Raw genomic sequence first — 288,358 nt, forward strand, 5'->3', positions numbered from 1 at the left:
GAAATTACAGAAATTCTGGATTCGCCAAGTTCAAAACTGGCGGAAAGAAAGATTAATCTTGCCAACCCACAAATGAAAGAACGAAATTTAGTAAGGACAAAAACTTATGAGTACCAAATTTCTTCAAGAAAGTTCCTTCACCTCGCACCAGGGTGCATGATCACAGTTTTTAGGCAGTGATATCTATGAGAGAATGTCCAAACTTCTTGATAAATAGTAAACAAAACCACGTCGAAATTCACGCAGTGACATCTTCAGAGGAAAGGTTTAAGTAGATCCAGTTTTTTAAGTTCACAGTCTCTCCTGTGCGGCGTAGAGGTGTACCACCCGGTACAGTAATAATAATAATAATAATAATAATAATAATATATTATAATATTATATTAACATTATAATATAATATAATATAATATAATATAATATAATATAATATAATATAATATAATATAATATAATATAATATATTATTATTATTATTATTATTATTATTATTATTATTATTATTATTATTATTATTATTATTATTATTATTATTATTATTATTATTTCTTAATTTCCAACGGCCGTAGCCGTGTTGAAACACCGGATCCCGTGAGATCTTCGAAGTTAAGCAACATTGGTCGTGGTCAAGATTTGGCAGAGTTGCCACGCGCTGTTGGTGAAGGTAAGGGAATGGAGGAGCGGAAAGGAACTGGCCACCCTACCGCACGTAAACTCCGGCTCAGGCACACCTTTGCGGAGGTTCAGACATGCCTTCGGGCAGAATACATCCTTAACTTACTTTTCTTAATCTGTTTACCCTCCAGCGTCGGTTTTTCCACGGACTTAGCGAGGGATCCCATCTCTACCGCTTCAAGGGCAGTGTCCTGGAGCACGAAACATTGAGTCAGGGGATACAACTGGGGAGGAGGACCAGTACCTCGCCCAGGTGGGCCTCACCTGCTATGTTGAATAGGAGCCTTGTGAGGGGATGGAAAGTTTGGAAGGAACAGACAAGGAAGAGGGAAGGAGGCGGCCGTGGCCTTAAGTTAGGTACCATCCCAGCATTTGCCTGGAGGAGAAGTGGGAAACCCCAGAAAACCACTTCCAGGATGGCTGAGGTGGGAACTGAACCCACCTCTACTCAGTTGACCTCCCGAGGCTGAGTGGACTCTGTTCCAGCCTTCGTACCACTTTTCAAATTTCGTAGCAGAGCTGGGAATCGAACCCGGGCCCCCGGGGGTGGCAGCTAATCACGCTAACCACTACACCACAGAGGCGATTATTATTATTATTATTATTATTATTATTATTATTATTATTATTATTATTATTATTATTATTATTATTATTTCATTTACTTCACTCAAAAAGAGCTAATAAAATATAAAAACCCGAGTGAGGTGGCCATGTGATTAGGATAGCGTAGCTGTGAGTTTGCATTTGGGAGAAGGTGGGTTCGAATGCCACAGTCGGCAGTCCTGAATATGGTTTTCCATGATATCCAATATTAATATCAGGTAATATCAGGCTATACCTTAATCAAAGACACAGACGCTTGCTTCCTACTCCTAGCTCTTCCCTATCTCGTCGGCGCCATAAAACCTATCTGTGTCGGCGTAATGTCAAGCAAATTGTAAAAAAAAAAAAGTACTGCTGGAAAAGAAATGTATTAATGGGTAACAGAAGATTGTTTAAGAAGGTGGTACAAATAATGAGACATAGAAAGACAAACAATAAGTAACGCCAAAAGAACGCTAGTAGAATTTTGTAAAATAATTGTGAATTAAAAAGAAAACAAATAACGAAAATCAATGCATTTCATGTCATACACATAATTATGGAAGTGGCATATCTGCTAAAAGACTGTAAAAAATGAGAATCATTCGAGAGAAAATAGATGGGAAAGAGATTGGTGATATGAAAATGAATCTGAACTTTACACATTTGCCAAGCTATTAAATAGAGAATGGAAGAAACCAGGAAGAATATTTTGAAAAAAGCCCATGGCGCAACAGCTCTGTAGGGCCATGGCCTACCAAGTGACCGCTGCTCAGCCCGAGGGCCTGCAAATTACGAGGTGTCGTGTGGTCAGCACGATGAATCCTCCCGGCCGTTATTCATGGCTTTCTAGACCGGGGCCTCTATCTCACCGTCAGATAGCTCCTCAATTGTAATCGCGTAGGTTGAGTGGACCTCAAATCAGCCTTCAGATCCTGACCTGGTCAGGAATCGAATCCAGCGACTCCAGGTAAGATGCAGGCACGCTACCCGTACACCGGGGGACTGGCTGAAGAACATCAAAATTGTGTAACATCATAAGAAGAATATGGGGAAAGAAACAGAGAAAATGCATGTAGTTTTGGAGGAGGTATTCTTAACTGTATAATAATAATGCTATTTGCTTTACGTCCCACTAACTACTTTTACGGTCTTCGGAGACGCCGAGGTGCCGGAATTTAGTCCCGCAGGAATTCTTTTACGTGCCAGTAAATCTACCGACACGAGGCTGTCGTATTTGAGCACCTTCAAATACCACCGGACTGAGCCAGGATCGAACCTGCCAAGTTGGGGTTAGAAGGCCAGCGCCTTAACCGTCTGAGCCACTCAGCCCGGCTCTTAACTGTATAACCTAGTTAAAGTCTACCGGGCTGAGCGGCTCAGACGGTTGAGGCGCTGGCCTTCTGACCCCAACTCTCTCCCCTGATGGTGTCATCCGTGACTGCGAGCTTAGAGCATTAATTAATTCATTCACTACAGTCCTGATGGGCCTTGCTGCTCAGTCCAAAGATCTTCAGATTGCGAAGTGATGCATGGTCAGCGCAACGAATCCTTTCGGCCGTTGTTTTTTGTCTTCTAGATCGGGTTCTCTATGTCACCGTCTGTTAGCTCCTGAATTGTTTTCAGACAGGCTGAGTAGACCTCAGTTCGAGATTAAAAAATCCTTGCTTTGGCCGGGAATCTAATCCGTGGCCTCCCAGTAACAGATATACTCTCAACCCCTAGACCACGAGGTAGGCTAAATGACTCTCACAACCTTCGGCTCACTGCAAGATAACTTACATGTATCGTGTTTTTCCTTCCAGTACTGTGCAGAAACACGACTTCTGTGAAATAACTTCACCTTGGTTTTAGATATTATCGCGGAATAAGTAGAAAATTCTTGTCTGCAATCAAACGCGATTAACCGCTGATAACTGATAACACGAGGCCTTAACCTTATTCCCAGAGTCCAATCCACCCGCTCCGCGTCCTTTGCTTTCAAATATTAGCAACATACAAAACGTAAAATTGAAGAAGAAAGCTCCACATATTCGTCACGTGAACAAGTTCGTGAAATTTAGTTCCGCGTGTTCGTGCTGACTCGTATGTTGTCGACAGTAATCGCTCGGCTCATCTTCCGCGCCACACTACTATATAACAGTGACAATGGCAGTAACTAAGCAGTACAATGCGCACCTGGAGTATACTGTGCGTCGCAGTCCTGGTTTGTCGCACGGTGCTGACAGAGGAAGTGGGGACTGAACTCAAACTCCTCCATGTGGTGAGTAAACCTCATCTGACGTTCTATAAACCATGTGATTGTGCTGCATTGCACAACAATTGTTTGTACGAGCTTTATGTAGCTAGGATACGGTTTTTTAAAATTATAATTAAGAAATTCGCGAAGGCTTACGTTTGCTGGTTATTATAAGAAATGCGAGTTATAATTACAAGGATAACAATGCAATCCTATTGGCTTCTGAATCTGTTCAAGATCTGGTGCCAATTTCCATCGTAATAGAGTAGTTTCAATTTGAACATGTGACTTAATGATTTGGCTTAGAGATTAGGTTAATGTGCCCTTATTTTAGCGTCTAGATTACATTCGTCCGCCTCTGTGGTGTAGTGGTTAGTGTGATTAGCTGCCACCCCCGGAGGCCCGGGTTCGATTCCTGGCTCTGCCACGAAATTTGAAAAGTGGTACGAGGGCTGAAACGGGGTCCACTCAGTCTCGGGAGGTCAACTGAGTAGAGGTGGGTTCGATTCCCACCTCAGTCATCCTGGAAGTGGTTTTCCGTGGTTTCCCACTTCTCTTCCAGGCAAATGCCGGGATGTTACCTAACTTAAGGCCATGGCCGCTTCCTTCCCTCTTCCTTGTCTATCCCTTCCAATCTTCCTATCCCGCCGCAAGGCCCCTGTTCAGCATAGCAGGTGAGGCCGCCTGGGCGAAGTACTGGTCATCCTCCCCAGTTGTATCCCCCGACCCAGAGTCTGAAGCTCCAGGACACTGCCCTTGACGCGGTAGAGGTGGGATCCCTCGGTGAGTCCGAGGAAAAAGCCAACCCTGGAGGGTAAGCAGATTAAGAAAGAAAGAAAGGTACATTAGGGTCATACATTTCAGAAGATGATATGAATGAGTTACTTAGCACCAGGATTTTCTGAACAGATGATGTATAACGGATTTGCGAGTTCCTCATTACAACAGTTCAGGTGACATTCATGATCAAATCTTCTTCTTCCAAATGTGGTACAGTCAAACTGTAAATGGTCCGCCGTTTGAGAATATCCAGAAAAGCACAGATAGTTGTATGCAGTCTTCTTCTTCTTCATTTCACACACCTGTAGGGTCACCGGTGCAAACTGTGTCGTGCATGTGTGGATTTGGCCCTGTTTTACAGCCGGATGCCCTTCCTGACGCAACCCTATATGGAGGGACGTAATCGCTATTGCGTGTTTCTGTGGTGGTTGGTAGTGTAGTGTGTAGTTTGAATATGAAGAGGAAAGTGTTGGGAAAAACACCCGAACCAGAATATTTAATTAGACGCGATTAAAATCCCCGACTCGGCCGGGAATTGAACCCGGGACCCTCTGAACAGAAGGACAGTACGCTGTCACTCAGTCAAGGAGTCGGACTGTAGTATTGTTATTTCTGCTCCTGTCAGAGATGTACTCAGTGTACACAGTTACACCAGGCCTATATAGATTTACACAATAGTAAGTAATGAAATAAAGTATTATCGATTCAAAGGATTTTAGCCGAAACTTCGGATTCGCCAATATCATGAGCTTTCGGAACAGTTAGATAGAGTAGAGCCGGTTAATCATGACACGTGCACGATGAGTCGCGGCAAAAATCCTACGGTACTTGAACAGGTTATTCTTGTTACTGACCACTCCAGTACGAAGACGATTCAAATCAAAACTCGTAAGGTGGATTCTTGGTCGCAAGGAGGTAGTTTGTGAACAAGTAAAAAACAACAAAAATTAATAATACTCCATAACGTCAGCCTCTGTGGTTTAGTGGCTAGTGTGATTAGCTGCGACCACCGGAAGCCCGGGTTCGATTCCCGGCTCTGCCACGAAATTTGAAAAGTGGTACGAGGGCTGGAACGGGGTCCACTCAGCCTCGGGAGGTCAACTGAGTAGAGGGGGTTCGATTCCCTTCTCAGCCATCCTCGAAGTGGTTTTCCGTGGTTTCCAACTTCTCCTCCATGCAGATGCCGGGATGGTAACTAACGTAAGGCCACGGCCGGTTCCTTCCCTCTTCCTTGTCTGTCCCTTGCAATCTTCCCCATCCCCCACAAGGGCCCTGTTCAGCATAGCAGGTGAGGCCACCTGGGCGATCTACTGGCCATCTTCCCCAGTTGTATCCCCCGACCGAACGTCTCACGCTCCAGGACACTACCCTTGAGGCGGTAGAGGTGAGGTCCCTCGCTGAGTCCGAGGGAGAAACCCACCCTGGAAGGTAAACAGGTTAATAATAATAATAATAATAATAATAATAATAATAATAATAATAATAATAATAATAATAATAATAATAATCTTATTGATTTTACGTCAGCTCGGATGGTGTTAAACAGGGTTGTCAGATATATGAAATCAAAATACGTGATCGAGGAAATCAACGGGCTCGTATTCTGCAAGTTATACATTTTGTTTCAAAATGATAATCTTATTATTTTGTTGACATCATAGTGCAGTTTATTAATGCATGCCTTAACATTTATACACAGACTGAAACGTGCAGTACCGAGCAAGCTGGCCGCGTGGTTTGGGTCCTGTAGCTATCAACTTGTATTCGGGAGACGATGGGTTCGAACTCCACTGTCGGCAGCCCTAAAGATGATTTTCAGTGATTTCCCATTTTACACTAGAAAAATGCTGCGGCTGTAGCCTGCTTTAAAAAAAAAATTATTTGGCTTTAGATCAGTTACAGTCCAAACAGCCAGCTGGATTTAGCCTGCCTTAATGCTACGGTCGATTCCAATTTCTATCCCATCGCCACCGTCAGACCTGCATTTGTCGGTGCGACGTAAAACAAATAGAAAAAGGAATTCGTTTATTTAATTATTCATACCAGTTCTTTCAATTTCAATATATTTTCAATTCTTTGTTGCTAACAGTATTTTTTTTTTTGTCATTCTTAGCAATTTCATTAAACTGCCCGCATGACATTGAAGCCATATTTACAGAAATGAACAGAACATAATATTTCTCAAAGCTGACAATTCACACGAACATGCGGTGAACTCGGACTACCTCACGTAGCTGTCCGCTATTACGCGCCTTATTCACGAAGATGGACAACCCGAGAACTGCAAACAATACAATAAAAATAAAAAACTTTAAAAATCTACGAACTCACGCCAGTTAAAGAAACCAAGAGTGAAGAAATCTACCCTTTTCAAAAGAAAGAAGAAAAGTTCTTGGCCGGGCTGAGTGGCTCAGTCGGTTGAGGCGCTGGCCTTCTGACCCCAACTTGGCAGGTTCGATCCTGGCTCAGTCCGGTGGTATTTGAAGGTGCTCAAATACGTCAGCCTCGTGTCGGTAGATTTACTGGCACGTAAAAGAACTCCTGCGGGACAAAATTCCGGCGGCGTCTCCGAAAACCGTAAAAGAGTAGTTAGTGGGACGTAAAACAAATAGCATTATTTATTATTAAAAGCTCTTGGCACTTATCAGAGGTGGAAATACTGGCGTATTTCTCTCGAGGTTAAAAATACGGGACATCTGACCGGGACGCGGGACATTTAATACGAATGTGGTAGTCTCATAAAATGCGGGACGTACTGCAACCCTGATCTATATTGGAGCCACGCAAAAAAAAAAAAAGCGCAATCTGTCATGTGAGGGTCATTCATGCATTTTCTTCCGAGTCGCACGAGTAGTAAATAATGCAAATGTTCGTCATTCATTTTTTTCTGAATCTTTGATTAGGTTTGGGATATTTTTGTTGACTTTAATATCGTGGTGCTATGATATTATTACTAAAATATTCTCTTTTCAGAACTGAAATATGTCTCTTTTTTTAATTACAATTTGCTATACGCCGCACCGGCATAGATAGGTCTTATGGCGACGATGGAATAGGAAAGGACTAGAAGTGGGAAGAAAGCGATCTTGGCATTAAAGTAGAGTCGCAGCATACGCCTGCTGTGAAAATGGGAAACTACGGAATACCATCTTGAGGGCAGCCGACAGTGGGGTTCGAACCCACTATATCCTGAAGCCAAGCTGATAGCTAGGTGATACAAACCACCCAGCTACTTGCTCGGTTATATCATTTGTATTTTTAAGCGATAGCTATGTATTTCGAGCACACTATCTCTTTCTTTATTACGGTCGATGACCTCTTTGAGTGGGTGCTGAAAACAACAGAAGCACCAAAACTGGTTATATCTTAAAGTATGACCTACATATTTAATTTTCCTCTTTTCCATCACCCTTCTCCACTGCTGAAGTTAGCAAGTAGATCGCTAGGCGTTGTTGCTAAATCTTCTCTTGGCTTAAGATCGGCTTGATAGCCATAGCTTCAAATACAAACACATCGTGCCGGTAGTGGTGCTATAGCGCGATTCTGTCAGCTTGGAGCTGCGTGTTCAAATCCCTCCCACGGCAAAGGTTCGATTAGTGCTCTCAAGCCGGCCTTCAGCTGATAAAATAACAACGGCGCGAGATATCAAATTATTTTTCCAAATTATTTATCAGTGTGACCAACCGCCTAACACTCATATACACTGTTCAAGTTGTTTTCGACCACCCTGTATTTTACTTGTTGATAGCTTTCCCGCTGGGACGCATGTGGAATTTTTGATATGAGTCACATCCGTCCGCCTCTGTGGTGCAGTGGTTAGCGTGATTAGCTGCCACTCCCGGAGGCCCGGGTTCGATTCCCGGCTCTGCCACGAAATTTTATCACTTCTAACAGATTACAAAGTTAGGTTATAACAACATCCTATGTTTATCTACATCTCATCATTCTAATTACGCTTTTAGCTTTGAGCGACTATCCATCCTCGAGAGCCCTAGTGCAGCTTTCCTTCCCCCAGTGTTAGTCCCATAAGAGCCTATGTATACGCAAGAGCCCCTGCTCTAGACTGATGTTTGTAAGGGTATCCTATTAGAAGGATGAAACACCGACCCCGCATTAGCCCAATACTTGAAAAGCCCTAGCACAGCTCTCCCCAAGTTAGTGCCATAAAGCTCATGTACCACCACCAGCTCCTGTGCTAAACTAAAGTTATGAAGGACAGCTGGTGAGAAGGATGAGCGATAGCCCAGCTCCTTAAAGTTAGTCTAATGAAAACAATGTACAGCAGTTATTTTGCCTAGTAGCCCCTGCCTCAGTTCCCAAATGTTAGGTGATAAAACTGATAGACCATAAGTTACAAGTTGTAAGTCCATAAGGCAGCTTTCTAGAGTTCAGTCCATGTGAACACAGTATAGCAGCCATCTTGCATAGTAGTTCCAGAAAGCTAAACTGGTAAAACTAATAGGTCATTGTCGTGCAACAAGACTACATGTTGTGTGCCCCTGCCTGAGGCAGCCCTCTAGTTAAGGAACACCAAAGAAATATCCGTCTCAACCAGCCAGACAAGTCAGCAATAGCTGAGCACGCTCTATCGTCGCGTCATCGAAGGCACTAGACCACTAGGAAGAACAGCAAGTAGATGGATAGATCAGGCGAAGAAGATCACTGGTCTACCACTTCAGATCATATTAAAGAAATGTGATAACCACTCGGGATGGAGACATCTCGTCAAGGTTGCAACACGGAGGTCAAGGCGCTCAGTAATGACCATAACGACTAATGATGATGATCCCTTAATTGAAATCTATGAACAAAACTCCAATCATTTGTGGCTATAAAACACTTCTTTTCGGTTGCAACATATGATTTTTAAGAAGATTTTGGGAATATTATTGAAACTCTGAAGAGATCTAGTTATTGAACTGAACATTGTAATTCATTAGGGTATCTGTGTCCATTTATATAGGCGTAATATTTCAATTTGCCAGGCTCCGTAGCTCAGGTGGTAGAATGCTGGCCTTCTGAGCTCACGTTGGCGGACTCGATCCTGGTCCAGTCCGGCGGTATTTGAAGGTGCTCAAATACGTCAGCCTCGTGTCGGTAAATATACTGGCACGTAAAAGAACTCCTGCGGGACAAAATTCCGACACCTCAACGTCTCCGAAAACAGTAGTTAGTGGGACGTAAAATTATTATTATTATTATTATTATTATTATTATTATTATTATTATTATTATTATTAGGGGCAGCCTGGCCGAGGTGGTAAAAGCGTGCTCGGTTTTCCCGGAAGCACGTGGGTTCGATTCCCCGCCAAGAAATCGAAAAATTTAAGAAACGTTATTTCCACTTACGGAGGTGCACATGGCCCTGAGGTTCACTCAGCCTACAACAAAAATGAGTACAAGATTAATTCCTGGGCGCAAATGCAGCCAGACATACGGCAACCACGCTAACCCACCAAGTGCTGAGGTTACGGATAGTGGAAGCCTTTACCTTCAACCCCTCCAAGGGCCTTCACGGCCTGTACGGAAGTGACTTTGCTTTATTATTATTATTATTATTATTATTATTATTATTATTATTATTATTATTATTATTATTGTTGTTCCGAGGTATCTGTGGAACAGCAGAGGTGAAATAAGGTGCCGGGGTGAATGGGTCTAACTACAAATGCCAAGAAAAGAAAAAAATTAAAACTTAAACTGAAGGTTATATTTCCTTTTTAAAAATTCAACTTTAGCAAATTTTATAACAATGAAGCGTTAGGTAAAATGACAAGGCTTTAACCAAAACAACAAAATCCAAAATTTAGAGACAATTTAACAATATGGGCTTCAAGCCCCAAGTTTTACAATCTCTGAGCTCTCAGCTCACAACCACATATTTACCAAAGGGCAGAAATCCCCTAATAACATGGAGCACTTGCTCCCACCTAGCAATGTCAAGCCTCCTAGAGGCACATATCCAATACTTAAAAGAGCTGACCCGCTCTCAGTTTTCCAAGCCTATTAAAGGCAATACCAGGCTTTACACTAAATTCCCTCAAGGCGCAACTTACACAAAATGAAGCGGGGGTACCTTGTACCCAACCTACGGGGCCTTAGTAGAAAAAGAATAGGTTAAATGGCCCAAAATGCAAAACTGAATGGAGGCGTGAATTTGCACTCCTACATGAAATTTCTTAAAACCTAAGAGGCACAAGGCCGATGAAACAGGGGCTATTCCCAAACTATGGAGGTGACTCGTATAATGAATAAATTTAACACATTAAGGAAGAGTAGAAAATTATTTACCAAAACGTAGTCACCTCAAGTCAAAATGAAGGGGAGCTCGAGAGGGTAAAGCACTCTCTATCCCCGATTTACAGTTACAGATATATGCAGTTTTTACATAAGCCGGCACAAGTTTACATTTGTAGAAAGGTAGGTTACATTGTAAAAGTTTCGGACCTTACCCGCGGGTTAAACTGCTGAGCTAGCAAGAAATAAAGATGTTAAGCGGCCATTACCTTACTGAAGAACTGCTGCCAGATGGAAGGGGCGCTTCCCGCCTCCTGTTACACGTCCATACACTAAGTTAGATGTTGATGAAGTGGTCGAGAGGCAAGAAAATCAGCAGTTTTTATACCCTCAGGGAAGGTTCTAGACCTTTTATGAATAATTAAGATACACCCACAGGTTTTTATTGGCTACAGTACACAGTTACACACAAAATCGAAGAAGAAACCTGCGATTGGTGGGAAATTAATTACAGAAATTCTGGATCGGCTAAGTTCAAAACTGGCGGAAAGAAAGATTAATCTTGCCAACCCACAAATCAAAGAACGAAATTTAGCAAGGACAAAAACTTACGAGTACCAAATTTCTTCAAGAAAGTTCCTTCACCTCGCACCAGGGTGCATGATCACAGTTTTTAGGCAGTGACATCTATGAGAGAATGTCCAAACTTCTTGATAAATAGTAAACAAAAACACGTCGAAATTCACACAGTGACATCTTCAGAGGAAAAGTTTAAGTAGATCCAGTTTTTTAAGTTCACAGTTTCTCCTGTAGAGGAGTACTTTAAGGCGGAAAATTCGAATGTGTGGCGTAGAGGTGTACCCCCCACCGGTACAATTATTATTATTATTATTATTATTATTATTATTATTATTATTATTATTATTATTATTATTATTATTATTTCTTAATTTTCAACGGCCGTAGTCGTGTTGAAACACCGGATCCCGTGAGATCTTCGAAGTTAAGCAACATTGGGCGTGGTCAAGATTTGGCAAAGTTGCCACGCGCTGTTGGTGAGGGTAAGGGAATGGAGGAGCGGAAAGGAACTGGCCACCCTACCCCACGTAAACTCCGGCTCAGGCACACCTTTGCGGAGGTTCAGACATGCCCTCGGGCAGAATACACCCTTAACTTACTTTTCTTAATCTGTGTACCCTCCAGGGTCGGCTTTTTCCACGGACTCCACGAGGGATGCCATCTCTACCGCTTCAAGGGCAGTGTCCTGGAGCACGAGATATTGAGTCCGGGGATACAACTGGGGAGGAGGACCAGTACCACGCCCAGGTGGGCCTCGTCTGGTATGTTGAATAGAGGATTTGTGGGGGGATGGAAATTTTGGAAGGAACAGGCAGGGAAGAGGAAAGGAGGCGGCCGTGGCCTTAAGTTAGGTACCATCCCGGCATTTGCCTGGAGGAGAAGTGGGAAACCCCGGAAAACCACTTCCAGGATGGCTGAGGTGGGAATCGAACCCACCTCTACTCAGTTGACCTTCCGAGGCAGAGTGGACTCAGTTCTAGCCTTCGTACCACTTTTCAAATTTCGTAGCGGAGCCGGGAATCGAACCCGGGCCCCCGGGGGTGGTAGCTAATCACGCTAACCACTACACCACAGAGGCGATTATTATTATTATTATTATTATTATTATTATTATTATTATTATTATTATTATTATTATTATTATTATTATTTCATTTACTTCACTCAAAAAGAGCTAATAAAATATAAAAACCCGAGTGAGGTGGCCATGTGATTAGGATAGCCTAGCTGTGAGTTTGCATTCGGGAGAAGGTGGGTTCGAATGCCACAGTCGGCAGTCCTAAATATGGTTTTTCATGATATCCAATTTTAATATCAGGTAATATCAGGCTATACCTTAATGAAAGCCACGGATGCTTGCTTCCTACTTCTAGCTCTTCCCTATCTCGCCGGCGCCATAAAACCTATCTGTGTCGGCGTGATGTCAAGCAAATTGTAAAAAAAAAAAAAAAAAAAAAAAAAGTACTGCTGGAAAAGAAATGTATTAAGGGGTAACAGAAGATTGTTTAAGAAGGTGGTACAAATAAAGAGACATAGAAAGACAAACAATAAGTAACGGCAAAAGAACGCTAGTAGAATTTTGTAAAATAATTGTGAATATGCCAATAAGAAACCAGGAATCAGGCATTAAAAAGAAAAAATAACGAAAATCAATGCATTTTATGTCATACACATAATTGGGGAAGTGACATATCTGCTAAAAGACTGTAAAGAAATGAGAATCATTCGAGAGAAAATAGATGGGAAAGAGATTGGTAATATGAAAATGAACCTGAACTTTACACATTTGCCAAGCTATTAAATAGAGAATGGAAGAAACCAGGAAGAATTTTTTTTAAAAAAGCCCAAGGCGCAACAGCTCTGTTGGGCCATGGCCTACCAAGTGACCGCTGCTCAGTCGGAGGGCCTGCAGATTACGAGGTGTCGTGTGGTCAGCACGATGAATCCTCCCGGCCGTTATTCATGGCTTTCTAGACCGGGGCCTCTATCTCACTGTCAGATAGCTCCTCAATTGTAATCGCGTAGGTTGAGTGGACCTCAAATCAGCCTTCAGATCCTGACCTGGTCAGGAATCGAATCCAGGGACTCCAGGTAAGAGGCAGGCACGCTACCCGTACACCGCGGGACTGGCTGAAGAACATCAAAATTGTGTAACATCATAAGAAGAATATGGGGGAAAGAAACAGAGAAAATGCATGTAGTTGTGGAGGAGGAATTCTTAACTGTATAACCTAGTTAAAGTCTACCGGGCTGAGCGGCTCAGACGGTTGAGGCGCTGGCCTTCTGACCCCAACTCTCTCCCCTGATGGTGTCATCCGTGACTGCGAGCTTAGAGCATTAATTAATTCATTCACTACAGTCCTGATGGGCCTTTCTGCTCAGTCCAAAGATCTTCAGATTACGAAGTGATGCATGGTCAGCGCAACGAATCCTTTCGGCCGTTGTTTTTTGTCTTCTAGATCGGGTTCTCTATGTCACCGTCTGTTAGCTCCTGAATTGTTTTCAGACAGGCTGAGTAGACCTCAGTTCGAGATTAAAAAATCCTTGCTTTGGCCGGGAATCTAATCCGTGGCCTCCCAGTAACAGATATACTCTCAACCCCTAGACCACGAGGTAGGCTAAATGACTCTCACAACCTTCGGCTCACTGCAAGATAACTTACATGTATCGTGTTTTTCCTTCCAGTACTGTGCAGAAACACGACTTCTGTGAAATAACTTCACCTTGGTTTTAGATATTATCGCGGAATAAGTAGAAAATTCTTGTCTGCAATCAAACGCGATTAACCGCTGATAACTGATAACACGAGGCCTTAACCTTATTCCCAGAGTCCAATCCACCCGCTCCGCGTCCTTTGCTTTCAAATATTAGCAACATACAAAACGTAAAATTGAAGAAGAAAGCTCCACATATTCGTCACGTGAACAAGTTCGTGAAATTTAGTTCCGCGTGTTCGTGCTGACTCGTATGTTGTCGACAGTAATCGCTCGGCTCATCTTCCGCGCCACACTACTATATAACAGTGACAATGGCAGTAACTAAGCAGTACAATGCGCACCTGGAGTATACTGTGCGTCGCAGTCCTGGTTTGTCGCACGGTGCTGACAGAGGAAGTGGGGACTGAACTCAAACTCCTCCATGTGGTGAGTAAACCTCATCTGACGTTCTATAAACCATGTGATTGTGCTGCATTGCACAACAATTGTTTGTACGAGCTTTATGTAGCTAGGATACGGTTTTTTAAAATTATAATTAAGAAATTCGCGAAGGCTTACGTTTGCTGGTTATTATAAGAAATGCGAGTTATAATTACAAGGATAATAATGCAATCCTATTGGCTTCTGAATCTGTTCAAGATCTGGTGCCAATTTCCATCGTAATAGAGTAGTTTCAATTTGAACATGTGACTTAATGATGTGCCTTAGAGATTAGGTTAATGTGCCCTTATTTTAGCGTCTAGATTACATTCGTCCGCCTCTGTGGTGTAGTGGTTAGTGTGATTAGCTGCCACCCCCGGAGGCCCGGGTTCGATTCCTGGCTCTGCCACGAAATTCGAAAAGTGGTACGAGGGCTGAAACGGGGTCCACTCAGTCTCGGGAGGTCAACTGAGTAGAGGTGGGTTCGATTCCCACCTCAGTCATCCTGGAAGTGGTTTTCCGTGGTTTCCCACTTCTCTTCCAGGCAAATGCCGGGATGTTACCTAACTTAAGGCCATGGCCGCTTCCTTCCCTCTTCCTTGTCTATCCCTTCCAATCTTCCTATCCCGCCGCAAGGCCCCTGTTCAGCATAGCAGGTGAGGCCGCCTGGGCGAAGTACTGGTCATCCTCCCCAGTTGTATCCCCCGACCCAGAGTCTGAAGCTCCAGGACACTGCCCTTGACGCGGTAGAGGTGGGATCCCTCGGTGAGTCCGAGGAAAAAGCCAACCCTGGAGGGTAAGCAGATTAAGAAAGAAAGAAAGGTACATTAGGGTCATACATTTCAGAAGATGTTATGAATGAGTTACTTAGCACCAGGATTTTCTGAACAGATGATGTATAACGGATTTGCGAGTTCCTCATTACAACAGTTCAGGTGACATTCATGATCAAATATTCTTCTTCTAAATGTGGTACAGTCAAACTGTAAATGGTCCGCCGTTTGAGAATATCCAGAAAAGCACAGATAGTTGTATGCAGTCTTCTTCTTAATTTCACACACCTGTAGGGTCACCGGTGCAAACTGTGTCGTGCATGTGTGGATTTGGCCCTGTTTTACAGCCGGATGCCCTCCCGACGCAACCCTATATGGAGGGACGTAATCGCTATTGCGTGTTTCTGTGGTGGTTGGTAGTGTAGTGTGTAGTTTGAATATGAAGAGGAAAATGTTGGGAAAAACACCCGAACCAGAATATTTAATTAGACGCGATTAAAATCCCCGACTCGGCCGGGAATTGAACCCGGGACCCTCTGAACAGAAGGACAGTACGCTGTCACTCAGCCAAGGAGTCGGACTGTAGTATTGTTATTTCTGCTCCTGTCAGAGATGTACTCAGTGTACACAGTTACACCAGGCCTATATAGATTTAGACAATAGTAAGTAATGAAATAAAGTATTATCGATTCAAAGGATTTTAGCCGAAACTTCGGATTCGCCAATATCATGAGCTTTCGGAACAGTTAGATAGAGTAGAGCCGGTTAATCATGACACGTGCACGATGAGTCGCGGCAAAAGTCCTACGGTACTTGAACAGGTTATTCTTGTTACTGACCACTCCAGTACGAAGACGATTCAAATCAAAACTCGTAAGGTGGATTCTTGGTCGCAAGGAGGTAGTTTGTGAACAAGTAAAAAACAACAAAAATTAATAATACTCCATAACGTCAGCCTCTGTGGTTTAGTGGCTAGTGTGATTAGCTGTGACCACTGGAAGCCCGGGTTCGATTCCCGACTCTGCCACGAAATTTGAAAAGTGGGCTGGAACGGGGTCCACTCAGTCTCGGGAGGTCAACTGAGTAGAGGGGGTTCGATTCCCTTCTCAGCCATCCTCGAAGTGGTTTTCCGTGGTTTCCAACTTCTTCTCCATGCAAATGCCGGGATGGTAACTAACTTAAGGCCACGGCCGGTTCCTTCCCTCTTCCTTGTCTGTCCCTTGCAATCTTCTCATCCCCCACAAGGCCCCTGTTCAGCATAGCAGGTGAGGCCACCTGGGCGATCTACTGGCCATCTTCCCCAGTTGTATCCCCTGACCGAACGTCTCACGCTCCAGGACACTACCCTTGAGGCGGTAGAGGTGAGGTCCCTCGCTGAGTCCGAGGGAGAAACCAACCCTGGAAGGTAAACAGGTTAATAATAATAATAATAATAATAATAATAATAATAATCTTATTGATTTTACGTCGGCTCGGATGGTGTTAAACAGGGTTGTCAGATATATGAAATCAAAATACGCGATCGAGGAAATCAACGGGCTCGTATTCTGCAAGTTATACATTTTGTTTCAAAATGATAATCTTATTATTATGTTGACATCATAGTGCAGTTTATTAATGCATGCCTTAACATTTATACACAGACTGAAACGTGCAGTACCGAGCAAGCTGGCCGCGCGGTTTGGGTCCTGTAGCTATCAACTTGTATTCGGGAGACGATGGGTTCGAACTCCACTGTCGGCAGCCCTAAAGATGATTTTCGGTGATTTCCCATTTTACACTAGAAAAATGCTGCGGCTGTAGCCTGCTTTTTTAAAAAAATTATTTGGCTTTAGATCAGTTACAGTCCAAACAGCCAGCTGGATTTAGCTTGCCTTAATGCTACGGTCGATTCCAATTTCTATCCCATCGCCACCGTCAGACCTGCATTTGTCGGTGCGACGTAAAACAAATAGAAAAAGGAATTCGTTTATTTAATTATTCATACCAGTTCTTTCAATTTCAATATATTTTCAATTCTTTGTTGCTAACAGTATTTTTTTTTGTCATTCTTAGCAATTTCATTAAACTGCCCGCATGACATTGAAGCCATATTTACAGAAATGAACAGAACATAATATTTCTCAAAGCTGACAATTCACACGAACATGCGGTGAACTCGGACTACCTCACGTAGCTGTCCGCTATTACGCGCCTTATTCGCGAAGATGGACAACCCGAGAACTGCAAACAATAAAATAAAAATTAAAAAACTTTAAAAATCTACGAACTCACGCCAGTTAAAGAAACCAAGAGTGAAGAAACCTACCCTTTTCAAAAGAAAGAAGAAAAGTTCTTGGCCGGGCTGAGTGGCTCAGTCGGTTGAGGCGCTGGCCTTCTGACCCCAACTTGGCAGGTTCGATCCTGGCTCAGTCCGGTGGTATTTGAAGGTGCTCAAATACGTCAGCCTCGTGTCGGTAGATTTACTGGCACGTAAAAGAACTCCTGCGGGACAAAATTCCGGCACCTCGGCGTCTCCGAAAACCGTAAAAGAGTAGTTAGTGGGACGTAAAACAAATAGCATTATTTATTATTAAAAGCTCTTGGCACTTATCAGAGGTGGAAATACTGGCGTATTTCTCTCGAGGTTAAAAATACGGGACATCTGACCGGGACGCGGGACATTTAATACGAATGTGGTAGTCTCATAAAATGCGGGACGTACTGCAACCCTGATCTATATCGGAGCGACGCAAAAAAAAAAAAAAGCGCAATCTGTCATGTGAGGGTCATTCATGCATTTTCTTCCGAGTCGCACGAGTAGTAAATAATGCAAATGTTGGTCATTCATTTTTTTCTGAATCTTTGATTAGGTTTGGGATATTTTTGTTGACTTTAATATCGTGGTGCTATGATATTATTACTAAAATATTCTCTTTTCAGAACTGAAATATATCTCTTTTTTTAATTACAATTTGCTATACGCCGCACCGGCATAGATAGGTCTTATGGCGACGATGGAATAGGAAAGGAATAGAAGTGGGAAGAAAGCGATCGTGGCATTAAAGTAGAGTCCCAGCGTATGCCTGCTGTGAAAATGGGAAACTACGGAATACCATCTTGAGGGCAGCCGACAGTGGGGTTCGAACCCACTATATCCTGAAACCAAGCTGATAGCTAGGTGATGCAAACCACCCAGCTACTTGCTCGGTTATATCATTTGTATTTTTAAGCGATAGCTATGTATTTCGAGCACACTATCTCTTTCTTTATTACGGTCGATAACCTCTTTGAGTGGGTACTGAAAACAACAGAAGCACCAAAACTGGTTATATCTTAAAGTATGACCTACATTTTTAATTTTCCTCTTTTCCATCGCCCTTCTCCACTGCTGAAGTTAGCCAAGTAGATCGCTAGGCGTTGTTGCTAAATCTTCTCTTGGCTTAAGATCGGCTTGATAGCCATAGCTTCAAATACAAACATATCGTGCCGGTAGCGGTGCTATAGCGCGATTCTGTCAGCTTGGAGCTGCGTGTTCAAATCCCTCCCACGGCAAAGGTTCGATTAGTGCTCTCAAGCCTGCCTTCAGACCGCTGTCACCATAGCAGGCGAGGCCGCCTCGGCGACTCCCCAGCTGATAAAATGATAACGGCGCGAGATATCAAATTATTTTTCCAAATTATTTATCAGTGTGACCAACCGTCTAACACTCATATACACTGTTCAAGTTGTTTTCGACCACCCTGTATTTTACTTGTTGATAGCTTTCCCGCTGGTACGCATGTGGAATTTTTGATATAAGTCACATCCGTCCGCCTCTGTGGTGCAGTGGTTAGCGTGATTAGCTGCCACTCCTGAAGGCCCGGGTTCGATTCCCGGCTCTGCCACGAAATTTGAAGAGTGGTACGAAGGCTGGAACGGGGTCCACTCAGCCTCGTGAGGTCACCTGAGTAGAGGTGGGTTCAATTCCCACCTCAGCCATCCTGGAAGTGTTTTTCTGTGGTTTCCCACTTCTCCTCCAGGCAATTGACGAGATAGTACCTAACTTAAGGCCACGGTCGCTTCCCATCCTGGAAGTTGTTTTCCGTGATTTCCCACTTCTCCTCCAGGCAAGGGCACGGCTGCTTCCCTCTTCCCATCCCCCCACAAGACCGCTGTTCAGCATAGCAGGTGAGGCCGCCTGGGCGAGGTACAGGTTCCCCTCTCCAGTTGTATACCCTGACGGAAAATCTCACGCTCCAGGACCCTTGAGGCGGTAGAGTTGCTGAGTCCGAGGGAAAAACCAAACCTAGAGTCTAAACAAATTAAGAAAGAAAGAAAGAAAGAAAGAAAGAAAGAAAGAAAGAATTAGTCACATCCCTGTGGTTCGGATTCCATGTAAACCTAGATTTTTTCTGCTGGTTTAACGTCACACTAACACACTGGAGGTATTTAGTGACGAAAAGATGAGAAAGGGCTGGGGTTTGGAAGGTAGCGGTTGTGACTTGAATTAAGGCATATCCCCAGGAATTTTCTGGAAATAGAAGCCACGGGAGACCATCTTCAGGACAGCCGACGGTGCGATTTGAACCTACCATCTCCCGAATGCAAGCTCGCAGTTCCGCAACACTGACCGCACGGCCAACTCGCTTGGTCAGTAGAGATCTCATAAATATGACCACGATATCAAAGGTCACATGAAACAACTATTTGTCTTGCTTTTTTAATGCTTTCTTGACTAGGGTTATCCTTCTTATTCTGTTGTCTTCTAAGGCTTCTCAGATAACAAAAAAGTTACGATTTGCTTTTCGTCGCACCGACATAGACAGGTCTTTATGGCGACGATGGGGTAGGAAAGTGCTAGGAGTGGGAAGGAAGCAGCTGTGGCCTTAACCCATTTGTACCCAACTTATTTCATTTGAGAATTTTTAACACACTTATTTTTCAACTAGTTAATCTCAATATAAAAAACAGGTATTTGCGATATTAGTCCATTATGAGGTCATTGACCTTGTATTTGAGCATGTTCCATTATTGGAACAGCGGGCCCAGGAGGGTGACGTGATCTCTTCTGTTCACTGGATTACCGATCTGAACTTTTTGTGGAAAACAGTGACGGGGTTTCTAATTTTTTAAAAGAAACACAAGTTAGGAAACAATATTTTATACAATTCTAGCAAAAAATGTAAATAGACAGATTACAGTTACATTCTACAGTGGTCACTAATACGAAAACACAAAAGCCAACCAGCTTTTGAAAAAAGATCAAATATCACATTGTATCTGACAGTCTACTTTTGATGGAATGGAACAAAGCAGTATGCATGTAAGGAGACGTTGCACTTTGCACACTTCATGGTGGAGTTGTTCTTGCACTGGCCGCATCGAGATTGCTTCTCGGACTCTATGATGAGGTGTCCCTTCGCTAGTGACCCTTTTGTCTACAGCCCGTACCTGCTGATTAGAAAGTGGTCTGCCAATAATTGATCTTTGCTTGTATTTCTGCAAGTAAGTCTTTGTTATGCGGCGGGTAAATGTAAGAAAATCTAAAGGCTCAGATTTTTAAGAAGGTGTCCAACGATATAAAAGCCAGGCATTATTTACTGAAGCAATGAGAGGAAATGCAATGAGCTGCCAGTAGCACTTCTTTCCCCGTATATTCACTCTCAGCTTAGACACATTTCTATCCATACGGTCTCAGCCTTCCATATACTGATTGTAGAACGACACACTTTTCGGCTGTTCTGTTTCAATGGTTCTTTTTTTTCAACGTTGCTCCCATCTCTTTGCTTTTCCTAGAGAAGACATTTCAGCTTGTGTGGACGCAACAGTTACAACAGGGTTGTCGTTGTACTGAACAAGAGTGATGCCAGAATGGCTATCAGTCAGTGGTGGGGGGCTCTTAGGAGCACAGGAGCACGTGAACACCCAGTTTTAATACAACTTTACGCATTCATGGATAATTTAAAACTTTCCTTTCTTTCGACCTGATTTCAACAATCGATCGAAAGCATTCGACTTATATCGAAGCTCCGTTACACCGACAGTTGTTCGTTTTGACTGACAGTGCAGCGAGCACACTGGGTAATGCGCTATTGTGCTGAAGACTATACGCATGCGCAAAGCAGATGACGTCATGGTTTATGCACTGATATTCCCATTAGCGAGGAGCACGGTAAGGTACGTGCTTTGCCGTCTTGAGCAATCCTCAAACCAGTGGCAGTATTACAGTTGACCACAAGAGTCCGCCTCCTCCCCTATTACTGTTAGCCACAGCCCCGCAGGAGATACTATTGCATTACATTACCGGCAGATTTCGCTAGTAATTCTGAATAGGCATTTTCTAGCTCGTGAACAGATGTTCGCAATTGCGGGAAGAAGTTTGCTTTACCTTGTGACTGGAAAATCTTTTCAATTGAAATTTATTTGAGTGTTGTATTGTTTTGCTTCTCTGTTTGTATGGTTTGTAACCATGGTATTCTTTGTGTAAGAGGAAATGAATTCAGTTCAGTTAATTTTAACCAGCGAAATATTAACCGTCCGCCTCTGTGGTGTAGGCCCTAGTGGTTAGTGTGATTAGCTGTTACCGCCGGAGGCCCGGTTCGATTCCCGGCTCTGCCACGAAATTTGAAGAGTGGTACGAGAGCTGGAACTGGGTCCACTCAGCTTCTGGAGGTCAACTGAGTAGTGGTGGGTTCGATTCCCACCTCAGCCATCCTCAAAGTGGTTTTCCACTTCTTCTCCAGGCAAATGCCGGGATGGTACCTAACTTAAGGCCATGGCCGCTTCTTTCCGTCTTCCTTGTCTATCCCTTCCAATTTTCCCATCGCCGACCAAGGCCCCTGTTCAGCATAGTAGGTGAGGCCACCTGGGCGAGGTACTGGTCATCCTCCCCAGTTGTATCTCCCGACCTAATGTCTCACGCTCCAGAACACTGCCCTTGAAGGCGGTAGAGGTGGGATCGCTCGCTGAATCCGAAGGAAAAACCAACCCTGGAGGGCAAGCAGATTAAGAAAGAAATATTAACCTATCAGGGTAAGTTAGAAATTATAAGGCTTGGGCCGGTCAGACCAGATTTGATTATTGAGAACCTTACAAAAACTGACAAACGCGACTATAGGCGTAAGTTTAAGACAGAAATGTACGAAACATGCAAGTGGCTCTGTGGATGGTGGTCTAGGAGTGCGCCTTTTTGTTTGCCCTGTTTATTGTTCAACAAAGAAAGAAGTGTGTGGAATTTAGCTGGATGCACAGACCTTGCTCATTTGAGTGCAAAAATAAATTAACATGAAAAGTTTCATGCACACAAAAACGCGAGTATTGAATTCCCTATGCTAGTGCTGTCTGTAATTTCCAAGACGAGAAAAAAATAACATGTGATAGAGCAGAACCCTGATTAACAGAGATAATGTGGAGACTATTGCGGTCAATTCGGAAACAATTATTAAAAAAAAAATCGACCGGTAAATGCGGCGCACATTATTTCCATGCTTCTCGTCGTACCTAGGTGAACTTCGTGCTATTTAAAAACCAAGAATAGTGCTCGCATCCTTCAATATCCGCAGTGTACTAAATTTATTATGAATTTTACTTTTGTTCTACACTAACAGATTAGTCTAGTATAAAATTTATCCTCGGTTACAGGGATTCTACTGAAATCTCTCTATTAAATATAAATATAAATAATAATGACTAATGGAATTTGGGAGCCATAAATATACAAATAAATAATTCTTAAACTTTGCCGGCTGTTGAAACTCATCTTCAGGGTCGTTGCCTTGTGACAAGGAGATCTGAATCACTTGATACCTAAAAAATTAATATTGGAAAAGGAGTCCATCTGGTAATTTCCCCCACCCATAGAAATTAAACAGAATATATATTAATCTCATACAATATACTTACCACGAACCTGCTACGCAGGCGTAGCAGGGGGAGAGGTGATACTCCCACGTGGCGCGTCCCAGGTGGCGGATAGGGGGGTCCTAACCGGCTTGCCGGCGGACTTGAGGGAAATAAAATACCTTTCGCGGACCAAACACACCCCCCCTGTGGGTGGGGGAGGCTGACGAATAATACACCCACGGTATCCCCTGCCTGTCGTGCGAGGCGACTAAAAGGGGCGACCAAGGGATGAATGAATTAGAACCATGCCACTACTTTTGATTCGTACCATCATGCGGGGAACACCATGGGTTGCATGTACTTGCGAGTAGTATCACTAGCATGGTACGAAATATGTTTGTGATTCGTTGCAGTAAAAAGCCTGGCCTGGTGGATTCCAGTACCCGTGCTTTGTACCCATGTGGGCAACACCGCGGGTCTGGGCGTAGCCTGTGAGTTGTACCACTATATGTGCGACACCGTGGGTCTGCGTTGCCTGTGATTAGTACTCACTATGTGCGGAACACCACGGGGCCCTTGGGACCGGCACCCGTGACTAGTACCCTAGGTGCGGAAACTCATCGGTTTGCGTTGGCTGTAAGTGACGCCATTGTGTGCGAAACACCATAGGTCTGCGTTACCTGTACGAAGTACAATGCTTGTGAGTAGTACCATCTTTTGTGGAACACCGTGAGTCTTCGCTACTTCTGATTAATACCCCAACATGACACATACCATGGTTCTATTTTACTCGCGACATGTACCATTCTGTGGGGCCTTAGACGTGGATTTTGCACCCCCTTTAGACACCAAGCATCATTGTGCTTTATAAGTGATACCTTGGTCGGTTTTACTGTTATTTTCGTTCTCTATTGAATCCGATTCACTGTATTTTTTGTTTGTTTTGTGTTTTGTTGGGTTCCTGTCCATCCATTCATTCATGACATTTTTTTTATTTTTATTTTGGTCAGTGGATGCCTTTGTAATTTTTGTTCTTTCATTTCGTACCATTAGGGGCCGATGACCTCGATGTTAGGCCCCTTTAAACAACAAGCATCATCATCATCAATATACTTAGTCAATTAAACCTGTATTTACGTAGAAATCCGAGCAGAGCTCGTCGTGATACACCCTTGAACATATATAACAAAATAAAGAGAATATTGATATAAATAATAAATGTCTTAATTTATGAAATAACTCTCTCTCAATAACTGGTACTCAGTTTATTCCGCAACGCAAAATATTCACACGCAGTCATGACTCATTTTTCAAGAATGGACTCCACTTTGCTGATGGCGTTGGTATAGTTTGAAAAGGCCCAACACGTTACCTTACGTAGACTCTCCGTAGAATTATATATGGCTAACATTCATAACCATAGAATGTTGTTACACTCCAGCATCTTTCTCCCTGGTTCCTTCAACAGCAGATCTCGAACTCCCAACATGGCATGGGACATCTTCCCACAACTCGTACAAAACACCTCTCCGATTACCACCAGTATCACATCTGCACACTGCAAGCTGCAACTTCCAACTCTCGACGCGTGCTTGCACCACACTAGCCCAAGCCAACACAACAGCATCTTAAAATAGCCCAATTCCTGGAATTTTCCACCTCAGCTCCGTCAACACGTAAACCCCCGCTCGGAGACTCGTCACGTACACAACCGGGAGATAAACTGAGTGATCGAAACACACTAGTCCCAAATAAAATATAGAGAGTATCCATAATAACGAGAGTTCCAAAAAGAGTTACTAAGCCGCGACGGCTAAATACACACATAAATGAAATATACACATGAATAAATAATAATAATAATAATAATAATAATAATAATAATGACAATAATAATAATAATAATAATAATATCTGACCGGGGTTTGTTAGGTTACAATACTCCCCCTTTGTTTTCCAACAGATGCAAATGTTGGCAAAACAACACAAATCAGGTGGCTGATGGCCCAAGGACAGCTCCTCAAACTACCCATAAAATATACAATATACAACATTAGGGATCCCGATGGTATCTCCTCAAATTGAACACATTATAAGTTCCAATACATTTCCTATTAGCATCAATTAAGGAATATGCACACCTCCCTATCCTTCTCGCAACAATAAAAGGACCCTTAAACAATTGAAAAAACTTAGACATGGTCTTATCCTCAGCGTTAGATGGGTGAGGCACTCGCAACAATACTTCATCTCCTACCTCTAAACTATCAGAGCACCTATTCTGAACTATCCTAGCACGTTTCTGACCAGACTTAACCAGCTTCTCCCTAGCAAGCTGTACAAATAGATCCTGAGGAACCTCCTCCACGCTCTCCAACCACAATATCTTGGCCAACTCAAAATCAGGCTTTCTCCCAAAGTGCACCTCAATGGGTGTAAGACCAGTACTCTCATGTCTTGTGACATTGAGCCAATTTTCCATCCTACTTAAATGTTCATACCAAGAGCTATGATTATGACTTACATAGGTCCTAAACATCCGTCCAAGTTCCCTCATGACTCTCTCAGACATGTTTCCACAAGGAAACCTTATAGACGAATATGTTACCTGAATACCTCTGTCCTGTAGAGTCTTCTTCCAGATGTTCGAAGTGAACTGTGAGCCGTGATCGGATAGGATCCTCCTAGAGTTACCGAATTCCTCGCAATACTTACTCACTGCATTGGCACATCCTCTAGCAGAAGCCTTCCGAAGTGGGTATAATTTAACAAATTTAGAGAACGAGTCAAGTATTACAAATATATATCGGTAGCCATACCTAGACTTAACCAACGGTCCATAGATGTCCACACACAGTAACTCACCTATATCCTCGGTTATCACAGCCTGCCTCGGCCCGTGCATATACCTATTTGGGTGTTTACACTTCTGACACACATCGCAAGTAGCCAAAGTCTGACGGACTTGTCTACCCATATTGCGCCACACAAAGTGATACTGAATTGCACATAATACCTTCTCCGCACCAAAGTGACCTAATTACTTATGGAAATACCAAATCATGTCTTTCCGCAAGGCTTGAGGCACTACAACCCTCCATACATCCTTATGACATATGCGAGCTACTAAACCACTCAGAAGTTTATACCTCATATTCCCTTTTTCCACAATAGTGTCAGGCTCAGCAGCCTCTAACTCAAATAAAATATCACACAACTCCTCATCCTGTCCCTGTTCCAATTTCATCTTCGAGAGTTTCCTTCTCTCCTCTCTACACTCGTCATACTTACCAGCACATACCAAGATATTCTCACTAAAATCAGTGCTGACCTCATCAGCTGTCACAGAAATATTCCGACTCATATAGTCAGCTAACACATTATCAGTACCCTTAACATGAACAACTTTAGGGTCATACTCCTGTATCGCCAGAATCCAGCGTGACATCCTGTTGGAGGTTAACTTACACGTTTTCATAAAGACAAGAGCATTATGATCTGTATGGATCTCAAAAGAATGGCCTAAAATGTAAATGCGGAATTTCTCTAAAGAATAAACAATCGCTAAAAGTTCCTGTTCGCTCGTAGTATACCGCCGTTCCGCTGTGCTAAGTCCTCGACTTGCCAGGGAAACAATGCCTAGATTACCTTGTTCATCACGCTGACAGAGAGCACCAGCTATACCTGAATTAGACGCATCCGTCATTACAATATAAGGCTTCTCAGTACATGGAAATTTCAGCGTGACAGCTTGGCGGAATCCACTTTTCAGGCGCTCAAATGCCTCATTGAGGTCATGGTTCCATCTCCATTTCGCATTCTTTACTAATAACTCGCGGAAAGGTTCAATTAAAGAAGAGTATCTGATTACAAAGCGCCTGAAATAATTGCAGAGACCTAAAAAGGACCTTAACTGCTTCGCATTGCGTGGGGTGCTAGCATTGAAGATGCTGTCCAGTTTCTCCCCCTGTGGTGTGACCCTGTTCCGATTGATGGTGTGCCCCAGAAAACTAATTTGATGCGTTGCGAAATTAGATTTAGATAGCTTCAAAGTGAAGCCCGCTTCCCTTAATTTTGTAAAAACACTCCGTAAGTGTGTCATGTGTTCAGAAAATGTACGAGATGCAAGGACCAAGTCGTCAATATAACACGTAGTGAATTCCTCTGTGTCCGGCCCTAGTGCAATAGATAGGGCTCTAATAAGCCCTGATGACGACGTCTTGGTTCCGAAAGGAATTCTGGTGAATTGAAACAACCTGTTCTTATAGAGAAAAGCAGTAAAAGGCCGGTCCTCCACCCGTAATGGTACCTGCCAGAAACTACTACGCAAGTCAACCGCAGTAAACCAATGACAACCTTCAAATCTCTGAACTAAACTCTCAATATTCTCAGGCCTCTGCTGATCCTCAGCTATCCGACGGTTCATAAGCCTAGCATCTAAACACAGTCTCACAGACCCATCCTTCTTGCCAATAACAACCAAAGGATTAACGTACTTGCTACAGGAAGGCTCAATAATCTTACCTGTAAGCATATTATGTATCACTTCCTGTACCGCCTGAGCATGAGCATGAGGAATCGGATATCTAGGACTATTAAAACTAGACCTATCTAAAATATCAAATGAGTGTTCGTACACAGTAGTACACCCTAATTCACCAGAGAACACCTCCTTGTTCTCCATCAAAACATTCAAAAGTTCCCTCTTCTGCTGCTCCTCCAGGCATGTCTGTCGCACCGCTTTCTCCACCTCACTGACCAAATCCTGACTTTCCGATACCATACTGTCATTAATTCTGATACTTGCATTATTAACTTTAACATCGACTTCATCCTCAACAATTTCCTCAATAACCTGAATATGACTACAATGAAGCACAAAACTACTCCTATTCACCTGATAATTAAGCTTAATCGGTTTACGTTCTTCACCAACAAGAAATTTCAAAACAGCAGTATCATAGTCAATCACACACTTGGTTTCAGATAGCCAGTCATTCCCCAGTATAACGGAATATACCAGATTAGGCACAACAAGACAACATTGCAACATGGTCTGACCACCAACCTCAATAGGAACAATAACCTGACTACGAATACGATTACTCTTAGCACCAGCTGCTGTGATAATAAATGTGTTCCTCACAGGAATCTCCTCAATAATCTCACCTCTACGACGAGCTTCCTCACAAAATTTAAAATTTACACAAGACTTATGACTCCCCGAGTCTACAAGCAATTTCTCCTTCACACCCCATATGGTAGCCTCCATAGCTGGGTTGATCAATAATTCAGACGAACCACCTTCCTTAGCACTATCCTGGTCACACAACAAATCCTTACCAACATCAATCTCAAAAGCCTCCCTGATAACATGGATTTGCACATCAAGTGGGGATCTCCTAACGGACCTATTTAGGACATCCCGTTGGAGTTTAAATTCTGATTCTGCTGATTACCACTATTATTACCTCTCTCATCCCTTCTCCCCCTATCATTCAAATCCCTAGACTGATTACTAGAATTAAAATTCCTACTATCTTGATTCCTGAAATTAATCCTGGTTTCTTCCTGCCTATTCCCATTACCCTGATCCCTTCTGCTATAGTCATGCCCATTCCTACGATTACTTTCAAATGCTACTCCTCTCCTGTGATTATTTTCCCCCACACTCCTATGTCCTACCTGCCTACCCAAAGAATCGAAACGTTGCAACAGCCCTTCCATTCCCTTAATGGTCTTAACCTGCTGGATGCACATGGCCAACTGAATATCTTCATTAAAATGTCTAGCCATCCTCCTAACAATATCCTGCTCTGGCAAACTCTCTTCTAAGTTCTGACTAATAGCCACGTGCACAAGAAAATACTCCGTACGAGAAATACCCTCATTACCCTTATACTTCCCAGCCATAATCCTATCTCTTTCCCTACCCTGAATCTCCTCATCCCAAAACTTATCCATAAACAACTCCCTGAATCCCCTTAAACCCTTAATATGACCTCTATAAACATCATACCAACTCCTAGCTTCACCCGTAAACGCACTTGCTAACATATCATCTACCAAGTCCCACTCTAACACACCTTCTTCCAAGCTCCTAGTAAAACGTTTCTCCACTACCTTGAGAAATTCCAGAGGGTTAAACTGCTTACCATTAAACTTAGGCAGCTCAATTTCCTTAATAATATGCCTTTGTATGCTAGAACTCTGAACATCACCTGAGGACCTGACTGATTGAATCTTTTCGTCAACCCTCTGTAATACATCTGCCTTCCATACATCAATATGACTAGCGTTCTCTCTGACCTGATGTTCAATTACACCTTGTTTACTTATCACATTGTGAATACTGTTAAAGTTATCTAAAATTTTATCCTGACATTTAGAATTATTTTCAACAAGTTTAGCTTCAAGATTATTAGCAACGTTACAAATTACTCGGTTAAATTCACTTTTATTTGATTCAGATATACCCCTAATTTCTTCAATTTGCCTATCATGCTCAGACAATTTACCATTAATTTCTACACATTGATAGTTTAATTCCTTCCTCATCTCCATAATACCTGAATCGACTTTCTCACTTAACCTCTTTACTTGATTATCCATCCTATCACTAATTTCCTGAACTTGTTTTTCAATTTTAGCAACATTAATTTCCATTTTCTGATTATTATTCTCAAGTTTACTTTCAAGTTTCTGTGTTAACTCATCATTCTGCTCTGTAAGTTTTCTTTCAAGTTTATTAGTAAATTCACTCAAAATATGAACTAATTGGTCTAGCTGCTGGTCACTATTATCGCTACTCTGCTCTAATAGAGATGATGAAGCATTGTCCCCGGTTACCATCGAATCTAACACAACATTTAAATTATTATCGCCCATTGTGGCTTCACTCTCTGAATTAATCATGTCAACGGTATAGTTTGCTCCCCCTGTACTACAATTAATATGCACTTTCCTTTCCACACTCCTATTTCTTAATTTTAACAGATTAATATTTTCTCTCGTCCAACTCATCACCTTGCGTTTCCCACATACGCAAAATTTCCACAAGACATATTATACACTCCACAGCGAACAAGAAATCTCCACAACAACTGTACATATCATGAAATCTGAGAGCAACTATACCATTTCTGTGTGCATACCCTATCGTGACTCAGATCAGTCTTGCCCCACGTTGCTAGCGACATTGAAATCTCTCTATTAAATATAAATATAAATAATAATGACTAATGGAATTTGGGAGCCATAAATATACAAATAAATAATTCTTAAACTTTGCCGGCTGTTGAAACTCATCTTCAGGGTCGTTGCCTTGTGACAAGGAGATCTGAATCACTTGATACCTAAAAAATTAATATTGGAAAAGGAGTCCATCTGGTAATTTCCCCCACCCATAGAAATTAAACAGAATATATATTAATCTCATACAATATACTTAGTCAATTAAACCTGTATTTACCTAGAAATCCGAGCAGAGCTCGTCGTGATACACCCTTGAACATATATAACAAAATAAAGAGAATATTGATATAAATAATAAATGTCTTAATTTATGAAATAACTCTCTCTCAATAACTGGTACTCAGTTTATTCCGCAACGCAAAATATTCACACGCAGTCATGACTCATTTTTCAAGAATGGACTCCACTTTGCTGATGGCGTTGGTATAGTTTGAAAAGGCCCAACACGTTACCTTACGTAGACTCTCCGTAGAATTATATATGGCTAACATTCATAACCATAGAATGTTGTTACACTCCAGCATCTTTCTCCCTGGTTCCTTCAACAGCAGATCTCGAACTCCCAACATGGCATGGGACATCTTCCCACAACTCGTACAAAACACCTCTCCGATTACCACCAGTATCACATCTGCACACTGCAAGCTGCAACTTCCAACTCTCGACGCGTGCTTGCACCACACTAGCCCAAGCCAACACAACAGCATCTTAAAATAGCCCAGTTCCCGGAATTTTCCACCTCAGCTCCGTCAACACGTAAACCCCCGCTCGGAGACTCGTCACGTACACAACCGGGAGATAAACTGAGTGATCGAAACACACTAGTCCCAAATAAAATATAGAGAGTATCCATAATAACGAGAGTTCCAAAAAGAGTTACTAAGCCGCGACGGCTAAATACACACATAAATGAAATATACACATGAATAAATAATAATAATAATAATAATAATAATAATAATAATAATAATAATAATGACAATAATAATAATAATATCTGACCGGGGTTTGTCAGGTTACACTACCATATTATTTGTGAAAAAGGAACCGTACAAGGAACTTTTGGTGAAGTGATTTATGTACCTATGTTACTTTTTTGCTGATTTGAGACATGAACAAAACTGTTGTTGTGAACCCCCTAAAAATTTTGTCAGGAGCCGCCACTGCTATCAGTTACTTGTTCAAAGGTACCACGTGGTCTCTTTAAAAGCTGTTTTGGGTCTGACAAAGGTGCCGTATCAACTCTGTTTCTCCTAACCGTTCCGGTTCTATTGTGTCCCAAATTTCTGAACTCTCTCAAGAGAGGAAGTGAAGAAGACATTGAAAAATATATTATACTTCTGATTACTTGGAACCACTCACCAAGTCCATGACAACGGACCCACCGACTCCAAGCTGTTGATTGGTGTTCCCTATACTTGCTCCTCGGTACGGTGTACCTTGGATGAGGTACCCTAAGTGACTACACATACACATATACCCAAATCTTATGGGTTTACCGTGTAAATGTTGCTTGGTGCCATGCCTGCTGTAGTACGGTATCATCGCTTCATCTACTGCAATATTCATGTCCCCGTGGTGAAACTGAAGCCACCTTTTGTTCAGTGTTTTCCACAAAGGTGTGACCTTGGCAAACTTATCACCTGCTTCTAAGTGGTTATTGTCACAAGCGTGCACATGTGTCATACATTTTATGAATCTGTTTCTGGACATAGCATCAGCAATGGCTTTGTTATTATAACATTCTGGACTCTGTTCCCAGTACATTCTAAGCCTGGAGACCTGAGAGTAACTAGAAACTAACAGCATTGCAAAAAAACACCCTAAGTTCTTCAACTGTACCATTCAGATTTGTTAAGCTCTACTGAAAAGCATACCTATTTGCACTGTCTCGAGACATTTCCAAAACCACGTCATCAAAGAATAGTTCGAACAGTTCGACTGGACTAAGCTCTTTCTCCAGTAGCCAATGTTTCACTACCCATTCTCTTTCGTTGCACATGGGCAAATCAGCATTCGACCAGTCGGCTTCTTCAGGAATAACACGTTTCTTCTTTTTGTGAGGCACTGCTGTGTCACCAGACGTAGAAGCAGTATTATGTATTTCTAAGGGATAAGGAATGTCATTTCTGCAACCCAGGTTTTCTTCTCTTAACTCACTATCCCTTTCAGCTGTCACGATGGCCACTGCGTTAGCAAGATGCTGGTTTCTAGAAAGCCGATCAATATCTGCTTCATCTTCCTCACCGCTATCTTCATCTGATACCTCCCAGGTATCAGGTGGTGAGATGATTATGTCAGCTCCCAAAATATTATCATCTACTCCCAGAATGTCAGCAATTTCATCTATAGTCAATCTGCGGAAAGAAAGAAAGTCAGTAATATACGTACCATAAAAGCAATTTCTAATAAATAAAGTTCAGTGACGCTATTCGGTAATACATGTTTTAACACATTAAAAAAAGAGTACTGGCTGTATTTCAACTAGTTTCTATACCAATTGTGACATTTCCCCTTAAAATAAAGGTTAGTCACCCGTAAAATGTTTGAAAGGGAAACCACTTTTCACGGTACCCTCTCGCGCCCGTTGTTCCAATATTGGAACATTTATGTTCCAAGATAATTTACAACTTATCAGAATTATCCTCCTGACTAACGAAACGCATATCCATTAAAGATTATATTCCAAAGGAATCATAGTTTCAAAGACAACGGTTAAGGAATTATGACTTACCTTTCCGATGAGCACATGCTGTTCTCAAGATGGGACAACTAATAAAGGAGAATTCATATCTTCATTGTTGCAACTGTTGAACATTTGAATTGTATGCCTTCAGAATAACCAACGTAACACTGTAAGAGAATAAATTTCCCCAAAAACAATAACCACTAGGAAACACACATTACTGAGTTCATGTTCCAATAATGGAACGACGGGTTCAAATGGGTTAATTAAGGTACAGCCTCAGAATTTTCCAGGCGTGAAAATGGGAAACCATCTTCAGGACTACCGACTGTGGGGTTCGAACCCACTATATCTCGAATGCAAGCTCATAGCTGCACGCCCCTAACCGCATGGCCAACTCCCTCGGTATGACAATAAAAACTATTACTATAGTACCATCAGATTTTCCCTCTCGTTGTTATTCGCTAAAATACGTTTGGTTTCTTTAACGTTTATTATCTTCATTTCTTCAGAGTTGTAATTGACATTCTATTTATGACTCTGCCGTGACTATATAAAGCTTAATTGCGTATTCCTTTTCCATTTACCTTGACACCATTAGATTTTGCCTCTATGATCCTAACCGTTTCTTTTTTAGATTAACCTTGATTAGATTTTGTTTGGTAAGATTAGGGCTATTGGGCTCTTTCTTCTGTTTGACCAGAAGATAACAATATTTTTAAAAATATAAATAATAATAATAATAATAATAATAATAATAATAATAATAATAATAATAATAATAATCTCTCTATTATCCATTTATCCTCCAGGGTTGGTTTTTCCTCGGACCAAGCCAGGGATCCCACCTCTACCACCTCAAGAGCAGTGTCCTGGAGCGTGAGACTTTGGGTCGGGAATGCAACTGAGGAGCAGGACCAGTATCTCTCCCAGGTGGCCTCAGCTGCTATGCTGAACAGAGACCTTGTGGGGGGATGGGGAGATTAGAAGGGACAGGCAAGGAAGAGGAAAGGAAGCAGCTGTGGCCTTAAGTTAGGTACCATCCCGGCTTTTGCCTGGAGGAGAAGTGGGAAACGGGAAACCGTGGAAAACCACTTCGAGGACGGCTAAGGTGGGAAGCGACCCCTCCTCTACTCGGTTGACCTCACGAGGCTGAGTACAGCCCGTTCAAGCCCTCGTACCACTTTTCAAATTTCGTGGCAGAGCCGGGAATCGAACCCGGGCCTCAGGGGGTGGCAGCTAATCACACAAACCACTACACAACAATGGCGGAATAATAATAATAATAATAATAATAATAATAATAATAATAATAATAATAATAATAATAATAATGACACGATGGGCTTAAGATAGTAGACTTCGTAGCAGCATTACGAATTATTCCAGACAGGCCTTATGTGTCTCTTGTCAGCACTGACAAAACGAAATCGAAGCCCTGTCCCACGTCCTAGAGCACTGTGCATACAATTAAACTGTAATTAATACCAGATATCACAACATTTATTCCATCCTGGCTACGAGCTTGAACGGTTCTATAGCTCATTCCACGTTAAGAAATCAGTACAGCTCTTATGGACCTACAAGGAGTGAACACACCCCCTCTGAGACACCCATAATTCCTCGTGATTAAGGGATATTATACTGTACTTTGTCATGTATTACGAAAGAGAGATAAAAAGGATGAGGCATCTTTGCCCGTGAGTTATTCAAATAACTACATAACATTTTATTTTTCATGAATACATTTGTAGGGAGGATTCACAATGACGGGAACAGCCATCGCTTCGTTGCCTTCCTTCATTTTCCTTCTTCTGTGTTGCTCTGGTACAAGCCTCGTGTAGTCCCTCACTCTATGAACCGCCCGCAGCTCACTTCTGTAGTGAAGTCATCTACAGTATTTATTTGTTGCGTATGTGTTTTCAGGCTTTAAATCAGTGCGTAGTTGTCTTGTGTTGAGAGAGAGTTTTGCGATACGCCTACTTTGTGATTTCTTTCTTTAACATTCATACTGTGATCTTTTGTAGAGTCATCTAAAGTATTCCTTGCGTCTCTTTTCTAGCCATTCTTGCCTGGAGAAATTTATTAAATGCAATTAAATGCATCCCTCGCCCCTCGAGCCCATAAACATGATTTGTCTATTTTCTCCCCCAGTCGGCCTTAAACTTCAATGCTGAGGTTTTTTAGTTTACCTCTGATTCTGTACAAACCAAGAATAGCCCCTGTAAACGCCACTGTCCCCTTCAGTTCATAGAAATAATTTGCAGCTTAGTTTCTTCCGCTTTTTGTCTTGAACTTAAAAACTGAATTTCACAAATTTAGGTGCCACCGTTTTCCCGTGAAGGTGTTGAGCAGAGCTGTTCGATATGGCAACCCTGTTGCCATAAGAGCAATTCTGTTTTCTTAACGTGGAATGGTTATCCATGAAGCAATTCACGGCATCTTAACTTTTGTCAGCACTCGTCGTACTTACAAACAAAAAAGCGGGTAAATAATAGACACAGCAGCCAGATTCCAGACTGATGCGATACAGCCAGTAGAAGTCGAGAAAGAGAAAAATACCTTCAATCCTTGATACTCCTATTGCCGGCCCGGTGGTGCAGGTGTAGCGTGCCTGCCTCTTACCCGGAGACCCCGGGTTCGATTCCCGGCCAGGTCAGGGATTCTTACCTGTATCTGAGGGCTGGTTCGAGGTTCACTCAGCCTAAGTGACGGTGAGATGGCGGACCCGGTCTAGAAAGCCAAGAATAACGACCGAGAGGATTCGTCGTGCTGACCACATGACACCACGTAAATTGCAGGACTTCGGGCTGAGCAGTGGTCGCTTGGTAGGCCATTCGGCGCTGTTGTGCCATGTTTTTTTAATACTCCTATTATCTGCATAAATACCACTTCAATATCCTGTAAGTTGTGGAACTTATCGTTGGAGTTACGTCGACCTCTGCAGTAGACTCAGAATTGAAAAAGACGGTCATCTACACAGCACTAAGGAATAAGGGCGTGTAAGTCTCTGGTAAGACCCAGTTAGAGTCTAGCTCCTGAGGGAGCAATAGTTTCATATTTTTCCATATAGTGTTTTAGAAAGTAATCGGAGCACTTCGGAAAACTTCGATCAGGGAGCTTTGGTTTTAAGTTGTAGCTCGTAATGTAGAGTAATGGATCTTGATGTGAACGGGGACGTTGCCTACGGGATAAGTAATGGCCTCTGCGGTCTTTTCAAGTACTAAATTGCAGAGGAGCAGCAGTTCAAATAGTGCCGCTAGATGTCAGGATATCCCTCCATTCCTCAGCACGATTCCAATTGGCATTACGAGAATTACTTGCACATAAAAGCAATTTTTTCATCATCTTTATGTCAACATCATTATCATCACCACCATTTCACCATTTCGAAGATGCAGGCGACTCGGAATGCCTGCATTGCTATTGAAACGAAGTGTCCGTTATATCCAAGGTCTCGGACTCCGCGTAAAAGCACATTGGCAAGATTTTAAAAATGCGTTTTAAGTAGAAAAGTGATATTTCTATGACGTATAATAAAAAACAATGTATCACACAGTAATTCAAGAAAAGCTCATGCGAGTCACATCGTTGCGACTGGAAAGTTCATATCCTCGTAGAAATAAAAATACTCCATACTGTATATTTACAGTAGGCTTTACGTAGCACCGACAAAGATAAGTTTTATGCCGACGATGGGATAGGAATGGACTAAGAGTGAAAAGGAAGAGGCCGTGGCCTTAATTAAGGTAATTGCCTGGTGTGAAAATGGGAAACTACGAAAAAACATGTTCAGGGCTCCCGACAATGGAATTTGAACTCCCGAATGCAAGCTTACAGCTGCGAACCTGTAACCTCATTGCACCCTCAAAGAATTACATTTACCTTCCTACTGCGCTACGTGGCGGCAAACTCAACGAAGTTTTCCGAAGTGCTCCGACTATTTTCTTACAGCGTTATGCGGCGAAACACGAAACTATTGCTCGCTCAGGAGCTAGACTCTTGTGTTAGAGTATGGTTCCAGTGTATAACCAGCACTACTTGATATGAGAATTGGAAAAGTCCAAAGGAAAGCAGCACGATTTGTTCTGGGTGATTTTCGACAAAAGTGTAGCGCTACGAAAATGTTGCGACGTTTGGGCTGGGAAGACTTGGGAGTAAGGAGACGAGCTGCTCGACTAAGTGGTATGTTCCGAGCTGTCAGTGGAGATATGGTGTGGAATTACATTAAGAGATAAATAAGCTTGAGTGGAGATTTTAAAAGTCGGGAAGATAAAGTTGACATTGAAGAGAACAGATTGGGCCAAATATTGATTTATAAGATGAGTAGTAAGGGACTGGAATAATTTATCAAGGGGGTTCGATAAATTTCCAAGTTCTTTGAAAATATTTAAGAAAATGCTAGGTAAACAATTGACAGGGAATCTGCCACCAGGACGACAGCCTTAAATGCAGATCATTCAATCATGATTGAGTGAATCCATCTGGGCAACTCTAATGAGATCTGAGTGTGTTGGTGGAGGTCGTGGACGATCAAGAAGGTACCGTTTTCAACCTATCTCATGCACGCTCAATGCAGTTCATTTCCGGTGAATAAGCTGGCCAATTTATACGGTTTATACCCGCCTCTCTCATGAAGTTTCTTACTGATGCACCTTGATGAGGGTGAGCATTGCAATCGACGAACTAGAATGCAACACCATATTTATTAAGAGATAAGAATGCCATGTTGTTCCGTATTGAAGCGAGTTCACTAGTAAGTTAAAAGAAAGTATAAAATGGTTCAACCTTTCAATACTATTAAAATAAGAAATGTAAGTTTACATTCATATTTAATTAAAATTGGTACTGGTTTCGACCAGTATTTTTGGTTATTATCAGCCGATCACAAATAAGTGTAAAACAATGCACAGATAAATAAATCGCGACGTATAAAGAATTCTGTAGGTTGATGATAGTGAAGCACTAAAATCTTTAGAAAGTACTGTGCATTGAAATATAGTCAATCACATGCAGTTTATGAAGCACTATAACACAATGTTTTGAAAAAAAGTCTGAAATCAACTGCAGTTTATAAGGCACTGTAAAATTTTAAGGATCAGCACTGCGTATCAATCATGAAGAAGTCATGGATCAAGAACGTTAGTAAGACATACGCGTTAGAGAGCACCGTGTGTGAAGAAGTCCAGAATCAAATACGTACCCAAATACAGTATTGAGCAAATTCTTCAAGAGTTCAATAGCAGTTTATGAGGTAATGTATAATTTTATGAAATAGCATTGCTTGTCGATAGATCCAAAAATTATGAAGAAAGTCACAGATCAAATATATAAAGATACAATCCCCCGAGTGTGACTGTGGTGCTCCTTTTCAAACCATCGAACACATTGTAAAGGAGTGTAGCAGAAGAGCCTACCCTGGAGATTGGTTTGATTTTCTAGAGGCCAATACAGAGGCTCTAGAATGGATAACATCTTTGGACATTAAAATATAATGTACTTGCTTTCCTGTTTCTGTATATATTTATATGCCATACGATAAATAAATAAATAAATAAATAAATAAATAAATTACGGAGCAAGTTCTTGAAGAGAAGATCGGCACTGTGCTTCCAAAAGTTTCGTAAGTTAGATCAATGAAGTTATTAAAACATATCTTTAAATGGTCGAAGAATTTCATCGGTATACCGCTGGGCAGTTAACGAACCTTGAATTGGTATCAAAGGTGTACGACTGCCATGCACAATCCCAGCCCAAAACTTTATACCACCAAATACATGTAGGCCTACCTCTTCAATACACTGGCTTCCCATTCAACACCTTTCGTCATCGAGTATCTGGCCTAAGTGATATCCATATATCATCTGCAAACATGACTTACGTCATTCACCCAACCTCCTATTAAGATGTTGGAAGGTCCATCTTCTTCTCTTAATATGAAGACGATTCTCTAGTAGAACACGTTGAACCTGTCAAAATGAGCTTTAATAGTGCACATTTTGTACAAAGCCAACGGCCGTAGCCGTGTTGAAACACCGGATCCCGTGAGATCTCCGAAGTTAAGCAACATTGGGCGTGGTCAGGAGTTGGATGGGTTGCCATGCGCTGTTGGTGGGGGGGTAAGGGAATGGAGGAGCGGAAAGGAACTGGCCATCCTACCGCACGTAAACTCCAACCCAGGAACACCTCTGCGGAGGTTCGGACCTGCCTTCGGGCAGAATAACCCTTACCTTACCTTTTGTACAAACACACGGAACCCGATTGCCCTCAAGAAGTCATCTCGTAAATGTTGAACCGTCGAAGTTGGTCTCTTCTCCGCTGTTACACGGATATACCGATCGTGACGTGGCGTTGTCACCTTCGGTCTTTCGGTCACATCATTGGTCTCACGGTACCTTTTCGACGTTTCTGATGCTGCACTTCGGTAAAAAAAAAAAGAAAAAAAAAGAAATGGCGTATAGCTTTCAGTGCCTGGAGTGTCCAAGGACAAGTTCGGCTCGCCAGATGCAGGTCTTTTGATATGACACCCAGAGGCGACCTGCGCTTCGTGATGAGGATGAAATGATGATGAAGACGACACATGCATCCAGCCCCCGTGCCAGCAGAATTAACCAGTTATTATTAAAATTCCCGACCCTGCCGGGAATCGATCTCGGGACCTCTGTGACCAGAGACCAGCACGCTAACCATTTAGCTATGAAGCCGGACCTGCACTTCGGTTAACCCCTACGATGCGTGATACTGCTACTTGCGTATGTTCACCCTGAATCAATGCCACAATTCGATCAAATTGGGAAGTGCGCATTGCACATGAAATGTAAACAGAAGCTGAAGTTCGTACTGCACTTCATACACTATTACCAGTCTTCTTCTTAAATGACTCAACACAGACCGTAGGCAGCAACATCTGCTGTGTTGTGAACAAGCGGTTGAATTAGTTGTATGTATACAGTGTTCTCTACCAGTTACCTCAGGACTGCACAGCAGGTCGGTAGATGCAGAGTGGGTCTTGGCCCATATGTGGCCACGGCCGCTAACCCTCTCACCTTCACCGTAACAAATCTCCCGGCTTGAGAGACGACGTTACCGTCTAAGAGGCCCGCCTTCCCCTTCAGGGGAGGAGTGAAAACATTTTAGTAGTAGTAGTCCTACAGCATACCATGCCTAATCTCACAATATTTCAAAATTGATTGAGGTATAATAATCATCATCATCATCATCTGTTTACCCTCCAGGTTCGGTTTTTCTCTCGGACTCAGCGAGGGATCCCACCTCTACCGCCTCAAGGGCAGTGTCCTGGAGCTTCAGACTCTTGGTCGGGGGATACAACTGGGGAGTATGACCAGTACCTCGCCCAGGCGGCCTCACCTGCTATGCTGAACAGGGGCCTTATGGAGGGATGGGAAGATTGGAAGGGATAGGGAAGGAAGAGGGAAGAAAGCGGCCGTGGCCTTAAGTTAGGTACCATCCCGGCATTCGCCTGGAGGAGAAGTGGGAAACCACGGAAAACCACTTCCAGGATGGCTGAGGTGGGAATCGAACCCACCTCTACTCAGTTGACCTCCCGAGGCTGAGTGGACCCCGTTCCAGCCCTCGTACCACTTTTCAAATTTCGTGGCAGAGCCGGGAATCGAACCCGGACCTCCGGGGGTGGCAGCTAATCATGCTAACCACTACACCACAGAGGCGGACGAGGTATAATAATAATAATAATTATTATTATTATTTCGTGTGGCTATTTCTAGCCGAGTGCAGCCCTTGTAAGGCAGACCCTCCGATGATGGTGGGCGGCATCTGCAATATGTAGATTACTGCGTGTTATTGTTATGGAGGAAAGTGTTATGTTTCGTGTGTGAGTTGCAGGGATGTTGGGGAGAGCACAAACATCCAGTCCCCGGGCCAAGGGAATTAACCATTTGAAAAAGGGTTAAAATCTCCGACCCGGGTGCGAATCGAACCCAGGACCCTCTGGACCAAAGGCCAGCACGATAACCATTTAGCCATGGAGCCGGACATTTATTGAGGTGTAAATTCCCCTTTCATTCATAATGGTCGTAGGCTATTAATGAAAAAATACTTGCAGTATTATTTTATTTATTTATTTATTTATTTATTTGCTTTACGTCGCACCGATACAGATAACTCTATAATGTTATTGGCGTTACGTTCCACTAACTACGTTTAAGGTTTTCGGAGACGCCGAGGTCCTCGAATTTAGTCCCGCAGGAGTTCTTTTACGTGCCAGTAAATCTACCGACACGAAACTGGCGTATTTGAGCACCTTCAAATACCACCGGGTTGAGCCAGGATCGAACCTGCCAAGTTGGGGCCAGAAGGCGAGTGCCTAAACACTCTGAGCCACTCAATCCGGCACAGATAAGTTATAGCGACGATAGGATAGGAAGGAAGCGAACATGATCTTAATTAAGGTGCAGCCCCAAATTTGCCTGGTGTGAAAATGGGAAACTACGAAAAACCATCTACAGGGTTGCCGACATCGGGGTTCCAACTCACTATCTCCCGAATACGAGCTCACAGCTGTGCGACCCTAACCGCACAGCCAACTCACTCAGTCATAGTATTGTGGATACTTGTTGTCACGAGCAGTTTCAGGCAGAGTTTTACTAAATAAAGAATCATATGCTCAAGCTCTTCAGGTGTTTTCAATCATGAAATTACCAGCGTTTCGTCCCGCTGTATCAGTTGGATTGCTACACATTTCTAAGACGCTGGCGGCTAGTACGCCGTTGAGATATCTCTGCAGTCTCCTTTGTAGGTCAAAGCAATTTTAAAACTTTCGTTGCCGGTAGTGTCCAGGACTTGACGTCTTAGCGGTGACTATCACCTGGGGAGACAATGTACACTCACGATAATTAGAATTTCGGGTGAGAAGGGAATCAGTAACGTTTGGCGTAGATTTTGGTCAACTCTGAGCATGGAGAAGAGACAAGCAGGACAATGTCACATGTGTTCGTTTTCCAGGAGGTGTGACTTGTGACGTCGCCCACTCAAAGTAACTTCTACTCGACTGACATTTTCTAGGGAACTGATTAAGATCTTTCTATGACTAAATATTCTGGCTATACTGGCTTTTCCTAATCACGGAAAACGGTTAATTAACTATAATTGCATTGTGCAGAAATGTGCACAATGTAGTCTCGCCTCATTACGTATGGCATTTGAGTGTTTGATCAGCACTGATATTAACTCGATAAGAAAGGTTTCTCAAACACCCTTGCGTCTGTGATGATCATAAATATTTAATACCAATGGTTGTGGATGGTCGATAATAATAATAATAATAATAATAATAATAATAATAATAATAATAATAATAATAATAATAATAATAATACGCCATTTGGAAAATAATCTCATTTGTTACTTAAAATTCAACGCCGTATTTATTTTACGGTCGTCCGCCCCTGTGGTGTAGTGGTTAGCGTGATTAGCTGCCACCCCCGGAGGCCCGGGTTCGATTCCCGGCTCTGCCACGAAATTTGAAAAGTGGTACGAGGGCTGGAACGGGGTCCACTCAGCCTTGGGAGGTCAACTGAGTAGAGGTGGGTTCGATTCCCACCTCAGCCATCCTGGAAGTGGTTTTCCGTGGTTTCCCACTTCTCCTCCAGGCGAATGCCGGGATGGTACCTAACCTAAGGCCACGGCCGCTTCCTTCCCTCTTCCTTGCCTATCCCTTTCAATCTTCCCATCCCTCCACAAGGCCCCTGTTCAGCATAGCAGGTGAGGCCGCCTGGTCATACTCCCCAGTTGTATCCCTCGACCAAGAGTCTGAAGCTCCAGGACACTGCCCTTGAGGCGGTAGAGGTGGGATCCCTCGCTAAGTCCGAGGGAAAAACCGAACCTGGAGGGTAAACAGATACAGATGATGATGATGATGATTTATTTTACGTGTGTTTTGTTCTGCAATATCTGCCTCTTTTGGATATTTTTATAAGGGCATATCTCACAGCCCATGTTGGAAATTAAGTCTTACGACGCCATCTTCTCTATTAGAGCGTGACGAACGTAATTTATTACGTCAAGCATGCTCATATTACGAAACACTGATAGCGCCAGTGAAAGCATGGCTTTTAAGGGCGACGAATGTATTTCAGTTTGCACTGACCTGTAAACATGGTCATATTTTACATGCAACTTAAACTTTATTATATAAAATAACATACAATGAAATATTTTAAGTATTCCTCTATTCTTGTCTCCTTCCATTGGCTTATGCAGACATATTGTATGACCAGACTGAAATGCACTACAAAATTCTACATTTATTTATTGTATTGTATTGTATTGTATTGTATTGTATTGTATTGTATTTATTTACTTATTTATTTATTTAGGGTACAGATACATCACTAAAAATTAATATTTACAATTATCTCAAATTATAAACTAATATCCAGGCCACGAATGTAGTCTGTCGATCCTTCCGCCATAACCAGGAACTCTGGTGGTTCGCCAGGGAAAGCTCTCAGAGGACATTCTGGAACTACATGGGGAACAAACAGTCTGCTTTTAAGTGCCACAGTCACAACTTGGAGAAGTTATTTTCTTTCACTTGTGCAAAAAATCGGCGCACCTGCCAGTGATGGTTTCTTATTCGGTTTACAACCGACCAGATCTTGCGTGGCAATTCGAACCCATGTGGCTTGGTTGATATGCTCAGCATCTTAAGTCGTTCCGTCGTAGCATTAATCTGCCATGTGTGTCTCCAGCAGTCGTTAGTATTAAAACCATTATCAACTAACATCCTTGCAGTTTCGAGGGGAGGCGGGTGACGAGAGGGAGGCCTTCCTTTACTGATGGTTGGGATTTCTACGTGAACAGGGGTGTCAGAATTTTCTGTAGCTTTTTGTACTCCCCTACAAGTGCACTTTTCCGCCACATAAATGGATGTGGTATGTGACTAAGGGCCGGTATTATAATAGAGGTTTAAACTGTTGGTTCAGTTTAAACTTCAGTTTATCTGTTAGTCGCGTATTATAAAACTTAATCTTAAGTTTAACTAGAGATTAATTTTCCTGCCACTCATCTACCGTTTAAACTGAAATTTAAGAATACATAACCTTACAACATGGCAGAACGAATGGATCTCGAAGATATTTTTGAGGTGTTTGAAGAAATACCAAGCGATGATGAAGTGGTTCAAATAATTGAACGACCACGGGCACCACGAGTTTTTCAAGCAAGGGCACGTCACTTTCATACATGGAATAAACAGAGTTTTTAAATAGGTTTAGGCGTACAAAACACACTGTCATAAGCCTATTTCAGCAAATTGGTGCTAGTATAAAACATGCAATGACAAGGTAAGAATTTAAAAATGACTTCTGGAACTGTTTGAATATCAAAAGTGTAGATTTGAGAAAATAAAGTAACTTCCTTCTATTTCAGAAATCATGCTGTAGAACCCCTCAGTCGGCTACTAATAGCATTGCGGTTTTATAACTCTGGTAGTATGTTTATTACAATGGGAAATTTCGGAGGAATTCATAAGGCCACTGTTTCACGGACTATATACATATTTCTGTACTAATTGCACAAGCAATTCTATTTCCTTACAAATAAAATTAGGACAACGTTTATTGTTTTATCTGCCATTTCACCTCCAAGAAGTAAACAAAACATTATCGATTGTCATCTTTTCTTGCAAGTCACTGCAAAACATTATCGACAATCATCTTTTCTCGCAAGTCACTGCTACCAAGATCGTATATTTCCTTCTTCACCTCAGTTTAACTTAGGCCGGCCATTATAAAACTCAACATCGGTTTAAACTCAAGTTACAGTTTAACTCAATCTTCAGTTTAAACCTTCATTATAATACCGGCCCTAAGTATGGGTGGCCAGAAAGGAGAGCAACAATCTGCAACAGGGTAAACCATTCCCAGAGCTGAAGTACGGAGTGTCGATGCAGAGGATCTCAATGATGTGCCACAGAGTTTCTGGAGAATATTATTTCGAATATTGATTTTGGCAGCTGTTCTTAATAGGTGTTGTTTGAAACCTTATAATTACCCTGCACATGTCCCCCGGGTGGTGCTAAGCGAGCAACAAAATACTGGCAACCAGACAATCCTCGAGACCTCCTGGTAAACATCGCCTCACACACGAGAAAATTCTACAGTTTTACAAATACATTTCGAAAGAAATAATTTAAGTTGTTGCATGATATTTGTAGACATCTAATGTGAGAGTCAGAACAATGCAGCGCCAGAGCTGGGATATAGAAAGGAACTTTCATTGTGGGATAGTGAACTAGGGTGTGAAAAGTGTTCATAAGCAGCATTTTTCTTGGTGGCCATATTACAAGAATTTCCTCTAAATGGCGTATTGTGCCCTGTTACACAATGATTACAAAGTAGCAAGAGAATTTTACTCTCACTGAGTTGACTTTTTGTTGTTGTTGTTGAGAGCAAGTTATCTGTTTCTTCGACGTGCCCAAAACCTCCATCACGTACACTGGCGGGAGAGAAGCGATGTGTCATGGAGGAGAAAATTTACCTCCATGTCAGGGATGAAACCCTCTGTTCGCTAAACTGTTAAGAAAATCTAATTTTTGGTGTCTGAGTAAATTTAGAAGAAGAAGAATTTAGAGAGAGAGAGAGGGGGGGGGGTCTTCACTTGTTAACAAATGGGCTTTTTCAGGGGGGATTTAATTTAGATTCTTAGTAATTTAGTGATTTAATTTAGAATAGGCCGAAAATGGGTAGGTAACCAGTTAAAACAGGTCGTAAGTTAGCCGAGGGCCGCGATGTTTGAAACGGGTGATATTTATCTCCACTCTTCAGTTGTGTGAATGGCTCTACTCTGACCAATGAGAGAGAGATATAAGCCATTACTGGGCGGTTCTGAGGGATGCACAGAATTCCTTGCCTGAAATGAATATTTCTGGCCACTAGGTCTAGTTACTAATGATCGTGAGTCTGTTAGGGGAGATATCATCCTCAACTTGTATAAATGCCTGCCTGTGGTTTTTATATCAAACATTGTTAATTTCATCGATTGCGAAAATTAAGATATTCAAATTAAGGTTATCCTCTGGAAAGTTAATTTTTGAAAAAATAGTATTTCGTGTGTCTTGGTGTAGCCGTTGTGTGGCAGACCCTTCGACAAAGTTGGACGACAACTGCCGTGTATGGGAAACAGCGTGTTAGTGTGATAGAGTATAGTTTTGTGTGTAGTGTGCGAGTTCAAAGGATGATGGGCACAGTATAGAACCTTGAGCTGCGAGGAACGAAGGTCAGGACACTGGCCAGACAGCCATATAGCCGAATAAAAGAAATGGAGATTAAATTTCTTCAATGGACGTACTGAATAGACATGGAGATAGGGCATCCCTGTCTCATTCCCACCCAATGTCTTTTTTCACATTTATATCTTTAGAAAATATTGGAATAATTATTTTAACTAACCGAACAAGTGGCTTGTGGTTTCGGTGACGTAGCTATAAGCTTGCATTCGGGAGATATTGGGTTCGAACTCCACTGCCGGTAGCCCTGAAGATGGTTTACCATTTTTCGTACCACGTAAATACCTTAATGAAGGCCACGGTTCCTTCCTTCCCACTTCTAGCCCTTTCCTATCCCATCGTCGCCTAACACTTAACTGTCTCGGTGCGACGTAAAGCAAATTATTAAAAAAAATAGTTATTGCAATTATTGTTTGATTAGTACGGTTACCTCAAAGAAAATACTTGTTCAGGTATAGAGAATGTAGACTAAACTTCGCATAATAAATGATAACGCTACTTGTTCAACCAATATTAATCACAAGTGCATTGGAGTGTTGAAATTTCTATTGGCAAAAATGTCTTCCACCTAATCGACCTTAAATGCGGAGCATCTATGCTGCTAAGTAGCCAGTGAAGTTCGCTGATCGGAGCGAGCATTGAACTTTGGGAGACTCTCTGGTCAAGCAACCTGGAAGGAAGGCCAGCCGGCTAACAGGAGCAGAATCACGAAGGCGAGTTATAAAAAAAAGGGCAAACAAAAACAAAACACTTTTCCCTTGGCGAAAATCCAACGATCATAAATATGTCTCTCGATGGCCATCTATCAACGGCTGCCTATTTCAGATGGCAACCAGCCATAAGACACAGCCTGCACGGTTGCTAGGTAACATCGTCTGGCCATGCATCCATTCCATACCTTACATCACAGTCTGCACGGTTGCTACCCACTGTCGGTGGGGGCGATAGAATAGCACCCACGGTATCCCCTGCCTGTCGTAAGAGGTGACTAAAAGAGGCCCCAGAGGCTCTTAACTCGGGAGTGTGGGTTGGCGACCACGGGCCACCCAGCTGACTCCTGGCATCGCTTCCACTTACTTGTGCCAGGCTCCTTACTTTCATCTATCCTATCCGACCTCCCTTGGTCATCTCTTGTTCTTTCCCGACCCCGAAGGTATTAGGTTTTGCGAATCCTTGGTGGCCCTTGTCTTTCTTTGGCCAGTATCTTCATTTTTCGAAGTATCGGATCACTTCCAGTTTTTTCTCTCTGATTAGTGTTATTAGAGGATGGTTGCCTAGTTGTACTTCCTCTTAAAACAATAACCACCACTAAACTTAGACAGCTCCTGAACTAGTACAGGGGTCGGTAGCCTTCTTGTACTATGCTTAATAATGAAATACAAATATTGACCCGCAGTACAGGAATTGGTGGTGCTGGTGGAGATCGTAAAACTAGAAAACTAGTCTCACCTAACTCTCATTTCTGTAAAATGCTGCGATAGTACGACATAGTGCTGGATGGACTTCAATTCACCCCTTTCCCCGTTTAAATAACAATAAATCAATACCCCACCACTACCACCACCAGCATCACCACTATAGCACACCAAATCGATAGTTCTAGCCCTTTAGGCAACCAACTCTATGTTGAAAACAACCTAGGGATATGAGCTATGAAATTTAGGCAAATAAAATATAAAAAAGTGTAATAGTATATTCTTTACTTATTTCTAAAAATTACAAGTATTTTCTTAATCATCGTTATCCGGTCGATTAGATTAGCAGTTTGCCTTCTTTCTACCACTACCAGCGCTAATGTGAGTCAATGCATTGTTACACTCAAGCACCACTACGAGCGCTAATGTGAGTCAATGCATTGTTACACTTAAGCACCACTACCAGCACTAATGCGAGTCAATGCATTGTTACACTTAAGCACCACTACGGGCGCTAATGTGAGTCAATGCATTGTTACACTTAAGCACCACTACCAGCACTAATGTGAGTCAATGCATTGTTACACTTAAGCACCACTACGAGCGCTAATGTGAGTCAATGCATTGTTACACTTAAGCACCACTACCAGCACTAATGTGAGTCAATGCAAAGTTTCACTTAAGCCCTTATACTACATTCGGTGTGGACATTAAGATAACATGAAAAACCGCCTGAGGGTATTGAACCACGGAACACCTTACAGAAATAACTATATAAATAAGTTAATTTAGCTAGCTACTTGAATTAAAAAATGCTGGCCCCGTGGTGTGGCGGTAGCGTGCCTGCCTCTTACCCGGAGGGCCCGGGTTCGATTCCCGGCCAGGTCAGGGACTTTTACCTGGACCTGAGGGCTGGTTCGAGATCCACTCAGCCTACGTGATTAGAATTGAGGAGCTATCTGATGGTGAGATAGCGGTCCCGGTCCAGAAAGCCAAGAATAACGGCTGAGAGGATTCGTCGTGCTGACCACACGACACTTCGTAATTTGCAGGCCTTCGGGCTGAGCAGTGGTCGCTTGGTAGACCAAGGCCCCTCAAGGGCTGTAGTGCCATGGGGTTTGGCGGTGGTGGTGGGGGGGTTGAATCAAAAAGGAAACGAGTGATTGTAGGCTGGTTCTCCAGAACTGCATTTAGGCCGAAAGTGATTTTCGTAATTTGTTTTTTTAGTTTGATAGAGCTATCTAAGACTGAAACGTTTCCTGGCCTTTAAACCCTTCGACTTTCGGCACAATTGAGGAAATTTCTTAATTTTACGTATTTCATAGTATCACATGGAAGAGTTATCGAGTGATGTTGTAAAATGCTGAATGTGTTGTGAGAAGAGTGTGATGCAAGAACAGCTGATTCTCACAGCCAGTTGCACAGAGTGATAATAGTACCTAGACTGTAGCTATCCCACGCGCTCACCTGAAGATTTGGCAATGGTTGGTATGCTGTACATAGTAATTTGAACCTATTATCATTGTGCATTGGAAGTTTCCTTGTGATTTTCGTCAACTTCTCAATCCTTCTTTTTAATGACAAGTGTCAGAGACTCGTAGAAGGATTTCTCACGAATCGTGCAGGACGCGAGTGGCAATAAGTAGCGTCTCCTATAAGCTATCACAACATGTCTTGAAGAAAATCTAAAAATGAACTATAGGAATAAGAACATTTTCATTTTTATGGACAGCCAAGCGGCCATTAAGGCACTAGAGGCAGTCCGGATAATATCCAGAATTGTCTGTTATTGCCACTCACTTCTCCTGAAGCTCTCAAAGTACAATATTGTCAAAATAAAATGGACACCAGGGCATGCAGGTATAGAAGGAAATGAAAAAGCAGGTAAATTGGCCAGGAAAGGGGCAGAAACACATTTTGTAGGCCCAGAACCTGTATGCGGGGTTTCCTATGGACAAGCCCGACACTACATAGGAAAATGGGTACAAAAGAAACTGGTAAAATACTCTCAAGATGCAGGCTTGCAAAGGAACTGATAAAAGGACCAAACAAGAAGCATACTAAAGAACTGTTGAAACTCAGCAGAGAAGATATAAGATGGGTAGTAGGACTGTTGACAGGACACTGCCATCTGAAAAAACACCTACACAGAATTGGAGTAATAAGAGACAACATATGTACGAAATGAAATGAAGCAGAGGAATCAGCTGAACACCTACGTTTCGAATGTGATGCGCTGGGTAGAATCACTCTCTCCCCTCTAGGACTACCAGGTGAAGAGAGAGAAAAAGTCCAAGAAGACCCAATAAAAATAACCTGCAGCTTTATGAAGGGAGCAGGTATATCTAGGTGGGAATGAAGGAAAAACATGGTAGCAAAATATCTTAGAGGTCGACGCTAATTAGGAACTAATATTTAGAGGCCCCATGAAGAAGAAGAAAAGAAGAAGAAGAAGAAGCGTATCCCGTATATGATCACGAGAGCACCTGAACCGCCACATTATTTCGGTGAGCCGGGCTAAGTAGCTTGGATGGTAGAGCGCTGGCCTTCTGAGCCCAACCTAGTAGGTTCGATCCTGGATCAGTCCGGTGGTATTTGAAGGAGCTCAAATACGCCAAACTCGTGTAATCGATTTATTGACACGTAAAAGAACACCTGCGGGACAAATTTATGCTACTTCGGCGTCTCTGAAAACTGTAAAAGTAGTTAGAGGGATGTAAAATCAATAACTTTTTTCGTAGTCTTAAGCTCCAACATTCGCCGGGTGTGAAAATGGGAAACCACGGATAACCACCTTCAAGGCTGCCGACCGTGGGGTTAGAACCCACTATCTCCCGAATACTGGATACTGGCCGCACAAAGTGACTGCAGCTATCGAGCTCGGTAGTAAAATTATTATTATTATTATTATTATTATTATTATTATTATTATTATTTCGGTGATATTGTATTTAATAATTAATTTGAAAAAAATACTATTTAAGTAACGGTTTGGTGATCCAATTTTTAGTTCTAGACATCTTTTTCCGCTGTGCAAGCATTGAAATATAGCGCTTCTGCCAGACGATCGCAAGCAAATGAAGACCACATCGTTTGGCAGTTTGCATAACTGGGATGTGTAGGGGAAATGCTGCTTGTATGGGAATTCGGATCACCCATTAGTAAGTCGGGGAGAGATGGCACGGATTTTGTAATGATCGTGCAGCAAGAAGCCAAGATTTCGACTAACTTATTTTTATGCTAAACGTAATTGCTGGTATCTCTCCTACTGCCTTCTGAAGGAAATGGTATTAATGTAGGTAGATTACTGTAAGAGCTCCTTTGTTTGAAGTTGTGTCACTTGCGCCAACTCTCCCCTAGTGTCCGGGTGAGATGGTGTTATGTACTGCATATGCTAAGGAGGGAAATAATTTTGAAATAAACTAGGATTACAATTTTAATACATTTATTTACCTTATTTACATTCACTTGTCTGTTATTCATTGGTCATTAATGAATCAATCTATTATTTAACCTTTATGATTTACCCCTCAGTACTTTTTCGATATGTTCTGCCTTACTCTCTCTCATCCACAATCACTACACAAATTCTTACATTCTCAATACGATTCATGCAGCCACTTGTTTTAGTCGGTGCACTTAATCCAATCGTCCTTCTTTTTCTTCCAACACTCTACACACTTGTTGCAATCATAAGATATTGCATTCTTCTGCCCATCTTGAATCATTTTAGCTTTTTCTACTTTCCTTCTTTTACCCGTTGTGGCAGTGTTTGCAGCTTTTCTTTGCACTTTGTTCTTTTCGTTAATTGAGATTTCTCTTTTGTTGGAAATATTCTGAAGTTTAGTTATATTGCGTTAAATGCATATAACACAAAATTCAGTTCGATTATAGCTGCTTTTTCTTCTCCACAATTAGTATAATTTGACACAGAATTAAATAAAATACACCTGGGCTATATATATATATATATATATATATATTATTATTATTAACAAACTGATCAGGGAATGAAAACACATTTATGTCACAAAAGGAAATTCAAAGAATACAGCGCCATGTCTCCCAGAAACGTAATGCACCATCTCACCCGACGTTTGGGGAGAGATGGCGCACTCCTGCTCCAGGAACTGTGTTGGCCAAACATGGCTCATAACACACCAGCATAGTCGTTGACCAACCTAGTCACCCGCCTGTGGCAATGCAAAGTTAATTTAGCTTAAACGACCCAGTCAGTGGGCTATTATATCATGCATTAGCAAAACTTTGAAGGTAGAGAAGACGTACGTACCAGAAATATCCTCGTTTTCAAGCGAAATCACTTGCAACATGTGACACCCAACAGTTGGCTTTAATTCCCACGTACGCAATATATACACGGGAAGCAGTGGTCGGTGCGATCTAGCGGGTGAATGTCGCACTAGCCTACCCTGCGCCATCCCTCCCGGTGCGCCTTCTCCCCCGGACTTACTCTATGTGTGGTCCTGTAGAGGTACAAGTTGTCATGAATCCCTCAAGAGGAAATCATTTGCCAAGGTCGCGGCCACGTGCGTATGACCAAACTTGTGAGTCAGACCTTCTGTGAGGAGTGTACAATGTACTAGTTAAAAGAGTGACTGAATGGGTGGTTATATTTGTAGATAATAGAACTCAGAGAATTAGAGTAGGTGAAGCATTACCTGATTCTGTAACCATTAAGAGGGGAATTCCTCAAGGCAGTATTATTGGATCTTCATGTTTTCTTATAGATATAAAAATGATCTGAGTAAAGAACTGGAATCAGAAGTAAGGTTTTTTTTTTTTTTTTTGCGGATGATGTTGTACTGTATAGAGTAACTAGCAAATCTACCCGTGCTTCGCTACGGTATTCTATAATGTATACGGATATCGAAGTCAATTACTGTATATGCAGTGAATAAGATTTTTAAAAAATTCCATATCTCTTAGCGTTATCCGAGAAACAGCATAGGGAGATCCACATACATTGTTTCCAATGTAAAGTGCGAGTTGCAAAGTTGTGACGATAACGGCAGGCCCACTTGCCTACTGCCATTCGCAATCGAGTTGAGAATTTTCATTATAATGGCGGGCGCCATATCCTGCTATGGGGTCACAATCGATCTGAGAAGTTTTCGTTGCAATGGCAGCCCTATTTCCTACTTCCAGACAGATAACAATTGAGGAATTTTTATGAAAATGGCAGGCGCCTTTCCTACTGCCAGTCAAAACTGAGTTTTACTGTTATCAATATAATGACAGGCCCATTTTCCCAATGCCAGTCGGCTTACTGCCAGTCACACCGAGCTGGTGAGTTTCCATTATAATAGCAGGCCACTATGCCTAACGTCAGTCACTTTTCAGATGGGCGAATTTGTTTATAATGGCGGGCACCCTTGCCTACTGTCAAACACAATCGGATAAAGGCATTTTGAAAATAATTGCATGCTCCCTAGCCTTCTACCAGTCAAATCGAGAAGGAAATTATTCATTACAATGGTACACAGGGGTTGGAGAAGGACCCCATTCATACTGCCCGTCAAAGTCAATGTGGGGAGTACTGATTACAATACCAGACACCCTCCTGTTGTCCGACTCGTTGGCTGAATGGTCAGCGTACTGGCCTTCGGTTCAGAGGGTCTCGGGTTCGATTCCAGGCCAGGTTGGGGATTTTAACCTTCATTGGTTAATTCCAGTGGCCCGGGGGCTGGGTGTTTGTGCTGTCCCCAACATCCCTGCAACTCACACACCACACTATCCTCCACCACAGTAACATGCAGTTACCTACACATGGTAGGTGCCGCCCACCCTCATCGGAGGGTCTGCCTTACAAGGGCTGCACTCGGCTAGAAATAGTCACACGAAATTATTATCCTCCTGCTGAGAGTCATTATCCATTTGTAAAATATTAATTACAAAGACACACACTCCCTTTGTAGATCGCCACAAATCGACTTCAATGAATAAATATAGATCGACATAAGAAGGTATGTGCATTTTTACCTTCATTTAAAAATTAACTGCTCTAAACGGTACATCATATCGACAAACGGATTGTACAATAAGACGCCACAGATAACGGGCTAAATGGCTCGTCCTAATGTTCTCGTATCTCCTATATTTGTGAGTAAGATTGAGTTAGAAATGTTGAATAGGGTGAAATTTCGGTAAGGTTTTCTCACAGTGCATTACTTTTCGCATACATATGTGACAGCTACAAACATAGAATTTGGCTCACATATAGCTGCTGGGTAAGCCAATGTTCGCGTAGAATTTGGTAATCCTATCTCTCGGATAAGTGAATCAAACTACCAATTATACATGTAAAAAATGCAAAATTTACGTACAATCCAGAAATAGAGTCAAATTTAACATATAAGGGATAGCGATACGGAAAAAGTCATCGGACCAAATTTGTAGATCACTTCAAATTGAGCAGAGATTGTGCTATCCGTTTGTGATACGAATTTTTGTTTAGCCACCAAATATATATCGAAAGGAAGATCTGAACCGTAATAAAATTGCCTCTATATTTCAATATTTTTCGGGGGTAAAAATGAAAAATTGAAACACCTCGTAATTTCTCCGTCGGTTACAGGCTAAAAGCCATAATTTTGACAAATTTAAATTTTCGAGCTCATCTGGCAGATTTTGCTGCCATCTTGATTTGGGGGAGGGGTTTAAAATTAGGACTTTCAAGGAAACTTTTAAGCCCATGAAACAAATAGGTTATCGTTTTGGATAAATATATCCGGCTGCATTCTTATGATGAGCCCCAAATTTGTGACTCTCAGCGAGGCCCCTCAGGTTATTTTGAAAATTTTCGATTTTTCTAGGGATCTTGAAGTCATCAACTTCTCTGGTACCAAGTTTTAAGTTTCTAAGATGCTTGGAAGTGCCTAATTTATTCACGCCTATTTTAATTTTTATACCTTAATTTATATACACATATATAGATCGTTCCAATCCGACTTCCATTTATTAATATAGATTGTATTTCACCCCCTTCCCTAGGGGTTCTAGGGGGGACTTGCCCCCAGGGTATTTTTTTCCTGATAGTACAGTAGGTAACATTTGTACGCCTCCCACCTCAAAGCAGACCGAACTTGTACTTTAAAAATATCCGGAGTGTCACTATTCACCTCAGCAACCCCAAAAAGTATGGATTCGACACTATTTTTGATTATTTTTATATATCACTAACCCCTCACTGCGCACCCCAAAGGGGGCTGAAGTTGGACGTTAAATATATCCGGAGTGTTACTGTTCATCTCTCAACGACCCCGGAATCAATGGATTCGATTAATGTTATATACCACTCCCCCTCTCCCCCTATCACGAAGGGGATGAACTTGGACTTAAAAAAACACTATTCATCTCAGCGAACCCGAAAACTATTTATTCGATACTATTTTCGATTAATTTTATATATAACCCCTTACCCCCACAGTGCTCGCCTCCAGATATAAGTTATGAGTGTACCAAGTTCCGTTAATTTTGCTCCAGTGGTTTAGGAGGAGATGTGTCATTTACATACAAATTTATCGGCTATAACGTCCAGGATTGATTTTTATTTCTTAAGTATTTGGGTTTTACTGACAACAATGTAACGCTTATTACTGTAGATTTAAAATCAGTTTGTCTATCAAATAATAATTGCAAGCATCGCTGTAAAGATGTCGTAGAAGAAAACGAAGGTGTTTAATTATTATTGAAAAAAGTCCCACATTATATGTCGATTAGAAATGGGGAAACAATCGTCAACACCGCGAAGGAACTGAGTGTCACACTAAACTATTTCTACAGTTTGGAAGGACAGAGTGAAAATACAGTCTCTTTTCGAAGAAAATTCTTTAAGAATCAAGAGGGCCAGATCACCTGAGTACAGAAATATTGAAGAATCTTTACTTAAATGGTTTAAGCAGCAAACAACAAATAATGTGTCATAACAGAAAAGTGGTGTGAATGGTCAGTTACAGATTATGTCTTTGCTTATATATTTGTGATTTTATGGCTGATGATGACATTATATATGTCGAAACCGGTCCCCAAGTTGAATAAAAGGTATTTGTAACATAAACACGTACCTAATTAGTATTGAAAAGGTTGAATCTAATAGATATCTTATCGTTGACTACTGGCACGTAACACACTGGTTCATCATAGTATTCTAGCTATTCAATCCCTACACTGAGGCACTGCTTGGAACGAGCAGTGTGCATATTTTACGGAATAATGGCAGAGGAGTGTTCACGGCTCTCTGCGGTCTGGTCATTCCAGCTTTGGAACTTTGGACTGTTAGATCGGCACCGTAGTACTGCTCGTTAAACGTGAGAAAATGTGCGTTTTTTATTTGCCCGAGTATTTTACATGATATAATTGCTTTTAATCGCTACGTTCCTACTGACGCTTTTGTAACGACCTATGTTGACTTTAGTTAGGAAAACCACAAAGTCAATGTTTCTGAGAATCCCGTAGCGAAGCACTGGCACATCAGCTAGTATATTATATAATTTCAACACAAAACTAAAGTGTAACATACAAGTTATGTCTTCTTGTGTCTTCTGCGTAGTTCTTCTTTCGTATTTTTGATGGAGTGTTCTATCGAAGAAATAACAGCGCGGAAGAATGTTACGATAAGAAAGTTAAGTTCTTCTTCTTCTTTCTCTGTTTAACCTCCAGGGTCAGATTTCCCTCGGACTCAGCGAGGGATCCCGCCTCTACCGCCTCAACGGCAGTGTCCTGGAACTTGAAACTCTGGATCGCGGCCTCACCTGCTATACTGAACAGGGGCCTTGCGGGAGGATGGGAAGATTGGAAGGGATAAACAAGGAAGAGGGAAGGAATTGGCCGTGGCCTTAAGTTAGGTAGCCTACCATCCCGGCATTTGCCTGGAGGAGAAGTGGAAAACCACGGAGAACCACTTCGAGGATGGCTGAGGTGGGAATCGAACCCATCTCCACTAAGTTGACCTCTCGAGGCTGAGTGGACCCCGTTTCAGCCCTCGCACCACTTCTCAAATTTCGTGGCAGAGGCGGGAATCGAACCCGGGCCTCTGGGGGTGGCAGCTAATCATACGAACCACTACACCACAGAGGTGGACATGAAAGTTAATTTAATTGTTCTATTTGACGACTTCGTAAGTACCAACTTAATACACTAATAAATTATGGAAATGTCCGTGTTGCAAGAAAATCTAATAACATTCAAAATGGTTAACATTCCGAAACAAGGAACAATCGTCATACGTGGATTGATAGGAAGTACAACTGGGCAACCATCATCTATTAACACTAATCGGAGGGAATAAATAGGGGCTGCCTGGCCGAGGCGGTAAAGGCTTGCTCGGTTCACCCGGAAGGAGGGGGTTCGAATCCCCGTCATGAAGTCTTAAAATTTAAGAAACGAGATTTCCACTTCCGAAGGTGCACATGTTAACTAGGTTAATTCCTGGGGGCAAAGGCGGCCGGGCATAGAGCTAACCGCTCTACTCTACCCCATCAAGTGCCGAGGTTACGGATAGTGGAAGCCTCCCTCCAGAGGGTCTTTATGGCCTGTAAGGAGATGACTTTGCTTTTTTTTAGAGGGAATAAATGAAAGGGGTCTGACACTTTGAAAAATGACGGTAGGCTATCAGCAAAAGAAGGGGAAGGGCCACGAATGGTGTGACAATGAGACTCCATTGGCCTCGGAAACCAGAACCGTCGGGGCTGAAAGAGAACAAGAGTTGAACAAGAGAGGTCGGATAGAAAAGTGAAAATGAGGAGCCTGGCACAAGTGGAAGCAATACTGGACTCAGCTGGGGTCCTCATGGTTGCCAACCTACGCACTCAAGATGAATGTCCTTGGAGGCTTTCCGTTCAGTCCCCTCCTACGACAGACAGGAAATGCCGTAGATCTATTCTACCACCCCCACACACAGGAGAGAAACAGGCTGAGAGGCTCAGAAAGTAGAGCACTGACTTTCTGAGTCCAGGTCGGCGGGTTCGATTCTGGCTCAGTCCGGTGGTATTTGAAAATTCTCAAATACGCCAGCCTCGCGCCGGTAGATTTACAGGAATATAAAATAACTTCTGCGCTACAGCATTTCTGGCATTTCGGCGTCTCCGAAGACCATAAAGGTTCTTAGTGGGAACGCCAACCATTATTTAATTATTTGTTTATTTATTTTTTATTTATTTATTACCCAGCCAGCGAATTGTTGCCGGTAGCGGAAATCGGAACTAATACTCTCCGCGCAGCTACACGCCTGCGATAGAAGTGCAGTTGTCGCCAGCGAAACTTCATCGCATGTCGTGTGAGTGAATGATTCGTGCTGGGTTGTGCATTGTGCGTTGTAGATTAGTGAACCCGTGTACGTAAGTACGTACGTAGGTGAAAACAGTTAATAGGCTATATTGTTCGTTGAGCAGTGGAGAAGATGTACTTTAACATAATAATAGTACATAGTACATAGTACGAATAATAATAATAATAATAGAAACGTCGAAACAGAAAAGGGGGGAAAATGGACTCATTCCGCGGAGAAGAAAACGATATAGGCTACAATGTCGTGCAGTTTTGTAAGCAAGAGAAAAAAGAGAACAAAGTAATGATACCTCTTCAAAAAGCAATTTTAAGGGCGGCACATATGGTTGGTAAGTCCGAAAAAACCATAAGAAATATTTTGAAAGACATTGAAAAGGCGGAGCAAACCGGCGAAAAGGTTACAACACCACGAAAAAAAAAAACGGTCTGAAAGAAAAGTGATTTCTATTGATGACTTTGATAAATGTCGTATTCGTAGACAATTCCTAGAGTATTATGAACAAAATAAATTCTAACACTGCGGAAACTGCTTGTATTTGCGAAACATGAAGTGCAGTTTAAGGGAGGAAAGGAAACTTTCCGGAAAATTGTAAAGGAAATGGGGTTTTATTTCCGGAAGTGTAAAAATAAACGAACTATCCTCGAGGAAAGGTCAGACATTGTTGTTAGATGTGCGGACTACTTACGAGCTATAAGAAATAAACCAGTAGTGTACACGGATGAAACGTGGGTTCATACACACTACACTGTAAAAAAATGTTGGCAACATGAAGACGTCGCAGGGGTTATGACGAATCACAGTCCAGGACAAAGAGCTATTGTTGTCCATGCGGGAGGGAGCAGATTTCATTTATGATTCAAAATCCAAATCACAAGATTACCATAATGAAATGAATAGCTGCAATTATCAGAAATGGGTAGAAGATAAACTTATTCCAAATATTCCACCCGAGAGCATAGTTATCGATAACGCGCCCTATCATACTGCGCAAGTCAATAAAGCCCCCACTAATGCATCTCGTAAGGCTGAAATGGTAGACTGGCTTACTCAGCATAACATATATTGTGATCCCACTTGGAGACGAGATGAACTTTTGAAACTTATAACACGTAATAAGCCAAAACCGTCATATAGAGTGGATACAATGTTAGAACAAAAGGGGTTTACTGTCTTAAGGCTCCCTCCATACCATTGTGACCTTAATCCGATTGAACTTATTTGGAATTTGTTAAAACAAGAGATTGCTGCTAAAAATGTCTCTGCTATTAGCTTAAAAACCATAAAGGAACTGACCAACACTATTTTTTACGTGAAATCACTCAACAGGACTGGGAAAAAGCTTGCGAAAAAGTACGAACAATTGAGGAAAGTTATTTTTGCTATTGGCTTTACGTCGCACCGACACAGATAGGTCTTATGGCGACGATGGGAGAGAAAAGGGCTAGGACTGGGAAGGAAACGGCCGTGGCCTTAATTAAGGTACAGCCCCAGCATTTGCCTGGTGTGAAAATGGGAAACCACGGAAAACCATCTTCAGGGCTGCCGACAGTGGGGTTCGAACCACCTATCTCCCAGGAAAGTTATTGGTACAGGGATGGGTTAATGGAGGAAGCCATAGAAAATATCATCATAAATGTTGGCCACGATAGTGATGATGAAAATACAAATGAAAATGAGTGTCGTGACAACACTGAACAAAGTGATATGGATACTGATACTGCAAGTGAACCTGGTACGGACAATAGTGAGAATAGTGAGACCGACACAGCTAATGAAGAACCTGGTATCTATCCTGTGTGTGCAGGACCATCATCGTCTAGTACAATGTAACTTCAAGCAGGTTAGTGGTACTGTTCTCATTGTATGACTGTACATGCGTTCCCCCTCTTGCCACTCTCCCGTCTGCGGCAGCCTTACCGTGGCGAGCTGACGTAATGTATACACAACAGCCGCGCTCCATGTCTAGCGGTAAAAATTCCCTGGTGGAGTAGTATTTAATATCAGCAGTAATAAACAACTATCGACAATAATGTAAGTAATTCGGATAAATAATTCTGCCTAATGGTCTTGACAAAGGAGCAAACAAAACAAGATCATAAAAGTGGAACTAGCTTATCAATTACCTAAAATATACTTATAACAAAAAAGTCAACGTTAATAAAACCTGTTTCATCGTTGCAACACCATCATAACACTGGAGTGTCTGTATTCAGCTGAATGGTCTTAAAACAAAATAAGACAATGGAAGAAAAGGAACGATACACATTATTTGAAAAATGAAAAGCTTTCAGGCATTTGGTCCGGATGAACCCAGAGAGGCTATCGAAGATATTATTTGATAAAAGCTCGATAAAAATTTGCAGAACACAAATCAAATGGTTCATCGAAGTTAAACAGGAAATAGCTGACCTGGGTATCACAAGAAACGAGAAAATAGAACAATTTTTCAGAAAAAGTGTTTACGGAGTTTGTAGGGTTCCAAACGAAAGAGTAGAAGCAAAAGAAATCGGTCTGGACGCAAGAAAGAAGGAGGGAACATAATGAAAGAAAGAAGAAATATTAGAAAGACAGAAAGGACAAGGGGAGGAAGTAAACCAGGAAGTTAGCCTACTTCACGTGACGAAAGAAAGAAAGAAAGAAAGAAAGAAAGAAAGAAGAAGAAGAAGAATCATATGGCTCCAGCTACAAAGCGCAGATGTCATCTAGGATGCCTGCTATGCGATCTGTGGAAGAGTTTTAATTCATTTTTTCGAGTAAACACGAAATGTGTCACCAGAGATTTTTTACATTCCACCATCGTACGACATTGAGTCCTAAATGGACCCTTTATTGCATTTCAAAAATCGAACTACTATTGCCATTTTTAAAACGACGATCTCCTGATGCCCAGAAGGAACTATTTTATCTAGTGTATTTGTCCTCACAAGCAGCGTGTATCAGGTCGTGTTAGTGTGTCCATGACCATACGTTGCGTGTTCACGGACTCCAATCAATAACATAAGCATTATCAGTCAGGGACAACTAGCACACGTATTAAAGCAATTACATTTATCAGTTAGCTACCTCTGCTTACTTTTACATGCATTTTATGACCTACTAGCTGTCATACTCAGCTTCGCTCGGTCTATTGATTACAAAGGCTCCAAATTTTCTGTAGTCCCACGCCTTATAAAACAGCACAGTATCTTGTCAGATGATATTGTACAGACTTCAGTATGATATGTCACAAGTCCGTATCGAAACACAGAAACACATCTAATCGCATTGCCGTAAATGAGACATCTGTACGCAGAAGCGCATGTGATCGTATTGCCGTAAATGAGACATCTGTACGCAGAAGCGCATGTGATCTTATTGCCGTAAATGAGACATCTGTACGCAGAAGCGCATGTGATCGTATTGCCGTAAATGAGACATCTGTACGCAGAAGCGCATGTGATCGTATTGCTGTAAATGAGACGATTGCCGGCTTCCTCTATAAAAAGCAACAACACTCTTCTTCTTGCTAGTTGCTTTACGTCGCACCGACACAGATAGGTCTTATGGCGACGATGGGACAGGAAAGGCCTAGGAGTTGGAAGGAAGCGGCCGTGGCCTTAATTAAGGTACAGCCCCAGCATTTGCCTGGTGTGAAAATGGGAAACCACGGAAAACCATCTTCAGGTCAATAGTATTTTAAATCGCAGTTCTTCTCATAGGTTAGTCTCGATGGAGCGTTTTTTGCCAGGCAGAGAACTTTTTAACAACATGCCCTTCACTCTTTCTAGTGTAGCTGGGTTATCCTTCGACAGGTGTTCCCAAATAATGTCTAAGGCGTACGTCATGCTGGGGTCTGTTTGTACGTAGACTATTTTTGTACACTTGTACGTAGCGTTAGTCGCTTAGTAACTTGCTAAGTACAGAATGTATTGGGGGTTAGGGTAAGCCTTTACCTGCAATTATTGTAGTGATCATTTAATGATTTGATATTTTGATTATTCAAAGTTGGCTGACGTTAGAGACCTATCAATATCTCAGGATTCACCGGCAGGTAATTCCAGAGAGAATAAAACAAAAATGAAGCAAATCGGTCCAGCAGAACGGACGGACGGATTTGCCAAAGCTGTTTTCAGTAAACTCTTTTAATATTATAGACTAGTGGACCCCGTGCTGTTCCACAGGATTCCTTATAAATATGTCAGATGCCTCATCTTCATATGCCTGTCGTAGTCATATTTGCCTGCCCCTTCCATTAGTTTTATGAACTGTTATAACTGAATCTAAGACAGTGGGTTCGAACCCCACTGTCGGCAGCCCTGAAGATGGTTTTCCGTGGTTTCCCATTTTCACACCAGGAAAATGCTGGGGTTGTACGTTAATTAAGGCTAGGGCCGTTTCCTTTCCATTCCTAGGTCTTTCCCATCCCATCGTCGTCATAAGACCTATCTGTGTCGGTGCGACGTAAAGCAAAAAAAAAGTGGTTTTCCTTACTACAAAGGCCGTCCCGACTATTGATAAATTCTCTTGGATGTTTATGGCTGGTTTACCCTTAAATATCCTGAAGTTTTCAGAGTCAAAGTGGTTCTCATCTGGGAATCTGGTTTCTTGGATCGCTAGGATTTGAATATCAAATTTGTTCAGGGCGTCAGTCAGTTGTTCAAGTTTTCCAGTTTTCATCAGCGTGTTGATGTTAATAGTATCAAGGAAGTTCCTTTTTTGGTGGAGCAAAGAGATTTTGAGAAGCTCCGATCCTTCTCTAAATCATGCTGTTATGGTTTCCCCGCCAACACTCGGGAAACTGATTGCAGTGGTTTCCCACTGGGCGATGGGGTCGCAACATCCCTACGCCTTTATTATTATTATTATTATTATTATTATTATTATTATTATTATTATTATTATTATTATTATTATTATTGTACCGGGCGGTACACCTCCACTCCGCTAATTTAAAATGTGCGCCAGTTGAAACTCCTCTGCTGGAGGAAGTCTGAACTTTATCTACGCTATTAATTCTCTACTTTCTCAGAAGATGTCACCACGTGGAAAATTTTGAGTTTTTGAACTGTGTCATTTTTGATGTGGTTTTGTTTCGCTTGAAGTAAGAAGTGTGAACTTTCTCTTCTAGAGGACACTACTGAAGATCAACAATAGTGCAACCTAGTGCGGAGTCAAAGAACTATTTTGTTGGAGAAATTTTTATTTCAAATGTTTGTCTTTGCTAAATTTTTTTTCAGTTATTGTTTACGTTGGCTGTATACCCCTCTCTTTCCCCTTGTTTTGCATTTAACCAATCCTGAATTTCTTTGAGTTATTTCCGACCAATCCGATGTATCTTCCCCCAACTTGGATATGTTTCTGTACCCGAGCCAATAAAAAGTTTGTGGGAGGGTGTTTTCATTCCCCTAACGCCTAGAACCTTCCGCGAGAGGATATAAACTGCTGATTTTAGGGTCTCCGGGCCACTTCTGTTCTATCTTTCAGTGTATAAAGAACATAGCAGGAGGCGGGAAGCGCCTCTTTCCTCGGCAGCGGTCATCAATAAGGTAATGGCCGATTAATAAATTCCTTCTTTGCTAGCTCAGCAGTTTAACTCTCGGGGCGGGTGCGAAGCGTTCCTCCATGTAACCTTTTCCTAAAATGTAACGATCTTTTCTTCTATTCTCTTGTAAGCTGCATATTGGGATAGAGAGTGCTAACCCTCTCGAGCTCCCACTCACATTGTCTTGAGGTGAACTTATTTTCTCAACCTATTCTTCGTTAATGTAAAACAAATTGCTCTTTTCTAAAGTCACCTCGGTAGTATGGGATTAGCCCTTGCATTAGTGGCCTAGAGCCAGATTAGGTTTTTTTTTAAAACAAGTGTATTGGGAGTGCAGATTGCCTCCTCTCAAATTGTTATTTTAGAGGTCATGTAATTGCCCCTTTTCATTTAATAGACCTCAGTAGGTTGGGTATTGTACCCCTGTGTCTATGTCCAGTGAGGACAACTTGAAGGTGGAGATTGGTGTGGCCTGGGAGAGGCTTAAATTTTGAGAGCGAGTGGCTCTTTTGAAAATTGAGTGTTGTATGCCTCGTGGAGGCTTTTCTGTGTAATTTGGAGCAAGGGCTCCTAGGTATGAATGGGGTTTTCTGCCCCTCTGTTAAAACTCGTGTTTGGGGTAAAACTGAGCTGATTGCCCAAGCTGTGTAAAATCAGGGCGCGAAGCCCAATTCCTGTAAATATTGTAACTACCCTTTTTGACTTGCTACCTTGTACCTGCCATGCTTGTTATTTCGTGTTTTTGGAAAGAAAATATAACCTTGTTAAATTTTAAATTAATTTTGCTTTCGTAGCTGGAGACCTATTCACACCCGCACCTTCTTTCACCTCTACCTACCACGGAAAAACTCCGTAACAAGTGGTAGCAGAGCGTGGTTGAATGGGTCTCAATCTAGCCCCTTTTGACGGCTAAACATTGTTTGTTCCGAACTCTAACTATTTTCCCAGTTGCTGGAATTTTTTGAGTTTTTCAAAATTGTTCTGTCACCATGCCCGGCCCTCGCGATGTTCTCCATCTTAACTATTTGCGCAAGGAGGAGTTGATCTACGAATTGACTATTAGAAATGTGCAATCTGGAGGCACGGTTGCAGTAGATACAAACAAGCTTAGAGAGTCCCTAGATTTGCCCATTTCCATCCCCAATTTGGGAGAGAAAGAAATTGACGACTCTCTTTCCACGATCACGGAGAATATTACTGGGCTAGCTTCTGTAGTTAGTTTTTTTGATGAAAATGATCCTTCTCCTAATCAAATTAAGCGTGTGCAAGCTAGGCTATATCATTTTTCGAATAGGGTTAACGATCTGTTGTCTCTAAAGTTGAATGACGTTCAGAAGAAGGAAGCTAGTACGCTGCTTGAAAATATGTCTGAATTATCTAGCAAGGTCACTCAATTGTTAACAGGGGAGGTTCCTCCCAAAAGCGATCTACCCACCACAGTGAATGCAGGTAGTGAGGAAGCGCCTCCCAAGGGAGAAGTTAATAGGATAACCGTTGCTGCTCAAACTATCCCTGCCCCATTGGACAATGAATCTGAACGTCGTGCATCATTGAGTAACATCCGTTCTGAATTAACTTCCTTGCCATTGAAACCTTTACCTACTATGTCACCCGGGTTTAGCAGCTTGCCTCATCCATTGGCAATGTTGCTCAGAGGCATCTCTAGGTTTTCCGTTAATACCACCAGTGATGTAATTTCATTTTTAAGATTTCTAGTTGAATTTCAGGATCATGCCCTTGTGTTTTCTCTTTCTCCATGTCAAATTTTGCAAATTATCTATCCGTATGCTATTGGTATTCTCTCAGATAAAATCGTAAGAGCCATTGCCGAGCAATCATCTATTGAGGATTTCCATGCCCATTTGCTAGCTAACTTCATCCCGGCTAGGGCCAGGTCCTCCCTTATTCAGAAGTACTATTACCGTGTACAACGCTTGGATGAAAACTTGGCTGATTTCATACAGGACATTAAGTTTTATACTAGGGTGTTTGCTCTTCATTTCCCTGAGGATCAGATTGTACAAGCTATTGTGGAAGGGATTTCACCACCCTACAGGTCATATTTGTGTTTCGCGGCGTGCCCGCAAACTTTCTCTGAACTTGAAGCATTGGCCGTCTCAGCGAAAGGAGTTAGATACGCCGATTCTTTGCGTGTCGCGAAAGAACCCCCGCCTTCCTTTAGTAATACTCGGCCTCCACCTCGCCGACCAGTAAATCCCCGTAAATGTTATGCTTGCGGGTCGCCTGACCATCTGCGCAACAAGTGTCCACTGATCAAGTCAAGTGGGACAAGGAATGGAGCCGGGTCATCACAAGGCTGTTTTAAATGTGGGGCTTTCTCACATATCGCCAAGAATTGTCCCAATTCGAATAGCACCCCCTCCTGCTCAACTTCAGGTGCAAATTCCACCTATGCCAATAATAAAAAGTGACTAGTGGCTTCGGCTGAGTCGACTAATCCATCTTCCCGAGACTCAGCCCCGGGTAAGCAGGTTGTAAATTCAGGGAACGAGCAATTTTCAAATTCATCTTTTGAAGGTCCCAAAGAGTGTCTTAGGATTGCGGCGGATTCCCCCGCACCGGTCCCCTTTCTCAAAATTGAGTTAAATAACGAGCCTATAACAGCTCTCTTAGATTCAGGTAGTGTTTGTTCTATTATATCGGCTGATTGGTATTCAAAATTGAAATCTGTTTGTAAGCTTCCTAACTACTGTATTGTTTGTCGGCGATCCAATATGTTTCGGCTAATTCCTCTCCATTAGAAATTCTCGGTTCCTTATATGTCAAAATTCGTATTTTTCAATTCACATGGAAAGTTAAATTGTTTGTGGCCAAGCATTTGTCTTGCCCCATTATATTGGGAGCGGACTTTATTTCTCACACTGGTCTTGTGCTCGATCTTCAGAGTAGGTCTTGCACTTTCAAATTTGCCTCTAATTGTAATATCCCTCTATTAAAGTGTAATTCTGCATCATGTTCTTCTATTTCGCCTACCCAGGATGAGATGTTGTTAGACCTTAGACATCTACCTGAGGAGCAGGCTGATAGTATTCGTAAATTGTGTCAGTCGTTTCCCGAGGTGTTCTCTGATACTCTTGGTGTTACTGACCTGATCGAATACAAAATTGAGGTCACGGATTCGATTCCTGTCCGTTTTCCACCGTATAGGCTATCTCCACCTAAAATGAAGGCTCTAAAAGAAATCATCTATCAGATGTTGAAGGATGGTATTATTAGGCCCTCTAAGTCAGCGTATTCTTCGCCTATTTTTTTAGTCCCGAAACCCCAAGGAGGCTTCAGGCCTGTCATTGATTATAGGGCTCTCAATCGGAAGGTGGTGTTGCAATCTGTGCCCCTTCCTGACCTTCATTCTTGTTTTTCATGGTTTCGTAAGGCCAAGTTCTTTACTATCTTGGACTTGAATCAGGCCTACAATCAAATTCCCCTTGCCGAAGAGTCTAAACACCTTACAGCGTTTGTCACGGACTGGAATTTATATGAATACAACCGCGTGCCTTTCGGGCTCCCCACGGGAGCAGCTGTACTCACTAGGCTGCTAGATAGGGTCTTCTCCGACATCAAATTTGAGTACTTATATCACTACTTGGATGATGTCGTCGTATTTTCAGAGACTTTTGAAGAGCATCTAGATCATCTGCGAGAAGTTCTCGATCGCCTTCGTAAAGCTGGGTTAACTGTTAAGTTGTCCAAGGTTGCCTTTGCTAAGCCCTCTATGTCTTTCCTAGGGCATATTGTGTCACCTGATGGTGTAGCCGTCGATCATTCTAGAACACAGGCCATCCGTGATTTTAAACCTCCCAAGGACATCAAAGGCATCGCCAGGTTTATTGGTATGGTGAATTTCTTCAGGAAGTTTATTCCTAACTTCGCTAATAGAGCGGCGCCCTTAAACCTTCTTCGTAGGAAAGGCATCAAATTCGAGTGGGGACCTTCTCAACAAGCCGCTTTTGAAGATCTTAAATTGGCTCTCTGTAATGCCCCTGTACTTGCTATGCCTGATTTCTCGAAGAAATTCATTGTCCAAACCGACGCGTCGTCGTCAGCAGTAGCGGCAGTCCTTCTTCAAGAGACTGAACTAGGGAGGCGACCCATCGCCTATGCATCTAGGACATTGTCGGCTCAAGAAGCCAAGTATTCCATATATGAGCTAGAAGGTTTGGCAGTCTTATTCGCCTTAGAGAAGTTCCGTCTCTATCTGGAACATGTTAAATTCGACCTGGAGACAGATAATCAAGCCTTAAGCTGGGTCTTAGGTAGGCCGCGTCGTACTGGTCGTATAGCCCGTTGGGCCATCCGTATTTCTGCCTTCCAGTTTGATGTTAGACATATCAGAGGTACCGAAAATGTTGTTGCTGATGGACTCAGTCGTATGTTTTCAAACGACGTTGAGAACTATGAACCGGTCGACTGTTCATCACCTCCCGAGTCCACACTATTTGATGTTAATGCCATCTTAACTGATGCCCCCATGCTCTTTAGGGATATCGAGAAATACCAACATGAAGATCCGACGCTGGCTTCGATAATGGAAACCCTTTCTTCTGGGGAACATGTCGTCCCTTATGTTCTGAGGAATGGTGTTTTATGTTGCCCTTCGAGGCATGACAAGATGATGAAAGTTGTTGTTCCAGCGGTTCTTGTACCTATGATCTTCAAGTATTATCATGAGACCCCATTAGGAGGGCATCTTGGTATCTTTAAAACTCGTGAAAAGATTCGTGAAATGTTCATCTGGAAAGGTATGGACGGTGAAATCCGTGAACTAGTAAAGGCTTGTAAATCCTGTTTGCTTAGTAAACCGACCATGTCCACCAAGGCAGGCCTCTTGTCTTCTCAGCAAGCGTCGCGCCCCATGGAACGCCTGTATATTGATTATGTAGGACCATTCCCCCAGTCAAAGGGTAATGCCAACAAGTTCATCCTTGTGTGTGTAGATGGTTTTACCAGATTTTCTTGGTTATTTCCGACTAAGCTGGCTACCGCTCAGTCTACCATTACTTGCTTAAATTCTATTTTTGCTTCTTTTGGTCCGTGCCAATATATTGTATCTGATAATGCTAAGGCTTTTACATCTAACTTATTTTGTAAATTCTGTTTTGACTTATCCATCTCTCATGTAACTACTTCTGCTTATTACCCTCAACCATCTCTGGCTGAACGGGTTAATCGTAATCTCAGGTCCGCACTTATTGCCTATCATCATGAAGATCATTCCAGGTGGGACACGTCCCTGCATTGGTTAGCTTTTGCTTTGAATTCGGCGGTTCATGAATCTCATAAGTTCACTCCAGCTTCCTTGATGTTCAAGTTTGTTCCCAACACGCCGCTCTCTAACCTTTGGTCTCTGAGTGACATTCTACCCGAGACAATAGATCCGGATAATATTAAAGATCTTTGGAAGAAGGCTAAAGCCAATCTTAAGGTATCTCATGAAAAGGTTAGGGAAAAGTATGATCGTGGACGGAGACCCACCACTTTGAAGGTAGGTGACCAGGTGATGGTCAAGAATTTATTTCCCGCGGGCAAGCTTGCCCCCAGATTTCATGGGCCATGCATCATTCTCGATTTTCTTACGCCGGTTACATTGTTAGTAAGCAATCCAGCCACCGAGAGGATATTTAGGGTTCACCTGTCCCAGGTGAAACCGGTGTAAATTTTGTGTCAACTTGCTTCATATAATTTGATAGGAATATGAAGGTTATATATTTTTTTTGAGTTCCACTCTTAAGGCATTCTGCTCCTTCTATTTTATTTTATATGTAAGCATTTCTGTAAAACATCCCCCGATTTGTTAAACTGCCATCCTGTCCTTGCCACGGCCATTATCACGCTCCCGTCTCCTGCTCCACTACACACAGTGGCTGGCTTAGATGAAATGCCATGGATATCCGCACGCCGCTGGCCCCTCAATCTCTCTACATGCCTGTGCCCTCAAAAGAAACATGATGGTCCAACAATATTCTGCCGCCTAGCTTTAATGTTTCAGTGCCCCCGCAGCCGCGCGGCGCTGTGCCGCGACTGGGTTCGAGGACGGGCCCCCTCGGCCCCAGCGAGGACGACATGTGCACGGCGAGCCGGAGCTCTCCTCCCGGCCTAGGCTGATGTGCGGCGCACGACCTGCTACTTGCCCGCAGCCTGTATTCCTTCACCGCGGGTGCGGCGTGTTTCAACACCACTGCTCCCCTCATAGTGCGGGTGAGCGGTATCTCAGGGTACTTGAGGGGTCCGAGCGGCCTCCTTTGGACGCAAGCTGCAACGGCCGGTCTGGCCATCCAACTTCATCAACCTCAACTACATGGACAGTTACGATAAGCAATGACTACACTCGGGAATTCAACAGCAATATTTGGTGGACATTGCAAAATTTTTCATCACTTTTAAGTATTAAAAGTCTATCTTCGGAATTCTACTTCTACAAACATAAAAAACTTTACTTCATCTGCAACAACAAAATTTTGAAACTAAATCAAACCAAATTAAGAAAATCTTATAATTTTTTTTTGGCAATTTATCTCCATATCTACATCAAAACTTGGACCTTGTTTTCAAACAATTTCATGTGTCACCCCGGGAGGAACTTTTGGGGGGGGAGGTCTGTACCGGGCGGTACACCTCCACTCCGCTAATTTAAAATGTGCGCCAGTTGAAACTCCTCTGCTGGAGGAAGTCTGAACTTTATCTACGCTATTAATTCTCTACTTTCTCAGAAGATGTCACCACGTGGAAAATTTTGAGTTTTTGAACTGTGTCATTTTTGATGTGGTTTTGTTTCGCTTGAAGTGAGAAGTGTGAACTTCCTCTTCTAGAGGACACTACTGAAGATCAACAATAGTGCAACCTAGTGCGGAGTCAAAGAACTATTTTGTTGGAGAAATTTTTATTTCAAATGTTTGTCTTTGCTAAATTTTTTTTCAGTTATTGTTTACGTTGGCTGTATACCCCTCTCTTTCCTCTTGTTTTGCATTTAACCAATCCTGAATTTCTTTGAGTTATTTCCGACCAATCCGATGTATCTTCCCCCAACTTGGATATGTTTCTGTACCCGAGCCAATAAAAAGTTTGTGGGAGGGTGTTTTCATTCCCCTAACGCCTAGAACCTTCCGCGAGAGGATATAAACTGCTGATTTTAGGGTCTCCGGGCCACTTCTGTTCTATCTTTCAGTGTATAAAGTACATAGCAGGAGGCGGGAAGCGCCTCTTTCCTCGGCAGCGGTCATCAATAAGGTAATGGCCGATTAATAAATTCCTTCTTTGCTAGCTCAGCAGTTTAACTCTCGGGGCGGGTGCGAAGCGTTCCTCCATGTAACCTTTTCCTAAAATGTAACGATCTTTTCTTCTATTCTCTTGTAAGCTGCATATTGGGATAGAGAGTGCTAACCCTCTCGAGCTCCCACTCACATTGTCTTGAGGTGAACTTATTTTCTCAACCTATTCTTCGTTAATGTAAAACAAATTGCTCTTTTCTAAAGTCACCTCGGTAGTATGGGATTAGCCTTTGCATTAGTGGCCTAGAGCCAGATTAGGTTTTTTTTAAAAACAAGTGTATTAGGAGTGCAGATTGCCTCCTCTCAAATTGTTATTTTAGAGGTCATGTAATTGCCCCTTTTCATTTAATAGACCTCAGTAGGTTGGGTATTGTACCCCTGTGTCTATGTCCAGTGAGGACAACTTGAAGGTGGAGTTTGGTGTGGCCTGGGAGAGGCTTAAATTTTGAGAGCGAGTGGCTCTTTTGAAAATTAAGTGTTGTATGCCTCGTGGAGGCTTTTCTGTGTAATTTGGAGCAAGGGCTCCTAGGTATGAATGGGGTTTTCTGCCCCTCTGTTAAAACTCGTGTTTGGGGTAAAACTGAGCTGATTGCCCAAGCTGTGTAAAATCAGGGCGCGAAGCCCAATTCCTGTAAATATTGTAACTACCCTTTTTGACTTGCTACCTTGTACCTGCCATGCTTGTTATTTCGTGTTTTTGAAAAGAAAATATAACCTTGTTAAATTTTAAATTAATTTTGCTTTCGTAGCTGGAGACCTATTCACACCCGCACCTTCTTTCACCTCTACCTACCACGGAAAAACTCCGTAACAATTATTATTATTATTATTATTATTATTATTATTATTATTATTATTATTATTATTATTATTATTATTATTATTAAGTTCTTTCTTAAAAGGAATCATCATCTACACGTTGAATTACACTTGTCTTCAGATCTCAGACCTCGTGTGTAACTCCCCTCCTTGCACGAAAACATGTCGCTAGGTTTGGCCACTAAACGTTTCCATTTATTTTTTGAAGCCACCTATCTGGGAAAAAGACTGTGCATTACAGTTTTTTCCTGTGTTAGGTCATGTTGCTCACTTTCTGTTTATCGAGCTACGCGATCTTAACTACTTTGCTGCATAAAAAACGTTTGTCCTGTACGACTGAATGACAAGCATGGTCACTTTCGCAGTTACATGTGCCGTTGAAATAGATACTGTGCAGCATTTTAAGTTTGCTGTATAAAAAAGTAGGTCAAAGTTCGATTTCTTTGTGGTGAATACTGATAAAAGGGATCAATGATTGATCTATGTTGGGTCACCTATCAGTGCGTGTTTTCTCAGAAATATACAGTTGTTTGTACAGCTTAATATTGTTTTTAATGTACAATGTAATAAATCCATAATGCACACAGCCCCTACCCTTCAATGAGCATGTTCTTTGAAAGCAATTGTGTACCAAATAGAGCAACAATTAAATGCCACAATTTCACCATCAGCCGATAGAATATAAGCTCTGAAACGCAATGTAGAATAAAAATTTTGCCTGGTAACAGTATCAGTTATACCACAAAAAATTAATTAACAGTGAAGGATTGTGCCTACATTAAAACTAATACTGCCGAATTACTGAACTTTTACGTATGATAATAAAGGCATATTTTATAAAAATATACAAAAGTTGAAAGCTAGAAAGGCAGGTGGGACTAATAAGATTTCTGGGTTATATTAAAGGCCATGGCTTGGGATATAGTGCTGTATCTGAAATACTTATTTGATTACTGTTTGCATGAAGGAGCGATAACAAATGAATGGGGAGTTACAATAGTAGCCCCAGAGTACAAGGGAAAGGATGATAAACATATTACAGGCCAGTTAACTTGTTGTTTGCGTTGTTTGCAAGCTCTGGGAAAGCATTCTTTCTGATTATATTAGAGACGTTTGCGAAATTACTAACTGGTTTGATAGAAGGCAGTTCATGTTTAGGAAAGGTTATTCGAGTGAAGCTCTGATTGTAGGCTTCCAGCAAGATAGTGCAAATTTTTTAGATTCAGGAGGACAAATGGACTGCATTGTTATTGATCTACCAAATGCTTTTGATAGGGTAGGTCATGGGTTATTACTAATGAAATACAGGGCTATTGGACTAGAAGAAAAAAGAGTGACTGAATGGGTGACTACATTTCTAGAAAACAGAACTCAGAGAATCAGAGTAGGTGAAGTATTATATGACAGACTTAGTACAGTTATTGCGGAAGTTACGTAATGTACCAAATATATTCGTGCTATATCGCCTTCAGACCTAAAACCCAGATATATGAACAAATACAGTAGGCTACACAACATTTTCTGAAGATCCAGCACTTCCATTATGATCATCTGTGGAGCTAGTTTGCATCTCTTCAGAAAATTTCTCAGTTAAAATTTGTCCACAAACATTAGCTGTGCAATATTTGTCCTAATGTTTGCTTATTTGTACAAATTCACAATATAGGCCTACAGAAATATTTTAAGTTATATACGAAGGTACCATACATCATCTTCGCCAACGGGCTCCAGATCTGATCCTACATCAACGTCACGGATATGCTGCTTAGCGAGGCACATTTTAAAATACGAGTATCGCAGTGAAAAATGTAATTTCCTTACCTTGTAGGTTATGAGTGTCTTCTTAGACTTACGGATTACGCAAATAGTATCCATGAAATGTTGAAAAATGATTAGACAGCTCTGTTCTTCATTTTGCGTTGTGATCTATAATGGACAATTACATGGTTCAAGAGGCGAACTTTACCCGTGTTACCACAATATTTGATTTTCCTAGGAAGGACTTTGTAATCATAACGAATTCTTTCGTGATTTTCTGCGTCTCCATCCTTCGTATACGAAGAACTCATCAACATACGCAGGCTAAATTTTCAATCTAATAAAATTCAAGTAGGTCACGCAATGTTCATCATCAGTCAGATCATATGAAAAAGCTTCGAAAATATTAAATATGAATAAAAATATTTGGAAAATTAAATAAAATTCATATATATTTGTCGTCACATGTCATCATTGGGTTTGAAGAGGATATAATTAGCTATCCGTATCACCAATGCCTTCGTGATGTTCAAGCCGTACTCTAAGAAGCGCGCCAAACCCGTCAGCTGATCGATTAGGGCGGTCTAAATGAATGTTATGAATTGTACTTGTGAATGTGATACATAGTAATTGAGAGCATTCTTTAGATAATTGTGTTGCAAGGACCTTACGTATCACTCTCTAGGAATGTATGATTGCACGACTTATTTATACACTTTTACAGTATAATGTACTAACGGTGCATTCTCCTTTACACGTTAGCTTACAAAAATGCGCCTCAGAGGTGTGCGACAGGCTTCGGCAGCCGGCACAATTCCTATCCTTGCCGCTAGATGGGGCTTCATTCATTCCATGCCTGACCCGGTCGAATGACTGGAAACAGGCTGTAGACTTTATTACGAAAATAAACACAACGAAAATATTGTTCTGATGGACTGCGTATCCATATGTGGCTGGGAGGCGTGACCAGTCTTAAGGGAAATAATAGATAGGAAGAGCATTGTTACATTCGCAGTTTTGGCATAGGAGCGACGATATTAAATGTTGGAAAAAGGAAATACGCGTTCAGCTGCATATACTAAATAAAAGAATGGCCGTGGAGCAGCCACGTGTAGTTCCTGGATGATTCATTAGTAAGGCCTTCAACAAAATCAAATGTTCCATCATAAAACACAACATCAGAAACATAGTTTACGGAAGCTTCCCTAACGAATATTCCTTCTTCAGGGAGTAGTGTTCCTGTGACTCAGGAACAGCCAACAGATGTGCTCCCCCCCCCCCCCAAAAAAGAAGAACAATTCTAGAGAGCAACATTTAAAAGTGTTCCGCATGGGAGACAGGCCAAACTGAGAACACAGTTAGCTAACTGATAATGAACTGCAAGAAATGGAAGAAAATTATTCATATTATTCAACTATTTCACATTGGAGTTCACTGGGCTCGGGATCGTAGATTTTACTCTGATTACAGCAGCAGAAGCAATTCTATTTCAATGACTGATGGATTTTCGTAAGGTCAGAGCACTTCTGCGGCTATGGAACAACCTACGTATACGGAATTACATCACTAGAGGAGAGTTGTATTATATGGAATACCGTTTACTTTTGGCAGTACAACTTCTTACCGAAGAAAATTTATACAATATAAAAAATATGGTTTGAAACTTCAAGTAATTAGCCAAGATTCTCTATATTTTTAATTATAAATTGTTAATATCTTCACATCAAAATTGTTTTTTTCAAAAAGTTGCACTTGACGGGTTATACGGAATAGTCGGGTAATATGGAATAGTAGGGTAAATCATATGAAAATAAAATACAACCCCAATAACTTCTTTCAGTTACATTTAAGGAACATTCTTACAGGTGGACGTATAGAAATGTTAAAATAATCGAAATAATAAAACTGGCAATTAACTTAAATGATAATCTATATACATTAAGTATGTCCGGCTCCATGGCTAAATGGTTAGCGTGCTGGCCTTTGGTCACAGTGGTCTCGGGTTCGATTCCCGGCATGATCGGAATTTTAACCAACTTTGGTTAATTTCCCTGACACGGGGATTGTGTATATGTGATGTCTTCATCATCATTTCACATCACGAAGCGCAGGTCGTCTACGGGAGTCAAATCAAAACACCTGTAGCTGGCAAGCCGAACCCGTCCTGGGATCTCCCGGCACTAAAAGTCATACGCCATTTCATTTCATTACACTAATTATTCAAATGAGTTATCTTTTTACAGTCACTTGTTCACTCAGCGACAAAAGACAGATGCAGAAACTGAAATCAATAATTAAATGTCACACACTAAGCTTATTGCAATTAATTTTAAATTTTAATTCATTTTAAATTTCACTTTGAAACTAAAACAATATTTCCCATTGAAACAAAATCAATCTCTCAACCACTACTGATCTGCATTTAGGGCAGTAGCCCAGGTGGCAGATTACCTATCTGTTGTTTTCCTAGCCTTTTCTTAAATGATTGCAAAGAAATTGGAAATTTATTGAACATCTATTTTGGTAAGTTATGCCAATCTCTGACTCCCCTTCCTATAAACGAATATTTGCCTCAATTTGCCCTCTTGAATTCCAACTTTATTTTCATATTGTGGTCTTTCCTAGTTCTAAAGACATCACTCAAACTTATTCGTATACTGATGTCATTCCACGCCATCTCTCCACTGACAGCTCGGAACATACCAATTAGTCGAGGAACTATTTATAGTCTCCTTTCTCCCAAGTCTTCCCAGCCCAAACTTTGCAACATTTTTGTAACGCTACTCTTTTGTCGGAAATCACCCAGAACAAATCGAGCTGCTTTTCATTGGATTTTTCCCATTTCTTGAATCAAGTAATCCTGGTAAGGGTCCCACACACTGGAACCATACTCTAGTTGCGGTCTTACCAGAGACTTATATGCCCTCTCCGTTATATCCTTACTACAACCCATAAATACCCCCGTAATCATGTGCAGAGACCTGTACCCTTTATTTACAATCATATTTATGTGATTACCCCAATGAAGATCTTTCCTTATATTAAGACCTAGGTACTTAAAATGATCCCCAAAAGGAACTTTCACCCCATCAATGCAGTAATTAAAACTGAGAGGAATTTTCCTATTTGTGAAACTCACAACCTGACTTTTAATCCCGTTTATCATCATAACATTGCCTACTGTCCATCTTACAACATTATCGAGGTCATTTTGCAGCTGCTCACAATCTTGTAATTTATTTATTAGTCTGTACAGCATAACATCGTCTGCAAAAAGCCTTATCTCTGATTCCACTCCTTTACACATATCATTGATACATATAAGAAAATATAAAGGTCCAATAATACTGTTTTGAAGAATTCCCCTCTTAATTATTACAGGGACAGATAAAGCTTTGCCTTCTCTAATTCTCTGAGTTCTATTTTCTAGAAACATAGCCACCCATTCAGTCATTCTTTTGTCAAGTCCAATAGTCTCCCATGATCTACCCCATCAAATGCCTTAGATAGGTCAATCGCGATACGGTCCAATTGACCTCCTGAAACCAGGATATCTGGTATATCTTGTTGGAATCCTACAAGTTGAGCTTCAGTGGAATAACCTTTCCTAAACCCAAACTGCCTTCTGTTAGCTTTATGGCTATCACTCTTTCCTTTATTGCAACCCTCCATTCATTTTGTATAGCTCCTTCATGTAAACAATATTCAGATAAGTACTTCAGATATGGTACTATATCCCAACTCATTGTCTTTAGTATATCCCCCGAAACCTTATTAATTCCAGCTGCTTTTATGGTTTTCAACTTTTGTATCTTACTGTATATGCCATTGTTATCATAGGTAAATGTTAATACTTCTTTAGTATTAGTCACCTCCTCTATCTGGACACTATCCTTGTAATCAACAATTACAAATTTTGGTGAAAAGTGGAAGGGTATGTATAGGTAGGCTACTTTAAGGCAGAAACAGTTTCCAAGAAAGATATTCTAGGAATCATAATTGAACAAGGGGAGTGCGTATGCGAGGAACTTCAAAAGGCAGAAGTATTCAGTCAGCAGTATGTAAAGATTGTTGGTTACAAGAATAATGTCCAGATAGAGGAGGTGACTAATACTAAAGAAGTATTAAAATTTACATATGACAACAATGACATTTACAGTAAGATACAAAAGTTGAAAACTAGAAAAGCAGCTGGAATTGATAAGGTTTCGGGGGATTTACTAAAGACAATGTGTTGGGATATAGTACCATATCTGAAGTACTTATTTGAATATTGTTTGCATGAAAGAGCTATACCAAATGAATGGAGAGTTGCTATAGTAGCACGGTAACCATTTAGCCATGGAGCCGGGCAGCAACTACTAAATGGGGTAGAAGAAACAAGAAAGGGCATGGAGGAAGTTGGCATCAATCCAAAAGAAATATTTCATAGAGATATATTTCGAGATAAAATGGACAAATTCAAGGGAAAACAAAATGAAAAGTCCAAGAACATGTGGTCAGAGGAGAGAAACAGGAATCATAGCGAAATGATGAAGAAGTTCTTGGAGAAGGAAAAAGGAGTAACCAGCAAGTCAGCTGTTTACCGTGTTCCAAAGTAGGCCAGAATCGAAGAAAGAAGAAAAGTCCGCCTGTGTGGTGTAGTGGTTAGTGTGATTACCTGCCACCCCTGGAGGCCCGGGTTCCATTCCCGGCTCTGCCACGAAATTGGAAAAAGTGGTACGAGGGATGGAGGTCAACTGAGTACATGGAGGGGGGGGGGTTAGATTCCCTCCTCAGCCATCCTCGAAGTGGTTTTCGGTATTTTCCCACTTCTCCTCCAGGCAAATGCCGGGATGGTACCTAACTTAAGGCCACGGCCGCTTCCTTCTCTCTTCCCTTTCCAACTTCCCATACCCCTACAACGTCCCTGTTCAGCATAGCAGGTGAGGCCGCCCAGGCGAGGTACTGGTCATCCTCCACAGTTGTATACCCCCGACCCACAGTCTCACGCTCCAGGACACTGCCCTTGAGACGGTACAAGAGGGATTCCTCGTTGAGTCCGAGGGAAAAATCAGCCGTGGAGGGTAAGCACATTAAGAAAGGAAAATAAAGAAATTATGTATTATTAGTAGAGACCGGATTTCCATGCAAATGAATCTTTCTAAACACGTATAAGCTGGTTACACTTCAGAAACTTTGCAAATATTCGTTTTATGACTTAACGATTCCAAATAACTGCTCTTTTTCCCTGCATGTTTGCATGTTTTGGCCTTTTTAGGAGAAAATTCATACATACTGCATATTTTGAAGATTTTGGATTTAATAGCGAATGTCTGGACGTTCAGTATTGCATACTATGACATTTCTTCTGACTTTGGCGCATATATAATGTTAACTTGCATGACAGTGGCTTTTATGAATGCTGGTTTGCAGAATTTGTGACTATTATTGAGAGACGGAGCGACTTATTCCTGGCATCTTATCTGACAACCAAAGTTAGTACATAAGGTGCAAAAACCAATTAACAAAGCCCTTATCTGTCTGTTGCTTGAGTAAACATTGACGTAAGCCGGAAGGTCCCACGTCGATCTCCATAATTCTTAAGAATAAGGTGTCCCAGTTATAAAATAAACCGTACATTGTGCGTTACTAAATGATGGCTCATTTTATCGTCTATTTTAGAAGAACAAACCAAAATATGTATCACACTTCTGTGACGCCCCGTTACTGAGATAGCACCTTAGAAAGCTTGGTTTTTCACTGAACCCTCTTCCATTGTTATCCTGGAATTTCCTACCCGGAACTTTCACTCTTCACACGTCTTTGTTATCGCAGCAGGCATTCGTTAGCAGTTATTGAAGACATCATCACCTGCAATCATCGCACGGAGAAGTAGCTGCAACAGCTAGAGCAGGGCCTCTCAAACGCCCAAAATCTCACGTGTGCAAATCGAGGTGCAAGAGCTCTGTGCACTGTGCATCGGTGCCGCTCGGCTTGGTTCGGACCAACGCTTCGTCTCTGGGCTACTCGGCTAAGCTCGGCTCAGCTCGGCTCTACTCGGCGCAACTCAGCTCTGATTTGATGAGCTACGAAGCAAATGCCGTAGAGGGAGACAGGGGGAGCGAGCGAGACAGGCGTGAGAAAGAGAGAGTAAGCGCTATTGCTCCAAATAGAGGAGTGGGGGATCTGCACTCTGGTCAACTAAGCGAAGTCGTCTTTTGCACCGTGCACAGTGCATGCACCAAGCGCATGCACCCTGAGAGTCCCTGAGCTAGAGATAAGCTGAACAAAGTGATCCGTTCAAACTATGATTTCGAATTCGTCAGACTTATAAAAGATGTATTGAGGTGAAAAAGCAAAGACGTACAATTTGACCTCACTTTGTCCCAAATGTCTTCAGTTAAGTATGCACCTGTCGCTTCTTGTGACGTCGAGAGGTAATTTTCTGTGCTTACGAGTGTGCTGACAGATAAACGGATGAGCTTGCATCAAGACAATTTGGAGAAATCAGTTGTTGCACAGTGTTTCAAAAGGACGGTGTTTTGATAGTGCATATTTTCCAGTTTGTGCATGTTTTGCCATACGTTAGCACATGAATGCATGCATATTTTGAGATGTGATAGTGCATAAAATCCGGGCTCTATTTATCAACGATATCACAAAGGCTCGGGAAGTTTCGCGGCCCACCCATCGAGAACAACTGGTTTAGACACAGTAACATGTGAAGGACAATTGATTCGTATATCTACTATGGTCGCCATGGGTCATATCCAAGGTCTCGTGACGAAGATACCGGAGCGATATCTACTGTCAGATTAAAAAGTATGTATACAGTCCGATTCAGCCGCCCCTTCCAATGTAGTTTTATGCAACCCACAATATTTATTCCGTCCTGAAAACATCTGCCCTGCCGATATGCTCTGACAACACAACCGAATATCTTGGTATTTACCGCCTCACAATGATGGGACGCCTTGATGTTATACTAGTATTAAACACTGGAAGACATGCGTGGTGCCTTCTAGATCATATGAACCTGACCAAAGCCTACTAGATACTAGAAGGCCTGGACAGAGAGCCAATTTCTTGCATTAAAAGCGGGGTAATAGTTTTTCTCTTTTCCGCCGTTAGGTTCGCGTTTATGTTCTGTTGTTTGGCGCGAATTCTATGATTACCTGTGTTACTGCAACATGTTTTATGAGAAGAAATAACATATTAAACTTCGTTTTATAAGGAAAGGCCTTATCTAACATGAAATATGAAGAGTTTTGTGGTTTTTTAATTTATTTGGTCTCACGATTTGCAATATATGGATGGTTGCTGAGATGCACTTAACATTTGTTTAGTTATGTGTTTCCAAATTACCGTGAAGGTGGTGGTGGTGATTATTGTTTTAGGAGGAAGTACAACTAGGCAACCATCCTCTATATAACACTAATCAGAGAGAGAAACTGGAAGGGACCAGACACTTCGAAAAATGAAAATATCAGCCAGAGGAAAACAATGGCCACAAAAGACGGGAAAATGAAAGACTCCCTAGCCCTCGGAAACTTAATAGTGTCGGGGTCGGCAAAGAACCAGAGTTGACCAAGGAAGCTCGGATAGGATAGATGAAAGTGATGAGCCTGGCACAAGTAAGTGGAAGAAATGCCAGGACTCAGCTAAGGGCCCCGTGATCGCCACCCACGATCCAAATTTCAGAGTCCCTGGGTCCAATTGCCGTCAAGTTTCTCTTTCCATTCTGTGGGTTAAGGTGTTTTATTGTTGCGTGCCTAACTGCACATCTGATACCGGTACAGCGAAGAAATATACACAGATATAAATTTTCATCTTTTTCCTAAAGGTCCGAGTTTAGGGGACAAATGGAGGCTTGCTGTTTCTCGACAGGGCAGCAGAAAAGGATCTCTTTGGGCTCCTAATGATAACTCCAGAATACGTAGCTTGCACTTTGTCGAATCACATTACAGTGTAAGTACAGTGAGGGGAATTCCGCTCCCCGACAAAGTGCCGTCTTCTTCTTAAAAATGTATTAATATTTATAATGCGGGCGTTTGGATATCTCTGAAAATGTAACCTTGTCCGAAAGCTGAAATTCCTCACCGCTCCAAAGTTTAAAGAGACGTTTCGGTGCCGCGACTGTGATCAAGTACACATCACATACGTTATACTTCAAAAGTTTTCAGGCCTGTTCTTGATACTAATGCAAAGAAAGAGACTAAAGACTGTGATTTATTAAACAATTCAAGAGCAAGTCTCCGAGCAGAAAAGTGTTGAAATTATAGAAATAGGGAAAAATCTTGTGAGTACTTCTATTTAGGCCTATTCCCCTATTCTTTATTCTTGTGCGATAATCAAGTGCTAAATTAAAGAAATATATGTAGTGTAGTGTGTTCTAAGTTGTTTTATATATTTATATCTGATTCACACCGGGCATAATGATAATAAAATGTATTATTTCGCGTTATTGTATGAATCTTCAATATAAGGACATAGACAGAACATGAGAACAACAGAACATAAACGCGATCCAAGCGGCAATCGCCTGAACTACTTTGTTCGCCCAGAAATGTGTCGGCTTGTCCAGGCCTTCTACTATAGCGTAGGCAACGACCTGACACACCGGTGAAACACTAAATTGATATTGTGACCCCAGTAAACCTAATACTTGCTATAAGTTGCCCAGTTTGCCGTACGAAACCGTAGTGTACTTAGTAAAGGCGTGGCGCGGAGTGGGCTTGTATGTCATGTGGGAGGTTCGAGTCGGGGGGGGGGGGGATTAAACATTTTTGAAATATTGGTTTAATACGTACCGCACGCAATGTAAGTTCAATACCCGCTGTCATGCAAATTGTGTCTGAATGAATGTGTTTGTGGCCCTAAGAAGAACCGATTATTTAGCAGGCCGGACACATCAGACCGGAAATAATAGAAACACAACTGTCCTGACAATGGTTTATCGCAGCAAATGCTCGATGTGATGACCGTTTTGGTTTATGCACATTCGGGCCCGGTGTCAAGCGCTGTCTTGCGCGCTGAAGCATTCCAGTTGTAATTGCTCGGCAGGCGTCCGTGATGAGTTGCCGGAGCTGGTCGGGGCTTTTCGGCGCTTGACTGTAAACGACGTTCTTCAAATGTCCCCGCAAGAAGAAGTCTAACGGCGTTAAATCCGGTGATCTGGTGGGCCAAGAACAGGGCCTTCTCGTCCTAACCATTTCCCCGGCAGTTCCTCGTTCAGATTGATACGAACGAGCAAAGTCGAATGTGGTGGAGCTCCATCCTGTTGCAACCCCATCGTCAAACGATCGTGCAAGAGCACATCCTCCAACAGCAGTGGGAGTTCCTGACCCAGAAAGTGCAGGTAGTGTGGGCCCGTCGAATGGCCCTCAAAAAATTAAGGTCCAATCAGGCGATCGCACAAGATCACTCACCATCGTACTTGATGGACCGCCTGTCGCACCCAGTGAGGATTGTCCGGACTCCAATAGTGCAAGTTGTTGCGATTGACGTTCCCATTATTGTGGAAGCGCGAACAAGATATGCGATACGAATGCTGCATCATTGTCCAGCCTGCCTAACATCCACCAACAGAATTCCATTCGAGCTTCGAAATCCCGCCCATGAAGCTCTTAGTGTAGCTCAAGATGGTATGGATAAAATTTATGTTCATGCAGTATTCGCCAAATGGACGGCTGGCTGGTGTTCACCTGCCGTGCAATAGCCCTTTTACTGATGTGTGGATTATTACGAGCTGCCTCCAGAACGGCCTCTTCTGTTTCACCCGATGAAACGGGCCTATCGCGGACTGGTGGCTGGTTGGAAATCATACCTGTTGCCCTTAGGCGTCTTTCAACACGGCGGAATGTCGTAGCAGCCGGGTGTTGCCTGTCGGGATACCGTTCCTGGTACAGACGTAGTGCCTCCCAAGCATTTTATCTTGCTACCCCATAAATGGGGAGCATGTCAACGTATTCCCGTGTGGAAAACATGCCGAATGACAGCAGAGATTATAGTACATTCAGGCCCTAAACAGCGGAGTATGCGCAGGGCACAAGATGAATAACAGCTTCGTTCTACTGTTTCTAGTTGTATATAAAGAATTTGGCAAACGTGGGTCTGTGTTTACTTATTAAAACATCATACCGTAACAAAATTATTTAGACGGTGCAGGATTCGAATTCATATTTGTTCCTTCTGAGCGTACGTTGCACAATATTGAGATATGGCTTCGGCAACGAATTTACGATTAAAAATAAAATGGGATCCATTATACTTCAGACCTTCCACCTTGAAAAAGGGCAGACATCTTCAAATAAGCCAACACATATTTGAAATGAAAGAAAGGTTAAGAACAGGAATATCTGGCAAAGTGTTCATGGGGAAATAGTGTCAATCAGCAACTTTATTCTGTTAAAAACAAAGATTTATTATTTATTTTCTAGTTTTATATAAAGATATTGCATCATGTTTAAGGAAGCAAATGTATACGATTGTTAATTAGGTTTAATAGTATGATTTTTTAACCGTTTAGGCGTTGAGAATTTCGGTTCGGAGGGTCTCGGGTTCGATTCCCGGCCGGATCGTGGATTTTAATCATGTTTGATTAATTTTTCTGGCTCGGTGACTGGGTGTTTGTGTCTGTTCCAGCACTTTCCTCTTCATATTCAGACAACACACTACACTACCAACCACCACAGAAACACGCAATAGTGATTACATCCTTCCATATAATGTTTGCGTCAGGAAGGGCATCCGGTCGTAAAATAGGGCTAAATCCCCATGTGCGACACAGTTCGCACCCCGCGACCCCACAGATGTGGGAAAAGCGGTAGAAGAAGTATTATGCTTCAACCGTACGACATCATATAATTATTTGGTGTATGCATGTTATTTTCAGATGAATTATGACAGGAATGTCAGAAATGGTGAATGTGGATATAAAGCAGGCCTGTCAGAATGTTGTAAACATATTCCTGCATTGTGCTCTTTCTTTAATAGTGAAAGAGATTCCTCAAAAATAACTGTTCTCCAAAAATGGGAAAAATCCAAAAAGTACCTGTAACAACCTATATTCTAAAGGCGAAACCATCCAAGAAATATTTCAAGATAAAGAACTGAAACGGGAGATTTACTCTACGGGAAATAAAACGGAACCTCTTTCTAAGAAAGATTTTCGGAAAAATAAAATACGGCGATTGTACTTTTTCTCACATACTAAAAGAAGAATATGAAAATGAAACTTCTGTAATTTCAAGTTCGATTGTGGAACAGTTGAGAAGTGGAGCAGTTGGACAGAGCAAATAATTTTGTTAATTGTTATCGAACAATGATTGAAAGCGAGTTTACTTATAAATGTATATATATGCCATTTAGTGGTTATATCTATATATATATATATATATATATGTATATATGAAATCTAAAATCAGTCAGCCCGGCCATTCTATCCGGTCGATTTCCTTCATTTTTTAAAAACTGAAAGGTATTCATGCGCAGATTTGTCATCAGGTACTATAAATCACTTAACTTCCGCCTTCCTCAAATTATTTGATTTTTCATTTTTTGTCTCTTTGAAGCAATCATATATTTGGTTATAATTGAGGCACGGAGTTTATTTTGGCCTAAGAACACTCAGTGGATCAAGCTCTTTCATTTCAATTCTTAATTATTCAAATCGGTTGATTCTGAGGAAAGTTATGATTGTACATTCAATTTGATGTTTCATTTCTTCAACATTTTTTCTCCGTGAAGCAATCATATATTTCGTTCTAATTAAGGTACGCAGTTCGTTTTGGTTTAAAAACACTCAGCGGATCAAGCGCTTTCTTTTGAGGTAATAACTACTTAAATTGGTATGTTCTGAGAAAAGTTATGAGTACATTTGTCTCCATGACGAAGATCTTTGAAGGGCTTTTTAACAGTTCGGCGCGTAGTGTTGTTCCAAGGAACGTTTAATTCAATTTCTTTGTGTGATGTATTTTCAAGTGTTTTGATGACATAATATTACGTTCTATTACCACAGCAGATCATGTGCTTTATTCCATTAACTCGAAACTTTGCAAATACATCCGTGAGGATTGTAACGAACAACACCATACTGAGTACATTGCGGGAGGAGCCAGCCGAAAACTGGTAGTTTGTCTAACCTGAAATTTCGAATAACACCAGTAATTTTTGAAATTATGAACTCTAGCGGTGTGCAGCAATTTTATATTGCCACGGTATAAAATTGAAAACAAGCCGGAAATGTGATATTGCATTTCAGACAAGGGAACAGTCGGAGTGTCGGAGTACAAGTTCGGCTCGCCAAGTGCAGGTCTTTTGATTTGACTCCCGTAGGTGACCTGCGCGTCGTGATGAGGATGGAATGATGATGAAGACGACACATACACTCAGCTCCCTTGCCATCGGAATTAACCAATGATTGTTAAAATTCCCGACACTGCCAGGAATCGAACCCGTGACCCCTGTGACCAAAGGAAGCACGATAACCATTTAGTTATGGAGCCGGACGGTTTCACGAATGGAAAAAACGAATATCTGACAGCCAGCACGCTCATAAATTTAAAACATTGTGAGAAGGTGATTACGACTATCTGGTAAGGTCATTCCTTCAAAATAAACATATCGGTTCTCTTGCTGTTAGATGTGGCAGGACCTACGAGCACGTAACTGTGAGTTAGTATTGCTTATCACATAAATGTCCCGTAATTCGTCCAGGAGTCTGCATTAAAGAACAACAACCGGGTTCATGTTGCAGTCCACACTTCGTCTGTGTATTTACATCACTTGTTATCGAGGGACAAGGAAATTCCTGCACTGTTGACATTCTCTTCTATTTCCTATGTCCGACGTTGGCTGAATGGTCAGCGCACTGGTCTTCGGTTCAGAGGGTCCCCGGTTCGATTCCCGGCTGGGCCGGGGATTTTAACATTCATTGGTTAATTCCAATGGCCCAAGTGCTGGGTGTTTGTGCTGTCCCCAACATCCCTGCAACTCACACACTACACATAATAACAATATCCTCCACCATAATATATGAAATGGCGTATAGCTTTTAGTGCCGGGAGTGTCCGAGGGCAAGTTCGGCTCGCCAGATGCAGGTCTTTTGATTTGACTCTCGTAGGCGACATGCGCGTCGTAATGAGGATGAAATGATGATGAAGACGACACATACATCCAGCCCCCGTGCCAGCGAAATTAACCAATTATGGTTAAAATTCCTGACCCTGCCGAGAATCGAACCCGGGACCCCTGTGACCAAAGGCCAGCACACTAACGATTTAGCCATGGAGCCGGAACCTCCACCACAATAACACGCAGTTAGCCACCATGGCAGATGTCGCCCACCCTCACTCGGTGGGTCTGCCTTACAAGGGCTTTACTCGGTTAGAAATAACCACACGGAATTATCATTATTCTATTTCCTATGTCTTACCTTTCTTCTGTTGTACCGCATCGTAACATTATCTACTGCATCCTGCACATGTGTGCGGGGCGATCATTCGTATATATCCTGGGCTATCAGGCTCTCTCGTAGGTATGTCATTTTATGAAATGGTGACTACAAACTCGAGAATGTGTTGTTGGAGTCCACGTTTACCTGTCAATTGTGTCCCTCTTCAAAGCGATAATCCAAGGTTTTCGTCTATTTTCATCCTGTTTTACGTTCGGAAACGAAAAGAATTTAGTTCTGGTAGAACAGTTCTTGTATGTAAAATTACACCCTACGGGAGAACAATTATTATTACTTTTGTTAGAATCACAATCATTAACTTCAGTCATTTCAACTACAATATTTGTCCTCAACTTCTGTGGCGTGTAAAAGCGGCATTGCCGCTAGACCGCCAGACCGCAACACTTGCAACGCGCACGGTTCCTATTGAAAGTTACAGACTTCTATCGACATTGTTTACAGCAGCGATGCGCGTCTGATGCTCTTCGTGAGTGTGCGTTCATCGTTACACTTGTGTTGTATGCGAGAGCAGAACACTTGCTCACGTGCAAGCTCCAAGTGTCCGTGAGGTGGTTGATAAGGCAGGACTGTTGTGGTTTAAAAGATACGAGGCGCGGCGTCTTACTGCGGTAGGAGGTCACTTTCAACAGTATCGAGTAATAAACCTGTATGCATGTACAGTATTTGAATAACTACATTTAAATTCGTGGGCTTATTTTTTTTTTCTGTAGGTGCTAAATGTCTTGATCTGCTGCTAGTATTGGAACACTCTAGCTGCTGCAAGATGGCACGCGGTTGGGAAGCGGAAATGTCCTCATAAAAGGAGAACAGATATTGACTTTTAATCATAATACAGTATGTATTTTAATATGTGTGAAGTTCCTACTATATGAGTTCCTTCTGCTTAATGGAGTAATTACAATTTTTTTAAAATTCACAGTAATATATTAGTGAAAATATGTAGTGAGTTGTGTTATGCGTCCACTTAGTACTAAATATATTTATTTAGAAAATCGTGTAACTAAAAATAGGCAAGGAAAATAAATGAATGAATGATGAATCCATCATTGGTTGAATGTTAGGATAAAATAACTAGCCACCGCGGGCAGGATTCATAATAACGTTATTTGCTTTACGTCCCATTAACTACCGGTATTTTTGCGGGTTTTGGAAGGGACAGGATTCCAACCCAGACCCACTGCTTACTCATCCGCTCTTTCTGTTCCCCACGAATACAAACGGTGTTTAGTAAGAGCGGCGCAGATGCTCATCGCTGGCTTAAAATACGTCACCGGGCGAGTTGGCCGTGCGGTTAGAGGTGCGCAGCTGTGAGCTTGCATCCGGGAGAAATCCCACTGTCAACAGCCCTGAAGATGGTTTTCCGTGGTTTCGCAGTTTCACACCAGGCAAATGCTGTGGCTGTACCGTAATTAATGCCACGACCACTCCCTTCCCACTCGTAGGCCTTTCCTATCCCATCGTCGCCATAAGACCTGTCTGTATCGGTGCGACGTAAAGCCAATTGTAAAAAACTGTCAAAACAGTTTAATGCAAGATCGCTTTTAACGACCTATTATAACGGTGAAATCTAACGGTCCCGACCAAATTTTATATAAACATTGTAAAAAAAGCTTAGTATAAAACGGCGTATTGTTTTTATCATATTTTTGGAGAAATGTATCGACTATAACGCCCAAAGTTTATTTTTGTCACGCGTTTCCCCAAAATGTTTCCTGAAACTAGAGCGAGGATCAGCCGTTGTTTTACGTACGGTACGAACAACTTAAAAACGTACGCCAAAATGTTAAATTAACGTAGCGACAAAGAATCTACTAGCAAGGCTCAGTAGAGCTATACACAATTCTCCATATTCGTACTGCTTGAATGAAAGGAAAACACTTAGGATTGTGATGCGTAGGGATATTTTCCTGTAGAGGCCACAGTATTGGAAACTCAGTACGGGGACGGAACGCGATCACCAAGGTAACGGGGGCCACGGCCAGAAACAGTTGCAAGCTTACAACATCATGTTAGCTTTTGCACATCGGTTCCCGGAAACAACAATGTCCTAGGGATCCTCGGGTTGTACCGTGGTTGAGAGACGTACTGCGTTTAAGTTGCAGCGTTGGGAAGACTGTGTCAGGATTGTGAGCTGCACTTAGTTCCTCATTTTGTGCCATATAAGTAACTTTTTTTTGAAGAGGGATGGTTATGCCACCGAGAAGCCAAAACTATATGCATCTTCGGTAAGTTATAAAAAAGTTTAAAAAATTCTAACTGTAGCAAGACAATCGTGGATGCGTGCCAAAGTTCGATAGGTAGGCCTATATATTTTGTCAAATGTACGGGAACTGATTGGAACCTCAAATGGCACCATCAAAACTATTTTGTAATTGGCGGGCGTGATAACTTCTATCTTCTCATCAGGACGGACCAGTACTACGGTACTATATTCTGTATCCCAGGTTTTGCGAAGGAAAGTAATTGACAATTTGCTTTACGTCGCACCAAAACAGATAGGTCTTATGGCGACGGTGGGATAGGAAAGGCCTAGGAGTGCGAAGGAAGCGGCATTAGCCTTAATAGTTAAGGTAAAGCCCCAGAATTTGCTTGGTGTGAAAATGGGAAACCGCGGGAAACCATTTTCAGGGCTGCCGACAGTGGGGTTCGAATCCACTACCTCCCGGTTGCAAGCTCACAGCTGCGTGGCCCTAACCGCGAGAGAAACTAATAGGACAAGGTAAACCCTACCTACCATATGTTGTGACATGTATTTTTCTTTACAACTAACAAAATATCTGTACCCATACGCTTTACATTCTATATTTATGTATTTATTTGTTTATTTATTAGTATCTTCTGTACAGTGGCAAAGTTAGGGCTCCAGACCCCCTCGTACACTTAGCCACATACTAATCAGAATCTTAATAAAATACTGAGATACTTAAAATAGTTAAAACTACATAAATTAATAGATTTGAAAATAAATGTAAATAAATTACTAACTAAATTAATATTAAAACTAATTAATATTAAAAACTCTTAAAAATGACTAACCCTCAGGCACGCATACATTCAACCATTCAGTCAGCTGTCCTCAGCAGGTAGTCTCGGCAGGTGACATTAAATCGTGATTTAAAAAAAGCTAGTTTCTCTGACCTGAGCTGGCTGGGTATTCTATAATCTGGCGACAGTCGCCACAAATGATCTATTAATTTTATTTGTGCGGTGCAGTGGAATAGAAAGAATGAATCTAGAACGTGTATTTAAGTGAATTGATGATAAAAAGATGAATTTAGAAGAAATGTACAGTGACTGACTTTCAGCTACCACTCTAAACACCATCGTTGAAGTGTGTACCTGCCGACGTTTGTCAGACATCACCCATGAGACAGCCTGATAGTATGAGGTGATATGAACATCGTACCCGATATTGTAAATGAATCGCAGGCAGGAATTCAGTGCTCGTTGAAGTTTAAGTGTTTCTTCTCCCGCCATGTCAACTAAAAGAACGTCACAATAATCCTGAATAGGGAAAATGAGTATCAGTATTAGTTTGGCCTTTAGCTAAAATGGAAATACATTCCTCTGCCGTTTAAGAGGGTGCAGAACTCCAAAAATCTTTTTACGTATTTCTTTCGTGTGATCAGGCCGATCAACTGTTTCATTCATTATTATGCCGAGATTTTTAACTGTTTTACTGTAGGGAATAATGTTACAATTCAGTAGGATAGGCGGGATTGCTACATTGTTTGAGCAGCTCAGTAATTTTCGTGATCCAATTATGATTGCCTGAGATTTTTCGCAGTTTAGTATAAGAGAGCTTCGTTGTGCACATACACTGAGTCGTCGGAGGTCATTGTTAATATCTTGTCTTGCTGTGTCGACATGTTTGAAGATCGTCAGCGTAGAGGTGGTGTGTGTTATTTCCTGTCACAGATGGTATGTCATTGATATAAATACTGAAAATTAGGGGCGCTGGAATACTGCCCTGTGGGGCAACATTAAGTTTCATTTTCCATTTAGAGGCCTTGTTACACGTTGTTGACGGTTATTCAAATAAGAACTAAAAACCTTGAGCGCAGCCAGGTCGAAGTTTAACAGTTCCATTTTCTTTATCATAGACGAAATTACTATAGTTTCAAAGGCGCTACTGAAGTCAAGAAGGATAAGTATAGTTGAGCAGTCGGTTACTCCAATAAAAACTAAAAACCTTAAGCGCAGCCAGGTCGAAATTTAGCATTTCCATTTGCTTTATCATACAGTAGTTGGAATTACTATAGTGTCAAAGGCGCTACTGAAGTCATGAAGGATAAGTATAGTTGAGCAGTCGTTTGTCCATAGCGTTTCTATTGTCTTCAGTGCTGTCGTGGTACTGTGACCCTTCTTAAATCCAGATTGCAGATGGTCCAAAAGAGCACTTTTATTTAGGTATTCCAGAACTTGCTCGTATACTAAACGTTCAAAGGCTTTAGAAACCGCAGGGAGTATGGACATAGGACGATAGTCAGAGGGTGATTGTGGGTCTAACCTATTAGGTACCGGTATAATATTGGCTGTTTTCCAGACAGTAAGGAAGGTTCCGTTTAGTAAACAGTAGTTCGGAATGTGCGTCAGTATAGGCAGGACAGCACCCATAATGTTATGTATAAAAGTACCTAATAGGAATATCATCTACACCTGCAACCTTTGATTTAATCGAGTACAAAGCCTTTTTAACCTGATTTTCTGTGCCATTGTGAAATGTGAATAGTGTATTGGCTGGAGAGGAGGGCAGTGAGTCGGTGCAATTAATTGGGGTAGGATTAATATTTATTCTACTAAAGTAATCGTTCAGTTCATCAAGTGGAATGTCAGGAGTTGTCTGTCTCTGTTGATGTTTTCTTATTCCCAGAGCCCTAAGTTGGTCCCATGCGCGATTAGAATTAAAGTTGTTGGCTAAATTCCGGAAATTTATATTTTTTTTATTTCTGATTAACTGCTTTGTACGATTTCTTAAGATGCGGTAAGATTTGAAGTATGTGCCATCTAGGGTTTGTTTATAATGTCGAAATAACGAGTCACGGTGGGCCATCATTCTTTTGGCTTCATCATCTAGCCATGGACAAGAAGGGCAAGAAACCTGTATTCGACGAGTGTGTGTGCATTTCTTTGCCGCATTATTTGTATAAAATTTCACTTCTTTATTGCTTATCACATGACCATTATTATAATAACATTACCGTAGTTATTCGAAACCAGAATATTACACCTTTACTCAAACTGTTTATTCTTGCATTCATTTCACTTGTACTCGGAATATATGAAATGCTGCAGTTATTTTGGGATGGGAGTAATAGAGGTAGCGGGGAGGGGGCGGGTTTTGTCCAAGGAGTCCAGACACCCCAGGAGTTTTAACGAATGTACTTTTATTGGGCATTTTATATATAATGCATATTAATATTAGCTTCCGGAGTCCGACTCATTGGCTGAATGATCAGTGTTGAGGTCTTCGGTTCAGCGGGTCCCGGATTCGATTCCCGGCTGGGTCGGGGATTTTAATCGCGTCTGATTAATTCTTCTGGCTCTGGGACTGGGTATTTGTCCCAACACTTCCCTCTTCATATTAGACAACATACTACACTACCGACCACCAAAGAAAGACACAAGTGATTACATCTCTCCATATAGGGTTGACGTCGGGAAGGACATCCGGCCGTAAAACAGGGCTAAATCCACGTGTGCGACACTGTTCGCACCCGCGACCCCACAGATGTGGGAAAAGCGGAGGAAGAAGAAGAAGATTACTGTTAGCTTCCGGAATCCGCACGAATCCGCCACTCTTACTTGGATCCAAGGACACTCATTTCCTTTTTAGGTATTCTATACCACACAAATTCTGGAAGTTTGGACATGTATCAAAATAAAATTCTGAATGAATGGGCCCCCTCCAAACTAAAATCCTGTTGTTGTTTTCAGTAGATTGTATAGTCGGGCCCACAAAGACCAACTACAATATATCAGACCTTAATGCAACTATCGATATTAGCTAAAATGGTTTGTTCACATTGTACTATTGTAGATGGTCTTGGGCCCACGAGACTTGAAGTCTGACGTTTAGTGCCACCGTCGAGAAAAAGTTGACTAACGCTGCTCGAAAATGATCTCTTGCTAATGCAACAACAACAGAGATCCCACATTTAAGGATGCTATCTCCACGTGGGTTGGCCTGCTCTCAGCCACTTTTGTGATATTATTCGGAGCAGTACTGTGCTAGCTGTGTTAGTTGTTGGAGGTTTATGTAATAATTGAAGTGTTTGTTTCCTGAATATTATCTTCGTTGTTAGTTTATTTTTTGTAAGTTAATCAGTGGTTAGTTGTACAGTTCTATTCTCTAACATGCGCATTTGTTGAGGTTATTGTCAGTTTAGTGAATATCAAATCTCATATTTATCGGCAATGACGTGTTCTGCCTTAAATGCCGGATTTATTAGCATGGTCTTAGGAGCGGGTCAAAGTTTATTGAATTGCATTAGGTCGACATTTCATCCGGTATGAAAGAGTGATATGACGCAGATTGAGGTAACTATGACAACGCAACGTACTTCGTAGTTACTGCTTTCGCCGTTCAAATGTCAGACTTCAACTCTCGTGTCTGTTAAATAGTCAAGGCAAGCATCGCTGTGAAGATTTCGCAAATGAAAGGGAAAGTGTTTAGTGTTGAAGAAAAGTCTCACATAATAAGGCGATTACAAAATGAGGAAACAAAGGAATTGTGTGTATCGTACTCAACGATTTCTACAATCTGGAAGGAAGGAGAGAACATCTCATTTATTGGCCACTAGTACGTAAGCCTGTCTTCGACAGTCGAAAGCAATTAGAAATTTCCTTAAAAACCATTCATATTCTTCCACATTTAGAGTTTCCTTAAGCGCAATAAGGGGACCACACCTTTAAAAAATCACAATCACCTCCTCCATACTTCACGGTTGGCCCTACGCATGATTACAGGTAATGTTCTCCATGCATTCGCCGAAACCAAACCGTTCCATCGGATTGCAACAGGGTATAGCGCGATTCATCACTCCTAATCACTAGTTTCCAGTCATCCACTGTCCAACCTCAAGCGCCGCTTAGCATTGGCTACAGAAATGTTTGGCTTATGAACAGCAGATAAACCCCCGACGCACAGTCGTTGCGCTGGCTGGTCTTTTGGTAGCACTTTGGAACTGTAGAGTGGTTCTTTCCGCTGATTTCTTGCAATTTTCTATAACCATCCTCCACAGTGCTCGACGGACCCTGTCCGTCATTAAATGAGGTCTGCCCTGTCTTAGTTCAGCTGCCGTTCCCACTTCACAATCACTTCACCAACAGTCGACGTGCGCAGCTTTAGAACGGTTGAAATGTCCCTGATGGATTTGTTACTCAGGTGACATCCAATGACTAGTCCTCGTTCGAAGTCACTGAGCTCTCCTGACTGACTCATTCTCCTGTTACTGCTGACAACACAATACTCCTCGCGTCTTTTTATACTGACGGGTCTAGGGTTCTATTCCGCCTTACATAGGGGTGTCCGAATACTTTTGGTCTTGTTGTGTAATTGTGTAGTCCATATTGCACACGATTAGACTTAAATGAAATAGTATAATATTCTTTGACAACAATTACATATCACCCTTTCACCACCTTATGATAGAGTCTAAGCTCTGAAACATGTTGTGGAATACAGCTGAATAAAAATTGTGACTGGTAACAGTTTTAATTATTTAACTAGCTGAAACCCTAAGATGTCATTCTGAAAGAATTTAATTGTATAAAGTCTACCTGTTCAATACACGTTTTCCATTTGATAAACTATCTGTTTATAAAGCTGCATAGTTGTTTAAAAAGCTACATAGGACATGTTTAGACCTAGCGTAGCCTAGAGCTAAAATAACATAAAGAAAAAAAGACATATAACAAAAACAGTGACATATAAACCAATTCGAAATATAATACAATCAACAAATACAACGGAAGTCTATGTTAAAAATGTACATAGATTCAAACTTGGACAAATTTAGTTGTAGGTGTGGGTCCAACCGTACTGGTTGGCTGGAGGAAATACTTATAAAATGTGAAGACTGTTACATGTTGTTCTACGGTATTTGTCATGCTTCTGGAAACGGACTGAAGTTTTGAAAAATCCGTTACATTTCTTCACGTAGAATACAAGTATAGCCAGGATGTCCTCTTTCCTCCAGCCCTGTGCTTGTGTAGATCAGGTTGGGACGGTCTTTACCTCCAAACCTCCAACCAATATTGTATTAAGTAGTTGGACCCACACTTACAACTAAATTCGTCCAAGTTTCAATCTACAGTATTTACATTTTTAACACAGACTTCCATTGTATTTTTTTGAGAGTATTTTAATGTTGAATCTATGTACATTTTAAACATAGACTTCCATTGCATTTTTTATTGTATATTAGCTCGAATTCTTTTATGTATGTAACACTGTTTTTGTTATATGCCTTTTTTCTTTATGCTATTTTAGCTGATGATGACCTCTAGGCTAGGTCGAATCATGTCTTATGTAGCTGAAATCCATCAAAACGTGACGGTCATTGGGGTAAATATTTATTGAAGGATTTCCTTTATATACGACATGTGTTGTACTTTATACACTGACTGACAGTGACAATGCAACACCAAGGAGGAGTGGTTCGAAAGGGATGAAAGTTAGGAAAAAAAAACAGAGACGGCACGGACGAATAATTGATGTTTATTTCAAACCGATATGCAGGTTACACAATGCGCACGGCATCGACTCAGTAGGATGTAGGACCACCGCGAGCGGCGATGCACGCAGAAACACGTCGAGGTACAGAGTCAATAAGAGTGCGGATGGTGTCCTGAGGCATGGTTCTCCATTCTCTGTCAACCATTTGCCACAGTTGGTCGTCCGTACGAGGCTGGGGCAGAGTTTGCAAACGGCGTCCAATGAGATCCCACACGTGTTCGATTGGTGAGAGATCCGGAGAGTACGCTGGCCACGGAAGCATCTGTACACCTCGTAGAGCCTGTTGGGAGATGCGAGCAGTGTGTGGGCGGGCATTATCCTGCTGAAACAGAGCATTGGGTAGCCCCTGAAGGTACGGGAGTGCCACCGGCCGCAGTACATGCTGCACGTAGCGGTGGGCATTTAACGTGCCTTGAATACGCACTAGAGGTGACGTGGAATCATACGCAATAGCGCCCCAAACCATGATGCCGCGTTGTCTAGCGGTAGGGCGCTCCACAGTTACTGCCGGATGTGACCTTTCTCCACGCCGACGCCACACTCGTCTGCGGTGACTATCACTGACAGAACAGAAGCGTGACTCATCGGAGAACACGACGTTCCGCCATTCCCTCATCCAAGTCGCTCTAGCCCGGCACCATGCCAGGCGTGCACGTCTATGCTGTGGAGTCAATGGTAGTCTTCTGAGCGGACGCCGGGAGTGCAGGCCTCCTTCAACCAATCGACGGGAAATTGTTCTGGTCGATATTGGAACAGCCAGGGTGTGTTGCACATGCTGAAGAATGGCGGTTGACGTGGCGTGCGGGGCTGCCACCGCTTGGCGGCGGATGCGCCGATCCTCGCGTGCTGACGTCACTCGGGCTGCGCCTGGACCCCTCGCACGTGCCACATGTCCCTGCGCCAACCATCTTCGCCACAGGCGCTGCACCGTGGACACATCCCTATGGGTATCGGCTGCGATTTGACGAAGCGACCAACCTGCCCTCTCAGCCCGATCACCATACCCCTCGTAAAGTCGCCTGTCTGCTGGAAATGCCTCCGTTGACGGCGGCCTGGCATTCTTAGCTATACACGTGTCCTGTGGCACACGACAACACGTTCTACAATGGCTGTCGGCTGAGAAATCACGGTACGAAGTGGGCCATTCGCCAACGCCATGTCCCATTTATCGTTCGCTACGTGCGCAGCACAGCGGCGCATTTCACATCATGAGCATACCTCAGTGACGTCAGTCTACCCTGCAATTGGCATAAAGTTCTGACCACTCCTTCTTGGTGTTGCATTTGATTTGTCAGTCAGTGTATTTTTACAATTTTCTTTTGTTGCCCGACATAGAGAGGTCTTTCGGCGACGATGGGATAGGAAATGGCTAGAAGTGGGAAGGAAGCGACCGTGATATTAATTAAGGTATAGCCCAGCATTTGCATGGCATGAAAATAGAAAACCACGGAAAACCATCTTCAGAGCTGCCAACAGTGTGGTTTGAACTCACTATTTCCTGAATTCAAGTTGATAACTACGCGACCCAAACCGCACAGGCACTTGCTCGGTGCATTCTTTGTACAATTACTTTTTGGCAGAATTGCAACTCTAAAATATCGCTCACTTGACATTGCAACATTTAACAGGCCATGGTTGAAAACTGGCTGAGGTAAACAGAGACCTTCACATCTCTCACGTTTTAGTGATCATGATACAAAATGCCGAGCGAATTGGAAATTGATGCCGTGTGAAAGAAAATTAAAGTGTTTTATCGGATGTTGTTAATCAATTCCAGGCTCTCCGTTCAACCTTATATCCACTTACTGTGTTTCCAAATCTTAACAATTTTCGTACATCCTTCTTAGAATTAGGCCCTAATATGATTCCGTTTAGGAGCCGTTGGGAAACGTTCCGATTTATAAGGAGCTCAACTATTGCTCCAATCTATATATTAAAAATTTTTTGTGAAAAATAAAGTTAGTCAGTCCGGCTATTCTATCCGGTCGATTTCCTTCATTTTTCAAAACTGAAAGGTATTCATGCACAGATTTGTCATCGGGTACTATACATCATTAAACTTCCGCCTTACTCAAAGTATTTGATTTTTTCAATTTTTTGTCTCTTTGAAGCAATCATATATTTCGTTCTAATTGAGGTAGGGAGTTTGGTTTTACCTAAGAACACTCAGTGGATCAAGATCTTTCATTTCAGCTCTTAACTATTCAAGTTGGTTGATTCTGAGGAAAGTTATGACTGCACATTCAATCTGACGTCTCATTTCTTCAACATTTTTTCTCATTGAAGCAATCGTATCTTTCGTTCTAATTGAGGTACGCAGTTCGTTTTGGTCTAAAAACACTCAGTAGATCAAGCCCTTTCTTTGAGGTAATAACTACTTAAATTGGTAGATTCTGAGAAAAGTTATAAGTGCATTTGTCTCCATGACGAAGATCTTTGAAGGACTTTTTAACAGTTCGGCGCGTAGTGTTGTTCCAAGGAACGTTTAGTTCAATTTCTTTGTGTGATGTATTTTCAACTGTTTTGTTGACATAATATTACATTCTATTACCACAGCAGATCATATGCTTTATTTCATTAACTCGAAACATTGCAAGTACATCCGTGAGGATAGTAACGAACAACACCATGCTTTGTACATTGCAGGCGGAGCCAGCGGAAAAATGCAAGTTTTTAGAATAAGAATATTAGAAGGAATTCAAGAATTATGCAGGGATATGAAGTAGCTAGCTTTCACCTTCAGTATTGATCTGTTGACGCTGGTGTATGGTTTTGAACTACCGGGTATAAGCCCAATTACTTTCAAATTAATTAATATGGCAACCTTCGAGAAAATGATGTCATCTCTCGCAGAAGTGAACGTTTTGCTATAAATTTCAATCACGATATAATCATGTGCTAAAATTCTGGCTTGCAGTTCAATAACATTTGATACGTCACCATCTACAGAGAGGCAGACGCCGTTATCGATTTCTTGCGAAATAATAATAATAATAATAATAATAATAATAATAATAATAATAATAATAATAATAATAATAATAATAATAATAATAATAATAATAATAATAATAATAATAATAGCGAGTTACATTTTTATGTGGTTTTGGCGCATATTTTTATTTAAGCGGCATGTTTTGAACAAGGGTCAAAGAGGAGATTATTTAATACAAGTATAACTAAATAATTGCTTGGCGAGAGGCATGTAGCAAAAAGGTTTATGAAATCTCCCTCAAGAACAAAAATGTTTCCACCAGAAAGAATGGAATGTCATTTCCTATGATATATTTTAGAAGACGATTCACACACTTTAATGCATGACTGTTTGCCATTGGGGCTTTATCCCTTATTAAGCCGTGCTAATCCAATATCGTCAGCTGCTTTGAAATTTAATTTCAATCCAGACATCGAACTCTCATTTAAATTTTGAGGAAAGGTGAGTGTAATGTGCACTGTTCATCTGCTAGGAAGCAAACTAGCGACTGTCCCTGTCCGCGAACTAAAGCTGACCACATGCGTGCCTAACCCCTTCCATCTCCCCTATCGTGCCACCTGCTCAGCGCTCTCACGATTCATACGGTCTTGAACGTATTGACCAGTGAGAATGCCACATTCTTCTTTAATAATTTTAACATATACGGCAAATTTTTATGTTTTTAGAGACACTGCAAATCTAGAGCCCAAGAGCTTTCGTCACAATGCTTTACGATGTCAGTCGGCTCAGCGGTTTTCCCGAAACCGATGTTACAAAAATCAGCCTAGTATTATAAATATATAGATAATGATTAAATTAATTAAATTAAATTTTACTTTTCATTATTTAATTCCTCCCTTATAGTGACTATGATTGACCCTAACTGACTGCAGATCCTTAAACCATTATCTGTTACTAGAGTTACGGCAGTAATCATAGCACAGAGAACATACCTCCGTGTCTTCTGGAAATAATCAAGTTGTTACGAGACTTATACTAAAAAAGATGTGATATTTATCACGGTGAAGATCTCGACCTCGCTTCGATCTACTCACCGTTGATAATTACCTGTCGGTTAGAAATGTGTGGGTGGTACCGACAGTGAGATAAAAGATGTTCCTCCCTAACCTTGTACAGCGCAAACTCTTCTCGACAATGGCTTACATCATCGTTTGACGTTAAGTAAGAAAACATGATTGCCACTTGTGCCATTGACAAAAGATTCAAGCATGACCTGAATCTCTAAGTATCATATTTTGAACAATAACATTTGATGATTAATGTATTTTTTGTAAAAACCACCATGGCACAAATAGGCAGCAGTTGTCTCGTCACTCCAAAGCCTTAATGGTCTGTTGCGCACGGGCTTTTATCTTAAATCAATAATCAACACCATTACCATAGTTAGTATTCTTAATCTTCTTCTTATTACTGTAATGGTTAGTCCATACCAAAGTCAATGAACAATGTTAACGAAACAAAGTTAATAAACAATGTTAACGAAAACATTTCTCAAGATGTTAATAAACTTTTGTTAACAAACTTCTTTAACATTGTGTCCACACCAAATAAACTTTTGTTAACAAACTTCTTTAACATTGTGTCCACACCAAAATATCTGTTTGTGAGGTTACAATAGATAGGGTCAGGAAGAAGAAAATACTTACAGCTGCAGCTTTCATTATTTTAAGGAGTGCAATTAGAGAGAAGCGCAGACGCAAAGTGTGGCAAAGAAAAATATTGGAAAAACGTTTAGAATTAAGTTTGGAGAGGACACTTAGGCCCAGGTCAGAACTTTTAATACATGATGCAGCAGGCTTTCAAAACTTTCTGAAAATGTCCCCACAAGACTTTAAGTTCTAGTTGACAGTAATTGGGCCAGAAATTGCAAGAAATTATACAAATTATGGGAATGTCGTCTCCAATAATGTTAGGCTAAGTATAACTTGAAGATTCCTAGCAACTGGTGATGCCTACCAAGGATCATGTAAAAGAAATACTCCTACACTTCACTTATGTGTTTGTATGGTGTATACGAGTTGCTTGCGATTCGACAGTCGATTCCAAAAAATAAAGACGAATTTGCGTGTTCTAATTGCGTCGTTGCGCATGTGCGAACCGAAATGTTAATGAAAAGTTTCATTCACAAAAGTTAAAGAAATTTTGTTTATCAACATGCACGAAAAGTTAATGAACATGCTATTTTTTTTTTTTTTTTTTTTTGCTAGTTGCTTTACTAGTTGCTTTACGTCGCGCCGACACAGATAGGTCTTATGGCGACGATGGGACAGGGAAGGGCTGGGAGTGGGAAGGAAGCGGCCGTGGCCTTAATTAAGTTACAGCCCCAGCATTTGCCTGGTGTGAAAATGGGAAACCACGGAAAACCATTTTCAGGGCTGCCGACAGTGGGGTTCGAACCTACTATCTCCCGAATACTGGATACTGGCCGCACTTAAGCGACTGCAGCTATCGAGCTCGGTATTTTGTTTATTAACAGACAGAAATGTTAATGAACATTGTTCATTAACAATGTTTATTAACAAAGTTCACGAAAACATCTTGGTGTGGACGCACCTTCAGTAAACTCGTGTCCTCATCGCGAGGTGGTGCAGCTTTTTCCAGGCACACTCCCAATGGAGGTGAGCTGCATATACCATTTGAACCACACACCAGAGCTGCCATTCTTAAATCTCTGGCAGTACCGCGGATCTAACCCGGGCCTCCGGTGATTGCAGTTATTAGTTCTAACCGTTAGGCTACGGAGGTGGGTATATTATTATTATTATTATTATTATTATTATTATTATTAGCCTCCGTGGCTCAGGCAGCAGTGCACCGGCCTCTCACCGCTGGGTTCCGTGGTTCAAATCCCGGTCACTCTGTGTGAGATTTGTGCTGGACAAAGCGGAGCCAGGACAGGTTTTTCTCCGGGTACTCCGGTTTTCCCTGTCATATTTCATTCCAGCAACACTCTCCAATATCATTTCATTTCATCATTCATTAATCATTGCCCCGGAGGAGTGCGACAGGCTTCGGAAGCCGGCACAATTCCTATCCTCGCCGCTAGATGGGGGCTTCATTCATTCCTGACCCGGTCGAATGAAAACTGGAAACAGGCTGTGGATTTTCATTTTTCATTATTATTATTATTATTATTATTATTATTATTATTATTATTATTATTATTATTATTGTACCGGTTGGTACACCTATACTCCGCACATTTGAATTTTCCGCCTTAAAGTACTCCTCTACGCTGAAACTCTGAACTTTAAAACTGAATTAATTCAACCGTTTATCAGAAGATGTCAATGTGTTAATTTTGAATTGTTTTTGTTTACTAATTATCAAGAAGTGTGGACATTCTCTCACAGATGTCTCTACCAAAAACTATGATCATGCACCCTGGTGCGAAGTGATGGAATTTTTCTTGGAGATATTTTATACTCATAAGTTTTCCTATAACTAAATTTCGTTCTTTCATTTGTGGGTTGGCAATATAAATCTTTTCTTTCCGCCAGTTTTGAAGTTAGCCAGTCAATAATTTCTGTCATTAATTTTCAGCCAATTGTGTCTTTCTTCCCCAATTTTTGATGTGTAAATTTTAGTTAGCCAATAAACGCCTGTGGGTGTGTCTTAATTATTCATGAAAGGTCTCGAATCTTCCCCGAGAGTATAAAAACTGCTGATTTTCCTGGCTCTCAGCCACTTCAACAACATCTAGCTTAGTGTATGGAAGTATAGCAGGGGGCGGGTAGCGCCTGTTCCTTCGGGCAGCAGCTCTTCAACAAAGGTATTGGGCTTTTAACATCTTTATTTCTTGCTAGCTCAGCAGTTTAGCCCTCGGGGAAGGTCCGAAACTTTTTCAATGTAACCTACCGCTCTAAAAATGTAACTTAGTGCCGGCTTATGTAAAAATTTCTTATTACTTTAACTGTAAATCGGGATAGAGATTGCTTTACCCTCTCGAGCTCCCCTTCATTTTGAGTTGAGGTGACTACGTTTTCATAACCGATTTTCTACTCTTAATGTATTAAAATGTTCTTATACGAGTCACCTCCCTAGTTTGGGAATAGCCCCTGTATCATCGGCCTAATGCCCCTTAGGTTTTATAAGGTTTCATGTAGGAGTGCAAGCAACGCCTCCATTCACCTTGGTATTTTGGGCCATTTAATTAATTTGTTCTTTTCCACTGAGGCCCAGTAGGTTGGGTACGAGATACCCACGTTTCATTTGATGTAAGCGGTGCCTTGATGGCAATTTGTGTAATAGTCTGGTATCGCCTTTAATAGGCTTGAAAAATTGGGAGCGGCTCAGCTCTTTCTTGTGTTTGAAAAATGCCTCTGGGAGGCTTGAGGTTAAAAGTTGGGAGCAAGTGCTCCTTGAATGAAGGGATTTTCTGCCCTTTGAATAAATGAGTATACCTTGGTAATGTTGGGCTAGTAGCTCAAGGATTGTGTAACTGAGGCTCGAAGCCAGAACTTGTAATGATCCCCTAAAACTTGTGCTTTCATGCTCTGGTTTATAAATTATACCTTGTACCTGATTTTGGCTTGTTGATTTGTTACTTGTTGAATTTTGAAAGTCTATATGAAAACTGTTAAGTTCTGAAAATATAACCTTTATTGAAATTTTAATTCATCTTTCAGCTTTGTACTTAGACCCATTCCAGCCCGCACCTTTTCACCTCTGCCTTCCACAGATAACTCCGTAACAATTATTATTATTATTACATACATTAATACATTATCATTATATACTGTTGTGCCCTTCAGCGTTCAGTCTGCAAGCCTCTGAGAATTTACTAAACGTCGCCACAATCCTCGATTTGCAACGAGTGTTGTGGCCTCATTTAGTTCTATACCTCTTATCATTAAGTCGTTAGAAACCGAGTTTAACCATCGTCGTCTTTCTCTCCCTCTACTTCTCTTACCCTCCATAGCAGAGTCCATTATTCTCCTAGGTAACCTATCCTCCTCCATTCGCCTCACATGACCCCACCACCGAAGCCGGTTTATGTGTACAGCTTCATCCATCGAGTTCATTCTTAAATTAGCCTTTATCTCCTCATTCCGAGTACCATCCTGCCATTGTTCCCACTTGTTTGTACCAGCAATCATTCTTGCTACTTTCATGTCTGTTACTTCTAACTTATGAATAAGATATCCTGAGTCCACCCAGCTTTCGCTCCCGTAAAGCAAAGTTGGTCTGAAAACAGACCGATGTAAAGATAGTTTCGTCTGGGAGCTGACTTCCTTCTTACAGAATACTGCTGATCGCAACTGCGAGCTCACTGCATTAGCTTTACTACACCATGATTCAATCTCACTTAGTATATTACCACCCTGGGAGAACACACAACCTAAATACTTGAAATTATCGACCTGTTCTAGCTTTGTATCACCAATCTGACATTCAATTCTGTTGAATTTCTTACCTACTGACATCAATTTAGTCTTCGAGAGGCTAATTTTCATACCATACTCATTGCACCTATTTTCAAGTTCCAAGTTATTAGACTGCAGGCTTTCGGCACAATCTGCCATTAAGACCAAGTCATCAGCATAGTCCAGACTGCTTACTACATTTCCACCTAACTGAATCCCTCCCTGCCATTTTATACCTTTCAGCAGATGATCCATGTAAACTACGAACAGCAAAGGTGAAAGATTACAGCCTTGTCTAACCCCTGTAAGTACCCTGAACCAAGAACTCATTCTACCATCAATTCTCACTGAAGCCCAATCGTCAACATAAATGCCTTTGATTGGTTTTAATAATCTACCTTTAATTCCATAGTCCCCCAGTATAGTGAACATCTTTTCCCTCGGTACCCTGTCATATGCTTTCTCTAGATCTACGAAACATAAACACAACTGCATAATCCTCTCGTAGCATTTTTCAATTACCTGGCGCATACTGAAAATCTGATCCTGACAGCCTCACTGTGGTCTGAAACCACACTGGTTTTCATCCAACTTCTTCTCAACGACTTATCGCACCCTCCCTTCCAAGATGCTAGTGAATACTTTGCCTGGTATACTAATCAATGAGATACCTTGATAGTTGTTGCAATCCTTCCTGTTCCCTTGCTTATAGATAGGTGCAATTACTGCTTTTGTCCAATCTGAAGGTACCTTACTAACATTCCACGCTAATTTTATTACTCTATGAAGCCATTTCATCCCTGCCTTCCCACTATACTTCACCATTTCAGGTCGAATTTCATCTATTCCTGCTGCCTTATGACAATGGAGTTTTTTTTTACCATCCTTTCCACTTCCTCAAGCATAATTTCACCAACATCATTTTCCTCCTCCCCATGAGCTTGGCTGTTTGCAACACCACCAGGATGGTTTCCTTTTACATTGAGAAGATGTTCAAAATAATCCCTCCACCTCTCCAGTGATTCCCTGGAATCTATTATGAGTTCTCCTGAATTACTCAAAACACTGTTCATTTCCTTTTTCCCTCCCTTCCTAAGATTCTTTATTACTGTCCAGAAATGTTTCCCTGCTGCTTGACCTAGCCTTTCCAGGTTATTACCAAAATCTTCCCACGACTTCTTTTTGGATTCAACAACTATTTGTTTCGCTCTGTTTCTTTCATCTACGTAAAAATCCCTGTCTGCCTCGGCCCTTGTTTGGAGCCATTTCTGATAAGCCTTTTTACGTTTACAGGCTGCTCTCACTTCATCATTCCGCCAAGATGTTCGCCTTTTCCCATCTTTACACACAGTTATTCCTAGGCATTCCCTTGCTGTTTCTACTACAGCATCCCTGTATGCCACCCATTCACTTTCTATATCCTGAACCTGCTTACTCTCTACTGTTCGAAAGTTCTCACTGATCATATCCATGTACTTCTGTCTAATTTCCCCGTCCTGGAGATTTTCAACCCTTATTCATTTGCAGATAGATTTCACTTTCTCTACCCTAGGCCTAGAGATACTTAGTTCACTACATATTAGATAGTGGTCTGTATCATCGAAAAATCCGCGAAAAACTCGTACATTCCTAACAGATTTCCTGAATTCGAAGTCGGTTAAGATATAGCCTATTATGGATCTGGTACCCCTAGCCTCCCATGTGTAACGGTGCATAGCCTTATTCTTGAAGAATGTATTCGTAACAGCTAAACCCATACTAGCACAGAAGTCCAGCAAACATTTCCCATTCCCATTAGCTTCCATATCTTCCCCACATTTACCAATCACCCTTTCGTATCCTTCAGTTCTATTCCCAACTCTCGCATTGAAATCGCCCATTAGCACTATTCTATCCTTGCTGTTGACCCTGACTACGATGCCACTCAATGCTTCATAAAACTTGTCAACTTCATCCTCATCTGCACCTTCACATGGTGAATACACGGACACAATTCTTGTCCTAATTCTCCAACTGACAAATCTACCCACATCATTCGCTCATTTACGTGCCTAACAGAAACTATGTTGCGTGGAATGGTATTCCTGATTAAGAGCCCTACCCCAGACTCTGCCCTTCCCTTTCTAACACTCATCAGGTACACTTTATAATCTCCTATCTCTTCCTCATTATCTCCCCTTACCCGAATATCACTTACTCCTAGCACCTCCAGATGCATCCTCTTTGCTGACTCAGCCAGTTCTACCTTCTTTCTTACATAAGTCCAATTAATATTGATCGCTCCCCATCGAATTCCATTTCGTTCGCCAAGTTGTTTCCAAGGAGTCTTTCGCCTGTCAAATGGGAGTGGGACTCCATTACTCCCATAAGTCCGAGGCTTGCTTAAAATGTTCTGAGGTCGGTAAATTCATGAAGCAGGATGCTACCCTACTTGCACATAGTCCAAGTGAAGATCTCTCCTCTACCGGGTTATGGACCACCGGTGAATTGTATAGCCCTAGCCGCCTGAGCACAAGGAGGGTCATGACTCGGAATATGTCCGAGATGCCCACTCCCATTCCATAGCAACTGGTATCCCGACTCTCAGGACCACTTACTAGGCCACTCAGCCGTTGCCCATGGTTCACGAACTAGGACGTGACTACAGTAACCCACAAACATGAACCATTTATTATTATTATTATTATTATTATTATTATTATTATTATTATTATTATTATTATTATTATTATTATTATTATTATTATTATTATTAAAATTTGGAATCGACGCCAAAACGACGGCAATTATTAAGCAAGCTAATAGCGTCACATTCGAAAGTTCACGGGAGAGATCTCCAAGCAGTTCGAAATTAAAACCGGAGTCAGACAGGGTGATGGACTGTCACCAATTCTTTTCAACTGTGTGTTGGAGAAAATTATCCGGGAATGAGAAAAAGAACTGGACAGAAAATTATTTTTTTTTGCTAGTGGCTGTACGTCTCACCGACACAGATAGGTCTTATGGCGACGATGGAATAAGAAAGGCCTAGGAGTTGGAAGGAAGCGGCCATGGCCTTAATTAAGGTACAGCCCCAGCATTTGCCTGGTGTGAAAATGGGAAACCACGGAAAACGATCTTCAGGGCTACCGACAGTGAGATTCGAACCCACTATCTCCCGGATGCAAGCTCAGAGCCGCGCGCCCCTTACCGCACGACCAACTCGCCCGGTCAGAAAAGGATTACTTAACCAAGTATACATTGGATGATCAAAAAGTGGTGATATGATTAATAGCCTTACCTTTGCTGATGACCTTGCGCTGTTATCTAGGAATATTTACACAGCAATAGAACAGCTGAATGTACTAAGACTACAAGCAGAAAAAGTAGGACTGCAGATTTCTTTCGAAAAAACTAAATATACACCAAACATCAAAATAGCTCCTCTGTACCTGAATACAGGACGCGGTAAAATAGAAAGAGTTGATAGCTTTAAGTGCTTGGTCGAAATAGTGCAATTGAAAACTAATGAAAGAGAAGTAAACAACACCAGCGGGAGAAGATGGCTGCGGCTTTTCGTGGGACATATCCTGTATACAAGGAAAAAAACATCTCCAGACGAGCTAAACAAAGGCACTACAATACAGTGATTAAAACGGAATGTCTGTACGCTGACAGGGAAAGCGGGACTGAGAGAAGCTGAGAAATTTGAAAGGAAGATCTTTCGCAAAATAATGGGTTTAAAACCCTTTATAGGGCAGGAATTTTTTTTGGTTATGAGTATACTTTTATGTTTCTCTTAATCCTGAGTTGCAAACAAATAGGTTAGGATAGTTTTTAAGGCAATTCGCTCTTAAATTTGTTATATACGAATAAAAATAGGATGGCTAAATTTTTAGCCACCATCCATTCCGACCCACAGCTTTCTGTACATGGATGGTGGCTACTTATTCAGCGACTATCATTATATGAAGTCGCAATTTTCTTTCATTGGTAGGAACTGTTAAACAATACAGTAGGACAAATACAAATAGTCTTTACAAATTTGAATGAAATGGTATGTAACAATCTAGGCAAGGAGCCACATCACACGATGCACACAAAATACTCGAACGCTTCACATCTTTCTTAGTACTAGAGTGAGCACAATGCCTGTTCTTACCTTTCACAGGCATATGACCACCTACATTTTCAAACTGCTTTTTAGCACTGCCTGCTTTCATTTTTGTTTTTGTAACTATGATGTTCCTTCTCACACCAGAGATGATATTTCTCCCACTGAAGTTCCCAATAAGTTCATCAGCTAAGGTGCTTCGGAATTACATGTGAGACATAGGTTCTGCATTACAGTTCTGCAGCTTGACTATGGATTTGTACAATTGCAGCATCGAGCAAATAGTACCATATTTTTAACCACCAACGACGAGATTTCCATGACAGGTTGTAGCAAGCTATAAGTCGATCAAACGGGTCAACCCCTCCTATTGTACATGTTGTAATCAGCTATGCTCTGAGGGCAGTTAACAATATCCTTGCTACCAGTCTTATTTGTCCTTCTTACTGTTGTGTGATCACTGGGATTATGCATGGTACTACCAACTACTACTGCTTTCTTACCCCTATCCCTCCATTTTGTTACATTTATATCACCAGACATAGCAAAATCTGACTTGCCCATAGACAGAGAACTGTCACAATACAATTTGTCTTTAGGGAAAAATTTCCTGTTTGTTCGCATTGTACCACATGCATACACTCCACGTCGCAACAGTTTCTTCAATAATGTAACACTTGTAAAAAAGTTGTCAAAGAACAGGCAGTAACCCAGACCCTCGAACAGTTTTGAAAGTAGTAGGACAGTTCACTCCCCCAGTCCACCACTCTCTTCTGAATTACCAGATTTGCCTTCATAAATACTAAAACTAAGCATATAACCAGTAACACCACAAGCAATAACCCATATTTTGAAACCCCTCTTAGTAGGCTTCATTGGCATATACTGTTTCAATGTGCTTCTGCCCTTGAAGCCTACCATACTCTCATCGATAGATAAATATCTACTGGGACTGAAATTCTCAAAAAAAGCTTTATTCAGTGCAGTAATGAGTGGCCGTAGCTTGTAGAGTTTGTCAAAAGCTTGCTCGTCTCTCTTCGGCATTTTACTATTGTCATTCAAAAGAAGGAAACGGAAAATCTTTAGAAACCGTTTCACCGGCATGATACCAGCAATGCGCGTAACATAAACATTTTTGTCACTAGACCAGTACTGTCTAATGCCTGGTAACCTATGGAATCCCATTGTAATGAGCATTCCTATAAAAGCAGATAATTCATCAACAGTCAAATTCAGCTGGGTCCCACGCTGAACTGCATGCAAGTTGGACTGTTCAACAGTATGTGTGAGTAATGAATGGGTCATGAATAAGAGGAATACAGTCAATGGCGAGGAAATATCAACGGGAACTTTAGGCCCCTGTGTCTGAGAAAATGTAGAAGGCCTGTACGCAGGATCATGTTCTTTCTTCTTCCACTGAAATACTGTAGGTGGTTCCTCCTCCTTCTCCTCCCCCTCCGATGATGGATCACCTTCTGGCACAACAGTGAACCTTGATGACAGACCAGGAGAATTTTCAGGATCATCTTGTATGTCAATGTCATCAGTATCCATGGGATCAGCTGATTCAATCTCTGACTCATTATCGTGCAATACAGAATCATTGCTGCTTTTAGAACGAGTAGATGTATCCATCACCCGAGTTCTGTATGCAACAGAATCTTCCGCATCACCTCCACCTTCCTCGGAGTCGTATGCTTGGTCTGCTGAAACAGCGTCTAGTAAGTCAAATAACTCGTCTGCCGACATCTTATTTACGTCCACGTACTTCGCCACGACGTATCTTGAAACACAGATAAGAAAATACGGCTAGACAGATGTTTTCTGGCAGCTGGACGCTGTTATAATTATCATTTACAGCATAAACATAAGCCTAGGCCTACGATTAAAAGCGAGGTTGTGTTTCGTCACTTGCCAACTCGGATAAAGGTGATAATATTATCTGAGCGGATAATTTCCCATACTAAAGCATATTGGTTACATATACAGACATGGACAAATGTATTCATACCCCAACCCATCCAAAACAAAATACTTTATTGCTGGACCAATACGGAGTACAGGTAAAAATTACAAACCCAAACGCATACCTTGTACAGCAGTGTACATTATAAAGCACAAAATAAACTGGAAGTAAATAACAGTACATAACAAAGCAACAAATTTGTACTCGATGACACTACTTGTCTGGACATAAGTTTTCATACCGTATTCCAGAAGAGTTCACAACTCAATGAAGAAACAGATATTACCAACTCGATCAGTGGCGCGTTTGTTTGCCTTCCGTGTCTTTTATTTATTTTAACCTGCTGGGCATTTAGAACACCAGTTTCCGTGTTAGTTCAGATGAAATGTTCCCCCATTCTTGTTGTAGTAACTGTTTCAAGTGTGCTTTACTTGTTATGTGGTGTTTTCTTAGTCTGGACTCCAATTCACTCCAAAGATGTTCGATGGGGTTGGTATCCGGCGATTGGGGAGGTATTTTTAATGTGTGTGGCGTGTTGTAGAGTACCCACAAGCGAACAATTTCCGCCGTATGTTTGGGGTTATTGTCGTGTTGGAAGTAAAACTCATTAGCAATCCCAAGCTCTTCGGCGCTTTTGCGAACATTTTCTTTCAGGATGTTCAAATATTGAAATCTGTCCATAAATACCAACTCCCCGACATCTGAAGCGGCCATTGAGCCCCACACCATAACCCCACCCCCGCCGTGCTTCACAGTGGTAACGAGGTTCTGCTCATTTAGCTCTGTTTTGGGGCGTCTACACACTAAAATGCGTCCATCACTTCGGGAAATATTAAATTATTTCTCATCTGTAAACATTGCTGTCGACCAAAACGCATTATCTTTCGCCACATGCTCCTTTGCAAATTGTAATCACTTCCGTCGATTCACTTTCATTATGTGTTGTTTCTCTCTTGGGACCCTAGATCGATACCCAGCACGATGAAGGACCCTCCTTACTGTTTTGTTTGACACGGCATGATGGAAATATTCTCCCAGCTGCGATGCTATTGCCGAAGATGTAGTGTGTGGTTGTTTTTTAATTGTGGTTACTATGAACCTTTCTTCTCGTGCGGTCAGTTTCTTCGGACGTCCACTTCTTTTCTTGCTTATAAGAACATCCTGTCCTTTTAACCTTTGTATGATGCTTTGCACAGTTGGTTTACGTCTTCCAATGATGTTTCCGATCTCGGAATACGATTTTCCTTGGTGGTGAAGGCGTACAATAAGTCGTCTCCCTTCAACAGACGTTTCCTTGGTTTTCCTCGCCATTGGACTAGTACCATCTATGACCATCTGATCAGTCCGTCTCTGTCTGCATCTACTACACAACTAATGCCACGGAACAACACAGGTTCCTTTTTACTCGTTCAAACCCCATTTTTACACTAAGGTATGAATACTTATGTCCAGACAAGTAGTGTCATGGAGTACGCATTTGTTGCTTTGTTATGTACTGTTATTTACTTCCAGTTTATTTTATGCTTTGTAATGACCACTGCTGTACAAGGTATACGTTTGGGTTTGTAATTTTGACCTCTACTCCGTATTGGTCCAGCAATAAAGCATTTTGTATTGGATGGGTTGGGGTATGAATACTTTTGTCCATGTCTGTATGTTTATTTCTACATACATTTCTACCTCACACTATTCTATAACTGTAATTGTTTCCTTTATAATGTAAAATAATTCGTTGGCAAGCGTAGTATTGTTTGGCGCGACGTCAAAAAAGCAACTTCTTAAAAAATGTATTTGTGAAGAGATCTGCTTACCTTTGGCAGAATAGACTGTCTGAATATCAACTGAAGACACTGATATAGCCACAATTAGCAATTCAAAATCTGTTTGTTAGAAAAACAACATCGAATTCACTCCAATACAGTATAACCACGTTTTTCCATGGAGCCTCAATGGATGGTGGCAATATCCTTAGCCACCTCGATCGTATTCCAATCCCAGTTGCTTGCACAGCCTTCATAGTCTTCTTTGTGGCTTACTATTTAGCCACTATCCGTTCAGACATGTGGCTTAGGGCGATAAAGACCAAATTCATTACAATTTGTTAACAATATGGACATTTATAGGGGGGGGGGGGGGGCTAAATATTTAGCCACCAACCTATAAGGGGTTAAAGATTGTGGACGGACAGTATAGGTTGCGAGGAAGGGAAGAACTTTACCGTGACAATGAAAGGCTAACTGATTCCATGAGAAAACGGAGACTTAAATTCTAGGGGCATTTATTTAGAATGGATGAGAAGAGACTGTCTGTTAGGTCATCAGCCCAGAGGCTGGTTGGATCCTCAAATAGCACCACCAAATGTTATGCAGTTATAAGGAAACCCCAAAAACCAATGGCAGCACCAAAATGAGGCCTACTAGGCAAGATGAGGAGTAAGGTAGTTTGCCATTGCTTTCCTCACTGGGTCAGAAAGTACTATTGCAGCACGACTGACCCTTTGAGCAACACCTTTCATAACACTCAGATGCACTAGTCGTGCTCTGAATGTCATTACTCAGCACTATCCATACCCCAGCAACTTCCATATTGTCACAGCCATGGATGTTGACTGGGACTTCGGTGGAAGCTACACTTTACTCTGGCCTGTGCCAAGAGATGGATGCAAAAGTACTGTATCCATCAAGAAATGACAGCAGGCAGGAGAAGAGACTAACGAAAAGAATTTCCACAATACTAGACAGCAGACCTAAAGTGTCGGTTAAATGGTTCAGGGAGGTGAGAAAGAATCTCAAACAGTTGGGACATTGGTCGACAAATTCCAGGGATTCCATGACGAACTAAAACTTAACCGTGGGTGGACGGAAGAAAGAAGACAGGCTGCCAGAGTTTTGGGCTGTGAAGAAGGCATCCAGAAACATGTAACTGTTACCTAACGTGGTCTATAACAGCCGTAAGCCAATATATATATGGCAGCCTGTATTCTTTCTTCCGTCCACCCACGGTTAAGTTTTAGTTCGTCATGGAATATATATATATATATATATATATATATAATTAATTGTCACGTTACAAACCTTATTTTACACATGGTATGTTAGGGATATAGATAACAAAACTATATCAATACATGAAATAACAACTGAAACTTTAAAAAATTGGAGGACTTTTAAATAAAATAAATAACACAATTTTTCTGAAATAGAGCATTAAAAGGTGCTTGATATTGTATATTACACATATTTAAGTGAAGTACTAATTCATATGTACTTCTTTCAAAACTTAGACAGTGAAATAAAAGATGACCGACTGCATTAGCCGTGCGGCTATGAGCCCGCAGCTGTGAACTTGCATTCGGGGGATAGTTGGTTCGAACCCCACTGTCGGCAGCCCTGAAGATGGTTTTCTGTGGTTTCCGATTTCCATACCAGGTACATGCTGGGGATGTACCTTAATTAAGGCCACGGCCGATTCCGTCCCTTCCCACTCCCAGCCCTTTTCTATCCTATCGTCGCCTTAAGACCGATCTGTGTCGGAGTGACGTAAAGCAAATTGTAAAAAAAAAGTTAGTTAGTTTGTTTGTTTCTTTATTTGTTTGTTGTGTACACTCGCATATACAAACATTTTTTAATAATTGGCTTTACGTCGCACCGACACAGATAGGTCTTATGCCGACGATGGGAGAGGAAAGGCCTATGAGGGGGTAGGAAGCGACCGTGGCCTTAATTAGGTACAGCGCCAGCATTTGCCTGGTATGAAAATGGAAAACCACGGAAAACCATCTTCATGGCTGCCGACAGTGGGGCTCGAACCCACTATCTACCGGATGCAAGCTCACGGCTGCCCGCCCGTAACCTCACGGCCAACTCACCCTGTCATATACCAACTGAAGTACTACATACACATTTTCTTAAATGTTTTTCAATTCTGTGCAGTAGAAATGTGTACGAAATTCGCCAGCAATTCTGTTGTGTACGAAATTCGCAGCTCGTTGCGGCGAAACTTAGTCGATGACATATTCTGTTTCCCTAACGATATTAACTGATATCAGTGGCATTTGCAAGAAATATAAAACAAACAAAAAACGCTAACGATATTTTTTAGTGTTCTGCCTAAGCCATGAAACCACTAATCAATCAGACCTCCAGTGTTAGTCTCGGAGATATCACAAGATTCAGTGTTTCATGTTTCAACATGGCTACGCTATCAACTAAATATTGTTTACGAGTATAGTAATTTCTTACATTTTCTCTAAAGTTGATTCTCTATGTAATTTTGAGACGAAAAACCTTATTTTCCATCCCATCCGGGTGCTGCTTGAGGTATCTGACGAAGCGAGTAGTTACTTCCCCTTAAAATAATATCAGCCCCATATATCAGCACCATGCCTTTGCTGGCAAGATGTAGTGTTTACAGTGCGCTATGTCTTCTGGTATGGGCTAGAATAAAATTGTTACTTTCATAGACCTGTCTCAGTCTCTTCTGTGGCTTTGACAATATGAAAGTGGCTGAGGTATGAGTGACGCTAGTAATGCCATTCCTTATGCAGCCAGTCCCTGCTATGAATGGTGTGAAAATGTCGCTCATAGGGTCGGTTGGTGCAGGCATTTCAGTGGGCTTGGCAGACTGATGTGCAATGGCAACTTCTGGCTCGGTGAGGAAAGCAACGGGAAACTACCTCCTCATTTCCTTAGTATGCCTCTTCAGTGACACCTAGGCCATCTATGACAGCTAACGGTGAACCTGTTGAGGATCCAACCAGCCTTCGAGCTGAATACTCAACATACATACATATCAGCACCACCGTGAGCGTAGGTATCTCGATATAAGGATTTTTTCCACTCTAAGTATACTATAGAAGGTTGAAATACGTATCGCTCCACTATCTCAGAGTTATCATGGACGAGTATGAAAATTCGCTCAGAATACCTATTGGGATTCGAACTTTCATCCCAGGGCTATTACGAATTCGGACTGATAGCTGGTCCACAGGTCATCTGAGAACTGAAACTGGGCCTAAATTCAGCACGAATCTTATAATTTACTGAAGGATCTATTAGTCCACTATTGACCGACTTGTCGACGCAGATGGTTTAATGATAGACATAGAAGTAGGCTGTGTCTTACAGGGAATACTAAATAGTGATTTTTCTTCCTGGAACATTCAGTGCGTACACAGTATAGCTGAATATACCATGAAAGGATGCAACCCGCTTCGCAATCCGTCGATTGTCAATACATACTTTGATTGAGGTGACAGAACAATCTCGTTTCTTTCCCACATGGTCTGATGCAGCGTATCCTTGACCTTTTGACCGGATTATATAATGCAGAAACACAACACTACATTTAAGCACGTGAAATGAGCTTTTTATTTTGGCTGCGAGGAAGGAAGTTAATCTGCTCTTGCTTTTAATAGACAACAGTTACTAATATTCGTTCTCCCATCTCCGCGCTGGTGTCTACTGTATCATTTCCACAGTGGTCAGACGTTTTAAGACGGTTAATTAAACACTTTTGACTGCTTCACTGAATGATTGATAGTTGTCAGAGGCGGTGCATGGTATTGTTGCAGTATTGCACATCTACCAATAATTTTACACTTCAGTTGTCGTCTTTTTATAACTTTTTAGTTTAATAAATCTAACATACAGTATATTATAAAATACACTTTGCTCGTTCGATGTACTAATACGTCGTAATGGACTAATAAACGCTGTCGGCTTCGAATCAAACTCAGGGGGTTTGCTTAACTACGGCACATCTCAAGCGGACAGCAGGGACGATCCTAAGCCTGAACGTAGTATCAGGTAGCACTCTCGCCAGTATCGGTCCATCGGTCCTTGGGTGTTGCACGAGACCGGCAAGCCCCCTATCGAGAAACAATTCCAAATGTCCCCGTTAGATTGCCCCATTCTGCGGAGGTGACTTAATTCCTGCTTTCTCTCTCTCGTAACGGTGCTGTAATTTCTTTTCTACGCTACTAGGGTGCACCATATCGAACCACCCACAATATTGGCAACATTTTGCATTGATGAAAAACAGAAGGACAAATTTTCAATTCAGGTGAGATAAGAATAACTGTATTTATACTGTATAATTAGTATCTTACTTACTGTGTTTTAATTGCCGGATATATTTCAGTTTTAATAGGAATGTAGTTCATTACTTAACGATAATAGAGTTTTTTTTATTTCTGTAAACTTCCCAAAAATGTTGCGTTGAAAATGTTGGTGCAACACTCAGCTTCCATTATGTCTCTGCCACTGCGTGACCGTTGCATTTCTAAGAAAACGAATGGTCTAGTTGCTGTCAGCACTTCTATTCCTATTCATCTGACATTCCTCCACATTGTGGGACTCGGGAATAGGAATTCAAGTGCTGATCGCAACTAGACATTTCACTTTCTTAGGCTGGTATTACACTAACAAAGCAATTTGTCAAAGATCTCTTGTAAAATATTTTGCAAAAGTTAACTTTTATAAAAGATTATAACATACTACCATTGCACTATTAGGCCTACACTACATAAAATATTTGATCATAGGTCAGCAAAAATGGATGAAGGACAGTTGTGCGCATGTTTGGCTACTGTTTCAATGTTGAAAACATGTCTTAGCAGACAAAATAGGGGTCCCCATACTACGAAAAACGTAAAATTAAGCAATTTCCTCAATTGTGCTGAAAACTGAAGGGATAAAAATGCAGGTAATGTTTAAAATATTGAGTACTGGATAGCTCTATCAAACTTTTTAAAAAATCGAAAATCGCTTACGTCCTAAATGCAGTTTTGGAAAAACAGCCTAAAATCGCTCCTTTCTTTACGCGTTTTCCTTTTGATTCAAATCCTAACCAAATTAAATTATTTAAACAATTATTTCTGTAATGTGTTCCTTGATTCAGTACCTTCAGGCATTTTTTTATTTTTTGAAAAATGTCCACACGAAATGTAGTTATACGGGCTTAAGTGAAACTCTGCATTGACTCACATTAGCGCTCGTAGTGGTAGAAAAAGGCAAACTGCTAATCTAATCGACCGGATAACGATGATTAAGAAGAGGATTGTAACTTTTAGCAATAAATAAAGAATAAATCCTCATACTTTATCCTATTGTATTTACCTAAAATTCGTAGCTCATGTCCCTAGGATGTTTTTCAACATTGAGTTCCTTGCCTAATGAGCTACAAGTTTGGATTTTTACTTGTATTATTAATGACAGAGATTCTCATAAAATGTGTCTGTATGTTTTAAATTAAACCATCACAGGAGAGTACATCAAAGTTCTACATCTGTCTGCCTGTTCATACTACAATATATTTTAAAACACATATGGTTTTAGGTTATCTCGCGTGAGTTTTAAGAAAAAATGCTTAAAATAATCAAAATTTATTGAATGGAATAAATTTAATTTATAATATAAACATCATAGCCCGCCCAGTGGCGGTATACAATTTCTAATCACTAGATTGCGTGCCAAAGGCGTGGATCAATTCCAAACCTTTCCGCAGTGCTCATATGGAGTATTTATTTATTTATTTATTTATTTATCATATGATGAATCAAAGTTATTTACATATATACAAAGTTCGTAGACAAATGTGCACGATCACAAGCTCGTACAATCTTACAATTCTAGGTCTAGTTCTTTGACCCATTCTATTGCTTCAACTGTTGTATGATGGATGTCCATTATTGTTCCTCTGAAAGCACGAAGAGGACAGTCAGCGACAATGTGGTGGGCAGTCGGGAAGGAGGAACCTCAGTGACAGTTTGCAGAGGTAGCCCATCACCATTTGTGTACCAGATATCCACATCTGCCTTGTCCGGTTCGAATCCGGTTGATGATCTTTCACTGACGTCTGGGAAGGTCGAATCCTTGTATTCGCTTAGAAGGGTCTTCAACTAGATGTATATTGATTACTGAAGACTGCTTCCGCTGGATGTATTCGGAGTACGAACACACTATGGCTACCTGTTCTCAGCGACATTACACCTCCATCCCGAAGATCAGAAGCACTTCTAAAGGCATGGAAAAACATTCAACAGAATCCAGAACTACTCATGTGGAGTGAGGGTAGATGACGCTGTTGATGGTGATTCGTCCAAGGAATGGGGATGTTTAGCCTTGAGCAGACCCCTTAGTGCTATTCGACAGGAGTAGGCTATGTGCCGGCACCGGGTTTCACACTCTCCCTTCCTACTATCATATATCACGTAACTCATTTCATTAACTCTTCTGATGAGATTGACGTCAGGTAGGCCATCCTGTCACAAAAAACCGCCACGACAGATTCATCCCACCTCATACCCGACACCGTAGCGAAACGGGACAAGGGTTGGAAAAACAAACAATGTAAACATCATATTAAATTTCAGTTTTTCAGCCAAATACGGCTACGGAATCCATTCAATTTATTTTTCACGTCCAAAACTGCGCATCATTCTTGTATGGTATTTATCGGCTCCGCTATATTTGAATAAATTTGCTGTCTTAAATTTCTATTTTTATTTTCCTCCTCTCTTGTGTTGTTCAACATTTCATACTCGGAAATAAGCAGTTTTGTTGTAGCAAAAAACTCCAACTGAAATGACGATCCGACATTTTGGATTTAACAAGTCAAATGTGTTACAAAAGATAGCACGATGCTCATAACTTTTATCAAAGAAATTTTATAAAAGGACATTTTATAAAATATTCCTCCATTACACTGTCATATAAAATATATTTTACAAAAGATCTTTGACAAATTTATTTGATAGTGTAATATCAGCCTTAAGCCTAATTCTCACGGTGATAGTTTACTGGAGTCAAGTACTTGAAACAAGTCAAATTTCTTTCAACTCTCTGCGTATGATTAAATCAGGACAGTCAAGTTGTAACTTTCCTTGCAAGTAAATTTGAGTTAACGAGTTGTCAACTTTTGCGTGCACTTTCCCGTCACGAGACTGATTTGACTCCAGTAGTTACCCGGTCTGAATCCCGACTTGTAGGCAAATCAACTTTGAAACAGAGCAGGTGCAATTTTTGAGATTTTTAGTATATTTGTTGGTATATAATAATGAATGTTTCTAATAATAAATAGAATGCAAACAAATAATTTCAGTTTATCGACATTATTGTATGAATAATACAAAATTGTATGGTTTCTATAAGCCAGAACCTCTCAAACGCCCAAAATCTCACGCGTGCAAACGGAGGTGCAGAGGTTCCCTGCAGTGTGCATCGGTCCGACTCGGCTAGACTCAACTTGACTCGGATGGTGTAGTGCGCTGAGAGCGACGATCTGTTCGGTGATAGACGACTTGTTTATCAGTGAAATAGATAAGCGCAACAGAACAACGTAATAATGGAACAACCTGTTTTGAAGAAAGCAAAGACTTCTGAAAGTCTATTTCAATCGAACTGGGAAGTTTCGTATTTTTTTCTCAGTCGTGACGATAAATCCAAATGCTTAATCCGTGGGACAATAATTACGTGATCATCAGACGTTCTATTTTTCAATACAAAGGCTTTACTCGAATTCTACGAGAATTTGTCAAGGAAGATTTTTCTAAGCTGCATCGAGAAGGATCTAAGACTATTTCTATGTTTGGTTCCACATACATATGTGAAAGGTTTTCTTCCTGTTTTGACTTGTACGAAAATTAGATTGCGTGCGAGTATTTCTTGTTGTAATTCAAAGATCGCTCTCAGAATTGCTGTCAGCCGATTCCTTGTTCCAGACATTCCTGGTATAACTGGAAAGAAAAAGGAAAAGAAGAGAAAGAGAAGATAACATATCTCCTCAAACCAAATTTAAAGAAGAGTTTTTTAACACCGGTAACATTGTCCCATACAACAGAATATTTCCGCTCATCGCACATAAACATTTCGCAGTGAGGGCAGAATCAGCAGGGAGAGTGAAGAAGGCGGAGACAGGGTGAACGGGTGAGACAGATTTGGGGAAAGAGGAATTGGGGTTCGCACACTGGCCAACCTAGTGAAGTCGTCTCGTGCACCTTGCGCCGTGCAGTGCATGGGCGCATGCACCCTGAGAGGCCCTGCTATAATCTAACAAATCCTCGCCTGCTATTTCTATCAACAACAGTTTGTTAGATACACCGTGCAAAGCCCTTCTACTAACGCATCCTTTAAACCAAGATTCCCTATTCTTCTTTTAAAGTCAGATTCGTAATTAATGCAATAATACTGCGCAAATTAGCTGTACGCTTGCTTGTATTTGTGCACTTGGCATCTCCACTTCAGTAAACTGCATGCACATTATTTACTGAAGACAGTTAGCATGCGCTTTCCCCGTCTGATGAAAAGTATTGGCTTGAAGTTTAGAGGTTTGAAGGACTAGACTCTGGTAAACTATCCCCGTGTGAATTAGCCTTTAGGCTGGGGCCACACTCGCTTGATTTCTCGCTGTGTTACTGCGTGAAATCTCGCGTCAAAAATGCACAGCACTAATTTGGACGGGACCGGTCACACACAGCGTGATTTCCCGCCACGGGACACGAGACAAGGCGCGTCTTCGAGGTCTCCCGCTCGAGAATGAGCTGAGGTCCATTTTGTTTGCGTGTTTTCCCGTTCAGTGTGTGGCGGTATTGTGCTGAATATTGCGCGTCGTCCATCTGCGTTCGTTTTGTACTTTCACTTTGCAAAATGAAATTTGACAGTGAATTAATAATTGGCTATTTGCTTTACGTCGCACCGACACAGATAGGTCTTATGGCGACGAAGGGGATAGGAAACGCCTAGGAATTGGAAGGAAGCGGCCGTGGCCTTAATTAAGGTACAGCCCCAGCATTTGCCTGGAGTGAAAATGGGAAACCACGGAAAACCATCTTTAGGGCTGTCGACAGTGGGGCTCGAACCCACTCTCTCCCGATTACTGGATACTGGCCGCACTTAAGCGACTGCAGCTATCGAGCTCGGTAATTAATAATTTTGGAGGTACAAAAGTACCCATGCCTTTCGATACAAAGAACAAGAATTCAAAAACAGAGACATAAGAGCGATGCGTGGTTATTAGTAATGGGTGCTGTGTTGGGGAAGACGTTGTGTTTCTTTTGTTGATATCATATTTCAACAAAAAGAAAAGCATTTCAAATGAGTTGACGGACTTTCTGTGTACCAAGTGCTTTCGGAAGACACCCCTGCTTATCTCTCCACGAATTTTCGTCACCTTGGTTCTTTACATCTGCATGTTTCTCATTCAGTGTTCCTCCTAGAAATACCTGTCCACAGAACAACCACATACCATCGATCATTCACTATCACCGCTTCGGGATGGTGGAATGCTCTTCCCAGAGACATCAAGGATGCTGCATCAGAAAGTATATTTAAAACCTCTTACCAGCAGTTCCTCGTTAAGTGCTTGCAGCAAGGTACCTGTGTGAGTCGAGCGAGTGATTGTGTGTGGAAATGATGTTATGAGATTATTGTACAATTATTAAATAAATTATTGGGTTAATATGATAAGTTAAATTAAAAACATGTACTGTATTTACCCATTAGAAGTAAACATAAAACCAAACCAAACTCCATGGCACTACAGCCCTTGAAGGGCCTTGGCCTCTCAAGCGATCGCTGCTCAGCCCGAACCTGCAGATTACGAGGTGTCATGTGGTCAGCACGACGAATCCTCTCGGCCGTTATTCTTGGCTTTCTAGACCGGGGCTGTTAACTCACCGTCAGATAGCTCCTCAATTCTAATCACGTAGGCTGAGTGAACCTCGAACCAGCCCCCAGGTCCAGGTAAAAATCTCTGACCTGGCCGGGAATCGAGCCCGGGGCCTCCGGGTGAGAGGCAGGCACGCTACTCCTACACTACGGATCCGGCTAGAAGTAAACATAATTATTAGTAATTACAGTATTTAACTTAGGTCTAGTATTGCAAGAATACAATGAGGTAAATTTCATTTAATACTTTTTGTCAAGTTTACTAATATTTTTACTTTCGTATTTCTTTCGTTGTGTATTGAAATGAGTATTTTCCTTTCTTTCTTTCTTTCTTTCTTTCTTTCTTTCTTTCTTTCTTTCTTTCTTTCTTAATCTGCTCACCCTCCAGGTTTGGCTTTTCCCTCGGACTCAGCGAGGGGTCCCACCTCTACCACTTCAAGGACGGTGTCCTGGAGTGTGAGACTTTGGGTCGGGGGATACAACTGGGGAGAATGACCAGTACCTCGCCCAGGCGGCCTCACCTGCTATGCTGAACAGGGGCCTTGGTGGGGGATGGGAAGATTGGAAGGGATAGACAAGGAAGAGGGAAGGAATTGGCCGTGGCCTTAAGTTAGGTACCATCTCGGCATTTGCCTAGAGGAGAAGTGGAAGACCACGGAAAACCACTTCCAGGAATGGCTGAAGTGGGAATAGAACCCACCCCTACTCAGTTGACCTCCCGAGGCTGAGTGGACATCGTTACAGCCCTCGTACCACTTTTCAAATTTCGTGGCAGAGTCGGGAATCGAACCCGGGCCTCCGGGGGGTGGCACCTAATCACAAATGAGTATCTTTCAGATCTATATTATGTAGGCAGTCCCTTTTTTATTGTGTGTACCGTATATGTTCACATTTTTGTCTTAAACATTAGTGTTATTTGTAGTTCTTAGTATCTTAAGTTTATCAATGTCATTATATGGTTAAGTGTAAGAAAGGGCCAGGGGCCCTAACTTCGCCACAAAAATTAAAGGCTTTATCTATCTATCTATCTATCTATCTATCTATCTATCTATCTATCTATCTATCTAATAGTCAAACACTTCTCTTCGTTGTCTTTTAATTTATTGTGTAGGAGCACAAATTGCCCACTTGATGATCTGTCACTTATTATAGGATGGATCCAATATTTTCCTTGACGACGACAACGAACAACCAAAGCAGCACATAACGCAACAACGGTGTTATTATTTAACATAATTCTTTCCAAGTGCAGAGTAATGGCGATGTCTTGCTACTTTACAATATACAACAAACTAATAAAATCACGCCGTGCAAACACGCAACTGTGGCCACGCACCTGTCATCTAGCTGCGTGAAAAACAGCAGCTTGAAATCACGCAAGTTTGGCCCTAGGCTTAGAAATGCAATAGTCACGCTGCGGCAGAGAGAGGTATAATGCGAGAACAGTATGTTGTATGAATCCGACCGGTATCTAGGCCATCTATCATGGGGATTCTATGGCAATAGACTGTAACTTGATTATTCCATTCTTCTGCTGTGCACGACGACATGGTTGTGCATTACAGCAACAGCCTGACAAACGGACCACTACCATATCTACCCTAAATCAAGTTTTGTATTGAGCGTTCGCTTCCGAGGTCAAATCAGCATAGCACACGAACAGGAAACCTACATATTATTTGTAGCTAACTACTGCACTAATATTATTAAAAAACTTGACATGAATGATTATCATTCTATTCTATTCTATTCTATTCTATTCTATTCTATTCTATTCTATTCTATTCTATTCTATTCTATTGTTGTCTTTTCTCCATTTTCCTCCTTCATCCATTCTGCAGATAACATTTTTCCGGCTCTAATAGACCGTAGATTTTAAATCTTTAATGGCATGAAGAAAACGGAAGCCATAACTGTCAGTGTTATCTGGTGAGAGTTATTTTAATAACTTTGACTTTCCGGTCCGGCAACACGTGATAACCTTTAAATATATCTTTTGGGAAGGTGATCAATTTAAACAATGTAGAAGTGTCCGTCAGATATAATAATAATAATAATAATAATAATAATAATAATAATAATAATAATAATAATAATAATAATAATAATAAATATCTGAGTGCGGTGGTGATTTTTGTGTTAAGAAGAAGTATAACTGAGCAACCATCCTCTATAAACACTAATCAGTGGTAAAAAATGGAAGGGGTCCGACACTTCGAGAAATGAAGGTATCGGCCGAAGAAAGACAGGGGCCACGAAGGGCGTGAAAATGAAAGACTCCCTAGACCTTGCTACGTAATACTGTCGGGGTCAGAAAAGGAGAAGAATTGACCAAGGGAGGTCGTATACGATAGATGAAAGCGAGGAGCCTGGCACAAGTTTGTGTAAGCAATGTCAGGACTCGGCTAAGGACCCCGTGGTCGCCAACTCATGCTCCCAAGTTAAGACCTCTTGGTGCTCTTTTTAGTTGCCTCTTACGACAGCCAGGGATACCATGAATGTATTCTACCACCCCACCCACAGGGGGCGATATTGTATGTCTACCCGTTAGTTCGGTTTTCTGGCACGGGGTTGGGAAAAAATTTGAAATGGCGTATGGCTTTTAGTGCCGGGAGTGTCCGAGGACATGTTCGGCTCCTCAGATGCAGGTCTTTTGATTTGACACCCATAGGTGACCTGCGCGTCGTGATGAGGATGAAATGATGATGAAGACGACACATACACCCAGCCCCCGTGCCAGCGAAATTAACCAATTAAGGTTAAAATTCCCGACCCTGCCGGGAATCGAACCCGGGACCCCTGTGACCAAAGGCCAGCACGCTAACCATTTAGCCATGGAGCCGGACACGGGGTTGGGGATTAGGTAAGATGAAATATGGCATATAATAATAATAATAATAATAATAATAATAATAATAATAATAATAATAATAATACCGGGCGAGTTGGCCGGGCGCGTAGAGGCGCGCGGCTGTGAGCTTGCATCCGGGAGATAGTAGGTTCGAATTCCACCGTCGGCAGCCCTGAAGATGGTTTTCCGTGGTTTCCCATTTTCACACCAGGAAAATTCTGGGGCTGTACCTTAATTAAAGCCACGGCGCTTCCTTCCCATTCCTAGGCCGTTACTGTCCCATCGTCGCCATAAGACCTATCTGTGTCGGTGCGACGTAAAGCCCCTAGCAAAATAATAATAATAATAATAATAATAATAATAATAATAATAATAATAATAATAATAATAATAATAATTATTATTATTATTATTATTATTATTTCGTGTGGCTATTTCTAGCCGAGTGCAGCCCTTGTAAGGCAGACCCTCCGATGAGGGTGGGCGGCATCTGCCATGTGTAGGTAACTGCGTGTTTGTGTGGTGGAGGATAGTGTTATGTGTGGTGTGTGAGTTGCAGGGATGTTGGGGACAGCACAAACACACAGCCCCCGGGCCATTGAAATCAACCAATGAAGGTTAAAATCTCCGACCCGGCCGGGAATCGAACCCGGGACCCTCTGAACCGAAGGCCAGTACGCTGACTATTCAGCCAACGAGTCGGACATAATAATAATAATAATAATTTTTTTATGCGTCATGAAATCTACTTATACAGTCCCGCTCCTTGGCTGAATAGTCAGCGTTCTGGTCTTCGGTTCTGAGGGCCATGGCTTCGATTGCTGGCCGGGCCGAGGGTTTTAATTGGATATGGTTAATTTCTTCTATTTCGGGGACTGAGTGCTTGTGTTCGTCTTATTACTAATCTGTATTTTCATACAAGACATCACCACAGATCATCACAGAAACACCCAATATTCAATACATCTCTCCACATAGGATTCGTGTCAGGAAGGGCATTCTGCCGTAAAACTGGGTCAGTTCCATATCCAGTGCCAACCACAATTAAATGGGGTTACGGCGAAGAAGAAGAGGAAGAGGGGAAAATCCACAGTTCTAGCCCTTCTAGCAAGCAACTCAGTGTTGGAAACATCCTAGGAATATGAGTTACGATTTTTAGGTGGATAAAATGTAATAAAGTATGAGAATATATTCTTTATTTATTCCTAAAAATTACAATCCTTTTCTTAATCATTGTTACCCGGTGGATTAGTTAACAGTTTGCCTTTTTCTACCACTGCGAGCGCTAATGTGAGTCAATGCAGAGTTTCACTTAAGCCCTAATAACTACATTTTGTGTGGACATTTTTGAAAAATCAAAAAGTGGATCAGGGTATTGAACCAACACATTACACAAAGAATTATGTGAATAAGTTAATTTGCCTAGGATCTGAATAAAAAAGAAGACAAGTAAAATCACAAGCTATTTTAGACTGTTTTTCACTACATTTATACCGGAAGTGATTTTCGAAATTCGTTTGTTAGTTTGATAGAGTTATCCAAGACTCACAATTTAAAACATTTCCGGGCCGTTTAGCCCTTCAAATTTCGGCACAATTCAGGAAATTGCTTAATTTTACGATTTCGTAGTTTAATAGGCCCTACTCGTACTGTTCTTTTTTGGGGGGGGGGGCTATTTGCTTTATGTCGCACCGACACCGACAGGTCTTATGGCGACGATGGGACAGTAACGGCCTAGGAATGGGAAGGAAGCGCCGTGGCTTTAATTAAGGTACAGCCCCAGAATTTTCCTGGTGTGAAAATGGGAAACCACGGAAAACCATCTTCAGGGCTGCCGACGGTGGGATTCGAATCCACTATCTCCCGGATGCAAGCTCACAGCTGCGCGCCCCTAACCGCACGGCCAATTCGCCCGGTGAATACCCTTACTTTGTCCGCTAAGAAATGTTTTAAACATTAGAAAGTAAATATATTGAGAGCGTGGGATGATGGCTATTCATATCCGACCTCCCTTGGCCAACTCTTATTCTCTTTGTGGAACTTCGGGATTTATTATTTTTACGCCTTTCAAGTCCTTTTTCCCTCCTCTATCATCTTCTTCTCTTAATCTGTTTACTCTCCAGGGTTGGTTTTTCCCTCTACCGCTTCAAGGGCAGTGTGAGACATTGGGACGGGGAATACAACTGGGGAGAATGACCAATACCTCGCCGAGGCGGCCTCATTTGCTATGCTGAACAGGGGATTAGTGGGGGGGGGGGATGGGAAGATTGGAAGGGATAGACAAGGAAGAGGGAAGGAAGGGACCGTGGCCATAAGTTAGGTATCATCCCGGCATTTGCCTGCAGGAGAAGTGGGAAACCACGGAAAACCACTTCCAGGATGGGTGAGGTGGAAATCGAATCCACATCTACTCATTTGACCTCCCGAGGCTGAGTGGACCCGGTTCCAGCCCTCGTACTACTTTTCCAATTTCGTGACACAGGCGGAATCGAACCCTGGTCTCCGGGGGTAGCAGCTAATCACACTAACCACGACACCACAGAGGGGGACCCCTCCTTTATCTTCAAATTATAATTAAGAGAGGATGATTATCTCTTTGTACTTCTCCTTATTGTAATAGTCTCCTCCAGCCCCAGCATAGGTGTTTATAAATACAGGGCGTAATGATAAGTTTTGAGGATACATTCCTCGCATGTAGAAAAGAAAATATGTTGTATGTTCCCCATTTTCTAATCGCCGTATTGTATGTGGCTATTCTTCAATTCCTTTGCGACATGTTCATAGCGATGCTTACTTTGGCTATTTAAAAGACATATTTTGTAGTCTACAATAATAAGCGTTCCATTGTTGTTAGCAATCCCCAAATACGTAATAAAGCAAAATCAACATTGGACGTTATAGCCGATACATTTATCCGAAAATGTGGTAAAAATACGTCGTTTTATACGATATGTCGTAATAAGCGATTTTTTAAATACAGTGTTTATATAGGATTTAGACGGGTCTGATAAATTGCGCCGTTGTATCCAATGTGTCGTTATAAGCGATGTCGCTATAAACAGTTTCGACTGTATTATATTTTCTTCTTCTTCGTGTGAGGAATGTGTGCTGAAGTCCGGCTCCATGGCTAAATGGTTAGCGTGCTGGCCTTCGGTCACTGGGGTCCCGGATTCTATTCCCGGCCGGGTCGGGGATTTTAACTTCGTCTGCTTAATTTCTCCGGCTCGGGGGCAGGGTGTTTGTGTTCGTCTTAAATGTATAACTTCAATTCATTAAAGTCGATTCAAAATTCTTTCTTTCTTAATCTGCTTACCCTCCAGGGTTCGTTTTTCCTCGCCGGGCTGAGTGGCTCAGACGGTTAAGGCGCTGGCCTTCTGGCCCTAACTTGGCAGGTTCGATCCTGGCTCAGTCCGGTGGTATTTGAAGGTGCTCAAATACGTCAGCCTCGTGTCGGTAGATTTACTGGCACGTAAAAGAACTCCTGCGGGACTAAATTCCGGCACCTCGGCGTCTCCGAAAACCGTAAAAGAGTAGTTAGTGGGACGTAAAACAAATAACATTATTATTATTATCGTTTTTCCTCGGACTCAGCGAGGGATCTCACCTCCACCGCCTCAAGGGCAGTGTCCTGGAGCGTGAGACATTGAGTCGAGGGATACAACTGGGGAGGATGACCAGTACCTTGCCCAGGCGGCCTCACCTGCTATGCTGATCAGGGGCCTTGGTGGGGGATAGAAACATTGGAAGGGATAGTCAAGGAAAGCGGAAGGAAGCGGCCGTGGCCTTAAGTTAGTACCATCCAGCCATTTGCGATGAGAAATGGGAAACCACGGAAAACCAGTTCCAGGATGGCTGAGGTGCGAATCGCATCCACCTCTACTCAGTTGACCTCCTGAGGCTGAGTGGACCCCGTTCCAGCCCTCGTACCACTTTTCAAAGTTCGTGCCAGAGCCGGGAGTCGACTTCGGGCCTCCGGAGGTGGCAGCTAATCACAGTAACCACTATACCACAGAGGCGGACCGATTCAAAATTAATGATCAGAAACATACAAAAATTGTCAATTCATAATTAATAATCGGAAACATACAAACCTTTAGCTGGCTAAATGGTCGTTAAGACGGAAAGCCAAATTATTTCTTTTTTAAGAAGAAAATGTGTCCTGAAAGTTTATCCGTACCTTAATGTTACACTCTGTATCTCGATGGAGATTTGGCCCAGTTATACGGCCAGATGCCTTTCCTGACGTCAACCCTCTGTAAACGGATGTATTCACTATGGCGTGTTTTTATGGTGGTGATCAGTGTGAGTAGTGCATTAAGGCGAGCACAAACAGATAATTCGCGGTCCGGTCGGAAATCGAACCTGGGTCTTGTGGTCCGAAAGCCAGTATGCTGACCATTCAGCCAAGGAGCCGGATAAATAAAGCAGCGCGTATATAAACGATTTCCACTACCAAGATGACAGACTGTGCATGCTTCTTATGTATTTTCAAGAAAATGTTACATTGTGGCATATTGTACAGTACCAAAACTATTCGAATGGTGTAGGAAAAATAGTTACGAAGGCGGATGAAATATGAACGGGAATTTGAATGTATCGCTTCTGTTAAAAATAAATCTGAAGCACCAAACCTTCCGAAAAATTGAGACAGCTCCGCGCACATTTTGGGCAAGAAACACTTTTGCAGGCTAAAAAAAAAAAAAAAAAATTATGACAGGAAGAGAAGCAGTGGAAAATGTACTTCATGAAAGGAGACCACGGACAAGCATCACTGCAGACAACATTTTTGCCATTCGTGACATCTTTCACCAATAAAGATCGGGGAATAAACGTTTCGCAAATTGTTTTATCCGTAGGAATAAGTTATGGAAGTGTTCAGACCATCATCCGAGATGAACTCCATTTCAGAAAACTGCCTGCCAGGTAGGTTCCTCGTCTCCTCAACCAGGAACAAAAATCTTTACGCCAGGAAGTTTGTTAGAGACTCCTGCGTCGCTACAAGTAGGAAGGAGAGGATTTCCTGCGTCGTATTGTGACGTGTGATGAAACTTGAGTGCTTCATTACACCCCGGATTCAAAGCAAGCAAGCAAGCAGGTCCTGTCAAGGCCAAAACACGTCCATCTGCTAGAAAGGTGCTTGCAACCGTTTTCTGGGACTCTGCGGGCGTTTTGCTGATGGATTTTCTTCAGGACAAAGGACAATTAATGGAGCCTATTACTGTCGCCTTTTGGATGAAGCAAAAGCTGCGTATCGAACAAGCGACGCCGGCAACCGATCTGAAACGTCGTTCTTCCCAATAAAAATGCAAGGCCGCATACTGCCGCTTTAACGCGGGGAAAACTGGAGGAAATACACTGGACACCTCTGGAACACCCTCCGTACAGTCCAGATTTATCGCCCTGCGACTACCATTTGCTTGGACCATTCAAACAAGACCTAGGAGGACAGCGGTTTGATGATGATGCAAGTGTAGAAGAGCTCGTGCGCTGCTGTCTCCGCACATGTTCCTCTTCTCTCTATCAAGACGGCATCAAAAACTTACCAATCCGATGGAGAAAATGTGTATCGAAGGCAGGGCACTATGTAGAAAAGTGATCTCTATATGTGCACTTTTTTGGTTGATGCAATAAATTTAAAAAAGTAATTTCCATTTATATTTGATCCGCGGTAGTATATAAATTAAGACCGAACGGGTGCCATATTTTAGCTTCCCATGAATCCAATTTTTAGCCACTTGACATTGAAATTACATTATGATGCAATACTCGTATATGTATTGCAAACAGTGCATACAAGCCCACACACACTCTTGCTTATGTGGGATTCACTGACATATTGATTGAACTATTTTAACTGTGAAAAATGTGAATTAAAATAAATAAGTGAATAACTGAATTTAATATATAATTTCTTTCTGCTTCAGGTATATCGTCATGGACTGAGAACACCGGCCGATACATATCCTAATGACCCGTATCTCCACCATGACTTCGCACCGTATGGATGGGGTCAACTGACTAATGTAAGATGAACATTTTAATTCCTCAAAAGTAAATATTATATTGTACATTTAAATGGCAAAGAATTGTTTCAAAATGTGAGTCAAGAGTTAAAATTTTAACTCCTTCCTTCGTTACATAAAATAAATTTCATTGTGCTAAGCCCGTATTGTTCAGCAATCCTTATCACGCATTCTACCTTTACAACACAATTTGCGTTTTTATTAATAGACTACATTAAAATCGATGTGTTTTTCACTGTGCATGTACTAATATCCATGTGTCAATTTTTACAAGGTTTTTAATTTTTTATTCTTGTCTCGACTGATGATGTCCTGCTAGAGATAGAATATGTATCAATTTAATGTGGTCTTTTAATACTTAATCTGCTTTACCCTCCAGGGTTGGTTTTTCCCTCGGATTCAAGTGAGGGATCCCACCTCTACCGCCTCAAGGGCAGTGTCCTGGAGCTTGAGACATTGGGTCGGGGATACAACTGGGGAGAATGACCAGTACATCGCCCAGGCGGCCTCACCTGCTATGCTGAACAGGGGCCTAGTGGGGGGGGGGATGGGAAGATTGGAAGGGATAGACAAGGAAGAGGGAAGGAAGCGGCCGTGGCCTTAAGTTAGGTACCATCCCGGCATTTGCCTGGAGGAGAAGTGGGAAACCACGGAAAAGCACTTCCAGGATGACTGAGGTGGGAATCGAACCCACCTCTACTCAGTTGACCTCCCGAGGCTGAGAGGACCCCCGTCCCAGCCCTCGTACTACTTTTCAAATTTCGTGGCAGAGCCGGGAATCGAACCCGGTCCTCCGGGGGTGGCAGCTAATCACACTAAGCACTACACCACAGAGGCGGACGTAGTCTATTAATAAAGACGCAAATTGTGTTGTAAAGGTGGAATACGTGATAAGGATTGCTAAAGTGATCCTTCCTTCATGACAAGTTTGATGACCTATCTCTAGCAGCATCAGTTGTTTTCTTCGAGTCTACTATAACAGCATGTAGTTCCTTTTTTATTTTGCCTTGGTCTAACCAACGTTCAGGGCGTCTTCCTCCACATCTCTTGCTACTGCACGTTCCATCTTCGCGTATATTCTCACCACTTGCAACGTTAAAAACAGTATTAAATATTAACATGGGCACGTGTAGTTTTCACTTTTGGATTGCTACTAGCTCAGCTACCTGCATACAAGTTTTGAACGAGTGTAGTACCTCAAAGGCTTCCCTTGTTAGTGTAATGGTAATTCACCTGTCCCACTCGTTGGCTGAATGGTCAGCGTACTGGCCTTCGGTCCAGCGGGTCCCGGGTTCGATTCCCGGACGGGCCGGGGATTTTAACCTTCATTGGTTAATTCCACTGGCCCCGGGGGCTGAGTGTTTGTGCTATCCCCAACATCCCTGTACTCCCACACACCACACATAACACTATCCTCCACCACAATAACACGCAGTTACCTAAACATGGCAGATGCTGCCCACCCTCATTGGAGGGTCTGCCTTACAAGGGCAGCACTCGGCTAGAAATAGCCACACGAAATTATTATTATTATTATTATTATTATTATTATTATTATTATTATTATTATTATTATTATTATTATTATTATTATTATTATTATTATTATTATTATTATTATTATATTCGCCTCTGTACAAGGCGATAACTACGGTCTGTAGCTCGAACTATTTTGTTCACGAAACGTGTCTGAAAGTAGATGCAAGGTTTACTTAAGTGATTTTTAATGAATTCATGTTAGCTGTCTGGTATATCTACTGAAGACTAACAGCGAAACATTAAAAGTGTTTGCACAGAGTTCGATAGCTGCAGTCGCTTAAAAGCGGGTTCGAACCCCACTGTCGGCAGCCCTGAAAATGGTTTTCCGTGGTTTCCAATTTTCACACCAGGCTGTACCTTAATTAAAGCCATGACCGCTTCCTTCCCACTCCTGGGCTTGCCCTGTCTCATCGTCGCCACAATGTCGGCGTGACGTAAAGCAATTTGCAAAAACTGTTTGCAATCTTAGTCTGGCCGAAACCTTAGCTCTACCATACATATGAATTATTAAACACACTGATGAGTCCTCATTGATACAACCACGTGGCTGACCTTGTTAATGTTTATTGTCATGCCACGCTTGTTACAGAATGAATAGCAATCTCCTCGCTATTTAGCTCAGCACAGGTGTGACACTACGGGTACCCGGAGTTATCCGTAAACACTCTTGGTGCGCAGACTAGCGAACAGAATAAGAGATACTAAAGGATACGGTACTTCGATTTGGTGTTGCCATATTACATTTCTAATTTTTCGTTTATTTATTTCTCAAGGCACCTGAGATAAAGCTCACTGCGGTGCAGTACATTCTAATAATCAATCAATCAATCAATCAATCAATCAATCAATCAATCAATCAATCAATCTATCTATCTATCTATCTATCTATCTATCTATCTATCTATCTATCTATCTATCTATCTATCTATCTATCTATCTATCTATCTATCTATCTATCTATCTATCTATCTATCTATCTATCTATCTATCTATCTATCTATCTATCTATCTATCTATCTATCTATCTATCTATCTATCTAATCTATCTATCTATCTATCTATCTATCTATCTATCTATCTATCTATCTATCTATCTATCTATCTATCTATCTATCTATCTATCTATCTATCTATCTATCTATCTATCTATCTATCTATCTATCTATCTATCTATCTATCTATCTATCTATCTATCTATCTATCTATCTATCTATCTATCTATCTATCTATCTATCTATCTATCTATCTATCTATCTATCTATCTATCTATCTATCTATCTATCTATCTATCTGCATTTAGAGCTGTCGCCCAGGTGGTAGATTCCCTATCAGTTACCATTTTCAAAGAACTGGGAAATGTATCGAGCATTTCCCTTAATAATTTATTCCAATCCTTGACTCATCTTCCTATAAATTAAGATTTACTCCGATTCTTCCTCTTTAATTCCAACTTTATCCTCGTGTTATGAGCTCTCCTACTTTTGAAAGCTCCGCTGAAGCTTACTCATTTCCATCTCTCCAATGACAGCTCGAAACATGCCTCTTAGTCGAGCAGCTCTTCTCCTTACTTCCAAGTTTGCAACAGTTTTGTAACACTACTCCTTTGTCGGAAATCACCCATAACAAATCGTGCTGCTTTCTTTTGAATCTTCTCCAGTTTTCGTATCTAGTAGTCCTGGTTTGGGTCCCAAACACTGGAGCCATGATCTTACCAGGGACTTATACGCCCTCTCCTTTACATCCTTACTACAACCCCTGAATACTTTCATAACCGTGTGAAGAGATCTGTAACATTTCTTAACTATCTCGTTAATATGATTACCCCAAGGAAGATCATTCCTCATATTAACACATAGGTACTTACAGTGATCTCCATGATGTCCTATCCCCTCATCAACACAATAATTAAAACTTTTTATCCCGTTCACCATCATACCATTCTCCCCTGTCCATCTCCTAACATTGTCCTGGTCCTCCCGGAGTTGCTCACAATCCTGTAACCCATTTACTACTCTATACAGTATTTAATGTGACAAGTTGGCCTACATACATTTGCTTTGACATTCAATTTCCTTTATACAAGGGTTGTGATTATGATCATTACTTAAAAAACATTAACCTGGCCTTTGTTCATTTTTACAAGAGAATACAATCCGATAGCGTAGTGATCCTTTTAAAGAATGGTACAGTTCAATTAATGAAGCTAGACGAAACAGATGGAAGGAAACCATGGATACAGTGGACTTCAGACACTCAAGTCGAAAAGCTTGGAGCCTTCTGAAGAAGCTAGGAAGAATACCTCACAGTCTCCAGCTGAAAACAGAGGTTTCACCTAATCATATTGCCAGTCGCATTGCCAGTTTGTCCAAATCTAAGCCAGACAAATTACACAAAAGGTTTATTAAAAATGAACTGTCTCATTTGAGAAAGCAGTACACTACTTCTTCCAACATTTCTGCTCCTTTTACTGAGCAAGAGCTTTTGCTTGCCTTAATGAATTGAAAAATGGAAAGTCCCCAGGGTTTGATGGTATACACCCAGAATTTTTGAAGCACTGTGGAAAAAATGTAAGGAACTGGCTAGTGCAGTTTTTCTCTAACATACTCCGAACAAGTCAAATCCCTTCAGAGTTTAAACGGACTAAGATACTAGCTATCTTAAAACCTGGTAAACCTACGGATTCTGTCGAAAGCTACAGACCAATTGCGTTAATGAGTGTCTGCTTTAAGCTCTTGGAACGGCTTATCTACAATAGAATAAGCCATCTAATTTTTAGAATCATTCCAATCGAACAAGCTGGTTTTAGACCTCAACGTAGTTGTGAAGATCAGGTGCTTGCTCTGACAACACATATTGAGACAGGTTTTGAAAAGCTATTAAAGAGTGGAGCAGTGTTTATTGATCTAACAGTTGCATATGATACAGTGTGGAGAGAAGGTGTTGTGTATAAGTTCTTTAAACTGACAAAGTGTGGTCAAATGTCGCGTCTGATTAACAATATGCTCTCAAATAGAATTATCCAGATAGTCATGCATACAAATCACAGCAAAATAAAGGTACTTAACAATGGTCTGCCTCAAGGATCTGTTCTCTCTCCATTACTGTTTAACCTGTATATTGCAGACATACCTGTCACGAGCTCTCGTCAATTTGCTTATGCCGACGATCTGGCAATAATTAGTCAGCATGTGGATGCTAATGTGGTAGAGAGAACTTTAAATGCAGACCTGGATGCTCTGTGTGCATACTTGAAAACGTGGTGCTTGAAACCAAGCCCTAGTAAAACGGAAACCTGCTCCTTCCATTTAAATAACCGACAAGCGAATAACACCTTGAAAGTGTCACTTAATGGAAGTCTTCTCCCTTACAATACCAACCCCAAATATCTTGGAGTTGCTCTCGACAGAACGCTATCATACAGGAAACATCTAACCAACCTAGCAGCCAAATTAAGGTCACGCAACATCATCCACAAGCTTGCTGGCTCCACATGGGGAGCTTCTGCATCTACTTTGCGTACTTCAGCTATGGCGTTGGTGCTTTCCACAGCTGAGTACTGTTCTTCAGTTTGGTTCAACAGCTCTCATACTAAAAAGGTGGACTCGGTCTTGAATGAAACAATGCGTGTCATAAGTGGCACAGTAAAATCTACTCCTCTTTTCTGGTTGCCAGTGCTCAGCCACATAGAACCTCCTAGAATTAGAAGATTGAACAACTTGTATAGAGAATAAAATAAAATATTAACTAATCCTGATCTCCCTATCCATAAAGATGTTAACGTCAGATTCAGTCGCCTCAAATCAAGATCTCCTCCTATTCAAACAGCTCAGGAACTTGTTAGGAGGGATTTCAATCCAGAAACTGATTGGCAACAAGAGTGGAACAGCGTAGCTCCGATTCAATGGCAGACACTGTTCAATTATAAGAATCTTCCAGCTGGCTTTGATTTGCCCCGCAAGACATGGGTAGCCCTCAACAGAGTACGTACTAACCACGGGAGGTGTGGATCAATGTTGTTTAAATGGGGTATGAGATCGTCTCCAGCCTGTGACTGTGGTGCAGTTAAGCAGACCATCAACCATATTGTCACCGAATGCATTGGAAGGGCATTCGCTGGATCCAGCCAGGACTTTGTGGTGGCTTCTTCTGAGGCCGTACAATGGCTAGAGAACTTAGATCTAACTCTTTGAACCCTTTTGCTTGCACGATTGTTTTCAAAGTTATGTTTTTATCTTGTAATTATGTATATAATATTTTGTGCTGTATATGTTATCTTTGTATTGTTTTGTGTACGTTACCATACGCTAATAATAATAGTTCAATTAATTACGAGAAAATTCATACTAGCATTGATTATCATATTAAAATTTCTTATTAAGGATTTCCAAATTTACAGAAATTCATGTTTTATAGAGAAGTAATTTCTAAGCATTTTATATAAGTTCACTAGAAAAAAGAAATACTGTATGAGTACAAACCTACCCAGAATACAAGAAGAGGCATTGCCCTCTACCATACAATGTTTAGAGATAACTAGAGCTCGGAAGTTAGACAAAATGCCTTTTTCTTTATCTGGTTGGATATATCGATGTGGCACATCCATACGAACATATTTCCGCAGCCTATTTGATAGTTTAATGCCTTATTTTTCCTTTTTTAAGTTGTTGTGGATATTTTCTGCTGTTATTTGTATGTTAAAATTAATTAATGGAAAGAAAAAATATGTAATTCTAATGCACTGTATTAATAATTAAAAAAACTGTTCAACTCCCTAGGACTCGCAAATCTAATACTGTCGGGGTAGGAAAAGAACAAGAGTTGACCAAGCGAGGTCAGACAGGAAAGGTATTGGCAAGAAACCTGACACAGGTAAGTGGAAGGAACGCCAGACTCAGCCAGGGGAACCGTGGTCGCCAACCCACACTCCCAAGTTGAGAGGGCCTTGCCCCCCCTTTTAGTCGCCTCCTCTTACAACTGATAAGGGATACCATTGACATCATTCTATTATCCCCACCGACAGGAGATGTAATATTAAGTACTAAAATGTGATGCAGATGTATGTTACGTAGCTTACGTTAAAGTATATTATTTTAGTGCCCATTTTTGTCATTATAAACGCCTATTTTCATTATTTTCCTGCCTATTTCCTAAATGTTAAGGGCTTATTTGCCTGCCTATTTTAGTTAAAATAAATGCCTGAACTACCGGGTTCTAGAGATAACGTACAGTAGAACCTCGCTTAATCGAACTTCGCTTAACCGAAACCCGGATTAACCGAAATGCTCTGGCAAAATTGTATTTTAATATTTTGTTTTTACCCTCTCGTTCTTAGCCGTCGATATTAGTAATTCTTTTGCTACAATTGATGAGAGTTACTAGGCAAACCTTAATTTTATATGATGACTTATCCCAGAATGCACGTGTAGCATAAAACTAAACCGTTTCTTAGTTCGTTCCATGATACATTTTTTCTTGAACAAGCAGGAATTATTATTACTGTATTATAATAATTATTATTATTATTATTACTGTATTATTCGTCATGAAGATTATGGAGATGACTCCGACCTTGACAATATCAGTTCTGAGAATCTAGTTACAGCAGATGATTGATTTAATGCATTGGAGGTAAGATTGATTTCGAATTTTTAATAAAATACAGTACCACACGCTTTAATTACATTACTGTAATAAAATTACTGTATACGGTATTCAGTTCAGTAGTAAACAAAAATTGTTTCATTATTTCAAGGTTGCTTCGCTCTTTGTTGAACAAAGCAATGAATCTACACCAGCTGATCATGAAACGGTGGCGCGACATAGCTGCACGACAGTGCTGCACCAAGAAAATCCAGAAGAAAATCACTGATTTTATACAATGAGTGACATGTAAATATTTTAATATTAATATACAGTATGCACCTTCGCTTAACAGAGTTTATGCATTTTTATTTCGATATTTAACTTCCGAAAGTATTTACCATGTATCATCCGAAAAAACGCGTCAACCGAACTGGCTCCGCCCCCTTTATTTCAGATAAACGGGGTTCTACTGTATAAGTAAAAACATTCTAGTAACGTAAAAAGGGAAATGCCTAACTAAGATATAAACTTCATAGCTAAATGAAGACTAAAAACACTGCTGGGTAAATAATCTCACCGAGCAAGTGGCTGCGCGGTTTGGGTTCGAACACCACTGTCGGCAATCCTGAAAATGGTTTCCTGCGGTTTCCGAGCTCGATAGCTGCAGTCGCTTAATTGGGGCCAGTATCCAGTAATCGGGAGATAGTGGGTTCGAACCCCGCTGTCGGCAGCCCTGAAGATGGTTTTCCGTGGTTTCCCATTTTCACACCAGGCAAATGCCGGGGATGTACCTTAATTAAGGCCACGGCCGCTTCCTTCCAGTTCCTAGGCCTTTCCTATCCCATCGTCGCCATAAAACCTATCTGTGTCGGTGCGACGTAAAGCAAAAAAAGAAAAAAGAAGAAAAAAGAGACGTATCTGTGACATCAGGGAGTGTTACGGTCCGAATCCATCGCAACTAATACTCAATAAAAAAAATATTTTGAGATATAAGATCTCAAACCAAATGTAAGGGCGCCATCCAATCAGTACTACAGGGTTGAACGGAACACTCTAATCTTTAACTTTAAGGCTCATCATAAAACACACAAATTATATATATTCAGATCAAAGGGAAATTATGAAGGCTCCTTCCTAGGAATGGGGACGGATATTTAAACGGTCACCAAGGGTTTACTATTTTACAAGAACAAGAACCTGGAGCTGTTTCCTTGCAAATGCTAAAGGAGCATTTTATTTAAGTAAACAAATGAAATTTTACACACAATCAAAATCTGTTGACCCTTGATTTGCCGGTAATTTGGCAAATTATTCCTGAAATTGATTACATAATGTTTGTCACTTTTGACCGCCCTTCCATTTTGGTGGTAGAACCGTTGATATCTGAAGGTATCAGATTTACCTTCGTTAACACCATGACCATATTTGATCATGGACCAATAACCTGTTGGCTAAGTAGGCGCGATCACATGGACCATGTTATCGCCTCTACTTTAATTGAGATGAGACCAACCCGGGAAACTACAAACTCTCCCCGGGTTCCTAACCAAGATATGCTAATCGTTAGTTGAAGGAATACGACAAAGGGACTCTAACCTAATGGTCCAGATGTAGGGATTTGCCTTCATTTACACATATTAACTTATTATTTACAACCAATTGACATTATTTCGTTAATTCGCCAGCTGACTTCCCTAGTATCATCCATCAACAGCCTCCGAAATAATAAGAAAAATAAATAAAATAAAAAAATATTTTATTAAATATTATTATTATTATTATTATTATTATTATTATTATTATTATTATGTTTTGTGGAGATCATGATTATCGTAACCCGTAATCATCCTCGGACTAATATTTCAACTTTTCGCGATTTTATTTTATTTTCATCTGAAATAAATAAAAGTACCTTCGTTGATTATTCTTCTTCTCCTTCTTCAAATATTCTCATTATTATTATTATTAGTTAAAAATCTCAAATTTTTCATCTCAACTCCCAACATCATTATTATGTCCAAATTTAAAAAAAAAGTAAATTCTTCTTCAAAAAAGTAGTTATTTTTTATTATTATTATTATTTAAAAAAAATAATTTCGCCTGTTACACGGTATTCCACTCTTAATATGTTTAACGCATAACCCCTTTTACAATTCCGATTTATTTTGGCACTAATCAATCCAGATATGATTTACTTGGAATATTATTATTATTACTTCTTTCGAGAATCTTTATTTTTATTCCCCATCTTTATAATTTGGTCACATACGTTCTCTCCCAAACAGAAATCACCAAGATCCGAATTCACATCGGTCAGGACATAATAGTATTCGAATCCGCCACCTTATTTTCGTACTGCCGTTAATTCATGGAGACCATATGCTCCTAAGACAATTCTCAAATCCCATAACACCTCGCAGTTGGGCAAATACCTCCAATCTCTGCAAGTGTTAAATTATTCCTTCCTTTTCCATTTTGAAGTCCATTTATCCATTGGAACTCTTCAAAACATTTTCACAAATTAACCCTCGGTGTGTGGACTCTATTCTGCCACTCAATACACCGGTATATAAATACAACCTCTATGTGGGCCTTAAGATCCATCTATTTCTTCATCAACATCAGTACAATTCACTTTCATTTCGGGCCGGATTTCTGTCCCACAAACTCCAAATCTCAACTTTTGGCTCAAATCCCTCTGGATCTCAAACATAGCGTGACCATATTATAAAAGTGCCTATCTCGTTTCTACCAAAATTATTTATGATTATTATGGAGTCCAAAAACGTTAAATCAAAAATTAGTGTTAAAACCGGATTCACTGCACAAATTTTAATTATTCACGGCACATGTGATCTCCACATTTAAATTACTTTAATTTGCAATCACTTTATCCAACTAGGCCCGTGCCTTTATTCTCAAAGATTATTATTAAACACGCCTTTACACATTACCAAATTCTATTGTACTACTTCGACACTTGTACAGATTATTATTATTTTGTCCACTGGCGAACTTCGCGATATTTACAAACAAATCAATGGACTTCATTCCGTCCCACAACAATTTAAATCACTTGGCGATTATCTTAACAACATGCCTTAATATCTATAAAAGTTCCGATAACGGAAACCCACTTTGGAAGCACTTCTAAATGAATATTTACATTATCTTTATGTGAAACGTGCTCCATATTATAGCAAACAACTCAAGCACTTGAATGAACAACTCAACCCTACTATACTCTATTTCATCATCATCATCATCTGTTTACCCTCCAGGTTCGGTTTTTCCCTCGGACTCAGCGAGGGATCCCACCTCTACCGCCTCAAGGGCAGTGTCCTGGAGCTTCAGACTCTTGGTCGTGGGATACAACTGGGGAGTATGACCAGTATCTCGCCCAGGCGGCCTCACCTGCTATGGTGAACAGGGGCCTTGTAGGGGGATGGGAAGATTGGAAGGGATAGGCAAGGATGAGGGAAGGAAGCGGCCGTGGCCTTAAGTTAGGGACCATCCAGGCATTCGCCTGGAGGTGAAGTGGGAAACCACGGAAAACCACTTCGAGGATGGCTGAGGTGGGAATCGAACCCGCCTCTACTCAGTTGACCTCCCGAGGCTGAGTGGACCCCGTTCCAGCCCTCGTACCACTTTTCAAATTTCGTGGCAGAGCCGGGAATCGAACCCGGACCTCCGGGGGTGGCAGCTAATCACGCTAACCACTACACCACAGAGGCGGCCTATACTCTATTTAATAATCAAAATTATGATGAGTGCTTGATCTAATCTACATATTAATTTGTCCCTTTGTCTATCTATCTTTGAATTTATACGAGCCGTAACGGCTCGTTTCACAATCAAGTTACCATGATAAAATATGATTTCCTCCCCCTAACGATAGCAATCTATAAATATATTAAAAGGTACTCAACTCTGCCATTGTAGTCTGCTAAAACCGGACGAGAAGCCATAGCCCCTCCGGTTTTTAGCAATGCATTCCACTGATATTCATGCCAGCTTGAAGAATTAATCCTTGACCCTTTTCAACTTTACACATTTTGAATAAAAACAAATAAATTAGCTGTTGCACTTTGGAATAATTTCCACCCTAAATTCTATTCACAAATTTTACAATCTCGGCCTTGTATCTAGCCCACTTAATGTAAATATACATTCTTCATTCCTTTCCCGGACACTAGGAACATGGGATACCTCGGGTTTCCCTTTACTACGGCCCGTGCGCGCACTTGAATTTCCCGTCTCACGTTCGTGTAGCTGACCAGGTATCAGTTTAGAATGGACTGTTTACTAGGTGACATAAACACTCGTGACCGTTCTCATGTAACGCACTTCCTAATCGGTTGGTAGAATCTCACACTCCGTAAGTTATGCTTTACTGAGTCCTGTCTATTTGAAACACTTCATACTAGTAGACTGCTCAAGACCGTAATATGAGCTACATCACGTCATGAATCACTGTACTATGTAACAATATAATACTTCGAACTCTACTTTGCGTAAGTACACACTCGCACCCCTGGCGTAGTCACGGCTCGAACGCTATATCAGAAGTACTTTTTGCGCACCACTGGCGTGGTCACGGCTCGAACACAATATCGGAAGTACTTGCGCGTCCTAGTGTACGACCTCATATTTATACTTGTATCCCCTCTCTTCCGAGTTAAGTGGAGGTCATCCTGGGATGCACAGTCCCGATATCTTCATACGACAGTTTGCGGTTTGGCCCGTGGCTTTAATATATGATCCAATGATGTAATTATGTTCTCAAATGCTGTATACCTATTCTCAACTATTATCGTTCGCTGGTAATGGATATATTCGCGAATTTAGCTGCCGTATCCCGGCTCGGGGTTTCGCGCTCTATTGTGGCGTCCTTTGCCTTCAGCCAATCAACGAATAGCGTCCATGAATTCTCAGAATTTCACCATGCAATCTCCCGTAATTATTAACTTTATATAAGTTTTATGGTATAGTAAGGCTCCTAAATGCCACTTTATTCTGAATCGATACTTGACTTCTTTCTATCAGTTTAATCCACGGAGTTAGCCTCGCTAGTGCTTCTTACAATACGAAGTTGTCGCCTTGCTTTGGTCAAGTGAATTTTTCCATTGGTCCACCTTAACCACGTGACCGGGAAGGCTCATATTTTTTTTCTTCTAGTGTCAACCCCGTGTTCCACTCCCGCAAGTTACATGGAGATACCTCGCCATCATTTCTCAGAATTTTGCACCCGGCTCCCTGCGCTGTTGCTACTACCAAGACTGCCCCGGGCTAGGAAAACTTTGGCAACAAGTTATGCTCTCTCTTTCCCTGTTGGCACAAATTCTGAGAAACCTAATTCTGTCCCTCATTGTGTTTGTTAATCTCACTGGAGACAAGAGTCTGTGGTATGGTGAAACCTGCCATCTCGGCCTGGCCTGTTCTTACTGTATGTACAGTAAGATACTATTTATTCTGAACATGAAATATATATTCCTCAATAATTCATCATAATTACAATTACATGACGCTTATCACACCCCCACCAGGGTGCAGTATCATCCGAAAAAACGCGTCAACCGAACTGGCTCCGCCCCCTTTATTTCAGATAAACGGGGTTCTACTGTATAAGTAAAAACATTCTAGTAACGTAAAAAGGGAAATGCCTAACTAAGATATAAACTTCATAGCTAAATGAAGACTAAAAACACTGCTGGGTAAATAATCTCACCGAGCAAGTGGCTGCGCGGTTTGGGTTCGAACACCACTGTCGGCAATCCTGAAAATGGTTTCCTGCGGTTTCCGAGCTCGATAGCTGCAGTCGCTTAATTGGGGCCAGTATCCAGTAATCGGGAGATAGTGGGTTCGAACCCCGCTGTCGGCAGCCCTGAAGATGGTTTTCCGTGGTTTCCCATTTTCACACCAGGCAAATGCCGGGGATGTACCTTAATTAAGGCCACGGCCGCTTCCTTCCAGTTCCTAGGCCTTTCCTATCCCATCGTCGCCATAAAACCTATCTGTGTCGGTGCGACGTAAAGCAAAAAAAGAAAAAAGAAGAAAAAAGAGACGTATCTGTGACATAAAGCAAATTGCAAACAAATTTGTTTGGCGATTCTGTTGTTGTCCATCCTCATTTTGTGGCCAAACAATTAAACTCTCCTTTCCTTTATCTCCTCCATTTCTCCTGATTTTATGGCGAACATACTTTCCGTGGCATAGATACTTTCTGACTTTGTTACTGTATTGTAATGTCTTAATTGTAACTTTATGTGGAAGATTCTTCTTGTTATAAGTATCCTTGACAGTTTGTACGCTACTTCCATTTCTTCCGTTCTTGTTTTTATGGTTTCCTTCTGTAGTCCATACATTTTAATTATTTCACCTAAGTACTTACATTTGTCAACTTTCTCTATAATAATAATAATAATAATAATAATAATAATAATAATAATAATAATAATAATAATAATAATAATAATAATAATAATAATAATAATAATCTTTCTTAATACGTTTATCCTCCAGGGCCGGTCTTTCCCTCGGACTCAGCGAGGGATCCCTCCTATGTCGCGTCAAGGGCATTGTCCTGGAGTGTGAGACTTTGGGTCTGGGATACAGCTGGGAAGGATGACCAGTACCTCACCCAGGCGGCCTCACCTGCTATGCTGAACAGGAGCCTTGGTAGGGGATGGGAAGTATAGACAAGAAAGAGGAAAGGAAGCGGCCGTGGCCTTAAGTTAGGTACCATCCCGGCATTTGCCTGGAGGAGAAGTGGGAAACCACGGAAAAAATCTTCGAGGATGGCTGAGGAGGGAATCGAACACCCCCTCTACTCAGTTGACCTCCCTAGGCTGAGCGGATACCGTTCTAGCCCTCGTACCACTTTTCGAATTTCGTGGCAGAGCTGGAAATTGAACCCGGTCCTCTGGGGTGGCACCTAATCACACTAACCACTACATCCCAGAGGTGGACTAATAATAATAAAAATAATATATATATTTTTATTTATTTATTTATTTATTTATTTATTTATTTATTTATTTATTTATTTATTTATTTATTTATTTATTTATTTATTTATTTATTTATTTCGTTAGAGCGAACTATGGACCATGTTTACACAATCCACCAGGTCTTCTATCTCTCAAACTTATTCCTCTTTCTTTGCACCCCTTCGAGGTGGTCTTAAGTCTTTGACTTCTCCTTTGCTGCTCCTCAACCGAGATATTGCGTGATTTGAAGTATTCTCCGGTGCATCCTACAGCTTGTTCTTTCCAGTATATCTTCCTATTGGATCACCACTTCTTCCAAGTTCTTGTGAACCTCCTCAGCCATGAAGATTGTGCCTTCCACTTTTCTTGTAGACTAAGTATCCTGTGTGACAATCTCTTTGGATTCATCCTCTTAATGTGCCCATAAAATAGTCTTCTTTTCTTCATAGTAGTTGTTATCTTCTCAACCTTTTATAAAGTTCTAGATTAGGTCTCAATCGGAACACGGGTTGTAAATCTAGTGACTTCCTTGGACCTAAGATTATTCCCTTTTCTTCAATGACTGGGTCCGTTACTCTCATCATGGTTGCCGCCGCATATAGACACTGCGCTCTAACCACCATACAAAAATGTTTTAATTTTGCTTGGATGGATATGGATTTTTAAGTTTTAATACACACCCTGAAAGCCATTTCCCCTGAAGGGGGAGGCGGGCCTCCTAGACGGTGACGCCGTCTCTCAGGCCTGGAAATTTGTATTGGAGAAAGTGAGAGGTTTGGCGGTCGTAGCTTATACTAGGAACTGTCCTGCCATTCACTTTAGTCCAGGAGAATGAAAAAAAAAAACACGGAAAAGCATTTTCAGTACAGCAGACGGTGAGAACCAGCACCTCTCCTTCTCCCGAATACAGAGGCGTAGAGCCACCCCTCCTTTGGTCGGTTGGCCGATCGGAGTGCAGAGCTGTCGGAGCACGGATCAGCCGTGGTCACTTATGGGCCGAGACATACTCTGCTTCCGCCGACGATCCTACCTTTCAGCTTCTTTCTCATTTCCATCCGGGGTGAGGATTTCTCCCAGGTACTGGAATTTATGAACACGGTGGATTTCCCCAAATTTGGTTTCGATTCTGCCTGTGAGATCTGTTTTCTCTGAGTCCATATATGCAGTTTTTCAGAAGATATTATTATTATTATTATTATTATTATTATTATTATTATTATTATTATTATTATTATTATTATTATTATTGAAAATTCACAGCCTTTCGACTGGGTTAGGATGGAATGAATCTAACGGCGAGGACAGGAATTGTGGCGGCTGCCGAAGTCTGTGGCACTCCTCTGGGGCAATGGTTAATGATTGACAAACGAAATGATGGTGGTGAGTGTTGTTAGAATGAAAGATGACAGAGAAAACCGGAACACTCGGAGAAGAGCCTGTCCCACCTCCACTTTGTTCAACACACATTCCACATGGAGTAACCGGAATTTGAACCACGGAAACCAGCGGTGAGAGGCCGGTGCGCTGCCACCTGAGTCACGGAGGCTCTTATTATTATTATTATTATTATTATTATTATTATTATTATTATTATTATTATTATTCCGTTTTTACGGCCGCATTGAACCACTGTAGTCTATTTCGGTCTGATCTTTTATGATGTTTTATGGTTTTTACTTTCAGTTCTTCAAGTATTTCTGCATTATATATGATCTTCGTTGTCGTTCTTCTGAAAATACCCTTTTAGTTGCTTCTCTTTTATCAATTTTTGGTAGGAATCTAATTTTACCGTTCTTCAATTTATTTACTTTGATTTATTCTTTAAATCCTACCGAGCTCGATAGCTGCAGTCGCTTAAGTGCGGCCAGTATCCAGTATTCGGGAGATAGTAGGTTCGAATCTCACTGTCGGCAGCCCTGAAGATGGTTTTCCGTGGTTTCCCATTTTCACACCAGGCAAATGCTGGGGCTGTACCTTAATTAAGGCCACGGCCGCTTCCTTCCCACTCCTAGCCCTTTCCTGTCCCATCGTCGCCATACGATATATCTGTGTCGGTGCGACGTAAAGCCAATAGCAAAAAAAAAAAAATCTTTAAATCCTCCAGTGTTATGTCTAATACAGTACTTTCATGTGTTCTTTTAATTCTTTTATCCAAACAGGTTTTTTTTTTTTCCAAAGCTTCTCCAAAATCCTGCGTATTAACCTGTCTTGAGGTGTTCTCAATAGATTACCAAAGAATGATTCTCTTCTTTCTTATGAAATCCGTTATAGGTTCTATTTCCTGACATACTGCTGCATTTGGGATGATCCGCCATTCACCTTCTTTTTGGTACTTCTTATAAATGCATGTTCTTACTATTCTTCTTTCTATTTTTTAATTTTGATTTTTGCCCTAATTTAAATAATTTTTCACTTTCATAAGTTATTTCAGGTTGGACTACAGACTTATGATATTTCAGTTTTGTACTTATTGACAAACATTTCTTGTTGAATATATTTCTGGTTACATTTTGAGCTCTGGATAATTTATTCGTTCTCTCTGTCCAAGACATTTTTTTCATTTAAGTTGTATGTTATACATTCTCAAAGTTATTTAAATTGATTTACATTTTTTATTTCATTCCCCCATATCAGAACACTGCTTATTAAAAGGGCATCTATTGCCATTATGCTAGTATTTTTCAAAACAAATTGTTAATCCTATTTTTCCAGTAATAGTTTGAGTCAGATGAGTCGGAGCACCTGGAAATACCCAAGGCAAACCAACGACTAAACCAAAGATTTTTTCTATTTGATTTACGTCGCGCCGACACAGATAGGTCTTATGGCGACGATGGGATGGGAAAGGCCTAGGAATGGGAAGGAAGTGGCCGTGGCCTTAGTTAAGTACAACCCCAGCATTTGCCAGGTGTGAAAATGGGAAACGACGGAAAACCATCTTCAGGGCTGCCGACAGTGGGGTTCGAACCCACTATCTCCCGTATGCAAGCTCATAGCTTCCCTTACCGGAAAAATGTTGTCAATTCTAGCCCATTCCCCTGTCTTTCAGCTTGAGCACTCAAGCAAACAAATTTCACCACACGTTCCTACAATGGTGTGCTCTTAATTACAGTCTTTACATTGTAAATATTATTTCAGCTGTGAAGGCAGCTGAGGCATTGATAATTACTCCTCAGATACCATAAATTGTAAGTTGCGCTTTCGAGTCCTACATCGTTACATAAATCTCCTATTAACGTTTTGCAGTTGAGAAATATATTATTCTGAAGTTCATTAGGAATAGTTCTCGGTAGATGCAGAGAGGTTCTCAGCCCATAATTGGCCACGGCTGGTCCGTGGTCCAACAGCTGTGCACTCTGACCGGCCAACCGAGCGGAGAAGCGGTGGCCACGGGTCTACTGTGGCTCTATGCCTCTGCATTCGGGAGACGGGAGGGGGTTGGACCTCACGGCTGTCCCCAACCGTCGAATGTCCTGACAATGGTTTTCCGTGGTTTTTCATTCTCCTGCATTAAGGCGAATGCCGGGACAGTTCCTAGTATGGGCCACAGTCACCAACCCCCTCACCTTCTCCGAGGATCTCCTTCACCGTAACAAATCTCCCGGCCTGAGAGACGGCGTCACCGGCTAAGAGGCCCGCCTGCTCCCTGAGGGGAGGAATGACAACATTTTAGTAGTGGTAGGAATTGTGTATCATGGAACAGCTGATTTGTTGAACTGGAAAACTACTGAACATTTTTCCTTCTATTATTGGGAGGCCTGGAGTTCAAATCCGGACGCCTACATCGGCCGTTGTCTTTGTGGTAATTCTATGTGGTTTCCGCCATATTACAGGGAAATGCTAAGGTAGCACCTCATTTGATATACCAAAGCATCTGTCCTATCCCTACACTCAATAACAGCAGCAAGCAATTCCACAAATACGACAGTAACATAGGTTGCTTACCAGTCTGCTTCTGAAGATACCCGTCAGTCTGTGCTTCTCGATGACTGTCAACAAGTCTCAGGGTCAGACTCAGAATCGCAGGACGTGAACCCAGGTTGAGCTGCTTCTTACTCGGCTAACTGTATTTCCAGTAGTAAACCAATCTTCGTTTGTGCTCACGGTAACAAAATGACGAATGTGATGTACACGCATGCACAGAAATGGTGTCCCGACATAAACAGCCACAGCGCCCCACTCTAGTACTTAAAAGGAGGGGAGGTAGTGAAGGGGTAGTTTTGAAGGCCACTCCAGTACTGAAAAGGAGCGGAAGGGAGTGACCAGGTAGTGATGAAGGCACAGTGTGTGCATTGCTATACATCCACCACTATGTCCATTTCAATCACAACAGTCTTTACTATCAAAGCAACTTCATTGTGGTGAATTTAGTGCTCTTGGCACTTTCTTTACACTTAACCACTTCATGTATATAAATGAGTACTAATTTACAATATATTGGGTGAGTTGGCCGTGCGGTTAGGACCATGCGGCTGTGAGCTTGCATCCGGGAGATAGTGGGTTTGAATCTCACGGTCGGCATCCCTGAAGATGGTTTTCCGTGGTTTCCCATTTCCACACCAGGAGAATTCTGGGGCTGTACCTTAATTAAGGCCACGGCTGCTTCCTTCCCACTCCTAGCCCTTTCCTATCCCATCGTCACCATAAGACCTACCTGTGTCGGTGCGACGTAAAGCAAACTGTAAAAAAAAAAAAAAAAAAAAAACAACCATAATCGCATGGCCTCATCATGCATTTGCTTGCGAGATGTAGTGTTTACAGTGCACTATGTCTTATGGTATGGGCTATATCAAATTTGTTACTTTCATTGACCTGTCTCAGTCGCATCCTTGGCTTTGACAAATGAAAGTGACTGAGGTATGACTGATGCTAGTAATACCATTCCTTATGCAACCAGTCCCTGTTATGAATGGTGTGAAAATATCGCTCATAGGGTCGGTTGGTGCATGCATTGCAGTGGGCTTGGCAGACTGATTATGTAATAGCAACGGCTGGCTCGGTGAGGAAAGCAACGGGAAACTACCTCACTCCTCATTTCCCTAGTACGCCTCTTCAGTGATGCCTAGGGCTATTTATGACAGCTGTTAGCAGAGTTACAGAGGATCAAACCAGCCTTCGGGCTGAATACCCAACATACATACAACATGGCCTCAGCTACCGTGTGCAGGCATTTTAATATGGCGCTATCTGGCTGTCTGTCGTCAGTTTTGACGTTCCGTTTCACTTTAGGCCCACTAGATGGCAGAGTAAATTAAGTCTCTCTCTCGGGCGTTTATGGCTGACTTTTAATGATTTTTTTCGGGTAAACATGAAATGTGTCACCGGAAATCTTTTACATTCCGACATTCTACGACATGGAGTATCGATTGCAATTTTTTCTGCCCTTCAAAAATCCGACTACCTCTGCCGGGTTTGAAGCCGCTCTGGGTTTCCAGAAAAGGCGTTGGCACTCATAATTATCACATTATTATCAATATTAGTTGTGTGAGGCTGATAATAATAGAACTTCTGTTTTCTTTCTTTTCAGGAAGGAAAAATGTCCCAGTTCAAACAAGGTGAATATTTGCGTAAACGGTACGATAAGTTCTTGGGAGAAATTTACTCGCCTGATCTGATTGAGGTCCTAACGACAGGCGTTGATAGAACCATCATGTCAGCTCAGCTGGAGATGGCGGGCATGTGGCCTCCTAGCGCTGAACAAGAATGGAACCCTGAACTCCGCTGGCAACCAACTTCGATAAAAAGTATACCTCTAAATGAAGACAGGGTAAGTGGTTCTGTTAATCTAGTATATTGCATCAGTTTCGACGAAACTTGCCGTATCATCCTCTTTCGATGAGAAAGATGTTGATCCAAGCTATAGTATATCGTATTTTAGATTATGGCGCTGTAATTTACAGCGACATCTCAGAGAAATATACAGTAATACCAAACTCCAGCGAGTTCACAATGCCAGTGTGTGTGTTTTGCCTCCAATATTCGTAAAGACTGTCATGCAACATTTTACTACAAAGCCGCAAAGTGGTCGAAACTCAGGGATAGACGATCATACTCAGCTGCTTGCTTACTGCTAAGAATTTAAAAATCTAATGCTCCCTCATATTTGACCAAGTCCTTTGTTCAGATGAGTCAAGTGCATGATCGGGACAATAAGTTTACAGCTAACACCCTTCAGGTTCCACAGCATCGTACGGTAAAGTGCAGTACGTGGTTCATTGTCACTGCCTCTCAATTATACAATGACATTAAACTATACGAAACGCCGGGCTGAGTGGCTCAGACGATTAAGGCGCTGGCCTTCTGACCCCAACTTGGCAGGTTCGATCCTGGTTCAGTCTGGTGGTATTTGAAGGTGCTCAAATACGCCAGCCTCGTGTCGGTAGATTTGCTGGCACGTAAAAGAACTCCTGCGGGACTAAATTCCGGCACCTCGGCGTCTCCGAAAACCGTAAAAGAGTAGTTAGTGGGACGTAAAACAAATAATATCATTATTATTAAACTATACGAAATACAGCAAAGTGGTGTCGAAACCCAGAATACATGTCTTAAATATCGCTACCTCTCCACTTATTAAGCCATGTAAGTGAATGCTCACCAAATTAATTAAATAGTAGGAAATATAATCTCCTAGATACATTTTAGATATTCAGTTTTATTCTTAATTCATCCTCGGCATTGAAATGTATCCTAGGTTTCTCTTTATGTCTTCTCTTCCTATGTTATTTTTACTAGTTGCTTTACGTCGCACCGACACAGATAGGTCTTATGGCGACGATGGGACAGGGAAGGGCTAGGAGTGGGAAGGAAGCGGCTGTGGCCTTAAGTAAGGTACAGCCCCAGCATTTGCCTGGTGTGAAAATGGGAAACCACGGAAAACCATTTTCAGGGCTGCCGACAGTGGGGTTGGAACCTACTATCTCCCGAATACTGGATACTGGCCGCACTTAAGCGAATGCACCTATCGAGCTCGGTGTTCCTAAGTTTATGAAATGGTAAAAGTAATATTGCAATCTCCTAGATGTTTAGTTTTTAATCTTATTTTTTATTCTCAGAGAGGAAAATGTATCTTACGCTCTCTTATATATTCTTTTTGTTCGATTTTGTATATTAATCGATACATTTGAATTAAATGGCAGTTATCTACAGCCAAAGGCACCTCTGGTCGGACTTGTAATTAACTTTAAATAAATATATTTTTATTCTGAAATTAATCCACCCAGTTTGAGAAATGAGTGAGTAGCTGTTTATTTGCGCGTTGCTTGCTCGAGGTCTTAGATTTTAATGAGTAAGAAGCCTAACTACAAATTTTAATAGAATACAATAGAAAGAGAATACTTCCATCCCATTGTTCCGGATCACCTGAAAATAGGGGGAGGGTATACTCTTACTGCAATTCATTTATTTGATACGTGCATTAAATTAATCTTCTAACAATTATTTATATATAAAAGAGTTTACTAAAACAGCTTTGACGAATCCTCCCGTCCGTTCTACTGGACCGATTGGCTTCATTTCTGTTCTATTCTCTCCGGAGTTACCTTCCGGTGAACAATAAGACATTGATAGGTCTCTAAGTTCAGCCAACTTTGAGTAACCATAAAATCAAATCATTAAATGATCACTCCATTAATTGCAGGCGAAGGCTTACCCTAACCCGCAATACATTCTGTACTTAGCAGGTTGCTAAGCGACTAACATTTGCATTACTGTTCTGATTTAATATGTGATTTCCATCCTTAGTACTGTCATTGCATGCAGCCTGTGAAGCCAGATAATATACACTTCTTCTGATTATAGAAGAATGCTACTCTCTGATAGTTACTTTTTGATTCTCTGAACTTCCCCAGCTTCTGAATACACTCAACAGGTGGCAGAACGTTCCTAATAACTTGCATTCTGCTAAGAGAAAACAGGATGCGCACGTAGACAGGAAGGCATCAAGTCCACTAGCCTTCTCTATGACCATTGCGATTAATAAAGCTCAGAGACAAACTCTTGAAAAAGTGGGTGTCTACTTACCCGAACCAGTATCCAGGCACGGCCAATATTCTATGTTGCACTGTCTCGGGCAAGGTCGTTCGAAAATGTTAATATCCAGATACAGCCGAATGGTCGAAGCGCAGAGAATATTGTATAGAAAGAAGTATTATAAACTATATTACCGGTATTAAATGTTCATTAAGCTATTGAAAAGGGCAGGTAAAACAATAGGACTGTGGCAGGCATATCATGATGAGGTATCTGACCTATTTATAAGGCATACTCTGGAGCAGCAAGGGTTCACTAGTTTATACTTTAAAAGAGTATACTAAAAACAGCTTTGACAAATCCGTCCGTTCGTTCTACTGGACCAATTTGCTGCATTTTTGTTTTATTGTCTCAGGAATCACCTTCCGGTGAATCACGAGACACTGATAAGTCTCTAAGTTCAGCTTTGAGTAACCATAAAATAAAATCATTAAATAATCACTCCAATAATTGCAGGTGAAGGCTTGCCCTAACACGCAATACACTCTGTACTTAGCAGGTTGCTAAGCAACTAACACTTTCATTAATATTCGGTTATATGTGATTTTTATCCTTAGAAATGTTAGTGCATATCTAACTTCCTTTGATTATGGAAGAATACTACTCTCTGATTGATACTGTGATCTTCTGACCTCCCCCAGCTTCTGAATATACTCAACAGATGGCAGAACGTTCCTAATAACTTACATGGTGCTAAGGCCCACCACGGCTATCCACCTCCCTGGATGCGTGACACGGTTAAGAGAAATGCGGGTCAGAGCCACATTCGCTGCCGAATACCCAGAGGAACATCTTCCAATAATCCAGGCAGTTATTCTACCGAGAATCGTTACCATTCCTCACCGTTCAGGCGAGGAGGAAGGACATACGACCCAAGTAAATAGTCACCAACAATGCCGGCCCAAATACAAGTATTTACGCTAAACCGATGCTGAAATGTACGCACTACTTGCAGGTGAGGGTATTCTTTCGCCCTCCTTTACCCAGTACTCTGCCAATGGACACGAGGGTCGGTGATTAGGGTGCCGGACGCCAGAAATCAATTGCGGCTTCTCTTCCGTTGTCATTCACTGCGCCGTAGGTTAGGTGCAAATCACCCATTTCTTCATTGGCCTACCAAAAGTGGGCTATGGCGCGTTCGTCAATTTGAATCGCGGCCCAGATGTAACAACGTAACCTCATTTTCTCAAAAAGAAAAACTTTTTTTCTGTCAACCCGATTGCGCCATCGTTCTTTATATAACACGAAGAGCATCCCTGATATTTTTGTCGGTATAATTTGGATACACGTACGTAGCAGAAGTTTCCTTTTTGTCTCCCGGACAGAGAGAAGGCGTTACCTTCTACGTGGCCTGCCCCCCCCTCTCGGGGAGGGGAACGAAAACCTTCCCTACGTCCTAGGTCCTTTTTGTTACCTGTCTTCGATTTTCGTTTCTTCTTTTTGCCATTTGTCTGAACTTCCTTGCTTACCATTAACATACTTCTTCTTCTTCCACCGCTTTTCCCACGTCTGTGGGGTCACCGGTGCGATCTGTGTCACTTATGTGGATTTGGCCCTGTTTTACGACCGGATGCCTTTTCTCACACCAACCCTATCCGGTGGGATGTAATTACTATTGCGTGTTTCTGTGGTGGCTGGTAATATAGTGTGTTGTCTGAATATGAAGAGGAAAGTGTTGGTACAAATAAAAACACCCAGTCCACGGGACAGAAGAATTAATCAGACGCGATTAAAATCCACGACCCAGTCGGGTATCGAACACGGGACCCTCTGAACCGAAGGCCTCAACGCTCTTCATTCAGTCAAGGAGTCGGACCTTACCAATAACAAACAGCTTGTATTAAATATTTATCCTTAATTGGTACAATTCTATTCCATACACTCCCAAGCTTCATTGTTCTGCTTATTTCCACAACAAATCTTGTTCTCCCAACTTCGAACCTCGAATCCTGAAAACAAGTGATTATTCCACAATACACTCTTTTCAAACACTAATTTAATTTTCCTTTCTCTTTTAGTTGCTTCTGGTGCGAATACCGTGCCCTAAGTACTACATGGAACTGGAGTACGTAAGGAACAGCTCTGAAATTCAGTGTATTATTGAAGATATGGGAGGTAGTACTGAACTGTTTCAGGAACTCTCCGATAAGACCGGCCTGAAAATCAGCACTCCAGACGATATATTGTCGCTGTATGGGACTCTTAAAGCAGAGGTAAGTAAATATTCACTGTACTTACGTTAAGAAAAGTGGCTGCCTGGTTAGTAATGGAGTGGCCCACACCTGGCGAACAAAGCACACCTGAAGACGTTGCATTTTTTCGAGAAGTACTTTTATTTTGAAAATACCGTATTTATCTTAGTATTTTTAGATTTTTTGGAAAAAGAAACTTAAAATACGGGTGCATAAATTATTCGAGAAAAAAATAATCGGTATATTGTGTGCTATAGTAATGTACTTCACTGTAACATACCTTTATTTTTTAAACTTCGTTTGCACTGCCTGAGGACTACGGTGCTTGTGCTTTAGTTGTGTTGTTGTGAATGATTGCCGCTTCTAGTGTTCTTGGTGGTGGGTTTTGCTGCTGTAAGTTCAGCCAACTTTGAATAATTTGAGTCATTAAACTTGTCATTAAATGATCACTCCAATAATTGCAGGCGAAGGCTTGCTCTAACCTGCAATACATCTGTACCTTTACCTTTTCTGTTGGCGCAGTAATCCTTCATTTTCTTTCTGAACTCCATCTCAAGTTCCTGTAACCATTTCCTGGTATCATTGTGGTTCGCTTCTGTAAGGGATGTTAGGAAAGGTCTGCTTTTGACAGTTTAGTTGAACGGTATTTACTTCTGTTCATTAGTATGGCATTATAAAATAATATTAAGTTCTCCGAGATCTTTCTCTATCTGCTGGATCCATAGGGATCCACTGGCTTTACCTTTGCTGGCTACTTTGTAGATCATACAGGGCAGCCTTTCGGAGTCCATTCTATGCAGGTGTCCGTAGATAGCCAGCCAGCCGTCTTCTTCTGATGACATCTGTAAAGATTTCTTGGTTTTGGTAGAGTTTACGGTTTGGTTTGTATCATCGCTTGCCGTATGAGAGGATCCCTTGGTCCTACTATCTTTCTCAGGAACATCCTTTATTGTAATTCGAGGGCTCTTAGTGGGGTCTTCCTCGTTAGAGATAGGCACTCTGCTGCGTCGAGGATTGACGGTCTGACTATTGCATTCTAGTGTCTTAGTTTGACAACCCTTACCATAGTTTTATTTATACTAGGGATCGCTTAGTTCTCTTTGGAAGTTTGCTTTCGTTTCCAACATCTCTTGAGCCCGGCTAATAACTTTTCGTTTTCCTCCTGTAAGGTCTTCGTATTTTTAGGCGGTTGGGACCAAGAATTATCCATATCACAGAATTTGGAGCGGACTAGGACATCCTGGTCAGAAATCCCAGCGGAATCCAGGTCTTTTTTTTGTAGTTCATTAAGCCAAAAGCTTCCAGTCTTATTACTTTTGATCAGTGATAAGATCATCCTGTTAAGCCTATTGTCGTCCATTCATAAAAGGTATCCGTAGAGACTCAGTCACTTACGTCGCAGGGCATTGTTGGCCTACAACTCTTGGTGTAGTTCAGACAGTGGCGTCGTCTGCTTAAACATTTGGGTGAGCACACAGAGCAGACAGTATATTAAGAAAACTATGAAGTTGCTCCTCAGTCAGTTAATACGTTAATTATAACTTCAGGAAACACGTTCTCAAAGTAGACAATTCTGTCCACATCATACAATAACGTGTAAATTGCAATTGTTTATCATCGCCCTAGTTACAACCATTCTCAAACCATTCCCTCACATCCCACGCCCTAAACACCCCAATAAAATTCACCGCCATCACAGATGCCTTATCCGAACCTAAGACGTCGTTCCAGGCCCCGATCGTATCCCCTATCGATACATCCGTCAAGCCCCACCTGAATTCCTTTTATTACTAGTCACCTTATATACATTCATCCTCACCTCCGGTTTGTATCCCACCAGTTGGATACGATCATCGTGCTCCTCTTCCCTAAACCTAGAAAAGACCTGTCCGATCCAGACTCATACCGCCCTATTTGTCTTATAACCATTCTTGCCAAAATCCATGACAAGGTCACAACTCGTCGTATTCATCCCCTACCTGAAGTCCCACCAAATCCTACCACCCTCCCAATGTTGTTTTTACGTCCCAAACTTTACACTTTACACCAGCTGCTCCGCCTCACCCAGCTTATTCCCGATAATGTCATCTTATCCCGCCCCAGCGTTCCCATTACCTTTGATTTTAATAAAGCTTTCGACTCCGTTTGGCAACCTGTCCTAATTTGTAAGCTTCGTCACTGCACTCTCCCTCACTCTGTCATCTGATTCCTTGCCTCTTACCTACACAACAGAATCATCATGGGTCATAGCATTACAGAGATTATACGTGAATTCGGGTTTCCGAGGTTACTAGTGTCGAGGGTGGATCTTCAATATCGCGTAAACCGTCACACGGGAATAGCACGTGTGTTTAACGAATGGAGATCACGTCGGCTCCGCAGAACCATGCTGGGTGCTCGACTGGCTACTGTGAATGAGATGTGTTTAACGAATGGACATCACGTCGGCTCCGCAGAACCATGCTGGGTGCTCGACTGGCTACTGTGAATGAGATGTGTTTAACGAATGGAGATCACGTCGGCTCCGCAGAACCATGATGGGTGCTCGACGGGCTACTGTGAGTCAGATTATCGCCCGGTTGAATGTTGGGAGTCAGGTACCCATTTCTACCAGGACTGTAAAGAGGTAACTGCACCGCATATGATTCACCAGCCGACGACCGACTCGTGACCCTTTGCTGACACCTCGACACAGAGCTCAACGACGTGCATAGGCCTGTGAACATCGGTAATGGGCCATGGCGTAGTGGTGGCGTGTGGTATGGTCCTATGAATCCAGGTTCCATTTGTATCGATCTCATGGGCGCGTGAGAGCGTGGCGTATGCCCCATGAAGCTATGGATCCTGCGTGTCAACAAGGTTATGTCCAGGTGAGACGTAGCTCAGTTCTGGTCTCGACGGCGTTCTCATGGTCGCAATTAGGACCCACTGTCCGCCTGCTGGGAGTGCTGACAGGTGCAGGTTATGTGCACATACTTTCAGACCATCTGCATCCCTTTCTGGCCTTAGAGTACCCTGATGGAGAAGCCATGTTTCAACAGGGCAATGCGCCATGTTACCGCTCTGTGGTGGTACGCAGGTGGTTGGAGGAGCACTCCAGTGAAGTTACGAGTATGGATTCGCCATCCAGATCCTTCGATCTTAATCCAATAGAACATTTATGGGATGATTACGATGCTGGTGTCCGCTCCATGAACCCCGCATCAACTACACGCGACCAATTGTAGGTAGCAGTGCAAGATGCGTGGGCCCAGATCCCTTTAGAACTATTCCAGCACGTTGTAGAATTGATTGCTCACCGTATTGCTGCCGTTTTGAGGGCTCGTGGAGGAGCAACTCGTTATTAACATCACATTCAATGTCTTCCTATGAATTTTGGCACTCAGTGTATATAACTATAGTAGGCAGTACTAGAACCAAGATTCTTGTAAATATGTATACCCAGTCACCCTTGCCTCTAGTCACAGATCATATAACACAATTGGTTCCATTCAACGCTATCACCTTGCACTCTAGCAAGTTTAATTTTTGTTATTTCACAGTTAAGTTTGTCACAAAATACTATTACTTACCAGTGACAATAATTACATGTGAAAACGGCACTAACCGACCCATATTATGGATAAAATCAAAAGGCCAGGAACTAGTTTTGAATCAATGTCTCAGGAACACAAGTTAAAGTAAAATAGATTTAATAAATCTACTCATAAATAAGAGGTAACATTTATGAAGTTAAATGAGAATGTTTGCATGGTAAAAATTGGGTGAGAATTTTGAGATAATAACGTTTAAATGAGGTACCTCAATTATTTAACTTAAATATACTAAGTACTTACAACCAAATAATTCATTATTTAATACCTCTTGAAGGAAACTGGTTACTGATAAAGGGGTTAGAGCTCAAATTCCGAAACCCCAAAATTATAACTGCTTGATAAGATCAATAAAAGGTAAGATCAGCAAAAAGTAAAATCTCAACTTTTCAGATTCAAGTATTGAGATGGCAATTAATAAATAGATGAACTAGCATTAAATCGATCTCTATTTAGGATACAACTACGAAGTGACAAGCTTGAAGGTTATATGTTACCGTCATCCTTCACAATCAGTAACATCAGTAGTTTTATTTTTTAAAGAGACATTGCAAGAAACAAATTCACCATCAAAATAAATGCCAGTACCAGGCAACAGACCTGAACAATACACAAGGCATCAGATAACATACTGTAAACTAACTTTGAGACAGCTAATAATTTTGAGGTTTCGTTTACATCAGTAGAAATGAACATGACGATATACCGTATTTACGCGAATAATGCAAGCATACTTTTAAAAAGAAACTGAGGCACGAACTTGGGGTGTGGGGTTTATTTGCGTCAATGTTGGCGTTTTTACAAAATCAGCCTTTCTAAATTTAGGGTGCGGGGACTATTCGGTGGCGGGGATTATTCGCGTTAATACGGTATTATTAGGCCTAACCTCACATATAATAAACTTTGATAGACCTTGAAGAAGCTTTAACCAAGAAATATAATTGTAACATAGTTTCAATATTTTACTAGGAATTATGTTAACAGAAGAAAAATGTGGTCCTAACGGTCATTCAGGATTCCCAGTGGTGTATAATTATGAACTCGAAGTATAGTGTACATCGACACAGGAAATTGCTATACATCAAAATTTTGATTTAAAATATGCCAATAACAATATTAGATCATTAAGTTTAATGTTCCGGAATCAACACTTACTTAATTAAGCTGATGCAACCTAATGAATTACGACTACTACAAGGGCATAAGGTAAAAACAATTTGTCCAAAGTTAAATAAATCTGAAATAAAACATTTCGACGCCTAGCGCCGATGAAGAAGGGTTTTTCAAGCCTGAACCCACTTACGATCCATAGCCAGGATCACAATCCAAACCTCTGAACTTCATCTTTTGCGAGGAATACGAAAATCCATCTGATGTCGACTCCATCTTACTGAAGACTACAAAGTTCACTGGTCTTTTGTTTGTATTATATTATTTGCTACATTGTCGCAGTTATGAATAGCGGCCACCAGATGCGCCACAAACTGGATGAAGCTTTAATAAATAATCACGCTAATAGATAGCGTTCAAATGCACACCAGCATGAACTGTGATTTATCATTCCTACAATTATGCCGTGTCTCTCTACACAGGATCCTGTACTTATTCTCATACTGAATGGATTGGATACTATGTTTCTTCAGAATACTTCTTTCTTCAAACAGTTGCAAAATCTTGTTTGATATCCAGGGATGTTTTGCACTCGGTATGTACCTAGCTGGCTCTGGGAGACATGAGGAGACAATCTCGTTTATTCTGTCCCTCGTCTGACAAGGTGATTCTTCTTCCTTTAGTAGCAAATCTGGGAGCTTTGGCCGTACAAGTTGCCTGAAGTGTGCAAGAGATTCCTGGTCAGGGAGTCTAAACTGTCTTGCTCTTATCTTCTTGGCGACTTTTAGTTTTAATCGTATTTTCATGGATTATGGTCACTGCCACATTCCGCTCCAGGAAAGGTCTTACAATCTAGAACAGATGTCTTCCAACGTTGTCGCACCAAGATGAAATCAGTCTGATTCCTGACCCCAGGCGATATCCAAGTGTACAGACGCCTTGGATGATGTTGGAAGAGGGTGTTGTAAACAACCATGTCATTGCCAACACAAAACTCCAGTAGCTGTTTTCCTCGTTCATTCCTTTCGCCTAGGCCTTAGCGACCAATCACAGATCTGATATCAGTGTCTCCAGTAGTGTCCCCAATCTTAGCATTGAAGTCACCTTGGATTATTACTATTTCTCTATTTGCAAACAGATTGATAGTATGTTCTAATAGTTCATAGAACTCTCCTATTTCAGCATCTGTTGCTGTAGCTATGGGAGCATAGACTGGATAATATTAATCCTGCAAGGGGAAGCATTCAGTTTGATGCTAATGATTCTATCACTGATGGGTTCATAGCCTAGGTCAGTATTGTTCAGTTTTCCAGGAACAACAATTGCAACACCATTTAGACTCATATCGTCGCTTCCCGAAGAGTATACAGTATTTCTTCAATGAGTTACAAAATGTCCATGTCCTTTCCAATGAGTCTCACTAAGGCCAAGGATATCCACATCATGTGAACTCATTTCTCTTTCTATTATTGCAAGTTTCCCTGGCTGTAGGGCACCACGGACGTTCCATGTTGCAATCCTTCTAATAACTCTCATAGAGAATTTACCTTGACGGATTATAACAGGGGCCCCTCTTAATCCTGTCTCCCCCGGAGATCCGACTGGGAGACTTACTCCGGAACATTTGGAATTAAGCAAAGCCACCATGGGGTTGTCGAAGGAAAAGTACAGTGGTGGTTTCCCGTTGTCTTCCACTGCCCCCAAATCCATTGGCTTATCGAACCAGTTTCCCACTGGGGTTGGTTACACAGCCGTCCACTGGGTTGCTCGGCCTAACAGGGGCACCGCGAGTATGTTGGAAATTGGAGGATTGAGGTGAGAGAGGCTAAGAACTCTCTTTGAGTTCTTATATTTGCATCACACCTCCATTTTGACAGAGTCTCAAGATGATCTAGAGACTCTACCTAGATGTTAGGCCCCTTTAAATAACAATCATCATCATCATCATCATCATCATCAAAAATCTGGAGCTGCCAGAACATAATGGGCAGCAGTTTTGGAATTAGCAGCGCAAATTAACTTAGAACTAGTTCTAAATTCCAGACACCACCCAAAAGATTTTTGTTTTTGTTGGTAAGTGTATTGCAATTTGAATGCAGAAATGGGTATTCTTGCCACGTTCACTTCAGTCCTACACGCTCTGTTTATACACCACCGACCTTGTAAATTGTATTAGACTGACTGACACGACAAATGTCTCCTAATGGACTAATATCGAACATAATCTCGGTGTAGCGTCACTTTGAGTACATGGCATTGGCCTACATAGCACACTGTAATAGTTATCTACGCAATGGCCACGGTAAGTATCCTTTGTGGGATGCCTACTCCGGAATCTCGAAACGAGTGACGTAAAATTATTACTTTAATGGCCGTTGTGTACAATATTTTATTTCATACCGTGGTGAATTTACTTAGCATAAATGAAATAAAATTAAATATAAATAATTTTGATTCGTCGCGAGGCAAATCTTCCATCTCTGATCCATGCATTGATTTTTTCTGGTTTTGTTGTTCGTGTCTTGCGGTGAACGACATAAGAGGTGTGTACATGGAGTATATTGTAATAAAACATTTAAAAAAATAATGTTATTTGAAGCAGTGAACAGTCCGCCAAACTACCAGAGTTGTAAACGTGGTCCTCTGGTCCTGGATTAATGAAGGTAAAACGAACTTTGATATATTGTGATATGTGCGATATTTATCTGTTGGTAGTGGATTAACCTATACGGTAGCCTACATTAGTCAGTAATGTGATGGCGGCAGATTACTTGAGCTGGGAATGCAGTGACACCATATTTTGTGTAGATGAGTACGAAACTACAGTGCTGCAATCACGCGGAGAAACAATTAAACAAGGTTAAGTTTGAAGTTCCTTGATTCATGATCTCTCTGACTATCCGTATTTACGTCTAATACAGTAGAGACAATACGAGACACTCTGAGAGATATCGAGGGACAGCGATTAGAGCTCTCTCTAGCGGAGTGACCTGGAGTTATACTGATTCTGTCATAAGAGCACGTGTAAAAGTTTCTGAAGTTTTTGGCGTTATTTATGCGTTTGCATTAAGGTGAGATAGGTAAACAGTAGCGTGTGCCCTTCCTTTATATCTCCTGTCAATATGAGTGGAAACATTTGTGCTGCATTTGGCTGCAATAACTATGAAGTACAGAAGGACTCGCGGTCTTTCTTCCGTTTCCCTCGTGACGAGAAAATGTAAGTAAATACTTTGTTTCATATATATTCTTCCAGTTACAAAGAGATTTTTATAGTACTTCCTAAATTTTTGACCTGCACGACCAATATTTTAACTGGCTTAAAATATAATAAGCTTATTTTATTGTATTAGTGCAGCAGTTAACCTTCAATACCGATGTGTTGTTGTAGGTGTGATCTGTGGGTTTTGATTTAATTCAGGAAAATACATATGCATATGTGTGTGGCTGGTTGTATTCCAAGTTACCCCATTTGGAATGCCGTAATGCGTTGTCAAGCACTGAAGAAAATATCGGTGTTTTAAGAAATGTACATATTTTGTTGAAACAATGTGATGATGCAAATTTGCTTTACCCTAATGTAATGGCAAGTATTGCTTATAGGGAAATTTTGAATATTTTTGAGGCTAAATTTATAGATTTTCTTTTTGTTACTAGGCTTCAAGTTAAAAGGAAAATTGTCCAGCTCTTAAATGTAAATTCATTGAATCATGTGTGTAAAGAATGTGCAGATATTTTTATTGACAAGTGTTCTAATGTGTACAATGGTTTTAAATGAGAAAAAAAAGACAAATCTAGCCGTGGAAGTTCAGGCAGGTATGCTAAGGCTAAAAAAGTGATGCATAAATCAAATATCAATCCCTTTCATAGCAGTCCATTTCGCATATTGATTATATGTCTAATTTCAGTCTTTAAATTATAACCTGTTAAATAATTCTTAATTCATTTATCCAGAATTGCTTTAGAAACTTTGAAGTTAATATTTTAGTATCACTTTCTTTCTAGACGTAATTTATTTATACATTTCCATTGATATTTGAATTTAGCGCGAATTTCCATGTCACGCCACTTGGAGCGCCACTTGCGAATTGTATCCCATTTTAACAAGGCTAATTCCGGAAGTGTCGCGTATTGTCTCTACTGTATTTTTTTAGTTCAACGGAGTTCAACCAATCAGCGAAGATTTGTAATGAAACAGTGCGGAAAGTAATTACAGTACGGTAAAGTGTCATTTTACGTAGTCTTTTGAGTTCGAGAAGAAGGTAATTACGTCATAGTGTGAAATAAACATAGTTTAGATACCGCGACATATAGAGGTGCGTCCACACTTGTATCAGATCAGCGTATCTGTATCAAGAATTGATACGCGATTTTGATACAACCAGCGTTTGACAAGGCTGTCCGATCTGAAAGTGCGGCTGAACGAAGTCGAAAGAACGGTGAATAGGGTACGCAGTAGCGGTGATTGGGGATTAGAAGCGAGGGGGGGGGGAGCAAAAAATATACAGACAACAGAAAGTAGCCGGGTTGAGGGATATAGCGGGCGGGGTGCGGCGGGGGGGGGTGCTGTTATACACATCAAAACTGAACAAAAAAGCTACAAAATGATCAGTTTTTGATGCTCTTTGAGCGAATTTCGCGGCAATAATAGCTTTGAGATTTGATTCTTTCACAAAAGAAACAATATTACACACGTATTACAATTAAATAGAAGTACGGTCTGATTATAAACTTAAAAAATAATTTAGTATTTGACTATACTCTAAGAAACTAACAGACAATATTAAAGAGACTGCCAGACTGACGAATGCACGCGATCCGATCATTGTATCGTATTTGATACACAATCTTGATACAGAACTCTGTTTTCACAAGACTGATCATGATACAGATACGGTGATCTGATACAAGTGTAGACGCACCTTTACGTGTGAAATAGTCATGCGCAAAACTTCTTTCGAGCTCTGTACATAGAGTGTAGCAAGTGTGATACATGAACTGGTTCACGAAATATCATCGTAGACTGTACAATTTTTACGCTATGTTGCTTGCATTCCATGTTATAATGATTAAAGTAAGTTTCATTTTTTTAACTTAATGTATTGTTTTCACAGGAAGACTTCAATTTAACATTACCTGAATGGACCAAATCGTATTATCCAGAGAAACTCGAACCACTTGCAAAATTCAGTTTTGAGCTGAATGCGTACAACGAAGAGATGAAGACGATAAAAGGAGGTAAAGTATAGTTAATATTTGACTATATTTTATATTAGAGTATGCATCAAAGTATACAGTACTGGAGCAACATACAGGGTTATTCTAAATGATTGTCGGGGTATCGTTATTTTTTTTAAAACGTGGAAAACGTACCATTTTATTGTTGCATTAACGGTCAGACAAACTCTCAAAGTTTTGTTTTGCATCAACTGTAGTACATAAGTTACCACCAGATGGCAGTAATAGCAGTGTTTAACAAAATGGCGGTTAGCAATAAGGAGAAAGCTTTTTGTACTCTTGAATTTCATCAACACCGATCCGTTACCAGAGTCCAGCGCCATTTTCGGACAAAACACGGGAAGGAGCGTCCTTCCGACAACTCTATTCGGAGATGGTACGCACAATTTGTGGATACAGGTTGTTTGTGCAAAGGGAAAAGCAGTGGGCGTCGCGCTGTGTCAGAAGCGGATGTGAATCCTAGGGGCGTTTATTTCCGAAGTCCTAAGAAATCAATGAGAAAATGTAGCAGGGAACTGCAAGTTCCTCAAACCACAGTATGGCGTGTGTTACGAATGCGCCTAAAGGTAAAACCATATCGCCTACAATTGCGTCAAGAACTCCCACAACGATGGATGGGACGGAAGATGATCTGATGCTCTTACCCTGTCCACCACGTTCACCAGATCTTACACCAAGCGATTTCTTCCTGTGGGTATATGTTAAAGATCAGATATTTGTTCCTCCTCTACCGGTGGATATTCAGGAAGTGAAGCAGCGCATCCAAGCCGCCTTCGAAAGCATCACCGTTGCTATGTTGACTCGTGTATAGGAAGAGATGGACTATCGAGTAGATGTGTGTAGAGTGACACAAGGCGCACATATCGAGCATCTGTATTGTATATCAAAATAACTTTATGAGTTACAGTACACAATAAAACAAGATTCATATTCCTGCGTCAATTGCACTGTGAGTTATGAATTTTTGTGACCCCGACAATCATTTAGAATAACACTGTACAGTATTGGAGCTCTTATTTATTAATTTAAAGGGACGATAGTATATATACTCAAAGTGTGCGTCATCGCGGTGTAGGCGGTTTTTTCATGATTAGGGTGACCAACTGTTGGAAGGAAGGAAGGAAGGAAGGAAGGAAGGAAGGAAGGAAGGGAGGAAGGAAGGAAGGAAGGAAGGAAGGAAGGTGAAGACAGTTAAAAAAGGGGACTTTCCATAATTTTGGGGATAGCTACATATTTAGCTGCAATTTTAAAACGACAAAAACTGTAACATTTTTCAAAAGTTACCAGTTTCCCCATTTCCTGACCAAGATAATGTACAATTTCTTTTCTAGTCTCTGGGTTGAAGAACCTTCATCCATGAGAAACACCGAACATCTTCTTACAAAGTTTGGAAAACGTCTTGTGGAAGTTACTTCGATCAGAAAATAAGTATGGCGTGTTGGTTTCACACTTTGCATTATATAAATATACGCGTTTATTTTTCCCTTTTGCCTTCTCGGGTTTAAATAATAGTTTTCTATTTTTTGTGACGAAGTAGAAGTACAGTCATCACTATCCGACGCCGAATCCAATTCAAAAATAACAAAAAATTAAAGACGAACTCCAGTTAATACAACGCGTCTACTATGGTAGTCTGAAGAGAAGTCGCGTGTATGCGGGGTAAGAGATGTGAGGGGTAAGCATGACTGTCGCGCATGCGCCAGCCTCAAGTCTCAAGTCCTGACAATAAACATCTGTTCCGTCCGCGGAGACTCTTGCGAATTGAGACGCTGTCGAGAAGTTTCAAACTGGTAGGGCAATTGTGCCTTATTTACGCATTTACTGTATGTACTGAATAATGTACAGTTTGATAATTAATATGAATTGATTCATTGTCTGTCTCGACGGATGTTTGTAGCTAAGTGTGTAGTATCTCTTACTCGTGCCATACCTACAAGCTGCCGTGACTTCTCGCCAGGCGCAGGTAGTATGTTGATGTGCTTTGTGCTACAGAAAGGCCACACACGCTACGCTACGGACCAACGGTAACTCGGAAGTCAGAATGTACATCCGGAAAGCTCTCAAAAGATCCTATAACATGCTATTTTGCACTTTCAAATATGATATTCTTGGCAACGATTGCGCTATGTTTAGTTGAAGCTAGAAAGCAAAACAGTTACATATTGTAAAAAATCGTACCGATGACAATAACACGAAAATAGGTTCACATAGAAAACAAAACAATTACGGGACAAATGACGTCCCATGCGGGTTATTAAAAAATAACTTAAAATGCGGGACGGTTGATCACCCAATTCATAATGGTCACGCAGATTTTGAAACATAGCCTGGAACGTACAGTAGGTAGCTGCAGATTTATGAAAAATGAAATGACCTTCTCACGGAGTGCAGGCACAGAAAGGAATGGATCTGTACAGCTGAACATTTTCTCCTTTAACATCTGGCCTTTCTAAACCGAGAAAGCGAGTTCTTTGGCGATTGATGAAACCGTCCAGGCGAACGTGATTTTCGTCGGAGAACAACACACTAAGCAAGAAATTTGGATCCTCATACACCATGGCCAAAAATCTTGCATAATACACAGTCGTGACATGCATATCTTGCTCCGTCAATCGTTGTCCAGCGTGTATCCGGTACGAAAATCCACCCAAATCTTTAAACAATCGACGAAGCGATCTACTGCTGATATTCAGTTTCAAGGACGTTCGTCGGTGACTTCGTTTTAGTGCCTCCAACACTTGATTGAGGACACGTCCATGATTCTCACTTGTGGACACAGTTACTGGCATACCAGACCTTCCCTTCCGTGGACACAATACAGTACTAGTACGACGAAATTCTGTAATAATAGACAGAATAATTATATTGCTTGGTGCCGCCTTACTAAATTGTTCGCGATATTGTTCCGCCAATAACTTCAAACTCGGCCCGCCTTGATAGCCATTTCCATGCGACCGAAAATAATACTCCTCCGCCGTGAGACCCATTTTCAACTCCAACTTCACAGCACAACGTTCTTTGCACTACAAGGAGCACACATTGCTTATCAAAGAGGATATATACAGATAGAGATGAGACGAAACTAATTTCGGTGCCAAGCTAGATGGCACTTGTAGTTCTAGTCCGCAATCAGAGATGGCGCAACAATGCTCATTGTATGCAATACCTTACTATTATTATTAACAGATAGCGCAGAGATGGAACTTTTGGCGCAGTGACGCATTTCCGATTATGCTCACCACAGCTCCTGCCCCTCACCCCTTTTCTTCTACTATGAAGATTATGATGCAGTCATACTACTTCCATTCCCAATACATTATAATTAATATATTATTATTTTCAAGTATTTACTATGTTGTAAATAATGATCAGTTATCCCTCGTTCGCATGTCATACTATGCTATTGAGAGCGTTAACTCTCGCCACAAAGTAGCTTTACCTTGAAGCGAATGATTGACAAAGCAGCTCATATTATGACAACAAATCCCTTCAAAAGCAAGACAGTAGACCACAGCATTCGCAAGATAATAGATATCACGTCAGCATCCAAATAATACATGGAAATACAATAGAAATACATACAAAGTACCTTTCAGCTTTCAACTCCTTAAGTGTACTCAAACAGGAAATACAGATTTCAGGAGGACTGAGGAAGATATATTTCAAATAAACAAGCGTAAGGAACAAATGTTTACTGCGTTTACAGTCTCAAATTGCACAGGCACATGGAATTCGATTCAAACAACACAAATAGCATCATGGGAACCATAGCTTAAAATAGGTATCAGTGAGTTTACCAAGGTTCATCGATTGGGTAAAGTCGGATTCAATGCAATCCAGCAATAATAAAATAAAATAAAATAAAATAAAATCAAATCAAATCAAATCAAATCAAATCAAATCAAATCAAATCAAATCAAATCAAATCAAATCAAATCAAATCAAATCAAATCAAAATAAAATAAAATAAAATAAAATAAAATAAAATAAAATAAAATAAAATAAAATAAAATAAAATAAAATAAAATAAAATAAAATAAAATAAAATAAAATAAAATAAAATAAAATAAAATAAAATAAAATAAAATAAAATAAAATAAAATAAAATAAAATAAAATAAAATAAAATAAAATAAAATAAAATAAAATAAAATAAAATAAAATAAAATAAAATAAAATAAAATAAAATAAAATAAAATAAAATAAAATAAAATAAAATAAAATAAAATAAATAAAATAAATAAAATAAAATAAAATAAAATAAAATAAAATAAAATAAAATAAAATAAAATAAAATAAAATAAAATAAAATAAAATAAAATAAAATAAAATAAAATAAAATAAAATAAAATAAAATAAAATAAAATAAAATAAAATAAAATAAAATAAAATAAAATAAAATAAAATAAAATAAAATAAAATAAAATAAAATAAAATAAAATAAAATAAAATAAAATAAAATAAAATAAAATAAAATAAAATAAAATAAAATAAAATAAAATAAAATAAAATAAAATAAAATAAAATAAAATAAAATAAAATAAAATAAAATAAAATAAAATAAAATAAAATAAAATAAAATAAAATAAAATAAAATAAAATAAAATAAAATAAAATAAAATAAAATAAAATAAAATAAAATAAAATAAAATAAAATAAAATAAAATAAAATAAAATAAAATAAAATAAAATAAAATAAAATAAAATAAAATAAAATAAAATAAAATACTCCCATCCTTCGGATCACCTGAAACTGCGGAAGGAGTAATCATTTATTGTAATCCGAAATGTGTTTTGATACATGCATTGTGTTCCCTATTACTGCATTACACATTACAATTAAACTTATTAACTAGTTCAAGCCAATTTCTAAATTGTAGTTTTTAAAGTGTATTTATTTCATCCTAGGCCAGGCATGGCAAAACTTTACCGAATACGTGTCAATTAAGGTCATGTTTATTACGTTTTACTCTCTAGTGTACCATCAGTTATTTTCCTTCTAACTCATCATACGACTTTAACTATTAGTTCACATTACACATACATTCATTCCACTGAAATTTTCATGATTTCATTTTGCAAACATCACTCAAATTATCAATCAGTTACTATTGATCTGCATTTAAGGCATTCGCCCAGGTGGCAGATTCCCTATCTGTTGTTTTCCTAGCCTTTTCTTAAATGATTGCAAAGAAATTGAAAATATGCCTTGGTAAGTTATTCCAATTCTAACTCCCCTTTCTATAAACGAATATTTACCCCAATTTATCCTCTTGACTTCCAAATTTATCTTCATATTGTGATCTTTCCTATTTTTAAAGACACCACTCAAATTTGTTCGTCTACTGATGTCATTCCACTCCATCTCTCCACTGACAGCTCGGAACATACCACTTAGTCGAGCAGGTCGTCTCCTTTCTCCCAAGTCTTCCAAGCCCAAACTTTAGCAACATTTTTGTAACGCTACTCTTTTCTCGGAAATCAACCAGAACAAATCGAGCTGCTTTTCGTTTGATTTTTCCAGTTCTTGAATCAAGTAATCCTGATGAAGGTCCTATACACTGGAACCATACTCTAGTTGGCGTCTTACCGGAGACTTATATGCCTTCTTCTTTACATTCTTACTACAACCCCTAAATACCCTCATATTTATGTGATTACCCCAATGAAGATCTTTCCTTATATTAACACCTAGGTAATTGCAATGATCCTCAAAAGGAAATTTCACCCCATCAACGCAGTAATTAAAACTGAGAGGACTTTTCCTATTTGTGAAACTCATAACCTGACTTTTAACCCCTTTTATCATCATACCATTGCCCTCTGCGATCTCACAACATTATCGAGGTCATTTTTCAGGTGCTCACAATCTTGTAACTTATTTATTACTCTGTACAGAATAGCACCATCTGCAAAAAACCTTATCTCTGATTCCACTTCTTTACACATATCATTGATATATATATAAAAATAAGAAAACGTAATGGTCCAATAATACTGCCTTGAGGAATTCCCCTCTTAATTAATACAGGGTCAGATAAAGCGTCACCTACTCTAATTCTCTGAGTTCTATTCTCTAGAGTTATAGTCATCCATCCAATCAGTCACTCTTTTCTCTAGTCCAATAGCACTCATTTTTGCCAGTAGTCTCCCATGATCTACTCTACCAAAATGCCTTAGATAGGTCAATCGCAATACAATCGATTTGACCTTCTGAATCTAGAAATGTGCTATATCTTGCTGAAATCCTACAAGTTGAGCTTCAGTGGAATAACGTTTCCTAAACCCAAACTGCCTTCTGTCAAACCAGTTATTAATTTGGCAAACATGTATAATATAATCAAGAAGAATACTTTCCCAAAGCTTACATGTAATGTATGTCAAAATGACTGGCCTGTAATTTTCAGTTTTATGTCTATCCCTCTTTCCTTTATACACAGGGGCTACTATAGCAACTCTTCGTTCATTTGATATAGCTCCTTCATGCAAACAATAATCAACAATAATCAACCCATTGCCTTTAGTATATCCACAGAAATCTTATTACTTCCAGATGCTTTTCTAGTTTTCAACTTTTATATCTTACTGTAAATGTCATTGTTATCATATGACTGGACGTAGTTGCTCTAGGGAGCGGGTACTCGGGACGGCTGGCTGCCACATGAGAAGAGAGCTGATGACAGGCGGGTTGCATACCGTGGCGGTACTTGTAGTAACCGCACGGATATAATGTTACCATATGAACAACAAAACCAACAGCAATAATAATAATACAGTAATTTGGAACGTGTATCATGCGGAACGATTAGGACACAGATTATAGAGTATAATAGGGCAAGAAAATCAACCATCGACGAAGGAAAAATATACCAATGTGCAAATATTTCGTGAAGACATATATTTTTACGCTTATGTAATTAGAGTTTTGGGACACGTACATTTAATGAAAGTAAATATAATTTGTGGGATTTGTACACATTTTTTGCACTTGATTTTAACATTTCAATATATGTATGACATTTGCATGTTGAACAGGGTCCTTGGTGGGGATGGGAAGATTGGAAGGGATAGACAAGGAAGTGGGAAGGAAGCGGCCGTGGCCTTAAGTTAGGTATCATTCCGGCATTTGCCAACAAGCTGAACCCACGAACTGATACATATCACTGGTGTACTGCTCCTCCACGGGACCGTTGGGTTCGTTTAGGTAGTGTTGTGTCAATGTTTTGTACCGTTGTTTGCGCACTGGCAAGTTTTGATCGGTGAGCCTACTTGTGTATCTGCATTTCGTACCGCGAGCACACAGTACTGTAAGCGGGTCGGCACCGGGCAAGTGATAAGCGTATGCGATGAAGTGTTTGTGGTTACGTCACAGACCGTGAAGGTTGAGCGAAATTCTCCCAATTACTCTCGATCACTGCGGCGTATAGAGGCAGAAAATAGTGATAGAAAGAGGACAGAGTCCGCCTCTGTGGTGTAGTGGTTAGTGTGATTAGCTGCCACCCCCTGAGGCCCGGGTTCGATTCCCGGCTCAAACACGAAATTTGAAAAGTGGTCCGAGGGCTGGAACGGGGTCCACTCAGCCTCGGGAGATCAACTAAGTGGAGGTGGGTTCGATTACCACCTCAGCCATCCTGGAAGTGGTTTTCCGTGATTTCCCACTTTTCCTCCAGGCAAATGCCGGGATGATACCTAACTTAAGGCCACGACCGCTTCCTTCCCACTTCCTTGTCTATCCCTTCCAATCTTCCCATCCCCACCAAGGACCCTGTTCAGAATAGCAGATGAGGCCGCCTGGGCGAGATCCTGGTCATCCTCCCCAGTTGTATCCCCCGACCCAGATTTTGAAGCTCTAGGACACTGCCCTTGAGGCGGTAGAGGTGGGATCCCTCGCTGAGTCCGAGAGAAACCCAACCCTGGGGGGTAAACAGATTAAGAAGAAGAAGAAGACAATAAAGAGTTAGGCCAACAACCTAAAATATTTTGGACTATACATAATGAATTGGTTTTAAATTATTTCGTTAACTCAACGCCGGCCCCATAGTGTAGGGTTAGCGTGAATGCCTCTTGCCCGGAGGCCTCGGGTTCGATTCCCGGCTAGGTCAGTGATTTTTACATAGATGGGGGATGGTTCGTCCATTCAACCTACTTGATTAGGATTGAGGAGCTATTGACGGTGAGATAGCGGCCCCAATGTAGAAAGCCAAGAATAACGACCGAAAGGTTTCGTCGTGATGACCACACGACACCTCGTCATCTCCAGGCCTTCGGGCTGAGCAGTGATCGCTTTGTGGGCCAAGGCCCTTCAGAGCTGTAGTGCCATGAGGTTAGTTCATAAACTCACCAACAATGCAGTCATGCTCACCGGGAATAACATCAGTTAGGTTATTTATTTATCTATTTGGTAGATGCATTTACATTATTGTTGTACTTCAGTCTTGGATAGTAAATATCTATGTCCTCACTCGTGATGAAACTCCCTCGCCATTATCATCGGACGCCTGATAAGTTTTAAATACTATTTTAGAAATTCAGTGAACAGGGAAAGTCATACAGTGTGTTTCAGCAGCCCCTTCCAATATCGTTTGCTGCAACCCAACTAACGTGTACATGGTTATAGGGGTATTATTCCCCTGCAGGCGTACTGTATGGTACTAATGTTCAGTGAGCACATTTTGCACACTATTCTGAACCCTAGCGAAATGCTATATCATCCGTTCGCAAAACATGACGCCTTGAAATCATGTAGCAACGTCCATTTACCATGTAACTATGTTAATGTGTCGTGCCTCGTGGCCGGGTGTAACGAAGAGGGGAATCAAAGCATAACAGTGCAGTAATTAATGTCTTAAACACCGAACCGGGTGGCGTATGTACTCTGCTCTCGTCGTACTACCAGCGTGTTTTCAGCAGTGTAGCTTGGCGGATTTGGTTAGACGTTCGCCGAGCAATCGACGGAATGTGCCAGCGACGGTTCGAATCCTGCATCGTTAAAACATTTTTGCATCGGCATTAATTTTGAATACGTAAACACAGGCCTATGTTTGCAACATCCAAACAGTAGAAAGACGCTGTTATTCATCTTGTGCCCTGCGCAAACTCCGCTGGTTAGGGCCTGAATGTACTGTAATCTCTGCTGTCATTTGGCATGTTTTCACAGAGGAATACGTTGACATGCTCCTCATTTATGGGGAAGAAAGACAAAACGAATGCTTGCGAGGCACTACGTCTGTACTAGGAACGGTATCCCGACTAGCGACACCCGGCTGCTACGACATTCCGCCGTGTTGAAAGACGCCTAAGGACAACAGGCGTGATTTCCAACCAGCCACCAGTCCGCGATAGGCCCGTTACATCGGGTGAAACAGAAGAGGCCATTCTGGAGGCAGCTCGTAATAATCCACACATCAGTACAAGGGCGGTTGCACGACAGGTGAACACCAGCAAGCCGTCCATCTGGCGAATACTGCATGAACATAAATTTCACCCATACCGTCTTGAACTACACCTGGAGCTCCATGGGCGGGATTTCGAAGCTCAAATGGAGTTCTGTCGGTGGCTATTAGGCAGGCTGGACAATGATACAGCATTCGTATCGCATATCTTGTTCTCTGACGAATCGCGCTTCCACAATAATGGGAACGTCAATCGCCACAACATTCACTATTGGAGTCCGGACAATCCTCACTGGGTGTGACAGGCGGTCCATCAAGTACGATGGGGAGTGAATGTTTGGTGTGGAATCTTGTGGGATCGCCTGATTGGATGTTATTTCTTTGGGGGCCATTGGACGGGCCCACACTACCTTCACTTTCTGCGTCAGGAACTCCCACTGCTGCTGGAGGATGTGCCGTTGCACGATCGTTTGACGATGGGGTTGCAACAGGATGGAGCCCCATCACATTCGACTTTGCCCGTTCGTAACCATCTGAACGAGTAACTGCCAGGGAAATGGATAGGACGAATAGGACCTGTTTCTTGGCCCGCCAGATCACCGGATTAAACGCCGTTAGACTTCTTCTTGTGAGGATATTTGAGGAACGCCGTTTACACTCAATCGCCGGAAAACCCCGACCAGCTCCGGCAACTCATCAGGGACGCCTGCCAAGAAATTACACCTGGAATGCTTCAGAGCGCAAGACGATCTATCGAATATGCATAAACCAAAACGGTCATCACATCGAGCATTTGCTGCGATAAAACATTGTCAGGGCAGTTGTGTTGGTATTATTTCCGATCGCTATGTGTCCGGCCTGCTAAGTAATCGGCCCTTCTTAGGGCCACAAACACACTCATTTGCACATAATTTGCATGTAAGCGGGTATTGAACTTACATTGCGTGCGGTACGTATTAAAGAAATATTTCAAAAATTTGTAATCTTCGCCCCAGACTCGAACCTCCCACCTGACATGCAAGCTCACTCCGTCACGCCTTTACCAAGTACACAACGGTTCCGTGCGGCACACTGGACAGCTTACAGCAAGCATTAGGTTTACTGCGGTCACAATATCAATTTAGTATTTCGCCGGCGTATCAGGTTCATATGATTTAGAAGGCACATGCATGTCTTCCAGTGTTTAATACGAGTATAACGTTACGGCGTCCTATCATGGTGAGGCGGTAAATACCAAGATATCCGGTTATGTTGTCCGAGCATACCGGCAGGGCAGATGTTTTCAGGATGGAATTTATATTGTGGGTTGCATAAACCTATATTTGAAGGGGCGACTGAATCATGCTTGAAAATGCTGTCATTCCCATCTAAGGAATTGTAAATCATAGCTTGTACGCTGCATGTTTGTAAATTCTAACCCAAAAAATTTGCGTGTAAGTTTTCTTTGAATCTAAAAATATTAAAAAACTGATTGTTTATATCAAGTGCAATATAAATCACACCGGAATATGTTGAAAATGTGGGTTTCTTGCGGTTATAGCCGTTAAAAATATACTATACCTGAATCAACATTTCGCTGACTAGTGGAGGAGAGCTTCGCCGTCACAATCTAACGACACTGCTTCACTTCCCTGCAAAGTATGTTCTCTCTCTCGCTTCACAGTGATGTATGCATGCTACGTAAGCTGTCCGCATTTACGTCACGCCAGCCCAGCCGCACTGGGCGTGCATCAATGGGCTCCCAGTTGAGCACATCTGGTCTAGACTGACAAATCTTCATTAATGTAAACAGCCGTTCGCATAAATAAGTTGAACCGAATATACTTAAAATACGTGCATTACCTTTGTGCCACCTAGGAAATCTCTCGCATGGAAAACGAACATATAATTCAGTCGAAATGTTTGTGTTTGCAAACTGAACTTTTATTTGAGTATCGTACTGTAAGTCAATCGGCTCTAGCCGCAGTTTTGGCCTAATAGTTTGCATATCCACCGAGAAGAGTGTAGTGAACCGCTACAAGTCGGCAATATCGTGGAACCTATTCTCAAACTCGTCACGTGGTGTGATAATAACGTGCATCGCCACTGGACTTCAGTACGTATTGCATTATCTACGTGTCAGGCTCCTCACTTTCATCTGTCCTTTCTGACCTCCATTGGTCAACTCTTGTAATTTTCCGACCCCGATATTATTAGGTTTGTGAATCCTAGGGAGTCTTTCATTTTCACGCCCTTCGTGGTCCTTGTCTTTCTTGGCCGATATCTTCATTTTTCGATGTTATGGATCTCTTCCATTTTTTCTCCCTGATCTGTATATAGAGGATGGTTGCCCAGTTGTACTTCCTCTTAAAACAGTAATCACCACCACCACCACCTATGTCTTGCACTTCCCCTCTATGCTCGCTCAGCAGTTCTCGTTCCTCAACAGCGGGAAGCTAACGGACTCCCAAAGTTGTTTCGCTCTGAGTTGACACTAGCTGAACTATAAAATTGCATTGTACTGTGTTCTGTTACTGATACCGAAATGTAATTATTTCAGCTATAGTATTGTTCATGTTCCAGGACCGTTGTTGAAGAAGATTATAGAAGATTCCCAGTGCAAGATTAATGGTGAAAATAAACATAAAGTTCATATGTATACCGGTCATGATTCCACCATTGCCAATGTCCTGATCACTCTAGGAGTGTGGGACTCACAAATACCCGAATATGATATTATGGTTTTATTCGAGCTTCGCCAGGATCCAGAAACTAACGAGTATGGCATGAAGGTAATTATATTTATAACTTACAAGTCTTCCATTCTGTTGAACACGAACGTAACACTTAGAACACTGTAACATACCGATAAACAATGAATTATAAGTTTAATATCAGGGCTAGGATTTATACGTGATACAAAATTGCTAAATATGTACATACATATGGGCTAAAATAATTCTAGATATTGAGTGAAATATGGACAATTTTTAAATTTAAAATATATTATTTATAATGTGAAGAATATTTACACTTCCGGAACAAAACATACATCCTCAAGGACTGTGTTCAGTGGCACCATTCATACTGAGGGGTTATTGTGATAATGATTCATTTTTCACGGACATGAGCGATCAGATGGCGCTCAGGAGGCCTGTCCGTGCGCACTCTGCAGGCAGTAACTGTGCTAAGGTTAGAGATGAACAGTGTTAGGGTACAACCATGCCCCGCCGAAGAGTACGTGCTCCTGTTGAATAACTGCAGCCATTTGAACGGGGTAGAATTTTGGGCCTGCGGGAAGCTGGTTGGACGTATCACCGTATTGCTGCACATGTTAGGAAGAATGTAGCGGTGGTTTATTGCTGCTTTCAGCAATGGTCTGTGGAATATTCCTACACCCGTAGACCAGGCTCACAACGTCCGCGTAATACAGGCGCACGTCAAGATCGACGCATTGTGCGAACATTATCCAGGAACGAAATCCGGTCACATGTTGCACCCGCTGTGTCACCAAGGACCATTGGGAACCACCTGCTTGCAGCAGGATTGCGATCACGTGTGGCTCTATCCAGGCTGCCACTGACACCACAACACTGCCAAGCATGGCTACTCTGGTGTCGTGAAAGAGTCGACTGGAGAGGGGAGTGGCACTGTGTTGTCTTCAGTGACGAGAGTAGGTTCTGTCTGTATGCAATTGATGGACGTACGCGTGTACGGCGTAGACCTGCACTCGCCCAAGACACCCAGGTCCCACCCCAGGATCAGTGCCCGTTATATTGCACAGGTTAATGTCCTAGTGCTACTGCCATTTCTTCGACAGGAAGGTGATGTGCTTTTCCAGGAGTACAATGCACATCCACATACAGCTGCTGCAACGCAACGTACTCTACGTGGTGTACAACAACTGCCCTGGCCAACAAGATCACCGGATCTCTCGCTAATTGAACACGTACGGGACATGATGATGCGGAAACTTACGCGTTCTCCAGAGCCAGCAAGAAACCATTGCCGAAATGCATCATAAGGTGCAATATGCTCGGGACAATTTATCGCAGGATGCTTTATGATCGTTTGCATGCGCGAATACACGCCTCCATTGCCGTTAGAATGGGGTACACTCTGTATTGATGCGGCATGTGTGTTTCATTTGGTCTAAATTTGTAATCATATACTCCTGCAATTGCTTGAGAATAAAAAGACCTTGTCCTTGAGGATGTTGCAAGGTTTTTTTCGGCAATGTATATTATATAAAAAATTTATTCTTACACAAAAAATACAGTTAAAGATTTATTGCCTAAACATGAAAGCCACAAAAATAAGAATGTAAATTAAAGACACAGAACAAGAGTTCAACCCTTTTTATATTGGTCACAGCGTGTTGAGTGATAAGGCCAAAGTCAGCAATAAAGTAGAGATTGCGCAGAGAGCAGAACTTTCTTTCCATGTTTAATAGAAATACCAGAATCGAGCTTTCAATACCTGATGCAACGGCCCAAGGACACAAAAACAACCAAAAACAACAACAAGGCACAAAGTTACTTACCTTGGATGTAGTAAGTTAAAAAAAACATAAAATGTGCAAGGGGCCCAAAATTTATTAAAGATAAAGAGACCAGGATCTTAAGCTAAAATTTACACTTGAGAAGTTACCAGGTTAATGGGACTAAGTATACCAAATGAGAACACCAAACTAAAGGTGTAGTTAAAATATTTAATTAATAAATAATAATGAATAATTCATTGAATAATTAAAATGAAGTAGGACTGAAGAAAATCGAAAACTGGTACCTTTTTAATTATTACAATGAATTAAAACGGAAAGAAACTTGAGAAACTGATACCTTTTAGCCAAGATTAAGTAAATTAATTATGTAATAAAACCAGGTCTTAAATAAACCTAAAATACTGGCCAGTAAGTTTTCTTTAATACAATAAATCTACTTAAATTGAAATTTGCTTCAACCTGATTGACTTTCACGTAAATGTTTAAAGAACAAACATGGTAACACGGTCACATACTTCAACTCAAAATGCGACCCGAATTGAAATATATATTGCACAGATTAATAAATAATCAAATTAAGTGATTAACTAATTACGGGTAGAAATAATTCCCCGAAACAATTACAAAAATTTTAAGGAAAAATATATTAATTTTCCGCCAATACTACAGAACAATAACACACGAACGGAAAAATGCAGCTTCACAAGCCAAGCTATCATTAATAATAGGCAAAGCCTGCAAAATTAAGGCGTACACCAAAAGAGAAGTTATGCAACTAATAATTAAAAGAAAACAAAAACAAAACACGGGTGTGAATAGGACAAGTGAGCGTTTACAAAATAAAATTTAAGAATTAGGAAAATCAAATTTCAGCTCTCTACAAACCGCGGTGTTACAAAATATAAATAATAATAATAATAATAATAATAATAATAATAATAATAATAATAATAATAATAATAATAATAATAAAATAGGGGGAGAAAATTAAACACAAACGATAATCTCAATAAATAAAACTAATAGAATGACTGTAACATTCATAGGCCCATATGCGGCGTTTCCAAATCACCTCAGTTACCCCATGAATAATATAATTACTTTTAAAAGACGTGCTTTCACATTTTTTACAATTGATTTAATTAATTAGTCTACATTAGGAATTTCTTTTTGGGTGCTGAAGACCATGTTAATAATAATTAATGCAATAAATCGTTGCCGAAAAGTCTCTTAAATACTATAGATAGGCCTTCATGTTAATAATGTCCCATGGCGACGTTTTTCTTTGTTGATTCAATTTACGGTAATATCTTCTTGAACTGTCCGACTCGTTGGCTGAACGGTCAGCGTACTGGCCTTCGGTTCAGAAGGTCCCCGGTTCGATTCCCGGCCGGGTCGGGGATTTTAACCTTAATTGGTTGATTCCAATGGCCCGGGGGCTGGGTGTATGTGTTGTCTTCATCATCATTTCATCCTCATCACGACGCGCAGGTCGCCTACAGGCGTCGAATAGAAAGACCTGCACCTGGCGAGCCGAACCCGTCCTGGGTATTCCGGCACTAAAAGCCATACGACATTTCATTTCATTTTTCTTGAACTAATCCACGGCTGTAGAAATCCACCAAAAGTTCTAAAAATGTATGATTACCTACATTTTCACAGCAGAATATTAAAATATAGGTAATCCAGTCGTTCACACAACTCAAGACTCAGTTAAAGATAGGCACATAGCCAGTAATTTTGCACTCACTTGACCTAACTTGACTGCAAAACAAAATGAAGAAAATAAATAAAAATAAGAAATTACAACATGGCCTTAATTTTCAGTTAGGTTAACCTGGAGTATCCCACTCCATTCCGCCGACTACCAAAGATGTCTTCTTAGACACACGCCAGCAAACCTTCATCTTGGAGCAAAAACAGACAGCAAGTCCAAGGCGAGGAAGTAGGTCGCTCTCAAGAAACGAGTTCAGCGCATGCGCGCCAGTATTGATTTCCCATTGAACGAATAGCGTACGACTCAGCTATTACACAATAATTGCAGAGCACACATTTAAATAATTTAAACGGTAGATCGCACCAATTAAACAGGCGCTGCAAACAACGGACGATTAAGGGGAATAAAATCCCAGTACACAAGTCAAATATGTTCCAATAAATACATTTTCTGTAATTCACGTCATACCTGATGTTAGGAAAAGTAATTTTAAATTATTTTCTGGCAAGAATAACTTTAAAACCATAGAACATGAAAGTTAAATAAAATAAAACTTGAAATCAAGTAAATATTTGTGATGTTCCTCAAATATGTAAAATCATGTACTAAAGATGGACATATAGAAAATATGGAAAATTAAATTATGAAAAAATTCACTATGGCTAATGAAATAATAATGTTATTGTTTGTAAGTCCTACTAACTACTTTCAACGGTTTTCGGAGAGGCGGAGGTGCCGAAAGTTTTTCCCGCAGGAATTCTTTTAAGTGCCAACAAATCTACCAACACGAGGCTGACGTATTTAAGCACCTTCAAATACCACCGAACTAAATCAGGATCGATCCTGCCAAGTTGCACTCACTTGACCTAACTTGACTGCAAAACAAAATGAAGAAAATAAATAAAAATAAGAAATTACAACATGGCCTTAATTTTCAGTTAGGTTAACGTATTTGAGCACCTTCAAATACCAGGCCAGCGTCTCATCCGTCTGAGCCACTCAGCCCTGCTAGCTAATGGAAAAGCTAATTTGTATTCACATAGAAATCCCAACTCTGATTATTATTATTATTATTATTATTATTATTATTATTATTAAGCTTTCGTTTCGGCCATCTACGTTCCACGTTTGACAATCTTTGCACTAGTTTTAGCCTTCTCTGCCTTCCCTCTCTACCAGTATTTTTCCATCCTTTCTCCTACTTCCTTCTTCCGTTCTTCTGTATAGGATCTCGATTTTCTCACTAGGGTCTCCCCAGTCTCCTGGACACCACGAAACTTTTTGACAAGTTGAGTTTTAGTCTGGAATTCAAGATAGGATGTAAGAAGCAGAATATCTATGGCAAAAGAAGCTTTCGGAAAGGCGAGAAGACTTTTGATTGACACCTAAGACAATCCTTATTACACAGCCTGACATAAAAAGACTTAAGCACCCAGAAGGAATGGTCCAATATTATCCCATTTTGGTATATATGCATATCATTGATGTGTGAGTAAATGATTAGATTTACAAGGATCTGTAATGTGTAGAATGCCCACCAAAGTGCATTCGTGATGGCACAGTCCTGTTGTTAATAAGTTGTTAGCAGTCAACTATTGTGAGTCAGACAGTTAAGCAAGACGTTCAGAGAGGACTGCGCACAGAACAGAGCACCCGCGATGCCTCGCAGACGTGTTAGACAGCCTATCCACCAACTGACAGCATTTAACAGGGGCCACATTGTGGGACTGCATGAGGCTGGTTGGTCGTATCGTGCAATTGCCGGGCATCTGGGCCATTCAGATGTCACAGTGACACGATGTTGGACTCAATGGGTACATGAGGGCATCCAATCACGTCGTACAGGTTCGGGTCGACCAAGAAACACCACCCCGAGCAAGGACCGTCGTATGGGGCGTCAAGCATTTCGGGATCCCGTAACTTCGGCATCCGCTATCCGCGAACATGTATTGGAGACTCTACAACATCCTGTGAGCTCCCGCACAGTGTCTCGACTACTCGAAGCCGCCGGATTAGGGTCGTACCGCCCCATGCGTCGGTTGCCATTGACACCAGTACGCCAACGCCTGCATTTGGAGTGGTGCCTTGCCCGGGAGTCATGGATAGAGGACGACTGGCGTCGCATCATGTTCAGTGATGAGTCTCGCTTCTCCATAATTTCCGATGACCATCACGTGCGGGTTTGGCGGCGTCGAGGGCAGAAGAAAATCCTGCCCATATTGTTGGAAGACACACAGGCGCAATCCCTGGCATCATGGTGTGGGGATCCATAGGACATGCATTCAGGTCACCTCTAATAGTGCTTCGGCAGATTTTGACGGCACAGCGATACATCACAGACATTCTGCGTCCGCATGTCCTACCCCTTAAGGGACAGTACCCTGGGACAGTGTTCCAACAAGATAATAAGGTCCTCCTGTGGCCAGCAAGATCCCAGGACCTCCCCATTAATGAATACGTGTGGTACGACATTGGAAGGGGACTCCGTCCCAGTACCAACCTGAAGGATCTGAAGGGACAGCTGCAACAACTGTTGACGAACTTGCCTCAGAAGAGGATCCAAAGGCTGTTTGACACCATTCCGAGCCGCATAAGGGCAAGCATTGCGGCGGGGGGATTGCGAACGGCCTTATCTCTTTCATCTCACATTGTAAGCAGTTCAATAAAGGCACATGGTCTTTCAGCATGTGTAATTTCACTCACTTTCAACCACTCCTTCTAGGTGCTTAACGTTTTTTGTCAGGTAGTGTATTTCAAGAAAGATGTTCGAAAAGTTGTTGTTGTTGATGATGATGATGATGTTTGTTGTTTGAAGGGAGCTAACAGCTAAGTCATCGGCCTCTAATGGTACAATGTGGAACGAAATTACATGATAATTAAAACTTCAAAATTGATCCACTGACTAGAATGTAAAACGAATGATGATGAAACGACCATGAATACACTTAACATACGATTTTTTAAAATGTATGTTTCAACAATGAACATGAACAATGGTGTACTTAACTACTATGGATAGTTGTTTCTGTGCACCTTGTAACCATAACCACTTAGCGCGTCAAGTAAATCGCGTGTCTCGGTAGCGTAAGTACAGAACTATACTAAAACCGAACCTTACAGGACAGAGGATGGGACAAAGAAGGTGGTGTGTTTCGCCAGGTACAGTAGTACCTTGAGTGGGGGAGTACAGGCTGTACTTCCTGTCAGCTCGTTATGCGTGCATCTCTTGAGTTTGTTGTAAACACTTGTTTGTTTGGTAGTCACTATAAAATAACATAGGCTTATTCGGAGAAGAAACGACAGTCATTCTTGAAAAGAAATCGTCGACTACTGTGACGTAATCCTTATTGACGCAACTAAGGAACAACGATGAAACTGCAGTAAGCTTTTAACTGTTGCCTCAGATTCATTTTCAACTTGAGCTATCATTTACATACAGCGCCTTACTATCAATAACTTTTCTGGCTAAAACCTGATAAAAGACGTTAATATCACATCCTTGTATTAATACATAACTTCCATGGCTAAATGGTTAGCGTGCTGGCCCTTGGTCACAGGGGACCCGGGTTCGATTCCAGGCAGGCTCGAGAATGTAACCATAATTGGTTAATTCCCCTGACACGGGGGATGGCTGTTTGTGTCGTCTTCATCATCGTTTCATCCACATCACGACGCGCACGTCGCCTACGGACTTTAAATCAAAAGACCGCGGCAAGCCGAACTCGTCCTCGGACACTCCCGGCACTAAAAGCCATACGCCATTTCATTTCATGACTTCGTAAATAGCAACTCACCTCGGTACATTTCCTCTAAATTTTACTTTCACTACTCATTTCGTAACTGCAATACTCGCACTGGATCTACTCTTGCAATTCCTCTTCACCATTCATCTATGTACTGTAACCGATTCCAGACTTTGGAATTCCTTACCAGTCAGTGTCAGGGACAGTGGCTCATTAACTGAATTCAAGAAATCTTGCCAAAATTACCTGTTGAAAGCTACCAATTGACGTGTGCTCTGTATAGCGGAGTGAGTGAATGATGATAAACTGTGTTTCTCTGGTATTGTAGACTTAGTAGATTATTGTGTAATATGTGCATTTATTTTGTGTGCGCGTTAGTTCGAGCAATATTATTTCATATTAATTAAGGTGCTGTATACTATATTAATTCTTTTATACATATCAATGAGAGTGAGAGCGTATGTGTTAGTATTATGTAACTCTGTTAGAAAAGAACTGTAAATGTGGTTAAGTGTAAGAGAGGGCCAGGTGTCCTAAATTCACCATTTGAAAGAAGATAAATAACCTTATTTTGCATTTTTTTTCTTTTCAGATATTTCTGCGCAATTCCACTTCCCATGATCCGTACAGTCTTACTGTCCCAGACTGTGAAAACTTCTGCCCCTTCTCTCAATTTGTGGACCTTGTCAAGGACGTTATTCCAGAAGATCTGGACACATTTTGCGAAGTGGATGACCCGAACTACGTCCCGCCTCCACCACCACCTCCTTAGAGTTTCAGGCTTCTAATGGCGTGATGTATTACTATTATTGTTCCCTTTGGTGCTTATGTCCGCCTGTATTTTATGTTCCTCAGTCTTTGTAAGAATTGTGCGAGGAAATGAATGTAGTGTGTGACAAATTGTGCCCGGATGTGGATGAAATGTCATCTTTTTACTGAGTAGTCAGCTGCAATGCTCCAACACAGGTCCTCTCAGCGTGCATGTACCGGTGCATTGCGCGGCGCAAGGTGCATAAGACGACTTTGCTAGGTTGATCAGAGTGCAGATCCCCCACTCCTCAACAATGAGCAATAGCGCTGTGTCTCCATTTCCCTACGCCTGTCTCTCTCGCTCCGCCTGTTCCCCCTTTTCCACTCGCTCTGCAGCGCTTCATCATCCGAGCGAGTTGAGCCGAGCTTGGCCGAGTCGCCCCGAGATAAAACGCTGGTCTGAACGAAGCCGAGTCGAACCGATGCACTGTGCACAGAACCTCTGCGCCTCGCTTTGCACGCGTCAGATTGTGGGCGTTTGAGAGGCCCTGCTCCAATATATATAAACTCTGTTCATGGTACCTCGATCACAAATATATCCTTTTTATTTTGCATTATGTTTGCATTTTGAAAAATATTTTAAAAGTATTTTCGTAGATTTCGAAATAAATTTCGGTCATATCTTGGAGATTGTCTCTTTATCATTTTATCCCGTTTATCATATTACCAGGTTATTTTATGACATTACGTCTGAAAGCCTTAGACTAGTATCGCAAATATTGAAATAAAACATTTCAATATAATATTAAGTACCCTTATTTTGTTCTTTGACTCTTTGTTTCTGAATCATATCTATATTCTGCATTTTGTAGAAATTAATTTCTCAAGTTGTTTCTTACAAACTTTTCAAACTGTTTCTTCTTTCAGCCAATATTCATTGTTTTGTGTATTCTTTGTCTTCGAGCACCCTCCAAGCAAAAGGCCTATGCAGTGTACTTAGTAAGTTTGTGTCTAACCTATTATTTTCTGAAGAGTTTTTAAACACTAATTTTTAAGATCACCTTTAACATTTTATCATGCATTTTCTTAATTATTAGGTCAGTTAATAAAGTCATTTTAACGTTTCTAAGTGCATTATTAATATTCTTTACGTCGTCAACATCCGGGCCTTAGTGATAAGTAACATGCTCCGTCCAAAATCAATAAATAAATGATTACATTGTTTCTTACGGAATATTTTTTGTATTGTGTTAATTTTATATCATCCTTCTTCTTGATTTGTATCCTTGCTTCAGTTATCGTTCTATTTAGTATCAAAAGTAAGTAAAACTAAATTCATGAATGAATAGAATAGAATAGAATAGAATAGAATAGAATAGAATAGAATAGAATAGAATAGAATAGAATAGAATAGAATAGAATAGAATAGACATCTCTTCTCTCTCAATCACGTCCCCATGTGGGTGGGAGCGATAGAATAACACCCACGGTATCCCTTGCCTGTCATAAGAGGTGACTAGAAGAGGCCGCAGATGATCTGAACTTGGGAGCGTGGGTTGGCGACCATGGGGCCCTAGCTGAGCCCTGGCATTGCTTGCACTTACTTGTGCCAGGCTCCTCACTTTCATCTATCGTATCCGACCTTCCTTGGTCAACTCTTGTTCTTTCCGACCCCAGCGGTATTAGAGCACTCGAGGCCGAGGGAGTCTTTCATTTTCACGTCCTCCGTGGCTCTTCTTATTCTTTTGGCGATACCTTCATTTTTTGAAATGTCGGACATCCTCCATTTTCCTTCTGATTAGTATTAGTAAAGATAGTTTTCCGTGGTTTCCCATTTTCACACCTGTAGCTTACTGTACCCTACTGTAGCTTAATTAAGGCCACGGCCGATTCTCCCTACTCCTAGGCCTTTCCTATCCCATCGTCGCCGTAAGACCTATCTGTGTTGGTGCAACGTAAAGCAAGTTGGAGAAGTGTTACTAGAGGATGGTTGCCCAGTTATACTCCCTCTTTAAACAGTAATCACCACCACCACCAGCACCTTCTCGACCACGTACTACGCGAGTATCTAAATCTCAACCATTAACCACGACAACCTGCCAATAAAGGAATGAGTGCACGTCGTATTCTGGAATTATCCCCTGGCGCGAAGCCTTGTAAGTGGTGGTGGTGGTGATTATTCTTTTAAGAGGAAGTACAACTGGGCAACCATCTATATATATAAAATAAGAGTTTTGTCTGTACATTGCTCAGAATTTGAAAACAATGGTATTTCTGTATCGGTTATGTCCACAGTAACAAGAAAATGCATGTTTTACTTTTCCGTAATTTCTGTCTGTCTGTCTGTCTGTCTGTCTGTCTGTCTGTCTGTCTGTCTGTCTGTCTGTCTGTCTGTCTGTCTGTCTGTCTGTCTGTCTGTACACGCATCACGAGAAAACGGCTGAAGAGAATTGTATGAAAATCGGAATGTAAAGTCGGGTGATGAACCGCTACAATCTAGGCTATAAGTTATTTTAATCACGCTGAGTGAAATGGTAGTTTAGGGGAAGGCCTGAAATTTAATTCTCAAATATTTATGTTATTAGTGGTCGTGTCTTAATGACAACCGCTTGACAAAGATGGAAAATAAGTCGCTACAATATAGGCTATACACGCTGAGAAAAATGGTAGTTTAGGGGAAGGCCTAAAATTTAATTGTCAAATATTTATTTTATTATGGTGGTATCTTCCCGAAAATTGGTATGCAAAGTCGGGAAATAGGTCGCTGTAATCTAGGCTATCAATAATGTTATTCGCACTGAGTGAAATGGTAGTTTAGGGGAAGGCCTGAAATGTAATCTATATATATAAAATAAGAGTTTTGTCTGTACATTGCTCAGAATTTGAAAAGAATGATATTTCTGTATCGGTCATGTCCACAGTAACAAGTAAATGCAGTTTTTACTTTTCCGTAATTTCTGTCTATCCGTCTGTCTGTCTGTCTGTCTGTCTGTCTGTCTGTCTGTCTGTCTGTCTGTCTGTCTGTCTGTCTGTCTGTCTGTCTGTCTGTCTGTCTGTCTGTCTGTCTGTCTGTCTGTCTGTCTGTCTGTCTGTATGTACACGCATCGCGAGAAAACGGCTGAAGAGAATTTAATAAAAATCGGTATGTAGAGTCGGGGGGTGAACCGCTACAATCTAATCTATAAATTATTTTATTAACGCCGAGTGAAATGGTAGTTTAGGGGAGGGCCTAAAATTCAATTCTCAAATATTTATATTATTAGTGGTCATAGAATTAAATTTCTGATCATTTACGTCTTATGCATTTTTACCGTACCGGCTATGATAACACAGATATTCATGAATTTGGATTTGTGTTGCTAAGTCCATATCAACGCCGAGCCCCGACAAAATGCGTAAACAGAATTCAATGAAAATCGGTATATAGAGTCTGGGAATAAGAAACTACAGTTTAAGCTATAAACAATGTTATTCACCCTGGGCGAAATGGTAGTTTAGGGGAAGGCACCTAAAATTTAATTTTTAAATACCTATGTTCTTGGTCCTATGGAAAAGTACTGCATAACAAAAGTTATAGAGAATACAATTTCCGATCATTTATGTTTTATTCAGTTTTACCGTACCGACTATGATAAGAGTGGTATTTCAGAACCGGAAGACAATTAATAATGTGAAGGCCTACAATATCGAAAGCGCGTAACATAGATCAACAATAACATTACACTGACCGTTGTTTGTTGTAATGTTCTTTGTCTCTTATGCTGCCGCTCAACTCCGATAGATGGGATTACTGCTGCGTACCGAGTATAACAGCCTAACTGAATATTGGCGGGAAATAGCTGAGGAGTTAGATAACATTCTTCTTTAGCATGCCAATCCTCTGGTTCATACATTTTCTGATACTGCTGGTACGTAAGAGACTGGTTCATCATAGTATGCCAGCTATTCGATACCTACTCTGACGCGCTGTTTTGAATGAGCAGCGTGCGCACTTAAGTCAGAGGCTCAGTTAGTAGTAGTAGGAGTAGTAGTACGAACTGGTCTGGAATTACAATTTAGGCCTATTCCAAATCATAGTACCACAATTCACTAAATAACTCAAAATTCAACCTTGAAAAGAGCCGTTTCTTAAGAAAAGCTTCTTCCTCTTCACTTTTATTAAATCTACATTAATTTTATTCCAAATTAGCAGCGAAGATGTGGTTTCTTCTCTGGCTTGGAGGGAAAATTGCCTCCAAGTCAGATAGTTCTTTCCCCAGCCAGTGTGGTGAATTGAGATTTCCCGACTCATCGGGTACTCCCAGGAAACAGATAAGTAAACGGGCATAGTTTTTTCCCTGGGACTATCCACTATTTGAAACCCCCCTCCCCCCACCGAAAAAAGGACGAAGATTGTTCACGGATCACGGATGTCTGCGTCTTGGTCATTCCAGCTCTGTAGCTTTGGACTGTTAGTTCGGTAGCATAGTACTGTTCGTTAAAAGTGAGAAAATGTGTGGTTTTTTATTTGATCGAGTATTTCATATGAAGCCATTGCTTTTAATAGCATCATTCCTACTGACGTCATTGTAATGACCCATGTTCATTTCAGTTGGGAAAACCACTAAGAGAGTCTTTCTGAGAATCTATACAGGCAGGCGGAGAGTGAGTGTCTGCCATTATAATGAAAACTCTCCAACCTGATTGTGACTGACGGTAGGCAAGCTGGCCTACCATTACAATGAAAATTCCCTAACCCAATCTTCATATGAGAAAAGACGTTTGTGACTTCCCCGTCGTGCTTCTAGGGTAGCTTTAAGAGCTATGCAACTTAATACAAACTTGCTCACAACGTTTACACTACCTAACCTAGAATTCTGTATAAAATTTAGAATTCCGTAGCGAAGCACGGGTACACTAGCTAGTCCTCTACATAACATTAATCGGAGAGAGATACTGGCAGGAATCCGACACGAAGGGCGTGAAATTGAAAGACTTCGCTAGATCTCGAGTGCTCTAATACCGTCAGGACAGAAAAGAACAAGAGTTAACCAAGTGGGGTCAGATAGGATAGATGAAAGTGAGGAGCCTGGCACAAGTAAGTGCAAGCAATGGGAGGACTCAGCTAGGCCTCCATGGTCGCCAACCCACGCTCCCAAGTTCAGAGCCTCTGGGGCCCCTCTTATTCGCCTCTTACGACAGACAGGGGATAACGTGGGTGTTATTCTACCACCCCCACTCATAGGGGGTCGCCCAGGATGCGAAATCAGAAAGAAATGGTGGAGGGTAGAAGGATCATAGGGCTTAACCACTAGTATTTATTTCAGACAGTACCCGGCGGGGTAGAGGTATGTAATTTCCCAGTAAGTAAATTACCTCGTCCCCCAGTAACATGTACATATTAAATCGTTTTGTTCGATTTCTGTTGTTATAACAAGAATATTAAACATTGGAAAATTATTTTGTTTGTACACCCCCTTAAGTGAATATTGTCTTATTGGCTACCTATCGGAAACACACCATCTCCAAGAAGTACAGGAGTGGTGTAAGCTCGAGCTACTTCCAGCGATGACAAGGTTGGAGGACTTCAAGTAAGTTATATTTCTGCCCGGTTTTCAGATGGACTTGTCAGAGTGAAACATGAACACTTTATTTATTTTTATTTATTTATTTATTAGTTATAGAATGTCTCAGTGAGCTAGTGGCTCAAGGAGGGACTGCCCTTTACAATCACAGCTTGGCAGCTTTGAGTTTCAGTTAACAGATAAGGCATAGACATACATATATAACAAGGAATGTTTTACAAATATTGATTTATATCATAACATCATTATTTACATGGAAAAAAGAAGATATTCAAAATAAACTAAACTTAGGTGGAAAAATAGGTACACAGTGGTTAACAATTTATTCTCCAACATACTGTTCAAGGAAGTACCTGCGTACTTCTTTTTTAAATCTGTAAAATTTATTGATTTGTTTCAATTTTGGAGGTAGATTGTTAAAGGCTGTGCTTGCTGAATAAGAAATGCTTTTAACACCATAAATGGTAGTGTTAGTGGAATCTTTGTAAAACTGGTTTGCTGATCTTGTGTTATAGGAGTGAATATCTTTGTTGTATCGTAGTTCTGTATTAACAGAAATCATATTATTTTTATACCTGAACATAAATAAAGCTTGAGAGTTTTTAATCTGGCACTGTACTGGTAGTATGTTTGTTTCCTGAAAAACTTCCACAGATGGTTTTAGTAAATCATATCCATACATAGTTTTTAAAGCCTCTTTTGGAGTAGCCTACTTCTAGTCCTTTTACAGCTTCCTGTGTACAATTTCTCCATAAGTTTTTAAAGCCTCTTTTGGAGTAGCCTATTTCTAGTCCTTTTACAGCTTCCTGTGTACAATTTCTCCATATTATATTAATGTACATAAGGTGTGAATGTATGAGGGAGGTATACATGTTTCTTAGGTGTTGGTTGTTTATTCCATAGTCCTTCGATCTTTTTAGTACTCCAATATTACACTAATATTTTTTTCTTTACATTTGAGATATGCTCATTCCAACTTAGGTTATTGTCTAACGCCAGGCCTAAATATGAAAACTGATTTACTCTTTCAATGGTCTCATTGCCAATTTTTACTACATTACAGATATTGATAATTTGTATTGGTTTATGGAATATCATGTGTTTTGTTTTTGAGGTGCTTATTACCAGATTATTTTTGTTCAGTCATGATGTTAGTATGTCCAGATCTTTTTGCATATCGTCGTTGCCGGGACCAAACCTCCTATGTGCACCGTTCCTGCGTCCAGGTGAGGACGCATGAGATCCAGACTAGCTCTTACTATAAGTAATTCTTGCTGATTAACGTCCATGAGCTATGAGTTCCGCTTGAGAAAGTACACCGGTGAACTTATGGTAAATCTCAACCTACGTCGAAGGACGTCTCCTACACGCTATCAGTCAGATACCATATACACATGTCGCCAAATTAATTGCAGATAAAATAAGATAATACGCTCTTACAACTAATCCATATATGTCGCCAAAGAAATCGCAGGTAGAATAAGTTTTTGTAGTCTTACAACTAATTCTTATCCCAAGTAGACATTAAAAGAATTGTGAAGTTTCACCATTCATCATTTATTGATTGCTCAATTCAAATATTGGGAAAAGAAAGGTTCACCTACAACCTCATTGAAATGTCTCATATTGAGTAAATAATCTCGTAGTACTCTAAGAATTCTTGTTTGTCAAACTAAGATGCTTGGAATTAAAGTTATTCGATCTTCGTTGAGCCATTAATTCAGTATGCAGTGGTCTGTCACTGCTAAATTGAAGTAAAAGAAAAATTAAGTTTGGAAAGCTAGTAGCAGGTAACTAAAACCTAGGCCATAATTATCAATCTATTAACACTTTGGCCTCTTGAAAATATTTAAGTAAAATATAAGATAATGTCCAGAAAATCAGTTGAAAAATTAAAAGTATTGGTTAAGCAAAATATACTAAATAACATTGAAAATATTAGATGCAACTAGCTAGATGAAAATGAAAAGAAAGTTACATTAATTAATATGTACATTATTCCAGATCACAGTTGTTCAAAAGAATGTAGAACGCAGTTTGAAATGCCTAATAAATATTTCATTAAGAGTTGGAATCTCTTCTTCTTGAGCCAAATTGCTCCTCAAAATAATTTAAAAATTCTGTCAATTAATATTTAACTCATACATGACTAGCAAAACGAATGTCATTCTGTGCTATACTTAATATTTTGTGTCCATACACAACTGAAAATCACATGGAAAATCATTTACAATCTTCTAATAACTTCAGTTCATTAATATATGCTTAAGTGGTATTTGCATCATCCTGTTTCTTAGTATTTGACCTCAGCATAAGCAAAGTCATGTCCGCTCTAAGTCGTAATTGATCTTAAAATAATATAGTCATATGGCTTATTTGGTAAATCCTAGGAATTATTACTTTAATCCAAGGTTAAGGATTAATCTAAGTGCGTATTTGGCTAAAAGTAGCATTATCAAGTGTATTTTGATAATTTTCTAACAAATCATACCACAGGTAGAAAATCTGGCATGTTAGAAGACTCTATTTTCAACAAAAAAAAAATCCTTATATGAGTAACTAGATCTCCAGTGATATGTCAACTTGTTTAAACAAAATCAGAAATTAGGTTATCATGTGTGAGAGTTCTCTAAAATTGTCATAAATAATTCAGTGAAGGACAAATTATTATCATCGTTAGCCTCATGGCTCGTTTGATGACCCTTAATATCCAAAATAACATTGCACTGATATTATTGAGATCGTATCCTAAGCTACCTTGAGTGTACCTAGGATTAGAATTAGCAATTGAAAGTAGTACGTTTACAATATATATCTCAGAATGCATAACTTGGAAATAACATCTCCCATAAGACTACTATGACCAATCTCTCGAAGAAAAACAAATATTACTATCACTAATCATCATCAGCCTATATCATCATTCTTATTCATCAATTATCATTCCATACTTCACGTAATAAACATCTCAATACATTATAAGCACATCATTTCCTTAAACACGATGCATATGTGCCACAATCTTCTCATATTATAACATTATTCCTACCGTCATAGTGTCAAAGAAAAATGTATCATAACTCTAAGCTGTACTACTTCATATTTCACCGTAGACATTTCCTAAATACGATCTCTTAACTCACTAGCCTGATGAAATCATCGTACATGTGTATTAACATCTATCTCGCACTTTATACACTTCACTGATAATGATAAAAATACGAGTTACCTTCTCTCACACCAAATTGATAATATTACGAACGGTTATCACTGGTTGACTATGCCTACATGTGGATTTGACATTAATAGCAGATGAATACCTACATCCTATAACCTCATTTCGATGTATATGTACGCACACACTTACAGTCACAAAACATATTATCACAGCCAAATAAAGAAAGATTTTTACTTACGAAAACAACTCATAGAGGACTTAACTTTACTTATTGAATCCTGTTGCCATCTCGCATCTAGTCATCGGAAAGGTAGACCTCGCTCCATGGTTCTCTTTTAGCTGTATGGGTACATCTCAGCTCCTCCCAACTGATCTCTAATCATCCTGGAGTATCAACATCGGATCGCGCTGCCATAGCCCGAGTAGTATCGCCTTCGTCCTTTCACAGCATCATAGTAGAATCTCGCGCGTTTGGAACAGAATAATAAAATATGTTACTTAGTGTCGTCATCTTACAATTAATATCTGTTTTGGAATGCTTATGATATGTAAGTTCTGCTTTGGGACGATTAATCACAATATAGTAGTTTCAAAAAAGGTGAGATAGGTAATAACTATCTATCTTGCTTGGAAAGCGAATGTGATTTCTCTATGTTCTCTTTATTATAAATGCACTTGACAGCTGGTCAGTCTCTGCTGTCTGTATTAAGCAGTATCGGACAAATATAAGTCTTCTAAGTCAAGTCGTGACGTATCGTTGTATCAATCTTGATAATTCTTTTTGCTGGTCGTTTAATTTCACGCAGCAATTTCATTTCTGTGTTGCCGCGAATTATACTCTCCGTCAATATTAGATGTTTAATTACAATAAACAGGTTTCTTTACTTGTACTCGTCTACGTCTTGCTTGCTGAAGTTCAGATTAAAGAATGAATGTCCTAGAAAAAAAAAATCTTCTTTCTAATAATTGGTTTAAATAATCTCCATTTGTCATTCTTTTTTCACCGCCTTCTATGTACGGTTCTTGTGGTAACTACCTGATGAAAAGATCATCATTTTAGTTCGTATTGACGTTAGCTGTTTTCACATTGACATTTTAGTAACTTGAACTCCATTTTTGTTCCGACTAGTGCATATATAGAACTGTGAAATAGCACATATGTGATAAAATTGTTGGAGATATACTGACCCGCAGCACATACATTATGAAGAGCGAGAATGCCTTGAAAATAGTCATACAATATTTCAGCTTAGATGACAGAACCTTACCAACCAAAGTTCTAAGTAAAAATATTTCACATAGGAGGTTTTGTCCCGGCAGCGCCGATATACTCCATAATCGTTTGATCGCAATTGCTGTCATAAAATATATCATCTTCAAACAGGAATATCTTACTACTAAACTCAAGATAACCTATATCATTAATAAATATTAGAGACAGTAATGGTCCCAGCACTGACCCCTGTGGGACACCATGTTTAAAATTGTAGATGGGTCCTTTAGTTTCATTGATGTTAACATATTGCTTCCTATCAGTTATGTAATTTTTAAACCACTCAAAGGCTATTCCTATAATTCCTGCATTTGCTAGTTTATTTAGTAGGATATGGTTAACCGTGTCTTAATGCCTTTGCAAGATCTATGAAACGTCCATCTGCTATTTTATTACTATCTAATGCATTCTGTATAAGGGACACTATGTCAAAAGCAACTGAAAGTTTAATATGTTTGGGTAGGAAGCCATACTGAAATTTGAAGAGGAAATGTGTTTTTATTAGAAAATTCAAGACTTGTTTTTTATTACTACTTCAAGTACTTTTGCTAGTGAAGATACTATACATAGTGGTCTGTAATTACTGGGGTCAGACTGTGTTCCTTTCTTAAGAACTGGTACCACTCTTGTAATTTTACATTTATTTGGTATTACTCCTGTTTGCAATGACAAATTATCTCGATGAGCAAGGGGGCCAGATGATTTACATACCTCTTGAAGAGTATGTTATTTATTCCGTCATCTGTGTACTTATTCTTGTTGGCTAGTGCTTCTATGATTTGTGTAACTTCCTTAATATATGTTGGCCTAAAGTACACAGAGTTTCAGATCGTATGATTAGATATCAAAGATGGGTTACATGGACCAAGATCTTTCAACAACATTAACGAAAAATGTGTTAAAAGCTTTACAAATATCTTGACTAGAAGTGTGTAGAACATTTTCATACACAAGTTCTATAACTTTTGGTTTACTATTAGTTCTACCAAGTATCTGGTTTACTGCCTCCCACATTTCTTTATTAGTATCCCCTTTTCTACTTACATGATTATAATATGACCTCTTTTGCAATCTTTTCACTTTAATTACGTCCTTGCAACATCTTGTGTACTCTTCAATTGTTTCAGTTGAAGGGGTTTTAGGTTTAGTTTTTGCATAAAGGATACTTTTTCTTTTTACCACTTCTAGGAATTTTTGTGTTACCCATGGCTTATGTGTACCTTTTCGTTGTGGTTTTTTGCCCAATACTTGAACTAGCTACTCTAAGTCCCTCACTAATAAAAGGACAGAGCTGGCCGTATGCACCGTTCACCTCAGTAGTTAGATGTCCGACTCGCTGGCTGAACGGTCAGCGTACTGGCCTTCGGTTTAGAGGGTCCTGGGTTCGATTCCCGGCCGGGTCGGGGATTTTAACCTTAATTGGTTAATTCCAATGGCACGGGGGCTGGGTGTATCTGTTGTCTTCATCATCATTTCATCCTCATCACGACGCGTAGGTCGCCTAAAGGCGTCAAATCAAAAGACCTGCACCTGGCGAGCCGAACATGTCCTCGGACACTCCCGGCACTAAAAGCCATACGCCATTTCATTTCAGTAGTTAGATTTGTACATGTATTTTTTGTGAAAAAATAATTTAGCTTAGTGTACTTTATTTTCATGTTTGTATATTTGCGTCCCTGCTGAATGGAGTACTCTCTTTAATTTGTGTAGTTACTTCTAGAATTAGAATATTATGATCACTAAGGTAGTTTATTACGTTATATAAATAGTAATCAGCAGTGGCAAAGTTTGAGTGTATATGATCAATTAAAGTTGAGGATGTGGGTGTTATTCTTGTTGGTAGCCTGGTATTGCAGGGATGGTAACAATTCAATAAAGATATATAGTTCCTATAAGTATTGCTATCTTTTAAAAAAATCTACGTTATCGTCTCCTATAAGCAATGAGTTTGATTTTCGTGTATTGCACAAAACAAGTTCAAGGTCTATCATAAAGTTAGTAGTATTACTCTCCTTTGGGTTGTAATATGAAATTACGTTATATCTCCGGTTTTTGATAAATAATTCTATTTGTAGAATACTGTGGTAACTGTTAATGATCTTAATGACTTTAGCTGTCCATTTTCTTGATACATACACTGACAGTCCCCCTCCAGTGCTCTCTCTAGCTAGATGGTAAGTTTCAAAGTAGGTATGTTATAATAGGATGTTTCTTCCTCTGATAGCCAATTTTCTGTTATAACTATAATGTCAAGTTCTGTAACCTCATCAATAATAAGCATAATATCCTCAAACTTATTCCTAACACTTCGTGCATTGATACAGATACATTTAAATTTAGAATTTAGAACTTGATTCACCGGGCGAGTTGGCCGTGCGTGTAGAGGCGCGCGGCTGTGAGCTTGCATCCGGGAGATAGTAGGTTCGAATCCCACTATCGGCAGCCCTGAAGATGGTTTTCCGTGGTTTCCCATTTTCACACCAGGCAAATGCTGGGGCTGAACCTTAATTAAGGCCACGGCCGCTTCCTTCCAACTCCTAGGCCTTTCCTATCCCATCGTCGCCATAAGACCTATCTGTGTCGGTGCGACGTAAAGCCCCTAGCAAAAAAAAAAGAGCTTGATTCTTAGTTTATAACTTATATTTTTCTATAGCTTCACACTGGATCCCAACAGAACTTATTATTTCCTTACTCCTATAAATGTCCTCTACAAATCGGTATAAATTCGTGTGAATATAGTACCTGCTGTGTTTACTATCCGTGTTTATTCTCGAGGTGTGCGATCTTTGCCTCGTTGCTGATGAGCATACTTGGTTCATCCCTAGCTTCGCGGACGTAGATCTTGCAGTCCCTTGTCCATGTGGCAAATATGTTGCCATTCTGCTTCAGTAACCTGCACCTTCTTGCATGTTTTCATTCTTGGGCGAAAGATGGTCATTTATGAATACTTTGTATGATGGACAGTTCAGTCCAATATCCCGGGTGTTCAACACTCTTTTCTGTATTCTCGCATTCACTATTTCGTTCTTCTTCCACCTGTTAGTGAATTTCACAATTCTTCCAACGTCCCCACCTCTTGACGGCAGACGATGAGCGACGTCAATCTCCTGAATACCCAAATCAGTGCGGTAATAAATTGAAGCATATGCCGAAGTATACGTCCTACTTCTCAAATACTTAATCTTTTTCATTTCTCAGTCACAAAATGTTGATACCAGATATTTTGCACGTATAAAACTACCGAAACGGTTTACACGCTTTCGCATTAGCCGCCAAAAAGCGCGCGTACTTGGCCTTTTTATCGACAGCAGCGCTGCAAGCGTTCTGTTTAACATGTGATTCAGAGGGAGTCGTCACGGTCACACTATTCATTTCTATTCGCCCTGGTGCTGCTGTGAAGTTTTAAATTGGTAGTGCAGTTGCGCTTTAATTACACATTAACTGCAAGTACTACATCATGAACAGTTTAATTATGAACACGCAGGTGTGAGCTTGCATCCGGGAGATATTGGGTTCGAAGCCCATTGTCGGCAGCCCTGAAGATGGATTTCCATGGTTTCCCATTTTCACACCAGGCAAATGCTGGGGCTGTAACTTAATTAAGGCCACGGCCGCTTCCTTCACATTCCTAGGCCTTTCCTATCGCCTCGTCGCTATAAGACTATATGTATCGGTGCGACGTAAAGCAAATAACAAATAATAATAATAATAATAATAATAATAATAATAATAATAATAATAATAATGAACACGCATCTTTTTCAAAGAACACGCACTGCTTATCACGGCTAATGTTTGTTACCCGTGCCGTACGTACAAGCTGCTGCGACTTCTCGTAAAACGCTGATAGTAATGGTGGAGCTGTTGAGGATCCAACCAGCCTTAGGGCTGAGGACTGAACAATAATTGAAACTGAGTGCATAGTCGCGGCCACCAAATTAGGCGGGTCAGAGAAATTGCGCTGTTGCCAAGGTTATGTAGCAAATGGCGAAGTATTGTCTAATATTGAACACATCACTTCGGAACGCGAGGTAATTTGTTCTCTCTGAAGCTCCTGATAACCTCCTTCAATGTTGCAAAATAAATTATACTACGTACAAGCTTCAGGAAAGACTGTTCATTTCAGCGGTATAACTATTTTCCACATAATCAATTAAATTAATTATTAAGAACACAAATCTGAACAAGTAAATTTAAACACGTAAGATCATGTACTGAGTCCGGATCCATGGCTAAAGTCCTGGCCTTCGGTTCTGAGGGTCCCGGGTTCGATTCCCGGCAGGGTCGGGAATTTTAATCTTCATTGGTTAATTCCGCTAGCTCGGGGGCTGGGTGTGTGTGTCGTCTTTATCATCATTTCATCCTCATCATGACGCGTAGGTCGCCTACGTGCGTCAAATCTAAAGACCTGCGCCTGGCGAGCCGAACTTGTCCTCAGATACTCCCGGCACTAAAAGCCATACGCCATTTAATTTTATTTTTCATGTACTGAAATTTTCAGTAAGTGGCTACGGTTTTGTTTCTTTAGCCAATAAAATATTGCCTGCGGGAAAAACCGTAGAAAATGGTATAAATTAAACTATTTATCTGAAACATGTTTCCATGGGTTATTTAGATTCCTTGGAAAATGGCCCGAAAAGTGACAATATTTTAAGTACTTTCGGATTACGCATTAATCTGTATGAGTTTTATTAAAATATTTGTATTTGTTTATTGTTTACAGTATAACTTTAAATACTTAAATGCTATATATATTGGACTGTGTAATATAGAAAAGAGAACTACCTTATAGAATACGCGGACCTGGAGCAGACCAGCTTCTACTATACAGCACTGCACGGTCAGCGTTGTCAATCCGTGCTGGGAGGTAAGCTACTCTCGACCATCTGTGGCTTCGCCGTTCCCATATATGACAACGACGCAGTTTTCCTCACCCGCCTAATTCAGTAGGCGCAGGTGTAAGTCCCTCTGCTTCTCTTACCTTCCATGTCCGAGTCCATTATTCTGCTAGCTAACCAGTTCTCCTTCATTCGACTATTATAGCTCATTCCGCGTTAACAAAATAGTATTTTGTCACCGGATGAGGAAAAGATGACAATAAACCATCATACTTGATATTGCAACCCACCTGATTAGCCATGCTTATATTACTTACAGATCCATCACCTTGGCATCATTCAAAATTCGCAAGCACTGCGTAACCAAAGAACACCGTTGTTCCCCACTAATCCCACCTGTAAGGAAGTAACAAACAGGCACATTTATGGCAACAACCATGGCACTGATAGCCCCTCCAATACGATATTACTTGGCTCGAGAGTGTAAACATCCCTGGGTCGTGGTTCCTTCCTTTTCTGCAAACCATTATTATTTAGAATATCATTCTGTACCGGGAGTTACACCCCAAAGCCACGCATTCAAATTCAGCGCCTAAATGAACTCCCCTATTGGTAAAACAGTGAAACTGAAACTACACCAACTTAGAACTTTACTCAGAAGATGTCACCACAAAAATATGGTGTAATTTTGTCATTGTGCAGTTGCCTAAACTGAGTGAATTTATCCTTGTTTTGTTTGCCATTCAAGAAGTTTGGGCATTTTTCCACAGATGACACCACTAAAAACTATGATCATGCACCCTGGTGCAAAGGGAAAGAACTTATAATTTAAAGAAAATTTGTATTTCTAGGTTTTTGTAACTGAATGATGTTCATTTATTTTTGGGTTGACAATATTTCCTTTTTCTTTCCGCCAATTTTGAATCTAGCCAATCCCTAATTTCTGTATTTAATTTTCAACCTATCACTGGCTTCTTGTTCCATTCTAAGTGTAACTTTGAAATTCATCCAATGAAATTGAGAGGGTGTGGCTAGTTTAATCTTGAATAATCTCGAACCTTCCCTGAGGGTTTATAAACTGCGGCTTTTCACATTTCTTGGCCAATTGATCGTCATCTTACTGAGTGTGTGTGTCAAAGCAGGAGGCGGGCGGCTTCTTGCATCGGTCAACAGAACATCTACAAGGTAATGACCACATAACTTCTTTCTTTCTTTCTTTCTTTCTTTCTTTCTTTCTTGCTACCTTCGCAGTTTAACCCGAGGGAAAGGTCCGACTTTTTAGTGATGTAACAAGCTTTTCTAAAATGTAACTTTCTTCCGGCTAATGTAAAAACCTTCATAAAGTTTTAAACTGTAAACCGGGCATAGAGAGTGATGTACCCTCTCGAGCTCCCCTTCATCTTGGTTTGAGGTGATTACGTTCTGTAACTTTTCTTCTGTAAGGTGTTAAAGCAATTCCTATACGATTCACCTCAGTAGTTTGGGAATAGCCTCTGTTTCATCGGCCAAGAGCCCTTTAGGTTTTTAAGCGTTCTTTATATTGGAACGCCATGTGTTTCCATTCACCTTGTGTTCGGGTCAGTTATTTAACCTGTTCTTTTCCATGAAGGCCCAGTAGGTTGGGTATTTAATACCCCTGTAAAAATAAAGTTCCATTTGTAATTGGTGGTTTGAGAGACCCGAGATTAATGTAATGTTGCCTTGATTGGCAGTAAGAAACTGAGAGCCTGTTAGTTCTTTTCCAAATTTTGTAATTGTAAAGAGTGCCTGTGGAAGACTAGATATTCGATTTTGGGAGCAAGTGCTCCATGAATTAGGGGTTTTCTGCCCTTGAATAAATTTGTGCTCTTTTGTAAATTTGAGCTAGGAGCTCAGGAATTGTAAGGCGAGGGGCGTGAAGGCCAGGATTGGTAAAAATCACTAAATTTTGGATTTTCCTTGTCTTGTTTAAAATTTGTCATTGTACCTGTTCTTTCATTGTTATGAAAAATTGTTAAGTTTGAAGTCCTAAAAGAAATATACCTTTGTTAAAGTTTTAATCCAATTCTGGACATTGTAGTTAGACCCATTCACCCCGGCACCTTCTTTAACATCTTTCTGCTCCACGGGTAACCCCGTAACACATTCAAAGGGAACAATAAAGCATATCAGCTACTATCTTAATTTAAGTCTTCAAGTGATAATTACCTTAGGAGTGATGGCTGTAAGTAGCTATGATATGCAGGGAATACCTTCGGGAATGCATTCTCTCTCAGTTTCCGCCCGTATAAGCACGTATTATTCACTTGATCAGGGGTAAAGTGCTCCGCACAAATAACGCTATGGACGCCATGTGTCCAGTTCTTCCTCTTAACTGCCTATTTTAGTCCATTGGGCCCGACGGTCTGGGTTCTTAGGGAACCTACATCAATCCGTATTTAAAAACAATGACGTTCTCTCCATGAAAAAATAACCGTGCATATCTACGTCTAATATGTACTAGCCTACGAGAAAAAACTTAGCGATGAAAAGCAATGCCGGGTTTCCTGTTCCTGTCACTTCTATTATCGCACCCATACACACAACAAAGACTCGTGATAAACAACGGTTACATTACGCAACCTGTCCCAAGTAACTCACTGGGTGAATACAAACTTACGACTAGCAACCAGCATGCACTGCTCCCCAGCTAGCCGTCGTGTCAAGCAATACGGCTGCCGCTTTCAAGGAGTGGTCCTGTTTGGCCTGGCTGTTGAAGGTTTTGTAGAACGCTCTCTCCACCAATATTGTATATCCTATAAAGAGAAAGAAAACCCAAGAAGGGATTCAGAGTTTAAATAAATATGTTATATCTCTTTGAATATGTGCTCTCATTGACCAGGTCGGGGGCCGTACGCTTTTTCTTCCTCGTCCAGTTGGATAGCAGGGCGTAAATTGGTTCCTAATGGTGCAATAATCATAAAAAATCATTGCGTGAAAATCACAGCACGACAGATCCATCTTGCACCATATCCGACTCAGCACTGCCTGCGCTTTCTTCCCGTGCTGTGGAGGAACCACCGCTGGGAGGGGTTGCATGGGCATGTTCCAAGGTTGAGAAACATCACTCTTTCAAATCAAAAGAATACCATTGTCCTCAGAATTATGGTTTACGGGCTGCTAAAAACTTTTGGCATGGCCTTCGTAGAGTCGATGCCTCGCTGGATTGCTGTTGTTTCGAGGGCTCACAGAGGAGCGACGCGTTATTAACATCACATTCAGTGTGTTCCCATGACTTCTGGCCACTCAGTGTATTTTGGCTGTGCAATAAAATATGCAATAACTAAACCATGTGACAAATGAAAACAATGGTGTTTTTTTTTCATGTATATGTTTATTTGTACTCGTATTTAACTTTCACAAAAGTAAAATATATAAACTTTGTTCTGTTTTGTAAGTAATTATGATTACTAGAACTAAGAACTACCTTGTGTTGTATAAATACGTTCATATATCATGTTATTTTAGGGCAACTAGACGAAGTAATGTACATTAAAGGAAATTATATGTTTATTTTATTCTAATGCTCACCGTACCTATTGGCATATATGACTAATATACTGAATTTTAAAACGTTACTTGTTCATATGTATTAACGTTAAGTTCTACATTTTCCTTCAAGATACTGCTAAACTGCTCTTTGCAATAAGCTAAAATTCACCACCCCTAAAAAGAAAAAAGTACTTTCAATAAACCAAGACTGAAACTTACTCCATTACTGTTCTCACCTCACTGGCTGCCATTCATGAACAGCATTCCTGGGGGTGTTTTCCGACAGGATAACGCACGCCCCCATGCCGCTGTTGTAACCCAACGTGCTCTACAGAGTGTCAACATGCTGCCTTGGCCTGCTCGATCCCCGATACGTCTCCAACCGAGCACGTATAAGACATCATTGGGCAACAATTCCAGCGTTATCCACAACCGTAAAATATCGTCCTTGTATTGACCGACCAAGAGCAACAGGCATGGGACTTCATCCCACAAGCTGACATCCGGCACCTGTACGACACAATGCATGCTCGTTTGCATGTCTGCATTCAACAGGCAGGCGAATACACCGGTTATTAATGGGCCAGCATGACACATTTGCGATGGCTTTTCTCGCACTGATATTAACCTGTAGTCTTATTTCTTGATTCAATTAAATATGCTACCCCGACAATATATTGTCAACATTTCCGTATTCTACATTACTTATTTCATGTATGTTCAGTCCACAGCCCTAAGGCTGGTTGAATCCTCAACAGCTCCACCATCAGCTGTCATAGATGGCCTAGGCATCACTGAAGAGGCGTACTAGGGAAATGAGGAGTGAGGTAGTTTCCCGTTGCTTTCCTCACCGAGCCAGGAGTTGCGATTACATATCAGTCTGCCAAGCGCACTGAAATGCATGCACCAACTGATTCTATGAGCAACATTTTCACACCATTTATAGCAGGGACCGGCTGAATAAGGAAAGGCATTACTGGCATCGCTCATACCTCAGTCACTTTCGTATTGTCAACGCCAATGATAAGACAGAGACAGATCTATGAAAGTAACAAAATTGCTCTAGCCTATACTAGAAGACGTAGTGCATTGTAAACACTAGGTCCTGCCAGCAAAGGCATCCTTGTTTCATGGTGTTTGGATATTTCTTTCCGTCAGTGTAATAATAATAATAATAATAAGAAGAAGAAGAAGAAGAAGAAGAAGAAGAAGAAGAATAAGAATAATGACGTCCGCCTCTGTGGTGTAGTGGTTAGCGTGATTAGCTGCCACCTCCGGAGGTCCGGTTGGATTCCCGGCTCTGCCACGAAATTTGAAAAGTGGCACGAGGGCTGGAACGGGTTCCACCCAGCCTCGAGAGGTCAACTGAGTAGAGTGGGGTTTGATTCCCACCTCAGACATCCTCGAAGTGCTTTTCCGTGGTTTCCCACTTCTCCTCCAGGCAAATGCCTCCTTCCCTCTTCCTTGTCTATCCCTTCCGACATTCCCATCCCTCCGTAAGGCCCCTGTTCAACATAGCAGGTGAGGCTGCCTGGGCGAGGTACTGGTCCTCTTCTCCAGTTGTTTCCCCGACCCCAATTCTCACGCTCCAGGACACTGCCCTTGAGGTGGTAGAGGTGGGATCCCTTGCGGAGTCCGAGGGGAAAACCAACCCTGGAGGGTAAACCGATTAAGAAAGAGTAATAATAAGAGATTTACGTCTCGCTATCTCCTTTATGGTTTTCAGAGACGCCGTGGCACCGGAATTTGTCCTGCAGGAGGTTTTTTACGTCCTGGTAAATCTTCCGACACTAGGCTGGCGTATTTGAGCACCTTCAAATACCACCGGAGTGTGCCAAGATCGAACCCATCAACTCAGGGTAAGAAATCCAGCACTCTACTGTCTGAGCCACTAGCTCGACATCTTACGAAGACACAACCTGCAGAAATCCCCTTGGGGAGAAATTACAAGTAACGTAAGAGGTATCTGCCTTTAGGTGTTCAACCGACAAAATTAATTAAAACTCAGCCACAGACGCCCAGAGAGATTCCGTTTATTCCGCCATGTAGTAGTTCCTATCGCAAGTCCTAGCTTACAATTCAAAAGGCCCAGCAGACTATGATCACACTCCAGTGAATGGTACCGGCCACCACGGTGGTCTTATGTTAGAAAGACCCACAGGAACGAAGATGCAATAAACATTGAAATCGAGGAAAATATTCGAGGTTTCGAATGATGTCTTGTTCGATGTGTTTCGCATGCCTTTATGTTGTTTTAAGTGCACTAGAAACGTGAGTGACCCAGGGTCATGTACCTGGAACCGTGTTGCCCTAGATAAGGCAAACGATATGCATTCTAAACGCCTGCTAACACGCAGCCTATCAGAAAGACCACGGAAAAAGGAATTCGTGAAAAAATGAAACATTCTGACTTTAAGGTGCAGTAAAATCGTGTCCTCGCCCCGAGGTGGTGCAGCTTATTTCAGGGAAGCCTCCCAATGCAGGTGAGTGCGTGTACCTATTGGTATTCCACAGTTCCTGCGGTTTAAAATACACCAGTTACCACTGTCAAGCATTATTTCTTTATTTCAGAAAGACATGCAAGTAGGAGATTAAAGTTCATTGTTGTTGTTGGGTCATTAATCCACAGACTGGTTTGATGCTGCTCTCCATGGCACCCTATCCTATGCTAAACTTTTCATTTCTACGGTAACTACTACATCCTATATCTACTCTAATCTGTTTGTCATATTCATGGAGCCCTGCGCGGATATACAAAATATTATTCGCATCCGCACTTCCTTCATCCCCACCCGCATCCGCGGATATTGTAAATATTGAACTAATTACGCCGCAGGTATTGAATTGGATAGATCTGTTAACATAAAGCAATAGGCTTGATATCTGGCACCAGACTCCCACACAGTGACAGGTTTATGATGGATTTCCTCTTGCGACAACTAACGACGTATTGAACGGTTCTCTTTTGGAACCTGTGCTTCTTCCTTCAACTAGTTGCGAGCAGGCGTCAGTTAGGCTTTAGCTTTATGAACTCAAGGTTCTTTATATATCACCATCCTCCCATATCAATATCAGGGGTCGCCTACCCACAAGCAAAAATAAGAGGATGCTTGAGTGAAAATAAATAAACTTCATTATTTACAAATTATCAGCAAACTTATCCGCACTGTTATATTGTATCCGCCAAGACTTTAACTTCGCGGATATCCGCATCCGTGCAGGGCTCAACATATTCATACCTTGGTCTATCCTTGCCATTTTCACCGCCCTCAAAAAATAACTGACCGAGCTCGATGGATGCAGTCGCTTAAGTGCGGCCAGTATCCAGTATTCGGGAGATAGTGGGTTCAAACTCCAGTAGGCAGCTCTGAAGATGGTTTTCCGTGGTTTCCCCCCTTTTTTTGCAAGTTGTTTTACGTCGCACCGACACAGATAGGTCTTATGGCGACGACGGGACAGGAAAGGGCTAGGAGTGGGAAGGAAGCGGCCATGGCTTCCGCCACGGAAAACCATCTTCAGGGCTGCCGACAGTTTGGTTCGAACCCACTACCTCCCGAATACTGTATACTGGTCGCAGTTAAGCGACTACAGCTATCGAGCACGGTGGTTTCCCGTTTTCACACCAGGCAAATTAATTAATTTCGTGTGGCTATTTCGAGCCGAGTGCAGCCCTTGTAAGGCAGACCCTCCTATGAGGGTGGGCGGCATCTGCTATGTGTAGGTAACTGCGTGGTGTGTGAGTTGCAGCGATGTTGGGGACAGCACAAACACCCAGCCCCAGGGCCACTGGAATTAACCAATGAAGGTTAAAATCCCCGACCCGGCCGGGAATCGAACTCGGGACCCTCTGAACCGAAGGCCAGTACGCTGACCATTCAGCCAACGAGTCGGACACCATGTAAATGCTGGGGCTGTACCTTAATTAAGGCCACGGCCACTTTATTCCCACTCCTAGCCCTTTCCTATCCCATCGTCGCCATAAAACATCTTTATGCGTCGGTGCGACGTAAAAGCAACTTGTAAAAAAATAATTTTTAAAATATCCCAAGAAACTGAAATACTTGCCGACTCGTCTTCGGTATCTTAAACAGTATATTATTGACATACTTTTCAAACAAAATCTTAAAATCAGGAAGCTGGAAACCGTACTCCCCGGAAGTGCTTATATATCTCCCGCAGTAAACACGCCCGTAGTCTGTGTCATGAGGTAGGAGACAGTGTCCATAACAAAACTCTTCATTTCATTCTGTGACAACATTTCAATGCATCAGTTCGTTCAGTGTGTGAATTATGCAGGAAGTGTCAACTCTCAAGTCCTCTTTGATTAAACAGTAGTTATAGGCGTTTCTCCATTGGGCCGATGACCTCGATGTTAGGCCCCTTTAAACAGCTAGCAAGCGTTTCTCCATTTCACATCGAATGGTAAAATTATATTCTGTGACAGTTTGCAGTGAAGAGGTGAGTGAAATTTGCTTTATATTTTTCCCCTCAAGATTTATTTTCAATTTAGAAAAAAAACAACAGTGGTATTTTAATTGATACATGCTCATTAAAATACGTAAACTTGAAATTAATTAAAATGTTCTTTTAGAACCTATCTTTTTTCAAATTTGAGAATCTGTTTTGGGCACCTAGAATAAAAATTTTAGCACCTAACAATCCAGGTCTACTGATAGACCATGGTAAGTATGGTAAAGCATGGCAAATACGGTGTTTGTTAGTACTTCACCTGTTAGGTAATCGGCATTTACAAATCCTACAGGGCCGATGACCTAGATGTTAGGCCCCTTTAAACAACAGGCATCATCATCATCAAGCAAATCCTACAAAAACCTTCCCTTACCCTACTATTTTGGATATCTGAATACCTTATACACGATGTTAATTGCTCGCAGGTACTTTCATCAGTTACCTCATTCGCTACTATTGTAAAATACTGACCTCTACCACTTTTTAGACGATCTACAATTTTCTGAATTATGTGCATATTTATTGAGAAACTTAACGACTTTACAAACATTATGGATTTTCACAAGGACAAAGTTTAAATAAAACCAGAAAAAGTAACAAAATTAAATTTGAACATATAATACTAAAAATAATGTAATAAATAACTCTAAAAAATGAAAGACTAAATAACACATTATACAGTCTACAACATTAAACATTTGGAAATGGAAAAAAAGAAAAAGATATTAGGACTTTAACAGGAATATAAACGGAACTACTGAGAATACAGATGTGATTTTAAAATAGACGAAGATACCCGTAAAGTGCGACTACCAAATGATAGATTCTGGACTTTTGTAAGGTGAATCTGTTCCAGAAATTCATAAGAAACCTACTAATAGTGCCACGTGTCGCTACTATTGAACCCAACACTTCCAGCTCTTCTCTCCACAACATTCAATTCGTTTCCTTTTACAGGTTTTTGCAGATAAGCGTCGCAGTTTTGGGAGTTGTTTCTAAATGTTCTTTTATTATTCCATCACCTCTGCTCACTCGATACCAAACAAAGTTGCGAAAAAATTTCCTTCACTTTCAGACACCGCGCTTGAATCTAGTCGGATTTTTTCGTCATCCCCATGACCTCTGACAGGAATATTTTGACGACCGCACCGTGCGTTTTGATAACAACATGGTGTTCTCATCATAAATGATACATGGATGATGAAACTTCGTTAACGTAGACTATATTTGTCGGGGTATTAAAAAAAAGATCAGATCACTAGAAGATGAAACAACCAGTGAGAAGCATTATGCTTTTGAATCTAAAATAAATTATAATCTAATGATGAAACTAATATAAAATAGGGATCAGTCATCAGTAAACTCCCACACGGATTTCCAGGTTAAGTATTGATTTCTTTGTGTGGACATGATGTAACTGGTGGGCGAAGTTAACATGAGCACACGTTGTACTATGCAGCAACTGGGACATCTTTTCTGACAAAGTCCATTGTATTTGAACATCTAGAACAGCCCTGATACCTGTGTTCTTCTGGTATCTTAGGGTCGGGGATCCGGGTAAGTTTTCTATGAGGGACTAGGTAATTACCAGGATTCAAACTTCGAACCTCTGAACAGTTTTTAAAATTAATTTCGTGTGGCTATTTCTAGCCGGGTGCAGCCCTTGTAAGGCAGACCCAGCCAAGGGATTTAACCATTTAAGTTTAAAATCTCCGAACCAGCCGGGAATCGAACCCGGGACCCTCTGGACCAAAGGCCAGAACGCTAACCATTTAGCCAAAGAGCCGGACACCTCTGAACAATTCAATGGAATGTTAATTTATTAGTCAACTGTGGAGGTGGGTGCTTTTAATGAATACACTATTCATGAGAATTTTACTAACAGTTTGTTTTCGTATTTCTTTTTATATGGTCCGTCTCTGTGATTTAGTAGTTAGTGTGATTAGCTACCACCCCCGGAGGCCCGGGTTCGATTTCCGGCTCTGCCACGAAATTTGAAAAGTGGTACGAGGGCTGGAATGGGGTCAATTCAGCCTCCGGAGGTCAACTGAGTAGAGGGGTTCGATTCCCACTTCGGCCATCCTCGAAGTGGTTTTCCGTGGTTTCCCACTTCTCCTCCAGGCAAATGCCGGGATGGTACCCAACTTAAAGCCACAGCTGCTTCCTTCCCTCTTCCCTGCTATCCCTTCTAATATTCCCATCCCGCCAACAAGGCCCCTGTTCAGCATAGCAAGTGAGGCCGCCTGGGTGAGGTACTGGTCCTCCTACCCAGTTGTGTCCACCGACCCAAAGTCTCTCGCTCCAGGACACTGCCCTTGAGATGGTAGAGGTGGGATCCTTCGTTGAATCCGAGGGAAAAGGCCAAACCTGGAGGGTAAACGGATTAAGAAAGAATGAATGAATATATGAATGAAAGAAAAATTGTTTTATAAGTCGTCAGTTCACAAACCGTGAATAACCACAAGGATCCTGAATTTTTACAATTTAGACGATGAGAACCGAAAATATTTTATAGGAAGTGATTTACGATTTGAGGAGAGTCTGTTCAAAAGGCGCAATTTCCAACCTAAGCAAGTTGTAGGAAAACGCAGGGAAACGTTTATAAAAGGCACATGGAACATACCCATGATCGGTTATGGCACTACTTTTTTCATAAGTTGCTTTACGTCGCATCGACATAGGTAGGTCTTATGGCGACGATGGAACAGGAAAGGGCTAGGAGTGGGAGGGAAGCGGCCGTGGCCTTAAATACGACACAGTCCCAGCATTTGCCTGGTGTGAAAAATGGGAAACCACGGAACACCATCTTCAGGGTGTCGACAGTGGGATTAGAACCCACTACCTCCCGAATACTGGACACTGGCCGCACTTTAAGCGACTGCAGCTATCGATCTGGTGGCACTACTTTTAAGGACTTACTTCTTTCTGATCTGCATTGCTCATGGCAGTCGACAGTACTCAACTACTGCAATGCATGTGGACGAAATACTAAAAACAAAATTTGAAGTGGAAATAGCACCTTTTGAACAGATACTCCTCATTTAGGAATAGCTTAAGTGCTGATTTTAAATAATCACTGAATCTTTTAAAATGTCCGATATAATTGTTTACAGAGTCGTGTGCTGGATTCCAAGCTTTTTCAAGATTTCCCACGTATGCTTTGGTACACTACCTCTGCTTTCAAATAGCAGACCCATTACTGACCAGTTTTCCGGGCGAATGTTATGTCTTTCGCCTAGATATGGGATGCATGGTTTATAAATGATATCCTTTTCCTGGTCAACTTCCTTGGTGTGGGATACGTCTCTTTCAAACCGGATGGTTGGATGAAGAATAACAGCTGTTCGAGTTTGCTTGTGGATGGCAACAATATCTGCTCTTCTGTTAGACCTCGTGTAAGAGATCTTTGTAATTATAGAAATGCTTATATTTCTTCTTACTATCTGCACCGTTCGCAGCATGATTATCTGCCACCTCCGGAGTCCCGGGTTCGAGTCCCACCTCAGCCATCCTTGAAGTGGTTTCCCACTTCTCCTCCAGGCAAATGCCGGGATGGTACCTAACATAAAGCCACGGCAGCTTCCTTCCCTCTTCCCAATCTTCCAATCTTCCCATCCCGACAACAAAGCCCCTGTTCAGCATAGCAGGTGAGGTCGCCTGTGCGAGGTACTGGTCCTCCTTCCCATTTGTACCCCGACCCAATGTCTCAAGCTCCAGGACACTGCGCTTGAGGCGGTAGAGGTGGGATCCCTCACTGAGTCCGAAGGAAAAACCAATCCTCGAGAGTAAACAGATTAAGAAAGAAAGAAGAAAGAAAGAAAGAAGACTATCTGCATCAGCGGGTTTGAACTTAAACACGAGAAGTTTTTGACAACCGTCTTAAGTGAATAGCTGCAGATACTAGAATTACTTGCCTTATAAGTTACCGAAGCATACATAACATCTTCATATTAACAATAAACGCACCAAAATATATAGACTATGTATTTCGAAGCGATTTTGAAATACCTAACCAAATCATATGATTCTGGTTAAGAAAATTGTATTTTATTTTTGCGAATTACAACTAATTGTTGCAGTAAGGCTACTTTAAGGGGAGACGTGCACGAAAATTCATTGATTTCCTAAATTATCTGTAACTTGGACACTATTTGAAATAGAATCATGAAACTTTGTACATTGGTTTAAAGTGCATCTTTCTTAGCTTTGAACATTAATCAGTTAATTTAGATGTCTGCCTCCGTAGCGTAACTGTTAGTGTAATTAGCTGCCGTTTTCGGGGGCCCGGGCCCTATTCCCGATACTGCCAGAAATTTAAGAATGGCATGAGGGCTGGTATGTGGTTGAAATGGTACATGCAGCTCACCTCCATTGAGGGTGTGCCTGAAAAGAGCTGCATCACCTCAGGATGAAGACACGAGTTTTTTAAAGTTAATTTAGATAAACTATTTTAACAAATATATTTTTCAAATTTAAATTTTGGTCATTTTGTCCACCTTTGTGGTGTAGTGGTTAGCGTGATTAGCTGGCACCCCCAGAGGCCCGGGTTCGATTCGCGGCTCTGCCACCCTCGGGAAGTCAACTGAGTAGAGGAGGGTTCGATTCCCACCTCAGCCATCCTCGAAGTGGTTTTCCATGGTTTCCCACTTCTCCTCCAGGCAAATGCCGGGATGGTACCTAACTTAAGGCCACGGCCACTTCCTTCCCTCTTTCTTGTCTATCCCTTCCAATCTTCCCATCCCCGCACAAGGCCTCTGTTCAGCATAGCAGGTGCGGCCGCCTGGGCGATGTACTAGTCCTCCTCACCAGTTTTATCATCTGACCAAAGTCTCGCGTTCTAGGACACTGCCCTTGAGGCGGTAGAGGTTGGATCACTCGCTGAGTCCTAGGGAAAATCCAACCCAAATTAAGAAAGAAAGAAAGAAAGAAAGAAAGAAAGAAAGAAAGATTGTTGTACCTTTTCCTCAATAATGCGGAGATTCTGGACCTTGTAATTTTTTGTAGTGATTTAATACCTGCGGGCTTTTATAATTTTTTGCCTATTTCAATTTTTAAAAATAAATTAGCTTTTCAATTTGGAAAGTTCCCAAAAATACATATAGTGTATATTAATCCTTGAAGTCCATAAAATTGCATGTTTTGTAATTCCCTTGCAGGCAAATGTATGATAGTGTTTGTCCTGTCTGTCCATCAAGTTGCAGATTGATACCCTTAGTAGTTCCAGAGAAAAAAGGTACATTTGTCATGCAAAAAGGAAGTCTAGGAAATTACAATTGAATTTCACAACACGCAACCTCGCACTGTATCTCTCAAATCAAAACAAACTTTCCGCGATGATCGCCATGCTTGACCAACCGGAAATGATGTTTCACAGCCGTTCACAGCCTTCTCCAATACTCCTAAGTGTGATAGAGTCAACTGCCTGACTTCAGCGAAGATGAAGGAAACAATGCATGGAGAAAGGGAGGGTGACACCTGACGCGCATGTGTTAGGAATTTAGTTCACTTAGGTAGTGAATTCAACAAAATCCGTTTGTCACTAAATTCACAACAGTAGCGGCGATTGTGTTTTAAAGGGGGCGGGGCAAAAATTGCAGACAACGAAGTACCGCACCCGGGTTTGTAGGATAGCGGTGGAGAGGGACTATATGCATCAAAACTGAAGAAAAAGCCATGAGTATGCAATTAAAGATCATTTAGTATTTAACTACACACTAAGAAACTCAAGACCGAGCTCGATAGCTGCAGTCGCTTAAGTGCGGCCAGTATCCAGTAATCGGGAGATAGTGGGTTCGAGCTCCGCTGTCGGCAGCCCTGAAGATGGTTTTCCGTGGTTTCCCTTTTTCATACCAGGTAAATGCCGGGGCTGTACCTTAATTAAGGGCACGGCCGCTTCCTTCCAATTCCTAGGCCTTTCCTATCCCATCGTCGCCATAAGACGTATCTGTGTCGGTGCGACGTAGAGCAAATAGCAAGAAACTCAAGGAAATTAACAGACACTAAAAAGACTGTCAGACTGACGAATGTGCGCGGCAAGTGGGTGAATAGTACCTCAGTGTCCATGACCTTGGCAAAAAATATCCCCGTTTACCATTCATCACAGAAGATGCAAAGTGTCGACTACTTGCTGTGGCGCTATACAAATCGATTAAGTACGACGAACGATTTTTTATGCGTATTTCCGCTAATATTTTGTTAATAATTAAGGAAAATAAAGGAAATAATTAGTTGATAAGACAAAAGGCCTGATAAGTTGCTTGTTTTAATAATTCCTATAATTCCATGTTTCAGCCAGCTAGTTTTATCCACAAAGTGGGGGGTGGGCGACTGCCCACCTCCTCCCTAATCGCTGCTACTGATTCTCAACGCAATAAGCTAGTAATTTCAGCCAACAAAAAGTTCATAGTTTTGAAAGATTTTCTGCACGTCTCCACTAAAGGCGGAATTTACTTATTTTGCGGTAAGTGCTAAACTGCAGCGAAATTCATGGAAACGGGCGAGTTGGCCGTGTGGTTAGCGGTGCACGGCTGTGAGCTTGAATTTGGGAGATATTGGGTTCGAACCCTACTGTCGACAGCCCTAAATATGGGTTTTCCGTGGTTTCCCATTTTCGAATCAGACAAATGCTGGGGCTGAACCTTAATTAAGGGCTTCCTTCCCTCCCCTAGGCCTTTCCTATCCCATCGTTGCCATAAGACCTATCTGTGTCGGGGCGACGTAAAGCACATCGTAAAAAGAAAAAGAAATTCATGGAAAAAAACGAGCTTGAAATCATATTCCAGTATTACGAGGGAAACAGAAGACACAATAAAGATTTCTCAGTTCGACAGAACTACCTGTTAGTTTTAATAATTTAATATAAGAAATCCTTTGATGGCATGGCTATATGGAGTGGAAGGGTAATTCAGTATGTGATCTTGATTAGGACTATAATAAAGTAATAATGAATGATTAGCAATCTTTGTTTCTATTCATGTACCTATCTTTAACATAAATAATTCAGAAATAAACGAATGAAACGTTCAAGGACTAATTTTGGAAAATTATTAACGCGAAATTCAAGCGACGAGAAAAGCCTCCGTAGCTCTGACGGCAGCGCGCGGCCTCTCACCGCTGGGTTCCGTGGTTAAAATTCCGGTCACTTCATGTGAGATTTACGCTGGACAAAGCGGAGGTGGGACAGGTTTTTCTCCGGGTACTCCGGTTTTCCCTGTCATAATTAATTCCAGCAACATTCTCCAATATCATTTCATTTCATCTGTCATTCATTAATCACTGCCCCAGAGGAATCCGATAGGCTTCGGCAGCCGGCACAAATCCTACCCTCGCCGTTAGATGGGGCTTCATTCATTCCATTCCTGACCCGGTCGAATGACTGGAAACAGGCTGTGCATTTTCATTTTTTTAAGCGATGAGAAAAGACCTAATCCGCGAAATAACACGAACAAAATTATCTTTTCACGAAATAGTACATAAATTAATGCGAAAAAAACATGCCGTTGATCAAACCAAATCCTTTAGCGTAACAATCGCGAAGGTCCAAGGCCCACCAAGCGACCACTGCTTAGCCCGAAGGCCTGCAGAGTACGACGTGTCTTGTGGACAGTACGACAAATCTTCTTAGCTTTCTAGACTTCACCGTCAGATAGCTCCTCAATTTTGTAACAAGTAGGCTGAGTGGACCTCGAACCGGCCCTCAAATCCCTTACCTGACCGGGAATCGAATCCGGGGCCTGCGGGTAAGAAGCAAGCACGCTACCCCTACGCCGCGGGACCGACACTTATAAGGCACTGAGACGCGACAGATCGGTGACAGACTGAAGCAGCGGCTATCAAATGATTATCTTTTGGCATCCCAGCCTTAACTATGAATGGGGAACGTTGTTTTAAGGAGAAAATCAACAGAATTATAAATCCCTCTTAACCTGAACATAAATTACGTAAACAACGTAACAAGTAAATTACCTTGTCATTCCGAGGTGGGTACACACCTGCACGGTACGAATGAAATAGATTCAATTTAGATCAGGGCGATTCATGCCTACAATGTAATTACGGTCAGTGAACTGGCCCACTTCAGGAGAGTGAAAGATATGGGAGTGTACGGCCTTCAGAACAACACGACTGCAACAGAGTACAACAGAGTCTCTGGTGCACATTGTGCTGCCAACTGCACGACAAATAATGGCTCCACAATACTGTTTCGTCTGGGGCTGATTATTTATCTTAAGAATAGCGGTGTTCTTGACGTCAAAAGATGATCGCCTCTTCTCCAGTTGCTCACGGAAGTATCTTAGAAGTGATACAGTTTTTGAAGTGTTACGGACACAGGAGTTAGAAGTAGTTGCAGAATATACTAAAATAGGTCAATATTTGTTGCTAGCATCAAATGTACTGTGATAAATATTATTTCCAATAACTAATTTCCCTTCCCTTAAACGAGTATTTGCACCAATCTGTCCTCTTGAATTCCAACTTATTATTCGTTTTACGAACGTTCCTATTTTTTAAAACTCCGCTCAAGCATATCCACCATTCCAAGCCACCTCTCCCTTGATAGCTCAAAACATTCCGCATAGTCGTGCTGTTCATTTTCTTAGTTCCAAATCTTCCCAGCCCAGAGTTTACAACATATTTGGAACACTAACGAAAGCAATGGAGTGCAGTCGAACGAAGCCAGGTGATGCAGAAAATATTAGATCAGGAAATGAAGTCTTAAAGAAAGTAAATTAGTATTGTTACTAGGGAAGTAGAATGACTAATGATGGCAGAAGTAAGGAGGATGTAAAATGCTGACTAACACAAGCAGGAGGGCCTTTCTTAAGGAAAGAAATTTGCTCATTTCGAACATTGAGATAGGAATGAGCCAGATCTTTATGAAGACTTTCGTCTGGAGTGTGACATTGCATGGAAACATGGACAGTAACTAGCACAGAAAGAAAGAAGGAAAGATAATAGACACTTTTGAAATGTGTTGCAGAAGAGTGCTGAAGGTAATAATAGCGTGTTGCCTCCGAAGAGGTCTAGTACAGGTCTTTCAAGTTAGCTGAATGGGCGAGCTGAGCTTGTATGAGGATGGTGGCCTACCTTTGATGATGAAGAAGGCACACACGTACCCAGTCCCAAGCCATCGCAGTTAACCAATGGACGTTAAAATCCCCGACCCAGACGGGAATCGAACTCGCCAGCATGCTAACCAGTTAGCCATGGAGCCGGAACAGAAAACAATTAAAAACTTTTTTATTTTTATTTTATCCATGGTCCATGGTTAGTGAATTAGTTAGCTGTTGATCTTTCGTTCCCAAGAATGCAGGTTAAAGCCTATGTAAGGTCGCTGGCATTTAATGTGTAAAAGAAGCAAAAACTGTCTATCGCTATCTTTCGGCACGTTAGGAAATCTTCTTAAGGATAAACTTTCCATACTCTGACATTTATAATGACCGTTCGATTTTACAACAGAAGAAGAAGAAGAAGGTTAATTTTACTTTGGACGATGTCCATTTTGCTAATAGTTTTACTAACACGTAACTTTACGGCAACGCTGATATGTTGTCTTAATATTACGGTAGGCTACCTACACCTTCGACATTTGCCTGCATCTTCAGGGCTAACATCCACTGAATGCAAACTTACGTGTACAGAATTTTGAAGATGAGGCAGAGAATGTAATATGCAACAAAATGTTTTGAAAATGAAGCATACGGTTCATGTTTAACAGAAAAATTTACCTGTTTCATGTAACTATAATATATTTTGCGCTGATTCCTGGCAACACACAAGATCACATCATTAGTTTCTCAGTTGGAATTTTAACATCAGTCTTGACAACGTTAATATTCAGAAGCACTTCCCTTTGTTTGGATCTATGGTAATCTGGGTGTTGTGCAGATCATAACGTCGTCTAGGACGTGCCCAAACAGTTTGTTTCAATTTATCCCAGGCATGCGTAATGAAATTCATGTTTGGGAAACAGGAAGGCTACTTCGTTCGGCTGATACTACCACGGAGAAGAAGGAAGATGTTAAAGATAACGGCACGGTTAACACGTGAGTTTCGTCGCCATAAGACCTATCTGTGTCGGTGCGACGTAAAGTCCCTAGCAAAAAAAAAAAAAAAAAAAACGTGAGTTATCGTCTGTTAAATGTGCACTGAAAAACCACGGGAGGACTTTGGTGAACCCATGCAATAGCTACCCAGAACCTGAATAAGCTATCGTCTTGCAGCATATGGTGAGTACAGCATCTGAGGCGTGCAATATCTGAAATCGTCTGGGTCATTCACGACACCACTCTACACCAATTTAGGAAAGCCCATTCGGAATGATATCTTGGTCATATGTCACGGGCTCATGGTGTTAAGGCGTAAGAGCTGGGCGTCACTAGGGCCGTCGAGGGTGCAAATCGGCATCAAGCAACCTGTTCATAACAGTTTGATTGGACACATGACATCCTGTAGCCACTACGAATGTCGAATCGAGTCCAGCAGTATACGTAAAAGATGCCTCGACAGTAAAGAAACATGAAGGAAGTTCTCAGGTAGACTATTAAAAGAAGCGTTCTGACAGCTAGCGGAGAAATGGAAGAGGTAAATTAAAAATAGCTACAATGCTGGAGCTGTACCCTAATTAAGACCACGGCCGTTACCTTTCCAATTTTAGCCCTTTTCTATCCTTGCTTCGCCAAAAATCTTCAATGTCTTAGTGTGACGTTGAACCACTAGGAAAAAAAACCACAAAACAAAACATGGATACAAAAACCAAGAACTCACAATTACCCTGTATGAAACGGGATAAGCTGTAAGAAGTCGATGATGATAATTATAATAATGGCGTGTGGCCTCTGGGGAGGCCTGGTGCAGTTCTTTCGAGTTGACGCCGTATAGGCGACCTGCGCGTCTGTGAGGATGAGGCCCTAACTATGATGAATTCTGATGATGAAGACGGCATACACACCCAGCCCCTGAGCCATCGGAATTAACCATTGAAGGTTAAAATATTTGACCTGGCCAGGGACCGAACCCGAGACCCTCTGGACGAAAGCCCAGCACGCTAACCATTTAACCATGGAGCTGGACGCCGATTATGACGACGATGACGATGATGATTGTTATTATTATTCTTTTTCTTCTCCTTCTTTTTCTACCGCCTTTCCCACACCTGTGGGGTCGCGGGTGAGAACTGTGTTGCATAATGTGGATTTGGCCCTGTTTTACGGGCGGATGCCCTTCCTGACACAACCCTATATTGAGGGATGTAATCACTATTGCGTGTTTCTGTGGTGGTTGGTAGTGTGTTGTTTGAATGTGAAGAAGAAAGTGTTGGAACAAACACGAACACTTAGTCCCCGGGCCAGAAGAATTAATCAGAGGTGATTAAAATCCCCGACGCGGCCGGGATTCGAACCCGGGACTCTCTGAATCAAAGGCCTCAACGCTGACCATTCAGCCAATGAGTCGAACTATTATTATTATTATTATTATTATTATTATTATTATTATTATTATTATTATTATTATTATTATTATTATTATTATTATTCCGTCTGGTGGTCATGATTGTTGAGGTGTGAAGTCTATAAATGGTCTGACACCGTGTTTAGCCAGTTTCAGTCCCGTTGGTCGAAATATTTTTCAAATGTTGGTCGCAGGGTAGGAGAAGTGGTGGTATGCAATTTCTAATCACTAGATTGCGTGCCAAAAGCATGGATTAAGTTCCAAACCTCTCCGCAGTGCTCATATAGAGTGAAGGCATATGACGCTGTTGTTCGTCCGTCGGTTGGCGATGTTAAGCCCATGGTGTTATTCGAAAGGATTAGGCTATGTGCCGACACCAAGTCTCACATCCAAACGCGCAGTTCGTCCATAGAGGGGTGTCACATAGGGCGACCTGCACCAGACATGTCTTCGGACATTTCCGGCACTAAAAGCTACACGTTAAATAATAATAAAACAGATGAAGAGAGTAGCACAAGCACACGAGGAGCAGTATCAATCAAGTCTAGGGACTGATTAATCTCAAAGAACTTCCTCTTCTTCTGCCCCTTCACCTTTTCCCAATTATTTGGGGTCGGCACTTTCTTTCTTTCTTTCTTTCTTTCTTTCTTTCTTAATCTGTTTACCCTCCAGGGTTGGTTTTTCCCTCGGACTCAGCGAGGGATTCCGCTTCTTCCTGGAGCGTGAGACGTTGGGCCGGGGGATACAACTGGGGAGAATGACCAGTACCTCGCTCAGGTGGCCTCACCTACTATGCTGAACAGGGGCCTTGTGGGGGGATGGGAAGATTGGAAGGGATAGACAAGGAAGAGGGAAGGAAGCGGACGTGGCCTTAAGTAAGGTACCACCCCGGCATTTGCCTGGAGGAGAAGTGGGAAACCACGGAAAATCACTTCCAGGATGGCTGAGGTGGGAATCAAACTCACATCTACTCATTTGACCTCCAGAGGCTGAGTGGACCCCGTTCCAGCCCTCGTACCACTTTTTAAATTTCGTGGCAGAGCCGGGAATCGAACCCGGGCCTCCGAGGGTGGCAGCTAATCACACTAACACCACAGAGGCGGACGGGGTTGGCACTAATGTGGATTAAGTTGTTATACGGCCGAATGTCCTTCCTGACACCAACCCTATGAAAAAATGAAATGATGTACGGTATGGCTTTTAGTGCCGGGAGTATCCGAGGACAAGTTCGGCTCGCCAGATCAGGTCTTTTGATTTGTTACCCGTAGGCGACCTGCGGTCATGATGAGGATGAAGACGACACATAGACCTAGCCAGTACCGGATTAAGGTGTTTGGGGGTCCTGGGCTATTTAAAAATGTGGGGCCCCTTCTTCGTAATATCACGTAAGACTAGCATACTGAAGTCGTTATAGAAGTACTTCCACTTAAATTGATGAATAGGGACGTGTTGAAATAGACTACAATTTTCCTCTATTTTTCATGTTAATATTTCATAATGCCAAAACATATTTTACATTTGTCTCATCATCACTAACAAATCGACATACAAAACAGAACTTACGTTTTTTGGCACCACTAGGATATTTTCTATCCATTTTACAAGAACATTACAGTTGTAACTTACGAATGGTTTAATAATCAGAGGTGAACTGAAAGTTCTCTTCATAGCATGCGCATTCAAGCGTGCTTCCCCTGTCCCCACCCGCTCACTTCCTAGACCTCTTCCCCTCTTCAGCCTTTGCCCGTGCTCGCAAGCTGCCAGATTAAAATTTTCGTCAACAATAACCTTTACAATAATTACAGTGCGTAAGTAGCGAGGATTGGTGTCTCCGGACGGTAATTGATCCTAGCAGTAATGAAATAGGGCCTACTAACGCGGACGGCTGATAAGAAGGAAGTAAGAGTGTGTGTTCGATATTTTGCGAGCGTAAATATTCATATACATGCACGGAGGTGGAGAAGCAGGCCGTTTTTTATACAGTTTTAGGTTCGACCAAGGGCCGGGGCCCCTTGTCAAGCGGGGCCCGGGGCTGCAGCTCCTTTAGCCCCCACCTCTTAATCCGGCCCTGGACCCAGCCCCAGTGCCAGCAGAATTAACCAATTATGGTTAACATTCCCGACCCTGCGGGGAATCGAACCCGTGACCCCAGCCCTATGAGGAAGTATGCATTCATAATCGTGGTGTGTGTGTGTGTGTGTGTGTGTGTGTGTGTGTAAAGATTAATGTATTAAGAAGATCACAAACATCCAGCCTTCGAGCTAGAGGAATAACGCGACGATCCGGTTTGATGACTTCAAACTACATCAATAAGGAAATGCAATAGTTACACCTCACGAGTTTATCAGCACACAGTGAAAACTTTCTATTTAATCTTAATGAGATTATCGAGAGGAACCTCAAGTATCATGAATGGACATGTATAGACCACATTTACTTCACTATTTCCTGCGTCGACCACAGCGGCTCAGTCTATTAGTCTATGTCACTCTCTTCCCAAGATAGGTACTGAGTTCGATCCCGGTACAGTTCGGTGACATCACCGTGTCGTTAGCTTCCAGCATGTTAGAGAATTCCTGCGGGACAAAATAGCGACACTGTGGTATCACTTAAAATCGATAGTAATTGAAGGGAGGTTAAATAACTACCATATTAAGACAATTCTATGCTGTCTGGCAATATTTATAAAAGAAAAAACCGTTATCAACGCCATTGCAGCTGGATTTTACAGCTAGTTAAACGAGAGTATATTATATTATAAAAACTGTAGTATGGCATCATGGCATCTCGGACTTTGGTGAATTGAGAAACCTGGGCACGTTTTCTTTAGGGGAATTTCGTGGGTGATTGCGACGTAGTTGGCAACCCGTAAAATTAGTAAGCGCCTTCGGATAGCTTTTTGTTCGATTGTTTGGATTGTCAGCTGGCTCCTATAGGAAAGCACAGGAACTAGTCAGTGTCTGATGAGATCTCTCTGTGTAAAGTTAGGATAGAAATTTTGTCCTCGGCTTTCAATATGGCATGTACCTGCAGAACTGTACCCGTGGAGCCTGATTGTTCAGCAAATAGGCCGAGACTTACCGAAGATCCAGCATTTAAAAGACTGCAAGACTATTATGATAAATTTGGAAAGCGTATATTCATTTACCAGCTCATGAAAATCAATCCCAATCGCTTCCAGGAGTACAGGTAAATAAATAACCTTCAGTTGACATTGGGCTGTGTCCTTGAGAAATGTCAAGTCATAAAATAATTTACTTGATCCCTCGCTGCAATTTAGTGATTTCGTAGAATTAGTTAAGTATTCCCTACTGCACTGAAAGTGTTTGCACCGGCTTTTGTTGGTCTTAGGTCAAATTGCTAGACAATTACTTCATTATCTCTACTCGTTCTTTTAGCTTCCGATTAGATTGTGAGAATCTGAATACAATTGCCGGTTTCTGTTATTTCAGGTGAAGAGTTTCAATTTTGATATGATAATTTAATTCTTTTCTGTTATCAGTTACGCACCACTTGAAGGTGTGGGTGTGACTGTAGAGTTGCAAGTATTTTGAAGCGTTTCATCATTTGCTTTTAAAATATTGATGTTGTATTACCCTCTCACTGATATTAACTGTGTTTTAGTATGTTTCGTTTTGATAATGATTGAAACTAAATAATTCTTGTCTAGAGAGTGACCGAACAAGTGGCTGCGTGGTTTGAGTCACGTAGCTATCAACTTGCATTCGGGAGGCAGTGGGTTCGAACCCTACTGTCGGCAGGTCTGAAGGTGGCTTCCTTCCCACTCCTAGCCGTTTCTTTTCCTGTCTTCGCTATAAGACGATGCGACGGAAAGATTGTAAAAAGGGAAAAATTGCAATTGTGAATTCCAGTTCATAGAAGGAAAGGGCGAGAAAGTGCTTTCATCTTGAAAGGGTCTCTATATCACGTCATTAGCCAAGAGGCTGGTTGGATCCTCAAATGGCACCACCAGAGTTTATGTGGTTAGGGAAAACCAGATGGCAGTGTGTAAGTAAATAATACTAGGCAAGATGAGGAGTGGAGTAGTTTACCATTGCTTTCCTCACTGGGCCAGTATTACTGACGCAGTGAGTAACACCTTTCAAAACACTTAGACACACAACTCATGTGCATTCTCATTCAGCACCACCCGTACCTTCGCAGCTTCCTAGCACATCCAGTGTAAGACTTTGGTGGAAGGTAAATTTTACTCTGACCTGTACCAAGGGACAGATTTTGAAAATACTGCATTCATCAAGAATTGGCAGCAGGTGGTCTTGAAGGAGTTGTTATAAGTTAGGGAATTATTTGTCTGGAGCTGTAATGCATTGTAAATGTGTGTGCATTTGGCAGCAGAGATATTGCCCAAATAAACCAATTTTATTTCAGTAAATTGTGTACCTGTCCTGATATAAATATATTATGGACTTGTTCCATATCTGTCTGTTCCATGGCATGAAGCTGTTCCTCAGGGGATGTATTGTCATTGTTAGCACAGTTATTTTTGCTGGCATAATTTTTCTAATATTATATCCTCTATTTTTTCTGACTTAAGATTTTAAATTCTCAGAAGTAAAAATAATAGTGAGGAAAAAAAAAGTATTTTGTAACTCCTTTTTATCCTTTCATGTTACATCTAGTTTCTATTAATAATTATTTCTAATAATACTATTTATAATAGGTGGAGGTGATATTTTTAGGCACCAATAGCTTAGAATGCATACCGATACTTATCAGGCAGTTAGCAATTGGCAGCCAGCCTGCAGTACAGTTGCATAGGTGAGTTGCATGAATTTCAGAAGTTCTTATAGGCTGTGTCTCTTATGTTTATACAAATATTACTGCAGAACCATCATGCTGGCTAGAATAAACTTGCTACACTCACTTACGGGAGGGGGGTACTCCGCTGAGTTTTGCAAGACAACCGTTATTTTAAATTAAATTTTATGTCGTATATCTTCGCCTTTGCTGGTGAGACCTAGTGTTTATGGTGCACTGTATCTTCTGGTATAGGCCAGAACAATTTTGTTAGCCTCCTTTCGTTGATCTGTCTCAGTCTTATCCTTGGCTTTGACAATATGAAAGTGATTGAGGTATGAGCGATGCTGGTAATACCATTCCTCAGGCAGCTAGTCCCTACTATGATTGGTGTGAAAATGTTGCTTATAGGGTCAGTTGGTGCATGCATTTCAGTGGGCTTGGCAGACTGATATGCAATAGCAACTTGTGGCTCAGTGTGGAAAGCAGCGGGAAACTATGTCACTCCTCATTTCTGTAGCATGCCTCTTCAGTGATGCCTAGGCCATCTATGACAGTTAATGGTGGAGCTGTTGAGGATCCAACCAGCCTTCAGGATGAGGACTGAACATACATACATGTCGTATATCAGAAGTTGTATAAATTTGTTTTAATATTATACTCGTTTCATTGAGGTTGGGCTGGGGGTAATTTGGGTATAAAAACAGTCTTTTCTAACTTTAGAGATCCATAGCTTGTTACTGTACCATGATAACACTGGGGAACAATTTTAAATGTTTTTTCTGTTGACTTCAATTTTTATGCTGATATTTACTAAAACATATATCCTGATTTTGAATCTGCAGTCAGTTTTCTTGTATCACGTCAGGTATTTTCTCTACTGCAAATCTCCTTACTGCATTTCCTGGCCTGTCGTGAAAAAAATAAAGGCCGGTGTATTTGATGGTCCACAGATTTGACAGCTGATCAGGGATCCACATTTCATTAGGACAGTGACAAAACTGGAAAGAAATGCTTGGTTATCATTCAACTTTCTTGGAAATACACGAGCAGAGAATTACACTGAAATCATCCAGAAAATCTTGGACTTATACAAAAGGCTTGGATGCAACATGAGCATCAAAGTGCATTTTCTGCGTAGCCATATAGATACGTTCCCCAAAAATCTTGGTGCCACCAGTGATGAACAAGGTGAATGATTCTACCAAGATTTGAAGGTCATGGGATCAACATATGCAGGATGACTACTACTGGAGTATTCGGAGGGATTGTCCACAGATTTCACACTTTAAGAAAAGCTATAAGTGCAAATTTTTGTCAGAAGTAGAATAAATTGGAAAAGATTTTGCATATAAAGGTGGTAATATATCCTCTGTATGAACAAAATTGCTGTTTAAATTGAATTTACTCCTTTACTTTCCATTCTATGTATAAAATTTGAATGATTTTGGAGGTATGGTATCGTAAAAACCTGACGTGGAAGGAAAAACTGAGGTCATATTTGGATTCCCTGCCCAAAAATTAGTAAAAAATAAGTCTCAGATCTAAGTCACCAAAACCTCTATTCCCCAGTGTAATATTTTCAAGTATGTTGACCTTTATCATAATAACAACACTGTGCCTTACTAACTTATATCAGTGGCAACTTATATCCGGTTTACTCCATGGATGCATGTATGGAGAAATGTAACAATGACCATTCCTTTGCATTTGGTTAAAAACTTGACTGAATATTTGTTTTTATTCTGTCATCTTGTTCTGTATCCTGCTCCTCTATACTCCTTCACTATCTTGCCACATTTTGGTAATGTACTGAGACACAGAATCCTCTTGTTGTTGTTATTATTATTATTATTATTATTATTATTTATTTCAAAATTTGAGACTTTTGTTGGTATTGGGTCCAGGGCTTTCTTCTTTGTCATTTTCATCACTTTCAGAAACAGATTTCTAAATGACTGTAGCATTGTTCCCTCCTTTTTTTTTTTTCTTTCTTCTTTCACAGCTTTTTCCTTACTGTATTTTTGTTCTGATTTCTTACCTCTTTCTCTTCTTTTAAACTTTCTTGTACCTCTTCAGCTGTAAGCACTTATCTAACATTGCTTCATTGTTAACCCTCAACTTGTGAGGTGTGGTCACATAGACCGCGGGAAACTTTTCAAGTTTTATTTTATTTCCTGTCTTTTCTTTCGTTTACCTTCCTAGCGTGAGACCTCGAGTCACTGCACAGCTCAGTGTTGCTCCAGCTGTTGACAGGTGCATTACCACAGACCGTACCTTACTGTTTACATTCCATATTGACCATGCTTGCAGGTGATTAAATTAAGTAGGAGAATTTGGATTTGAAAGCACTGTGCAATCATAGCTTGAGGCAGGTGCAAGTGATATTGAAACTGACTGTGAAGAAGATTTCTTTAGTACTAATAGTGACAATATTTCAGAAGGTGAATTTTCTCTAATTGGCATCCGTGAGGCTAAGGAAAGGGTAGAAGAAGAAGAAAAAGGCAATGGTGATTACAGCACTTCTGGTAGAGTATACTGTGGAAGAAAAAGATATAAATAGTCCCATGAGCCATTCGTGAGAATAAAAATTTTGCCTAAAATTATATGTGCTGTACATGGTGTGATCTTTTACAAAATGATGTAATTTACCTTGTTTAACTGTTTCACTCTATCAGTCACAGGTATTTGTTTCTAAATATTAATTATATAATGATATTGTATAGAGGTTCCTTTCTTTAAAATTAATTAAAACTAATGGTCACTGAAGAGATTCTACATCATTTATAGGAGTGAAAGTAAGGTTAATAGACATACACTTTGATCTTCTGACATATTTGCATTTTTAATCCATTTTATATGAATGGAAGTACCAATACATGTGGTTTTAAGTTAATCGTTTGATTACGTGTGGCTATGTGTAACCAAGGTACACTAGTGGTGTCTTTGAGACCCCACCTCACAACGTATCTCAGAAATACCACCTCACAAGTTGAGGGTTAAAACCATGTGTAATGAACACATGCCTGAATTTGGTTACTGTATCACGGCTATAACAATACAGCTTTAAATGTGATGTGTCTATTGAAACACTAGTAAACAAAATATCACTTTTTTTTTCTTTTTCAGGCATTATCAGTGTGACCAACAGTAATTTTTTAATACTTTATCATTGGCATCTATGAATTAGACAGTATATTGAATTGACATATGTAAGTTATGAAGATTAGGTTAGGTTTTATTCAGTAAATTATAATTTATACCCTAAGTATCCCCCTGTATCTGAATAACTCTGAACCTCCCTATGGATTGTATGGATTGCGTGAATGGGTCACTCAGGACCATGCAGAATCATCATTTGTGTTGAGCTTTCCTCCTTGCCCAATAGTTCTCCATTTTCATGTAGGCCTATCTATCTTCATTCTTCTTAAAAAAAGATGTTTGAAGAATCGGACATAGGCCTATGGAGATGGAGGCAGAGTATATGATTGGTGGATATGAAATTACTTTGGAAATACACTGTTCCAGAATTGCCTACTTTTGGTTTATATTTACAGTGTTCGACTTCTTACCCCTGAAGATGGTGACATTCTTATTGATTACTCCAAAAATCGAGTCAATGAAGATGTTATGGCTCTCTTATTTGACCTTGTAAGTATCTTGTTTTCCTTTTCTTTCAATCAATCAATACTGATCTGCATTTAGGGCAGTCGACCAGGTGGCAGATTCCCTATCTGTTGCTTTCCTAGCCTTTTCCGAAATGATTTCAAAGAAATTGGAAATTTATTGAACATCTCCCTTGGTAAGTTATTCCAATCCCTAACTCCCCTTCCTATAAATGAATATTTGCCCCAGTTTGTCCTCTTGAATTCCAGCTTTATCTTCATATCGTGATCTTTCCTACTTTTATAAACGCCATTCAAACCTATTCGTCTACTAATGTCATTCCACGCCATCTCTCCGCTGACAGCTCGGAACATACCACTTAGTCGAGCAGCTCTTCTTCTTTCTCTCAATTCTTCCCAACCCAAACATTGCAACATTTTTGTAACGCTACTCTTTTGTCGGAAATCACCCAGAACAAATCGAGCTGCTTTTCTTTGGATTTTTTCCAGTTCTTGAATCAGGTAATCCTGGTGTGGGTCCCATACACTGGAACCATACTCTAGTTGGGGTCTTACCAGAGACTTATATGCACTCTCCTTTACATCCTTACTACAACCCCTAAACACCCTCATAACCATGTGTAGAGATCGGTATCCTTTATTTACAATCCCATTTATGTGATTACCCCAGTGAAGATCTTTCCTTATATTAACACCTAGATATTTACAATGATCCCTGTTACCGGGTTTTTGTGGTAGTTATGCTTGAAAGAAGGTGCGGGGTGGTGAACGGGTCTCAAGCTACTAAAGTAAAATTAATTTAAAATTTAACCAGGTTATATTTTCTTTTCAAAAACAAAGAAATAACAAGCATGGCAGGTACAAAGTAGCAAATCAAAGGGTAGTTACAAAATTTACAGGATTTGGGCTTTGAGCCCTGAAAACACAATGCCTGGGCAATCAGCTCAGTTTTACCTCCAAACACAAGTTTCAACAGAGGGGCAGAAAACCCCATTCATGCCTGGGAGCCCTAGCTCCAAATTACACTGAAAAGCCTCCACGAGGCATACAACACTCAATTTTCAAAAGAGCCACTCGCTCTCAAATTTAAGCCTCTCCCAGGCCACACCAAACTCCACCTTCAAGTTGTCCTCAACGGACGTAAACACAGGGGTAAAATACCCAATCTACTGAGGTCTATTAAATGAAAAAGAAGGTTAATTAAATGACCTCTAAAATAACAATTTGAGAGAAGGCAACTTGCACTCCTAATACACTTTGATAAAGACCTACTTGGCACTAGGCCGTTAATACAAGGGCTAATCCCATACTAAAGAGGTGACTTAAGAAGAGAACAATTGTTTTACGTTAACGAAGAATAGGTTGAGAAAAATAAGTTCACCTCAAAACAATATGAGTGGGAGCTCGAGAGGGTTAGCACTCTCTATCCCAGTATGTAGCTTTAAAAAGAACAGATGAGAAGAGTAATTACATTAGGAAAAGGTTACATGGTAGAACGCTTGGAACCCGCCCCGAGAGTTAAACTGCTGAGCTAGCAAAGAAAGAAGTTATTAATCGGCCATTACCTTGTTGTTGACCGCTGCCGAGGAAAGAGGCGCTTCCCGCCTCCTGCTATGTACTTAATACACTGAAAGATGGAACAGAAGTCGCGCAGAGACACAAAAATCAGCAGTTTATATCCCCTCGCGGAAGGTTCTAGGCGTTAGGGGAATGAAAACACCCGCCCACAATTATTTTATTGGCTAGGGTACAGAAACATATCCAAGTTGGGGGGAGATACATCGGATTGGTCGGAAATTACTAAAAGAAATTCGGGATTGGATAAATCTAAAACAAGGGGAAAAAGAGGGATATACAGCCAACTTAAACAATAACTGAAAAAAATTTAGCAAAGATAAACATTTGAAATAAAAATTTCTCCAAAAAAAAATAGTTCTTTGACTTCGCACTAGGGTGCACTATTGTTGATCTTCAGTAGTGTCCTCTAGAAGAGAAAGTTCACACTTCTTACTTCAAGCAAAACAAAAACACATCAAAAATGACACAGTTCAAAAACTCAAAATTTTCCACGTGGTGACATCTTCTGAGAAGGTAAAGAATTAATAGCGTAGATAAAGTTCAGACTTCCTCCAGCAGAGGAGTTTCAACAGGCGCACATTTTAAATTAGCGGTGTGAAGGTGTACCGCCCGGTACAGACCTCCCCCCCCCCAAAAGTACCTCCAGGGGTGACACATGAAATCTGTTTGAAACAAGGTCCAAGTTATGCTGTGGATATGAAGATTGATTGTAGAAGCATTTATAAGATTTCTTAATTGGGTTTGATTCAGTTTCAAAATTTAGTTGTTGCAGGTGAAGTAAAGTCTTTATATTTGTAGAAGTTGAATTTCTGAAGATAAACTTTTAATACTTAGAGGTGAAGAAAATTTTGCAATTGCCACCAAATATTGCTGTGGAATTCCCAAGTGTAGTCATTGCTTATCGTAACTGTCCATGTAGTTGATGTTGATCAAGTTGAATGGCCAGACCGGCCGTTGCAGCTTGCGTCCAAAGGGAGGCCGCTTGGACCCCTCAAGTACCCTGAGATACCGCTCGCCCGCACTATGAGGGGAGCAGTGGTGTTGAAACACGCCGCGCCCGCAGTGAAGGTATACAGGCTGCGGGCAAGTAGCAGGTCGTGCGCCGCACATCAGCCTTGGCCGGGAGGAGAGCTCCGGCTCGCCGTGCACATGTCGTCCTCGCTGGGGCCGAGGGGGCCCGTCTTCTGCCCCAGTTGCTGCACGGCGCCGCGCGGCTGCGGGGGCACTGAAACATTAAAGCTAGGCGGCAGAATTGTGTTGGACCATCATCTTTTTGAGGGCACAGGCTTGGTGAAGAGGTTGAGGGGTCAGCGGCGTGCAGATGTCCATGGCATTTAATATAATTCAGCCACAGTGTGTATTGGAGCAGGAGACGGGAGCGTGGTAATGGCCGAGGCAAGGACAGAATGGCAGTTTAACGGATCGGGGAAGGTTTTACAAGAGGCTTACATATAAGACAAAATATTATAGAAGGGGCAGAAAGCCTTAAAAGTTGAACTCAAAAAAAAAATATAACCTTCATATTCCTTTCAAATTATATGAAGCAAGTTGACACAAAATTTACACTGGTTTCACCTGTGACAGGTGAACCCTAAATATCCTCTCGGTGGCTGGATTGCTTACTAACAACGTAACCGGCGTAAGGAAATCAAGAATAATGCATGGCCCATGAAATCTGGGGGCAAGCTTGCCCGCGGGAACAAAGTTCTTGACCATCACCTGGTCACCTACATTCAAAGTGGTGGGTCTCCGTCCACGATCATACCTTTCCCTAACCTTTTCATGAGATACCTTAAGATTGGCTTTAGCCTTCTTCCAAAGATCTTTAATATTATCCGGATCTATTGTCTCGGGTAGAATGTCACTCAGAGACCAGAGGTTAGAGAGCGGCGAGTTAGGAACAAACTTGAACATCAAAGAAGCTGGAGTAAATTTATGGGATTCATGAACCGCCAAATTCAAAGCAAAAGCTAACCAATGCAGGGACGTGTCCCACCTGGAATGATCATCATGATGATAGGCAATCAGTGCGGACCTGAGATTACGATTAACCCGTTCAGCCAGAGATGGTTGAGGGTAATAAGCAGAAGTAGTTACATGAGAGATGGATAAGTCAAAACAGAATTTACGAAATAAATTAGATGTAAAAGCCTTAGCATTATCAGATACAATATATTGGCACGGACCAAAAGAAGCAAAAATAGAATTTAGGCAAGTAATGGTGGACTGAGCGGTAGCCAGCTTAGTCGGAAATAACCAGGAAAATCTGGTAAAACCATCTACACATACAAAGATGAATTTGTTGGCATTTCCCTTCGACTGGGGGAAGGGTCCTACATAATCAATATACAGGCGTTCCATGGGGCGCGATGCTTGATGCGAAGCCAAAAGGCCTACCTTGGTGGACATGGTGGGTTTACTGAGCAAACAAGATTTACAAGCTTTTACAAGTTCACGGATTTCACCGTCCATACCTTTCCAGATGAACATTTCACGAATCTTTTCACGAGTTTTAAATATTCCCAGATGCCCCCCCAATGGGGTCTCATGGTAGTACTTGAAGATCATAGGCACAAGAACAGCTGGAACGACAACCTTCATCATCTTGTCATGCCTCGAAGGGCAACATAAAACACCATTCCTCAGAACATAAGGGACAACATGTTCCCCAGAAGAAAGGGTTTCCATTATCGGAGCCAGCGTCGGATCTTCACGTTGGTATTTCTCGATATCCCTAAAAAGCATGGGGGCATCAGTTAAGATGGCATTAACATCAAATAGTATGGACTCGGGATGTGATGAACTGTCGACCGGTTCATGGGTCTCGACGTCGTTAGAAAACATACGACTGAGTCCATCAGCAACAACATTTTCAGTACCTCTGATATGCCTGACATCGAATTGGAAGGCAGAAATACGGATGGCCCAACGGGCTATGCGACCAGTACGACGCGGCCTACCTAAGACCCAGCTTAATGCTTGATTATCTGTCTCCAGGTCGAATTTGACGTGTTCCAGATAGAGACGGAACTTTTCTAAGGCGAATAAGACTGCCAAACCTTCGAGCTCATAGATGGAATACTTGGCTTCTTGAGCCGACAAGGTCCTAGATGCATAGGCGATAGGTCGCCTCCCTAGTTCAGTCTCTTGAAGAAGGACTGCCGCTACTGCTGACGACGACGCGTCGGTTTGAACGATGAATTTCTTCGAGAAATCAGGCATAGCAAGTACAGGTGCATTACAAAGAGCTAATTTAAGGTCTTCAAAAGCGGCTTGTTGAGAAGGTCCCCACTCGAATTTGATGCCTTTCCTACGAAGAAGGTTTAAGGGCGCCGCTCTATTAGCAAAGTTAGGAATGAACTTTCTGAAGAAATTTACCATACCAATAAACCTGGCGATGCCTTTAATGTCCTTGGGAGGTTTAAAATCACGGATGGCCTGTGTTCTCGAATGATCGACTGCAACACCATCAGGTGACACAATATGCCCTAGGAATGACATAGAGGGCTTAGCAAAGGCAACCTTGGACAACTTGACAGTTAACCCAGCCTTACGAAGGCGATTGAGAACTTCTCGCAGATGATCTAGATGCTCCTCAAAAGTCTCTGAAAATACGACGACATCATCCAAGTAGTGATATAAGTACTCAAATTTGATGTCGGAGAAGACCCTATCTAGTAGCCTAGTGAGTACAGCTGCTCCCGTGGGGAGCCCGAAAGGCACGCGGTTGTATTCATATAAATTCCAGTCCGTGGCAAACGCTGTAAGGTGTTTAGACTCTTCGGCAAGGGGAATTTGATTATAGGCCTGATTCAAGTCCAAGATAGTAAAGAACTTGGCCTTACGAAACCATGAAAAACAAGAATGAAGGTCGGGAAGGGGCACAGATTGTAACACCACCTTCCGATTGAGAGGCCTATAATCAATGACAGGCCTGAAGCCTCCTTGGGGTTTCGGAACTAGAAAAATAGGCGAAGAATACGCCGACTTAGAGGGCCTAATAATACCATCCTTCAACATCTGATCGATAATTTCTTTCAGAGCCTTCATTTTAGGTGGAGATAGCCTATACGGTGGAAAACGGACAGGAATCGAATCCGTGACCTCAGTTTTGTATTCTATCAGGTCAGTAACACCAAGAGTATCAGAAAACACCTCTGGAAACGACTGACACAGTTTACGAATACTATCAGCCTGCTCCTCAGGTAGATGTCTAAGGTCTAACAACATCTCATCCTGGGTAGGCGAAATAGAAGAACATGATGCAGAATTACACTTTAATAAAGGGATGCTACAATTAGAGGCAAATTTGAAAGTGCAAGACCTACTCTGAAGATCGAGCACAAGACCAGTGTGAAAAATAAAGTCCGCTCCCAATATAATGGGGCAAGACAAGAGCTTGGCCACAAACAATTTAACTCTCCAAGTGAATTTAAAAATACGAATTTTGACCAATAAGGAACCTAGAATTTCTAATGGGGATGAATTAGCCGAAACATATTGAACAGGAGATGAGACATAGTCAGGTAGTTTACAAACAGATTTCAATTTAGAATACCATTCAGCCGAAATAATCGAACAAACACTGCCTGAATCTAAGAGAGCTGTTATAGGCTCATTGTTTAACTCAATCTTAAGAAAAGGAATAGGTGCGGGGGAATCCGCCGCAATCCTGAGACACTCTTTGGGACCTTCAAAAGATAAATTTGAAAATTGCTCGTTCCCTGAATTTACAACCTGTTTACCAGGGGCTGAGTCTCGGGAGGATGGATTAGTCGACTCAGCCGAAGCCACTAGTCACTTATTATTGGCATAGGTAGAATTTGCACCAGAAGTTGAGCAGGAGGGGGTGCTATTCGAGTTTGGGCAATTCTTGGCGATATGTGAGAAAGCCCCACATTTAAAACAGCCTTGTGCTGAACCAGCTCCATTATTTGCCCTACTACTTTTGACCAATGGACATTTATTGCGAAGATGGTCAGGCGACCCGCAAGCATAACATTTACGGGGTGTGACTGGTCGGCGAGGTGGAGGCCGAGTATTACTAAACGAAGGAGGGGGTTCTTTTGCCACACGCAAAGAATCAGCGTACCTAACTCCTTCCGCTGAGACGGCCAACGCTTCAAGTTCAGAGAAAGTTTGCGGGCACGCCGCGAAACACAAGTATGACCTATAAGATGGTGAAATACCTTCCACAATAGCTTGTACAATTTGATCCTCAGGGAAGTGAAGAGCAAACACCCTGGTATAAAACTTAATGTCTTGTATGAAATCAGCCAAGTTCTCATCCAATCGCTGTACACGATAATAGTACTTCTGAATCAGAGATGACCTCGCGCGGGCGGGAATAAAATTTGCAAGCAAGTGTGCATGAAAATCTTCAATAGATGACTGTTCGGCTATGGCTCTTACTATTTTGTCAGAAAGAATACCAATTGCATAAGGATAGATGATTTGCAAAATTTGACATGGAGAAAGAGAAAACACAAGGGCATGATCCTGAAATTCAACCAGAAATCTTAAAAATGAAATTACTTCACTGGTGGTATTCACCGAAAACTTAGAGATACCTCTGAGCAACATTGCCAATGGATGAGGCAAGCTGCTAAACCCGGGTGACATAGTAGGTAAAGGTTTCAATGGCAAGGAAGTTAATTCAGAACGGATGTTACTCAACGATGCACGGCGTTCAGATTCGTTGTCCAATGAGGCAGAGATAGTTTGAGCGGCGATGGTTTTCCTATTAACTTCTCCCTTATGAGGTTCTTCCTCGCTACCTGCATTCACTGTGGTGGGTAGATCGCTTTTGGGAGGAACCTCCCCTGTTAACAATTGAGTAACCTTGCTAGATAATTCAGACATATTTTCAAGCAGCGTACTAGCTTCCTTCTTCTGAACGTCATTCAACTTTAGAGACAACAGATCGTTAACTCTATTGGAAAAATGAAACAGCCTAGCTTGCACACGCTTAATTTGATTAGGAGAAGGATCATTTTCATAAAAAAAAACTAACTACAGAAGCTAGCCCAGTAATATTCTCCGTGATCGTGGAAAGAGAGTCGTCAATTTCTTTCTCTCCCAAATTGGGGATGGAAATGGGCAAATCTAGGGACTCTCTAAGCTTGTTTGTGTCTACTGCAACCGTGCCTCCAGATTGTACATTTCTAATAGTCAATTCATAGATCAACTCCTCCTTGCGCAAATAGTCAAGATGGAGAACATCGCGAGGGCCGGGCATGGTGACAGAACAATTTTGAAAAACTCAAAAGATTCCAGCAACTGGGAAAATAGTTAGAGTTCAGAACAAAACAATGTTTAGCCGTCAAAAGGGGCTAAATTGAGACCCATTCAACCACGCTCTGCTACCACTTGTTACCGAGTTTTTGTGGTAGTTATGCTTGAAAGAAGGTGCGGGGTGGTGAACGGGTCTCAAGCTACTAAAGTAAAATTAATTTAAAATTTAACCAGGTTATATTTTCTTTTCAAAAACAAAGAAATAACAAGCATGGCAGGTACAAAGTAGCAAATCAAAGGGTAGTTACAAAATTTACAGGATTTGGGCTTTGAGCCCTGAAAACACAATGCCTGGGCAATCAGCTCAGTTTTACCTCCAAACACAAGTTTCAACAGAGGGGCAGAAAACCCCATTCATGCCTGGGAGCCCTAGCTCCAAATTACACTGAAAAGCCTCCACGAGGCATACAACACTCAATTTTCAAAAGAGCCACTCGCTCTCAAATTTAAGCCTCTCCCAGGCCACACCAAACTCCACCTTCAAGTTGTCCTCAACGGACGTAAACACAGGGGTAAAATACCCAATCTACTGAGGTCTATTAAATGAAAAAGAAGGTTAATTAAATGACCTCTAAAATAACAATTTGAGAGGAGGCAACTTGCACTCCTAATACACTTTGATAAAGACCTACTTGGCACTAGGCCGTTAATACAAGGGCTAATCCCATACTAAAGAGGTGACTTAAGAAGAGAACAATTGTTTTACGTTAACGAAGAATAGGTTGAGAAAAATAAGTTCACCTCAAAACAATATGAGTGGGAGCTCGAGAGGGTTAGCACTCTCTATCCCAGTATGTAGCTTTAAAAAGAACAGATGAGAAGAGTAATTACATTAGGAAAAGGTTACATGGTAGAACGCTTGGAACCCGCCCCGAGAGTTAAACTGCTGAGCTAGCAAAGAAAGAAGTTATTAATCGGCCATTACCTTGTTGTTGACCGCTGCCGAGGAAAGAGGCGCTTCCCGCCTCCTGCTATGTACTTAATACACTGAAAGGTGGAACAGAAGTCGCGCAGAGACCCAAAAATCAGCAGTTTATATCCCCTCGCGGAAGGTTCTAGGCGTTAGGGGAATGAAAACACCCGCCCACAATTATTTTATTGGCTAGGGTACAGAAACATATCCAAGTTGGGGGAAGATACATCGGATTGGTCGGAAATTACTAAAAGAAATTCGGGATTGGATAAATCTAAAACAAGGGGAAAAAGAGGGATATACAGCCAACTTAAACAATAACTGAAAAAATTTTAGCAAAGATAAACATTTGAAATAAAAATTTCTCCAAAAAAAATAGTTCTTTGACTTCGCACTAGGGTGCACTATTGTTGATCTTCAGTAGTGTCCTCTAGAAGAGAAAGTTCACACTTCTTACTTCAAGCAAAACAAAAACACATCAAAAATGACACAGTTCAAAAACTCAAAATTTTCCACGTGGTGACATCTTCTGAGAAGGTAAAGAATTAATAGCGTAGATAAAGTTCAGACTTCCTCCAGCAGAGGAGTTTCAACAGGCGCACATTTTAAATTAGCGGTGTGAAGGTGTACCGCCCGGTACAATCCCCAAAAGGAACTTTCACCTCATCAACGCAGTAATTAAAACTGAGAGGACTTTTCCTATTTGTGAAACTCACAACCTGACTTTTAGCCCCGTTTATCAACATACCATTGCCTGCTGTCCATCTCACAACATTTTCGAGGTCACGTTGCAGTTGCTCACAATCTTGTAACTTATTTATCACTATAGAGAATAACATCATCCGCAAAAAGCCTTACCTCCGATTCCACTCCTTTACTCATATCATTTATATATATAAGAAAACATAAAGGTCCGATAACACTGCCCTGAGGAACTCCCCTCTCGACTATTACAGGGTCAGACAAAGCTTCACCTACTCTAACTCTCTGAGATCTATTTTCTAGAAATATAGCAACCCATTTAGTCACTCTTTTGTCTAGTCCAATTGCACTCATTTTTGCCAGTAGTCTCCCATGATCCACCCTATCAAATGCTTTAGACATGTCAATCGCGATACAGTCCATTTGACCTCCAGAATCCCAAGATATCTGCTATATCTTGCTGGAATCCTACAAGTTGAGCTTCAGTGGAATAACCTTTCCTAAAACCGAATTGCCTTCTATCGAACCAGTTATTAATTTCACAAACTTGTCTAATATAATCAGAAAGAATGCCTTCCCAAAGCTTACATACAATGCATGTCAAACTTACTGGCCTGTAATTTTCAGCTTTATGTCTATCACCCTTTCCTTTATACACAGGGGCTACTATAGCAACTCTCCATTCATCTGGTATAGCTCCTTCGACCAAACAATAATCAAATAAGTACTTCAGATATGGTACTACATTCCAACCCATTGTCTTTGGTATATCCCCAGAAATCTGATCAATTCCAGCCGCTTTTCTAGTTTTCAACTTTTGTATCTTATTGTAAATGTCATTGTTATCATATGTAAATTTTATTACTTCTTTGGCCTTAGTCTCTTCCTCTATCTCAACATTATACTTGTAACCAACAATCTTTACATACTGCTGACTGAATACTTCTGCCTTTTGAAGATCCTCACATACACACTCCCCTTGTTCATTAATTATTCCTGGAATGTCCTTCTTGGAACCTGTTTCTGCCTTAAAGTACCTATACATACCCTTCCATTTTTCACTAAAATTTGTAAGACTGCCAATTATGCTTGCCATCATGTTATCCTTAGCTGCCTTCTTTGCTAGATTCAATTTTCTAGTAAGTTCCTTCAATTTCTCCTTACTTCCACAGCCATTTCTAACTCTATTTCTTTCCAGTCTGCACCTCCTTCTTAGTCTCTTTATTTCTCTATTATAATAAGGTGGGTCTTTACCATTCCTTACCACCCTTAAAGGTACAAACCTGTTTTCGCATTCCTCAACAATTTCTTTAAACCCATCCCAGAGTCTGTTTACATTTTTATTTACCGTTTTCCACCGATCATAGTTACTTTTTAGAAACTGCCTCATACATGCTTTATCAGCCGTATGGTACTGCCTAACAGTCCTACTTTTAAGACCTTCCTTTCTATCACATTTATTTTTAACTACCACAAAAACAGCTTCATGATCACTAATACCATCTATTACTTCAGTTTCCCTATAGAGCTCATCTGGTTTTATCAGCACCACATCCAGGATATTTTTCCCTCTGGTTGGTTCCATCACTTTCTGAATCAGCTGTCCTTCCCATATTAACTTATTTGCCATTTGTTGGTCATGTTTCCTGTCGGTCGCATTTCCTTCCCAATTTACATCTGGCAGATTCAGATCTCCTGCTACAATCACATTTCTTTCCATGTCGTTTCCCACATAGCTGACTATCCTATCAAATAATTCCGAATCCGCATCAGTGCTACCCTTTCCCGATCTGTACACTCCAAATATATCAAGTTGCCTATTATCTTTAGAAATGAGCCTTACACCTAGAATTTCATGTGTCTCATCTTTAACTTTTTCGTAGCTTACAAATTCTTCTTTCACCAGAATGAAAACTCCCCCTCCCACCTTTCCTATCCTATCTCTACGATACACACTCCAGTGCCGTGAGAAAATTTCTGCATCCATTATATCATTTCTCAGCCATGATTCAACTCCTATTACAATATCTGGTAAATATATATCTATTAAATTAATTCTATTCCTTTCTTTACAATACTTCTACAGTTCAGCACTAACAATTTTATGTCATCCCTACTTGATTTCCAGTTCCCTGTTCCCTTATCACCGCTCCCTAGGCCATCCCGTTTCCCTGAATGTACCTCCCTATTACCCTTCCAAACAAATTTCCTAACTTATACGTACCACTGCGGTTTAAATGAAGGCCATCCGAGCGCAGATCCCTATCTCCTACCCACCCATTAGGATCTAGAAATTTCACTCCCAGTTTTCCACATACCCACTCCATAGTCTCATTTAAATCCCCAATCACCCTCCAGTCAGTATCCCTCCTACACAGTATTCCACTAATAACAATCTCCGCTTTCTTAAACTTCACCCGTGCTGCGTTTACCAGATCCCACACATCTCCAACTATGTTGGTACTTATATCAGCTTGCCTTACGTTGTTGGTACCAACGTGAAACACTACCACCTTCTCCTTCCCCTCCTCCCTCTCTTCTACTTTCCTCAACATCTGCCTCAACCTAATTCCTGGATAACATTCTACCCTGGTTCCCTTTCCTCCACACACTTTCCCCACGTGTCTAACGATGGAATCCCCCATGACCAGAGCCTCAACCCTACCCACCTCATTTGATCCCCTCCCCTCCTGGTCAGCCCTATCTTTCCTGATAGCTGCAGAAGCTACTTCCTCCTCCCTTTTCTCCTTCCCATGACCCTGTTCCACCTGTCTTTTCCTATCCTCTACTCTACATTTCCCTTTCCTACCTTTTCCCTTCCTCCTACTTCCATGCATCTCAGCAACAGTTCCCTGTCCCTCATCTTCCCTCTGTTGTTCTACCTGGAGTGACTCGTACCGATTTCGCACAGACACCTGTCCTGAATTCTGATCCTGAATAGAGCCCTTGGCCTGCAATCTCCTTCCCCTTAGAACATTAGACCACCTGTCTTCTACAACTCCTCCCTTTCCTTCCCCTCCCTCTTGTACACCTACTGTAACCTGTACATTGTTTGAGGGAGTCCTATCTTCCTTCCTGTCTTCTGTGAGAATCCTAATTATCTCCCTCAAACTTTCCAACTCCTCCCTCATACCCCTCAATGCCTCACCACACCCACAATAAGTACACTCGCGCTCCTTAGCCATTCTTTACGGGGGGGAAAATTATAAATTAAAAAAAATAAAGTAACTTATTTGCAAAAAAATAAATGAACGGAGGGATATATTGTCTGGGATAGTACACAACAATAAGGTAATTAATATACAACTACACTACAATACTACTTAGTCGTGCTCTATTATTTTTTTTTTATCCTACAACCCGTAACAGGATAAAAACTGCTGTTAATTACTGAATATCGAAAGTAATACACAAGAACTACACAATTCCAAACTGCAATTAAGCCTATCCTAATTACAACAACAGTATTTTAGTAAGAGTTTCTACGGATACCTCTACTACACCAGTACTACACAAATATTTTACAATAATAAAATAAGCACACTAAATTCTAATAGGATATTACTCGTATACTACTGTACAGTACACTACAGTAATTTCTTTAGGAGTGTATAACCTTGAAGTTTGACCTCTCAAAACAACAAATTGTCAATGTCATCGGTTCTGTTTCAGTTGTAGATACTAGAGAACCACAGACTTCTTCAAGTTATTTATATAATAAATGAGTGTAGAAAACACTACTTAAACAGACGAGTTATTGAACTGAGTTATTTTATAGGCTAAAATATGAATTGGTATGGTATCCTAACAGCCTTCTTTTGTCTTTTCCCACTATTTCTTCTTCTTCCGCTTCTGCATGAATGGGTCACTCAGGACCATGCGGAATCATCATTTTTTGAGCTCTCCTCCTTGCCCAATAGTTCTCCATTTTCATCGATTGTTGTGATTTCTGTTCCTCCGACCTAGCATGTTGTGTTGATTTCTTCTCATCTTCCTCAAATCCCCTTTGTGTGAACAATTTTTCTGATTATATTCCTATCCTGCAGATTTGGTGATCCTTTCTTCAGGTTGATCTTCATTTGTCTCCAACCTGAGAGTTGGGTCTATTATGTAGCCTACTGATGTGTGAGGGTCAGTGGCGTTGATGTCTATTCGTCTGTTGTGAGTTGAGAGACCATGCAGTTCCTCATTGGCTGGATAGCCTTTTAGTCTTAGACGTTCAGCAATCAGGGATCTGATGGTATGATTGCAAATTGCGTAGCAGTCTACCATGTGGACTGGATCCCAGGACATGTGCAAGTGTTTCTATTTCTCTCTGACAGCGTCAACAGAGGCTGTTATTACAGAGCCCTGTGCAGATATACAAAATATGTGCTCCACATCTACACTTTTTGGGAGCCTACAAGACGGTGTTTCTTCCACTGAGAAAGCCCTGCGAATTCGCTATACTCTATTGATATCGCAGAATTGCAACGCCTACAGAGATATTATCGAACCCAGATAGAGAATATGTTTAACAGCACCATAATAATGCACACGTAAGAGGTCTTGTTGATATAGGTACTGGCAGAAATATGAGCTTTAATATTTGGCGTGGAGTGTGACACACGTGTGTAGTCATCGGCATTAAGTGAAAGTGGAGTCATGATGCACGTATTGTCATCGGCTGCAAACATGTTAACTAGTTGTTTGGTTACCATTTCCTTAGCATTCCTTCAGTAGTCAACAATAGCATTTGGTCATCCTTCCAAGTCTTACCAACACACACTGTCTTTTAACTTGAGGTGCTCACCAGATGTGATGTTTTAACATAATTAAGCTACCAGCTCCTTTTTTCTACCTTTTCTTCGAATATGTTGTGATGGGAATGACATTTGTAAAATCAATATCCAGCATCTGTTAACATCATTATACAGTGAGCTTCTCTCATCAGTTGGCTGGCAGGCGCTCCCAGCTTATCTGCCTCCCGGTCCCTCATTACTTCCCTTTACATAGAGCAGCGACAGCACGGGAATGCCCGCACTTCGCAGTTCACGCCCGTGCTTAGAACTTTTATAAGTGTTGATCAGTCTCTCCCGACTGTTCTCAAGTTGTGAAGTGTTACTTCATGGTATAATTTTCATAATGCCTCCACATGTGAGCAAGGTAGAGGAAAGGGTATTTATTTTCGATAATTATGTGAAAACAGAGCCTTGCAGGGAAGTCGTTAGGCGATTTGTAACACAATTGCTAGAGAGACCTTGCGGAAACTCTGTAAACAAATTGAGAGGAACTGGTTCTTTACTTGATAAGAAGTGAACTGTTAAAAAAATGTGTACTTAACAAGGAAATGAAATTGCAGATTAGAACATACGTCTACAAAATCCCTAAGATGACTTGGACAAGAAACCAAGCTATTGAAGGGCTCAGCATGGCGGACTACGAAAAATGTGTGGATGCAGGAGGAGAACATTTCTAACATCTCCTGTCATAAAGTATGAGCTTATTTTCGTATTTCTTAATAACTAATTTTCTTAATTCTTATTTTCTTACTTTTAATTATCTCATGTCATGCACAGATAAAGTGAGGGAAGTGCAGTCCTTGTTGCTGTGCTGCGGAGCAGGGAGTGGTCAGTCAACCGGAGCCAGATAAGCTGGGCGCGCTTGACGGCCAACCGATGAGAGAAACTCACTGTAGGTTGTTGATTATGTTGAACATGTCTCAGGTTCATAATTCTGTTTATTCATCATAATAGCAACAGCACTTGTTTATGTTAAGGTGGTGGCAACTTTGACACAGATGCATTTTATGCAAGTGTCATCACACAAAATTATGAATGCTCTATGATAAGAAGTATGTAAATGTCCACCAGCCAGTTTAGCATTATTCAACAATTCAACAGTCTTTCTAAAAAATGAAGATGGCTTTTATTAACTATGATGTCACTGATCATGGTGGTTGGAGGACCTGGGCTGCCCTTCTTTGTGATCAGTACACAGCTCTCCTTGAACTGTTCAAACCATTGAAATGCAGTTCATTAAGAGACTATGAAATTATTTTCACAATTTTTAAAATTATGGTATATAATTCATTTGGAATCATTCCTGTCCTGAATTTTAAAAAAAATCTCTAGTGGTTTTCAATTTTGGCTCAGCTAAATGGCCTTTTAAACAGTCCCATAGCAGAAAAGTGAAAGAGCCCTTTGAGGACAAAATTCTGTAACATACTTTGTAGACTGTTAGTACTTTTTAAGGGTTAGAAATTTCATTTTGACTGTTAGTCCGGTAATTATTAGAATTTAAAACTCCTGTCAGATTACAGGGATTTTACACATGAACGAAAATGTAAGTTCCAGCCAAATTTGGTTTATCAGTGCTCATGTTTGGGACCATGAAGATTTTTCTTTGACTTTATGTGTTTACGTATGATTTCTTTAATTATGTAATTAATTTGGAATTATTCCTGTTTTAAATACTTGTTCTCTTTTATTTCTAGGCACGATCCAGGAGAGTGTGTTGTCACAGAGAGTACATGTTCACAGGCAAGAAGATAAACTTTACAGAGGACAGAGCTGTTCTTCATACAGCTCTACGTAACCGCAGCAACACTCCTGTAATGGTTGATGGAGTCGACATAATGCCTGACGTTAACGAAGCTCTGAAACACATGAAGGAATTCACTGAACAGGTATTGTCATATACAGTAATTGAAACTGAATATTAATGCTATTTTGACATTTAGGGGAATGTTGTAGTAAATAACATGAAAATTAAAATCCACAGACAATCTAATTTGATCTACAAACATTGTCAACTTGGTTCATTTTTTCAGTCAGACAGTTGTTCATTTTAGAGTTAGCAGGAAATCATGAACCTAAGCTGGGGGGATACCCCTATTGTTTCTGTGGCAGCCAGGGCAAGCACAGTCTTGAAGATCTTCTTTCTTCCATTTCACTCGCTTTTGGGCTACTTTCTTTAGTTGTTCTATCGTTGACCTCACTTTATTGACCTCTCCTTCTACTTGGCTGATCCACATTTTCTGTGGGGCACTGAGTGCAATTTTCCAACCAGGAGGATAACAGTAATCTGAAGTTGAGTTTCCTCCATATTGCAGATGTGTCCAAACCAGTGGATTCGTGGCTCCCTAATTTTAGCTTCGTTGACTGGCTGGCTATAACATGTCATCCTAAACGATGAGTTCTGTCACTGATCTAAAAGTAAGTTACCAAGAATTAATTGTATGTAAACACAACATTTGAAATACCTCACCGAGCTCGATAGCTGCAGTCACTTAAGTGCGGCCAATATCCAGTATTCGGGAGATAGTGGGTTCGAACCCCACTGTCGGCAGCCCTGAAGATGGTTTTCCGTAGTTTCCCATTTTCACACCAGGCAAATGCTGGGGCTGTACCTTAATTAAGACCACGGCCGCTTCATTCCCACTCCTAGCCCATCCCTGTCCCATCGTCGCCATAAGACCTATCTGTGTCGGCACGACGTAAAGCAACTTGTAAAAAAAATGAAATACCTCAAACTTATGCTGGTCTGCTGCTAACAAAATCCAGAACCATACAGAAATACTTGAATAAATGCACCATTATAAACCCTCATTTTTGTCTTTGGGCTGATGGTTTCTTCTTTTGCATTAGCATTACTTTAGTCAGGTAAATGTTGCCTGGGCGCTGCCAGTCTGGCCAGCGAAATCACTTGAGGCTGACATCAGGGAATGCAGTTATTTGAAGCCATGTACTAGTTCAACAGGTTCACCGTTTAGTCAGTTGTACTTGACTCCCATCTGTACAAATGCACTTAGCCTTTCTTTAGGCGCGCGGCTGTGAGCTTGCATCCGGGAGATAGTAGGTTCGAATCCCACTATCGGCAGCCCTGAAGATGGTTTTCCGTGGTTTCCCATTTTCACACCAGGCAAATGCTGGGGCTGTACCTTAATTAAGGCCACAGCCGCTTCCTTCCAACTCCTAGGCCTTTCCTATCCCATCGTCACCATAAGACCTATCTGTGTCGGTGCGACGTAAAGCCCTTGGCAAAATATGTTTTTAGGTCCAGTTGTCATGGTCTGTTGCTAATATTCTCCAGCAGTGTCTGAATGGATGCCTCTGATTCTTTCATTGCAACTATATCATCAGCATCTTTGAACGATGGCCCATTTGCACCACATGCTTCCCCCGTTCTATCTCATAATCCATTCTATCATAGTGTTGAAGAGCATGGGACTAACAATATGAACACAACCTTATTGCTCTCATGTATGGATTCAAGAAAGCTCTATGGTGCTTCTGGTGGCTTTGATTCTGGAAACAGTATCATCATATTAGGCACAGATGATATATACAATCTTATTTGGTGCATACTGGGTGATGAAAGAAACCACTTCATCGTGTGTACTGACTTGTTAAGTTCTCTGCAGTCTGTTGACACGTTCCTGCAACAACTGCTGGTGCTGCAAATTCATGATCTTCTATCCAGAATTACTTTTGCGTGGCTTCCAAGTCACGTTGGGATTGCGCGAAATGAACTTGTGGATGAATCTGCAAAGAAAGCTGTACTTTTACCTCCTAGACCTGTGAGTGTACCAAATAGGGAGATTTATTCTCAACTATGTTGAACAGTTTTGGCATCCTAAGATTTGGAGTGGTTAGCTATTCAAACTCCGAACAGGCTGAGAGCAATTATTGTAAGAAGACTACCATTAATAGCAGTCCTCTTTCTGGCCTTCACAGAGAGAGGCCATAATTTTGTCTAGGCTGAGAATAGGTCGTGGAAGATCTACGTACTCTTACCTCGTAAAGAGTGAAGACCTCCAATGTGTTCTTGTGGTGCCGAGCCAAAGTTGTGAAATATCAATCTGTACTGGCTTCAGTGCCTGTTCTGTGCTTCAGTTGTGATTAGCATCGTGAGTAGTAAATATGGGTGAGGAAGAGGAAATGCATTGCGATTACCAAAAAATGATGTTTTTGAATGTGACCTTTGCCCCTTTCTTTGTATAATCTTTTCAGTCTAGGTGCATTTCTTTTGTGTTTGTATTGTTTTATATTGCCATATATATATATATATATTGCAGTATAACTCATCTTCATATTTACAGACTCTCATTTAAGCGTTATTCACACGCATGCATTTTAAAAATTTTTTTCTTTTCTGTCTTCTGGAAACAAAGTTTTACTGTATCTTCCGAATGCAAGCTGATGGCTGTGTGACTCAAACTACTCAGCCACATGCTTGGTGCAAGAGGAGACAAGTGTGTAGGTATTTATATAAAATACCAAACAAAGAAGATAAATAATGCACAAAGAATAAAAGGAATATAAAAAATGATCAGAAACATGAACAATAATATCCAGATATTACAAGCTGTGTGTTATGAGTGGAAAGAAGATTTAAAAAAAAAATTCATTATTTAAAACTAATGAGGGAACTTTATCAGTCTTCTGCATTATAACTGATGGTAAGGAACAAACAAGTGTGTCATATATCCTCTTCTTTATATTTCTTATCTCTACCCTTTTCCTGTTCTTATCCTACACTACCCACATCAAGACTGAAGAGAGTCTATCTGTTTGAGGTGGCAGCGTAGACCTGATTAAGCCAGAAAGGTATTATAAATGAGCAAACTCTTAGAGAAATAAGTGTGGAGAAGGACTAGTTTATTTTTCTGCCATGGTCACACAGACTGCACTTCTACAGTTAAGGGTTAATGTTTTGCATATCTGTAATGCCCCCATTTGATAATTTGATTTACCTCTGCAGTTCCTACCAAGGTCTGTTGCCAAGATGCTATCACAGTGCCGCATTGCAGAAGCACTCTCTAATGATATGATGTATTCTGTGGCAAGCATGCATGCCAGCCTGACTTCTACTACAGATACACAACAACTCAACAAGCTGGCATTAGGGCTGAGAGAGAAATTTTTCAAGTGCGGTGAAAGGAAGGAAGTGCTGGGAAGAGGTGGTGGGGGCAGCGGCAAATGTGCTGAATTGTAACACCCATTAGTTCCTGTGCAGGTACTTGTTCTTCCAGGAGCACCCTATCAATCAATCTATTACCGGGCGAGTTGGCTGAGCGGTTACGGGCACGCAACTGTGAACTTACATCTGGGAGATAGTCAGTTCGAACCCCACTGTTGGCAGCCCTGAAAATGGTTTTCCATGGTTTTCCATTTTCACTCCAGGCAAATGCTGGAGCTGTACCGTAATTAAAGGCCATGGCAGCTTCCTTCCCACTCCTAGGCCTTTCCTGTCCCATCATCGCCATTAGACCTATCTGTGTCAGCGCGACGTAAGCAAAATTGTATCTGTCTGTGTCTGTCTGTCTGTCATCATTGAGACTGATATGCGAGTTGTTCTCACTGATAAGATGCTCTTGTTAAGAATGTTTGCACTGTGATTTCTTGTGCTGAGTTATTAATTTTGTAAGTGCTCACATCTTCTTCTTTTAATTTTAGGTGGTGTCCGGTGAGTGGAAAGGCTATACTGGTAAAGAAATTACAGATGTTGTTAACATTGGAATCGGAGGTTCTGACCTTGTAAGTATTCCTATAAATCACATTATTATCTTCTTTAACTCGTAGTTTGACTAATATTCTAATAATAACCAGTCAACAAGGAAATGAATGAACGAGAAGGATAATCATAAACTTTTAAGAAATTCTTATAAAATATTTTACAATTCCTCAAAATAGAAGTTTGCAAGTACTGGTTGAGGATGATTTCAAATCTCTGCAAGTTTAAACCTTCAAACTGAGAAGTGCTGCTAGAAAAAAAAATATTTTTGGTTTTGTTTTGTAGATGCTAAGGAAATGTATAAGAGTTCCAAGGAGAAATATATCATCTACCAATGAATTATGTTCCAAAGCCTATTAAATATGTTGTTTGCTCTGACGTAAAGGAGTGATACTGTGCTATTTTCATTTCATAGACGAGGTTCTCCGCAGATGCAACTAAGGAAACACACTGGTTTATAATGGAGCATTATAGATATCCTTAGGGATTAGTAACATAGAGTAGGCTCAGTATGCAGAATGGAATTGGATATGTTAGGAATGAGTGATCCAGTAAAGGAGGAAAGAATGAGGGTGAAAGGTACATTGAAAAGTTGAGCTCTTCATCTGGAAAGCAATGTAGCTTGTGTCAGGCATGTAAATGTCCATTGGATGAGGGTGTTAAGCCTTGAGCAGAGCCCTTCATGCTATTCAGCAGGCGTAGGCTGTGTGCCGACACTGGTTTTCACCCAGTCCCTTCATACTATAACATACCACGTCATTAATTTCATCCCATTAACTCCTCTGATGAGGTTGATGTCAGGAAGGCCATCTGTTCACAAAAATTCACTGTGAAGATTCTTACTTCATATCTGATACCATAGAGAAATGGGACAATGGGTTGGAAATCATCATAATGAAAGATTTGAATTACTGTGAAATGTTTGTAGTAAATAGGATTGAATATTTTTGAGTTTACTTTTTATGTCGGCCTGACTGATTTTTCCCTTTTTAAATACTATTAAAATGTGCCTATTTCAGGTTCTTAATTCATCACTTGAAGTTAATTGTTGCAGGGTCCACTAATGGTAACTGAAGCACTTAAACCATATGCCACACGGCTCAAGGTACACTTTGTGTCTAATATTGATGGAACTCATTTGGCTGAGACATTGAAGAAGGTGGACCCAGAAACAGTTCTCTTCATTATTGCTTCAAAGACCTTTACTACACAAGAAACAATAACTAATGCTTCGTCAGCTAAAAAGTGGTTCTTGGATACAGCATGTGATGTAAGTATCTTGTCGAAAAATAGACATGGAATGTGCACATCAGCTTTTGATTGTTTCAAGCCTCACCAATACATTGCCTTTTCTTCTGATCACATATGTGGATGCTTCGCTTCCTCTTTAGTGAATTATACAAATTGTTGGTGTTATACAAACTGTTGGGGTTATGGGTGAAAATACATTTTTTTAAAGTAATAGAGAATAATATGATACATATATATTTGCACTTATACCTTGAATAAATTTTTTATGCTGTTTTTGAATTCTTCTTGTTCTTCTTGGTTATGTGTTCTTTCTTAATTTATAGCCTGAACATGTGGCCAAACATTTTGTGGCTCTTTCAACCAATATGAACAAAGTTAAGGAATTTGGGATTGATGAGCGCAACATGTTTGTGTTTTGGGACTGGGTCGGAGGGCGTTATTCCTTGTGGTCATCTATTGGACTTTCCATCTCTCTTTACATTGGGTTTGAGAACTTTGAACAGCTTCTGAGCGGAGGCCACTTCATGGATAATCACTTCAGAAATGCACCATTGGAGAGAAATGTAAGTAAATATTTGTTGTTTGTATATATGTAAATAAAGCTGCATGTAAGAGAAATAGAGAGAGAATGAACTATTGATCCAAGGGTGTGTAAGTTCACAACATATACATGATAGTTTAGAACACCAGTACCCTGTTTTATGTTTGTAATATGCTTCTCTGAGTCAGTCTTCTACTACAGTGTGTCCCGTTCCCAGCAGGACCGGCAGTTGACATGCACGCTCCAAGCAGTGTATTCATAACCTTGTGCTGTATAGCCACGAGGTGGTCAGTTACTCGAGTTTGTGCATCCCGCTCCTAATGGGGCCGGCAGTCGCCATGCACATACACGCTCCGAGCGGTGTATTCATAACCTCATGCTGACTCATTGCATAGCCACGAGGCAGTCAGTTACTAGAGTTTGTCTGTCCTGCTCCCAGCAGGGCTGGCAGTCGACATGCACATGCACGCTCCAAGCAGTGTATTCATAACTTCATTCTGACTCACTGCATAGCCACGAGGCGGTGAATTACTCGAGTTTGTGTGTCCCGCTCCTAGTCGACGTGCACGCTCTGAGGTTATGAATGTACTGCTCAGAGCGTGCATGTGCATGGCAACTGCCAGCCCCACTGGGAGCGGGACACACAAACTCCAGTAACTGACTGCTGACTCATTGCACAGCTATGAGGCGGTCAGTTTCTCGAGTTGGTGTGTCGTGGGAAGCCGTGAAGTTATACGTTTGTTGGAAGAGCACATGTGGCTGGTTTACAGTAGAAGTAATTAGGTTAATTACATTATTACACTGTTGAACAGATATTAGACCCCATATTTTTCAACGATACCATAAATTCCGAGAGATACCATACAAATATTCTTGCACCATCTTTTTCAAATGTTGACAGATAATAAGATAAGATATGGCTATTTCCAACAGGATTCTGCCACAGCTCATACTGCACATGATTCTTTGCAAGACATAGAGGCGGTTTTTGATGATAGGATAATATCGAAAGGGTTATGGCCATCCTCCGCTCCCCTGATCTTACTGTGTGCGACTTTTATTTGTGCGGAACCATAAGAAATAAAGTTTACAGAAATAATCCTCACACCATAGATGAACTTAAAAACAATATAACAACAGTAATTAGGACAGTTACACAACAGGAACTTATGCGTGGAATGGCAGTGTGAATGAAGATGCCAGGAAGGTTTGAATGCTGATGGACATCACTTTCAATACCGCCTGGAAAAGAGGTTACTACTCATGATAAAGGCTATTGAGTGCATAAAAAAAGAAGCAATAAATGTAATAATATCAGTAATAGAATATGCAGGAGGTTATGAATATCCCGCTCGGAACATGCAAGTTGTCTCCTGGCCCCGCTGGGAGTGGGACACGCTTTATTTTTATTTTCTGGTTTGATGTATTACCTCTCTGTCTTTACTTGATCATTTTGTACAGGACTAATAGTTGTACCATTTTTTAGAAATGAATAGTTAAGTCCTAGTTTTAAGTTTATTCAGTAAACAAATTTGATGATGTATGGTTGTTTGAGTTACCCAAAAAACAATGGGTGAAGGTGGTCATGTGTTATATCTTATGGAGAGTTTAATTTGTCCTGCAGGTTAATTTGTACTGCTCTGTTTGAGATTTGTAATGTGTGAGGAATTCGGTGAGTTTTATTTGTCCTGGCGGACCCCTCCGCACCAACCCCGATCTGCCCGCTTACTGCTGTTAGTGGTTCACCATCAAGTTATGCACTATTGATAAGGCATAAAATCATTATCGCCATTGGAAATTAAGTTTCTTAATTATCATAATTTGTCATGACGTGACAGACAACTTCATTGAAGAATATCTTTCAGTTCCAAGACATTGAAGAATATCTTTCAGTCCCAAGCAGTGTGAAAAAGAGCATGTTAAAGAGGAATGTACCATCCCCTGTCAACGACATTACTTCATAATCAGCTGCCTGCTCGCCGATAAAAGTTCTCCATTGAAATAGTCAGTTTGTGGGCTTCCAATCTATGCATCTTGTGTGCTGCTGATGAAGATTCCAAGCTCCAAACTGTATGCTAGCTCTTGGATGTTGTGAAAGGTAAATTAAAATATGTTAACCAAGGCTGATCCAGCAAGCTGCTGCTCAAATTTTGGGTAAGTAAATGTCTCCCTATGACGAAAGTAAATCCAAAATTTTTGTCAGATTTTCAGTCTTTGTCTCAAGGCTATTCTATTAGTTACAAATCCAAAAGTAGGTTATAAAACATAAAACAGTCAATCAGGGACGTGGTGCATACTACGTTGACTACTGAAACTCCAGAGAGACAGTGGCTTCATTGGCTAGGGGCAAAGCACCACCAAAAATGTTGGCATGAAGAGCCATGCAGCATGGGTACCAGTATTGTAGACCACTTACCTTAGGTGTCCTGCTGGTTGATGCTACACACTTTGATTTTTTTCCCCAAACCTCATAGCACCCTTCCTCTAATGAGCATTTTTTTCTACCCTTGTACATTGTCTAATCTATAGAAGCTATCCACATACGAAACTTCAGGTGTCAGTTTGTCGAGAAATTTTCGAACAGACACACTTCTGTCCAAATTTCTCTTTTATAGACAGATAACTTTTACACATTGTCAACATTGCTATGTTTTTATTTTGCCCTGTACATCCATCTGCTACAAGGCATACAGTGTCTGTGCCAAGTAAAACACTATTTTGCAGTTCATTGTAAACTGTGGACACTATCTGATTGGAAGCCTTACGTCCCTGACTTTCACATCATGTGTATATTGACACAGTTTCCTTGGAAGTTTTAGAATGTGATGATACTTTCACTATAGTAAAATTGTAGCAGTAGAACTGCCTGCCATAATAGGCACTTTGATCACATAGTTTGGGCTGGACCAGGTTCTTCTGGCAGTAAAATGCAATTGTCAACAGTCCTTTCTTTTCCTTCCTTAAGATATTATAAAATTCTCTGTATCTCAGTTTATGTACTCTTTTCTTGATCATTAACTCGTTTCTCTTATTTTTACCAGTCCCTCATTTCAAATTTTGAGCTAACTGCAGACATTTTGAACAAACATCAGTCTATGGAGCTTTAAAACTGATGTTGAACTGAGTGTTGAATATATGACAAAAGTAGGAATATTTCACCTTTAGATCACCAGGTACCTCCTCATTCTACATCCTCCACATTTTTTTAATGTTCAAACTACAATCAAGGTACACGCTCTGATTTTGCTCGGCAATAATGGGATTCAACACCTTGAAATCTACATATAAACTTTGCTACTGATGAAGATTTCCATTCATAAGCCTTGGATTTCCTGTCACCGCATCTAGTCTCTACAGGAACATGAAGTCCATCCCTTTTAAACCTTTGGAAGACTCCCAGTACCCTGTGTATTGTTGTTCCTAATGCTGAGAGGAAAGTCTGGACACACTGGAAGTCGAATCGAAACTTGATTGACAATATTGTATTCTATAGTTATTCCTTTTTCTGAATGAATATTACTTCTGCTCCGCCGTCGTGTGGGTATTATTATTATTATTATTATTATTATTATTATTATTGTATGGTAATGTACACAAAACAGTACAAAGATTAAATATACATGAAGAGTAAGCACAAACTATTATATACATAATTACAAGATATACACATTATAACATTGAAAACAATCATGCAAGCAAAACGGTTCAAAGAGTTAGATCTAAATTCTCTAGCCATTGTATTGTCCCGTTTTCCGGGGTCGCTCAGTCAGCGGAGCGAGAGTCCCAATGGGTGGAACGTTCTCAGGGCCGTCTTTACTCTTTCAGGACAGACCTTATGAAATTTATATTTGCAGGGCTATAGGTGATTGGATAGGTGACACAGCATAATGAAAATCAGGACAAAATAACAGTAACATTTATTAATAAAACATTAGTCTGGACATTAAAAAAAAAACCTATTCACTTATATACAACTTCAACATAATATGACGGCTTTTGATCTGTTAATGTGAGCTTATACGCTGCATGCATATGGGTTCCATTCATTACAATCATCATCGCATAAACTTCTTGTCTGAGACCGTGCTTCTGGTCTGAACTGCTGATTCATGAACTGTAACATTGAACAGACCACAATGTTAGCAAAACGTCGTTATAACCAATATTGCTACATTTGATAATTTAATAAAGCTATATTTTCCTTAAAGAATAAATATCTTTACCAATACTTTCAATTTCCTTTTCAAACTCTTGTCTAATTCCTATAAATTAATTCCCAAATTCTTCACAAACTCTTTAGAAAATTCTTCAATTAATTCTCTGGAAATTCCTTTAAGAAACACTATGGAAATTCCTGGAAAAATTCTTTTACAAATTCCTGACAAAATTTCTTTAGAAAATCCTTTTACAAAACTTGGAAAATTCTTTGGCAAGTTTCCCCTCCTCAGATTACGTCCGACTGTATTCCTATATTTAAATTTTTAAACAATCATCCACCTTCTAAGTTACATATAGCTGGATAGTAGAGTATCATATAAATAAATGCGCAACAAACAGAATCAAAAAATCCACATGACAAGAATCCATGAAAAATCACAAACAAATAATATTCACGGTTTGAAATACACTGATAAACTGTCACACAATTTCACAATCTACCCCAATTAATATCAGCAAATTTTATCACAGCATCAAGATCATTATTATTATATTATTTATCTCCCTTCTGGATTAAGTTAAAGACCCTTGCATCATATTCACAGATCATAGCAATGAATAACACCGTGACATGCCATAAATGACAAAAATTGGATGAATAAAATCATCACTACCATCAGTTACGGATTCTTCGAAGAATGCACTCATCTAGCCTCATGGAAAAATTACTGTCTCTCCTTTACATAATACAAGTTGTTGAGCCATATTTTATTATTATTCCCTGAATGACTAATCATTACTATAATCACAAATACCTTAATGACTAACATGTACCCTAGTGGTCATCATGTTGTCAGATATTCATAAAAAAGAATCATCACACAATTGACACTCATATTTATCTCTCAACAACAACTTTAAATTATTCTGACTCATTATTATTTCTGTGATTATTATACCTAAGTGCATCATCTCGATGAACTGTCAACTGATCACAGCTATCACCTTCCCTTCTAAGGTCAGAATTATTTCACAAGTCAATGCTTCGGTTAAATCACTGCTTTAACACTGACTGATAAGTTATTATTATTATCATGATTTTTAATGAAATCTTTCATCATCATCATCATCATCATCATCATCATAGCCTTCACTTCCCTGTAATCCATTTTGAAGACCTTAATTACACTCATACCCTTGTAAAATTCACCAACAAATGGGGATTAATCAACGAATCAGCACAGCAACATCTCAAGAAAATCAATAAAATGAGATCAAAGAATCAATAAACCAATGTCTACTCTACCATCACCACTATCGAAATTCCACTATTCTAACTAAATTCAACGTTTCTTTATATAAGAATACAATCCAATGAGCAATCTACAGAAAGAAAGGAAATTGTTACAAAGGTACTTATTGTTCCGATGTATCTCTCCGGCGTCTTGCATACAGGTGTAGATGTAGGTTCCTCCTCCGGATTATGGCGGATTATAGATGAACAAGTTTATCGTGCTGGCTCACACACGTCGGTTTAACACCTCATAATTCCTGTGCAGTCAGATAGTGTAGAATCACTCCAGCGATGTCTTGGAGTTCCCCCAGGATTTCCGTCTTGGTCAGTCCATGATGACAACTGGCCCTCGTAGATTTTGCTGAAACTAAAATTTGATTTTTGAACTGGATCCTCACTTGTTGTATTCCAATAATTTGCCTTACAATTAACTGGCGCAGTGATGTACAATGTGGTTCGAACACTTATTAAAGCTTCAAATCTAGACCCTATTATCAGTTTAAAGCACTTCATTGAGTCGTCATAATGTCGAATACTCCACTATAATACTTTTGAAACGATGTTCCTCGGCCAGGTTTACTCTCGAAGCTTCCAGTTCGATGATTAATTTGCCTCGTGGTGCCTACCAGAACATTCCATAAGTTACTGCAGTAAAATTCTGGCGTAACGTCTTGCTGTGACTCTCCGTGGTTCGTAATGTTTCACCCAGTCAAATTTACTACGACAAGATATCGTACTTGGCTGACCCGTTTATACGAAAATTCATACTAGCATACTCGAATACTATAACGCCATGCAGTACTGTCTCCTAGTTAACAAAATTCTCCGATACCATCAGCAGTGACTATCGTATTCCTCCGTCGCTCAGTTTCACACTAAAAACATTCTGTTACTCTTCCTTCCAAAAAATTTCTGTCTGTAGAGCGGCTCCATTCGTTTTCATTCGTCGACAGCTATTCTGCGACGTGATTCATTGTTCCATATTTGGTGTAGATCTTTCTGGAATCCTCCTCCCCTTTCGTCATCTGGCGCTCGCTGTATGACGTAAGGCGAGTGACGTATCGATGTCCTTGACCACCTGACACAGTTTAGCTTGCCTGCAACGGAACGGCCTGGTAACCAGTTGATGTTTGTTTGTGCTTATACCCGTGTTACATTATGAGAATTGATCCAACCTCTCAAAATCCAATAAAATACTCTTTGGACGGGTACAGTATGGCCTCCGCAGAAGCCACCACAAAGTCCTGGCTGGGTCCAATGCATTCAGTGACAATATGGTCGATAGTCTGCTTAACTGCACCACAGTCACAAGCTGGAGATCTCATACCCCATTTAAACATCATTGATCCACATCTCCCGTGGTTAGTACGGACTCTGTTGAGGGCTAACCATGTCTTGCGGGGCAAATCAAAGCCAGCTGGAAGATTCTTATAATTGAACAATGTCCACTCTTGTTGCCAATCAGTTTTTGGATTGAAATCCCTCCTAACAAGTTCCTGTGCTGTTTGAATAGGAGGAGATCTTGATTTGAGGTGGCTGAATTTGACATTAACATCTTCATGGATGGGGAAATCAGGATTGGTTAATATCTTGTTGTATTCTCTAACCAAGTTATTCATTCTTCTAATTCTAGGAGGTTCTATGTGGCTGAACACTGGCAACCAGAAAAGAGGAGTAGATTTTACTGTGCCACTTATGACACGCATTGTTTCATCCAGGACCGTGTCCACCTTTTTAGCATGAGAGCTGTTGATCCAAACTGAAGAACAGTACTCAGCTGTGGAAAGCACCAGTGCCATAGCTGAAGTATACAAAGTAGATGCAGAAGCTCCCCATGTGGAGTCGGCAAGTTTGTGGATGATGTTGTTGCGTGACTTTAATTTGGCTGTTAGGTTGGTTAGATATTTCCTGTATGATAGCGTTCGGGCGAGAGCAACTCCCAGATATTTGGGGTTGGCATTGTGAGGGAGAAGACTTCCATTATGTGACAATTTAAAGGTGATATTCGCTTGCCGGTTATTTAAATGGAAGAAGCAGGTTTCCATTTTACTAGGGCTTGGTTTCAAGCACCACGTTTTGAAGTATGTACACAGAGCATCCAGGTCTGCATTTAAAGTTCTCCCTATCACATTAGCATCCACATGCTGACTAATTATTGCCAGATCGTCGGAATAAGCAAATTAACGAGAGCTCGTAACAGGTATGTCTGCAATATACAGGTTAAACAGTAATGGAGAGAGAACAGATCCTTGAGGCAGACCATTGTTAAGTACCTTTATTTTTCTGTGATTTATATGCATGACTACCTGGATAATTCTGTTTGAAAGCATATTGTTAATCAGATGCAACATTTGACTACACTTTGTCAGTTTAAAGAACTTATACACAGTACTTTCTCTCCACACTGTATCGTATGCAGCTGTTAGATCAATAAACACTGCTCCACTCTTTAATTGCTTTCCAAAACCTGTCTCAAAATGTGTTGTCAGAGCAAGCACCTGATCTTCACAATTATATTGAGGTCTAAAACCAGCCTGTTCGATTGGAATGATTTTAAAAATTAGAGGACTTATTCTATTGTAGATAAGCCGTTCCAAGAGCTTAAAGCAGATACTCATTAAGGCAGTTGGTCTATAGCTTTCAACATAATCCGTAGGTTTACCAGGTTTTGAGATATCTTAGTTCGTTTAAACTCTTAAGGGAGTTGACTTGTTCGGAGTATGTTTGAAAAAACTGCACTAGCCAGTTCCTTACATTTTTTCGACAGTACTTCAAACATTCTGGGTGTATACCATCAAAACCCAGGGATTTTCCATTTTTCAATTCAATTAGGGCAAGCAGAAGCTCATGCTCAGTAAAAGGAGCAGAAATGTTGGAAGAAGTAGTGGTTTTTTGTAAACCTTTTGTGTAATTTGTCTGGCTTGGATTTGGGAAAAACTGGCAATGCGACTGCCAATATGATTAGGTGAAGCCTCTGGTTTCAGCTGGGGACTGTGAGGTATTCTTCCTAGCTTCTTTAGAAGGCTCCAAGCTTTTCTACTTGAGTGTCTGAAGTCCAGTTTATCCATGGTTTCCTTCCATCTGCTTCGTCTAGCTTCATCTAGTTTATGAAGGAGCTCGTCAGCCACATCTTTTTCACCACTCCTCTGGAAATCCTCATAAAGTACTTCACAAGCCTCATCCTATCCTGGAATAAAGTCTTTTCTCACTCCACGGGGAATATGTCTTTTAGCACATGTTAGAATAGCTTTCACAAACCTAGAGTAGTTACTAACCTCAGGAGGAATCCATTGTATGGTACTGTCAAGATCAGCTGAATAGCTTTCCCAACTAGCTTTACTGAAGTTCCAACGAGGGAGTGGAGAGGATCTCATAATAGGAATCTGCATTCCGATTTCCAGAAGTACAGGTTGATGTTGACTATGTGGAAAGTTCATAAGAACTTTATGAAACACAGGTAAGCTGGATCTCTGATGATCACATGAAGCAAAGCACAAGTCAGGATTGGTTTCTGAGTCCCATCTTCCTGACTTGAATGTACGCTTGTCTTTTGGATTGAAAATCAGTTGCATGTTAACAAAGCTATGCCCACTCTATAAGTTTTTCTCCACACTGATCACTATATCTATAACCCCACAGAGTATGATGACTATTGAAATCACCCACATAGGTCGATGGGTGAGAGATTGTTTGAAGAACACTGTTAGGCCAGTGAATTTATAAATATTTATGATTGATACATCATTAACTCTTGTAGTGATGTTGAAAATGCATCAGAATTAGCTGAGACTAAATAAGAGCATGCGATGGAATTTCGAACAAAGGTTGCAGTTCCATAAGACTGATGATAAGTAGCTCCCAGTAACTTGTATCCAGGAATGTTTCCTCTTGAACGAAGCTGAGATTGATCAGAGGTATGAGTTTCCTGAATGCATATTACATCATCATTATTTTCCAATGCCAGTTTGGAAAGGTAGTCACTTTTAGATCTACTGATTCCTTTGATGTTGATTTGAAGGACTCTGAGAACAGTTCCCAAGGGCTTTGCAGATTGGCTCTCAAAAGAGCTAGTATCATTCGTTTCATGTACCATTAGCCAGGAGATCACAAGTGATAATCTGGCAACCAAAAGCTGACATTCAGTTCAGTACTAGCAACACAGTTACCTGTACCTATCCAGGAGCACCACGGGGAGGAGTCAGGGAACTTGAACAGTACCTCAACATAAAAGCATCCATGGGTGATTTAGTACAGCATGCATAAAATGCATGGTGAAAATTTTTAATGTCATTCATTTTCAGTAATTTGCACCTTTTCTTCCCTCTATGATTGCAGGTGGTATAATCAGGTAAACACTTTGCTGAACATCTGAAAAGAGGAAGGAGTATGCTATTTAGAGGAAGGTTATGCGAGAATTATAAGCTGTTAAAAATTAAATAATTGAAAGAGGTTCAACCTATTCAATACATAGGAAAGAAATGTAGTGATTACATTTTTATTTAATAGTAAATATAAATGGGACCGGTTTCGACCCTAGTCCAGGTCATCGTCAGCCGTAAAAACATGTAAAACAATGCATATGAAAAAGAAAAAGATTAATTAAACTCTGGATTGGTATAAGATGAAACAGTACGTAATATTAAGAATGGTAGTATGGCACACGCAATGATAGGCGAAGTCTCACAATGTTTATGAATATTGGAGAACAGTCAAAAGGGTCAGTTTCCACACTCTGTCAGGCACAAAGTCACAACACTATCAAATAATATATGAAGATCATAAATAACTTGAAGTCGCAGACGAATAGATTTGTAGAAGCAAACCGCCAGCTCCCGGTGATCAGCGCGGCACATTCAAAGTCATGCGCTGCGGTTTCGAACGCCAAAGTAGAATGGAGAATATCCTGAAGGTCCAGTATTTGTCTCGGTTGCGGGAAGTTAGGTACGTGTATATAGAAATATACAACGCAAATCAGTATAATTGAATGAGTACTTGCGCAAGTACTCATTCAATTATACTTGCGCAAGTACTCATTCAATTATACTGATTTGCGTTGTATATTTCTATATACACGTACCTAACTTCCCGCAACCGAGACAAATACTGGACCTTCAGGATATTCTCCATTCTACTTTGGCGTTCGAAACCGCAGCGCATGACTTTGAATGTGCCGCGCTGATCACCGGGAGCTGGCGGTTTGCTTCTACAAATCTATTCGTCTGCGACTTCAAGTTATTTATGATCTTCATATATTATTTGATAGTGTTGTGACTTTGTGCCTGACAGAGTGTGGAAACTGACCCTTTTGACTGTTCTCCAATATTCATAAACATTGTGAGACTTCGCCTATCATTGCGTGTGCCATACTACCATTCTTAATATTACGTACTGTTTCATCTTATACCAATCCAGAGTTTAATTAATCTTTTTCTTTCTCATATGCATTGTTTTACATGTTTTTACGGCTGACGATGACCTGGACTGGGGTCGAAACCGGTCCCATTTATATTTACTATTAAATAAAAATGTAATCACTACATTTCTTTCCTATGTATTGAATAGGTTGAACCTTTTTCAATTATTTAATTTTTAACGTTAATACTTTAAATACGGAACAATGAAATTTTTATCTTTAAATTATAAGCTGTGCAAGTACAAACACCTTTATAACAAACACGATTTCAGCATAACGCAAAAGCCACAGAAATAATAACCTAAATTGCATGCCTAATTTTAAGATGAAGGTGAGCGTGCACGGCATACCTTTTTATCACATTCAAAATATTTTATAATGCTTAAAACCTACCCGTCAGCAACTATGGTGCCTTCAAAATATTTTACCTAGACTTGAATAAAGGCTGTCAGGACAATGATTTAAAATACTAACCTCATCTCTTTTTTTCGCGACAATTTCAAAGAGGTCGGGTCTCGCTGTTATTTTCTGGAATGACACATTTCTGTTTCTTCCATAATAGGAGAGTATTAGGAGCCTTAGGAACACATAACACAGGAAGTTGATTAATTAAACCAAAAATTAACTTCTTCCGTAAGAAAACTCAATATCTGCAACAACAACCTGTCGGCCATGTTCATTTACATGCTTACAGCTGATCACGTGATCGGTGTCCACTTCGTCATTGGATGAAAACAATTTTGGCCGGTTTTGAAGCTAATAGTACATGGACTTGGCTGTTTATGAAACTAATGGCCGTTTTAACCAGCAGTTTTAAACAGTTTATAGCCGGTTTTGAAACTCAGTTTCACCGCCAAAGTGTCACATGTTCATAAGAGATTTCATGGTGGTAGAATCTGAAATTCTTTGAAACTACACGCCTCAAATGTGGAAAGGAAATGTACCTTGAAAATACTTACAGGGGCCTAATTGAATATGTCTATTTGTGTCCATACTTATGTATAATGCCTGTCTGTTTGGTCATTGGCCAAGAGGTTGGTTGGATCCTCAATTGTATCACCACCAAAGATTATGCTATTATAGGCAAACTTTAAAAACTAATGGCAGCACCTTCATCTTCACCATTTACAGTTACATCAGAAGCTTCACAACTGACTGTGACCTCGAGGAATATTTTCTCATTGGATATTATGCAAAATAGACATTGATGCAGCCATTTTAAAATAAGTTTTCCTCTTTTAGCATGAATCACTGTTTCACAAAAATCATGCTATCCAATACAAATGGACCTTTTCAGGAAGCTAAAAATCCATTCTTTCAGGGGTGCTGTTAATAAGGGGGAGGAGATCATGTCCCCTTCAATATCCGCTTATTTTGGACCTAGCTGTATGATTACTGATATAAATAATTTTTTCCTAACAGTTTGGTATTGATGTCTAAGTCTGGAATAAGAACATCATCATTTGAACTTATTTAAACCAGAGAGATTTGTTGTTTATTTAACTTTTTAATTGTTTAAACTTTTTTGTGAATTGTTTCTCTGATAGAATGTAGATTAATCGATATGTTAAACCTGGTTTCTTAACCACGGTTTACCGCTTTAGCTAGAATGAGGCCTAGCAGTCCATAGAAAGTTCAGAGTCTGTATAGTACCTATTCATAGGCTTAATGTAAGCTTCCAGTTGTAGTGTAAATGTTTTTGCAGTTGTGATTGATTAATGTATTCATTACAGTTTCTGTTATTGAATTACCATTACGATTCCATCTGTATTATCAAGATTAAACCCAAATATATCATTGTACTAATCCTTTACAGGGAGAGGACAAATATTTTTATGTTGTCTGTCTGTAGATGGAGGGTTGCACAGAACTAAATTATAAGGTGGACTACTGTATATTTGCATTGAATAAGCAACTTTTTGTGGACTTTGGAGTTAGCCTTTGCATCAAACCCTTCTGGTGTTTGTGTTGTCTCTTGTGGGTATTACTGATCAGTAGTAGTTCATATCTGGGAGAAAGCCAGGCTGAGTGGCCCAGATGGTTGAGGCGCTGGCCTTCTGACACAACTTGGCAGGGTCGAACCTGGCTTAGTCCGGTGTTATTTGAAGGTGCTCAGATACGTCAGCCTCGTGTCGGTAGATTTACTGGCACGTAAAAGAACTCCTGCGGGACTAAATTCTGGCACCTCAGAGTCTCCGAAAACTGTAAAAGTAGTTAGTGGGACGTAAAGCAAATAACATTATTTATTATTCATATCTGGGAGAAATAAAAGTGCTGACTGTTTTTGCTTTATATTCAGATGCTTAATTCCATATTTTTCTGAATAAACATGTTTTTTGTTCTTTAGGCACCAGTCATCTTGGCTTTGCTGGGTATTTGGTACAACAACTTTTTTGGGTGTGAGACTCATGCTCTGTTGCCATATGATCAGTACCTGCACAGGTTTGCTGCCTACTTCCAACAGGGTGACATGGAATCGAATGGCAAGTATGTAACTATATTCTTTTTGCATTTATAATATTTCCTTGTTGTACTGTACCTTAAAATAGGATCTATTGTTGGGTTTACATAGGAATATGTCCTTGTACAAGTTTGTTGGAAAAGTCATAGGAAAAGTGGAATCTGTTTGGCTTAATTCATTTTTAGAAGAGCAAGATATTTAATGCACATTAAACTGATGAGCGATTGAATTAGACATAACTGCTGTTGTGGTCAAATGGTGCTGTGGCCAGCCCAACAAATGTAATAGTTCAGCGTGGTACATGACTGCAATATCGTCACACCTGGTACTGGGTGTATGAGTAACAGGTGAGCACAGGATGGGTAAGACACGAGATCTGAGCATGTTTGATTGCAAACAAATTGTATAATATAACTATTTAAAACAGTTTATTTGAATCCGCCTTGATCAATACACTCATTAAATGAAAGAAAAACTATTTATTTATTTATTTATTATTTATTTATTTATTATTTATTTATTTATTTATTTATTTATTTATTTATTTATTTATTTATTTATTTATTTATTTATTTATTTATTTATCACAAGATACAGCTACACATTAAACCAAACATGTTTCGGGAAATCTCAACCATTCCCTTCCTCAGTGGTCAAATCAAAGAACAAAACAATATCACACAATCTTTTGTTTTACAATTTAAAGAAGTATTGTCCTAGTACACCATATCAAAGAGTAAAAAGAAGTATTATAAAAATGATCAATACATAAAATGTTGGTTGAACTGAATGAGAAGTACTATATAAATTTCAGATCTTCAAGTTTTTCTTCGTTTCTTCTTTTTGCTCCTTTAATGATCGTATGCTAGTCTATACAGTGGGTTATCTTCTGCACTTCTCTCTTTAAACTTGATTCAAAATTATTTTTTTGTGTAAGGTAAATTTCTAAATTTTCCAAAACATTAATTAATTTTCCCTTTTTGACCAAATGTAATAATTTCATGTCATTGGAAATGTCTGTAAATTTATGATTCATTTCAATCATATGTTCTCCCATTGCCGAATATCATTTATGTTTAACCGCATTAACATGTTCTTTGTACCTTATAGCCAAACTTTTACCAGACTGTCCTATGTAACCTTGTTTACATGTTTGGCATGTTAACTTGTAAATTCCTGATTTATTAAATATACATTTATTCTCTATCTTATCTGAATTGAAAATTATCTTATTAGTATTATTATCCGTTTTATATGTGACATTGATGTTCTTTTTCCTGAAAATTTTAGCCAGTTGATAAGAATGCTTATTTCGAAAAGTTAGAACTGCAAATTTCTTTTTCTCTTTTCGCTCTTTAATTAAAGTTGTTTTTGGTTCATTTTTCACTTTATTTATCAATCTATTAATAAATATCTTGGGATATCCGTTGCTACGAGCGATTTGATGGATTATATTTATCTCTCTATTATGATTCTTCTTAGACATAGGTATGTTCATAGCTCTATTAATTAAACTGTAAAATGTTGCCTTTTTATGTTGACTTGGATGATTGGAGTCATTTTACAGTTTAATTAATAGAGCTATGAACATACCTATGTCTAAGAAGAATCATAATAGAGAGATAAATATAATCCATCAAATCGCTCGTAGCAACGGATATCCCAAGATATTTATTAATAGATTGATAAATAAAGTGAAAAATGAACCAAAAACAACTTTAATTAAAGAGCGAAAAGAGAAAAAGAAATTTGCAGTTCTAACTTTTCGAAATAAGCATTCTTATCAACTGGCTAAAATTTTCAGGAAAAAGAACATCAATGTCACATATAAAACGGATAATAATACTAATAAGATAATTTTCAATTCAGATAAGATAGAGAATAAATGTATATTTAATAAATCAGGAATTTACAAGTTAACATGCCAAACATGTAAACAAGGTTACATAGGACAGTCTGGTAAAAGTTTGGCTATAAGGTACAAAGAACATGTTAATGCGGTTAAACATAAATGACATTCGGCAATGGGAGAACATATGATTGAAATGAATCATAAATTTACAGACATTTCCAATGACATGAAATTATTACATTTGGTCAAAAAGGGAAAATTAATTAATGTTTCGGAAAATTTAGAAATTTACCTTACACAAAAAAATAATTTTGAATCAAGTTTAAAGAGAGAAGTGCAGAAGATAACCCACTGTATAGACTAGCATACGATCATTAAAGGAGCAAAAAGAAGAAACGAAGAAAAACTTGAAGATCTGAAATTTATATAGTACTTCTCATTCAGTTCAACCAACATTTTATGTATTGATCATTTTTATAATATTTCTTTTTACTCTTTGATATGGTGTACTAGGACAATACTTCTTTAAATTGTAAAACAAAAGATTGTGTGATATTGTTTTGTTCTTTGATCTGACTACTGAGGAAGGGAATGGTTGAGATTTCCGGAAACATGTTTGGTTTAATAAAGTTTTTCTTTCATTTAATGAGTGTATTGATCAAGGCGGATTCAAATAAACTATTTTAAATAGTTATATTATACATTTAGACTAGTCAATACGGACCAAACACAATATTAACCTATCATGGTTAAGTTTATTAACAGTGCAAACAAATTGTCGGTACAATTTATAAATTTCATTGTGGGGTTTTGTATTGGCATTAACATGATAGAAAATGCTCCATTATTTGCTTATGCTTATGTTACTCCTGCTACTGAAGTTTAGAATGCACAAGGTAATAATTATTATGATAATTTCACTATACCTTTAGTAATATTTTAAACCCATAAAAGTTGTGCTTTCCCAAAAATTACTTTTGTCATAATTCTTTAATGAGTTTTTGTAACATTCAATCATTTTTGTCATTTCATTTGTTGATACAAATATCTCAAACTATTGAAGATAGACAGCTGAAATTCTGTACAGAACTCTGAGGCAGCTATTACATTAATTTAGACCATTTTTAGGGTTCTAGGAGAAATACTTCCAATATTTAGTTAGGACCAACCATTGAAAATTTTCAATATTTCTTGTTTGTAAATATAAATATTCACACTGTAGAATTCTCACACACTAGAAATGCAGTAATTGTCTAGTTTGAAGGCCAGATTATGGTGAACATTGATGAACAATTTCATTCCACTAAAGTTGCTGGTTTCTGAGACACATGTACCAACTCATGAAGTGACAGAATTTATTGAATGTTACAAAAACTCATTAAAAAAATTATAACAAAAGTAGTTTTTGAGAAAGCACAACTTTTATGGATTTAAAATTCTTCTAAAGGTATATTGAACCTACCACAATGATTATAACATTGTGCAAACTTCAGTAGCATGGAGTACCATGAATGTAAGCAAATATTGGAGCATTTTCTATAATATTCACATACAAATCCCCTTAAACTCAACTTTCTTTTTAAGAGATAATTTCTGCCTTCCAGTGCTTTTTAGTGGCTAATCTATGATTACATAAACTTAGCTTACCATCTGTTTTGGGCTTAGCGTAAGGTGATTGTGATTATATTGCTGATGATGATGCTTGTTGTTTAAAGGGGCCTAACATCGAGGTCATCGGCTCCTTGTGATTATATTAACAACATATTCTGCATTGAAAAAAGGGGGTATAGTGCGCATTGGTATCACCTAAATATCACTATAAAATTTGTCACAAATGGAACATAATAATTACTTTTACACATATCAAGTGAAAAATCCCTGGCAAATTAAGAAATATATGTTTTTTGGAGAATATTAATACGTACTTTACTACTTTACAAGTACATTTGGTGTTGCGCCCACAGTGACACACGTATGTCTTTTGTCTTACACTTTGAACAATTTCGTGTGTGATATCTGTGTTCACTGAAGTTCTTTGCTTTCGTTTCATTCTTCACTTCTCAATGACATCATTTCATGAATTGTATCGCGATATGCAATATTTAATAGGCGACAAAATGATATGGCCAATGTACATAAGAAAAATTCAGTGGACTAGTGATTTCGTTCGAACAGAAATAAAAATATTTATTGGTCCAGGGATCATGCTATTTTTCTTTTGACCTCCATTTTGCTGTTTGTACTGGCCAAAGATAATGAGAATCTACAGACATAGCACTCCCATTCCACGGTGCTAGCCCTGGACCTGAATAAAGTAACAAAAGACGGCACCAGCAGCGAATGACAAAGATAATGAGAATCCACGGTGCTAGCCCTGGACCTGAAGAAAGTAACAAAAGACGGCACCAGCAGCGTAGTACGACATAAACCAGTCCTGTCTACAAGCCTTAAATATGTTTTCATATTTCTCAAATAACGACGGTATTTCTTAATTTGCCAGGGATTTTTCACTTGATATGTGTAAAAGCAATTATTATGTTCCATTTGTGACAAATTTTATAGTGATATTTGGGTGATACCTTTGTGCATCATACCCGAAAAAAGGTGGATCAATCAAATTTCCCTTTACTGTATGAGGTCTAATTAGTACTTGTTTTGTTCGATTTGTGGGACATCTTCATCTAAGAAACAGACAGACAGCACATGCAAACAAGCCCAACTGGACCAACGCGGAGACTCCTAACTACACATTATTATCGAAAGATGACACTGCATTCCTACCAAACTTCAGCTATGGTTTAAAGGAGTTTCTCTCTGTCCAAATAGAAACTAAAATCCACAAGAACTTAAGTAAATACACAAATTTCACATATATACATTGAAAAAAACAACCATAAATATTCATCAAATTACAACGCAGTGTTAATGGCAATAACAACTTGCTCCTAGAAAGGGAAGAAAAGAAGACAACGCTCAGCAAAACTTTTCATTAATGTGCATTATTCTTCATAGATTGAAATGTTACCATGGTTTTCTAAGTGTCACCAAACATTTTACCAGTGTTGAACATATTTTAAACAATTTTTAATCGCCTAATGTTTTATTGTCTGTGTCTTTTTTGTATTGCATGCTTTTTAGCTGAAGATTTCCCACAAATTGGGACAAAACATGTACTATTTAGACGTTAAGCTAAGTTGAAAATAGACAGTAAGTTAAGTATATGTAATGATAGATTAGCCATTAAAAAGTATTGGAAGATGGAAATCATCGCTTAAAACCGAAGTCAAATTGTCGGTGCCATATGATTCTGTCTCTAAAGTCATGCAGGCAATGGGCCTTCCATGGCCTCAAGATCGACCCGCTCGCGCGTAGCAAGGAATCGATATGGAAGATGATCAGTCGCGTTCAAAATAAACGCTGGAGTAGAGCGTATGAATATTGATAATGGATAAAAACTAACATGCCCGAATTTGACCGTAATAATGGATGAATCATTAAAAGGGTTCTCACTGTAACCAAAGGATATTGCACAGATCAGTACAGGAATTTTTGAAGGTTATAATAACATTGTCATTAAAACGGGGGTTCTCTTTTGCTACAGTGGCCACGGTCAGACGTGTATCAGAATAGAAATAAATATCTGAGAATTTTAACATTTCCGTAATGCTACATGCGGGTTTCGCCCTATTGTGAATTACGTTAAATCGAATATAAAATTGAATTGTTCTTATGGAATAATTTTCTGGGACTGGAAATTTCTTCCGTTAAATGCGGGTTTACGTTAAATCGAGGTTGCGCAAAATCGGGGTTATACTGTATTTGTATATATTTTGATCTAATGATATATTGCCCATTTTTCGTTTCCTTAATGATGGTCAGAGAATCACAGCCATGTAAGCATTGCAATTTCATTGTGACTTTACACGAGCTGGTAATTTATTTATTTTGTGAATCCCTGTTAAGTTTCAAATGCGAAGAGGTTTCCCATTTTCATGAGAATAAACTGTGCAAACTAATTTCAAAATAAGAGCTATTGAAATACTCACCATTTAAGAATTAATTTTTAATTCAAGAGTTCTTATGAAAAATGATTTCTGCAGCAGAATATTTGAAGTTACTTTTTATCATATATGTCTCCCTCAACTGACCTCAGTGAAATTTTTAGATGAAATAAATTGTTTATGCTAAAAGATTGAAGAATAGAAAATAATTCATAAGGAATATTTAATGATTACTAGATCAACTAAACACAAGAAAAAGAAAGGAGACAGTAATTTAAACTAATCTTGTCATGAAAATTCCAGATTCGTGACACGGAGTTCGGGCAATGTGACATACAACACAGGTCCCATTGTGTGGGGTGAACCTGGTACTAATGGACAGCATGCTTTCTACCAGCTGATCCATCAGGGCACCAGACTTATACCCTGTGACTTCATTGCACCAGCTCAGACACACAATCCAATCCAGGATGGCTTACATCACAAGGTATGATCTCTTCAATTAATAAAATATTTTTGGAATGGACAACTGCTATGTTAAACCAATTTGGCAGCTGGTATGTTACCATCCTTGGTTGAACCATTGTACAAATCTAATTGATAGTTATGTTCTTAATTCTGGGGCCAGTAACCTCAGTGTCAAGCTTCTTAAGATTAGTATTATCCTTATCAACTACAGTAATTTTTAGTCTCAGGTGTGAATGCTTTGTAGTTTTAATCTGAATAAGCTGATGGAATGTAATATCTACAATGAGGTATAGCTTTAATATTCAGTATTTGAGATATACATGTAGGAAATTTAACAGGATTTGAATTAGCCTTGTATTGCATAATAAAAAATGAAGAGGTTCTACATCTGACAGTAAGACAGAAATGCTTGCAGTTATTTGTTGATATTCAGTATAACTTATTCGTATGACAATGGGCCTTTTATGTTCTCTAAAGAGCACTGAATCTATACAAGGGAGAATTGTGCAGCACTTTGGGAAGGTGGCCCCCATTTCTTAGCTTTACTATTTACCATTTCTTGACCGATGAAATGTTTCTGCTAATAGTCAATAGCTGTGTGCTGTTGCAGGTAGTGATGGGCTGTATGAGTTGTGGGTTTTGAGATTTCTTGAGATTTGGACAATGACCTGATGCTTGCACGAGGTGTTGAAAGATCTCAAGAACGTTATTGCCCCATCGTACAATGAGCAGGGTGTAGTACTATGCAGAGCTGAATGTCGTTTGTGCTGAGTACACGAGTAGTCAACTGTGGGTCTTCTCCATTCTGTAAACTTCTGTCAGTGAGCCACTAGGCCACTCACTTCTAATGTGTGTTTATTATTGATGTGGTAATATATTATAATCTCTAAAGGATACATATTGTGATAGTGTATGCAGCTGTAATACTCTTATCCAAAGTTTCCCATTATATGAATGATTTATTTCTTTAAACTCCTGTCTGGAGGACACGTTTGATCATATTAATGATATCCATGATTTATGTGTCTTTAAAACCATGCATGATGCTTAGATTGGCCTCATTGCTTCATACACAATATGTGCAAAGTATGTAACAATATCAACATAATGGCAGGAAAGGAAACCGATCTCAAATGTTTGTTGTTTTTTCATACTGAAACATTTACACTAATGTAGGGTATAGAATTTGCTTGGTTTAGGTGCTTAATTTTTACGTAAAATTCTGAGGTAGTCTACAGTAGAAGTCTGTTATAGCGAGAATTCGTAACAGCAAAAAATTTACTCACTATAGTGGATTGTTGTTTTATCCAATTTTTTGTAAAAGTCGGGAAAACCTCCATACACATTAAAATCAGTATGGAACGGCAATCAGTTTGTTCAAAACTTGTGTTTTCCTGGATAATATCCACACTACTGCTTGTTTGTTATTTTTCGAGATCCGATACTACGTGAAAGTGTATGTTTAATTTCATTCTGAAAAAATTATAGTACCGTATTTCTCTGAATCCAAGACAACCCCAACTTTTTCCTTCAAAAAATTTAAATCAGACTTTCGTATAGAGTATGCATTTTTAGACTATTTTTAAACGCCGAACATTGACTTAAGTTATGCTGTTTTTTTTTTTTTTTGCAGCTGCACAATTATTCTTCATTTCAGTGGGTTCAGTAACCATTAAATTAAAATTGGCATCATGAACACTTTGAAGATTTGCTGGCAATACCTATTCCACACGTCTCTACAATACGATGATCCATCAGGAAAATATTCTTGCTTACTATAAAACTGTTACTTTCACTCAGCGTCAGATATAACTGGCTGCCGCTACATGCATGTCTCACTTGCTGGGTTCGGCCAAATTCAGCGCCTAGCAATGTATAGGCCTAATCGTGGACGTTGAAGATCAACGAACGAGTTTATTGAGCCATGGTATGGCAATTACGCCCTAGCGGTTTTCATGCACATACCTCACAATTTCATCTTCAACTTCTTTAAAGCGTCCTTGTTGCAGGCCACTGAATGAATTTTTTTTTATGGTACGCTTTTTAAAAGTATCTTTGTCTTCATGCTAACACCGAATATTGACTTTAGTTAGGCCTATGCCGTATTTCCTCGTGGCTACACAATTATTCTACATTTCCGAGTGTTTAATAAACATAAACTTAAAAATTGGCATCATAATATCGACGAGAACCCATTGAAAATTTTCCGGCATTGGATCCATCACAAAAATATTCCTGCTGTCTAAACTGAAAATTCACAACCTGTTTCCAGTCATTCGACTGGGTCAGGAATGGAATGAATTAAGCCCCTATCTAGTGGCGAGGATAGGAATTGTGCCAGCTGCCGGAGCCTGTCGCACTCCTCTGAGGCAATGATTAATGAATGACAGATAGAATGAAATTATATTGGAGAGTGTTGCTAGAATGAATGATGACAGGAAAAAACCAGAGTACCAGGAGGAAAGCCTGTTCTGCCTCCGCTTTATCCATCACAAATCTCACATGGAGTGACGGGGATCTGAACCACGGAACCCAGCGGTGAGAGGCCGGTGTGCTGTCGCCTGAGCCACGGAGGCTCACATTCCTGCTGTCTATAAAACTTAATTTTACTAAGCATCAGGTACAGTAGACGTGTTATAACTCCGCTACTGAGTAGCCGTGGCCTTTCTAAGAATTCGAAGGCTCGCATGTTTTGATGCCATTCTGCAGGTTTAAGAAGCTTTTTTTGTGGAGGCTAATAGAACACCATTCTCTCTTCACTATTTCCCGAGATCCAGTGACGTTACTCATAGGCACTGTACAACCGGTTGCCACGGCTAGCGATGTATAATACAGAGGTGGTCGTTTATTGTCAAAGAGTTTTGTGTTTGCGCATGAGGGGGGGAGGCGTGAAAAGAAGCAGCGTGCTTCCTGCGGTAGTTGCCAGTGGTGTTCATTACTGTTAGGCTGCAAATGCAGGATGACCCTTAATTTTTCACATGAGATTCCAAGAAAAAAAGTCATCTTGGATTCGGAGGAATACGGTATCACTCCAGAGGCTTCTGTGGCAAACACTTCAGTTTTTTTATTCAAATGGCGTCACAGAACCTAACCGTATGTGTATCATGATAACATATTTCAAACGCATGTAGAGAAATGATAATATCTTTGCTAAAAATTTACATGGGAATAACCTTTCCGAAATTTAACTAGACACGAGTGTGCTGTTGTGCCCCGTCTTACCTTGTGTACTGGCCATTCACATTGCACTACCATCCGCCGGACTTGTTCTCCACAGACTGACTGCCATTTTGAATGATCAGCTGACTCTCCCGCTCATCTGACCTCGCTCTAATGTCTCACACATTCTAGAATGAACTGTCGATCATATAAATACGCCTCTCCTCGCACAGCTGGGCAGGTTGAACGAGAGGCTGTTCCCTGCTGGATGTGCGAGCACTCCACACTGGATAGACTAACCTCTGAAATCAGCGATGTACTCTGCCATATGTTGAGGTGTATCACATTCTTACTTAATTTCGGTACAGTGAAACCTCGTTAGTACGTTCCTCAATGACACGTTCTCCTGCTTAGCACATTGTAAATTTGAAGTCCCGATGTCCATCGTATTAAATTTGTATAAAAAATACCTCACTTAACACGTCACGATTTTTCGCCTTTACTGCTTAGTACGATCATATATTCCCCAGACCTGAAAATGTTCTTTGTCATCCCTTGTGCACGGAATGTGATTTCCAACAGAGATAAAGAGCCCTCACCACGGGTCGGTTGGAGAAAGTTGTATCATAGTCTATTAGCTTCATCTCCATATTGATTGCTACTACAACATAAAGATAATTGAGAAGTCTCCACCTTATCATTACATTAATTTATTTACTTTAAAGTAGTAAATTCAGTCGGTACCGGTTTCGATCCTTATGGGATCATCCTCAGCTGACACATAAAGAAATAGTTAAAACATCACATATAAAAGATTGCTCCTTGTAAAACTAGTCCAAATAAATAGTGGGGTCATATGCCTCACACAGCAGGTGCTTTTAACCAAATAAATACTCACTAATGTTTTAACAAACAACTTTTAACGTCTGATTTAATTGGACTAGTTTTACAAGGTGCAATCTTTTATATGTGATGTTTTTGTAACTATTTCTTTATGTGTCAGCTGAGGATGATCCCATAAGGATCGAAACCGGTACTGACTGAATTTACTACTTTAAAGTAAATAAATTAATGTATTGATAAGGTGGAGACTTCTCAATTATCTTTATGTTGGAGAAAGTTGCGCGATAAGAGGAAATGACCTTGAATTCTCGAACACTTGAGTATATTGCGCCTTCGAGGGACAAGCTGTTAGCTGAGGTAAAGTTGAATTTTGCGTCATTGATTGGCAGCGAAGACTTTACACTCAAACATGGCTGGGTTTATTCAATGATACCCATTATTTACAGGATTAACCTTAAACCCTAAGTGATTAAAAATTCAATTTACAACTATGTTTGTTGGAGTAAACCTAACATTCTTTCCCCAACACTTTTTAGGACTAGCTGGTATACCACGCCGATATTCTGATTATCCAGACAGTTATACATCTTGAAATGTTGTTTCAAGCCTAGGGTCAGCTATCTCTTTTATTGGAATTATCTTCCTTATTTTCATTATATTAATGTGCTAAGTTAAAGCATAGTAATAGATTCTAATGCAGCTAGGAGCACTGAATTCAGTTTTCACACTTTTTTTTTTCAAAGCTGTCTTTTTTTCTTCAAAGCTGTCCTGTTGACATACATGGCATATGGTTGGGAATCACTTGAAATTATGCGTCACGAAGTTACTACCACAAAATGTGTAACAGAAGTGTAACTCTAGCAACCGTGCAGCCGTTAGTGTATGGTCATGACCGAGAGACATATCTACTGTATGATCATTTGATTTTCTCAAAGGAAAAGGGTGGTTTATTTTTTGTTCTATGTTCTTTGTTCTATGGAAAGGTCTTTTTTGTCAGTGAGATTGTTGAATAACTCAGTGCGCTTGATTGTGCTTGTAGCCTATTTCACATTCCAATCAGAAGTTAAAACTTTTCTTATTCAAAATCATTCTTTCCAACTTCGGAAACTTTCCTTCGCACACTCTTTTTTTTCCATATCTATTTTGCTTATATACATTTTCAATTTTCTCTCGGTTGCCTACAACAGTGTTCAAAGTAGAAGGTGCTAGTTTTAACGTTCGCGCCAACTCTACGCGCTTAAGATGTGGATTCCTTACTTCTTGAGGGATTTTAATTTTTTCTTCATTAGTGAGTGGTTTCACGACCCTTTTCTTATCCATAGTTCCGCTATCACAAGACAGATACCGTATTTACTACGCTAATGAACATTTCACGATTTTTTCTGCTAGTTGCTTTACGTCGCACCGACACAGATAGGTCTTATGGCGACGATGGGACAAGGAAGGGCTAGGAGTGGGAAGGAAGTGGCCGTGGCCTTAATTAAGGTACAGCCCCGGCATTTGCCTGGTGTGAAAATGGGAAACCACGGAAACACAATTATCTTATTAGTCCGTAAGTAGGCTGTCACGCAACAAATAATCACTTCTTTTACCACTCAACACAATAAATTGAAGGTAATGGAATGCCAATAACTGTTCTTGTGATAAGATAATTTAAATCTGTGTGATATGACGGAAGTTAAAATAAGTCTATAGTGCAGCAATAGCAGATCTTCGACAGGTTATTTGCGGGTACCGTTAAGTAATAAGGCTTCCGTATACTGTAGGCCTATCCCATTAAGAAGTTATGTAAGGATGCAGGCAATGGTAAAGTGGTGTACCATTCATACAAAAATACAAACTGCTATTTTGACAGTTGACACGTTTTTATTATATACTGGCGAGTCTGTCCAAACCAGTGCCGAGTATTCCCGAAGTTTCATGTTTAAGATGGTGGCTGAAGGCACGTAATCGTGTGTGGCGAGTATAACCTCGCGAGAAATTCATGCTCAAACAAAGTGACCAGAAAATAGTGTTTAATTACCCACTGGTCAGAAACCTAAGGCTTCAACTAACAATTCATTATACAGTTGTTTTCGGAAGAAAGTGATCTGCTATGATATGTAGGTACTGTAGCTACATACTGTAGCAAAAGAATGCCATATCTGTTCTTCCATGTTTTTCTCATCTTTTAATAATCGCTTGTTACTTTAACATATTCCAGTAGAGAATTATTCATATTTGTTCTCTCGACTTTTTCACACTTTTTCGTGCTCTCCTTTATCTCCTGAAACACTACACACACAATGTAAAATGTACTAATGTGTAAAGTAATACCATCTCCCTGTTGGATAGTTTTTTATGGGATATTCTATAGTACGTTTTCCCCGCTTAACACAGTTTTTTTAGTCGTTCCTTGCAGAAATATACTAACGGCGTTTCACTGTATATAACATTAAAAGAGATTGTTTACTTCAGCCTTTACCTTATAATTTCAAATACCACCTGCCACCGAATAAGACCCGCATCCTTATTTTGAAAGAACAAAATTTTAAAAAATAAAAATAAATGTGAAGTCAAAATTATTTACAATCTTTACTAACACACATCGAATGATTAGAAAATACAAATAAAAGTAAACAAACATTACCAGAACGATGTCGAACGAGTTCATTCATCATCATCATCAGTACCAACTTCGGAACTTTCATCACCATCACCTTCCCACAAAATGTCGTCATCGCTGCCATCCATAGCATTAAAAATGCTACATTTCCTGAAGCTCTTCCATATGAGGTCTCCAGGGATACGATTCCATGCTGTCAAAATCCACGAACACAGCAGCTGAACTTCCGGGCGCTGAATGCAACCTGCAACCAGTTGGTGTCAGTGTGTGATTATTAGCCGCCATGCATTCTGTATAGAGCTGTTTCAAGTCTGCTTTAAATGGACGGTTCACGCAGATATCCAGTGGCTGTAGCATAGACGTCATCCCGCCCGGAATGACTGCTAGGTCGGTTTTCCCGTCCTTGATATGTTTCCTCACAGCGTCTGTTGTGTGGCCGCGGTAACTGTCGAGAACAAGCAAGCTCTTTTGTCCCAATAATGCACCAGGGCGATGTTGCCAGACACACTTTACCCAGTCTTCCACAAGTGAACTGTTCATCCAGCTGGAGTTCTGAGATCTGACGATAACACCAGCGTGTAGATTTTTAGGAAGCGTCTTTCGCTTGAGAACTACGTACAGCGGCAATTTGGTTCCATCGGCGAGAATACACAACATTACCGTATACCGTTGTTTTTCATTACCACCTGTTCTAATGGTAACACTTTTCGCACCCTCAACATTCACAATCCTGTCCACTGGCATTTCAAAGTAGACTGGCGTCTGATCTGCATTGCCAATTTGGGAAAGCAAATATGCATTTTCCTTCCACAACTGAATTATGTGACGCTGAAATGACAATAACTTCTCATTGTAGGAACCAGGAAGACGCTGTGAAATTAAGGTACGCCTTCTTACGCTCAACCCATTTCTTTTATAAAAATTACAAACCCATCTTCGGCTTGTCTTAAACCCTTCCAATGAAAGTTCCTTTGCGATCTCTAATGCCTTTAGCTGACACATTTTGGTTGACACACCATATCCCAGTTCCCGCCTTTGTCACATATTTATAAAGTTTTTTTCAGTTTCTGGAAACTGTACACTCAGTCCATGAAAAGTTCAACAATCACCACTACATGTTAATAGCACATTATTCTTCTTTCTCCAATTGCGAATACACCACTCATGAATATCGTATTTCCTACCGGTGGCACGATTTCCAATAATTTCGGTTTCCCGAACTACTTTCAGTTTCTCACTCGCAGTAAAAGATCGCAAACGCTTTGTGGAATTCATGTTGATACTCCGAGGACGTGCGTGAGACTGACGCCAAGCACGGAAGCAGTGTATACTGAGAGCAGAGAGAGCATTGTTGCCAAGCCACGCCGCCGGTGATGCCCGATTTACACGCATTCGGAAAGATAAATTTCCCAACATTTTAAATAAGACTCGCACCCAATTTTGGAAGCGATATTTTTGAAAAAACAGTGCGGGTGGTATTCGAGATTATATGGTATTTTTTCGAGTTAACAACTGCTATCGGCTACGTTACTTACGCATTTATTACAAAAATGTGTTATCCTCTTTCATTTTGAATTTTCTTTAGAGAACTGCAGTGGGCGGGTATTACTAATCGACTCCAACATTGCTTTCCAGTGTCAACGAGAGAGCTCGCAAATGCACATAGCGAGAATATTCCGTACCGAAGATGATCGATCGCATTTTGTGGCAAACTTTTCAGTTTTCTTATTCAAACAGCATCACCTATCCCAACTTAACTGTACTATACGTATGATAAAAACATATTTCAAGCGCCAGTAGAGAAATTATAACTTTCTCGCTATAAATTTACATGATAATATAGCCTTTCCGTGATTTAACAGATGCGAGAAAATATAAACTAACCTCTGAAATCAATGATGCACTATGCCATATCTTGAGGTGTATCCCATTCTTACCTAATTGCAGTATTTAGCATTAAAATTAAGTGATCATTTATTCAGCCTTTAATTTTAACAAGTTAACAGCTATTATTGGACATGTTATTTATGCATTTATTATGAAAAATGTTCTCTTTCATTTTGAATTTTCTTTACGGAACATCAGTCAATGGGTGTTACTAATCGACTCCGACATGGCTAATAATACCAGTATAAATGGTCCGTTATTGGCATTATAAATTTTCCAGCTAACTCATTCCTGGTTGCCAGCGTTTCGCCCTCGTGTGCTAGGTTGGGCTCATCAGTTGGTACCTAGCTCACTTACCAAGACGCTGGCTAGTGCATACCATGGAGGCCACTGCGTAGGATACTTGGAGCCACCAGCAGTGCCAATGCACTATGAGAGACTTTGTCTCTTTACCAAAAATTGATACCTGCTTGGCCATTCCCTATCTATATCATCGGACATCGCTTTCATCGCTTTCGAATGTCGATGAGAGAACTCGCTACTGGACAAAGCGAGGAAACTATACCGAAGGTGATCGATCGCATGCAATATAATCACTGGGGTGCATAAATATTGGTAATGGAGAAAACCGCGCCCACTTAATCGCTCGTGATAACGGATGCGTCAGTGATAGGCTCTCACTGTAACCAAAGGATAATACAAAGTTTAATATAGGAATTTTGATGGGACATACAAAAATTGTCATTATAACGGAGTTCTCGTCGTATACTGTACTCACTATAGCAGACTTCTACTATTTAGTCAGCATTTTGTTACATTTTGCATGCCTATATATTGTTGAATACCAATTCAGAACTTGGGCAGTGTGTTTTTGACAACATTCATTGGCGTACACGTTATAATCATGTTTCCAAAGGAGGATGTCCCTAGTTGCAGATACTGTTTGAAGTATCTCAGATAATAAAGGGCTCCCATTTCAGAGTTTCTCAACACAAGTGATATCATATCAATGATGTTTCAACAGGGGCAGCTCATGCTCAGAGATATTTAAAATCAGGTGTTGTGTGAACTTTCTTATTGATGCAGACTCCTTTGAAGAAAATGTCATTTTGAGTAAATGTCCATTGAATTCATGACTGTTGTAAGATTTCCAGTAACATGGGCACAGATGCAAATATTACAGTTTCTTCTTATGTCCTGCACATATGTGTAAATGAAGGATGTTCTGAATTCTAAATTTTAAATTTTAATTCAGTTAAATTCCATTGCATCAAAATTACCAATTGCATCATTTCTTCCCAGCTCATATTTCTCATCAGCAATGAATGCAGTGTGCACGGGATTGTAGATTAGTCAAAAACACAGTACCTTACAAATGTTTATTCCAAAGAGTCTTAACCCTAAAACTGGCAATGTTAAATCTTGTCGTGGCAGTCATATTTGGCAGCTTTTACTTGTCTAAATAAAATAAAAAATATCTGCAAGATATGAAAAAAATTTATGAAGTTTTATATATCTACGTAAAGCTAATACACTAGGGATTGCCGAGGTGACACAAAATTACAAAACATGTTTTGACTAGAAAAATGTACAGTCTGTTCAAAAGTGTAATTCATAAATTCAAAATAAGAACATTTTCGATCATATGTACACAAAACTGGAATATGTCATAAACTGAGATATACAGATTGACAATAATGTATTAATAATGCACTAGCGAAAGTTTCACCACCCTGAGAGGTATATTCTTGAAAATATTAGGGAAAATGTATTAACATGCAATCATTTGGAGGCGTGACCTTAGACCACGTTGTTATGATACGTTGCTTTATGCGAGGTTCGTCATCACTTTCCGATACTGATGCGAAGAAATAGCGGATAAGCATTCCAAATATGACTCTGAATCTGTTAGTTCATTCTCAGTAACCTCAAAGTCAGATCCATCACTTTCTTCTTCTAACAAATTTCTCACTACTTCATTACTAATTTTCTGTAATGAAGTGAAGATGCCATATTTAGATGCACACTGTGCTAAAAATGTATGTAATCAGTCAAATAACAATTTAAATGAATGAATGAAAATCCACAACCTGTTTCCAGTCATTCGACTGGGTCAGGACTGAATGAAGCCCCCATCTAGCGGCGAGGATGGGAATTGTGCCAGCTGCCGAAGCCTGTCGCACTCCTCTGGGGCAATGATTAATGAATGACAGATGGAAAGAAATGATATTGGAGAGTGTTGCTGGAATGGATATGACAGGGAAAACCGGAGTACCCGAAGAAAATCCTGTCTTTGTCCAGCACAAATATCACATGGAGTGACCGGGATTTGAACAACGGAATACAGCGGTGAGAGGCCAGTGCGCTGTCGCCTGAGCCTTGGAGGCTCTAACAATTTAAATACACAAGTAAATGACTCAAACCAAACAGAAAACTACAAAATAAAATGAAATAGAATAGCAAAGCAGAGCCCGTGAAAATTGTGTACAAATACTACAGAAATGGCGCTCAAACAGGTGGTCGGGAAACTGCACTCATTAATTTCTGTAAAATTGCACCCAAAGAGATTGTAAATATGAATAAAACTGAACTCATGGCTGCTGTGGACATCGAGAACGATGAGAAATAGTCTGTCATGACATCTGTTGAAGAAATATGTACATGTTGAATATTCAGCAGTACTACTAGAGCAGGGATCAAAGTGTCGAATGCTCGACAGTTGCCAGTTCTAGGGTTAATGAAGTTAAAATTTTAATTTCTCCTTGTGATAAAAAACACAGATGTATTGTAGTCCTTCCTGGGTTGAAAGAATTCATTGGCTTACCATTCAGTCTTTTTCTCCTTTTATTGATTTTGGTCATACTTCAGAATCTAACATTTCTTAATAAAAATAGTTTTGTAGTTTGATGGCATATTGATAGAGAAAATGTATTAGTTGCACAGAGCTTTTTTTTTAATTGTTGCATAATTTGATTTTATGCTGTACAGGAGTTAAAACTAGGCTGACTTAGGATATCGTATTCATAAGTTGGAGATAACAGGCAGAAAGCAGTGAGAATTATTCCTGGTACTAACAGGAGAGGAAAGTGGTAGTAGGTTAAGAACACGGTGACACTGGTAGACTAGAAGGTAGCCTAGGTGGGTAAGCTCACAGGGGAAATAAAGGTGTAGAAGTATAATATGAGAGCTATCACATTGATGCTTGGCTGGTCGCTTTGCAGCCTGCATACAAGCTCGCTCCTTCTTTCTGCTTGAAGCAAAGTTCATAAATGAAGTTCCAATTGCAAGAAACCTTGACAAAGAGTTTAAGCAGAATGTTAGTGTTTAAAACAAACTACAGCGATACTTACGGACGTTTTTGAATTGCCTGTCAGAAATTCAGGAGGTTTTATGACGATATTACTTCTCAATAATGGATGTGGATCATGAAAACTACTTCGCCGATGCAGTTCAAACCTCTTAATAATGTACATCCTAATAGAAAACTGTCACAGTTCCTGAAATTCCAAACAATAACGTATAGTGTTTTGAATTAGCATGCATTGTTTCATGTTATTACTGTTGTATTTCTTTTTAAGAGTGTGGACAGTAGACAGCATTGTTTGGGATTATCTTGAGAAGTACATGTCACATATGCAGAAACACAGACAACTGACTTTAAAGGAATAAGTTGAAGTCCTCAGTGTGTAGGCCTACAAGAAAGAGAAACTTGGTGTTCAAGTCATGGCCGTGTGGTTTGCTGTTGGAATAACACGGATCAGTGATGTTTAAAGAAACAAAAGTGACATACTTAAATTCAGGACTAGAAATGAAAATCTTTCTGGTAAACTTGCTCTAATGACAAAATTACTCATTTTTATGTATCATATATTGACGTATTAGCTTCACAACACATGAATCTTATAAAAGTAAAAATTTGACATGCTAAATAAAAGTAAAAACTTGACATGAATACAGTAATCTTTATTAAACACCTTATCTTGCTGAATTCAGCTGATAGGCTTAGATTCTGATAAGTAATTCATTTGAGAGTATAATTTCCTCCAACTCTTTAATTTTCCAGGTTTGTACAGTTTACAGTGAATTGCAACATACAGTATTACCCCTCTTTTACACTTTTCAAGGGACCAAGGAATATTGGTGTAAAAGGGGGAAAGTGTAAATTGTGGGGAAACAACTTGTACAGGTATATATAAAAATGCTCTGGAAAAGGAGGTAAATGTTACACAAATGCATATTATTAATTTATAGAGTATTTCAGTCTCAATCGATTTACTATACTTACCTCAAATAAAGGTCCATGTAAGTTAATTACTGTACTGTATTAACTGTTGACTACACTGCCTTTTTAATTCTGCTCATCCTTTGCCCAGGAGAAGGTTAACGGTAGGTGGTTAAAAATTTGTGTAATATATTCTTTTATTACAGTAGTTACTTTCTTAGAATGGCTATAGAATTATCTAAGATGCAATATTTTCTCTGAATGAAACATTTTAATTGCTACTATTGTACCTGTATTTACAACATTAACACAAATTTATTCCGGATGGAAAACTACACAATCACTGCTTCCTACCAAGACAGTCCAGAATCAATCTCTGTTTACACTTCTTATTTCTTATGACCTCTATTTGTTTTTCAAGCTTAGCTTATGAAAATTATTTTCACCCCCCTCTACAGATGACAGATACCTGCATAAAACATCCACTGCTGCACTTGCATCAGAACTGGTAGGCATCACTTCACTGTCTTCCTGTGCTTCATCACTGTCACTGGTGCGAGACTCAGCTGCTGTTTGCTCGGCAACCAACTCCTCCACACTTCTTTTCTCTGCAGTGATCACAGAATCATCTACCCGAAGAAAATCTTCAGTTGTGCAGTCTGACTGCAACTTTCTCCATACATAAGGTAGCAGGTCTTCTTCTTCTGGCTGCTGAGATTCGGCATGATTCTTGAAAAATCCTGCTTTCAAGAAACAATTTGAGATGGTAGTCTGCTTCACGGCTTTCCAAGACTTTGCAACGAAGTGAAGCACATCCAGGATTGAAACTTTAAATGATGATGGATCCTTCCCAGCATCCATAAGGAATAAAATTCGCTGCACCAGGTTCTTCCTATAAAGTGACTTAAAGGAGTGAATAACCCCTAAATCCATAGATTGTAGCTTGCTTATGCAGTTAGCAGGGAGAAATTCTAACTGCACATTCCTCCAATTAACATCCACGGGATGTGCAGGACAATGGTCGATGAAAAGAAGGATCTTCCTATTTTGCGCACCCATTTTTGAATCCAGAGCAATTAACTGCTGTCGGAAAAGATCTGAGGTGGTGGTGGTGGTGATTTTTGTTTTAAGAGGAAGTACAACGAGGTAATCATCCTCAAAGATCTCACGTCATCCAAGCGTTATGGTTGGCATCGTAGGCAGCAGGTAATGATTGCACATTCTTGAAGCAACGGGGCTTTTTAGATTTCCCTATCACATAGGGGTGGAGCTTCTCAGAGCCATCAGCATTGGCTCCCAACATCACTGTGAGCCTCATCTTGCTGTGTTTCCCACCATGGCATTTATCTCCTTTGAATGCCAAATTCTTGCTGGCAACACACTGAAAAACAGTCCAGTTTCATCTAGGTTAAAAATGTTCCTGGGTTCGTAATCCTTGTTTAGCTCCTGCAATCTTGTATTGATCCATTCTTCCACAGTTTCATCACTAACTGCATTAGATTCCCCACAAATAGTTTTATAGGTTAGGTTATACCTTTTCCTAAATCGGTCGATCCAGCCATTGGACGCACTGAAATTTTCAATGCCAAGAATGTTTGCCACTTTAAGCGTATACCAATCGTACCGGCAATTACTGGTACAAGTAAACAAAGAGCAAGAGATAGCAAATATCTTTTTTTTTTTTTTTTTTAACTTAAGAGGGAAAACAGCAAATACTCACCAAATAGTCAAGTAACAGGACATAAACCAGAGGCAACTCAGATTGAATCAAAAGATTTGCATGGTAGGAAATATCAGAATCCATGAAAGAAAAATGCTGCAAGTTTTTCAAAAAGAACTAAATTATTTAATTACTGTCATAAGAGAAAGTCACATATGATAGAAAAGCAAACCCCCTTGAAATCAACAGGTGCACCTTTACAAAGATCATCAAATTGACTAATTAAAAAGGTAAGTAAAAACTAACTTGAGATAATTAATTAAAATAATTGATTAATTAAATAACTTCAGAATGGAGAATAAATATTTACCTAGAGTCGAGGGACGCCCTCAGAATAAAACCAGATAAATGAATAGGTACACTTAAGAGAAGATTAAATTACAAGACAATTAGTTGCCAAAGAAAAAGTCCATGGACTAATTTTACTGTCTGCCTGAAGGGCTCAAAGCAAGTATCTTAATCTTTCAAAAATTCACTTGTATACTAATAATTAAAAAACAGCCTTTCTCCAGGAATTATTTTGTACATTAGGTGAAAATATGCTAAGGTGAGGCCGTGGGATCCTCCCATGAACCGGATCACTATAGACACGACAGGAAAATTAATTAGTGTGCACAGAAAGCATATCCAAAACTGAAGGCACTCACCAAAATAGATAGACATAAAACAGGTCACAAAACAACCCCAAAAATTCACCACGCTTCGAAATGGAAGAACAAGATAGCACCAAAGGATGGTATCGCGCCCACCAAAGATTAGAATTCGATCATTAATTACCAGAGCAAGCAGCTCAAATCATTACAGAGCATGCACACATAAAATCAAATCAGTATGAGGAGCAATGCAGCTCAAACCACTAGGAAAAACTCCCACATTCAAATCATAAATCAGTTAAGATGAAGAATTAAGAGCCAACAGCTCCCAACTTAATGACACGCTCAGCACAAAATTTCTTAATTCTCCAACAACGTCGATACTTTTTAATAATACAAAACAACAGTTCCCATGGACGACGGTTGCCATGGAGACGACAACAAGAGTAAGCGTAACCGAAGCATAAAATAAAAATTTACATTAAGAAAAGAAAGACAGAAAATATCAATTTAAAGAAAGAAATAGATTCCGATCCACAGAGATAATCTCGCGATCTCAATCCTTTTAATGGATGACTTCACATATTCAAATTATGTGACTTCTAACTTCTTTAACATAATCTGAAACAGAAATATCTTTTAGTGCCAAGAACATCTCGCCGAAAAGGTTTTATTCGAGTCATAGTAGGTTTAAACAGTGCAGTCAATAATCCGAATTCCAAAACAGTTCACATTTTTTAAAGTTTATCAGAACAGAAGAACCATTAATTTGGTATTTTTTTTTTGACAGCATGCAACCACTAATTTAAATAAGCGTCCAAGATGAGTTCATCCACCTCCAAGAGCGAAGGAAAATAACTATAATCTTGAAAGCAATTTTCGAGTTCCGTAATCCATGGGCAGGAGTTAAAAGTTTGGCGTCTGCTGGGAAGACCGGTACTTACAATTACATAGAGATAAAATTAGGTAGAATAAGTAGCAGACGTCCACTCTAGGCAAGATAATAATAAGCAAAAAAACACTTCAGGGCGTTAGCCCTGATCCTTTACATGTTATCCAGGCATGTTGAGGTGGGTAGATGGTCTTATCAAGAGCCACCCACTAAGCTTCCAACCATCATGGTGCTCGACAATGAACTAACTTCGCGCTACAAAAGCGATATGCAGCAGGAGAAAGTAGGACAGCGAGTGAGCCAAACATGAGACTCGCTCTCCGGCTGGTCCGGCGGCAGACCAGCAGATAACAGAAAATACTAGTGAAACCCATTGAATATAAACAATGGAAAGTTACTCTGTGAACAGAGAAGATGAAATTACAATAAGCAACATAAGTCGCACAGGACATAAAATTAAAAGCGAGTTGGAATAAAATTCCAAAGCGATACAAATTTTAATGGCAAGTCACCCAGGCCAAAAAAAAGTAGTAGAGAGAAGCTTAAAAACGTGTCCCCACTGGGACAAGCGCCTTTTCCCTTAAGAGTACACCATCAATTTGAATGCCTGTGGCTCTTGAAGTTTCAAACCAACTTTTTACAATTTTTTCCATTTTCTCGTATTTGCAGTATGACACATACTTCCTTTTCTTGGAGTTTGGCCCGCATTCTGAAGCACTTGATGTAATGCTTTCTCTGTTTTTCACAATTTTATTCAGCGTGGATACAGGAAGCTGCAATTTGCTTGCCAATGAAACACGTGTTCTGCAGTATGAACCAACCTTTTCTATTATTCGATCTTTCTCATCCATAGTGAAAGTTTTTCTTTCCTTCTTTTTTTCCATTATTAGCAGGAAAACAATAAAGCGATAAAAAGAAGGATTAACAAATACACACGATGGGAAAGGAAGATCGCGGCAATTCACTCTGACCACTCGACTCACGTAACAAGAACAAAAAACATGACAAAAAACAAAAATACAGTAAATGTGACGAATCAGCGACAATAACTTCAACAACTCCAACAACAAACGCAAATGTAAAACAATAACCGTGAAATAACAAACTTGGGCAAGACAAACACTGAATCACTTGATAACGTCTCCTTCTTGTGGCTTATACTGTACTTAGCAATAGAGTAAACATCTGATATCTCCTTCTTCTCCTCCTTCTCCTTTGCAGTTTCGTTAATTCAACTCATCGGATTTCTCCTCCTTGGAAGATTAATGGCCACTTTATCGTTGTTGGATTTGAAAATAATGTTTAGGACGCAGTGGAAAACACCTGATATCAAAGAATGCGCTGCATTGGTTACGCGGAAGTTCAATACTGAGAGTTCTAAGAGTTATTATAGACCAGGGTTGTTTGATTTGGTCGTCATGCCATGGTTACTCAAAGCGTTTTAGATTAGTTGCGACGCCATTTTACCTTGAATTTTTTCCTCTCGAACGACCTGTCGTGGCGTAAATGGCGGGAAGCATAAAATGTCGCAAACGTAAATTTGAGGATTTTAATACATTGTAAGCACAGGAAATCTCGGGGGACCAACAAAAAATGTTGTAAAAGACGGGAAAATGTAAAAACTGGTAACGTAAATGCGGGGGTAATACTGTATTATCATTAGTGAAAAAAAAAAAAAAAAATGCTCCAAGCTTCTTCAGGCGATGATGCACTTCTTGCTAAGAGTTTGTCACGGTAAATGAGTTTGACTATATGAGTTTTTCGGAGGAATTTTTGTCCATTTTGTAACACAATCCTTTCCTGTTATGGTACAAAACCATTGAAAAAGAGGTAAATCATCATCATTAATATTTACTATTTCTACATTAGCGTTCTGTCCCATATCAGTGTTACAGTCTACTGCTTCTAATTCATCCTCACTCTCACTAAACTTCTTCCTCTTCCACAGACTGTAAAAGAGGTAATGTCTTTACCTCATACTCTTTATAACTCATTTCAGCAATAAGGGATTTACTGAATGAATTCCTAACATTATTAGACTGGGTACTCTCAACACTGCTGCTGGTGTACTTCCTACGAACAGGGTTGATGGTGCGGGGTTCAGTGAGAAATTTTATTGCACCACTTGACAATAATTGCTCCTTCTAAGAATGAACAACCTTCACTACAATGCCACTGACCTCAGACATAAGACAAGGAATGTGGGAGAGGTATGTCAGGCACATCCTTCGCCGTCCGACTGTTTGTAACACTTCAAGCAACCTCTTGAAAATTGTGGACTAGCCAGGTGGACAACAGCAAATCAGTGAGGTCTCACCTCGGGACGTGATTCATCCCACTGCAGGTGGATCAGCTTGTATTCCAGCGTCGATCCGCTTTCTCCGGCATTCTTTACCATGCAGTTTATTCTCGCCGATGTAGAGGCCGTCCCGTACCTCTCCCAAACCACCCTGAATTAATAGCCCCCATTCGCACTATCGACCCACCAACCACGCTAACTCGTTCACTATTTCCCCATCCTACAGTTGAAGATCTCATCAGATTTGTAACAATTTCATTGTTCAATATCCACCCATACAGTAGATCACTAGTTCTCAACCATCTCCAGGCTGCAGCAAATCAGACGCTCAATTTACATTTCCTCACAACACATTCCGGTTTAAATGCCCATTTCAACTTTACACCTTTAGAAACTCTTGTATAACCCTTTTCATGGTATTTTCAATCCTCAGACGCATATCCAGTAACATCTTATATTTCCATGTTACGTTGCCATGCACTAAGGACAACCACATCAAGCATAAAATAGGGGTATAAGTGCACTCAGAACCACGCAATTGCCTATCCTGTATATGTATTCATAACCTAATATTTGTCATGTATATCAGGCATAGGATTATAAAATTTAAAAAAAAAAAAAAGTTACTCCTGAAATAATATACTGATGTTGAATGTCTTTATCTACTTCTATATATTTAATTATTTACCTTGTCTAACAATATTGTAAACAATTATGAAAATCAATAAAACTTAGCCCAGTAGACATAAATTCCCCTTCCATTTCCTTCATTTCTCACAACCTTTACCCAACTCCCTCTTCCCGCACATCTCCCCAACCCTCCTGCATCTCTTAGCCAGAGCGAGGGCGTAACCCTCTAGGTCGCCCGCCCCACACCTTCAGGGTGGGGAATGAAAACGAGAATAGAAGTAGAAGAGACATATGTGCCAGCCAAGGTCTCTTAGTTTAAAAATAAGCTCAATTGAACAAAATAAGTTTCCGTCAGGTCACAAAAGACCCTGCGCTACCACTCCCAGGTTAAATGGAAAGTCTTAAGTTCCCAGTGAGGGATTTAGATTTTTTTCTACTAATAGAACATTTCAGAAATTAGATGCAAGTCTTTTCAGGCGTTTGTTCTAGAAATCAGCATTTTGTTTTAGGCCTGACACTAAACTCATCAGAGTGAGATGTGTCAGGCCCTACCCACTGATGCTGGGGTGTATGCAGGTGAATTTATCTGAAGCCCATTAGTAGAGGCACAATCTATAACTGCATATGGGAAATAAATCGCCACAATGGAATTATTGTCTGCCTAGCAATTCTTAATGCAAAGTCTAAGTTCCCAATAAGGGACTTAGATTGCTAGCAATTGATAGCAATAAAATTGCTAATGGAAAGTTCTCAGTGAAGGACTGAATCATTGAATGATATACACCCAA

The 288,358-nt window shown here is 40.5% G+C and overlaps 2 protein-coding genes across 2 annotated transcripts in view; both read left to right on the plus strand.

Moving 5' to 3' along the window:
* Positions 1-14,119: 14,119 nt before the first annotated feature.
* On the plus strand, positions 14,120-185,863 carry LOC136867448 (venom acid phosphatase Acph-1). Its single transcript, XM_067144655.2, has 7 exons — positions 14,120-14,238; positions 130,178-130,276; positions 149,915-150,154; positions 154,434-154,628; positions 164,422-164,545; positions 176,499-176,707; positions 184,472-185,863. Exons 1-7 carry the CDS (start codon positions 14,146-14,148, stop codon positions 184,649-184,651), a joined length of 1,140 nt encoding a protein of 379 aa, XP_067000756.2. The 5' UTR covers positions 14,120-14,145; the 3' UTR covers positions 184,652-185,863.
* A 36,015-nt stretch (positions 185,864-221,878) lies between these two features.
* The window catches only part of Pgi (glucose-6-phosphate isomerase), a 93,752-nt gene continuing 27,272 nt past the window's right edge, over positions 221,879-288,358 (plus strand). Inside the window, exons 1-8 of the mRNA XM_067143593.2 lie at positions 221,879-222,102; positions 227,229-227,322; positions 243,260-243,451; positions 247,224-247,304; positions 248,336-248,551; positions 248,856-249,095; positions 262,286-262,425; positions 268,556-268,739. Of these exons, the coding sequence (XP_066999694.1) occupies positions 221,930-222,102; positions 227,229-227,322; positions 243,260-243,451; positions 247,224-247,304; positions 248,336-248,551; positions 248,856-249,095; positions 262,286-262,425; positions 268,556-268,739 (1,320 nt within the window). The 5' untranslated portion in view covers positions 221,879-221,929. The remainder of the gene's footprint in view (positions 222,103-227,228; positions 227,323-243,259; positions 243,452-247,223; positions 247,305-248,335; positions 248,552-248,855; positions 249,096-262,285; positions 262,426-268,555; positions 268,740-288,358) is intronic.

This window comes from Anabrus simplex, chromosome 3, assembly GCF_040414725.1.
Source record: "Anabrus simplex isolate iqAnaSimp1 chromosome 3, ASM4041472v1, whole genome shotgun sequence".
NCBI classification, from domain to species: Eukaryota; Metazoa; Arthropoda; class Insecta; order Orthoptera; family Tettigoniidae; genus Anabrus; species Anabrus simplex.

Bases quoted from the DNA above. Each gene is read 5' to 3' on its own strand.
- LOC136867448 (XM_067144655.2), top strand. From the start codon at position 14,146: ATGCGCACCTGGAGTATACTGTGCGTCGCAGTCCTGGTTTGTCGCACG. The intron at 14,239-130,177 runs GTGAGTAAACCT...TTTCTGCTTCAG, and splicing joins AACTCAAACTCCTCCATGTG to GTATATCGTCATGGACTGAG. The intron at 176,708-184,471 runs GTAATTATATTT...TTTTCTTTTCAG, and splicing joins CTAACGAGTATGGCATGAAG to ATATTTCTGCGCAATTCCAC.